The sequence below is a fragment of the Hypomesus transpacificus genome, chromosome 17 (assembly GCF_021917145.1).
Source record: "Hypomesus transpacificus isolate Combined female chromosome 17, fHypTra1, whole genome shotgun sequence".
NCBI lineage: Eukaryota > Metazoa > Chordata > Actinopteri > Osmeriformes > Osmeridae > Hypomesus > Hypomesus transpacificus.
Genome location: NC_061076.1, coordinates 16,352,804 through 16,632,094, shown reverse-complemented (window position 1 = coordinate 16,632,094; position 279,291 = coordinate 16,352,804). Strand labels below are relative to the sequence as shown.

The following is a 279,291-nucleotide window of genomic DNA, read 5'->3' as shown; positions in this document are numbered from 1 at the left end:
CTTTTTAGCGCAGTGGCAGGCTTGTATCCCCAGTCATGTGGTCCAGTGTTCCATCCGATATCTCCCCATGAGCTACAGTGTGTGGTTATTCCCATGTAGATGTTTACTGAACTGTAGTACTCTTGACTGCCCCAATTGCATGGTAACATTTCGCAGAGGTCTACCTTCAGTGTCGCTGTTTGGCCCAGGGTGTATTTCAGGCTGCTTAGGCACTCAGTGGTTGTTTTGAGACAACCCATGGTGCAGACGAGCAGTCCCCAAAAGCACAATCTAGACATATTGATGTGTTGCCGCGGAATGTGTGAAGTGAGGAAACCGGTTGGGCTAGAAGAAGTGTCGTATGATTATTAAGCATATGATGAGTACGTCCACTTTTTCGACAAAACGTTGGTAAGGTCCGTCAGTGCTTTCATATACTCAGAAGCCTCTATCTTCCATAAGTCTAGAATTGGGCCCCTGCCCCCATCCCTAGGCGGTCCTGGCATGGGTCTCCCAGTCAGCAATTCATGTGGGGACAAGTGTGTCTTTTCGGATTGGGAACTTCTCATTGACATTAGGGCTAGTGGTAGGGCATCCACCCATGACATCTTGGTGCCATAGCAGATCTTAGCAGTCTTCCGTTTCAATGTTCCGTTCACCCTTTCTACTATTCCTTGTGATGCCGGATGGTATACTGCCCCAAAGCTGTGTGTTATTCCCAACTGTTGCTCCACTTTTGCCAGGTGTTGGCTTGTGAAATGGCTGCCGTTGTCTGATCGGATTCTTGCTGGGACCCCATATCTGGGTATGAGTTCGTTTTTTAACCATTTGATCACGGAATTCGCGTCTTCTCGTCTTGTGGGTATTGCCTCCACCCACTTTGTGAATCTGTCCACCATCACCAGCATGTATCTGAAACCTCGTACTATGTTTTCTGCCCCCATGTCCGTGTAGTCTATGCATATTTCTTTAAACGGGGCCTCCGGAACCGGGAATCTCCCCATTGGGCAGGTGAAGGTTTTCTTGTCATTAAATGCCAGGCATGTGTCGCATTCGCGTACATAGTTCTCGACCAACTCCTTCATGTACGGATGCCACCAGTCTGTCTCTATGGTTTTTGTGGTTCGTCTTCTGCTTTCATGGGCTGGTCCATGCGCTTGCGCTGTCAGTATTGTCACTAATTTTGCCGGTGCTACTAATCGTCCGTCGTGTGCTCTCCACAGTCCATCTTTTTCTGTAGCTCCTTTGTGTATCCACTGGCTCTGTTCGTACACTCCTGCTTCCTTTTGTATCTCCACTAGGTCTTGTGTGGTCAGGGCTGGTCTGATTGGCTCGGCCAGACACATCAATTGCTTGGTGTATCCTCCTGCCATTTTGGCTGCTCTGTCGGCCGCATCATTTCCTTGGGCAACATGATTATTGCTTTTTTGGTGTCCTGGACATTTCATTATGGCTACCCTAGTGGGCAGCAGTACTGCCTCGAGCAGTCTCTTAAGAGTCGTGGAGTGTCTGACGGCGGTTCCATTGGTCGTAAGAAATCCTCTCCTTTTCCACTGTGGCCCGTCTACATGCACTGCTCCATGTGCATAGGCTGAGTCGGTGTAGATGTTTACGGCTTTCCCTTGGCTTAATTCCAAAGCCCTTGTGAGCCCGTGGATTTCTGCTAACTGTGCCGATGCTGGTTGTGGAATGATTTCTGCTTCCCAGGTAGTGTGATTGTTCCATTTGCCAGTTCCTTCCTGCTGAACAACTGCATAGGAGGCCACATTTCCAGTGTTTCCCTTGTAGCAACATCCGTCGCTAAACAGTGTGCTGTCCGGGTCTTTTAGTGGTGTGGTGGTAAGATCGGGTCTTATCTTCAGATCCTTCTGAGATACATATTCACAGTTGTGTGGTATGAGTTCAGCAGGATCCAACTCAGGGGCCATGTTGATGTTTCCAGTCTCATAGAAAATGTGTGGTTTTGTCAATGTCCCACATATTTTTGCTTTTCGTACTGCAGAGATGGTGAAAGCCCTTGAGGTAAGAAATGACACCACCCCATGTGTTGTGTTGACTTTTAGCGGGTGGCACATGACAATGTGTGCTGTCTTTTCGATGGCCTTGGCTAAAGCCGTCAGGTGTCTGCCGCACCCTGTTTGTCCCATTTCTACATTACTAAGTTTTGAACTGTGATACATAAGTACTCTTCTTTCTCCCTCCTTTCTCTGAAACAGAACTGCCGTAACAGTACCACCTGTTTCAGAAACATCCAGATGAAATGGTTTTGTGTAGTCCGGGGGACAGAGGTGTTCGGCCTGTCCCAGTGCTTGTTTGGTGCGGATAAATGCTTGCTCGGCCTCTGGTGTCCAGACGAGTACTTGTTGGTGTTCCCTGATTCCGGCGGTGTTGAGTATGTCCCTTAGTGGTTGGGTTAGCGACACGTAGTCAGGGATGTGGTTTCGGCTGTATCCGGTCAATCCCAGAAATGCCAGCATGTGTTTGACAATTGTTGGTTTCCCATGGTTCAAAATGGACTCCTTTTGTGAGCCTGTTAGTGTCATGCTGTTGGCTGAGATCAATCTGCCCAAATACGTGACTGTTCGTCTGGCAATCTGAGTTTTTTCTTTCTTCACCTTATATCCTTTTTCCGCCAGCACTGTCAGCAATGTTCGGGTTGCTTCGAGGCACTGCTCAGCCGAGGTCGCTGCTAGTAATAAATCATCCACATATTGGATAATTACTGTCCCTTGTGGCAGGGTAATGTCTGACAGGTCATCGCGCAGCACTAAGTTAAAGATTCCCGGGGAGTCCTTGTATCCTTGTGGCATGCGGTTGTAGGTGTATCGCCGTCCATTGTATGTGAATGCAAACCAGTCCTGTACTTCTTGACGCAGCGGGATGCAGAAGAAAGCGTTCGCCAGATCTATGACTGAGAAGTGGGTTTGTTCTGGCGACAAATTCATGAGCGAGACATAGGGATCTGGTACGACCAACAGTCGCGTGTTTGTTACATCGTTGATTGGGCGGAGATCATGCACCATTCTCCATCCTTTTCCTCCTGCTTTTGGTACTGGCAGTATTGGTGTGTTCCATTGAGAGTTTGACGGCCGTATCACTCCAGCTGCTAGCAACCCGGCAATGGTCTCGCCAATCCCTTCTATCTGTTCTTCTTTGAGTTTATATTGGGGACGCCAGATTGGTGTGTCAGATGGATTCTTCAGTGTCATCCCAATCTCGCTGGTCACCCTCCCTACATCATATGGTCCTGTTGTCCACAACTTGTCTGGGACATCTTTTAGATAGTGGTCCGTGTTTGGGTGATTTGTGTGTTCCCGTCCATGGTCCCTTTCCAGCTCCACTTCTTCCATATCTCCTTCGTTGTCTTGTGTGTCAGAAATTCTCCACATGTCTCCTGCGGCGTTCACATGCAATTTTGGTGCTGTTGTGGGCAGCCATGTCATCGTCAGTGCTTTTTTCACCATTGGACCGAGACACCTTGCTTCTCCTCCTGCTGCAACTGATAGGGTGATGTGGGGCACAGATTCAGTGGTCAGTGTGTACCATGCCATCTGGTCAGGTGTTAGTTCACAATATGCTGCGACTCCTTCTTTTCCCACATATATGTCTCTTGATCTGATTGTCTCTGTTTTTCCCTCTTTGTGTGTCTGCCACGCCTCCTGATATACTTCGTCTGGTGCCCGTAGATAGTTGTATGTGCAATGTGGGGGGTCCGGGGGCGGTCCGTATGGATGTAGTTCATTGATCCATGCCTTCCAGTCCATATAGGTTTTGAGCGCTCCTTTCGTTTCTCCTGGCGGAGACAGTCTTGTCCAGTATATTTGCGTCATTTCTGTCATTCCTACTGGTGTCTTTGTGTTAGTGCCCATGAACAGTATCCTCTGGCCATCACTGATTGTTTTTGATGTTTCTACTCCTGGCATATACAACGCCAATCCTTTTGTGGAGCAGGTGATGGTAACTCCTATTTTCAGCAGCAGGTCTCTCCCCATCAGGTTCATGGGGCATTTGGGGGCATGCAGAAATGAATGTGTCAGTGTTTGTGAGCCGACTGTGGTGATTAGTGGCTGGGTGTACCGCTGTTCTTCGCTTTGTCCCGAGTATCCAACTGTTCTGATGGTTTTAGAAGAGAGTGGGGTTGTCCCTTTTAGATTGTTCAGGCATGACACTGCCGCACCTGTGTCCACCATCAACTCCACTTTTTCTCCATCAATCATGCAGGTGACCATTGGTACTTTACTGGCTTGGATGTCACCTGCAGTCGGATCCTCTGGGCCTCCTCATTGGTCGCCATCCCACTGGTCCAGGGTCCATGTCGCGACCGGCATCTGTGTCGCATTCGGTGGCTGAAGCAGAGGCAGACCCGCTGGTTGCTGAGTTTGTTGCGGCTGTGGTACCTGTAGGTTCAGAGTTATTTGGCCTCTACCTCCTCCTCTCTTGTTGTAGCCACCTCTTCCTCGTTTGTTCTGGCCTTGAGGGCATTCCCTGGCGAAGTGTGTCGTCTCTCCACATGTGTAGCACGCTCCTCGCTGGCCTCCTCGTCCGCCGCCTGTAGGGTAGGCATATTGAGGGGCATTTTGTGGAAACGCCGATGGATACTGATATTGGGGTTGGGGGTATTGGGGTTGGGGTTGTTGGGGACGAGGGTATTGTGGTTGAGGGGGTATTTGGGGAAGGGGGTATTGTGGTTGAGGAAGAGGGTATTGAGGTTGTGGGGGTATTTGGGGAAGGGGGTATTGAGGTTGTGGGAGAGGGTATTGAGGTTGTGGGGGTATTTGGGGAAGGGGGTATTGAGGTTGTGGGGGAGGGTGTTGTGGTTGGGGAAGAGGGTATTGAGGTTGTGGGGGTTTTGGTCGCACTTCCACTGCCATTTGCTCAAACAGAGGTTCTTCCACTATCATTTGTGTCTTGGTAGCTTTCTTCTTCTCATTGGCCATGTCGTGTCTATCTGCGACCCGACCCCTCAGGAGCTGTCTGTTCATGTCACTGTCTTTCAGACATAGTTCTTTTTCAGCTTTATCATGCTTCTTTTGGTAATGTATAAGGTAGTTTGTCCATTCAGCCACAGGTTTGTAGGTCAGACCCACCACGTCCTCGAGTTCGTCTCGGACGGCTTTCGGGAGTGCTCTTACTACTGCAGACTTCCAAAACAATAATTGGCCTTTAGTGACATCGTGGCGTTCTCCAGTTCCTTCCAACCACACATCCTCAGCTCTTCTGAGAAATGCGTGCATCTTCTCTCCAGGCTCCATTTCCAAGCTTTCCAGGGCTGCCAAGCTCTGCTCTTGTGGGTAGATGTCTCTTATGGCATCCCAATATCTTCCTCTGGCATTGTTGAACGGTTCTCTGTCGTCATCCCCCTCGCATTTAGCCTTCTGGTCGATAGTTCGAACCTTCACTTTCCCATCCAGTCGTAAGATGATGGCTCGGATGTCTCCCATTGCCAGGCGGTCTTGTGCCGTCAGCTTCTCGAAAGCCCTTATCCATTGGGCTCCTCCGGCCGACAGTGGAGGAAGTACAGTGACTAACTCGTTCATGTCTCTATGGCTCCATGGTTCGTACCGGGCTGCCCCGCCTGCATCCAACAGCAGTGGGCATTGGAACTGGCTGTTGTCGCTCCACCCTCCTTTGTGGGCCTGGTGTGACCTGGTTCTGGCGGACATTCCTCTTTGATCTACTTCCATTTCTTTTCCTGTTATTATTACAGAATCTGTCTTTTCGTGGCGGCTTTTCCTCTGGTTCCGCTTGTATCTCTCCTCTTCTTCAATTCTTTCCAGTTTTTCTTCCAGCACCCTTCGTTGTTCGTCTGGGATTTCTTCACACTCCCCTTCAATCAGGCTGTCCTGGTCAAGTTCATGGCTTGCGTAGCCAGTTCTTCTGGGAATGCTGGACTGGCACAGGCTACTGTTTAGGTCAGGTTCATACCCCGTTCTTTGGGGAATGTCGGGCTGGCTGTAGTTGCGAGGTCTCGTTTGGCTGTTTAAAGAGGCTGGGGCTGGACGTTCTCTTGATTCGTTTTCTTCCCTCCTTTCTTGCTCCATCATCGTTGCCTGTGTTTTGATGATCCTTTCTCCCAGTATTGATGCCATTTCTGTCAGTTCTTCCACTGTAAGATCATCTGGGATGTCCGTGCGTCTCCCGTTGACTTCTAATTCAAGTTTTCCCGACTTGACCTCGAACACTGGGGCTTGGGTAAATGGATTGTTGGATGAATAAGGTGGGGGAGCTGTAGGGGCTTTTGGGGTCTCCTTGGCGTCTGGAGCTGTTGGAGTTATTGCCTCTGTGATGTCTGGGTACAATCTTTTTTCACTTATTTTTGGCGGCAGGTGGGTTGTTATTGGTTGATTTTCTGGGATGGTCAACATCATTATTAATTCTGTTGCCCTTGCATGTTTCAGCTTAGCTTGTTCATAGGCTCGCTTGCTTCCTCCTATCTTGTGGCTGCCTGCCTTTTCCCATTCATTTTTCTTGGAAATCATCTCTTGTCTCTCAAATTCGGTTATTTTCTTCCTGTCATCCAATGTTACTTCCATTACATTTCCCAGAATCAGTCCCCTCCTTCCCCAATCCAGGTATAGATGCTCAAATGTCTTGCGTTTCTCCTCTATCTCTTTCTTGGAATTGGTGGCTTCCAGCCTTCTCCACATCACATCCTTTACTGCCTTCAAGGTGGTTGGTCTGGACGCCATCCTTCTCTTCTCCTGGTGTTTCTAAGTCTGGTGTCAGTCAGATCAGGCTTGTGTCAGGGTAAATTCTGGATACAGTCAAGTCAGTGATGTTGCTGGATAGTCGAGTCGGTCTAGTTGGATACAGTCAAGTCAATTATGTCCTCTGGTTCAATGATGAACTCAGCTCTGACCCAATTGATTGTCTTCCTGTTGCCTTCAATTGGCCTCAGCCTCTCCAGCAATGCTGTCTGATCGTCAGTCCGCCTCCCTGGTAGTTCCTCCCAAGCTTCCTTTATCTCCTCGTGCTTTGCACGTTTCCGTGGACGTGACTTGTCTTCAGGTGATTCTTTTCTGCCTGGCCAGTGCTTCATATGCCAGACGGCCTTGTATGTCACACAGATTCTGGTTATCCACTTATCCGGGCGAGCCTCGACTTCACTCGTTGTTGTCCCTCGCAGATATTCTTCCAACGTTGGTGGTTCAAAGAAGGCGTCAAAAGTTTTCGAGTGTGCGCTCTTGTGGAGCTTCTCCACGATTGGCTGCAAGTGTGAAGGTTTGACTATAATTTGTGATGCCAGCTTCTCGAAATATTCTGCTTGTGTTGGATACTGTTCTTTTATTTCCTCCTTGTTTATGCACTGCAGCGATCCTGCAAACACAAGTTTGTATTCTTCCTCAGTTAATGCCACTCTTCTGTTGGTTGTGGGGTCTTTTTTACCGCTGCCTTCTTTAAACCCAGTATCTGGGTTGACCGTGTATTTGGTCTGCCACCAGTCTAATATTTTATAACCTGGCCTTAATTCAACGTGCGATGGACGCCACTTCATTTGTCCTCTCCTTAAAGACACATAAACATAACTTTTTCTTGTTTGAAACAGACATAAAACAAACATGACAGATACATATAGGCAACATAAGGCAAACATAACAGACACACACAGATAGCAAGGTCACGTCTGACCATAAATACTTGTTGTTCCACCACTGGTTGGAATCAAACAATAACAGCTGTAGTAATGCCATGTACCACTAGTCGGAGCCAGACAAAATAGAACTGCAATAATGCCATCCACCACCAGTCGGAGCCACAGACAAAACACAACTGCAATAATATAATCCACCACCAGTCTGAGCTCACCAACCACCCAACTGCCACCAGCCGGATCCAGGCTAGTAACAGCTGCAACCCACTGTCACCAGTCAATGCCAACCACCAAAATAATTGTAACCTGTTGCTGGTCGTAGCTGTGGGTAGAGTCTCAAAGATCCATACATACACATCAGTATTAGAGAGAGAGAGAGAGAGAGAGAGAGAGAGAGAGAGAGAGAGACAAGGAGTTTAGTTGGCACCGGTAGGTCTCAGCTCCTTGACCAGAGAGAGGTAAAGAGAGAGAGAGACATAGAGAGAGAGAGAGAGAGAGAGAGTGTGTGTAGTGCAAGAGAGGGGAGGGGAGGAGAGGGGTGGGGAGGTGTGTGAAGGGAGAGAGTGTGTGAGAGGGGAGTGGTGGGGAGGTGAGGTGTGTGAAGGGAGAGACGAGAGGGTGTGTGAGAGGGGAGGGGTTGGAGGGGAGGGGTTGGGAGTTGAGGGGAGGTGTGTGAAGGGAGAGAGTGTGTGAGGGGGGGAGGGGAGGGGAGAGAGGAGAGGAGGGGGGAGGAGAGGAGAGGGGAGGTGGGGAGAGCGAGAGAGAGAGGGCGAGAGTGAGAGAGTGTGTGAGAGGGTAGGGGTTGGAGGGGTAGGGAGTTGAGGGGAGATGTGTGAAGGGAGAGGAGGGGAGAAAGGAGAGGAGAGGAGTGGAGAGGGGAGGAGAGGAGAGGGGAGGAGAGGAGAGGAGAGGGGAAGGGAAGGGAGGGGAGGTGTGTGAAGGGAGAGTGTGTGAGAGGGGAGGGGTGAGAGGAGAGGAGAGGGGAGGGGAAAGGTGCGAGGGGAGAGATACACATTATTAACCCAACAATGCTAAGAGATAGCGAGAGAGAGAGAGAGAGAGAGCGAGAGAAAGGGAGAGAGAGAGAGCTTGTCTAAAATGCGCCATGCTCGAACCTCGGCATGGCCCCATCCCGACAATGCAATAGAGAGAAAGGGAGAGAGAGCAAGAAAGGGAGAGATACACATTATTAACCCAACAATGCTAAGAGATAGCGAGAGAGAGAGAGAGAGAGAGAGAGCGAGAGAAAGGGAGAGAGAGAGAGCTTGTCTAAAATGCGCCATGCTCGAACCTCGGCATGGCCCCATCCCGACAATGCAATAGAGAGAAAGGGAGAGAGAGCAAGAAAGGGAGAGACACACATTATTAACCCAACAATGCTAAGAGATAGCGAGAGAGAGAGAGCGAGAGAAAGGGAGAGAGAGAGAGCTTGTCTAAAATGCGCCATGCTCGAACCTCGGCATGGCCCCATCCCGACAATGCAATAGAGAGAAAGGGAGAGAGAGCAAGAAAGAGAGAGAGTCTGCTTGTGAAATGTGCCCTGCTCGAACCTCGGCATAGCCCATTCCAGCAATGCAGTAGATAGGGAGAAAGAGAGAGAAAGCAAGAAAAAGAGGTTTGCTACTCCTTAAATCTCCACAAACATATTATTTACGTCTATCTCAAACAGCCAGGTGCTCCCGTCACAGTGCCGCATTCTGCCGGACCCCACCTCGTTTTCCAATAGACACACTTAGAAACAGCCAGGTGTTCCCGTCACAGTGTGACCACTGCCAGGCAACGCCCCGTACCACGTAGAAACTGCCGAGCGCTCCTGTCACAGTGCCACATTCTGCCAGACCTCACCTCGTTTCACAATAGACACAATTAGAAACAGCCAGGTGTTCCCGTCAGTGTGACCACTGCCAGGCAACGCCCCGTACCACGTAGAAACTGCCGAGCGCTCCTGTCACAGTGCCACATTCTGCCAGACCTCACCTCGTTTCACAATTACAAATGTATCATTGAGTTTGCATCAACGTTAATCTCTCTATGGACAATTTGATTCAAAGTGTGCAGCCCAGAGTCACAGTACAGTGCAGTTTAAAGACACTCACTCCTAAAAGCTAAAGTCCTAAGCTATGCAGATTTCGTTTAAACAGGCTCTGCTTACCTTATTTTTGTGGATATCCAAGTGAGTGTCAGTGAACCACAGCTGTCCCGCTCCTGCCGGCTGGGGTCCCCTTCTCAGGGACCTCTCGTCCAGATCTCTCACCCAGGCACGTCGGAAGGTCACCAATTGTTACGGATAGTGTAAACTGGGTGTTGAGAGGAAGAATGATACACGGTTAAGCATCGGACCAAGTTGTTTGTAGTTTAATTAGTAATGATGCAATCACAAGATACATAATGAAAACAACACACCAAGATGTCCGTAGTCTAGTACAATGAATCAGTCGATGATGCAAAAGCAGTCGTCCCACCAAAACAGAGTATAAGATTAGAACGAACGAAGGCCTTCGTTGAGAAAGTGGTCGTGACAGAATATCAGAGAAAGTTCTGCCCCTCCCAAGTTCTGTCTCCCCGCCCTTGGGAGACAGATCTTGTACTCCCCAGAGAGGGAGGTCTGGTGAGTGGCCATTGGTCAGGAGACCTTGGGGTGGCTATTGTTAACCAATTAAATGTCCAGGGCGTTCATGCTGGCGCAAGGTGGGCAGTCCACGGACCTGGTGATGTTAGGAGAGGGAGGGGGCAGAGAAGACCCACAGGTCTGGTGTTGTTCAGGGAGGGGGGTGGACGAGACCCACAGGTCTGATGCAATCCAAGGGGGGGGGGGGGTTTGAGTTCTCCAGAGTTGAGAGCAGGTCATCTCGAGGTCCTGATGATATACGGGGTGGGGTCTTCAAGGGGAAGGGGAGAGGGTAAGACCACTCCTAGGTCAGATGATGTAAAGGGGCAGATGGTCTCCAGGGGAAGGGGGCATATTATCCATAGTAAGAACTGTCCGGTCTGACTCGTCCTGAAGCAGAGAAGAGTTATGTTCCCAGCATCACCTTATCTCCCAAGTTGACACTTTTACTCCCATGAGCTGACTAGCTCATTGTGCTCACACCAGTCCCTGAGCGTCACAAACTCGCCTCCCAAGTCAGTTTGCCTGACATCTGCATTCTTGTCCACACACCAAAGTTACATTTCAATGTTTCTTATCTGTTACTTTATTAAATCAATTGATCACATTCAATATTTGTATCTTAGTTATTAGCATTACAAAACATGTGTGTTTACATATTCATATTAGATATTGATTGGTATAGCAGCATTGATCAGCAGTATAATGCTATCATTTCCTCACAATACTCTGTGGATTTCCTCGGCGACTTGCCACTTTGAGGGATACATTCTCTGTGACATTTCGATGATAGATGTTTTAAACCAATTATCTCCAGTTTGAGTTTAGCGGTTATGTCCAGGCGGGACACCGTTTCCAGCCTGCTGAGGCAATGACAGGACCGAACTAGATCTAGAAAGAGAGAGTCAAAGAGACGGCCTCTTCTGGAACGTTCTCCGTGTCCTGAGGCTCACCTAGAAACTCGTTTTTTACCATTTTAGCTCCCTTTCAGTATAACAAAGACTAGCGCAAGTTATTTTAACAAATGTCAGTAACAATCGTATTATGGGAATCAGATGGCTGAGCGGTTAGGGAGTCGGACTATTAATCAGAACGTTGTTGGTTCGATTTCATGTTTACTTCTGATTTCTGAAGTAAACATGACCCAGCTTCATGTTCTTCCACAGGGTCTGACAGCAAAGTAACACGAGGGGCTATGGATAATTCAAGTTTTCAAAAACGATTAACTGCAGGTAGCAGGATTTTTTAAAATCGTCTTCAGGGTTTCTCATGCACATGTGAATCTCAAAATGCCTTTGGTCCCCGACCACAGCAAAACGGTTATCTCTGGGTTGCAACTTGCAGTCGACTGTCATCTGTGCTTTCACAGTGCCCTCTAGTGGTGTGACAGTCCCACTTGCAGCCTCTAAACCACTTACAACTCAGGGCTGACCTCTGGTGTGACTGCGTCAGGTCTGAACAGCATGATCAGAAAAGTAGAGGAGCATCCTACACAGATGAACTAGTCGGCATGGTGAGCGTTGCCAGGGGCAGCCTAAGATCAGTTGCAGCTGGGTGGGGGGGGCTGTGTATCAACAGATCAGGACGTCAGGTCTCCTGCCTGTCCCCTACAGTCCATGTCCTCAATAGAGCAGAAACACGATAACATGTACATTTAGAAAAAAATATGGCAGGTGCGACTTAACTCGTTCCCTGTCAGACCGGTAAGTCTTCAGAACGTCCAGTTAAAGAACCCCCTCCCGTGTTCCGCCTGGAGTGGTTCCTTATACTCAAAGACACGAGACGATTTCAATTGCAAATATTTATTGAATAAAAAGTGGAATTTGCAAAACAGGACTCTCCCCTCCACGCTCCGTGTGAGATATGAGAGCACAGCATCAATTCTCAAATGGCTTTTAGCAACACTGGCCTCCCAACATTGCTTCATAACACCAGCCTCGTGATAGCTGTGCAACCACATTAGATACGTTGGTCTTTTTCAGGTTAAAGAAGAAAAAAAAGTATTACAGCATTTAAAAATAAAATGTGCATAAAGTTAATAAAAATGGTTAGGGAAGATGCACAAGCTGGTGGAGAGGTGGAGGTGGACTAACACCATTGGCAGACTTCTACAACAACCGTCCTAGACCTGCAGAGGTCTTGACTCCGCCCAAACCCTCGACACCGCCCAAACCCTTGTCTCCCAGCCACAAACACAGCCCTCCCATCACAACAAGGTTCCACAAGTGGCAACTTATTTTATTGAAACGTGTTGTACAAAACAAAAAGAGTTACATGAAACTTGCACCCTTTGTGTGGCACAAGAACTAAAAAGTAAAAATTACCAAGAGGGGTGGGTGGGGGGGGGGTTAAATAAAATCACCACTCATCGCGCATCATTAGTGGAGCTGTGAGTCCAAGTTTGTACAGGACTGCCCCCTGGCAGAGGGGAGGTAAACTGCTAGTAAAGAGTCTCAGACTGGAGGTGGTCATGGTGGATGGCTGGAGGCACCGCTGTGGGGTTGCAGAGCAGGATGGAGCGCGGGCCTGCTTCACCGTCTGAGGGGTGAGGAGGACGGGGGGGGGGGGAGGGGGGCACTGGACGCCTAGAACCCGTGGACCTTGAGCTGCTCCTCTTTGGCCAGGCCGATCTGGAGGAGGAGGGAGGGAGGGGTCAGAGAAAGGGCTAATCTGCCCCAGTCAGCGGTCACTGCTGTGGTAGCCGCAGTGTTTACAAACACGGGGCGTTCGACAACAGCACAGCCAACCGCAATTTTTTTTTTTTTTTTAAATGAAAACCTACCTCAGTCAGGAACTGGCAAATATTTTTGCGCTGGTCTCCCTGCAGCTGAATCACTTCACCATACTCTGGGTGCTCAATCACTGTCCCATTGCAGGCGAATTTCTGACAGACAAAAAAAACACAATGACAAACATATCCTTCAATATAACGGATATCCACCAATAACATCCTTAAATTGATAACCAGCAACAGGAACACATCTGATCAGGTTGTGAAAAACTCCGAAATCGACCGTGTTGTCATAGGAACGTACCTTCTTGAAGGTCTTGACTAGCTTCTTCTTGTCATAGTCCGCGGCTATGCCCTGGACCGTGGTCAGAGTCTTCCTGCCGTTGCGCTGCTGGATTCTTATGTGGATGTAGTCCTCAGTCCCAGCAGGGAGCCTGTCATCACCCTTGGTTGCATCAGCAAAGGGGTCTGCGCGAAAGGGAAACGGTTAATTGACGTCAGATTTTATGAGCGAGAATGTAACCGCCAAAGTTTGTTAATTAGGATGTTGTGGACAATTTCGCTGGCAGGTCGGCGGCAACTCGCTAAAATCAAGGCTTAAGACGTTTCGTTTTCCGATAAATTTCTTATACTGCTCTCGTTAAACACTCCTGTTGTTATTTTTGTATTTAACGCATTTTAATACCATTTAATATTTAGAGATCTTGAATTGATGCCATACATGTATTATTTGAAGCACTTAGAATTGTCCTGCTATGCAAATATTCGGAAGCACCCAGCTTGATGACCAAATATGAGAAGCTAGCTATTCTGTCCTGGCTGGAGAGCGGGGCCTACACCTCGTGAACAACCGGTCTCGACTGGCCTTGATTCACGTCGATGATGATTGTGTTCCTATTGTTGATGGCTAGTTAGCTAGCCTAGCTAACGCTGAGAACGTCCGTACCTATAAATGACTACAATTGCAACTCTGGTACCTAGATGTGGCAAAAGGACTCGTATTACTGGAGGGATTACAGAACTCAATTTACCCTCCCACTTTCCTTTAACAATGCAGGGCTAAATTTATGAGTCATGGCCACTGACTTGACGGCCTTCTGAATCTGTGGCCATAAGCCATCGATCGACGTGGTTAGTCGACGTTAGCTTAAGCTAGCTTGTTGACTGCGTTTTTGGTAGTCTATCCATCTTGCCAATTCAGGAATATCGCTCAAAAGTAGCTATATAAGACGAGTGTCCAGGAGAGGCTGATGTCGAAATGACGATTAAGACGCGCTAGCCGTGCCAGGTTTCGCAACACTTGGCTAAAGTCCTAGGCAAGTTGGCTAACGACGTTGGCTAAGCTAACTCTACCCTTTTCTTCGAGAAATCCATACATTCAACTAACAGCCAATCGATTTAAAATGTGATGTACATTTTTTAAATACCGTAAGCGTCGTTACGGCTGGATGAACTGAAACATCTATACTTAGTTTTGTGGTTGCTCGGGCAGATTAATGAAACGGGAGATCGCCTAAAACGTAACTTTAGCCGGCTCCCTCCTGCCCATCCCCCACCTCTTGTGTGCGCTAGCAACTTAGCTAGCAAACACTCGTTAGCTGGAAGGCTAGGCTAGTTATTGTTTTTTTAAATGCTTACCGAAAGTTTGGAGGTTCTGGATAGCGGACATACGATAAGATTTGCTTTCCTTTCGGACAATAACGGGTTAGCGAGCAAATGGGTCTGCAATTTTGAAGTGTACGATAGTCTTTTTGGATCCTCCGGTTTACGGGGCTCTTGGTGAGGCTGGAAAGGGTTTCACAAAATGGAGATTGCGAAGCTCGCAGAGACGAAAACAACCTTTTATAGCTCCTCCCTGGTTCAGCGTCGATATTGACGCGCGCCGAACATACAAACTTTACCGGAAAGATTACGTCATTATGTAGCTGAGAAAAGTACCTATATTTTTTTTGCGGTTACCGTAACATCATAACCGATTTGTTGTCGTTACACTGGCGCTAAATCGAACTATGACGCGACTGGGGAAAACATCTAAAATAAATGTGTTTTTCTTTTTTTTTTATGTAGGAAGTTCAAGTTCAAGTTCAAGTTCAAGTCTTTTATTTGTCAGGTGCACAGAGCAACACAAGGTTAGACTGGGCACTGAAATTCTTAAGACAAGACAACGCAAGCACTTGGCATAACATAACATATAAGTACACAGAACAAATTTACATCTATGCTGAGCTTAGATAAGTGAACTTCCTAAATATACAGATAGCAATAAATAAACGACTATACTAACCCTAACACTAAAACTTCCTAAATTACAGATAACAATAAATAGTACGCTATACTAACCCTAATACACAAAATTTGCAAATTTACAGATCAGTGACTTTGTCAATGACCAAACAGGAGCCTGGTGGCGAGGTACAGTAGTGCAATGTTACTGAAGAGCAACCAGTAGCTGAAAGTGACAGTGTATAAGTGACTAGTGTGCAGTAAAAATGTCCATATCAGTGTCCATTGAGAAGCCTGATGACCCTTGGGTAGAAACTGTTGTCCAGTCTGCGTGTGCGCGACCGGATGCTGCGGTAACGCCTGCCAGAAGGCAACGGGGTAAAGAGACTGAAGGATGGGTGGGAACAGTCTCTTAGAATCCTGCTGGCTTTCCTAAGGCAACGTGTGTGGTAGGTGTCCTGTAGGGCTGGGAGCTTCCTGCCGATGATGAACTCAGCAGAACGGACCACACTTCGTAGGGCCTTGCGGTCCCGGTCTGTGCAGCTCCCATACCACACTGTTATACAACCAGTCAGAATGCTTTCTATAGTGCATCTGTAAAAGTTAGTAAGGATGACTGAGTCCATACCAAACTTCTTCAGTCTCCTCAGGAAGAAGAGGCGCTTACGGGCCGTTTTGACCACCTTGTCCGTGTGAACAGACCAGGTGAGGTCATTGCTGATGTTCACCCCGAGGAACTTGAAGCAGCTGACCTTCTCCACTTCCGATCCATTGATGAATAGGGGTGCATGCTCCTCCTCCTGCCGCCTCCTAAAGTCCACAATCATCTCGGACTGAATGGACATGTATTTTACTTTAACTACTTGTAAAGGTCTCTCTCCTAATTTGAACAGAAATACATGTGAAACCGTAGGGAGCTTGCCAGAGATTACTAGGGGCCATTTAGGAAACAATTAAGATTCTCCTTACACAAACACATTTACAAGTGCATAGGTCACTGATCATAACAACGAGATAGCCCCAAACATTGTGGGTAGCCAAAACATGAAGTAAACATGGTGAAAAACCAAATAAGTGCCAAAGAGAAGAACCATAAGAGCATGTAGTTAAACAAGTTATAATTAAACAACATGAACCTCAAAAAGTGCAAGAGTGTAAATGTAGAAAATCAAGCAACAGTTAAATATTTCACAGCAAGTACAATAATTTAAAATCAGTTACAACTAACCAGCAAGAGCAACAAATCCCAATAAGAGTCATTGTGATCCTGGAGCCTGGATCCTAACATCAAGTCCAGCAAATCATTCTTAAGTACCGTTGTACTCCCGGAACAAGTACGTCTTAAGCCTTTTTCTTGAAGGTGGGGAGACAGTCAGTGTCTCTGATGGAGGTGCGGAGTTGATTCCACCATTGGGGGGCCAGACAGTAGAAGAGCTTGTGTTGGGACCTGGCGCTCTTGAGCGGTGGGACCAACAGACTGTTGTCAGAAGACGACCGTAGGTGGTGGGTGGGGGTGTAAAGCTGGAGGAGAGACTTGATGTAGTCGGGTACAGTCCCGTTCACCGCTCGGAAGGTCAGTACCAGGGTCTTTAATCTGATACGGGCCGTGATGGGTAGCCAGTGGAGGGAGATGAGCGGGGTAACATGGGAGCGTCTGGGTAGATTGTAGACCAGGCGGACTGCTGCATTCTGAATCCTCTGGAGAGGGTGGGTTGCGCATGCTGGGAGACCGGCAAGCAGCGAGTTGCAGTAGTCCAACTTTGAGAGGAGTGATTGGACAAGCAGCTGGGTGGAGTGCTCAGACAGGTATCTCCTGATCTTCCGGATGTTGTAGAGGGTGAATCTACACGACCGGGAAACTGCAGCAATGTGGGCAGTGAGGGAGAGCTCGTCATCCCCGAGGTTCCTGGCAGAGGATGAAGGGGTCACCGTCGCAGATCCAGGGTTCAGCTTAGGTTCAGCTGGAGGTGGTGCTCGGTCATCCAGACGGAGATGTCTGTGAGGCAGGCCTCGATCCTAGCTGAGATCCCCGGATCAGTCGGGGGGAACGACAGGTACAGCTGCGTGTCGTTAGCGTAGCAGTGGTAGGAGAAGCCCAGGGAGGTGATGATTAGTCCAAGCACACATGAAACACATACACATTCACATATGAAACATTCACACACATCCATACTACTGAAAACTCACATCCACAAATGTGAAATGCTTGCATAGACATATGAAAAGCATTCACATTCACATGTGAAATGTTCACGTGTACACGCATACTGAAAACGTACATATACATATGATATGCTCGCACAGACGCATGTGAAACACATACCTCAGACAGCCTATGAAATGCTCAATATTATAAGGATGAGTAAGAATCTTTAAGAATGTAAGAGTGTGAGAACATTTTCACTATTTCCGGAAGGCATTTCAGTATATCCAGTAGTCAGTAGTTTAGCAATTTTACAGAAACAGGAGCAAAATAGCTTTAAGAAACAACAGCACAAAATGTTTTAAATACTTGAGAGATGGAAAGTAACAAATTACAACTTTGTTATTGTATTTAAGTAGATTCTTATAGTGTCGGTTGGCTACTTTACTTCACTACACATTTTTCTGACAACTTGTTACTTTCACTCCTTAAATTCTTTACACAAATATTTGTATTTTATACTTCTTAAATGTTGAAGCCAGGCATTTTTTATATGTGAAGTTTTCAGGGTTTCAGTTTTCAAGGTTGAAAACATATATTTTTTTAACATTTTGAAAAATGAGGTCCTCATTTTGCTTAATGAGGACTCTAATGTCCTCTGCTCTGCTTTCTCTGTTTTAAGTTTCTCTGTTCTAATTTCCCCACTCCTCCTCTATCCTCTCCTTTCACTGCGTATGTGGAGAAAAAAAGTTTCAAAACCCCCTTTTTTTTCTTTTTTCTAGATATTGAAGAATTCCTCTAGTTTGGAAGGTTCCTGAGTGAATGATTGATGATTCATAATGACATAGGGCCTACCAATTTAGTTTAACACAAGTCTCAACATCCTCAACTTTGAAACGTTTACAAATGAAAGATTCCCTTGGCTTGGATGGTTCAATTTACAAGTCTTTAAAACACATTTTCTATGAGGTAAATGAAAGCTGTTGTATGAAGATTCAATTACTTAAACTTAATTTGAAATGGTAAAACATGCAAATTGGAAAATACCTTTGGAGTTCCCCCTCTGCACAGTAGTAGCCCCTACTCTAAACGTTTTCCCAAATAAAAACGTAAACGTCCCTAACCCTTAATGTGGAATAGATACAACCACACTTGAACATTGCGTAACCTAAGACCCGCAGAAACAGACACGTTAACATGGTTCATCTTTTCTTTACCGCTCAGAGACAAGTTCTGAAGATTATCTGGGTCGGAACACATCCAAAAGGGGATTATTAACAACAGTTGAAAGTTAAATACTTGTTCGGGCCTGTATAGGTCAGGCAAGTCTGAAACTGTTCCTGTGTGATATTTAAATGTCACTCCACTAGAGTGAATTGTATGCATGTGTTTGATATGACCTTTTGCAGCCTTATTCCGCCTCTAGGCACATCGACACAGTATAGCTACACAATAACCCCTCCACTCTTAAGACGTTTTCCCAAATAATACAGTTCATGTCTGTGGGTTGAGTTTCAACTTGTCTGCACCTGCTTTATAACGTTTTAGAAAGGCAAAACTCAAACCACTCTTCACAAATGTCTCTACTGGGATGCTATTAGCTGGCAGCTAGCTAGCACCGGTCGGCAGGTGAGATGGCACAATGGCAGGTGTTGCATGTCGGAGGTTCCCTAACAGCTGAAGATAGAAGAAGGGGTCAGTCCTCCAAAAGAGGGAGATATCCTCATGCTTATGGCACCCAGGTCTCAATGGAATACCCACCAAATCGTATTTCGGGGGACCACGCTTTCTCAGTCATGCCAGTAGATGGGAAGGTGACCTTGCAGGACCTGAATGAACGGCTGGCATCCTATATAGATAAGGTGAGCAAACTCAAACATCTCAGTGTTTTTTAAACGTATTGTATTTTTTTATACAGTAGCTCTAATATCACACACAAATTTTACAAATATAAAATGTTACTTTTTTATTTTAGAATAATTTTTTAATAGGTTTATATTTAAAAGTAGGCCTACGTTTGAAAAAGTTGTGGTATCATGGTTTTTATTCTTTACTGTAAATTTCATGTGGGGAAGAGATTAGATTTCTTTTTATTAGAATATATCGTGGTGTTTTATGTTGGTGGGAAAAATAAATGTCTTATACTGTCTGCTGTGTAGTGCAGAATTTACTTGATATGGTGGAACATCATATCTGCTGACACATCAAATACGTATATTGCAGCATCCCTGTAGATTGTTTATCCCTATTGTGAAAGCTGCATGGGCCCCTGTAGACCCAGGTGCTTACCTGTGTTTTCATCTGAATAAGCTGGTTTCAAAGGTCGACTTCACTCTTTGATACTCTTATTAAGCACATTCAACCTACTTTCACACGGCCTGGAACACAGATAGTTGAAAGGTTGAAGTTGGTGCCGTGTGAAAGTGTTTATCACAGAACTCTCCTCCAACAACACTAATGGGCAAAAAAAAAAATCTAATTCAAACAGGTCAACAGCCTGGAAGCAGCCAATCATCAGCTGACCCTGCAGATCAGAGATCATCTGGAGAACAGCTACCCTGCTGACTTCAGAGAGCTGGACACACCCCTGAAGACAGTGGAAGACCTGAAGAAACAGGCAAGTTAATGTCGTTTATCCTGGCTTCATGCCTTACAGACACACACACAGAGGGACATATCACTGTTGAAAGTTAAAGAGTGATAACGTTTAGGTAAATGTAGGTCGAGCAAGTCCGTACCTGCACCTGTGTGACCTTTAAATGTCACTCGACTCACAAGTCAGTGCCTACATTCACCGCATCACTGACAAGGTTATAAACATGTCTGACAATAGTTCAGAACGTATGAGTAATGTGATCTTTCGGTCTCCCTAATCTCCACTCCCAGATCAGTGAGCAGCACATCTTTCACACCCAGCTCAAACTGCAGACAGTCAATACGGAACAAGAAGCCCATAACTACAACACCAAGTTAGTTCTGTTTGGTCATTGGACACTTTACATTACAGGTGAACACGTTGCCACTCAAATGTGCTATCCTTTTAGACATACAAACACACACACACGCACACTCTTCACGCATACACGCACACTCTCTACACACTCACACACACACACTAGCGTCATGCTATCCTGTGTGGTGTAGATATGAGGAGGAACACAGGCGACGGGTGGTTGTGTCTTCGGAGTTGGACTTCATGCAGAGGCTCCAGGGGGAGCTCCTGTTCATGAACAGACACCTGCATCTCCAGCTCAACCAACATGCCGAAGATATGGATCTCCTCAAGACCAACCACGAAGAGGTGAGGTCACTCTGAAACACACTCTTTAAAAAAATATCATTTAAAAAGTCCAAACTCATTTAAGATTTAAGTTGTTCCGGTAACAAATCATCACACAATCCAAAGGATTCATCAAATGTCTTACAAGTACTGCCTGTATTATACAGTAGACAGGGTTCTCCTGCCTGAGTAAGGGTGTGCTTACTGCATGTCCATGTTCCTCCAGGTGGTGCAGGAGGTTCTGTCGCGGTTGTCTGAACCCGTTGCCGTGGAGATGGACTGTGCTCCTTCAGCAGACCTCACACAGGTCCTGGATCATCTCCACACCACGTGTCTGGCGCTGGTCCAGAAGAACCAGGCGGAGGCTGACACCTGGTTTCACAGACAGGTGAGAACGGCTGAGATGTTCTTATCTTCGCCACGATCAATTCCAAAATAGATATGTGTGTGTGTATTGAAACCTGTCTTACTGTGTCCGTAACCTCGGGCCGTGGTCTGTTCCGTCCGGGTTCCACAGGCAGAACTGTTGAGACACCAAGTGAGTGTCTGTCCGGCGGGCTCCGAGGAGGGCCTGGTGGAGCGGAGGGAGCTGGAGAGAACCAGGCAGGCCCTGGAGGTCACCCTCCACAAGCAGCAGGCCCAGGTACACAACCCACACTGTACTTCACCTGTCTACCACAGGAGGGAGGGATGGAGGGGAGGGGGGGAGGGAGGGAGGGAGGGAGGGAGGGAGGGGAGGGAGGGGAGGGAGGGAGGGAGGGAGGGAGGGAGGGAAGGAAGGAAGGAAGGAAGGAAGGAGGGAGGGAGGGAGGGAGGGAGGGAGGGGAGGGGAGGGAGGGAGGGAGGGAGGGAGGGAGGGAGGGAGGGAGGGAGGGAGGGAGGGAGGGAGGGAGGGAGGGAGGGAGGGAGGGAGGGAGGGAGGGAGGGAGGGAGGGAGGGAAGGAAGGAGGGAGGGGGGGAGGGGGGGAGGGGGGGAGGGACATTATTATCATTGCATAGCTCTGATGCACCCAACGAAATTAGGACCACTTATGTGTATTTACAGAGAAACAGCATAAAAACCAAAACAAATGTAATCTCTAACAACAAAGGATGTCAAACACACAAGATCACGTTAAACACACAATATCATGTTAAACGCACAGACTCATATCAGTCTAACAGTATGGAACACCAAGACAGCGTCGGTCGGACACTGGGCTGTATCTGTAACGGCTGTTTGGTCCTTCGCCTTCCCCTGCTGGACAGAACCAGTCTTTGGAGGCGAATATGGCCGAAGTGGACGAGCGGTTTGGCCTGTTGCTGCGGCGGTTGCAGCAGTTCTTAGGCTCCTTAGAGGCGGAGCTGCAGCACCTGCGTCTGTCTCAAGTACACCAGGCTGCAGACTACCAGATGCTGCTGGACATCAAGACCAGGCTGGAGATGGAGATCGCAGAGTACAGGAGACTCCTGAACGGGGAGGAAGACAGGTGGGGCGTTAAGTGGATCAGTTATATTTCCTTTCTCCTTCTTTCCTTCGTTCCCTTTCATGCAAAAATATTGACGATGTTGATTAATGTCAAATTGTAAAGACAAAACTATTACACCACTGTCCTCAACAGAACTTTGACCTTCAACTGCAAGGCTGATGCCCCTATTCTCTGTCTAGAGAGTAGCCAAGGTGCTCTCATGAACAACGTCCTGGCTGACCCGAGCGGCCTTGATTACGCAGAGGCCAGGGGCAGGGCGACCTCCAGCAGGGTCGGAGGTCAAAGACCAGTGGAGGCCAGCAGGGGGCGTGTCAGCAGTCATGTGATGGAGACACAGAGGGTGGAGCCGTCTCGTTCCAGGCCAGGCGAGGTCCCCCACGTCCCTCTGAAGGACGCCCGCAGCACAAGCATGGGCAGCAGACACGTGGCCGTGGATGAAAACCAGGGCACTCGAGAGCTGCACAAACATCCCAACGTTGTGACTCTTGAACCTGTGAGCCAGGACACAGACCGGACGAAGGTGCTTCACTCCACAACCACTGATGGCAGTCCTGAAGCTCCATCGATCAGTTTCAAGAGAGATCATCAGAGCAGCTGCATGAACGAGAAGCATATCAATTTGGCTGGAGGGTCAGTGCAGGCTAGCAGTGTCGAGACCAGAGAAGCATGCAGCACTGAGAGTGATGTCAATATGAACACACTATCAACTGAGACCGCAGCTGGTGTTGTGACTCATATCAGCAACACAGTGCACAGACCACAGGACGATCCCCCTCACCTGCAAAGTGATGCTCACCTGCAAGTTGGGGAAGCAGTAATTGAGGTCATCTGTTCCTGGAGTGTGAGTCCAGGGAGAGGAGGTGTGAAGGTGGAGAGGAAGGGGTGGAGTGTGGAGCCTACAGTACTAGATGCCCGTGCTGAGACTGGGGTTCTAGGCAGCGCTGAGACAGGGGTTCTAGGCAGTGCTGAGACTGGGGTTCTAGGCAGCACTGAGACAGGGGTTCTAGGCAGTGCTGAGACTGGGGTTCTAGGCAGTGCTGAGACTGGGGTTCTAGGCAGTGCTGACTTGACCAGTGATGTACAGAACAAGCAGGTTGTGTCAGGGGAAGGAAACGGGGATGTCAAGGAGGAAGGAATGTTCACGTGTGGAGATGATGGAGGGAGTCACATCAATGTGGATGTCCAGGACTTAAGTCCTGAACAAGGAGGTCTGTGTGTTGCAGATAGGGTTGTTCAGTTGACCAGTGTAGAATATGGTAGTGAAGTGACCACTGTAGAACAAAGTGACCAAGTGACCAGTGTAGAACATGTTGACCAGGTGACCAGTGTACAACTTGGTTACCAGGTGACCATTGTAAAAAATGAGGACCATGTATCCAGTGTAGAACATGTTGACCAGGTGACCAGTGTAAAACATGATGATCAGGTGACTAGTGTAGAACATGGTGACCAGGTGACCAGTCTAGAACAAGTTGACCAGGTGACAAGTGTAGAACATGTTGGTGAAGTGACCAATCTAGAACAAGTTGACCAGGTGACCAGTGTAGAACATGGTCACCAGGTGACCATTGTAGACCAGGTGACCAGTGTTGAGAATCGTGATGAAGTGACCAGTGTAGAACATGTTGACCAGATGAGCAGTGTACAACTTGGTGACCAGGTGACCAGTGTACAACTTGGTTACCAGGTGAACAGTGTAGAACATGTTGACCAGGTGACCAGTGTAGAACATAGTGACCAGGTGACCAGTGTAGAACATGGTGACCAGGTGACCAGTGTAGAACATGTTGACCAGGTGACCAGTGTACAACTTGGTGACAAGGTCACCAGTGTACAACTTGGTTACCAGGTGACCAGTGTAGAACATGTTGACCAGGTGACCAGTGTAGAACATGGTGACCAGGTGACCAGTGTAGAACATGTTGACCAGGTGACCAGTGTACAACTTGGTGACCAGGTGACCAGTGTAGAACTTGGTTACCAGGTGACCAGTGTAGAACATGGTAGTGAAGTGACCAATGTAGAACATGGTGACCAGGTGACCAGTGTACAACATAGTGACCAGGTGGCCAGTGTAGAACATAGTGACCAGGTGACTAGTGTACAACATAGTGACCAGGTGGCCAGTGTAGAACATGGTGACCAGGTGACTAGTGTACAACATAGTGACCAGGTGGCCAGTGTAGAACATGGTGAAAAAACATCTGGAAATCAAAAGAAGAAAAAGAAACACCATTTGAAGAACAGAGGCAAAGCAAGCACAGCAGCAAAGAGAGCTCAGGTTGAAAGTGAAGTAGAGCTAATCTGTCAGGGTGCTGATGCGGTCACTGTAACTGACAGGAGCAGCGCTGTGACACCTGTACAGGAGAACGGAGACCTAGTCAGCATGACAAGAAGGAAGCTCACACGGAGTGGGGCTGTGATAGTGACAGAATCTGAGCGTCAAAGCCATATTAGTATCAAGGAACCTGTGTTACAAGTAGAGAGTGTTGGTGGTAGAGTTTCCATCACAAGTTCAGCCGACGGCAGCAACACCATGAGTCCCAGCGATCTGGGTGTGGAGGCAGAGAGCACCAGCGGTCTGGGTGTGGAGGCAGAGGGGACAGGAGGCCAGAGAACTGTCACCTTCACTACTGATCACGTTAAGCGTGGGGGCAGTGCAAAAACAGGAGGAGTTGTGCATAGCACAGCCGGTGGGAAATCTAGAATGAGTAGTGCTAACAGTGGAGGCATGCTAAGTAGTTCCGCTAATGGAGGTATGCTTAGTCGTTCCGCTAGTGGAGGCATGCTAAGTAGTTCTGCTAATGGAGGCATGCTAAGTAGTTCCAATAATGGAGGCATGCTAAGTCATTCCGCTAGTGGAGGCATGCTAAGTCGTTCCGCTAGTGGAGGCATGCTAAGTAGTTCCGCTAGTGGAGGCATGCTAAGTCGTTCCGCTAGTGGAGGCATACTAAGTAGTTCCGCTAGTGGAGGCATGCTAAGTCGTTCCGCTAGTGGAGGCATGCTAAGTCGTTCCGCTAGTGGAGGCATGCTAAGTAGCTCTACTGGAGCTGAGGCAGACAGTGAAGATTGTCAGGGCGCCAGGGGAGCCGGTCGCATCAACAGGGAGGGGAGCGGAGAATGGATGGTGTATGGCATGAGCACAGGAAGCAGTGCAGGAAGTGGAGGGAGACTGAGTTCTACAGGAAGTGGAGGGAGACTGAGTACTGCAGGAAGTGGAAGCAGGTTGAGTACTGCAGGAAGTGGAGGCAGGTTGAGTACTGGAGGAAGTGGAGGCAGGTTGAGTACTGCAGGAATTGGAGGCAGGCTGAGTACTGCAGGAAGTGGAGGCAGGCTGAGTACTGGAGGAAGTGGAGGCAGGCTGAGTACTGCAGGAAGTGGAGGGAGACTGAGTTCCACAGGGAGTGGGGGCAGGCTGAACTCTACAGGCAGTGGAGGGAGACTGAGCATGAGCAGCTCTGGACGGAGTGTTGGAGGGGGTGGGATGGTGAGCGGAGGAGCCGGGGCAGGTAAGACAGGAAGTGGGAGTGGCTGTCGGGTCATCACCAGCAGCTCCAGTGGGGTGATGATCCGCAGCACCGGCAGTGGAAGTGGAACAAGCAGGGAGCGCATCAGTGTGTGCAAGATGGCCGTCATGAAGATGTCTGCGGCAGGGAAGGGGAGGAGTCAGGAGAGTCCTAAGGAAGTGTCGGGTGAGTGCGTCAGAATGAGGACCAGTTTCCACTCAGCAGACACGTTCTGTTCCGTTCTGTTGTCACTGTTATTTGTTTATCTTTCGTCCACAGGTTCAAATCCTCGTATCCAGAAGTGGATGAACACGAGCGATGAAGTGGTTGGCGATCCAGTGGAAGACAATGACTTCCTCCATGTTACCTAATCTGCAATGATCAATATTGAAATCGTTTTATGTTCTTATAGTCCTGGGATTTATAGGGTAATGATATACTGTGTGTGTAATCTAAAAATAGTACTCAGTACTAGTACTGATTTTACAGTTTTTCTCAATTGCAAAAACACTAAAACCCATTGGCTGAACAAAGTTCTCAGTTGCCTGAACTCATGTAGCTAATTGGCCTGTCTGTAGTCAATACCTGAAACTATTTCACATGGTAAAAAACCATTTGCAGATCTCACTTCTAATTTTCAGCACAACTCTTAACACATTCTCATTTTCAAAACACATTCTGCACTCTAATGCACATGTCATCCATACTGGTAAACACAAATGGCAACAATCAAATACAAGTAGAGAAAACATGTCATTGACTAAACACAACCACTCAAAATTGATTTAACTTGTTTCAAATGATGTGACACAACTAATATAAGCCAGTTCAGAGATCAAACAGGTTGTTGAAGGCGGGAAAATATTGCTTGTGATGTCGACAAAGTGCTCTTACCTAACCCAGCCCAAAGACAAGAAGAAGCACATTGATCACATGTTTACTCCTTTGATTTTTGTCCCTTTTACTGTAGTAATTGTATACTGCAGTACAGTGCAATGTAGGCTGTTTACTGTACAATGAACAAATTGTATGGCCCTGAAACATTGTACTTTCCATTTGTAACAGTAACAGTACTGACTGCTCAATAGATTTTGGTTGGTTGCAGGTTCATATCAACAAAGAACAAGAGTGAGTAGTGAGATGCAGGGTACAGTACTGTATAGGGGTACAAGGAGGAGAAAGAGCAAAGAAATTGCAGAGAGCAAAGCAGAGTAGTAATTTCTGATCAATTTTGAGCTACTATGATATAACATGTTTTTGTTCATCAAAAGACAATGACGGATAAATATGACATTTGCTTTGAGATTACGTAAAAATGCACTTCTCCCTGAGAACTATATGTTTTGAACAATGTGTTTTCTATTTTTTGGTGTATTGTTTACTGACTGCTTGATTGTGTATATAATTTAGATCACTTTGTTTATGATTTGAGAGCAGTGTTTGATTTTGAGCACAGGTAAATCTGTTTTGAAGCGAAAGTTTCATTTTGCAAGAGGATTTAGAGGTTTTGTAAATAGTGCTTGAAGATGAGGTTTTGTGTTTACAGTTTTGAGAAAGTGGGTGACTGTTTCAAGAAATATGTTTTAGCAATTGTGAAAAACTGAATTGCCTACTGTGCAAGAGTAATCAGATATGTCTTACGGATCATAACATTTTTTAAGAGGCTGGTAAATGGTCAATCTTGTTGCATGCAGGGGTTTATCACTAGTGTGAGTAAAGGGAGATTTCAGTACGCTGTTTCTAACTTTTCTGCTGAGCAATGTGCATCTTACAACTTTCAATGAAGGTGTGACTCTACATGTAAACAGAAGGTGGCAGAATGCACAAAGCTGTTGTAGTGTTTGTTGGCTGTCGAAAGGGTTCACTACACTATATTTACTACGAATCTAAAATAATAAAAGTAAAATTGATTTATTGATCTTCAACCAGCCAAGAGTCTATTTTCATTATTTACATCGACAGTTAATCTTTCATGAACTGCTAATGTCTTACTGTTGTAGAGGAAAGTTTAGCTAGCAACAGGACACAGTCTCTCACACGCACACAGACACACACGCGCATACTCACTCACTCACACAAGCTTGGGGTATGATAATGGAGCTCAGCAGCTGTCATCCGACACCACAGCAAACCTTCAGTACTCGACACTGTCCAAACCAGCTCAAACCTTCAGTAGGCCTACTTTACACTGTCCAAGCCAGCTCAAACAGTACCAGCAACTCTGAAAATCAAGTTCGTTCAACATCTAGCCTACTAGTGGCGCTTGGCTATACTGATATTGAATAACGGACATGGTTTAAGAACTTGTATTCTAGTGAAGATGAATACAAATCTATCTAAAACTGTTATTCTACTCTACAAACTTGTTTCCAAAAATGTCCCATTAATTTAACTGTTGTAGAAAAGCAATTAACAGGTGTGGGATATGGCTCAATAACACATGGGTTGCGCTGGTTGACCGACCGGAGCACGATATAGGCGATACCATGCCCTCTCCTGGTTTACTGTTTCAGTAACGCAGTTAGTTTTTATGGCGTCCATACATACTTGCTCTGACATAAATGTCCGTACCTAGTTACTGCTCTACATAACTCACTATGCACCGCTCTGTTCCAGAAACGTCCATCCTTCCAGCTAGCGACACGTCTGCAGCATGATAACTTACACCAGTGACACACTTGGGAACAGGAGTGCTGCATGAATGTTAACGCATGTACGCAGAAAGATTCTCTTCAAATGTTTTTATTCGAAAATGTTAATGTATGTATATAGGCCTATGTGTACTAGTATCCACACAAATTAAAACATAATTAGATCAACATTTATCTAACAGTATTATTCAGAAAAGAAAAAAAAGAAAGATTTAAGAACAGCATTGACTAGTATTTCTGCAAGTCTGCATGTCACTTAGGATACAACAAGGAGACTTTACAGTACAACTGGCACTTAGTTTGGACGTCCAATTTCCATACCAATACAGGTCAGGCTTCCAAGGAATTGTAAGTCTGAAGTGAGATGTGAGTCACTGCTCTAGGAGGTCAGGGGCTTGGCTGGTGAGTGAAGGTCGAACAGGGTGGACCAGGGAGGAAGGCCAAGACGAGATAGACAGGATGGATCAGGGAAAAGGCCAAGGGCAGATAGACAGGGTGGATCAGGGAAACAGCCAGGGGAAGATAGACTGATTGTTTTACAGCTTGCCAATAAAACACAAGTAGCCTACTGTTACATGACTCGTTGCTGTGCTGTAGTCAAGAGAACCCACAAAGCGAACACACGTTTTGGACAAACAACATGCATCATACCTGTGAAAGACAGCAAGTAAAATGATGTGTGTGCTTGCGTAGTTGTGTTCAAACATTGTAACTTTCCCATAATGTTTTACTGAGCCTCACTCTCTCACTTCTTTTGACTGAATATCAAGATCCAAGCTGGACACTGGCTACATAACGTTAGGTTCATGTGTAGATTGTGAAAACTATCTTGTGCTGGCTAACACAGGTGTGGTAATGAGTGGATGACGCGCCCTAGCCGATTGCCCTGCCTGAACTAGCTGCGCTTATTCCAATGCTGCTCATCCAGCCGGCGTGAAGCTCTGCAGTGATAAACAAAACTTAAACGAAAGAAATGCCGGTCAGCTAAAGAAGGTGTCCTGAAATGCCTGGACGCGAGAGGGACACGAACAACAGTTTGAAGAGACCTAAGGCACATGTATTCTCTACAGAAAGGGTGTGGGGGTAAAAACTTGTCATGGTGGATTCTTTGTTCTGGAATATTCCAATGTTCTGCATCAATAAAAGACAAGTAAGAGTAAAACCACTTGTTTTAATGGTCTGTGTCGTGCAGAAGTGCAGGTACACTGAATATGTAGGCCTACCCTTAAAATTCAGTTCAAGTTCCGTTTCTTTCAAATTCTAAAGCAAAACCAACTGTGGGGAGGCAGGTTGGATTTGCAGGCGTGGTGGCTGAAGCCTGACATTTTTAGGCTATAGGACGCATGATTAGCACACATGAATGGACTTGTAAAACTGGGCTATCAGGATTTGCCCACCGGGACCTGTTCCAACAGCCATGTCCCCCTCCATCTTCAGGCCAAATCTGGTGTCATGCACAGCTGAATTTCAGAGATATTACATATAAAAAATATATACAGAGACATATTTAGAGATATCAAATGATTGGATTCTGCCTGAAAAGGCGAGGCTTTGTCTGGAGTAGGTTATCTGATCATAGCTCCTAGTCATGCAGGTAGAGTATTCTGTTATTGGAAGGGACTGCAATTGGGATAGTTGAAATGGGAAATTTGAGATGCAAAACACGAACTAGTAATAGAAACCAGTAACGTTAGCTCAATGTCACTGTCAAACGTTATTAAAAACGTTCTTTTCTCGTTTTAGTCCTTAAGAGTAACCCTTTTTATCTCCTCTAACTCTATTCATTTGCATAATCTACCTGAAACTGCAAGGTGTACTGCTTTGTTGGGGCTTGAAAGGTGTACAATGTGGAGTATTGAAGTGAAGCCAGGTTCATTTATAACAACCACATCTGATAAGACAGGTGTCAGACTGACTGAGTAGAAAACCTTTCATGGAAATCATTTTTACGCTTTGCCACAGCGAACACCTACCAAGGGCTACATGTTGTAACCTATGTCATGTTCTGCTCTGCAACCATTTGTTTTTTCATTCATTGTTTTTTTTACATCCAATGACGTATGGTAGCACTCACCAACCCTGAGGGAAACAACCAGGATCACTGCCAAGGTTTCACCCATTTATTTGAGCTTTTATAAAAAGCATGCTGACATTGCTCTTACGACTAGGCCGAAAACGCCAGCAGTTTGTTTGACTGCTGAAATAAATGAGTAATACTAAGGCATTGTCCCTGTTGTTTTCTCAAAATCTGTGAATGATTGACATCTTTGGGTTAGAAAGTTTTCTTGTTTGGGAGTTCAGCCCCACAGTAAGAGCTTGATGCTTTGCTCTGAGAAGGTGCCTCCAACTCCACTGCAACATTTAATTTTTATTTGACAAACGTTCTTAATTTTTTAAAATTATTTTGACACTTCTTGCATTGGCACAACAGGAACTACACCTTAGCTCCGTAGCCACACACACACCGAGCACACACATGCAGCGACGTATCATGTTAGTCTCGACTTTTATGTCAAGGTTCATGTCTTATACCTGTGCAGGTCTGGTCTGATCCTTACTGAGCTAATCTGAGAAGTAGCAGCAGTTTGTTACTTCAGCTTCAGGTATCTGCCTACCTGCCTCGCTGCTGCCAGGTTCACTTATATAGCACTATGGCTACGTGCACAAAGAACAGGGCTGTGAAGCATGAGACAAATACTACCCTGTCAATCATATCAATCAGTTGATAATTAATTTTTTGACAGTGACATTGAGCTAAACTATTTTCCCTTGAACATAGAGGCACTCAGCCAAGCATGGGAACGCTTTTAATGTGCAAATAGACGATACCTCCAAGCACTTCTAGTAGAGAAACCGGCTTAACATTCTTTTGTCTTGGACCACAGCCAAAACGCTTGGCCGGCACAGGGGCAGGATTGCTAGTAACTGGGAGTCGTCAGAAGGGGTGTATCTCCTTTACTTCTTAATCTCTCCAACCCTTGCTACATTGTACAAAGGTGCGACTGCTCTGTGACAGTATGTGTGCACAGGGTCACTGTGGTGGGGAGAGGAACAGCAAGACAATCTTTTATCTCGTGCCAATCCCTGCTTGATGGCCCCGCGCCCACCTGTCTGAGCACACTTCCCACCCCGCTAACATTCCACTTGATCTGTGAGGTTGATTGGTGGCCTGTAGGAACACGTCCATGAACAGATCCAATGAATTTAGGTTGTAGTACATCGTACAGAGGTGTAAATAGTCCCTTTCACACACACCCATAAAGAAAAATGATTAAACAAAACACTTGTAAAGAAAGGAGAAATGCAAAAGTCTTGTTGTTTTAAGTCTCCATGGCAAAGATAGAGACAAGGCCTTGTCAGAAACTTGCAGAACTCTTTCTAGTACGATAGGCAAGTTGGAACTGGAAAGTACTTCCTGAATTAAAATTGACCTTTTTCATTCATGTACTTCAGATTAGACCTCGCATTCTTCTAATGGAAAACGTGCATTTTCATTGCCTGCCTAAAGCAAGGAGTTTCATTGTTCGGTTAGGGCATGAAAATGAGGGTATGGGTTCAGAGAAGCCATCGCTTGACACAGATAATATTCTAGAAGGATTCATCCATCAACCAATCAATATTCCCTAGTTTTGGCTCAGCGATTTTAAAAGCCCATTTTACTTTGAGGTTTGACTGAAGTGTCACAGGCAGGAACCTAACCTCTGATGTAATAACCCCGGTAGCTCACCGGATAAGTACGAATACCCTGTAGGTTGACGCAATACTGAATTGGTAGTCAGATGGCTGAGCGGTTAGGGAATAGGGCTATTAATCAGAAAGTTGACGGTTCGATTCCTGGCCGTGACGGGGAAGTTGTGTGACGTTGTGTCCTCGGGCAAGGCACTTCACCCTACTTGCCTCGGGGGAATGTCCCTGTACTTACTGTAAGTCACTCTGGATAAGAGCGTCTGCTAAATGTGAAGCGGCTTGGGTATCTACCTTGGCCCTGGCCTTTTTAAAGCATGTCTTCCCCTCTCTCTCTCTCTCTCTCTCTCTCTCTCTCTCTCTGTCGCTCCCTGGCTTTCCTGTCACACTTAAACACTGTCCAACAAAGTACGACTCCTGCCCCAAAATATTTCAAAAAATATATATATTTTACATTTACTAGTCTCCGCCTTTGATGCAGATCCAGAAAGATAAACAGTGTTTGCTTGGTGGGTATATATTCACTTTAGAGCCCTAAAAACAGCACACATGCAGTTTTGTTGTTCATAAGTAAACACCGTTCTAAAGAGGATGCCAAAAAAAAGTGAAAGTGCTTGAGATTGTTGCTGCAGTAATGACAGACAACAATGAGGAAACGAATGAAGAGTGATGTGGGTGAATGATGTGGGTAGAGAAGGTTGGACGAAGCATTAATCTTAAAATGAAAAGAATGACTTAGACGTTAGAAGAGGTGAGAGAGTTCAATGTGAGAGAGAGAAAGAGGGGGAAGAGAGAGAGAGAGAGAGAGAGAGAGAAGGGGGGAGAGAAAGAAAGACGGGGAAGAGAGAGAGAGAGAGAAAGGGGGGGGGGGGAAAAGAGAGATAGAGAGGGAGAGGGGGAGGAGGGAGAGAGAGAGAGAGGGGGGGGGGGGAGGGAGAGAGAGAGGGGAGGGAGAGAGAGAGAGAGAGAGAGAGAGAGAGAGAGAGACTATCAATTTCCCTGAAACACATTAAACCAAGACAATACAAAAAGGTCTATAATTAACAATTGCCATTGTTCGCTCAGTACAAGAGCTAGGGTTCATTATTGTCAGAGCACACGATGCTGTACTCAACATTCAGTCACAGTGTCTCACGGGTGGGAATAAGAGAAACCCCATAAATCAGTTTAGCTGACAGATTAACGGGGGTCTGGCTGGAACTGGTTCTCTGGGTGTGCCTGGCTACCCTGGAGCTGCAGGGGCCCTCGCTAGCACAATCCCTGCCACTCCCTGTCACTCATCATGCTGTCAGAGGGGTTCTCAACACACGTGAAATATGGCCTGCAGAAACTAAACAATGAGTGGCTTCTGGTTTATCTGGTCCCAGAGTCAAAACTGGTCGTTGGCATAAAGTTAAGTGACGATTTATATGATCAACAGGTAACAATTACGCAAGAACACAGGAGTTGCCCAAATCTGATTGCATAGAAGCAGACAGTTTCGTAAGAGAACAGGTTGAGTAACAATACAAATATTTTATTGATACAGCACATTTCATACAAGAATTGCAGCTCAAAGTGCTTTACATAAAATCAATAAAAACAATATTATAAGTTATCAAGGAGTGGAGATGTGAGTGTTCAGCGTGGTCTCTGTGTTGAACAGTGTTTACCCTCAGGTCATGCAGCAGCAGCTTCAATCAGACTTGATTTAGTCCTCCTGAGTGACGCTTGTCAGCCATATGCCCTTCAGCAGAGATTCGGTTTTAGAGAAGAACTCGCCTCCAGATAAAATTCCACACAGGTCTCATCTAGTCTAACTGTACAGTAGCACCTGTCACACAACTGTACAAATGTGTTCTGGCTTCAGCCATCTGAAATGATTATAAGGGACTCTTCCCTCACAAGGGGCGCTCTTGTGAATTTGATTCCCCTAAGCCAGGGGTGTCGAACTCCGGTCCTCGAGGGCCGCTGTCCTGCATGTTTTAGATGTTTCCCTGATCCAGCTCACCTGATTCGAATGAATGGTCGTTATAACAACCCTTTTAATTGAATCAGGTGTGTTGGAGCAGGGAAACATCTAAAACATGCAGGACAGCGGCCCTCGAGGACCGGAGTTCGACACCCCTGCCCTAAGCTATTACGTCAAGAAATATTACACAACGAGAAAACTCATTAGAATGTCTAATATGATTTGATAACAGATATATTTATCACAGAGCTGTTATTCAAGTTACCAAGCTGACCTTCTAATGAGTTTTTCTTAGTAAAACTTCTGTCACTTCAGTTTCAACGCAGAGCAAAATCTGTGGACTGTGCATTCAGCATCGACTTTACGCAGTAACCATGTGTCTTAAGCTTTCTTTGCAGTAATGCAGAGCTTTCCGGTGGGACAAGGAAATATGCAAACGAAAAACTCTCTCAGATCTCAAATCCTTTTCTCAACCACACCTTCAGCTTATCATCCCCATTACTGGTGTCACAAAGCTTTGAAAAGGTCACCAGTCTCCACCCACACTTGGCATCTCTCCACCCTGACAAGAGATATAAAAGCCAGAGGAGCCCTCTGTTCCTCACTCTCTCCTCTCCAGTCAGAACAGACCGACCGACAGACACCAGCTTCCATCAACATGACTTCTTTCTCCAGCAGCAGCTTCAGATCTTCCTCCGGATCCGCCATGGGCTCCTCTCGTCTCTCCATGTCTGGTGGGGGCGGAGGCCGCATCAGCGCCATGAGGGCCGGCAGCGTGTACGGAGGTGCCGGTGGCTCCGGGGTGCGCATCTCCAGCTCCAGCTCTTCCTTCTCTGCCGGGGGTGGAGGTGGTTACGGCATGGGCGGAGGAGCTGGCTTCGGGGCTGGCGGTGGTGGCGGCTTCGCCCTGTCTGATGCTTTCACCGTGTCGACAAACGAGAAGGCCACCATGCAGAACCTGAACGACCGTCTGGCCACCTACCTGGTCAAGGTCCGCACCCTGGAGAAGGCCAACGCAGAGCTGGAGCTGAAGATTCGTCAGTTCTTGGACAGCAAGCTGCAGCCCTCCGCTCACGACTTCAGCGGGTTCCATGTCACAATCAGTGAACTTCAGCTCAAGGTATGTGACCGGGTCAGCCGGTACAAAAGTGTTCTGATTACACCAAACAGATAGAAAATAATCATGCAAGGCTCAGGGATATTGTGTTTTATGACTGGTTTTACAACACTGGAAAGACCTTCCCAGAGGGTAGAGTCAATATCATAAATCACTGAATCTCTATTGCACAAGTCAGTGTTCAAAAGAGCACCTAAGCCTAAATACACAGTGATTTATTCAACTGGCATGTGAGAGAGCGAGTGAAAACAATCAAGTCTTTTTTTATTCTTTCATCTTTCAGATCCAGGAGGCCACACGCACCAACGGTGGCATCTACCTCAACATCGACAACGCTAAGCTGGCAGCAGATGACTTCAGAGTCAAGTGAGTGACAAGCGGCACGTCCTATCACAGCAGCCTCGCCACATTCCTCTGGGCGCTTTGGCGAGCACGCCAGGAGCACTTCGACCCCCCCCGTGATCATCCAGTGTGTTGTGATGTGCTCCAGGTACGAGGCGGAGATGTCCATGAGGCAGTCTGTGGAGGCCGACATCGCCGGGCTGAGGAGGGTGCTGGACGAGCTGACCCTGGCCAGGTCCGACCTGGAGATGCAGATCGAGGGACTGAGGGAGGAGCTGGTCTTCCTCAAGAAGAACCACGAGGAGGTACGTCGCTCAGACCATCAACGTCGGTCGGGGGGGGGGGGGGGGGGGGGGGGGGGCGACTTTGCCATCCGTCGGGGGTCGAATCGACCGCCCCTGGATGTGTGATTTGCCTTTTGCTTTGCTTTGTACTGATTGACACCGTTTCCCTGTGTTTTTGCAGGAGCTTCTGGCCATCCGCCTCCAAATGACGGGCCAGGTCCACGTGGAAGTGGACGCCGCGCCTCAGGAGGACCTGATGAAGGTCATGGCTGACATCAGAGAACACTATGAGGCCGTCTCTGCCAAGAACCAGAGAGACCTGGAAGGATGGTTCCAGTCCAAGGTAAGACTGCAGGCGCCTCCGTCAGAGGGAGTTTGGAACGTGCTGTCAGATTGGACGGCCAATGTTGAACGTTCCTCTGGGTTTTCCTTCCTCCTCAGACCGAGTCGCTAAACAAGGAAGTCTCCATCAGCACAGAAGTGCTCGTCACGTCCAGGTCGGAAATCACGGAAGTCAAACGCACTCTGCAGAGTCTTCAGATCGAACTGCAGTCCCAATCCAGCATGGTAAGATCCGGCTTCAGGATCCTAAGTCAAGCAATGAGTTCTGCGTTTGACTATCATGTCCAGGTTGCAGTCTGTCTCCTCTCCTGCCTTCTCTGACTCCCCGGATCCTCTCCTCCTCCACAGAAAGCGTCTCTGGAGAGCACCCTGGCTGAGACCCAGAACCGCTACTCCATGCAGCTGTCCGGGTTCCAGATGCAGGTGAGCAGCCTGGAGGAGCAGCTGATGAGTCTCCGAGCCGACCTGGAGCGACAGGGCCAGGAGTACAGGATGCTGCTGGACATCAAGACCAGGCTGGAGATGGAGATCGCAGAGTACAGGAGACTCCTGGACGGGGAAGCCACTACGTAAGATTTTAACGACTTGTTTAACAAGACACTTGACACTCTAGACTGTACTGTGTGAATATACACACGGCCTGTTGCATTATCATCAAGTTCAGATTAAAGTTGTTTGTTTTTGACTCGGTTGTGGGCTGAACCAGGTCTCTCTGGTTCTCAGCGAGCTGAGGAATAACTGTGTTGTTTCTTTGACCCGCCAGTGTTCAGCATTCGTCCACCACAACCCGCAAGGTGGTGACCATCGTGGAGGAGATGGTGGATGGCAAGGTGGTCAGCACGTCGAGCGCGGCTGTGAGCGAGACCCTGTGAAGAACGTCTGGAAAGGAGATCCTCACAGAACAGAACACGGAAAACCTACAACTTTCTTCAACCCTTTTAGAGACGTGCAAATAAACAGAGTTCTGAGGTGTTTACATGACATTTTCTGTCTTGGTTTTTATTACGTCAAAATCATTCATTCCTTCCAAGCCTGGAAAAAAGCTAGAGGCCAGGGTTATCTTGCCTACCACATCAATGATACTGTGTGAATAAATAACATACAATTATAAGATGTGAGATTACTTTGATCTTTAAACCAAAATACATTTGAGGTCAAACAGGTAACACTGAACACTGAAAAGCACAACCACGGCACAGGCTCTGTAGAGGTGCAAGCCACACCCTTAAGACCCAACCGTGAAGTGCAAATGTTTGGTCTACAGACACCTTAACCTGTGGGACACAACACGAAGGAACTGGTCGGCCCTGCTCCAGGCCCCACCTGACAAGTATGTCCTCCCAGGTCCGTTGGAGGACAGGTCTGTTTCAGCCCCTCACCCCCACACAGACCTGTGTGTGGACCTGTTCTCTTCTCCATCGACACCACAGTAGATCCCTGCAGGGCATCGTCCTCGCACAGGTCACACAGTTTCTCCTACCCCTGCTAGGGGGACAACCACACCCCTCTCCCTCCCGCCCTCCGCCCTCTCCCTTCCGCCCTCCAGGTCAACGATCGCCCGTCCATCTGGCTGACCCCTCCACATCATGTCCACCTTCTTATCTTCTCTCATCCTAACCACACAGAGCTGGGCTAGTAAGATTTTAGACAAGTCTTAACTCGACCTAGCAGTTCTTTACTCCAGTTTTGAAGACTGTTCCCATTCTAGATGTGGTGAATTCCAGCCTCCACACCCCCGTTTGTGGCCCCTATGTTGACAACAAAACGATGCAGGAATACTTTTGTTCCAGAAGCCACTGCACTTTTTGACAAAACTAGTACGAGATGATGCACTTTGCTATGCACTTTTTCAGGAAGTGTGTGTGTGTCTGAGGCTGTGTCTACTACCGCGCACTTGTGCACTTCGAGCACTGACTTTCAGTGCTTAGGGCGCTTCACTCACAAAACCAGAAGAATTCAGTGCACTGAAAGTACCCGGATGGCGCACTGCAAACGGTCCAAAAAAAACGTGTACAACGATGGACACTACTCGCCCTAAACGGGCGCCATCTTGGCTACGTAGCGGACAAGGAGGAGCCCTTTCGGCAGGTTTTTCCACTTGAGTGGAGAAGCACCTTCGTTTTGGCAGGTTTTGCGGGTGTGGCGAGCAGATTTGCGTCCGTCACTTCCACGAAGTGTTTAATGTAAGTGTTCCATTTGAGACAGCACTTATCAGCGACGGAGTGCACTGAATATGTAAGTGCACTGTTTTGCAGTGCACTGTATTGCAGTGTACTTTGTAAAGTGCGCGGTAGTAGACACAGCCTGAGTGTGAGTGTGTATCATTTATCCCTCATCTCAACCACTACATTTAATTTCATTCATTTATTTGTCATTCTGAATTGTGCCATGTTGTGATTGTGTGAAAACAGGCCTTTCCTTGGCAATGAACACTGCAACACTGTTAAAACCTGCAACTTCTAGTCCCTGATTATCTGCTGCACTCACCATGTGACATAGTTGTCTATTGCTTTTGATAAAAGTATCTGCTGAATGAATACATTTTAACATTGTAAATGAATTTAAAACAATTCAGATAAGACATGGGGGCAAATATTCTTACTAAACTAAAGGGCTGAAGAGCATTCTGCTGTGTGACGGATGAAGATGGCAGCCTGACAGGTAGAGACAGGTTACTAAGGAATTTACAGAGGGGCTACACATTCCTTTGGGGGTGGTTGAGTCACTAGGAAACAAAGACCACCAACCGTAAAGAGAGATTTTCATGTGAAAACCAAAATATTATTTGTGACTCTGGGACACCAAGTTAAGTGCCGACAAAATCCAAACGCCAGTGTTTTTGCTCTGACAGTTCCGTTTTTCTACTCTGATAGTTTAGTGTTTGCAACAGCGTGTACTTAAGATTCCACACATATTATCCTGGACCTCGGCACAGTCTTCACCTTCTGAAGGCGTGTTTCTTTGTTTTCTCTTTGCTCGAGGCATCAGGGAGGGAAAACCAACACCCTCATCCCCCTCCTCCCTTATGTTGTGACATATAAGCAGCTCTGACCACACTCCTCTCAGTCCTCTCATTCCTCTCACTCCTCTCAGCAGCAACACAGACCATCATGAACTCCTTCTCCGGACGTAGCTACTTGACCCCAGGCCGTACGGGCAGCATGAGAGCCGGGAGCGTGTACGGCGGTGCCGGGGGATCTGGGGTGCGTATCTCCCGCTCCAACGCCCCCAGCAACTTCTCTGCTGCCAGCAGCGGCGGCTTCAACCTCTCTGACGCCATGGACGTGTCGACCAACGAGAAAGGGACCATGCAGAACCTGAACAGCCGTCTTGGCTCCTACCTTGAGAAGGTGCGTTCTCTGGAGAAGGCCAATGCTGACCTGGAGCTGAAGATCAGACAGTTCCTGGAGAACAAGACCAAGCCCGAAACTCATGACTGCACCATCTTCAAGGCCGTCATTGAAGATCTCCAAAGCCAGGTAATGCCACACCTCACTGACACAACAACGACATTTGGTGCAATGATTTAGCTGTGACTGTAGGAAGAGACAGGGGAAGCTGCTTGGGGATTTCAGGGGGTCAAATCAAATGACGTTTTATTCATTTGGCCCCCTTTTTTCTTTACAAGCAATGTCACAGAGGGCTTCACATACGCCTATTGAACCACACCTGAACTGACCTAAGCCCTCAAGCAAAAGTTTGGTGTGTACGTCTTCAGGAATGGGAAATGTTGAAGTTGTGGCTGGTATGTCCCAATGTCTGGGCCACACCATGACAGCATTTATCATCACGGAAGTTCAGCTATGTGTGCAGTTAGGAAAGAGACTTTCGCTGTCCTCCTTATACCTTTTGTAGCTCAACTGAGCCCCACCCATACTGGGTTTCACCTGGGGACAGTGTGAACAAGAGGAATGTGGACAGGGGTGTTGCCAAAGCTTTGCTGTCCAGATCCATTTTGTTTCTTCCCAGCTTTCACTCGTCAACCTTCCCCATATCCACCATGCACTGCAAAGCTATTGTTTATCAGTTGGACTTTTCACAGGAAAAAGTGATTTATTTGTACTTTTCCTCTCCCAGATCGTTGATGCAACATGTCTGAATGGAGGAATTTACCTGGCCGTCGACAATGCTAAACTAGCCGCAGATGACTTCAAAATCAAGTGAGAAAACCTCGATCAGTACAGTACATCATCATGATGATAGTATAGTATTAAGTATAGTATTATCATTTGATATTATAGAGTGTATAATACCACCATGAAGATAACTAAACACATCCTCTAAAGAGACTTTTCATCACTTTGTGTTGTTCACAAGCGACAAAGCAAAACTTAACACATTCTCTGTAGCACAAAGGACCCGTGTGACAACGCTGCTCTTCAGAACTTGACACGTCTGTGATTTGTTGTCCAGGTTTAAGAACGAGCAGTCCATGAGGCAGTCGGTGGAGGCCGACATCGCAGGGCTGCGGAAGGTTCTGGACGAGCTGACGATGGGCAGGTCGGACCTGGAGATGCAGATCGAGGGCCTGAGAGAGGAGCTTATCCATCTGAGGAGGCACCACGAGGAGGTCTGCTGGACCTCTCTAGAGGAAGCACAAAGCCTAGTCATTTAATATAATAACAATACTACTACTACTACTACTACAACTATTACTACTACTAATAATAATAAGGCACTCAAGGACATCTTAGGCCTACAGCATAAAAACTTTTCAATAAAATACAACACAAAACACAAATCAAACATACAGACCAAGGAATAGGATTGTTTTGTCTCATCTGTTTAGAAGAGAATACATACACAGGCAGAGGATGATTGCTTCACATGAATCTCAACGCGTTCTTTTCAGGAGCTCCTGGCCGCTCGGTCCCAGGTGAGCGGACAGGTGCACGTGGAGGTGGACGCCGCGCCACAGGAAGACCTCAACGCTGTCATGGCTGGTATCCGCGAGCACTATGAAACCGTCGCTAACAAGAACCGCCGAGATTTGGAGACCTGGTTTCAGGCCAAGGTGAGACCACATCTAAACATGCATACGCAGCATCATTTACTTTACTGATTGTATCTGAAGTATCTCACTTGGGCCGCACAAAGTCTAAACCGGTAGACGCTCATTGTCATCCACAGACGGAGGAAATCAATAAGGAAGTGGCCGTCAGTTCAGAAACTCTCCAGACATCCCGGTCTGAAGTGTCTGAAGTCAAGCGCACCCTGCAGAGTCTACAGATCGAACTCCAATCAGAGCTGAGCATGGTGAGATCCCCTACAACACAACTCACCATCTGCATTATTATAAATCTAACAATCTAAACTTTTGCACTATTATCCAATTTTTTATCTAAACATTTCGATTTGTTGGCATGGTGGTTGCCGTTGTTATGTGTTTATTCAATCTTGTAGAACTTTGAGTAGAAGAAATATACATAGTATCAATAAAAGGTATTATAATAATAACAATCATTCCTAACAGAAAGCATCTCTGGAGGGCACCCTGGCTGAGACCCAGGACAGATACAACACGATGCTGTCTGGCTACCAGAGGCAGGTGAGCAGCCTGGAGGATCAACTGTCTCAGCTCCGGGCCAACCTGGAGCGGCAGGGCCAGGAGTACAGGATGCTGCTGGACATCAAGACCAGGCTGGAGATGGAGATCGCAGAGTACAGGAGACTCCTGGACGGGGAGGTTTCCAGGTTAGCGAAGCTCTCGACAAATCAAATCAACATGTCTTTGTATAGCCCTTTTTTACACGCAAGCATGTCACTTAGGGCTTCACATACGCCCATAGAACTGCCCCCCAACCAACCTAAACCCCCAAGGAAACAAGAAATTAAACTCTCTGGAAATGTTATGGGTCAAAACCAGACACTTAACCTTGTTCTCTCTTTGACTCCACAGTCCCTCCAGCACCACGACACGCAAGGTTGTGACCATCGTTCAGGAGATCGTGGACGGAGAGGTTGTTAGCACAGAAACCAGCTAGTGAAATATGTTTACCACGCCAAAGATTATGTCTCACCATTAGTCTCGAGAGCTAGTGTCTTTTCTCTGAGAATTGATGTTATAAAGGCCTTCTGAGGAAATGTCTGAAGTTGCTGAGTTTGTGTCTTCTTTATATCAGTACAACTGTTTGCTGTGGCCTTCCTTAGGACATATTTTTAAGTGAGAATGTGTATGACTTTGCAGGAAGATTGCAGTAGTTACTTAAACAACTTAAATAGTTCAATACATATTTCCATGTCATGTTTGATAGAAACAGAATTGCTAATAAATAAGTCAAAGAAAAATAGTCTGTCAATAAATCAGCCACATTGTGGCCTACCAAATGAACACAATCCTTTGACTGCCTCATAAGCAGTCTTGTCTGTGTACCTGGTGCCCATCGGTTTTTCTATTTTGAAACCCATGTTGACAAACGCAAAATAGGGCCGTAATCGTTTTGTGACTTTAGTAACTCAAACACACTCTTGATTATTCCATATATCCTTTATGCTGGTATCTGCAAGAAAAAAATGAAAATAGGCTCGTAATATAGTTTTGTCCATTTCGGATGTCAGATCCAGACTATGGGGAAATGCTTGGTTTCCGTTGTTTTGTTTTATTTTTTTGAATTACGGAATAACCATATTAACACAAACGAGACATTTACTTGTTTGTTTGATCGTCCATATTATGCAGCACAGGTGAGAACGAGAGAGAGAGGGGGAGAGACGTGTTATTACTTCCGAACACCAGAGAGCAGCAACGACTAGCTTTTTTACCTGTAATTTATAGGCCTACTTGTATTATCTTGACAACAGGTTCTTTAGTAGAAGACACACACACCAAGCTGGATGTACATGTTGACTGAGTTCGCTAGTTACTTGGTTAATAAATAATGGTCTTTGATGAATATGTTTTTTTAACAGCCTATAACGGATGAAAAAACAACCAACCAAGAACCTCTAATTGCCAAAACAAGTCCATAACCCTGACAGAATCCTGTCACATGGCGGAGGGATGAAAACCACATGAAGAAATAAACTAGCATATTGTTTAAGGGCATATTATAGTTTTTATGAATTATGGTTCACATGAAACAAATGTTGTGTTAACAATGTTGATGTTAGTCTTTACCAGATCATCGTAAATGTTCGTTTGAACATTTACGAACTTTCTTTTTCGGGCTGGTAATCAAAAGGTTCTCGGCCGTGCATGACGTTGTGTCCTTGAGCAAGGCACTTCACCCTACTTGCCTCGGGGGAATGTCCCTGCTTATACTGTAAGTTACTATGGATAAGAACGTCTGCTAAATAACTAAATGTATGTTAAGGTTTGTTTTTAACAATTTGTTTTCCCCGGGAGGGGAAGTGCACCGTTCCTGGAGGTACTGCAATACCAGGTCGATGCGTGGAGTGGACGGAGCAAGCCCCTATTCCATCTCCCTGTTCCAAAAATCAATTTAATATATGGTCCCCGGGTAGGGGACGTATCAGATATTAAACTGATAAGAACAGATTTTTTTTTTTTTTTATTTTCTTCAAAAAAAAAGAAAAAGAAGCATTGTTCAAGTCTAAAACATTTCTTAAAAGACATTTCTTAAAAAGACACATCCAACAAGACAGGTTACGACATACAAAATCCCCACAAGGGGGTACAGGACGAAAGAACATTTCAATTACCCCCTAGGGGGTTACAAGCGGGAGTCCAAGCGCGGCGGGGGTGCACGGCTTTCGCCGTCCCCGTCGCGCTCTCCTCCTAGTCGCCCTCGCCGGTGGAGTCAAGCGACTTGCGTCGCGACGGCCCCTGGGAAGGCACCATCCCTTCGCCACTACTCCCAGGATGCCCGGCTCCTGGGAAGGCACCATCCCTTCGCCACTGCTCCCAGGATGCCCTTTGGCGAGGGTTTCCGATCCTCGAGAGGATTCCAATTCCTCGGGTCTTCCGGCACTCTGTCCGTCCGACCGTCTAGCCCTCCGACGGCCTGGCCCGTCTCTGGGTTGCCAGCAACGTTGGGAGCCGAAGCTCCCAACGCTCTGAAAATGGGGACAAGTCCCCGCCTGGCGTTGGAGCCGAAGCCCCCAGGCAGGCGATCGCTCCGACCCGCCCCCGTCACCGGATCCCTATCAGGCGATCCGGTATCGACAGGGGTGGGTCAATACCTGTCCAATCAAGGACAGGTACTCACTTGATCTTAGCCAAAAGGCCGAGAAGCGATACCGCACGCCCTCTCGAGGGACCGGAGTCATTTCCAGGAATGTCATATTAACATACGGCGTCACGATTGTACTAATTAGCTACATTGGGCCTAATCCGTAAAAAAACTAAACTGAGTAAGAAAAACACATAATTAGCAAAGGAAAATCGCTTTGATCAACGTGTAGTTTTGAAAATTAACGTGAAAACGTGGTGTAGCTGTCACGTGATATACAGCCCTCCAATTGGAAATAAAAGATAGAAGTATCGAAAACAATCGCAGTAAGGCTTCTCTTCCGAGAAATAACCAGCCAAAGACGTGTAGCGTACATTATGTATTGGTGAAATATTTCGTATTTTTCTGGTAGCCTATTTGAAGAGCCTATTTTATGATAGCTCACTGAAGAACAGCGGGCTCTGGCTATGACAAAACCCTGACATCTGCTGGGCATCACATAGAATTGCAGCAGCCACATCATCGGGCTTCCCAACAGAAGACCGGTCCGTCACGCTGTTAAGCATAACCGACATGAGTGGATGCATTTTGGCCCTTGGGACAGAAGATCAATCTTGTCTGAATCATTTATGCAAAAGTGGAAAAAGATCTGCAGTGTAAAATTACATTAGCCCCACTTTAGTTACCTACAAGTTAACAAGTTGCTGCTGAATTTGACACACACGGTCAGGAGGATAACTAGTGAACTATTATCATGCAGAGGCGTGTTTTGAAGTTGCGCATCATCATCAGCCATTTAAAATGCTAGCAAGGTCGATGGTAATAAGCAAACGCGTGGTATTGATTGAGGCCCAATAGTGGGCGAACATTTGAGAGAGTTGGCTTTAAAGACGACAGTTCATTTCTATTCGACCGTAACTTGCGAAAAAATGTATGCTAGCTTGCAGTTCGACGTCAGCTGGGTCGGCAACTTGCATCTCAAGACGTGGTGCTAAGGCCTATTTGAATGGCTTCGTGACCAAACAGCCAGGTATAGGCTAGCAAGAAAATAAATCAACGTAGGCCTTCCCAACTCTACATGCCAACTAACTAGCCTACTACCTCTCAATGTGTCTTCTTTAAACTTCAGCAAAACTCAAATAAAAACAAATGTCCTGACTATAGCTGACATGACTGTAAAAATTAACATACGTTAACCATACGTTGTCACGCATTTTGGTAGCCTAGTAAAAAACAAAAACAAGCGCTCTTTCCGAAAGACTTGGATCAATGTGCGGTGAGAGCCCTTCCACATCGAAGCACTTCCACTACAACTCCTAACAATAATTCCGACATGTGATATTTGCAGATTCCACAGAAGGCAGTGTATTCTAGCGAAGCAGAAAGATACAATGAAAGTAGCCTATGTATTTTCTTTTACAAGCCACAGACAATTCACAGTAGCTACATAAGTCTGACCTCAAACTTGATTTTTGACGTGGCCCAAGGCAAGCTAAATAACCAAAAGTTAGAGGCTAATCAATTTGGCAGACTTGGGAAAAATGTATAGACTAGGTCATTAGGCTACGACTTGCAACATGAGTCGGCTTACCATTAAACATAGGCCTACTCACAGTTGCATGCGGAAAAAACGACAATGTAGTTTCTCACCGGGGCAATGATCCCACAGCTCAAACAAAGCTGTAAAGGCGTTGTGAACAATCCATTTACACTGCTTTTCCACATATCCATATAGTTATATATTCAGACAAGACCGACGAAATAACCTCCCAAAGATAGTGTCACTTGCAAAAGACAGTGGAACTTGCAAACGGCCTATTCCAATACAATGTGTTGACCTGCGCATACCTGAGAAATGTTAATGAGGTGCAAAACTTCAGCGTCCTGGGGGGTTGGGAAGTGAGAAGGTTTGTGGATCTCTTGTATTGCTGTGCTGTGTACGTCTCATGTTAGAGTGTATTTCATTCCTTGTATTTTCCTTGCCACGTCATTATATTAAACTTTAGACACATGCTGTCGCATTTGTGTGTAATATAGTTATACAATTATTCCCCAATACAGCGAAACTGCCAAAAAACAAGTCGTTTGACTACATTTAAATGTAGATTTGAGTTCCAAAAAAGCAATCCTAGCTTGCAAAAAGGTCTGACATACCCCAAAGATCTGACATACCCCAACTATGCGGGGATGTGGACAATGGATGGTGACACTACTGGGTAATAGCTTGTAAATTGGTATTGAATACAATACCTTTTCACTACTAGACACATTTATGATGAAGCATTGGTATTTCTTTGTATTTAGAGGTAATAGTATAATAATATAATTATTATAGGTGACAGTGCCAGTTTTTGCCATTCCTAATATTTGATCATTCATTATCATTCCACAAATTCATCTTAATGTTTATCCAAAATCTCAGGTTGGCTGTGACAGCTGCTTCAGATGGTTCCATCAGTGCTCAAATCCAACTGACAGAGGAATATGTAACGCACCCCCTGCTAACTCTGACTAAGAAAGTGACAAATGCCTGAAACTTGCTGTGGTTACTCATAGTAGTCCCTTCAGTGTACAGTAAGAATCATTTGATGCTGGAATATACAAAACAGACATTAGAGGGGGGTGCATTTCATGGCAGTCTTGTTGTATTCCTTCTTGTCATGAAATGCACCCCCTGCTAACTCTGACGATGAAAGTGTTACAAGCCTGAAACTTACTGTGGTTACACGTACTAGCCCGATCTTGTGAGTGTGCGATGCACACACTCACCAAACTCACTGATGTAGATAATCCCCAAATAGAAAGGAAGACGTAATTATCGTCACTTATGTGTGTGGATTCCAGTAGTGGGACTTGACCTGACCTATTGTGCTGGGCTCTGAGGGTAAACTGGTTCCCTAACATAACTTGTCAATCAACAGTATAAAGCATTGCAATGTTGCTGTGATTCATATTTGACAAAGGATGCCACTGGAAAGATTGTTGCTAACCATCCGAGAACATTTATTCCAGCTGGACCTCCTCTGTCCAACAAACCATTTTGTTCATTCCAGTGGTGGAATCAACTCCCCACCTCCATCAGGGACACTGACTGTCTCCCCACCTTCAAGAAAAGGCTCAAGACGCACTTGTTCCGGGAGTACAACGGCACTTAGGAATGATTGACTGGACCTGATGTTAGTTTCCTCCAGGATCACAATGACTCTTATTGAGAGAAGCTCTTGTTGGTTAGTTGTAAACTGACTCAAAACTACTACTAATAATACTAATACTAGTAACTTGTTCAACTACATGCTCTTATGGGTCTTCCCTGTGGGACTTCTTTAGTTTTCACAGTGTATGCTTCATGTTTTGGCTACCCACAACATTTGGAGCTATCTCTGTTATGATCAGGGACCTATGCACTTTTGTAAAGCTCTCTTTTGGACGTCGCTTTGGATAAAAGCATTCGCTAAATGCACAAATGTAAATGTGTACTTAAGCCATGAGCCTTGGAGTGGGGACAGCAGAATACACTTTACAAAAAGTAGGCCGGTGATCCTGTAGCATAACAGGACTTGATTATACATTCACATTACATGTAGTATTTTAGCAGACGCTCTTATCCAGACTTACAGTAAGTACAGGGACATTCCCCCAGAGGCAAGTAGGGTGAAGTGCCTTGCCCAAGGACACACCGTCATTTTGGTCACGGCTGGGAATCGAACCAACAACCTTCTGATTAATAACCCGACTCCCTAACCGATCAGCCATCTGACCCCTCTATAACCAGGCAGGACACGTTCCACAGAGAGTAGGCTACAGCCAGATCCAATCTTGACCTCCAACTTAAGCCACAGCCATTGCTGTGAATCCAGTACCATCATGGTCTCGTATCACACATTCATGTCTCCCAGGGCTAGACAAACCCCTCAGCATTATACGGCAGCGTCTACAGGGGCTCTGGGCTACATCTACAGCAACACCTCCACAACTCTGGCCCAGATTCACCCACATGGATTCAACTATAGTCCTAAAGTAAGAGAACAATTCAATGAAGATCTCCACTGTGAACGTTTATAGTCTAAGACTACGGTTGATCCATGTGTGGGAAACTGGGCCTCTGAGGTGAAGTGTCTTCCTGTTGCTGTGATGATTTATAGTTCTACAGTCTTAGTAAAGTCAGAGTTGTTAGGATTGTATCCTTTTTTTTACAACTTCGAAAACATGGATGATCCGATGTGACAGGGAGTTTCTGAAGAGAGAGAAGAGAGAGCTTTTCTTCTTCTTTCCCTGACTGCTCATGTGCGCTGGGATCTCCACCAGAGGGTAATGAATGCACATTTATGTTTCTGTCACCAAAGTGGTTGGAGCTGTTTCCCTATGCTGTGTTGGTCTAATTACGTAAAAGGACATTTCAAAAAGTCTATCAGACACCTAACAAAGTATTTTTATGTATTAGAGAAAGAGAGAGAGAGAGAGAGAGAGAGAGAGAGAGAGAGAGAGAGGGAGACAGTGAGAGAGCATGTGGGAGAGAAAGAAAGTATGTGTGAGAGAGGGAGAGACAGAGAGAGAGAGAGAGAGAGAGAGAGAGAGAGAGAGGGAGACAGTGAGAGAGCATTTGGGAGAGAAAGAGAGAGAGACAGAGACTGGACTCTGCTGTGTGTGTTTACACTTTTTCTGCTTCCTGTACACATTAGACATTTCTACTTCATTTTGTTTGGAAAAGTGTTTGGTTGTTTTGTTGACTGGAAGCAAGGCCACCTCATGGTTTAGATCTACTTGACATTTATGCTTCCAATTCCCAAATAACCGTTTGAGTGCTCCTGGCTAGACACACCTCTTACAATATGCAAATTCAGATCCAATGTAAAAAAAAAAGAAAAAAAAGAAAGAAAAAACTTTTTATCTTGTCAAAAAGTGCATCATGGAAGATGCTGTCCATGTTCTTATTTATGGAGAAATATAAGGTGAAATCAAATGTTCAATCGCTTTGTTGAACATAGTTTTTTACACAAGGCTGTTTGTGGCACAGTGAGAGAGCTTAGTGGTTACCCATCATCCATCACCACATGTTCCTGCCATCTTCTGTTGGGATTTGGACATTTATCTTCTCTATTTCTTGGAATGAGTGATTTATTTTGAGCAAAGTAATTCAATGTATTTGCATGACACTGCAGACCAAGTTATTTGAGAATTTACAGAGACAGCACGTATAATAATAATTACAACATATCGAAAAAAATATCTACACAGAAATAAGTACAGGAACATTTGTTAAAACAAGCGGCTGCCAATAAAGTAGACATTTTTACTTTCAAAAATTAACGTGTAATTTATTTCAATTAAGTCACCAAATAATCGATTTACTTAAGTATTTATTTAAACAAGTAAAAAATAGTTTTAAAATCCAAAAACAAAATGATCACTCTTAGTTTAGCGAGTTAGACAGTTTAAGCGTATGAGCTGTATAAGCGGTGTAAAGGTTGTGAGTTCGGATGAACTCATCCCATCAGGTGAATCTTTCCCACATTATTGCTGACATTAACCTATGAATTAGACTGAAAGTGCCTAGGGGCCTATGACTTATCTTAAAATGTCAACATAGTTATGTTGCACATTCAGCCTTAAACTTAACCTTTTTGTTTCAATAGCTGAAACGTGACCTTTAAGGACATGTTGCGGCTCGATTTTTTTTTCATGATCATCTCACAGTTTAAAAGAGAGAGAGGAGCCCTCTACTCCTCACTCTCTCCTCTCCAGTCAGAGCAAACAGACCGACAGACACCAGCCTCCATCAACATGACCTCCTTCTCCAGCAGCAGCTTCCGATCTTCCTCCGGATCCGCCATGGGCTCCTCTCGTCTCTCCATGTCTGGTGGGGGCGAAGGCCGCATCAGCATTGGGGGCATGAGGGCCGGCAGCGTGTACGGAGGTGCCGGTGGCTCCGGGGTGCGCATCTCCAGCTCCAGCTCTTCCTTCTCTGCGGGGGGTGGAGGTGGTTATGGCATGGGTGGAGGAGCTAGCTTCGGGGCTGGTGGCGGCGGCGGTGGCTTCGCCATGATGGCCTTACAGAGTGGGGTTATCGGCAACGAGAAGTTCAACATGCAGAACCTGAACGACCGTCTGGCCACCTACCTGATCAAGGTCCGCACCCTGGAGAAGGCCAACGCTGAGCTGGAGCTGAAGATTCGTCAGTTCTTGGACAGCAAGCTGCAGCTCTCCACTCACGACTTCAGCGGGTTCCATGTCACAATCAAAGACATCCAACTCAAGGTAGTGTTCACTATTACTTTCACCTCAGTGTTTTTTTGTGAGAACGTTACTTTACAATTTTCCAAGGAAATGGTTCCTGTAGATAATAATCATGAACCTTTTTTGAACATCTTTTTTCTTCTTCTTTTTAGTTCGCAGACACCGTCCGCATCAATGGTCTTGTCCACCTGGGCATGGACAATGCTCGTCTTGCACTGGAAGACTTCAAGTTGAAGTGAGTTACAAGTTGATACATTTAAGCATTTAACATACTTGCAAATGGTATGAATGGGGCCACTAAGCCACGATTTGGTCAGTTACAAGGTCCATGTGTGTGGTACAGGTATGAGAACGAGATGGCCATGAGAATGTCTGTGGAGGCCGACATCACTGGGCTGAGACGACTTCTGGAAGATCTGACCATGTCTACAAAGGACCTCAGCTTGCAGGTCGGAGGGCTGCAGGAGGAGCTAGTTTACCTGAAGAAGAACCACGATGAGGTAGGCCTCTGTCCTAGACACAAGACTGGTAAAGGCCTCTGTCCTAGACACAAGACTGGTAAAGGCCTCTGTCCTAGACACAAGACTGGTAAAGGCCTCTGTCCTAGACACAAGACTGGTAAAGGCCTCTATCCTAGACACAAGACTGGTAAAGGCCTCTATCCTAGACACAAGACTGGTAAAGGCCTCTGTCCTAGACACAAGACTGGTAAAGGCCTCTGTCCTAGACACAAGACTGGTAAAGGCCTCTGTCCTAGACACAAGACTGGTAAAGGCCTCTGTCCTAGACACAAGACTGGTAAAGGCCTCTGTCCTAGACACAAGACTGGTAAAGGCCTCTATCCTAGACACAAGACTGGTAAAGGCCTCTATCCTAGACACAAGACTGGTAAAGGCCTCTGTCCTAGACACAAGATATCCTAGACTCCCTTCTTGCTTTTACCCCACTTCAAACTCATGTTTTTAATATCTCTACATAGCTATTAAATAGCTCTACATGCAACACATATGTTGACAGGAACATCACGTGATCATGTGATCACCACGCACATTTCAAAGATCCACCGACTGTGTTGTTGTCCTACTGTTCGGTGTGACAGCCTCCTAACCTGACTTGTCGCCGCGGTGACGTCTCTGTTTCTCCAGGAGCTTCTGATCCTCAGGTCCAACATGGGAGGTCAGCTGACTGTGGAGGTGGACGCGGCGCCACAGGAGGACCTGATGAAGGTCATGGCTGAGGTCAGGCAACACTACGAGGCCGTCGCTGTCAAGAACCAGAAGGACCTGGAGTGCTGGTTCCATGCCAAGCTAGGTGGACGACGACAAGGAGGCTTTTAAATGACCAATAGTAAAAAAAAAAAAAAAAGGTTTTGTTGAATTCGTTTTTATGATCAAATGTAAGAAATAAATAGGACTTCATAAGGATTGACTTCTTCCGACTCCTTTTCTGAAATACTTATAATTATGTTGTTTATTGAGAGCTTGATGTGTTTGCTGATATTCTTATAATACAAACATTGGCAGGAAAAGTTGTTGAATAATCCCCAGTAGGATCTAATGAGGTTTCTGTTTCCTGCAGACAGAAGGTCTGAACAAAGAAGTGATTTCTCAAACCACCATCCTGCAAACTTCCAGGTCAGAGGTCTCTGAGGTCAAAAGCACTCTGCAGGCTCTTCAGATCGAGCTGCAAGCCATGATCAGTATGGTAAGAAAGAGAACATCACATGCTGCAGCGTTGCTGTAATAAGAGAAAGTACTTCAGTACTTCAGCACCACAACACTTTTGGCACCAGACCCAAATTACATCATCATACTCTGCATGTATATTTGAAATGTATTATTATTGCTATTAATAATATTTGTTTTATTATTATTATTAAATATATTTTCATGACTATGTCATGTGATTATAATAATCAATGCATCACATACACAACGACACATCAGCACTGTCAGGTTCCAAATGTCTGAACCTCATGGCTAATTAATTGTATAAATAATTAATTATTTTCACATTTCTCCTCCTCCACAGAAAGCGTCTCTGGAGGGCACCCTGGCTGAGACCCAGAGCCGCTACTCCATGCAGCTGTCCGGGTTCCAGATGCAGGTGAGCAGCCTGGAGGCACAGCTGGGTGGGCTCCGAGCCGACCTGGAGCGACAGGGCCAGGAGTACAGGATGCTGCTGGACATCAAGACCAGGCTGGAGCTGGAGATCGCAGAGTACAGGAGACTCCTGGACGGGGAGGCTAGCAGGTCAGAACACAGTGTTGAAGAAGACTTGTCCTTTTGCAATGTTGAGATGTTTGGAAAATGTAAAATGACACCCTTGTGTAATTATGACCTTGTATTTCTATCCAGTGAACACTGACCCTACACATATGCTACCATACACTACCCCTACACATATGCTACCATACACTACCCCTACACATATGCTACCATACACTACCCCTACACATATGCTACCATGCACTAACCCTACACATATGCTACCATGCACTAACCCTGGGGTTCTAAACCCTGCTCCTGGAGAGCTATCTGCCTGTAGGTCATCGCTCCTGCACTAATCTAGCACACCTGATTCTACTGATAAGATGGTTGATCAGGTAACTACAGTTGAATCAGGTCAAATAAGTGTGATTGGAGAAAAAACCTACAGGCAGGTAGCTCTCCAGGAGCAGGGTTGGAGACCCCTGCACTGAAACCATCACGTGCAGTTCTAGGTTCTGGATGGGAACCTTGTTCAATCATGTATTAAAGACTCCTGCCTGAGAACAGTTTTCTGATTCTATCCCACCCAGTTCCTGCTCAACAAGCCGAACCAAGACGATCACCGTGGTGGAGGAAGTGGTGGATGGTAGGGTGGTGTCCTCCTCCTCCTCATCCGCTTTGTCTTCCTCGCACATTCACCTCTGAGCCCGTGTGTACCAACAAGCGGCTCCAACCCTGCCCCCATGGATCTCTTCATGTTCACCCCTCTCTGGAGATAATAAATGGAGTCTAAATTACATCGACTTGTTTGTGTTTGATTTCGTACAGTACTCAGTGAGCTTGTTGATGCAAGCAGAAGGAATCCTTCTGTAGAGGATCACGAGCGACACAATCAAATGTTGTCAAAAAGGAACTATAGCCATTTGTTGAAACATAAGTTCTGTGCGTCTTCAGTCAATTCTCAAGATGTAAAAACAGCACTGGAACTCAGCAGGGTTGATGCAAAGTGTTTTATTGGTTCTCAGGTAACAAAGATTCCCAATAGAACGTGAGCGTGATCCTGGGATCAGACTGAAGTTTTCTCCGGACAATTTAACTTATATAGTCTTCTCCCCATTTTATGTTAATATGGTACGATATTAGTTGGTTTCGTAGACATTAGGTAATCTTACCAAGCGGGTCCCTTGTCTCAGGGGATTCAAAACAGGTACTTTTCCTACATAGACACTGCTTGAAATTAGGCTTTTTCTGACCTTGAACAGCCAGCTGCATTAGGTTTCTGGGCGTAAGGCCACAAATATGTCTCATAAGTTACAGCTATGCATCCTGGTCCTTTATGAAAGCATACACATGCTCCTCTCCCCCATTCATCCTTTAATTATTGAAACCTTATATTTTGGGTGATATCTTATATATATAAGATAATGGTGATATATATCTTATATCACCATTGTTTAGGGATAACAATAATCAGCCAACAGCTTTGCATCTGGTTTCCAATAATATAGCATGTACTACAAAGGTGATCACAAGTTTCATTGAATCCATAATCATTACATCTTCATAATTACAACAGTATGGTGTTTTTTCCACAACACATTCTCGACAAGTTAAGGTTAAGCTGATGATTCGTTTTTGATCAACGGACATTTACTAACGTAAAACTGTGACCTACAACGTACATTACTTTTTTTTTTTTTATTTCCATACTTCTTGTTCATTAATATCTTAACTCAAAGTAATAAATGGGAAAAAAGTATAGTTTGTTTTACGTAACATGTAGAGATGTTTTCTGTCACAGAGAAAACCTTGGTACCCCTCAAAGAATTTGTAAGGTAAAACCACACAGGCTGTCTTCACTTCAGACCAGAATCAGAATTTTGTTTGCTGGACCGCAGCCCTCTGCTGGAGGGGAGTGGCTGAAACAGAGTGTGAGGAGTGGGCCACAACCTTCCCCGCTCGCCTCAGGGTCCTGGATATAGCTGTAAAGACATGACAGAAACTCCTCAAACTACATTTGCATCTAATGACATTCCTCCCAGGTCACAAATGTCTATCTTACTTCTCAGACTTCAAACACACACAGGCCTAGACTGGTAGTCTGGCATACCGGGCAAATGCCCGGAGGCCCGATGAACTTGGGGTCGATATGATATTTAATATATATATATAAATCTTTATTTAAATATACTCTACTTTTTTTTTTTAATAAACTTAATATTGGCCCATAAAGCAGGGACAGATTGGTTCATTTTCCATACTGACATTGGGCTGGCCCAATCACATCGCTTAACAGGCTCCAGCTCTCCCCCTCTGTTTCTTGTGTCAGATGCAGTGGCTCAGAGCCAAAAATCTGTGGATTAGAATGCAGAAACAAAAGCGCAAGAGCAAGGGGGGTGTGGAGAAGTCTAGAGGTTGACGCCTCAACATGTGCAAAAATAACCGACATGTGCTGTAGCTTCAGTTTCTAAGCCTACAGTATCTGACATTTTGACAGGTGAACATAAAACATGGAGGACAGGTGACTGGCCATGGCACTTAACTACTCAGCTTTGTAGGGGTTTTGGGGAATGGAGCAGTGGGTATGCATATTTACAGGAACTGCAAGTTAATGGTGTACTGGTGGGTGGTATCTGGCTGATTGTGGTGGGCCGGTCGGAGCAAAAATGCCAGGGCCATGTTTTTGTCCCAGCCCTGCACACACAGTACTCACACTCTCAGACACACGCACACACACTGAAAATACACAAAAAGTGAATCAGTCAAAAGGATGGTTTGGCACTTCGCAAAGGATTACATCTGTCTGCACCTCCTGAACAAAGTGTTTGTTGATCTCTCTCTTCCTCCCCCACTTTCTCACACACTTAAATGACAAGCCAAGCAAGTTCATTAGTTATGCTGCGTCAGCTCTACGTCACATGAACCAGAAAACAAACGGCTTCAGGTGAGGCCCCAGTTCCAAATCTGACTCATTTTTCAACCAACTCATATTTTGTGTTGTCTTAACGCCTGGGGATTTCTGACAGTTCTTGCTCTATTGACTCAGAAGTCTGGATATCTGAGATTTTTATCTCTACTCCTGCTGCATAATCGTCTGCAGCAACGACGATAGGAGTCTATCAAATATACATGTTTGTGGATGTAGTATACATTTACTTTGAGACGGTTAACTCTTCCGAGTCGCCGATCACACCAGCTGAAAGATTGTTATTGGCTTGAAGGTGGCATTGAAAGCACTGAAGTCATGTGGTGTAGGCTGGAGCTGGAGCTAACCCTAACTGAAGTCATGTTGTGTCCAGGAACAAACCACACCTCAGTCAGATAGGTAACCAGGCGCCAAGTCAGCTTCTACATGGTGAATACTGAACATATCCAAAATACTATGATCCTGTCTTAGATTCTGTCAGCCAGCCGGGCAAAGGTTTGTTTTCAAAAGTGAGTGGGGCAGTTTTTTTTTCTGAGGATGCGGCCATTCAATATGATTTTCTTGATAAAAAGTGAAGGACAGATTTCCTGTTTCCAAAAAGTGGGTCCATGTCTCATGAAACCTACAAATCTGCCGTCAATCATTCATGCGAGAGGCATTAGCTCTCCTGTGGACTGACAACACAAGACTGGCTCCTGACGACTTCAGTATGACGTACAGTTCAGGACATCAGAGATCATCAAATGTAGCAGCATCTCATCAGACGGACAAGCTCTCCCTCTGCTGGTTAGAGTATGAACCAAGCCTGCACACTCACCTGGTCACAAACTCAAGCCTGCACAAACTCACCTGGTCACAAACACAAGCCTGCACAAACTCACCTGGTCACAAACACAAGACTGAACAAGATGCTTTGAGGTTACATGCCATTTTGCAACAACTCAAATGTGATGTAAGATACAGACTGTACTTATAGATTCATATAGTCTGTAAAGTACCCATGTCACTTCCAGTGGCTACTCTGCCTATAAAATCCTCCTCACTTAACATATTCAATCCCTCAGCTCTGTACAGACAGCCAGAGTCGTGACAGTCTGGGTGAGGAGATTTGTGAATAAGGAACGCAAGACAATCAGAAGCAGGCTGCTGGTGTTCCATTAGTTTCTTTAATAATTCTTTCCAGTACATGGTTTAGGAATTACATGTTATCAATAAGTGTGTACACAGTGAGTGATTGACTGGAGGAAAGACACTGGAATGGCACTCACTAAAACACAGATCAGAGACGAGATACAAAAGTTTTCTACAAGACCCTAGGTCACTTCACTGATCCCAACACACATCCGGACACTTGCATAAGACCAAATCAGCCCCAAGTGGATCCCCCAAGTACATAATGCAAAAGAGCACAAAAAGGTATGAAAAGAAAAAAGTGTAAGGAAATAACATATATATTTATATATAGTATTTATAAAAAACAAAAGAGGAATAATACTTTTGAGAGGTTAAAAGGTTTTTTTTTCTATTTTTTTTTTTTAGCTACTATCGTTACTGCGCGTGCTGCTGCTACTGCTGCTGCTGCAGCAGTCCCCTCTCTCTCGTTTATGGATCAACTCGTGTGCTTTTAAGTGACCTGACTGGCTGAAGTTCTTCCCACAGTGGGGGCAGGCAAAAGGCCTCTCCCCAGAGTGGATCTGCTGGTGTGCTTTAAGGTGTCCCAAGCGGCCGAAGCTCTTCCCGCACTGCGTGCAGCCAAACGGCCGCTCGCCCGTGTGGATCTTCTCGTGCGTTTTGAGGACCCCCGAGTTGCTGAAAGTTTTGCCGCACTGCGAGCAGCTGTAGGGCTTCTCTCCGGTGTGGATCTGCAGGTGATTGCGGTAGCTCATTTCCTTGGTGAAGCTTTTGCCGCAGTGCTGGCAGCAGAACGGCCTCTCGCCCGTGTGGCTGAGGTGGTGGGCCTTCAGCTCCTTGGACTGGCCGAAGCTTTTGCCGCACTGGAGGCAACTGAAGGGCTTCTCCCCGGTGTGGAGCCGCTGGTGTGAGCGCAGGTCGTCTGCTTTGGTGAAGCCCTTGGGGCAGTGGGCGCAGGTGTAGGGCTTCTGGCCCGTGTGAATGAGCTGGTGCCTCTTCAGGTTGCCCGCCTGACCGAAACTCTTGCCGCACTGCGAGCACGTGTACGGCCGCTCGCCCGTGTGGATGCGCTGGTGCGTCTTCAGGTTCCCCAGGGTGCTGAAGTTCTTGCCGCACTGGGTGCAGGAGAAGGGCTTCTCGCCCGCCAGGTTGCGGGGCTTGCGCTGGCCGGGGCCGTGGCCCTTGGCGCCCGAGTGGGTGGAGGCGCCGCCGGGCTGTTTCCCCTCCAGGGCAGACTGCAGCTCGTACAGGCCTCCGGGCGAGGAGAAGTCGACCTCCTGTTTCACCATGCCGTCCAGGAGGCTGTCGGGGCGCAGCTTGTTCAGCTCGGAGCGCAGCTCCGCCATGTGGATGGACTCCAGGCCATTGCCCGTCATCTCCGAGCGCAGGTGGCTGGACATCAGGTTGGGCTCGTACTCAGTCTTGATGGCCCCGAGCTCGGTGGTATAGTAGCACTGCAGGTCGGCGTGCTGCTCCGACTTGATGTACTCCAGGCTGTCGGAGACGTGGGTAATGTAGTCGAACACCAGACTGGGCTCGTAGTGGGACTTGTAGTCCAGGTCGGTGCCGTGGAAGGAGTGCAGTTCCCCGTGGTGCTCGGACTTGATGTAGTCCAGCCCACTGATCTCCATCTTGATCTGCTCGTGGCCCAGCTCTGCTGTGCTGAGGGGCTGGATCTCCGACAGGTCCACGGTGCGGATGGAGTCCAGCTCGGACTCGGGTTCGCTCTTCACGCAGGGCAGCATGACCAGGGGCTCCGCGATCTCGGCCGCCAGAGTGCCGAGGGTGGGGGTGGTGCAGTCGGAGGCCAGCAGGGCAAGGCTGGGGGTGGAGCAGTCCCGGTGGAGGGGATCCAGGGGCGGGGAGCCGCAGTCGGACGACAGGGAGCCGAGGCCCAGCGCGAGGCAGTCCGTCTCTAACTCTGCCATGGCTGAACAGCCCCAGAACCTGTCATCCACCTGGTTACGTTCGGAGGGTATTCCAGCGGCGCCGAGCCCTGGAACGGACGATCTCCCCCTCGACTGTGCCTCGTGACAGTGGCTGGACGTTGTCTCCTGGGTTAGGAGGAACAGCGCTCTGCAAAATGCCTGGTGGGAGAGAGGGCAAGGTGAGAACTCAGTTAAGCCCAAGTTTGACGACAAAACATTCAGACAAGGACTGCTGATGAATTTAAAATGTACTGGAAAATAGGTTATTTGCAGATGAAATCGTTTTAAGGATCGAAATGGAGATTGGCTTTGCATCAAAAGCTGTGTCATCACTTTCAGACGACTGCCCAAATACATCTGGGTGCATGATCTTTTAATTCAACAGATGTTAACTAAGCCAGTATGCAAGAAAGGCAATGCCTTATAGCTACTGTGGGTCTGTTTATACGCTGAACGATTTGACCATTACCTTGGTTACGTCCCTACACATTGGAAAAGTTTGCATAATGGACACACACAAAAAACTTGTCTGTCAGTCGTCAACTTAAGTTCTTAACACTCCTTGTGGTGTTTCCATCACAAATATCATTGTCAATCAGGTTTTATGTTTCGAAAAATAAACTAAAGGTGGCTGTAAATTCACTGATGACCTACAGCCATACTGGCTAACGAGGTGGCCTTCCAAATTTGCCACGCACATCTTGCACTTCTAGTTGGCTGCAAGAAACTGGCGGTGATTTTTTTCTCTCCTAACACCGTCTTGGAATGAGGATGTCTATGCATGAAAAATATCTAGGTAGCTAGTGCGCTTGAATCCAGACCTAAGTTTCTTAAAGGGCAAAGATGCCCCTAAACTCTGAAGTTACGAAAACGACGAATAAGACAACATTTGAGTTCTCGATTTTCTTATGTACAAAGACTGGGCAATATGCCATGTCTAGCTAGCTAGATGGCTAGCCAGTGGCCATCTTGTTTATCGCTCATTCTACTCGCATGCTACAACTAGCCACCTAGCTAACTAGTTAGCACGCTAGCTCCCTGTCATTTACGGTAGACTGTTTGCTAACGTTAGCTCAGGCAAAGAAAGAAAGTGGTACAGGCCAGCTGTGCATCTACTTTTCTAACCTTACTTTAAGTTTGCAACGTAGGCACCTCACGTGCTCGTTTTCTTTTTTTTTTTACACAACAAAGACAATGTGTCAAATTACGATATATTGTGGGCCATGCACATGCATTAACGCTGGCTTAACGGAATGTGAGAGATGTGGAAAGGAGGAAACCAATAGGAAAAAAAATATAGCGAGCACTAACGTACGCTACCTGCCGTTTCCCCGATTCATGATGGTTTTTTAGCCATCAGCTTGCAGCAACCACTGTTGCTTTGCTTGGCTTCAAACTCAACCGGAGCCGCCACGTCCTCCTCAATCGAACAACCTCTTGAGCCTCGGTTCCCTTCTTTCTTTCCCTACTCCCCCTTTCCTCTCCTCCCTCAATCATTGACTAATTCCGCTTCGTTTTCACTCCCTTTTCGCTTTCCTCGATGTTTCTGCACTTCCGTCGTCGGATCGTAGTCAGGTGCGCGCGCAGCACGCATTCATCTCGCATCACAGATTTATATCACATCTATGGCACTCGCAGTACAACATCGCATCATTCATTGTGTTTACATGCTGCTCTTCAGGAAACAATCCCAGCTCTGTCTTTGAAAAGCTAAACCCACAGGGCACAGCAAGACCACACAATTATTCTTTGATTTGGCAATTATAGATGGCAAACTGTAAAAAGAAAACAAAAGTTACTTAGTTCAGTAATGTAAGTCAAGTCGTAAACTAGGCTACTAACAAATTGCTAGTCTGCCAACATTCACAAAATACTGGTATTTTATCAATTACAGTATGCATGATCAACCTAGGTCGAAATTGTACTGTATCTACCCATCTTTCAGATATCCTCAAATACAGTAACAAGCCATCACCATTTTTGTTAGGACACCAGTAAAAAGTTACAAACTCCAGGGAGTCAGATGGCTGAGCGCTGAGGGAGTCGGGCTAGTAATCAGAAGGTTGCTGGATCGATTCCCCGCCGTGCCAAATGACATTTCACCCTACTTGCCTCGGGGGAATGTCCCTGTACTTACTGTAAGTCGCTCTGGATAAGAGCGTCTGCTAAATGACTAAATGTAAATGTAACTCCAGTCTGTTAAGGTTGAGTGTTGAAGCAGGTACAGCCTCTTATGGCTCTGGAATGTTGTATGATCCCTTAAGAATATCTCCTGTCACCGACCCTTAGAAAGAAAAGCACTTGGAGAGTGCTGGTGAGTCCTGTTTTGAGGCAGATTGTAAGTGGAAAACTGAAAGGTGCTTGGATGTGAGGTGTCCTTTGAAGAGGCAGATTCATTCAGTCTTCGTTTCTGTGTAACGGATATACCGGTGAACATCTTCCTCTTCAAATGACTCCAGATAAAAGGTTTTATTTAAGATGCACACTGTAGGTATTGCGTGGACTGAAACACACAACACACACACACAATGAAGAAAGCATTGCTTAGTTGTTAACATTTATTGTATTTTTTCCACTGACACAAAGTACCCATTTTCATTGTCTAACATGTAGAAAACATTGTCACATTGCCTATATAATCATAGTATCATGGCAAAGTTACCTTGGCATGAATGACATTCAGAGTGATATCAGATTAAAAATGGACAGGTGCTTGCTTAATGCCAGAAACCAAAAGGGAAAACAATTTGGCATTACAAAGGGTAGATCTTTAAAAAATCCAACACAATGGAATTGGGATAACAAAATCTACAACAATTACATATATTTCTGCGCTTGAATAAAACGAATAAAATCTTGATCAAACAACAATTCTACATTTGAATGACAAGGTTTTTTGGATAACAATGCTTGCTCTACGTCTAAAATTTTTAAAAAGACAAAAAACAACAACTTAAAAGATCAATTAAATATCCCTTTTAATCCCTCATCAAATTTAGCATTTCAATTTCAAGTCTTTGGGATTCTAAATTTACACCTCTAAATTGATGGGTGAAGTTAACGGAATTGTTCAAAATGAATCTCAACCACTTTTCAGGAAATAGCCAAAATTTACGCAGATCAACATTTTCTTGCTCAAGTTTACGAAGCCACTGTGTGAAGCATTAGAGACAGCAACAATCTAAAGGCTGCATTCTCTTACGATGTTCTACTGCTCCTCTACTCCCCCAAATATCTGCTATTTTAATTAAGGAGAAAATGACAGGGTCAAATGGACAACCACAACACAAGAGAACAGTGGCCACTTGCTTTGGCTCAGAGATACATGGAATTTGATTCTTGCTAGTATTTCTACAGTCTTTCTTCAACACAAACAAGGAAGTCCCTTTGACTGTGGTCCCATTAAACACAGTAGATTGTGTCTGTGGTCCCATTAAACACAGCAGATTGTGTCTATGGTCCCATTAAACACAGCAGATTGTGTCTATGGTCCCATTAAACACAGCAGGTTGTGTCTATGGTCCCATTAAACACAGCAGGTTGTGTCTGTTCTCCGGTATATTCCCTACACCAGGTGCTGTCCTTGTAACTGAAGAAGAATGATCATCGAGTACATAGGTGCTAAGATTTTTGTTGGCGGAGGTACTTTGGAGTTGTGCATTTAGCTTTGACCTGTGAAAAAGCTCTACAAACATAGATGAATGTCAACACTTTCAATTGAGGTCTGGATGTGTCCACTAATAAACTGCTCCCCCCCAAAAAAAACTAAAAATTGAGGTATGGAATTCTGTAGTAACTTAAAATAGAAAGTGCAAATAAATTGCATGAGGAACACGTCAGTATGTATTCAGACTTGGCATTTGCAGAAAAGCGGTTGGTAATTCATTAGTCAAAGCAAGAGGAGAAAACACCTGAGAAACACACATTAGTCATCATCGCTATGTCTAGCTTTCCAAAAGGTGGTTAAAGCAAAGTAGTAGTGCTCAACTGTGCATGCTAAAGCGTTAGGAGGGAAGGTCTCTGAATAGGAGCAAGGAGGACAATACTATTTATTATCCAAAAAGACTCATTTTCCCCAATCTAGATTCAAAAAGCCATACAAAGAAAAAGAATGATATTTACAGTATACAATGAATTGCAATGAAGTTCAGACATTTGGAACGTGACAATACTGATGTATTGTTTCTCATCAGAGTACATTGGAACGTAGATGCTTGATGTAAACACCGATATGGCAGGTGTCCCTCTATAGGTATTCAGCACAGTTTAGGCTTCTCTTACCACCAGGCAACAAGTTGCTAATTTTGAGCGGTGGCAATGTTTTCTGAAGACACGACTTTTAGTAGGAATGAAGTGCACTTTAAGTCCATTCGATCAATAGGACAGTTTGTAAGCTAAACATCCGGAGCAAATGCACAGCACGGGCCACAGATACAATCACAAAAAAAAAAAATCAGATTTCACCACTAAAAGTCTATGACTTCTCTATGCAGAACCCTGAAATTAGAGGGAGCAATATCGTTTTTTAATATATATATATATATATATATATATATATATATATATATATATATACTTTCATATGTTTATTATATGAAAATTGTAATACATTGCATGCAATGTTTTTTTTTTGTTGTGGTTACAGTCTAGAGGCAAAGATGTCCCAAACCATGGTTTGATACATGCCGACGTTATGTAAACCGTTGCTGATTTGACCTGAATTCAAATGATCACAGTTGCAGACATCCCAAGTCTCCTCATTGTTCAGGAGACAAAACCCTCGCACAAACAGAAAGTGGCGCAGAGAAAGTCCTACACTACGTTGACGAGTTCGGACACAAACAACAGTCAACTGAAATGTGATGCGCTCGGCTACAACGAGGCAGAAGTATGAAATGACACAGGGGTGGAAATTCTATCCTAACTGGTGATGGTCTAAGTCAGACCAACGTCCTCATATACCAGAAATGGATGGGTGCCTATCCTGTCTGACATGCTAGCAGAGAAACACGCTAGCAGAGAAACACGCTAGCAGAGAAACACGAGAGAGACGGCAGGTTGAAGACCATCAGGTATTCTTGCCGTTTAGACACTGAAGATACGCATATGCGATCTATACACCTGCTTTAAAATTATTTGCACATTGTTAGGCAGTGCATCTACCGTGCCTCATATTAACCACTGCATTTGGAGTCAGTTCAAGTCAGTTCACGTTTCCTACAAAAGAATGTGATATAGGATTTCACTTTTCATTAATTTTGAAGCACTGGATGAATTTGAGTTTGACTTGACCCCAACTGCGTACTGAACAGGCGACGGCCAGTGGCGATAGGACACTTTAAAACGATGGATTGGGACAGCAATGTAATTTCCTCTCTGGTAGACCAGGGGTGGTAGGTGTAGAAGTCATATTGAAACTCAGCCACAGAAACAGCCTTCCCTGAGGAAGACACTAGAATTCCAGTAGACTCGTGGGGGGGGGGGGGGGGGGGGGGGGGGGGACTGAGTCGCGGTGCTCCTCTACCGAACGTCGTGTGAAGTACCAACATCTCCAAACAGACTGGTAACTCAACGACATTGCCACTTGTACGCAGCAACGCAGTGGTCTCAAGATACACACACACACACACACACACACACACAGTATTGCTTGCTGGTCATGCTTTGTGTTGCCACAAGCTGCAGAATAATCTACAAAAAGACTAGCACAATCAAAATAGGAAGACACAATGATACTCAAGATATCTGGCACAGGACTTGGAGCCGAATGCCTTTTGAACCTGTATCCAAAGAAAGGCAGAAAGCATCACGTTAAAAATCCTGGAAATCTGTACACCCAGCCCCCCCAACACACACACACACACACACACACAAACCCCAACCCCTCCCAATACACACACACACCCTCGAACACACACACACACACACACTCCTTTACCGGAATCCCCTCTCCCTTCAACCCTCCAACAGAGTATATTGTTTCAGGCAAATGCTCACATAAGAAGAGCAGACTAATATTTATACTTTTCATTCATTAAGATGTTCCCTAAATGTACTGTAGACAAGCTGGCAAGGGACAAAGAACAAAACAAAGAGAATAAACAATGGTGGTATTGCACCACTTACTAGGATACCGAGTATGATTCGGACTTTCTACCAGTCAGCACATGAGTGAGGCCATTTCCCTTCATCATCCTCCTTCTCCTCAGCCCCCGAAGGTCCCTTTGAGGAGACGGGTTATTTGGTTGTTGAGGCTGTGACCAGTGTGCTCAGCTCACAGCTTGGCCTCTAGTCCATCGTGAAGGAGGAAGTCCCATGATTCTGGAGAGCATTGCACTGTAATATTGTGGATTTGTGTTACATTTACAAAAGGGCTACCCATGTAACAATCCCTTTGTTGAACCGAACATGAGTGAATCTGTGTAAAATGAGGTATTTGTGTTGAAAGGGGTAAATACTGTCAGTAAAGACTAAGATTGTGAGTTGCATGAAGGTAGAGAAATCCACCAGTTTCACATTCAGAGGAAAACACTAAAGACCAGCCCCTGTCCAGGCTATGGCAGTCTGTATCTCTTCCCAGGCACAAAAGCCCTTTTTAAGTGTCCAAGTCACTGCTGCAGCGCCAGGGAAAAAAAAGAGTTGTGATTCACATTCAACACCTATGCCAATGAAAGGTCAGATTCTCGCTGGTCAGCGCCACTTTTGTATTTGTACGCTACGGGCCAAAAGAGGTATCCTGGCTTTTGGAGTACAAAACGATGTGAAATATTACAGCAGAAAATGATCTGCTTGATATTCCAAAATGTGTACAAACAAAAACAATAAAGAAACCAAAACAACAAAAGTCTAGTTTGAGAAAACTGAAAGAGCACTTCATAAAAGGTCACTTCATGTCTTGTAGCAAGTGACAGGAGTCCCGTGACAACAGAACAAACACTTCCTACAAGTGATAAACCTTGACGACTCCAACCACATTCATCCGAATAACTGATGAAGCATCCAAATGGAGTCAACAATAAGGAGATATAATACACATACTAACAGGCTGTTAAACTATCCTTGTGTGTCTGGAAAGGTTTCCTTTTGAATTTCTTGTATCAAAGTACCTTCGGAATCGACAACAGGTCACGTGATGCCTTGTATTCCCAAATCCAAAAGTACTTTAATGTGAGCTTGTGCGTGGTGACAACATCCACTGATATGCTGCTGTGACGACAGCTGGGAGCCCCATCTGAGCGTCTCTCCCTCTGGGTTCACTCAGGTCTTCTTCCCCGTGTGGCTTTTCAGGTGCGCCTGGAGCCGCGAAGCCTGGGAAAACTTCTTCCCGCACTCGGAGCAGCGTAGCGTCGCCGAGGTGATGGCGTGCGTCTGCTGGTGGGCCTTGAGGAGTTGCGGTCGTCCGAACTTCCTGCCGCACTCCTTACACCCCAGAGACTTCCTGCCCTTTGAATTCCTCACCTTTGTCCCTTTGTCGTCGTCGTCTTCCTCCTCCTCTTCCCCCTCCTCCTCCTCTTCCTCCTCCTCCTCTTCTCTTCTGGTGGGGGGGGACAGGCAGCTCTGGCTGGGTGACTCGACACGGACTCGCAGCGCTGCGCAGGGCGAGGTCTCGGCCGGCGCCGGCAGGATCTCCAAGGCGTCCGTGTCCTTGTCGTCCTCCAGGAGCTGGGCGGGGAGGGTGAGCAGGCGGTGGAGCATGGACGGGGACCTGAGAGGGGAGTCGTCCGCTGCAGGAGAGAAGGCACAGTGAGAGGAGGGAGGGACACAGAGGGGAGGGAGGGAGACAGAGGGGAGGGAGGGAGACAGGGGGGAGGGGAGGGAAGGAGACAGAGGGGAGGGAAGGAGACAGAGGGGAGGGAAGGAGACAGAGGGGAGGGGGGGAGGGAAGGAGACAGAGGGGAGGGAAGGAGACAGAGGGGAGGGAGGGAGACAGAGGGGAGGGAGGGAGACAGAAGGGAGGAGGGAGACAGAAGGGAGGGAAGGAGACAGAGGGGAGGGGGGGAGACAGAGGGGAGGGAGGGACACAGAGGGGAGGGAGGGAGACAGAGGGGAGGGAGGGAGACAGGGGGGAGGGGGGGAGGGGAGGGAAGGAGACAGAGGGGAGGGAAGGAGACAGAGGGGAGGGAAGGAGACAGAGGGGAGGGAAGGAGACAGAGGGGAGGGAGGGAGACAGAGGGGAGGGAAGGAGACAGAGGGGAGGGGGGGAGGGAAGGAGACAGAGGGGAGGGAAGGAGACAGAGGGGAGGGAGGGAGACAGAGGGGAGGGAGGGAGACAGAAGGGAGGGAGGGAGACAGAGGGGAGGGGGGGAGACAGAAGGGAGGGAAGGAGACAGAGGGGAGGGAGACAGAGGGGAGGGGGGGAGACAGAAGGGAGGGAAGGAGACAGAAGGGAGGGAAGGAGACAGAGGGGAGGGAGACAGAGGGGAGGGAGGGAGACAGAGGGGAGGGAAGGAGACAGAGGGGAGGGAAGGAGACAGAGGGGAGGGAAGGAGACAGAGGGGAGGGGGGGAGACAGAGGGGAGGGGGGGAGACAGAAGGGAGGGAAGGAGACAGAGGGGAGGGAGACAGAGGGGGGGGAGGGAGACAGAGGGGGGGGAGGGAGACAGAGGGGGGGGGAGACAGAGGGGGGGGAGGGAGACAGAGGGGGGGGAGGGAGACAGAGGGGAGGGAGGGAGACCGAGGGGAGGGAAGGAGACAGAGGGGAGGGAAGGAGACAGGCTTTGCATCCAAGAGCCAATTCATCACGGGTGAGAATAGTGTAATATGATATGTCCATACGCTGAAAGTACCCTTTCATACACGTTTAGGGTGGACTGGCGCATCACAGAGAATGTCTGTCTCACACCTCCTGCGATGTGCCCGAGGCTGCAGGCAGTCATGCAGAAAATGTGATTGATTTGCTGAACGGACCTTTCTGAAACTCTGCTGCATGAAATGTAAACTAACTATCTTGGTTCATAGCTGGCTAGCCTAGAAGCGAAGGGAGGTTTGGAGGGTCCGGAAACAAAACAAGAACTTGACTGTGCTCCAGCTCATTGTGTGGCTTTCAGACCCTGGGCAGGGACAGGGATGGGTTTTAAGACCCGGGACGGGAGAAGAGACTAGAGGGGCCGGAGGACTGGGAAGGGGAGTGTACAAGGGGACAAGAGCGTACTAGGGGACAGTGGAAGTGGACAGGATCTTACCTGAGGGGGTGCGTGGAGGGGCGCAGACAGGCGGGGGGTCAGGGGTGGTGGAGAGAACTTCCATGTCCTCCAGAGGCATCCACTGGGGCTCCTGCTGGGGGGACGTGGGCGACGGCTGCAGTTCCTCGACCCGGAGGAGCGCGCTGGAGCCGGAGCCCCTCCCGGGAGACGCCAGCTCCTTGATCTGCCACAAGTCGCTGCACCACTTCTGCCCAAACACCTTGTCCAGGATGGGCACCCAGTCCTGTGCCACCGAGAGCACGGCAGGCTTCTCCGGGTCTGCAGGGGGAGGGAACACGGGTCACTGACGGGCTCGCCGACGTGTCGCAGCCCACTGTACATTTAGTCATTTAGCAGACGCTCTTATCCAGAGCGACTTACAGTAAGTACAGGGACATTTCCCCTGAGCCAAGACGGGTGAAGTGCCTTGCCTAAGGACACAACGTCATTTGGCCCTAACTGCACAGCCACCTTACTCCAGGTACAGCTGGCTCTGTCCTTGTAATTCTAATGGACTGGGCTGGGCTGTGGTGCAGGGACACCCATTCAGACATTGTTTCCGAGAGTCCATTTCTTATTTTTCATGCTCTTCTGGATTGTTTTCAAGTGAAGTGTGACAGGAAAGGTAGGGGGAGAGACAGTGAGAGTGACAGACATACAGCAAAGAGCCAGGCCGAGGCTGGGGGGTTTGAATCTTTGAAGCTTATCTGGAGAAGGTGCACCCCCCCACACACACACACTGATCTGTAGTACATTTCTATTAGGCTTCAGTATATTGTGAAAGAATTTGCGGAGGAAGTGTGGTCGTTGTTGGAAGGGCAGATTTAGTCCAATTACAGTCCAGCAAATACTGTGATTACGGTAAGAGACAGCTGCCCTACTCAAAAGCTTCACGAGAAATGTGGGCGTGTGAAATCATTGTTTATCATCCATATGACTGTTTCAACAAGACAAAATGTGTGTCAGTATGGCTTACACTGCTACAGCCAAAGACAATATACATGGACGTCGAGTCATGTTTGCTTGTAGCTAACCTATAGTGGAGTAACCTAATAAGATTCCCCAACCAGTTTTACAACTATGGCAAACCTTGGGGTAGAGAATGAAAACACAAAACAAGCACAGAGTCTGGATGTTCATCCACCCACAGAAATGGAATCCACAGAATGCGGTCCCAACAACTGTCCCTCAAATATTCTTGAAACTGTAAATCAGTTTTTCACCCAGTTTTGAAATACTTTTTTTTTATCTACACACGCAAACAGTTACGTCATCTACAGTAACAAAGCGTAGAGACATAAGATACAACTATCTGCCAGAGTTATTTGTTAACTAGGACTGACAGGTTAAGCCTCTGTAGTAGTTCCGATGTCAGGCACTTTCATTACCGATGCCTGTCAACCAGAATACAAAAAGTATTACTGTCAAATGACTTCAATATAAGCATTATAATCTGCTGATGGATAGACACCTACATTACATGTAATTCATTCAGGTGACCATTGTATCCAACGCAACATAGAAACAGTGCATGTAGACAATACAGCAGGAGATCTAGTATCAGAAGTGTGTAGTTCTACAGTGTTTTGGTGGTCAGAGGAACGGTGTGCACTGGTTACGTCACAAAGTCACCACATCTCAGCTACCAGGCACGGCCAACAGAAAGAATATCACAGCGCTACAATAACGTCTCAATTACTGAAAAACAGTGCAACAATTTCTTGCCACCTGTACATGTATGTATTTCCACCAAACGTCTGGAAGGCAAGTTTACTTTTAAAAACCAAACCAACTTAGGCTTTGACTTAACATTCACTCTTCTCAAAACAGAAATGTTCGACTCCAAGATCAACTCAGAGAGCCAGTGTCCCTTTAAGCTCCTTAGTCCTCCTCGTCACCTTCCTCGTCATCTTCCTCGTCACCTTCCTCGTCACCTTCCTCGTCACCTTCCTCGTCACCTTCCTCGTCACACTCATAACTCTTTTCTTCAACCCCTCCCCACAGCACTCCTTCTCTCGTCAGCAGAGCGCAAAATTAGCAGTATCCACCAGCCAAATGCAGGTCAAAAATGCAAGAGGCTAGTAGAGTTTCTTTACTCACCAGCCCAAAGAATTATGGTAAATCTATTGAGTGGCTGGTGAAATTTGAACATGCACTAGACATTTGTCGCGTGGACAAAAAAGTAAATTCCGCACCCTGCTTGTCAGACTCAAAGAATTCCAAAAACACAGACCATTTGTCGCGTCGTCCTCCTTCCGGGCGACCTTGGGCCCCGTGACGCCCCCCTGGCTCCCGGGCGAGGCTGGGCCGGGCGAGGCTGGGTCGGGCGAGGCTGGGTCGGGCGAGGCTGGGTCGGGCTCGGAGCAGCGCCGTCTGGCCCGGCTCTTTCCGTTCTCTGGGCGGCTGCATCGCAGACGCTCCTCCAGCTCCTGCTGCTCGCGCTCCTTCACCGTGATCTCCAGGAGCAGGTCCTCGAAACTGGCCTCCACGATCTTACCCAGCTCGCACGCGGCAAAGTCCAGGACCTGCTCCATCACGGATTTCAGCTGGCCTGCGGACGGGAGGGAGGGAATGACGATGGTGTTGTTTTGTAAAAGAGGGTAAGTCGTCTAGATGAGATAGTAAACAAAGGGGAGGGTCTGGTAAAGAGATGGGGTTGGAACCCGCCTTGCCGTGGCCACAGAGGAAACGACTAGATCAACACTTAAGGAGAAACAAAAGAATCATTATTACCGTTTTGGTTGTTTTTCTGGCAGCATAAATCACATCAACGCACACACTAGACAGAGAAGTTAATACATGACGTAACATTCGGAGAATTGTGGATTTGGTTTATTTCGAGTTCGGAAGACGGATGTTCTGAACTGTGTGCAAGCCTGACCTGGTAGGTGCATCGGAAAACAGACACACACACACACACACAACTGTGCCCCTTTTGGAGGACCCAGCTGTGATGCCACACATCTCAAACAGTAATCCCCTCATTCTAATTTAGCAGCCATTCGCGATGACCCCATTTTAGAGAGTCTGTGAGACCCATTTCTTTTCACACTGTGAGTGCCTTGCCTCTATGCTAATTGTTCCAACCTCAGCCATTACATCCATAAATCCTTCCCAGTGTATTTCCCAATATGTCTGTGAGATTTAAGACATGGCAATCATGTGTTCTCAAGAGCAAGCACATGTGCCAAACACAGTTCATTTGGGATAAGAACATCATCAGCTGTTTCTGGTTGAAATCCAGTAGCTCCTTAGCACTAACCCCTGGAATACTGTCACAACTAGACACTTCCTGACCAAGTACACTAGTACTTGCTTACTAAAAGCATTCTCGTACGTTACTTTGGATATGTGTCCTAGAAACATCCTAAACAAATAACATGTTCATGTAATGTAAATATGTGACTGGTTTAATGAGCTTGACTCCATACGGCACTGTTTCGCTCAGACTGACTGAACCACTATAATCACACCAGTATTTTATTACCCTGTAAAGTTTTGAAGGTAATCACTCTTCTAATGCCATGGAACGGTGGAACTGCCTCCTAGATTTCAGCTCTTCCCCTTTCTGCGTGGATATAATTACAGTTGGTAGATGCAACCCTCAGGTCATTTGATACGATGCCATTGCACACTTGACTTACAATTTATATTTTGTCGTTGAGAGCCATAGCACATGTCTGAATACGGTGTTAGCCTAAATGGTTATAAATATGGGCGTCTTTTTGACAGGCCTAAATAAATGAGCGTCTGAATGGTACGTGTCACAATCTACCAATCCAATGATTTGCCGCTTGGCAAGGCAAAACAGGTGCCACCTCTGAAAAGAGAACTGACTAGATTCCCAAACTAGAGTTAGTCCCTGCAACATAGAAATGTAAACAGAATGTGATGAGTAAGCCTGAGCGAAAATGCTTTGACCTAACCGAGACTTTTCTGAAAGCCTCAAGGTGCAAACGACCTTGTGTTGGAGTGAGAGAGGCGGGCAGAGGGCAGGAGCATGTGTGGAGACCTGGTCCTCTGTGCTTCTTCACTGCGCTCCACGTTCATTCATGACCAAAATGGCATCAGCAATGCCACCCAAAGACATTTACGTTTAGTCATTTAGCAGACGCTCTTATCCAGAGCGACTTACACTAAGTACGGGGACATTCCCCCCGAGGCAAGTAGGGTGAAGTGCCTTGCCCAAGGACACAACGTCATTTTGGCCCGGCCAGGAATTGAACTGGCAACCTTCAGATTACTAGCCCGATTCCCTGACCGCTCAGCCACCTCACTCCTGACGCCCAGCCATACATGAGAAGCCTGCTGTTCACCGTTAAGCCCTCAAAAATGTGTTTTGTCCAAAATGTGCAAATGAAGCCCTCGTCAGAGATCTCAGGCTGGAAGTGTTTAGTGTATAACTCGACTGAGGGAGGGAGAGGGGGTAATCCTTCATATGACTCCATTGACATGGTCTCTATTGGCTACGCCAACTGGCGCATTCTGGGGGAAATGGCATGATTTGGGATCATTTCGTCAGCGTGGTTCTGGGGGAGGGCCAAGGAGAGGGCTAAACAACAATAGCGTCAGCACCTTGCCAACCACTGACAGTGTACATCCCTGTATAGAATATGTTCTAGCCTGCAACATACAAGTGTAGGCTACATGGGTGCGGAAGAATTATCTCAAAATATGTCTTTATGCATGCCCAAAAAAGGATGGATTTAATACAACCAAATATGTGTAGTTTAAACAAATACAAGGATTGATGTTTAGTGTTTTGACTGAAGTTGTAGGTTTTCATGTAACATGAAACAACGTGTGAGCACGCGACCATGAATCGCATCTAGTCTTACATCTTACGTCTACATATAGAATAAATACTTTTGTGTGTTGACAAATCGCTCAAAACCTCCAGAAGAATAACAAACGGGTTGTTAGCCCCATCGTTTAATATATCACATAGAGAATGACGATTTCTGTTGTGATCTGTTATTATAGCTGCCCAATGTGCCAAAATATGGCTTTCCTAAGATTGCGTTGTTGCATTGTCTTGTTTACAGATTTATACGCACACAAGATTGAACCATTGCTAGCCTTTTTAGCAAACACACAGGCACGCACACCCACTAAACTGGTCAAAATGACTAAGGGACTGCGGAATTACGTAATGTTTTTCCCCCCAAAGGTGTTTTGTGGATTGAACTGGTAACCTTACCCACGACACGTCCTTTTTGCTCAAGTCTTCGTGTGTCTGCGGACACGCTGCGCTCCAATCTTAGGCTGGGGGTGTGTGAGTCGGGCTTTGTTCTGTCCACGGCCGCGTTGTCTGCTTTGCCACCGTTGGACAGAGACCCATTTTCGATGCCTTTACGTTCAAACTCCCGTTTTTGCAGCTTTAACCTGAGTCGTTGGTTTTCTTGTTCTTTGACAGCCGTTTCCATTAACATTGAATTCAAGCTCGCCCCTACAGTCTTGCTTATTTCCTGGACCGCGAGTTGAACTACTTGCTCCAGAACAGATTCGAGCTGGCCTTGGAAAAACGAAATATACACCGCACCGTTCATGATTTCGTCCGTGTTTTTGGAAGAACTCTTTCATTCTTCCCCCACACCCCCTTAAAATTGTACAACAGACATAAGTCAGAAGCCTACCCAACTGATTGAAACACACAACTACCTTCTCTATCAACGCATCATGTGTACACCCCTTGGATGCTACCGTACTGCCATCTGTGTACACGCAAACGTATTTCACCCATCTCATGGCAAATTAGACGTTTTGCAGTGCCCCTGCCCATGAACGCCATTTTGCTGAATGATATTTAAGGCAAACAAATCCATGTGAACCATCAGGCTCACGAAAAGATTAAGTGGAGGAGACGTTGTTGATTTGTATGTTTACAAAGGGTGCCCAATCAGTAGGCTAGGCCTAATTAAGTAAATGTATCACACTTAAATATAAATAATTGAAGATAGCATAATTTTGAAAATTTTAACTGGACTTTGTCAACTGAAAAACCATCGAAGAGTGACACTCCAGTCCAATCGATATGGTCTTTATTTTCCATCTTAAATTCCCAGGTCTCAAACATGCATCCACTTGTAGTATTACAATACAACTTACACCATTTGCTCAAGCAAATGCACTGTGGTCCCTGTAATTCACCAACATCTACATTCAAATATGATATCCACCCAACATTTCCATAATAATTAGGCCTAGTGTAACAAATGGCACCATAGAATAAAGGCCCACATGAAAACATTCGGTTTGGGTTGAGACTTGGACACCTCTCATAACAGGGGGGTGGGGACGAACAAACTTAGGGTAGAACAGAAGTTACTGAAAATGATTGGAGCTCCTGTTGTGCAACCTTAGAAACGCAGTCTAAAACAATGAAATAAACAATGTTCCACTGTTTAAAACAGTCGCAGTCTAAAACAGTGAATCCCCTCAATACATAATACATATACTTTACTGGCAATGTCAGCTTGCTTACACAGTCTCTTGTTAGGGTATCAATGTTAACAGAGGCATGCTAAAGCTTGTTCGTGGAGTTAATAGAGCCGCAGTCTGCAGGACTGGGGAGAGGGCCGTGTTTTCTTAGGAAATCTCTTAAGCGAGGCTTGTTATGTGAGATCAGGCCAATTGAACGCTGGCTCCATCAAATAAACTGTAGGTCTCGACCTGAAGGCTCAAAACCAGATGTTAGACAATCCTAAAGAGGCTTAAACTGTTATTATTTCTCCTAATAAAAATGCAACGGTAATTTAGCGATTGAAAGACCATTGTTTGAGCAACATTGATTGTTTATCCTGAGAGATGGATACACGGAGTAAACGTATGTTTTCATGTTTATTTAAGAACAGCAAGACTGCAACAAAATGTCTAATCTTCACTGATTATCTGATAAAAGTATTGAAATCCAATTTTTTGATTGTGGTTCATAGATGTACAACGAAATTATGATAATGGTAAATACCTATTTTCATAATCCAACGATGTATAGCCTTTATATATTATTTTCTTCTTCTTAATAAACATCAGGCCTTTTCTGATCTAACATGATGGAAATTGGTTGCTGCTTTATTGCAAATTCAAGCACATAAAACAAGAGTTTTACTGTAGTAGCAGACCTGTTTGTGGGATCTATAAACAGGCTTTGAACACGCTATGACACGCCCCCTTCTCGGCCCCAAATATCATTGCGCCGTATTCAATAATGTACGGTAAAGAAAAACAACCCTTCTCAACACAATCTAACCGGAAGGCGGGGTTAGGATCATGGTAGATCATTGCACTCCCCTGTCTTTGTTATGGGACTTTGCGAGCTTGAGCCGGCCACGTTTGATTGCCACCGACTGCAGAGCCTTAGGAAGCTACAGGCCCGAAAATACGCCGCATGCTGAGCTGGCTTAATGAGGTGAACTGTGGCGTAGGCTATAATACCGCTCTCACTTTCAAGATAGCCTCATTGCGCTCAAGGAGTCAGGTTGTAGATATTGATTGCACATAAAAAGCAAGTGCTCTTAATTTTTTTACATTTAAATTACATATCCGACAGAGGGGTGGGGTTTTCCGACTAGGTTACAACTAGAAAGTAGTGATGGGAAGTTCGGTTCTTTTTACTGATTCGGTTCTTTGAATCTCGTTCAGTAAAATGAACGAATCTTTTTTCGAGTCATTTGTTCATTTCAGGGGGGGGGGGGGGGGGGGGGGGGGGGGGGGGGGGGGGGGGGGGGGGTTGGGGGCTATACGTCCACTGCAAAGGACGTATAGCCCCTATAATAATGTATCATGAGTTTGTATGATTTGGTCATGTATTATCACACTAGCATTTAATTATCACGTCAAACAATTACACTGCACTAAACTGTAAGTGTAAATGTAAAGTGAAAATAACAAAACCAGTCAGTATGATGACTTGAGCGAATATCATTCATTCACGTCTTCACGTCTTACTAAAACAGCGGCCACGCGAAAGGGAATAAGGAAACTGTTTCCTCTACTAAAAAATACAATGCAGGTCACGTGAAAAAAGGATCCAAAGACTCGTAGAAAGACCGAGTCGGGGAAGGAACTAATCATTCGTTTCCTCTAGCTACAGAGCCTATGCAGGTCACGTGAAAAATGATCCAAAGACTCGTAGAAAGACCGAGTCGGGAAAGGAACGAATCGTTCGTTTCCTCTTGCTACAGCCTATACAGGTCACGTGAAAAATGATCCAAAGACTCGTAGAAAGACCGAGTCGGGAAAGGAACGAATCGTTCGTTTCCTCTAGCTACAGAGCCTATGCAGGTCACGTGAAAAATGATCCAAAGACTCGTAGAAAGACCGAGTCGGGAAATGAACGAATCACTCGTTGAGAGGACTCGTTACTCCCGAGTCCTTATAAGGATTCGTTCAAAATGAACGAATCGTTCACGAACGACACATCACTACTAGAAAGGCCCACGGCTATCCCCTTTTCACACAAATGAATGAGTAGGCTAATTTACGAAACTTAAGTTTATATTCACATGTGTACCTACTTATCAGATTAGTCCTCCTAATTCGCCGAAGCAATTTATATTTGAATGATCCTACATCGAAGCTAACCTATATAAACTTGAGCAGTGTCCTGTTTTTGTCGGGAGATTGACTAACTCAAAAGCTTGGATGGACGGATACGTTCTAAAATAGACTTTCGATAAGCCGGATATGTTTGATAGTGTATGAGGAAGTTGACCCATACCCTACAGATTCTATAAGGTGCAGTTTGGCTTGAAATAACGTGCTGTCTTTCTGCGGTATAGCTAGTGCTGTAGCCGTCCAAAGCTTCATGTTTTGATAGAAGTATTATTTTGTATGTTCTGCATACAGCCCAGTCACAAACTATAATATTCAATCCATCAAACTAAACTCATCTTTCAGTGCACAAAATACTATAAGTTTGTAGGACCTGTAACAGTTGGTCAGGTTGTGTACTCTTGTAATATCTTATAAACGTACTGCATCCTCACTTAAATAAATTGATATGTAAGTGTGCTAGTGAGAATTGAGCGTTAGTGCATAAGAACAGATGTGAACAGTGTGGAGCCTAATGTGTAATATCGAGACTTGAGTGACAGCTAATTTAAGAACAGTGTGACTCAAAACTGGGAACATGGAAGAACAAAGACACAGATTCTCTTCATATACCTTGAGCCTCTACTGTATTGTTCATCTCCTCGAGGATCACACTTACAACAACGTCTCGTTTTGTTCCCTGCGTCTCCTCCGCTTTCTCTGTAACTTTTCGTTTGGCACAGGGGAAGGTCTGACCCACTTATGTAAGGCTGTTGGTATCCCTGTGGGCTGCTGTAATGAGGTATTGCTGTTGAAAACCCACACAGTTATCAGAGAGTGGCTTAGATCAGGCTACTGTTCCTATCATCATGACTCATTTGGCAGTTGCCACTCGAAGCAAAGATGCACAGATGGAGAGCCAGAGCGGGAGAAGACTGTTTTTAATTTGGGGTGGGGGGAAGTGGAAGAAAACACAATGTCTTTAAATATGAATGTGGAATATCTGGTCATGTTATAAAAAGGTTAGTGTGGTTTTTTTTCTTTTCTTCCTCAAAAATGTTTACAAACCGCACCTTTATGTAACTGTACTGCCATACAAAATAAACACTAAACAAAGAGGAACGAATGGCACGTGTTCTCGTTGATCAGTTATGTAAGTTGTCTTTCAGCCGTCACCCTCCCCTGTTAGCTGAGCAACCCCAGAGAGGCGTGCAGATCACTCTTGCTTTACCAACAAGATCTTCCCTTGGAAGTCCTAGAAAGACCCCCTCCGACATCCCCCCGCTGATTGAGGTGCGGCGAGCCACCTGTAGGTGTGTTCACCTGGGGCATGTCTATGCCTGACGTGTGGTGGCTGTCATAGGCCTCTGAAGGCTTCCAGGTGAACATACGAAGGGGGGGGGGGAGGGGTGGGGGCGGCAGGGGGGTCCAGTGCCCTTGAGACAACAAGCTTGGGCCCCCTAAATGTAGAGTCTGAATCGTCAACGTTAATGCCTGTAAAGCAGTGAGGAAAATGATACGACAACAATAATGTTTAATGTAACCGGCCCCTCTAACAGTACAGCTGAACCCAGCTTGCCCCCCCCCCCCCCACACACACACCAGCTTGCCCAACTCTTCCTCAAGGCATCATACTGTGGTACCTGTAATCTGTGGAACTCTGTTTGGGATCGGTGCTAGCCCTCCCCTTTCTCCCAAACACACCAGCGTCCATCTGTCCAACCAAACAGGGGGCCTGGATCCCAGCCAGACCTGGAGTCGACTGCTCATCCATCCCTGGATCTCTTCAGTTCTCCTGCTCAAACTCTGTCACCTTTACCATGCAGCCCTTATCTGTGGCTGTGTGTAATCTAAAACGACAGTCTCAACGACAGAACTCGACCTATTTATGTGAATGTTTACCAACACCCATCCAACATATGTGATCTAAATGTTTTAAAACAGTACCTATGTGAGCAGGCACGCAGTACATCTGTATGTCTCCATAAAATAACACTTTAAATAAGTTTGGCCTTATTAAAGTGTCAGTGAAACTGTATCAAATAACGTAACAGAATTGTATATTTCTGCATGGGTTACGTTACTAGTAGGTGTAACCTAGCGGTCTTCTCAATCGAATTAGCTAAAGACACCTTAATCCTCAACCCTCATGGGTTTACACTTATTACGTTGGTGACAATAAACATGTTTAATCTCTCTGGTGATGTCAAACATTTAGGCTCAGAGTCGCCAAAAGGGCAGTGAAAACAAATCTTAGGCCATATGTCCAGGATTGACCCATCTTAATCGGGAATCAGATACCAGTCCATATGTTGAGCAGCACGTTCTTAACCTCTGAACCCGTGAAAACCGTTCATTAGGGTATGTTTACGTTTCAACTCAAAGCAGCTAAACACACAGAGCACCGAGCTGGGTTTGGATACGTTCAAACCTAAAATGGTTGAAAAGGTTTAGTCCAAAGAGGTGTGGTTGAAGACACAAGTTGTATTTTTCCGTCATAGGTAACATGGTAAAATGTTAACAGTTTGAGGAGAACGGCATGTTAGGTGAGCAGTTGACATGCAGAAATAACTCTCCTTTTACCCATGGAACACGTTCTCATTTCTCTGTGTTGAGAATATGCAGGAAAGCAGAAAGCGCACAATACTACACAGCAATAGTCCCTATAATCTCACATTAACACGTTTGTGATATGATAAATGTAAAATAGTTTATACTGTAAGACTATATGCATAAAATAAGTGTGTAGCTTTATCTGTGGTATGTATAGAACATTTGTTACCACGACTGAAACAAACCCCGGCTACTAAGCAGAGACGAGACGGGAAGTTGCACAGTATTGTTGCTTTAGTCGAGGCCCACTTCGTGTCGGGGTATTTCCCCCTGGTTGTTATGCCGGTTTTGACCATCAGGGGGAACACTTTGGAGGCCGTGTCATTCAGCTTGCATTCAAGGCTCATTGGGATTGGTCACCACGCATCCGGTGACATCGCTTTGGAGATTGAAGTTTCTGGGCGTTTTGAGTCGTTTTTTTCTGGGAAATGTCGTCCTGCCATACGCAGGTATCTCCCGTGGAACTTTATCCGGTGAAAAGATCTAGACAGATGTTGATATTAATTATTATTTCTTTATTCCAGACATTCAAAAAACGGTCCATAGCACAATACAAAACATATCAAAAGACAAATACAAGATAAAACACATACAATAAGAAATGGCTACAACTGTCAGAGTTCTACCATACACAAAAAGAATGTTCAGATAGAAAGGGAGAAGGATGGGAACTGTAGTGAAAGGCGAATTAGAACTGACCATGTTATGACCTTTAAACAAAACGCATATTTTGAGACACAAATCTAAGACTTGCAAACTGTATTGATGCAATGTCCCTGGGCAAACCCAGATCATCCAGATCATCACTGTCCACAGACCAGAGCAGCCATATGGCCGTAGTGGCTTCTATACTCTGAGGGAAGTCTCAAAGTAAAGATAGGCCTCTTGCTCCTTCCCCAGTCTGCTCCGACGCCTTTGTTGGCCAGACTGAGTCTGGGAGGGGCCTGGTGACCCCACTCACTGTAACACACAGTCTGCACAGCCTTCCACAGGTCGGGGTGACACCGACACTGGGAAGGTGTTGGGTAACTACTGATCTGAGCTCAGCTGATTGTGTCTTGATCATGGGTAGACATTTGTTTATATATACTGTAGCAGAGCCAACAGTGCAAACCACGCTACAATACATCACTGTAAACATAAACTAAGTCATTTCCTTATTAATAATATGTAGTTAAGACACTTGTGCTGATTAGAGGCACATTATACGTTTTTTCAGTTTATGTTATTTAGGCTGTGTTACAGCACAACTTTTAGTGTGTGTGTGTCCCAGGAACGGCTCTTGAGGAAATGAATTGTGCCCCCCAATGTTGATATGAGATTTTCACCTTTGGTCTCAATCAGCCAATACAAGTATGACCTTTGAATATGGATGATTGAGTAAGTTGATCAATAAGTCTCTGGGCTGAGATGAGGAGGACAAAGCTGGTCCAGAGAATCTTCTGACTCAGCTAGGAGAGAGACAGTAATGACATTTCCCCCTGATCTGGAGCAGCCTTATGTGCACCTCTGCCCTCACTAGAACTTCTCAGATCATCATCCGCAAAAATTGTAATCAATAAAAATGATCTAGTGTAAATGTACGCGTTAATTGTGTATTGAATATTATTTATAAATGAGATAACATGAAAATGCTTTTTAAATGCACATTATAATGGCATTCATATTGTGAACCAGATTGTGAGGCGTTATTTTGTGATTTTACTTATTCTTTACAAGGGCTCCGGTGAGGTCGAGCTAATTCTCTGAAGGATGAATCAAGCAGCACCTGGGAAAAACACATTTTCAAACCCGTCTCCAAACACAGTTTTAGCAGTTTTCTCCATTTTTATGAAGGCTAGCAGGTCCAGTAGAGAGGGAGAACAGAGAGACTAGTCGATGTTATTGACCAAACAATAGAGCTCATTATCTCGTTCATAGCAGACGCTCCAGCGACACCAGCATTAACATACCGCAGTCCTGAAGGAATTGATTTAACTGTTTATGTCATATACTGCTCTATAATTAGCTTCTTATGCTGGCATCACAATAATAGATCTCCGAGGTTGCTTCACATTGAAATCTAACCATGTCTGTTTACAGTCCAAACCCAGTTTCCTCTGTAGGTCCCTGTCGCTGGACGCTGTGGGCCTGAATAAAGATGACAGAGTGTGTTGAGCACATCCATACTTAAGGAGATCTCTTCCATTCCACCACATTGGAGTAATGAGGCCCTCTCTTCTCCCCTAGCTGAGGGGATGCAGTCACAGTGATACTGTTTGGCTCTCCAGCCCCGGTTCTCGTTGGGATGTGTTTGCCAAGTCTCTCCCTCAACTGGTCATAGACGAGTGGACACGCCAGCCAATATCTGCGAGGATGGGGGGTGGGGGGGGGGGTGGGGTGGGGGGGGGGGGTGGGGTGGGGGGGTGGGGTGGGGGGGTCCACACACGTATTCATGATGTCTGGACTCTCCTGCTAAATGCAGCCCTCATATCGCCATGGCATCAGTTAATCTCAAAACCTTGCCAGAGCCGAAACGCAGTTATCAGTGCCATCAAAGGCTTTCCTCATGCCTCCCGGAATGTAATGACAGATTCACCTTTTATTACCAAACATCTGAAGATAGAGGACTCTCCCTAATCAAACATGAGAGGGACTCGCCCAATCTCCATTTACCCCCCCACCCCTTATCGTCCTAACCTTCAACCCTGCAACCCAAGGTGAAAAACGCAATTTTCAAGAGGACAGAGGGCGTCCTGCACTTCCTTGCCCTCTAGGGGGCGCAGGGCCAGCAGATGAGCCACTGAAGGGGATTGGCCAATGGAAAAAGGGTGAGAGTAATGAATGTGTGACCAAGAAGGCGTGTCGGCAAGCCATAAAGGGACAATGCAACACATCATGGCACCCACACATACACACCATCTCACCCACACATGCAAGCAGACCATTGGTCACTTCTGGTAATGGTTGCAGTGCATTGTGGGTCCAGCTGGGCCATTAGAGGGCTGCACCAAGGTGATAAGGGCATCGGTCTGATTGTAAGTTTATGATCACTAATTGTTATTCAGACGTAGGTTGGCGAAAGCCACGAATGAGCCTGTCGTCGCTTCGTCACAAATTTGGCCGATCCATCTCTGAATCTCAGAAGGGTATCTGTGAGAAGACAAAAAATAAACATTTACCTGTTACTTAGGTAGATTCGTACAGTCGCCGTGCGCATCAGACATCAGACATCCCGGTTGTGTGTTCACTAGCTGGCTGTGTGGTGTTGCTTTAGTAGCGGCGTAGTAGAGTTTAGTGATGGGAAGTTCGGTTCTTTTTGCTGATTCGGTTCTTTGAATCTCGTTCAGTAAAATGAACGAATCTTTTTTCGAGTCATTTGTTCATTTCAGGGGGGGGGGGGGGGGGTTGGGGGCTATACGTCCACTGCAAAGGACGTATAGCCCCTATACGTCCACTGTAGGTTAGTGCATGACATGTGCACCAGCAAATACTATTTCAAAATAAATTCCTGCATTAAAATAATGTATCATGAGGTTGTATGATTTGGTCATGTATTATCACACTAGCATTTTAATTATCACGTCAAACAATTACACTGCACTAAACTGTAAGTGTAAATGTAAAGTGAAAATAACAAAACCAGTCAGTATGATGACTTGAGCGAATATCATTCATTCACGTCTTACTAAAACAGCGGCCACGCGAAAGGGAATAAGGAAACTGTTTCCTCTACTAAAAAATACAATGCGGGTCACGTGAAAAAAGGATCCAAAGACTCGTAGAAAGACCGAGTCGGGGAAGGAACTAATCATTCGTTTCCTCTAGCTACAGAGCCTATGCAGGTCACGTGAAAAATGATCCAAAGACTCGTAGAAAGACCGAGTCGGGAAAGGAACGAATCGTTCGTTTCCTCTAGCTACAGAGCCTATGCAGGTCACGTGAAAAATGATCCAAAGACTCGTAGAAAGACCGAGTCGGGAAAGGAACGAATCGTTCGTTTCCTCTAGCTACAGAGCCTATGCAGGTCACGTGAAAAATGATCCAAAGACTCGTAGAAAGACCGAGTCGGGAAATGAACGAATCACTCGTTGAGAGGACTCGTTACTCCCGAGTCCTTATAAGGATTCGTTCAAAATGAACGAATCGTTCACGAACGACACATCACTAGTAGAGTTGTGTAGTCAGCCTTGTTGTGTGGCTGTCAGCAAAGTGCTCCAGTGTGCTGAGGAGTCAGTAGACATTGGGCACCAGGCCGAGGCTCTGGCTCTCTGGAAAAGAGGTGGGCGGCTTTGGCCGCTACCTGAACAAAACGATAAATCTCTCTGTCTGAGGGGGTTGTTGCTAAGCCTCTGTTCCCAGGTCAGACGGACTCAAAGGCCCAGGAGGTGTGGTTACTGTTCGCAGCGCTGTTGTGTCTAGTTTACGATCTAAGAATACTTTTCGCACATTTCTTGTTTTACGTTTAGAAGCCAGCTCAGCAGAGATACGGGGAGTGGGGAAGCAGGGAGTTTGTTGTCCGGTTGTTTATCTTAACAACTTAGAGAATGGAGGGAGGTTTCTGCTTACTGTGAATCTAGAGGAATGACACATTCACACGAGAGGCTTCTCTTTGCCCTTGGAAGGATAAGTAACTAAAAAAAGGCGACTAAATAAGATGCCGCCTCAACAAGTTGAGGTGTGACGGTTTTTCAAGTTTTCTGCAGCGTCGTATTTTCTTAGTATCTTCCCCTTTGACAAAAAGCACAGCCGAGAAAGTACACAAACACACACACAGAAAAACACACCTACAAGCACACACAAACATGCACAAACACATACACACACGCAAGCACACCCACACAAGCGCACACACACTAAAAATGTTTTATTTTGAAACCAAATATACTACAAACTCTTAAACCAGAAATATTACTAATAGGCCTACCCAAAGAGTATTCAGCATGTAGAGAATGTATTCATCAGTATGACTGGTTTGACAAGGCCAAGGCATCTTCAGTCCCTTTCATTTTGAAGCTCTCCAAAAACCTGAAATACTGTCCATATCTCCATACTCCCAGAAACAATCAGCCGTACAGCTACATTCAATAATATCTGCACTTTATTACTAATACATAGCCTACCTTTAGGATACAATGAAAATCTTGCAATACCACAAATCGCTGAGTTCATTCGTGCATTTGTGTGTTTATTCTCAATAATGAGAACACGTTTCATCCATCATAAGGGAAAAGGGACTCTGGGGAGTGTGTGTGTGTGTGTGTGTGTGTGAGTGTGCGTGTGAGTGTGTGTGTGTGTGTGTGAGTGTGTGTGTGTGGTGATATACACTTGGAGTCACCAGCCAGACCCAGTTGATCACCCATACCAACTGCTGCGTTTATCCACTGCAGTACAGCAGCCAAGGCAGGGCAGGAGGACAGGAGGGTGGACATGGCAGCTACTGATGTGGACAATCGACACGGCTCAATTGAAATGTGCATCGTTAATGAATCATTTGACATTGTCAGGTTTTAGAGTCTTGAGCATGAAAGTTTCATCGTGTAAATGGCCGAGGGTCTGTGCATTTAGAGCCCAGCCTGTCACAACTACAACTCTGAGGTGAACGAGACGTGTGCTTTAAGGACGGTTTCACTGCACGGTCAGGATGTCTCTTTCGTCCAGCATTCCCGTTCCAGTGTGTGGAAGGGTGAGGAACAGCGTGTTAGAGCATGACAGAGCAGAGAACATCAGGATGGGGAGTGTGGACAGAGAAAGTGCATACATGTGTCATTTGAGGGTTTGACCTGAACTGTGGTTTTGACCAGTTTGGCCACCGCCCACTGACAAATGTAGTACATAAAGATACATGAAGACTGGTTTTACTTCACTGATATGATTCCCCTTTGACCCACATCAACACACCATTGACCATAATAGGTGAGTTTCATTGATACAATATAACTCAATACAATTACATTCTGTAATTTTAATCTGTAAATTGGTGCAACTGGTTTTACATGAATTTCATGTGGATGCTACGTATATCTTAACTTTTCTGTCAGTGTGATGTAATTATTATAGTATATATCTATATAATTTTATAACAATATACATTATTATTATTGTTATAGTTCACTTATGAAGCTTCAGACTTTATTGCACATGCACTAGAGTCAACTGACTCAACCTATTTTAGGGTTAGAATGAATTTGTAAATATAATGACTAAACATGATTATAGATTTCCTATATCGGTGTCATCAAGTTGTTGCTTCAAGTCTGAAGCAAAGTTATTTGAATGCATGACTTTTAGTAATGTATACAGTATTGCACACAGCACACTATGGTTGGTTTGCAGCAAGTCTGTGTTACTACGGCTTGTACCTGGCAGCATGATTGTTTCAGTGCATTTATGAATACTTTCCCCGTGCAAATCTTTGGTAACATATTACATTTGTATTTCTTATTATTATTAGTCATATTATAACACACAAAACAAGGACGAAAACTAAAATCCCTCTCCTCCTATACAAGAAACAACTTCAAACCAATAAAATCCGTTTCTCCTCCTGATGCTCGGTTTCCCCTTCCTCTCCAGCCCGGCCATGTCTTCCCTTCCTCTGCTCCTCCTCCTCCTCCTCCTCCTCCTCTTCAGCCCTCCAACTGGGGGCTGCCACACGGGCACCTTCACAGAGTGCCAGGCTGCTCAGTTCGTCCCCGGCCACAACCTGGTGGGCGAGGGCTTCGACATCGTCAAGATGCAGACGTCTGGAGCCTACGTGGTCGACGTCAGGAACTTCATGCAGGGCAGCGGACACGAGGCCAACTGCACGCTGTGCCACAACAGACTACTCAACCAGACACAGAAGCTGCCCCTGTCGGTGGTGGACTGGCGCATCAAGGTGCTGTGCCGTCGCAGCCTGAGCAGCAAGGTGTTCGAGTCGAGCGTGTCCGTGGTGAAGGAGAGCAGCACGTCCACCAGTGTGAGCTGGAAGGTCGGTCTGGGACTTCCAGGCGTGGGAGGACTGGCAGTTGGAGGAACACACTCCAAGTCGTCCTCGTTCGCCAAGAGTCACTCCCGCAAGGACAAGTACTCTTTCACATCCCACGAGTTCAAATGCAAATATTACACGTGAGTGATTTTTGTACAGTATTTATATGTATGTATAGTAGATATCATCAAGAATATGTATAGATATTTACATGGTTACAATTTACAATTAGTCATTTAGCAGACTCTTATCCAGAGCGACTTACAGTAAGTACAGGGACATTCCCTCCGAGGCAAGTAGGGTGAAGTGCCTTGCCCAAGGACACAACGTCAATTGGCTTGGCGGGGAATCGATCCGCAACCTTCTGATTACTAGTCCGACTCCCTCACCGCTCAGCCATTTGACTCCCGGACACGGTTACGTTTTTCGACCTGCGAATTTCGTGTCGGATTCCAGAATAATGTTTTTTGGTTAAATCAGTCTCAAATTGTTTAAACAGTTACGTTCTTGCCAATGCTTTTTTATTTTCTATCTATGACTTTATTTCTGTAGGAAGTCCCTTGGAACCAAAAACAATACACCCTCACATTCAAGCCGTCGCTGTTTGCTTTCCCGTCCTCGTAGCTTCCGTGTCCACAGCACCCCTCCTCTGAGCAAAGAGTTTCAAGAGGCTCTGAAGAACCTCCCCACCACCATCGAACCCAAGAGCCACAAAGCTTACGACCACTTCCTGTCCATCTTCGGCACCCATTACATCCGCAGGTTGCACCTGGGGGGGCGCGTCCACTCCACCACGGCCGTGCGCACCTGCCAGGTCGCCATGAACGGCCTCTCCTCCCACTCCGTCAGCAACTGCCTGGGCGTCGAGGCCAGCGCCGTCATCAAGGGTATCGAAATCAAAGCAAAGACCGAATACTGCAAAGCCCAGAGCAAGAAGCTCAAGACAGGCCTCAGCTTCTCGGGGACCTTCTCCGACCGCGTCACCGAGGTCCAAGGCGGCGACGGAGAGGTTGCGGATCTCCTGTTCCAACCAGAGAAACAGTCCAACTACAAGAAGTGGCTCGCATCTCTGAAAACGCTTCCCGGAATGGTTTCCTACCAGCTGAGCTCTCTGCACACGCTGGTGAGGAACAACCCCACCCTGGAGTCGAACCTGCGCACCGCCATTAAAGACTACATCGTAAGGAACGGCATTTCCACCGCCTGTCCGTCCGGGTGCAGCATGGGCCGGCGGAACCAAAACTGTGCGTGTTCGTGCAGCGGGCACAGTCGCGTGGACTCCAGCTGCTGCCCCACCAAGCCAGGCATAGGGAGGATGAACGTGACGGTTGTCCGGGCGACGGGGCTCTGGGGGGACTACTTTTCCAAAACGGATGGTTACGTGAAGGTGTTCTACGGCAAGCAAGGAGATACCACTCGTGTGATATGGAACAATGACTTCCCTACGTGGAACTTCAAGATACAATTTGGGACGGTGGAGCTGGGGAGCAAAACGTGAGTTTTGAGTTCAGATTCTTGGTAAAACAGTGTTGTTTTCCTGTGATTTGTTTCTAGTGGCATTTTAACCTTGGCTAGACTGTAAACAACGTTAACCTGGACATGAGGACACCAGCATTGTTTGTCGGTATTTGCTTGTCAGTGTTCCGATCAAATAATAAAATGATTTCTGGTTGAAACATGTAAACATATACATGTTCAAGTGCATTTAAGCACAGCAAGTAGGCTCGAAAACCTGAAAAGTAATTGAATGAAGCTGTCCTGACGGCAGATTGCTTTAGGAGAGCGCGCCTCACCCTCACCTACTGACTGACACCTTCTCTCCCCTCCTCTTCAGACCTGTGAAGTTTGAGGTATGGGATCGGGACAACCGTTGGAACGACAACCGCCTGGGCAGCGCATCCATCATCCCCACTCAGGGCGTGAACGTCAGCAAGAGGTTCAAGCTGAATCACGGCAGTCTGTACGTGACGCTGTCTGTGGTCTGCGGGCCCAGCCTGAAGGGCTCTCTGTGCACTGACCATTCCCCCTCCCCTAGTTCCCTGGATGGGCTGCCTGACGACGGTGCCCCTGACGACGGTGCTCCTGGTGGGGGCGTGGGGCCCTTCTTCCAGCAGGGGCCTGCTGCCCGTAACTCCACCTTCCTGTGAAGGGGAGCTCTGTTGGCATGCAGGGGCGGGGGTGAGGATTACAGGGTGAACGGCCCTCTAGTTATTTGAAGCGTTGTTAGCTCGGTAGTATGAAACCTCCACTTGGGCTAGAGAAGGGGATGTTGTTTTTGGTTCACACCAGCTTGATGAAGAACCGTCACGTGTGTTTTGCTGATGTTCTGCAGATGGTGAGGACTGTGGTCATGCCCTTGGAAACGCACAGAACGTGACCACAACTCTCAACGGACAAGACAGGGCCCACTGCCCAGAGAGACAGGGGGAAAGCAGCAAAAAATAAGTTTTGTGCAACTATTTCTAATTAGTGAAGTTTAGATTGAGAATTATATTGTGTTAATTGAACATATTTTCTTCATGTACTTGGTACATAACTGATTTAGATTGAACTTTTAAAGGATGTACGTAGCGTTTCGTAGCATATGAAGCACATGTAGCACTATCCTAGCTCATGCCTGCACTTGATTCTCACCACTGGGTCCCAGCTGACAAAAGGTTTATGTTTAAACTTTTCTTTATCGTTTCTTGTGGTTGTGGTTTAGTTTTTTATTCACCTTCTATATGTATGCTTAATGTCATGATTTCACATGTTATTCAGAGAAAATACATTTCCTCACCTGATATGTAACTTTCTATGTTATAATAAACCACATGACAGCAACAGTAATTTTATGATTAATACAATAATGTGAGGTAGGTGTAGTGACCTTCACATAAATCATGTGATGAATAGTAACATTAGCATTGAAATTCTAGTTAACCATGAACATTAAAAAGTGATTTTTAGGATGGAATGTGGCAGATTTTGAATTGTGAGGGGATTTAAGCTAGCAGGATCCTAGGTGAAAACTGAAGATGACTTTGCACATTTATGACCTACTTCATCAGCAATATAGAGTAATCAAGGTTTCAAAGTAGTAACACTTCTGGATAGTCAATGTCATTGTTTTTTGTAACACACCCACAACTCTCCCGACATTTGGATCAATATTAGGAGTGTTTTTTGGCATATTTATTTCAAGTGTACACGTGTATATTTTTTGACTCAGATCTCAGTGAAAGGTTTTTTCGACTCTTTTTCAGTAGGTAGCGTTCACGTGTCCCACTCTGTGCAAATTAGTTTTCGGTGCTGCCTGTGACTTTTCCTCGTTTATCTCAGGGCAGTTTTAGCCTTGAGCTGAAATTATATTTAGAAAATGCAATATTAGTTTCTGAATTATGTTTTTTTTCTTCTCTCATTTGGATTGACGAGGCAGTGAAGGTGAATTCTACAAAGGTTCGAAACACATACATTTGTGACATGGGCCTTAACTACAAGTTATATGACTTCTTGACTGTGTTTGTTGATAGACCGGCCTTGCCACACATACATATACAGCATCTTGTTCTCGTTAACATTATCGCAAATTAAATGACCGTAGGCCTAGTTTATCATGATCCGCGAATAACATATCTGGCAGTGGCACATTTATTAATTACGATCACCAAATCGACACCAGATTGTATTTAGCTACAGTGGCGTTTGCCATTTTGTAGACAGGACACTACATGCATATGTATGGGGGCAAGCGTGTGGCTAGCGTTGAAAACGTGATTTGTGGGAGAATCACCCGTCCAGCATTTATTTAATCTCCTTCCCGGTAGCCTAGACCACCCGCCCATCAAGGAAACCGCTCTTTGGAGAAGAGCACTTGTTTTAGTTGGCATCTCTATTCTGTCATCAGCAACAAATTCCACCAAATGATTTTCATTCACCTGAAACAAACTACAGTTCCCTGGTTGGCATGGAGCGTCAGGCGATTACGCGCTGCAGAGAGACACCGACGGGGAAAAGGGCGGAGGGGGAGGGGAAGCAGGTAAAATGATGGAGATGGAGCGAGAGAGAGACCGCGCGTGCGCACGGGGCTCCATCCCTCCGCATCGCTTCTTTTTTTCATCCGTTTTTTTCTGCAGCATCAGTACCGCGCTCGTATTGCATTCGTTTGCTGCTGCTGGAGCCGGAGCGCGCTGCGGGGCGACACTGCACCGCCGAGGAGGACGCACGAGCAACGTACAGGGGGACTAGGAAAAAGGGAAAAAAAAGAGAGAGAAGGTAGCTCACAGGGGACACCTAAACCCCGGGTTTGAATACTAGAAGAAAATATAAAACGGTCGGAACCTTGGACATAAGAAGACAACGAGGGCGAAAATCCTAGGCGATTATAATTTAGCCAACACGGCGGGGCAACAATGAAGGACCGTACGCAAGAACTACGAAGCGTAAGCTTATATTCTTCCATTCCTGCCTTCCTCCTTTACTGGTCCCTCTCTCCTCCTCCCTCCCCAATCCTCACCGCAATCGGGCGTCAGCGCCTGACATCTAGCTTCTCGTTTAGGCATAGCCTAGCCTAGCCCACATCATTGAATTTGTTCAATGAGGATAATAACCTATTTTTATTGTATTGATTTCGGATGTCTTTTTCCTATTTCGGATGTATGTTTCCTTCACTGTTAATAGTGGTGCCCAAGCGTGCTCTGTCTGACAGGCTACATGGAACATGACCACGGTGGAAAAAGAGTTCGCTCAAAAATCTTTGTCACAATGCAGTTATCGTCTTTAGGAACTGCATTCACAAGGAAACAAATAAATATTCTTAGCTCAATCATCCTAATCAATATAATCTTATGAATGCTTAGTGCTGGCTAATATGGATGGACAGTTGGCCTTAACATGCAAAGCCTGTGAAGAGAGTCACACAGAAAGCAATACCATCTACCCATGTCCAAAAGCAATATCCTCATCAGGAATGCCTCGCCAAATGTATATTTTCTCATATCAAGGATTGATAGATTAAGTGCATTATCGGGAGTTTATAGGAGTGGATTACGGTGATGTTAGAGGGTCGTATTTAAAGAGTTGACGTTTCTGCGACTAGTTTTACTTAAGATCATTAATTGATTTATAAACGAATATTTCACACCAAGGACGGCTGAATCGTAACCCTTTCATGACACTATGGGGTTCAATCGGGTTCGTTTTGGAGAACCCATGCTATGCCAGAATCTGCAACACGGTCTCGGTGATTCCCTGTGATGGAGAACCACACACTTATTTAAAACGCACACGGTTACTAGATAGCTTATTACACAGCAATGACCACCACATTAATTCGAGCTAACCAAGGTTTTGGAGTTTATTAAAATAGGTAGCTTATGTGTTCAATTCTCGAGCAAATTCAATCAATGTGAGGCCCGATAGGTTTTTGGCGTTGCCCAGCCTAAAACGACTAGAGATCAATAAAGCAGCCTATCCGAAAGGAAACGCCTGGACTCACTGCCGCTCTGCACCTTGCCGTGTGTGTGTGCGCGTGTGTGTGTCTGTGTGATTTAGTGTAATTGTTTCCAAAAGCACCGTATAGGCTGCAGCACAGATAAGCTATACCTACTGCACTGCTGTGAACGTTAGCAAATTATTCCGACTGCTACGGTCACCGCGATGGTTTTTGGTCAGCAGGTGCACCTATATGGGCTTTTGCTCCGTTTCACTGAAACGCCGAACACAGATACCCCTGATCTGACGGTGCTCTTGTCTCGCTCCCCACTGCAGATTATGTTGGTAGACCACGAACATCTATTGGTTATGACGTTCATGTCTTGGCCGCAGCATAGCCTACATCTAATCGCATAATGGACGCGTGAATGATATGTTAAGGATTTGTATTTTTTGGCTGTTTCCTTACAAATTAGCGAACGTTTGGGTTTGACCCGGCCCTCCCCCTCCCCTTTCCTACTGGCTCATTTAATATCAAAAGTGAAATGGATGAACCGTCCTGTTAAATATGTAGACTAGACGTTAGGGTGTATAATAACCTATTATAATATTGAAAGGTTCCAGCAAATCACGTTGCTAATTCCGGTAACAGATGCCGTATCATTTGGTAATAATTGCATTTTATGTAATCATCAACATCACTGTGACGTGTACGTCGCGCTACATCGTCCTTAACCGAACAAGACCCGTGTTTGCACGGGTTTTACCGAATGTGTAGGCCTACGTGTATCAGAGGGCAGAAGAGTGGCTGGCTATATTTACCGGGTCTATATCGTCTATTTCGCTGTAGGATAGAAGGCTGGCGCTAGACCGTCGAGGTAGGGGGGGTTAATATCCGTTCCAAGCTCACTGATTATGAATGGGTGAGTGGTCCGGTTGAGGAGAGACATAATTCATGTGAAATTTCACCTCACACCATCAACCAGAGATTAAACTGTTCTCAACCGACAGCGTTATGTATTTCTCCGGGAAAGGGAGGTTCGGATACAGACTGTGATGGTTCCACCACAGAATTCCTTACTCATAAAAGTAGTATCGATCCTTGTCATTCACACATAGGTAGGCTACACGCTTGCACGCGCGCGCAGGCGCACGCACACATTTGTTCTTCCTTCCTGCCCCCCATATATTTAACGGGATGTTGCCCTTGAAGAAAATAGATCAATATTAATTTAAAAAGTGATTGAATACATTTATATTGTGAGTGTGAATTAACGTCATTAAACACTAAGAGGGTTTCCAGAGCACAACTAAAATACAATAGCTGTGTGTCATCGTAAAACATCACTCTGAGCAGGGTTATGGTGAGAGAGAGCTTGTGTCTGTCTAACTGTAATTCAGGGGTGTGCACGACAGTGTACACTACCATGCCAAACAGTTATTCAGGTTTACTGTAAGATATCTGTTGTCACGGTATCAAGTAGGCTGGGATGGTGCAAGATGGGCGGGGTTCACTTTAACTGTTGCCAGTCAGAATCATTTAAATGATTTTAACGAGTGGCCCAGCTATGGAGATTCATGGACACTTGCACGTCCACCATACCTATATTAATACACGTTTAACTTGGGTAGTATTTGTGTTATTTCGAGGCGATGTTTCTTGATCAAGCCCATTGCTTTCATAACATGTTTGAGATGGCAAAATGTTTTTGATTGAGACAGATTTTTTGAATTAATTTACTGGAATGTTCTTTTGTCGTAAGTACCCTGTTGCACTCCCCCTATCCTGAAATTCTCCCGTTAAAACCTAAACTATAATCTTGTGTTGATGTTCATTTCTTTCATATCTAATAGCTACATAAGTAAAGAAGTCTGGAAAAACACAGTAGATATCTGATGTAATCTACAGTACAATACTGTCGAAAACTGCAGTAATCTGCCGTACAAATTAAATTCAAATAAAAACAGCATTTAAGAAGGGTCCTATCTATTGTAATGGACACAATGTGGCCAGAGTGAATTTGAACCCCTCCCCCCACCCGACCTCATGCCCTCAGCCTACAGACACCAGAGCCCTGTTTTTCCTACAGGCACCAGGGCCTCTCCCTGCCCTCCCTGCCCTCCCTCCCTGCCCTCCCTGCCCTCCACGACCAGCACAAGACACCTCTGGGTTGTGGGACTACACCCCATCGTTTCCAGTCAGCGCCACGATTTTGTCATTCGTCCGGACTCGGACCTGTCACTGAGAGATACCTTGTAAGAAATCGGTGCTTCTCTGGGAGTAAATGACCTTTTATTCAAAAGCTCGGACTAAAACTGAGATAAGGGTGTGTCCGAGGGCCACGCAGCATTCATCTTTGACATGTGGTCATGTGTAGGCCGACTGTGTCCTTCCCGTAACAGACTTGATCTGAAATATCATTCAGATGTTCTCCAATCCGTCCTTCCCTACGTGAGGTTCTGTGTTCATGTCATTAGAACGCCCTCCAGACAGAACATTCTACAGCTCAGATGCTTCAGAGTTTGGCTTTCTGTTCTCACCCATCCCCACCAGAGGAATGAGAAAGCAGATTACAGGACTGCCCCCCCCCCCCCCCCCCCCCGCTTCATCAGTCTGTGCACATCTTCACCTGGGGAGAAGGGATTTCTGTCACGTGATTGATGGCAGGACCTGCATGTGATGGCCCTGTTATGGTCTCAGGAGCCGGAGCGAATCCGTCAGCTGCTCATGTAACATGCATGAGCCCCGCCCCCAACCAGCCTCGCCCCCGACCAGACGCAGTCTGGGAGACGAGCTCGCAGGCCCGGCGTCGTTCGGCGCCTCGGCCCTATCACCGCGGCGCATCGGAGAGGGGCAGATTAAGGATAGGTCCAGGGGTTTGCATGTGTGGGTCTGGATCAAACGGCGTCTCAGGGTAACCTATCAAAGCACGTTTGAAAAGGACCCCGAGGAAACTGTGTAGGTTCCTGATTCAGCAAGTAGGCTGCTTCATCTACGGCTTTCAGTCAACTACACTGCACATGAGATGGAGATTTAGAAATGGAGTGACACTACCTGACTTCACCCTAATAGAGGCTGGCTCTAGCCTTGTCTCTACGGCTCATTCCTCTGGTTTGAGCCTGAGAGTAGAGGATGCTGGGACATTGTGTTCGGTGAGGTCATTCGCTGCCAAGGGCAGCCACTGCAATAGGATAGAAAACCCAGAGCTGTTCATGGTGACCACACACACACGCACGCACACACACACGTAAAACACACACGTACATACAGAAAACAGCACACACACTCTTACTGTAAACCGGAATACTGGTGAAATTCCATCCTAGTAAACCTATGCAGCTTTTAGCCCGCGAGTGAGGGTTTTATCTGAAGATCTCAAAGTGATTAAGCTTGACGATGAGGTGGCAGTGTTGCCGTGGTTCCACACAGAGGGAAGGCTGGAGATGGGAGGGAGGGTGAGAGTCCTGCAGCAGAGAAGCCACGTTCTTTTGGCCCACAAATATTCCTCCAGTAAAGAGTTTGTGTTCGTGTTCATTTAAGCTCGCTGGACTTGAATGGGATGGTAGACCCTTTAATGGCGACTGGAATTGTTGGCATCAGTGTGGTGTTATTAATGACCTTCTCAACGAACAGTCACATTTCTTTACTCAGGTAGCACTGGCATTCATTTAAGGCTTTTGTCGAATTCAACTATTATAATGTTGAAGACATTTGATTGTGAGACATCTTTTATAAAGGTTAACCATGAATCAGCCAACATCAGAAGGACCTCGAAGTACTTTAAATATTTGTTACCCACCACTCTGACTGACTGTGAGATGCTATTTTTCGTTCTGATTTTCAGCTACTCGTCTGGTATCTCATGTGAATGATCTTTGTGGATTTGGAGTGAATCTGCTGAATCATATTCAGGTGGTCCGGAACTCATTGGTAGTCTTTTATTTCTTTACTGTAAATGTCTCAGACTGAGTTGTGACCTGACAGGAAATTAAGTCAGGGCTTCCCGCTGACAGCTCGGTGGAGCACACCGATGTTTATGGGTTTGGATTTTGCTCAGTTGAAACAACAGTCCTTGGATGTTTTCCCAGCTTTTGAGACAACTAAATCCTTTAAAATGAGTAATTGGATAATTCATACTTAGTCATTTGCCTTTGGTGTAGAGAGAATAGCTTGCAGTTTTACTGTAAGTGTCATTGCGAAAAATTCTTGACTTGCTGATCAGGCATTTCAGTAGGAGCACTTCTCTGCCAACAACTTCAGCCTCTAAATGAACCTGATGAGTGATTAGTCTGCATGGACTGAGTTCTGATCTCAGAGCTTTATATAGTTTGACAGAATGATATAGGCTAAAATGTGACCAAACATGCATACATCAAGGCTTGGGCCTGGGCACATGAGAAGAATCAAAAGGGTCAGGTTGCAACTGCTAAAGTTGTCCCTGGCCAGTAATCCTCCTTCTGATCAAGTAACGTTTGAACGTGATCAGAGATACAGTTACTTAAAGTTTACAGTCGGGTGACTCCGCCCAGAAACCTTGTTGTTTGGCAGTCAGAGATGATGAGAGAGAGACATAGAGAGAGAGACAGAGAGAGACAGAGAGAGACAGAGAGAGACAGAGAGAGACATAGAGAGCGAGAGACAGAGAGAGACAGAGAGAGACAGAGAGAGACAGAGAGAGACAGAGAGAGACAGAGAGAGACAGAGGGACAGATAGAAAATAAAGAGAGAGAGAAATAGAGAGATAGAAAGAGAGAGACAGAGACAGAGAGAGACAGAGATATAGAGGGGGAGGGATAGAAAGAAATAGAGAGAGAAATAGAGAGAGACAGAGAGAGAGAGAGAGAAAGAGAGAGAAAGAAAGAAAGAGATTAAAGATTAGGACACTACACCTTATGGAGCAGTGCTCTGGAATCAGGAAGTACAACACATTCCATAAACACACCTGAGGTGTGTCCTGAACCGTGTAGATATCTCCGATCCAGGGATGGACTGTCTGACAACTGGAAGAAATACAAAAGTTTTCCGGCTTGCTTTGCGTTCTGCAAGGAGAATACCTTAAAGTATTGAAGTTTCAAAACATTTTTGCACATGATTAAAGAAAGATCTGGCTGAGAATTGTTTTCATCTGAAATCAGTTCATAATAATTGCATTCTTTTATGATGATACATCAGTAAAACATTTGACTTTCAATTAAATAGTGAGTTGATTATCTCTTGCGGTGTCAATGAGCATGACCTCCATTCCAGATCTTCTCAAATTGCTAGTTGCTTTGCGACAGTTCAGGAAGGTCAGATGGATGTTCTCATGTTCGAGGGGAAAGAGGTCATTGCTTTAGCTTTCAGGTTAATGAAAGATTAAATTGCTATTGGATTGGAAGGTAACGGATCTGTGTAAGAAATATTAACAAGCCTGCATCTTGACGACAATACACACAATTCATATAATAAATTAAAACCCTAGTACATTAACACTATAGTACATTAACACTATAGTACATTAACAACAATCAACATAGGTCACCCTAGAATGTTGAAGGAATTCTCAGAATCAAATCCATCGTCGTTTCACACACAGATCACTGACATGTCGTGTCACTGTTTCCTAAAAAATACTCCCTGATCTCTCACAATCTGAGTTGGACATTTTTCTTTATGCTCAGCTTTCGCGTGTGAACAAACAGAAGCCTCCTCTCAATGCTGCTGACTCCCATTGCGAGGGAGGACATGTCAGAAGGCTGTGTGTGGAGGTGTGGACGAGGGGACGAGGGGACGCGGGGCGTGTCCTAGTGTTCAGAGACCAAGCCTCCGTTTGGTGGCCTGATTGATGCATTGACGTTTCTAAGACTGTCTCGTGTTGAATATGTAATTGATCACAGATTTCCTCCCACATTCATGAGCTGTGGGAGAAATAAGACAGGAGGTTGCATCGTCTGGGGAATTTGGTGAGGCAGCAAGTGAGGCAGCAAGTGAGGCAGCAACGGTCGATCAATCAATAGCCCAATAGAGCTTCATCTTCCTAATTGGCAATTTGCTCTAAGCCGGGAAAAAAAAACATACATTAAAAGCACATATTCTCTAGCGACTTGAATAAGATACAGCAGACAGAATACGGCCCAGTTGGATCTTTGTAAAAAGAAGTAGCTGGGTGCTTCAGAACCGTGTGTGTGTGTGTGTATCGAGCCACACTTCACACTTGCTGTTATGTATTGATTAAATGACTCATGGATTTCTGGGAATTGGTTATGTTGAAATGGCTTGAAAAGGCCTTGGCAGCTACTGCAACCTGTCTGTTTCTCATCTGTGATTCCCCGGGGAGGCAGAGCTGGGGGGGGGGGGGGGGGGGGGGGGGGGGGGGCAGGGTCTGGAGAACCTGAGTCAGAGCTATGGTGTACAGTCTAATGCCCACATTGTTCACATTTCCTGGCTCACATACAGTCCTGGGCAAAAGTCTTGGGCACAACAAAAAAGTTAAAAAAAAAAAACGCTACACAAAATAATTCAACGAAAAAGCAGAATAGAGAAGCAAGAATACAGAAGCCACATTTTTTTTATTCGAGACAATATTAATGTACAAATTCTTAGGTTACATAATCAGTTTTAACCTTATTTTACACTATTTTGACAAAATAGTGAATTGTTTATGTTCAATAATTGTGGTCTGGACTCCATACTAGGGTTTGGAGTTGATGTTGAGATTATTGAGCACCACACTTCTGTGTGTCCCTCCACAAGTGTGCTGATGACAACCTGTGACAAGAGCCATCAGACCAGATCTATTTTGGTTCAATAAATTCATTTGAATATATAGATATAACTGCCATTTTGTTAGTTGTTCCCTAATATTACTTCCGCTAATTGGATTCATGTGCTATTCAATCGATGAATACATTGATTTGAGAAGCTTTTCAAATTTAATGAATTCACAATTAGCTCCTACTCTATGCTTGATGTTTTCCCGTGCAAATAATCACTACTGTGTCAATGCTCCTCTCTGGTTTGTTAGACTTGTTGTGAACAAGTTCATGGAGTTGTAGTCCAGTCTTTAGCAGTCCCACATCTGGGAGTTGTAGTCCAGTCTTTAGCAGTCCCACATCTGGGAGTTGTAGTCCAGTCTTTAGCAGTCCCACATCTGGGAATTGTAGTCCAGTCTTTCCCATGGCCTGACTCACATGGCTCTCACATCCTGACCTTGTTTGTTACTTCACTTAAGATGCTCCCCTGGGTTTACGCTGAGTCAGTCTAGAAGCCTTGCGTTCATTTCGGAGGATCCCTGCTCCGTTCTTCCTCCATTTTATCCCAAGAAACTCATGCAGCGGAGGAATGTCAGAATGTCGGTTGATAAAAAAAACAAAAAACCATCAACATGGAGAGTGAATAACAAAGCTAACACGATCCAACTGACAAACGTACAAACAAACAAAACTCGTTTTTCTTCCGGTCGGGAGATGGGGTGGATGGAGACTTGGCATCTCTGGATGTTGGCCAGCCGTGTCCTCCTTCCCTCCATCTCTCCATTCATCCCTCTTTTCCTCCATCTCTCCTCCATCTCTCCATCTCGCCATCCATCCATCCCCCCTTCCCTCCATCTCTCCTCCATCCCCCCTTCCCTCCATCTCTCCATCCATCCTTCCATCTCTCCATCCATCCCTCCATCCCTCCTCCATCCCTCATTTTATCCATCCCTCCATCTCTCTTCCATCCCTCCATCTCTCCATCCATCCCTCCATCCATCCATCTCTCCTCCATCCCTCCTTCCTTCATCTCTCCTCCATCCCTCCTTCCCTCCATCTTTCCTCCATCCATCCATCTCTCCTCCTTCCATCCCTCCTTCCCTCCATCCCTCCATCCCTCTTTCACTCCATCTCTCCATCCATCCCTCCATCTCTCTTCCATCCCTCCATCTCTCCATCCATCCCTCCATCCATCCATCTCTCCTCCATCCCTCCTTCCTTCATCTCTCCTCCATCCCTCCTTCCCTCCATCTTTCCTCCATCCATCCATCTCTCCTCCATCCATCCCTCCTTCCGTCCATCCCTCCATCCCTCCTTCACTCCATCTCTCCATCCATCCCTCCATTCCTCCATCTCTCTTCCATCCCTCCATCTCTCCTCCATCCCTCCATTTATTCATCCCTCCATTCTTCCATCCCTCTCTCCATCCCTCCATCCCTAGAAGTTACCAGGATGAGTTGATGGTTGGATGATGCCTGTCCAATCGCACAGATGGACCTATGGGGAGTGCAAGATGCATGTGGCATTAGTATTCACCCCCGCACCTGAGGCCACCCAGCCTTATATAACTCTGGCTGACAGGGAGCTGAAAGGTGGGGTTGTGATGGAGGGGTAAAGGGTGGGTACAGTGATGACCCAGGAGATGGATCGTCATTCCTGTCCTCACATGAAAATTAGAACACATTTTTTTTTTTTTTTTTCATCGCTTTTTTTTTGAGAGATGGTAACAGATGCTGTTTAACCCACATCCTGTGTGGTAGCTACAACCACTCTCCCTTCCCCCACATGCTCTCTCCATCTCCCTCTCTCTCTCTCACTCTCACTCCCATCCCCTCCCCCACCCTCTCTCTTCCTCCTCCTCTTCTGTCCCCTCCCCCACAGCCTCTCCTCTCTCTTGACCCCTCCCTCCTCCTCTCCCCTCCTTCCCTCTCCTCGCTGCAGGGCTGAAACAGTCAGAGTGCAGTCAGTCAAATTAATCAGATTAATACGCACACAAACACACGGATATACACATATGTGTACTCATTCTGACTAACAGGCATGCGTCCCTCGTACAGAGAGAGAGTGTTAAGTGAGCCAGTGGATGAAGCTCCCCTGTAACGTCATCCGCTCAGGACGACACCCAGACACACCGGGCTCCTGCCAGCTTGGCCGGGCGCGTGGACCATCCCGTCGCGTCACAAGTCCTGGAGGAGGAGCTGCCGTTGACGGGGGCATCAGAAGCTTGTTGCCCCAGAGTAGAACGGGGTAGAATCATGTCACACATCACAATACAAGGCGAAGAGAGATTGCCTGCCTTCGACGCAGTCCTCGACCGCTTGTGGGAAGCCGGGAGCGTGTCGGTCGGTTTACTGGGGACATGCTCCTGGTCTTCCTGCTCATAAGGAAGGTTAGACCTTTGAGCTGAGGGGTTTGCGCTGGCGTGGTCGACTGTCATCTTGGCGTTGGCGTGTAGGAGGCGATCAATAATGGATGGGATGGGCTGCCATGCAAGGTGTGGGTTTATGAATGATGTTGGTTAACTGCGTACAGTATTTGTACTCGCAGTATGCATTTTTATGTCTTCTTTTAATATACACCCCCCCCACTCCATCCTTCTCTCTCTCTCTCTCTCTCTCTCTCTCTCTCTCTCTCTCTCTCTCTCTCTCTCTCTCTCTCTCTCTCTCTCTCTCTCTCTCTGTCTCTCTCTCTCTCTCTCTCTGTCTCTCTCTCTTTCTCTATCTCTCTCTCTCTCTCTCTCTGTCTCTCTCTCTTTCTCTATCTCTCTCTCTCTCTCTCTCTCAACATACACACACCGCCACATACATTCACACAAAGTGCCGAGAGGGATAATTCGTGTTGTATTTTACGTGGACATATTTACTGCAGAGCCAATGTCATGTCCTTTGGTTGGGTCCAGCCCTCTGCGACTGCACCCTCGCTCCCCTCTGCTCCTCCAGACAGACAATATGAGATGGAGTCGGCTCTCAATTCATCCAAAGCAGCTGGTTACGTTGTCAACACGGTAGATGAATAAGCCACCGATTCAATATTTGCTCATTTCACAGCTAGAGAGAAGCTAGACTCGTTTTTTTTTTTACAGAAGCTCGGAAACGGTTCTTTTTTTAAACCCGTACTCGAATAACTAAAACTTAGGTTGAGACAATTACGGTCTAGGCTTAAATCGTTCTGTTCTAAACGGTTCTGGTGTTCATCTTGGGTGTCAGTATTCTGACATGCTTGTGGTGTTACTATATGATGGCCATAAATTCCAACACACCTCAAACCACAGTAACAGTAAAGAGAAATACACACACACAAACACACACTCTACAGTCGTTGTAGTGTTTACCTGCACCTGACTGTATGTATAGTATCTCAGTAACTAAATTTTGACAGCAAGATTGTACATTAGACCGCAGGCTGGATTCTTGGCGAGAATCTTCATAAATATACCATGACTGAAACGTTTTCCACTCTGAGAGAAAAACTCTGTTCAGCTCCGAAGGCTGGAGCTTCCACTGTGCTACTCTGGCATGCATGAGGCCAGGCTTCTGACTGCACAGGGGTGAGTGGAATACACCCCACTCTTCATCTGGGTCACCCAGTCAACACCCAGTACCACAGTATCCCTGCTTCACCCAGTCAACACCCAGTACCACAGTATCCCTGCTTCACCCAGTCAACACCCAGTACCACAGTATCCCTGCTTCACCCAGTCAACACCCAGTACCACAGTATCCCTGCTTCACCCAGTCAACACCCAGTACCACAGTATCCCTGCTTCACCCAGTCAACACCCAGTACCACAGTATCCCTGCTTCACCCAGTCAGCACCCAGTACCACAGTATCCCTGCTTCACCCAGTCAACACCCAGTACCACAGCATCACTGCTTCACCCAGTCAACACCCAGTACCACATCATCCCTGCTTCACCCAGTTGTTTGTGCCGACTTTGTTTACTACAGTTTTCAGCTACGAGGGGCTGACTTTGAGCTTGCTGAGCAGGATTGTGTTACGGTCCAGGATGCTGTGTGCTGTCCTGTGGCAGGCCAGGTGGAGGAAAGGCCTCGAAGCACCATCAGGGTTCCCCTGGGAACACGTTCTGATGGTTCCCCCCAGAGCCCGTCCAGTCCCTGACTCCATGCCTGGCTGTTCTGCCGTCAGCCCAGCGCTGTCGTACGATGACTGACTGGGCCTTCAGATTCAAACACACACTCGTGGATTTCACACTCATTCAGGGTGATCCGAAAATCACTCGTCAATGCATTGTATGGTGTTTGGTCTCTGCTCCGTGTTTGAACGAATTTCAGTTAGTTCCATCCTGACGTTCATGTATTTCCAAATCTTTTTGACCATTTGTGTGAGCAGTATAAATTGCTCCAGCGAGAGTGTAGTTGCAGATGTGACTCCAGCGAAGCCCTCTTTTAGACCTCATCTACACCTTATCTAGGACGTCCAGACACCTCATGCCCAGCTCAGCCACGTCCCATAATAGGCACCGCTATACTCCTATTGCACCGCTTTCCCAGTTACCTTTGGTTACTGTAAGGCCAAGGTTCCGTCTTTGTGGGAAGCTGTTGCGGCGTCCTGGCCCAGTCATCCCGCTCACCGCCCAGGAGGCTGGAGCGGTGAGCGGGCACAGAACAGAGCATGTTGGCAAGCTGAGGGTGGAGATGCTGCCATGGGGCCTGTGGGGGTGTGTGTGTGTGTGTGCATGTGACTGTTTGTGTGTGTGTGTCTGTGTGAGTGTGTGACTGTTTGTGTGTGTGTGACTGTGTTTGTGTGTGTGTGGTGGGGATGGGGAGGGGTGGAGGATGTCGACGGGGTACTGCTGAGTCTGGGTGGGGTTAGGAAACAGACAAATATAGCCTCTCTGCTGCTGTAGGGAACCCGACTGTGGCCCGGGAAATGCTGACAGGCGCTGAATGACCCGTGTTTTCTGTCATTCAGCAGACAGATTCATCCCTGTTCAACAGCAGATTGAGTTCACTGACATTACTCATCATGTGCTTTATTAACAGGTGATACCTCTTTGAACAGGTGAGACCTTCATATACAGTGTGGATACACTTTGGTTGCACTGTAAAAACAAAAACTAAAATAGCACTGTAAAGTGTTAATCATATGGGGATAATATGGTGATGAAATCACATGAGTTATTAATTGAAGTAAACCGCTTTAGAAATAGGAAACTGGAGCAGTTGATATTCACAGAATCACTAAAGCTGAATGTTGACATGGATCCCTGTATGTGTGTCTCTCTGTTGTTATGTGAGCTAAACACACACAAACACATATGCACACGTACAAACCCACTTGCATGCACACACACAATCTGGGACTGGTGTGAGGTGATTGCTCGCAAACAAATGTGTCTGCTTAAGCTATTTATGGAAATATTGATTCTCTAGCATGTAGCCAAGATAGTCGCATGATACGAGGTGGTGGAAGGACTCGGAACAATAATAGATATCACGAATAGTGAAACATCAGCTATTGGTCTGATAATGTAAATATTTTCAGAATCATAGTCTGGACGATTGCCTGATATGAATCTCAATGGTTTTTCCCTTGGAGTCCCTTTTGAAAATGTATTCCATCTGTAGTATTTTTAGTCCACATGTAGGCTCCTTTTCACCCGTGCTTGTTTGAGTGGGTGTGTATCTTTGTTGCTGGTTAACAAGAAATGGCAGAGTTAATCCAGAATTAGCCTATCGGTTAAATTCGAGGATTTGAACTGTAATAAATCGGCTATAATGATTCCTGGTCGAACCTGGGGCTCCTTCAGTTCTGTGTGGCAGCAACTGGGGTGTTGATGTGCAGAACCCGGCTAGATCTGCTTTAGCTGTTGAATAATGCAGAGGAAATGGACAGAATATTTTACCTCAGGGGAGGAAGAGATCTGATTATCATCAGCACCGTCGGGAATACACGGATGGAACCGAGAACTGTTAAAGAGGAGAAGCTTCTGTGACGATGTGAAAGTTTCAACTTTTAGCCGTTTCCCCCGCTACTTTGAGATCACAGAATCAGAGTCATGTTTTTTTTGTCGTGTTTTGACATTAATTAGAAGTCATCCATAAAACGTTAAGTAGGCACCGACCTAAACAACATATACGGAGACACAAACCGTAGTGATCTTAGTCTATGTGCAGCCTTTCTCGACCCTGGTCCTCAGGGACCCCCTGTCCTGCATGTTTCTAGATGTTTCCCTGCTCCAACACACCTGGTTCAGATGAACGGGTCGTTACCAGGCTTCTGCAGAGCTGGATAACGACCCGTTCATTTGAATCAGGTGTGCTGGAGCAGGGAAACATCTAGAACATGTAGGACAGGGGGTCCCTGAGGACCAGGGTTGGGCACCACTGGTGTAACACGCCCCGGTACAGCAAAGGCCTGAGACTGGGAGCCGCATTCTCAGTCCCACACATGCAGATGATAGGCTGTTTCAGAACCGTGGCCCCTGATGGGAACCCAGCGCGGCGTGGCCCCACACAGACTCTCCTGACAGAGGGCCACGCTTCCTGTGTCAGCGCCGCGGCTTGTTGACTCTGATTGAACATCGTACGGTTCTCTCGCTTAGATGTTCGCGCGGCTCTGCGAGACTGCTCCCCTTCTTAAGGCGGTCCTGCCTTCGTCACACCGCACAGATGGAACAGAGTTTTTTACGTTTACATTTAGTCAGTTAGCAGACGCTCTTATCCAGAGCGACTTACAGTAAGTACAGGACAATCTCCCCGAGGCAAGTAGGGTGAAGTGCCTTGCCCAACGACACAACGTCATTTGGCATGGCCGGGAATCGAACCAACAACCCTTTGATTACTAACCCGACTCCCTAACCACTCAGCCACCTGACCTTTTGGTTGCCCACAGAGTCCATGTGCAGGGGTTGTTGCACATAGAGCGTCCGTTTTATTCTCGCTGTGAGGGGGTGTTCAAAGATTCTCATTTGTGCTCAAGAGGGATTTCTCTTAAGTAGCTAAAGCTCATCTTTCCAGGATAAGACTCCTTTGAGATTATTCCATTACACAACCTCATGCGCGAACTCGTTGCCTTTTGGCCAAAACCCTGTCTTTTGTCGTGTGAGCGGTGCGGCGGACGTCATCGTAAATGCGCGTGTGAACGCGTACGCTTCAACTGAGGTCTGACTGAGGCCGCTTCTCTCACGGCAGGCTGGCTGACTTGAGTGTGTCTCGGGGGCAGAGGGTGACGGTGGAGACCAGGGCCTCAGTCTGCTGCCTGGAGGCCGGGGGGCTGGAGCTGAAGTCTTGCTCTAGGGGCTGGTTGGAACAGGGGCAGGGGCGGTGGAGACCAGGGACACAGTCTGCAGCCCGGAGGCTGGGTAAAGAGAGGCTCACCAGCATCTGAAGGCACCTAAGGGTTGACTGTCCATTACCATCAGGACTGCAGCAGTCCAGTCCCACGCCCAGCGGTGCCTGAGTCTGCAGGCTGAGTTCCACCCCTCCCCTCCCCGCTCCCCCTCCTCCCTCCCCCCCTTCCCCCCTCCCCACTCCCCCTCCTCCCCGCTCCCCCTCCCCGCTCCCCCTCCCCCCTCCGCCCTCCCCCCCTCCCCCGCTCCCCCCCCTCCGTCCGCTCTGCCCTGGCTGTCGGCTGACAGGATGCTGGAAGGAATCGGCTCTCGTCCCGTCTGGCCAGCAGACACAGCAGCAAGGACCGAACATACAAGCTTCATTCCCCCAGTGCAGCTGCCATTTTATAAATTCCTCTGTTTGCCAACAGATGACAGCTCAATTTCTGCTCTTCCACGTTCTAGTCTGCGTGGAGAGATAATGAAATGGCTGTTTCGGACCTTTGTACGACCTCGCAGTTGGAAGCTTTGCCGATTGTTTATGATACTTGTGTTAAATTCTTGTGTTGTGTCATGGTCGGCTCCGTGGAAGTGGGAAGACAACATGGCTACAAGCCCCTGGTCTATCTCAGACCAGTGCCCTGGAGCTGGTGATTGTACATCAGCACGGGAACAAGACCTCTATGGGTGTTCGTCACCGCAGACCAAACACAGGCATAACCCTGCCTTTCCACCGCCATTTATCTCCCTCTTTTACTCTCTCTCTCTTTATTACTTGCTGTCTCTCTGTCTTTTTCTTTCTCTATCCCCCTTTTTTACTCCCTCCCTCTCTCTCTCTCTCTCTCTCTCTCTCTCTCTCTCTCTCTCTTTCTCTCTCTCATTCTCTCTCTCTCTCTCCCCCTGTCTGTGTCTGTCCCTCTCTCTCTCTCTCTCTCTCTCTCTCTCATTCTCCCTCTCTCTCTCCCCCTGTCTGTCTCTGTCTGTCTCTCTCTCTCTTTCCTCTCTCCTGACCTTCCTCTGGTCAGTGATGGAGCGAGCGTCACCCCATGTCGTCGAGGGGCCCGGTGCGTGTGTGACGTTGGGTTCGACCAGACGTTTTCTCCTGGGTCACTCCCAATCCATCACCCAGTGTGACCGCCGACAGCCCCAGCATCGCAACCACCCCGTGTTCCGGTCCAAACTCAATCTCCAACCCCCCCCCCCCCCTCCCCATTCTCCACACGAGTATAATATACATCAACCCTTCTGTCCTCCTCCCCCTCTAACTTGAACACCCTGTCACCGTGTATAGACGCTGCTGTGTTATCTGGAGTGTACACAGGACGCCATGTTGAGAGAGCGTGTACACAGAGTTCAACCCCAACCAGGGTGACGCGTGGGCAGAGTTTAACGCTGTCCCCCTCTTTCCCTCCCCCGTGCTCCAGGCCAAGGACAGCGATGACGATGAGGAGGTTGTCCAGGTGGACCGAGATCACTTCATGGATGAGTTCTTTGAGCAGGTGAGTGAGACCACGTCTAGGAACGACAGTGACTTTCATAACAGTGAACTTAACAGCTGCTGATGACGTATAGCTGGAGGATATGAACTGCGTTTAATGAGCTTGAAGCATTTGAACGTGCAGCCTTCGTTCCCTGGTTACAACAGTTATTACAGGATGCTGCACAGGCTTAAGAACAAGTTACCACACAGGAAACACGCTTTCTATTAAATCAACCGGTTTATTGGCAAATTATTACAAATGCAGTGTTACATTTCAGATGACCTTCAGGAGCCAGACACTAACCTTCCAGTGGGCGAAAGCTTCAGTCCAGCTAGCATCTGACTGAGTTCCACTGCGTGTCAGTGTATTAGCATCACAGACAAGTATTTTTGGAGCTGTTTGGGAGGATTGAACCAGAGGATGTCACTGTAACTGCCCTAGTACTCGTGCCCATGTACCAAGGACATGTGCTTTGAGGCAAAGGGGAGGAGCTGGGCATGCAAATAGAGCAGAACCCTGTTTGGTGTGTTCTAACAGGGGAAATGGGAGTGATTTGCATGCTAATTGGTGAACCAGTAGCGGGCATGTTAATGAGAGAATGTGTGTGTGTGTATGTGTGATACAAAAGAGATAAAGAGAGAGAGAGAGGAAAAGAGAGTGAGTGAGAGGGAGTAAAATAGAGAGTGAGAGATAGTGAGAGAGAGAGAGTGTGTGTGTGTTGGGGGGGGGGGGGGTCGTAACAGCGTCCGAGTCCTTCCCCTAGGTTTCTCGTGTTTTTGTCCAGAGCACCAGAGACGTTGACCTTTCTCTCCCTAATGCCGTGAGACTGCAGTGCCTCCATGCCGTCAGCAGTGGCGACTGTAGACTGTGGAGATGCATACTGTTCATGTTGACCTCCAGCTGCCTCGGACCACCTTGCAACACTCACCATGTCTCGTACCGACTGCTCCTACAAACCGCTGTTCTTCCCAAAGAACCTGTTTCGACTAGACTTCTTTAATCTTTGCTGTTGAAGGACAGTTACTATAGACAACTTATGTAATAGCTTTTTATTAACCTGATTAGACTCTATCGGTAGTCAGTGCAGCAATGAACAGACTTAACTGTCCCCAATATTGGTGTTGAATTGCCTTTCAATCAACCGTTGCAGATGAGAAACCAAGCGAGCCCCCTCTCTGGCCAATCAATGTTTTTTGTTTTGGTTTCACAGCACGATCACGAGGCAGGAGAGTGAATCAGCGGGTTTTAAGACCCAGGAGGGTTGTAATTCTAAACACCTGCCCTGCAAGGCTGCTGGGTAGTGTAGTCATTAAACCAGGCTTAGATGTACTCTTCTCCACCTTCAGAGCTGGCATCAACTCAACTTGCTCAACTTGTGTCAAGAGCACAGGAGGAAATCTGTTTTGTTATTTTTCAAACCAAGCCTAGCAGGAATCCGGAAGGTGGATAAGATGATCTTGGGCAAAGCCTGTTTTTGGTTATAAGTGTAATAGTCAGTGGAAGCTGCCCTGGCTTATGCAGAAGTATTCACACAGTCACACTGTGGAGCGGTCTGCCATGTCTGTATCAGGATGGGGCTTCTGGACCCTGGATAGCAGAGGGGATGAAGTGCTGTGGGAGGCCTCCTCCTGCCACAGACAGGGTTCTGGGATCCAGAGCGCAGCAGATATTAGAATATCTGCTGCTGTCTGCAAATAAAGCAAAAACATAGTTGCCAGCTAAAATACTCCAACACAGTCTTTTCCCTGAAATGTCCCCACATCCACAATACAGCACACATGGAGCCAGAGATAAGCAAACATGAGATTAGAAAACACTCTTTATTCATCTCCAGGTGGGGAAATTCTGGAGGTAAGATAAAGAGATTCACAGATGCACAGATACACCCTGCAAAACCCTTTCCTCCATCACAGAACCGTACAGAATGAAGCTCAGAATGATGCTCAGAATGATGCTCAGAATGATGCCAAAATGAAGGATTCCACGTCTGCTCAACACGACCAGGACCATCCCAGGTTCTCGTGTACAACCAGGAGAACGCAGCTCTGGAGGTTATGATCATGAGCAGCACGTCGCTGGCCTGAGGGCTGAGATCCCAGGGTGCTCCCTGTCAGTCAGCCAGCCCATACAGCCAATCCACTGGCTCCTCCTGCCAGCCAATCCACTGGCTCCTCCTGCCAGCCAATCCACTGGCTTCTCCTGCCAGCCAATCCACTGGCTCCTCCTGCCAGCCAATCCACTGGTTCCTCCTGCCAGCCAATCCACTGTCTCCTCCTGCCAGCCAATCCACTGGCTCCTCCTGCCAGCCAATCCACTGGTTCCTCCTGCCAGTCGATGACTCAGCATCTGACTCCCTGGCTGTGGCAGGGTCTGTAGGCCTTGTGTCTCCCACACAACACAGACCTATACTGTGCCGGTGAGGAGAGCTCAGGTCGAGATGAGAAAAAAGCTTCTAATGTCCAATTATGAGGATGAAACAGGAAACAGGAAATGCTTGTTTTCGGCTCTGGCTTCCACAGTTGATGTCAATCAGTTGAAACTTGGATCCAATCAAATCAAATGTATTTGTGTAGCCTGCTTCGCAAGCAATGTCAGAGGGCTTCACATACACCTATAGAACTGCCCCTCAGCCAACCTAAACCCTCAAGAATATGGAACATACAGTACCCACACACACACACGCACACACACACACACAAACACACACACACACACACAGGGTATCCTGCAGGTGAGCTGATACGCTGATGTTTCCTGTGCAGGTGGAAGAGATCCGGGGCTGTATAGAGAAGCTGTCAGAGGATGTGGAACAGGTTAAGAAGCAGCACAGCGCCATCTTGGCAGCGCCCAATCCTGACGAAAGTAAGTCCCGGCCAATCGCACGCTTTCCCTCGGTCCACGCACACAACTAAACACATACCGTAAATCATCATCCATAGAACTGACCCAGTTATTATTATTAGCTCACAATGTGGAGTTTCATTTGCAGTTTTGCTTTCCAATTGTGTGATAGCACCAACTGCAGTAGCAAAACAACAACAAGAACGTATCGCTACTCAGATATATACCATGTAGGTACAAAAATACAAACAGGGTCTTAAACTCTCAGATGTGAAAAAGTCATTTGGAACCGTAGGACAGAAACCTAGAACTGGATTGAAACTGTGCGTTGGTGTGTATAGTCATACATGGACAATGTATTTACATAAATAAAATAGATGAAGAATGCATTTATGACGTTTCTGATCCTGTATTGGCTGCTAAAATAAGTCAACATGCACTATTGCACTCATGAGCAGCATCGATGCTCCATAAACGTTTAACAAGCTTTAATGATCAAACTACAATATTCTCTTGAATATTAAATGATGGTCCTCTGCGGGGGTTTTTTCTCACCAAATGGGTTAGATACATCTCATCATATTGCTCTGTAACTACAGCTTCTAAAATCAGACTATACTCTTCACATTAAAACCAAAACTGCCTCTGTCGTCTAGTGGAAAACCATGAAAGAGAAAGCCAGATATTTTATCCAGAAAATGGCTTCTTTATAATGATCTGCTTTGTGAGATGAGATGTCCCGAACAGTTTTCTGTGACCTAGACTGCATGTGACTCAACTGGATTGAGCTAACCTCTCAGGGCTAACACCAGGGCCTCATCAGACGTCTTTCATGGCTAGCTCTAGCTTCAGTCAGACAGGCGCTGGGCGATTCACCCTGTACGGCACTCTCCCCCATCACGGAATCGTCCAGAATTATGCTCCGTTTCAGGTGCACCAGATTATGCATGCAGCGCCAGCCTCGCATTGTGTTTGCATGCTCTTTCTGCCTTATGATTTCAACATTTTATATGTGGTGTTCTGCACGTTCATGTCCTATGTTATGTGGTCCATTTATGAGAATGCAGTTTTTTTCTTCTTCTTTTGTCTGTTTTTCCTTCTTGTCTTTTCACCCTTCGTCTTTCCATGCATGCGTCATGAAGAAGTCGCCTCAGCGGACTAGTTATTGGCGATGAGTGTTCGTGAGTTAAGTGGTTACTGATTGTCCTGTGCTGTGTATTGTTGATGTCTGGTTTTAATGTATTTTATATATTACTTCTTCATATAATGAAATTAGAATTAATATCTGTTCATAACATTCAATTAATTATTGAACTAGCATAGCACACAATGTGAATTGTTCCTTTATATATTTAAAACATCTGGATGCTCTATAGAACAATTTAAAATGCATCCTAATGTACATTATTGAATAATGCATGCTGGGACATGTAGGCTACTATGCGGATGCACGCCTTCGAGCATCTGTCAGAACCAAATTTAGCAGACAAATTCAGCTTCTACTAAGCTATTTTCTAATGAATTGTGAATGGGGCGGTCTATAATCAGAGTAGATTTAGCAAAGGGACAACAAGGAAACGTTCTTCTCTCTCTTTACCTTTTCTCTCTCTTTCTCTCTTTTTCTGTTGCTCTCTTTCTCTATTATCTCTCTCTTTCTCTGTCTTTCTCTCTCTTTTAATTCTTTTCCCAACGTTGTCCTTACGGCATTAAAAAAAGTACATGGAAATCCTGACAATGCCCTATAAATGTGAAGGTTATACAGAAATCAATCCTCACATTAGTCCGGAAGGAACAACCCCAACTTCAACAGCTGAACTCGATCAATACACCCCTGGCTCAGAAGACTTCTTACGGGGCCGCAGCCCAGATCTACTGTTGAAGTTCTTTGTAGGTTTATCTGACGTATGATTGTTTACCTAGCTACCCGAGTGAGGAGGTATTAGTCTCAAAAAGCCCAAATCTATAAACCAAGCCTGGAGAACTCCAGTAGAGAGAAGTGAGGCGTGTTAAAGGGGCGCTGGCTACCCAGGGCCCCAGTGAGCAGGCGTGTTAAAGGGGCGCTGGCTACCCAGGGCCCCAGTGAGCAGGCGTGTTAAAGGGGCGCTGGCTACCCAGGGCCCCAGTGAGCAGGCGTGTTAAAGGGGCGCTGGCTACCCAGGGCCCCAGTGAGCAGGCGTGTTAAAGGGGCGCTGGCTACCCAGGGCCCCAGTGAGCAGGCGTGTTAAAGGGGCGCTGGCTACCCAGGGCCCCAGTGAGCAGGCGTGTTAAAGGGGCGCTGGCTACCTAGGGCCCCAGTGAGCAGGCGTGTTAAAGGGGCGCTGGCTACCCAGGGCCCCAGTGAGCAGGCGTGTTAAAGGGGCGCTGGCTACCCAGGGCCCCAGTGGGGGGACGGGCCCTCCAAAAGCTTTGAATTAAAATATGTGAATTAAAAAACAGACATAACCAAAAAGGGGAGGGGCCCAAACAGCTCTGCGACGCCCCTGAGTGTGTGTGTAGTCACGGCAGGAGTGTGGAGAGATCTAGCTGCAGGTGCCGCTCCTAGACAGCAGTATTGACCCGTGTGGAGGTGTTGCTGTGTGCAAATATGAGTTGTCAGTTCAGTGACATAGGACACGTCTTGTTTTGGGAGAATCGATGGACAGACACAATGCAAAAGCCCGATGTTGGCACAGGATGCTTTTAACATCCTCACGGTGAGACTTCCTGTTCAAACAGGACACCTTTAACATCCTCGCAGTGACACTTCCTGTTAAAACAGGACACACATAACGCTGTTAACCTGTTAAATACCAGACACAACTCAATACTGTCTGGTCTGTTTGTTAATAACAGCTAGCTAGGAATTATACTGAATTAGCCTCGTAATTACATGTTGATTAGCACTAATTGGCTCTAGATATACACCCATCACATGTACCCAAATGAAAAAGGCTTCACTGCTGATTCAGTACTCAACTGTGATGTCTGTAATTTAATATCCTAATGTGTGGATAAAATTAGAAGATGATGATATGTTTGTTTCTGTGTGCGTGTCATTTCTCAAGTGTCTGTCGTAGGTGTGTTTTGATTCGTTCAAGTTGAGCCATTTGTAACAAGTACAGACGTACAGGCCATTGGACTTGTTGGGTCCTGTTCCTCTTGAATATCTCTGTCCACCTATCCTAGACCTAACCTACGTATACATATCTCTGTCCACCTATCCTAATCATAACCTACATGAGCTGCTATACTTATCAACAATAACAACACTAAATGACGAGGTAAGAATTTGAAAAATTGAATCGACCATCCTTTTTATATCATCTTATATACAATTCACCAAGACTATTAATTGGGACTGTTGGTAAACCTTTGCCAGGAAACGTTACGTAAACGTGGACTGTTTCTGGCAGTTGGTCCCTTGAGTCCTGGATGTCGGTTGCTCCCAGCCAAGCAGCTGCTGATCCTCTCTTTAGAGGCACCAACACCCTCAATCTGTAGATCAGACCAAACTTCTGCTCATCTATGAAAACACATTTTCTTTACCAAACGGTCATCCTGCCAAGTTACAACATGGAGAAAAATCAAGTGATAAACTCATTAGACAGATATGACAACAGGTGGACGCATTTAATTGGTCGTTAACCGATTATGCTTATGGTTTTGTGTTACTAGCTAGCTACATGTTGTCTGGTAAATGTTGTCAGTGGTCTGCAACACAGACACTAGATGAACTAGATAGAACCATGGGGGGCTCGAAGAGGAGGGAGGGAGAGGAGGCAGGGAGGGAGGAGTGATAGAGGGAATAAGGGGGCGAAGGATGGAGAGGAGGATGAAGAAAAAGATTGAGTGAGTGTGTGGGAGGGGGAGAGAGAGAGAGAGAGAGAGAGAGAGAGAGAGAGAGAGAGAGAGAGAGAGAGAGAGAGAGAGAGAGAAAGAAAGAAAGGGCTGAGCTGTCTCACTGACTGAATGGCACTGCAGCGGTCATAAATCAGTACAAGCACTGCAGCTGAACCACGCACGCACGCACAGACATACACATCCACCACACACACACACACAAACACAGATATGTACACACTTCCATGCATGGATGCACGGTGAAGCGATGACACACCTCTCTCCACACATGCATTACACAAGCCTTCTCAGTGCTTCCTTCTGACTCACTCCCAGTCCCACACATCTCCCCAGATGGGGTTTCCATTCGGCGTCTCATCCTGTTCTCCCCTCTCTTTCCGTTCCGCAGAAACCAAGCAGGAACTGGAGGACCTCACAGCTGACATCAAGAAGACAGCCAATAAAGTCCGCTCAAAATTAAAAGGTAAATATGAAGGTGGAGCGACTCTGCAGGGTGTAGGACACGCCCCGTGGGAACCAGGGAGGTCCTGCGCGACTCAGGTTTCTTGATGGCTGACTTGACAGAAACCAAACAAAGCAAAACGGCGGACGGCGTCAACCGCGTACTAAATCAGAGGCCGTCTTCATCCCTCCGTCACCCAGGACTCCTCGTGATTTCCATCGCCGAGATCACGGACGACGATTTAAAAATCCACTCCGTGTTTAAAGAACCCCTGACCAGTTCCAGATCTAAGGCAGTAGTGGAGTCAAGCGAGGTCAGCGCCTCGCTATCTCAGGGTTTTAGTTTTAATGAGAGGAGAATGAGGGCTGCGAGCCAGAGGGGAACAGCTGAACTGTAGCACCATCGAGCCAGTCATTCAAGCTGTGTGCGTTCAAGGACATAGCTGCTTTAATGTAGAGCCCAGGGTTTATCTATACAGGGGTTCCACGCAGAATTCTACTGCACATGCTCACTGCACACACACAGAGACACACACAGACACACACACAGAGACACACACAGACACACACACAGAGACTCACCGACACACACAGACACAAACGCACAGACACACACTTACACACAGCGGTTCTGGTAGCGCTGTCTGAGAATAGCTGCGATGGTAGCGATATGGCTATAATTGGAATCCCCACCAGGTCCATGTGTGATTGTCCTCTACAAACACCCAGCTGCTTGTCATGGCCTCTCCTCGTCGCAGAACTCGGGCTCTGCAGAAATTCCTCGTCCCTAACAGTCCTTCCTCTGGCACTGGACCGGAATCCTCCTGATCTGAGGAACTTCCTCTCTCATTGGAGATTCATGGCACACAACGGAGGGGTTTGCGTGGGTCGGAGGAGAACAGATGAAACGGACTCTCAGACGCGCAGTAGTGACCCCTTGAGTCCGTCGATCCTCGCCCACGTCTGCCTGTCTCTCTAAGAGGGAAGCTCCCGTCTCTGGGGTGTCTGTCCGCTTTAAATGTGACCGCAGGAGGGACGTCCGGGTTTTCTGCTGTTGGACGAGGTGGTCAGTTGCGACTCGCCCCAGGGTTAGGGTCGTGCTGTGAAAAACAAGCCCGAGTGGCGCCACGTCACTGATATCGCCCAGCTGTGACACTAGCCCTCAGCCCCCCCCTCCCCCGCTCCACCCCAGCCCCCCCCCTCTCTCTCAGCATGTCAGGTCACATATCAGTTTACACCTCTAAATCCAACAATATGGTGCTGCTATCCCTCACGTCTCATAGTAAAACTCAGCCAACACAGCCCAAACTGAGCACAGACAAAATGGCGTCTGGACGGAGTCGGCTGGCGTTTAAAAAAAAACGTCGACCGCGCATGTCTTCCTCGCAGGCTACGTATCGTGGCTTATAAGCGCAACATTTCCTTTTCCTTCCTATAATGGTTATGTGAATCGTAAAGGAGAACACAACCCTGTCCTCGTCAACGCATCAGTCATTTGGTTTCTTCCTTCCCCCTCCACCGCACGCCCAGACAGGGTCTTCCAGCAGTCAATTACATTCGTACATTTAGTCATTTAGCAGACGCTCTTATCCAGAGCGACTTACAGTAAGTACAGGGACATTCTCCCCGAGGCAAGTAGGGTGAAGTGCCCAAGGACACAACGTCATTTGGCACGGCCGGGAATCGAACTGGCAACCTTCAGATTACCAAACCGATTCCCTAACCGCTCAGTCACCTGACTGCCACCACTCAGACCTGATCACTGCCCTCCTACAGGGCTGGATGAGTATCGACGTCCGCTGAGAGAGAGGTGAAGTCGTGTTTCAGAGACCACGCCAGGGAGCCCCCCCTCCCTGGTGCTGTGATCAGCTGAATCATCAGGAGGAGAGAGAGAGTCTGGGCCCAGAGCCAGAGGAGGGAGCGGGCCCTCGGGGACGGTCTGGAGATAGATGGGAGACACGCGTAGACACACTGTGCTGTGTGTACCCTACTGTACAACTCATATACATGTGAGAGAAGGGACACAGACATACTGGATTGTGTGTACAGTACACAGTCCTGTACAGTATAACTCGTCTACAGTACTGTGCAAATGTATCAGGCGCAAATAATCATTTGAAAAAAGTCGAGCAAAAATCCTTTGAGACATAAATTAAAGGAAAATACTAAACAAAGCAAAAACAATTCAGCCCGACTCCCTAACCGCTCAGCCACCTGACTCCCTGACACTGAGACACTAGGCGGCAGCTCTCTTTGTTGTGATACGTGAAGGGGTCTGTGGTTGTGTTGACGGCTCCCTCCAAGCCAGGAAACTAAGGAGGAGCACCAGGTTGGGTGAGACTGTGCAGAGGAAGGTCTCTGTGCTGCAGGTTCGGTCACTGTGCAGAGGACAGCCTGGTCTCTGTGCTGCAGGTTCGGTCACTGTGCAGAGGACAACCTGGTCTCTGTGCTGCAGGTTCGGTCACTGTGCAGAGGACAGCCTGGTCTCTGTGCTGCAGGTTCGGTCACTGTGCAGAGGACAGCCTGGTCTCTGTGCTGCAGGTTCGGTCACTGTGCAGAGGACAACCTGGTCTCTGTGCTGCAGGTTCGGTCACTGTGCAGAGGACAGCCTGGTCTCTGTGCTGCAGGTTCGGTCACTGTGCAGAGGACAGCCTGGTCTCTGTGCTGCAGGTTCGGTCACTGTGCAGAGGACAACCTGGTCTCTGTGCTGCAGGTTCGGTCACTGTGCAGAGGACAGCCTGGTGTCTGTGCTGCAGCAGGTTCGGTCACTGTGCAGAGGACAGCCTGGTCTCTGTGCTGCAGCAGGCTCGGTCACTGTGCAAAGGACAGCCTGGTCTCTGTGCTGCAGGTTCGGTCACTGTGCAGAGGACAGCCTGGTCTCTGTGCTGCAGCAGGCTCGGTCACTGTGCAAAGGACAGCCTGGTCTCTGTGCTGCAGCAGGCTCGGTCACCTCTGTTGTCCTGACTGCGTCTGCTGTGTTTCCCCCCATGCAGCAATCGAGCAGAGCATCGAGCAGGAGGAGGGGCTGAATAGATCATCTGCAGACCTGCGGATCCGCAAGACACAGGTGAGCCCCGCCCACAACACACGAGCCCTGCCCACCACATCTGAGCCCCGCCCACCACACTTGAGCTCCGCCCACCGCACACAAGCCCCGCCCACCACACACGAGCCCCGCCCACCACCCCAGCACACCTTCCAGAACCTGCAGCATTGACATACATTTAGGTTCCATACCACAGAACAACGGACATCAGATAAGATGAGTCAGGTAGCAGGAGAGCACCCCCCTCCCCCTGAACACCCCCGCCCCCCCCTGCCCCCCCCCCCCTGCCCCCCCCCCCCACCCAGATGTCTCAGACAGTCTAGATGGCCTCAGAGGAACTTGGTGCGGGGAGTTTTCACAAAGCTTTCTCGAGATTGAATAAAAAACGTGAATGAAAACCTCATTGGAGTTCATTTCCATTAGACATTTTATGCTGCACCTATTGAAAGCGATATGAAATATTTCATTTCGCAACGCACACGGCCTGTGCCATCAATCATTCAAGAGCACGAACACGTACATTTCAAATCTTTCTCTCAGTCCCAGCAGGAGTTAATTTGTCATTGGGAGGCGTTTCTCTAGCGCGGAGGGACAGATGTGATGCAGAGGTGACCAGAGGACATCCTGTCTGACTGCAGGATGTCTCTCCGTGTTTACGTCCCACCACCTGATCCTCTGAATCACAGCTCGTCACTCCCCCCCTCCTCCGCCCAGCCCTCTTCCCTCCAGTCTGTTCCTCTGTCTGGCTGTCACTGAAAAGCCAGCCCACTGCTTCCTAAAGACAGTCAGCTCATTTGCTGTTCCTGTTCGGTTATTTTCCCTTTTTCCCAACGTTCGTGTTGCTGAGAGTGAACGTGGTTTCTTTAGTGAATAAACAAGTTCATCTTAGAGTTGTGTAGACGGAGTAGTGTCTGGTGTCTGGTCCTGTCAGTCAGTCCTCACCTCTCCTTCCCTCCCCCCCCCCCCCTCCTGCTCCCCCTCCCTCCGCTCACACGCGAGCCACGCCCACCTCAGTCCCCAGATCTGCCGTCGTTCCTGGACCTCCGGTCGGCAGGGCGGCTGCCTCTCCACAGCCCCTGGTGGGGGGTGAGCTGGCAGGCAGGATACCAGACCTGGCTGTGATCTGGTCCTCCAGAGCAGTGATAGAGCCATCCTTGCTTTGACCCCTGGGTTCTTTCCGTCAGTAATCCGTGGCGCTCACTCCCTCCCTCTGGTGGCTGCAGAGCGCTCTGCGACGGGCAACGTCTTTGCAGAATCAGCACAATCCCCGACGCAGCAGCCATGGTGGGGATGAAAGTCGAGTTTGCGGAGCGGAGGAGTGACCGTGTGCTGCTGTCTGTCTCGTCCAAACCGTCATTGATCTCATCTGCCACCGATCTGTTCTACGGAACGACGCTTTTAGACCGTGTCAGCAAACCTGCCTCTCCAGGCATGTTGTGTGGATCTGTGTGTGTATTTACCTCCCTTCTCTCTCTCTCTGTGTGTGTGTGTGTGTGCCGTAGCACTCTACGCTGTCACGTAAGTTTGTGGAGGTGATGACTGAGTACAACACCACGCAGTCCAAGTACAGAGACCGCTGCAAGGACCGTATCCAGAGGCAGCTGGAGATCAGTAAGTGACACGCCCAGTAACACTCCCTGTCCTTACACACACGCACACACCCTACCAACACACGCACACAAACCCAGCAACACATGCACACACCCTACCAACACACGCACACACCCTACCAACACACGCACACAAACCCAGCAACACACGCACACAAACCCAGCAACACATGCACACACCCTACCAACACACGCACACAAACCCAGCAACACATGCACACACCCTACCAACACACGCACACAAACCCAGCAACACATGCACACACCCTACCAACACACGCACACAAACCCAGCAACACATGCACACACCCTACCAATGCACACACACACCCTACCAACTTAAGCACACCCATTAACACACACACCCTACCAACACACACACACACTTTACCACCACACAAACACACACCGTCCAAACACAGAGTAACAAAAGGACTAGATTAGCATGATAAAACTAGTGTACACTGATACTGTACACTGGAAACAGTGTTGTTCGGTTTCTGCAGACGTGCAGTTATTTTCAGGCTCAGTAACACTGACCTTGATAGGAGACAGTGATTATTTTAGTCTTTCATTTCTGAAATACTGCCCCCTCACACGCACAACACACACCGTTTTCAACATGGACACTGTTGTTCTGGATAAGAGCGTCAAAATAACGAAATGTTTCGAAACAAACGGTTTATTTAAACGTGCCCTCGTTCTTCTGAGTGGTGCTAAAATGAGGGTGTTGATTTAAATAATTAAACCTTTAAAAGCACATCAGGCAGAACAATGAGGAAAGTTGTGGACATTTCATTGTTTCAGTGTTTCTTCGTGTGTGTGTGTGTGTGTGTGCACTCCTGCAGCTGGCAGAACGACCACCAATGAGGAGCTGGAGGACATGCTGGAAAGTGGCAAGCTCGCCATCTTCACTGATGATGTAAGAGCCGCCTCACCTGAACCCTGCTCTGATTGGCTGAGGCCCTGCCGTAGGGCATGCACACAGAAGAACACAACCGCCAGGCTAGCTAGCTGCATAGACAAGAGTTCTGTTGTTGCATCTGTGCCCTTGAACGGTGCTAGACTGGCACGGCTGGCGTGTTATTTGAAAAGGTTGAATGTCGTTTTTTTAAGGAATATGTGTAAAGCCAAAGTGGATTATTTGTCACCTACTTCAAACAGCAGGACAGTGACATCACTGTTGCCTGGCAAGCAACATCTACACAGCAGCGTCAAATCAAATCCAAATAAATAATATATACAAAGTACAAGCAAAATAACTGAGGCATGGAAGCAAAGAAAAACTAGTAGGAGTGTAGGAATGGGGAATATACAATATGAATAGGAATATTAAATAATATAAATATATAGTAGCAGTGCCTATGAATGGGACATTTCGAGAGCCCTTTTTCTCAAAGACATGCAGCTTTCGTCTTTTTGAGTCCGTGTGGTGATTTTCATCGAGGTTAATACATGTCGATTGCTATTTTTACAGACGTTATAATCGACTGCCACTGAGGAAATAGATTCAGCTCAGTGCACTCTCAGCCACCCCCTCACTTCTGATTGCACTCGTTTTCCTCTCTCTCTCTCTCTCTCTCTCTCTCTCTCTCTCTCTCTCTCTCTCTCTCTCTCTCTCTCCTCTCTCTCTCTCTCTCTCTCTCTCTCTCTCTCTCCCTCTCTCCCCTCTCTCTCTCTCTCTCTCTCTCTCTCTCTCTCTCTCCCTCTCCCTCTCCCTCTCCCTCTCCCTCTCCCTCCCTCCCTCCCTCCCTCCCCCCCTCTCTCTCTCCCTTTCTCCTGGCCCTTCAGATCAAGATGGATTCCCAGATGACCAAGCAGGCCCTGAACGAGATCGAGACACGACACACTGAGATCATCAAGCTGGAGAACAGCATCCGGGAGCTGCACGACATGTTTGTAGACATGGCCATGCTGGTGGAGAGCCAGGTGAGAGGCGGTCAGCCCCGCCCACTGCCCTCCCTCCCTCCCTCCCTCTCCATCCCTCTGGAAACCCCCTGCCCAGGGGCCAGCTACATGCTCACTCTGCCAGAACACAGGAAGTGCAGGCTGGTGATCCATGTGTAAGATCACAGTGAGGAGCTGGAATTAACAAGTCAGAAGGAGGCTGCAGTGACCAGGGGCTTGGTTCTAAGGTTAGATTGGGACAGAAAACCAAACAGCTACATCATTTCCCTAACTCTACCCTAACCTTAACCCTACCCTACCCAACCCTAACCCTAAACTTTCTGAATATAATAGTATTTTTAGTCACACAAAATAACTTCCAAGAAAAAATATATATTGCTTGTTGGGCCGCCCCAGTATCTCCCCGGACAAGTGAACCATGTAGGCTGAGGCCTGGGCCTGGGTTTGAATGTCTGTCTCTCTGTCTCTCTCTCTCCCTGCATATCCTGTCAAACTTCACTTAAAACTGTCCAATAAAGCATGAACAAATGACACAAAACAGCCATGTTTGTCTCCCAAACACCAACATGGCTGTTTTGTGTCCATTTCCTTACTATGTCCGCACATCCATCCTGATGAATGGCAAGAGAAATGAAGTGTAGTCAGCTAGACAGTCAGGTCAATACCATAAGTAATAACACATGATTGAATCCCTCGGATTGGGAGTGAGGGAGGTAAAAAGCTGTGGTCAGCAGTGGTGTGTCGGGCTGCCTGTCCCATGTCGAGGGATGATGCTGACTCTGTGTGTTGCTCACAGGGAGAGATGATTGACAGAATCGAGTACAATGTGGAGCACTCAGTGGACTATGTGGAGCGGGCTGTGTCTGACACCAAGAAGGCTGTCAAATACCAGAGCCAGGCTCGCAAGGTAACGCACGCACATACACACGCACACGCTTACGGGCACACACACGCACCTACACACATGCATGCACCTACACACACGCATACGCACACACGCACGCACGCACGGGCACGCACAGGCCCAAATACACACACATGCAGTACGTACAGACACACACTCAAACGCTCACGAATACATACACGCACACACACACACACACATATACACTCACACACACTCTCTCTTTCTCTCACACACACGCATATAGACACACCCTCCCCCACACACACGATCTCACACACACACTCAACCACCCCAATCCCCCCCAAACACACACACACACACACAGTCTAACACCTTTCCTCCCCCCCTCCCCCCCCTGCAGAAGAAGATCATGATCATCATCTGCTGTGTGATCTTGGGGGTGGTCCTGGCCTCCACCATCGGAGGGACGCTCGGCTTCTAGAACACGCCATCGCCACGACAACGACCGACAGCCAGCAGAGAGAAAAACAACACAGAGAGAAAACGATGTAACACGAGATTAATGATAACGTCATAGGGGCGGGTGGGGTTGAAAACACAAAGACAAAAAAAAAAAGAACAAAACCAACATTACATTATAGCTGACTAAAATACATAACGTATACAAAAAGAGGGTACAAAATAAACCTAATATTTACAATGTACATGTAAATGTATTGAACATAGGAAGCAGCACATGGGTTAGCTACCTGTAAAGAATTATGATGTGAAAATACTTTTCTTTTTTCTTATTTTTTTGACGTTTCTTTCTTTTTGAGGGGTCTCCTGGACAGTGCGGATGACTGCTAAATTGTGTGTGTTCCAGCAAAGCTAGTTTTAGAGCAAAATGCACAAAAACTGTAGAAGGGAGTAGGGTACATGGGTGAAGCTTATTTCTTAGGTACAACAATCACCTTTCATCGGGAGACTGACTTGGGTTTTTGGTTTAACAGTATCTCAAGGCAGCTCTTGTAGTTGCAACACTCGAATCAACCTGTCAAATGAGTCGACTTGAGGATAGGCATTAATTTGCATGTGTCTTGATTTCAAACAATATGAACAAAAGAAAACAACCCACACCCATGGAACTGTTTGAAGGGAGGGTCCTGTGATTGGATAGGGGACCCACTTGTCCATCGGCTTATTCTGATTGGTCCACTGATTGGTCCAAACCTAATTCAGACGCACAGGCTAGGGGTGGGGGTTTGGGGTTAGGCTGAAGGGACTGGGGGGAGATCCATGGTCGAACTATGCAGTTTGGACAAGGGAAGTCGACCAGCTGGACTTCTCCCCAGGGTGGCCAACATGGACGGTGTGATAGTGTGATTAACTGGATCGGCAAGATGGAGTTCAGAGAGGGAGAGGGAGAGGGAAAGAGAGAGAGAGAGAGAGAGAGAGAGAGAGAGAGGGAGAGGGAGAGAGAAAGAGAGAGAGAGAGAGGTTAGCTGTCCCGCCTGTACTTCAGATGTTTCTAAAATGAAGAACATTAAAAAGTGAAGAAGAAATGAAAACAAACAAAAAAAAAAGAATAACGATGTGATCTCAAAATTGGACCTGCTGGCTAGCCCTGGTTGTAGAGTCTCATGTCTTTATTTGGAAGTGGTTCGTTCTCCTGTGGTTGTGTTCGTGTGTGAACTGTCCGTGACTGCTAGTCTGGCCTCATATTTACTTTATGGATGCAGTTTGCATTTTGCTGTTGCTTTCCTGTCATGTAAAAATAAGATTCAACAATCCTGGTGGGATCTGTGAGTAGAACAGCGATGCCAATCTGGGGTGGTGTGGTTTTCCAACAGTGCAGGTATAATCCATTTCCACACAGATATACAGATCATTCGTACAACATTAATTGTCATCATTGTGTATTATCAGTATTTAGGTCATCCTGATTTCCTGAAAGTGGGTGGTAATCTCCAGATGTGTAGCCTGCTGAGGATTGCTCGGTTTGAGTGTAAGAGCTGTGCTCTGTGATTGCACATTTAATGACATCATGCCAAGAACGCACGTGACGCGTGTGTCGTCCTGCTGTAGACTCGAACATGTAGTAGAACACGGCAACATGATACCGAGGCCTCCATGCTTCTGTTGATGCCAGCGCTGTAAAAGCAACAGATGTAATCGTGAGCGAGGGGAATAGAGAGTTCAGAAAGCACCCCCCCCTCCTCCTCCTCCTCCTCATCCTCCTCGTCCTCCTCCACCCTTCCTAGCTGTGGGTGGTCTCAGGCACGGTGAGCTGAGGTTTTCTGACTCTTCTGGGCCACCGTACAGGAGAGCTTTGGTGAGTCTTGTACAGAGAAGCAGTTCTGTCTGTCTGAAGCCCACACACTAATCCATATCTACCTTGCACTCAGTAGACTTTGAAGCAATAACTGTATTGCTGGCATATTTATTTGGTTTGATTAGACAATCTAACCTAAAGAAAGTTACCTAATTATTGTTTCCTGTTAGCTTCTATTTAAAGGAACTTTATGGGATTTCAGTGTATGGGATTATTTGTTCATTTCTAAAACTCAGACAGACTATGCTAGCCACAGCAAGATCATGTGTGTTTTCTTGTAGATTATCCTTTGCCTGTATGCAAAATAATTGTAAGGACAACAGTATGTAGTATGTAGATGTATATTGTAGAATCAAAGTGAAGTACCAGCTATCAGTTTTACAATTAGTCACTGTATCACAAGTTTATGAGATTTGCTTTTGCCAAAAGTTGACGTCGTTCAGTTAAAAACCAAAGGCAGATTCATGTAGTTAGTGAAACGCATTAAGTTAATGAAGACAAATCCTCAGCATTATAACAGAATCACTCCTCGCCAAGAAAAATAACAACAAGCTAGGAACAAGTCTGTACCGAGAAAAACGTCATCCATTCTGAGTAACATGATCTGATTTGGACAAAGAGGTCCAAACCTTTTCACTTTGGCTCTAAAACGAAGGTAACTGATGAAAATATTGGCAATAAATCGGGCCGGGGGTGGGGGGGAGCTGGCTAATTGTGAAACTGAGACGTCAAACCCTGCTTGTTCTGACCAGACGGACGTTATTGTTGCTTTCTATCGAGCCCGTTAAGCAACCGCAACAGACGAGGGGCTTCTCTTTTGTCTAAGACTCGTCAGGACTAACCCATGTCACTGTTTTCTACCAGAAACACAAGACCCAATATATATATCCATCCGTCAATCCCATTCTACGCTCCCGATTACCCTCTTTAGCCGAGGCCCCTGTGGTTGTACCGGTGCAGGGGGAGATGGTCAGGGAGTAGGGCTGCAGGCGGAGGAGAAACAGTGCTAGCTTCACAGATATCACCCACACAGTACCCACAGAGGGCAGGAGGCTGTGGTCTCTCAAGTCATTCCAGCACTGGCCAGCATGTTTATTGAAAAGCTTTGGTGTATTTAGTGTGTCCAACCACTTACATGTACAGTTATAATGGGGTTATATTGATGTCGTTGTCGTTTTTTTGTTCGTTCTTTTAAAAGGAACATGGCAAGGGAGCCCTTATTCTGAAAGGCATGCAACTTTCGGCTTTGTGAGTTTGCATGGTGATTTCAGCTCTCGATCATGTGTGCACTTTACACTCTGAAGAAAACACTGTCTTATCACCGTCACCGTTTTATTTATCGATGGGTTATTTCTCTTTCCTGTGTAGGGGTCAAGGGGTTATATAGGTAGTTGCCGTTCATGATGTCTCTTCACAGATACCGTAGTTAGCGTGGTTCATCCAGAGGGTCCATTTCTTGTGAGAGTGTCCGGTAACCCCCTGGTGAGCTCTGGGTGCTGTTTAGGTTTGGTGCAGCTCGTCCCTCCTCCCTCCTACCCCTCTACCCACGCTCCAGACCCCCGCTAGTCATTTTCGGACATTCCAAAGCCCCCCCCCCCCCCCCCACCCCTCTTCTCCCGAATCATCCACCACTCTGCTTGTTGTGCTTCTATGGTTGACGTGCGCCTGTCCTTGTGAGGAAACGTTCTTATCGTCTTTAAGCCGCGACTGCAACTTGTGAGCTCCGAGGCCCCTCTGTGCGCATGCCCCTCCCGCCCTGGTAAAGATTGGTGCGTACGTACCGTGTGTTTGTGAGCATGAGCGTTTGTCTGTGTACAGTAGGTGTGTGTGCGTGGGTGTGCACGCCTGCAGCTGACGCGGGGGTGTGTGTGTGTGTGCGTGTGGTTTCACACTCCAAACACACGGCGAAGCTGAGGGCTGTTTCGTGACGGCAGGTCCATGGGTCATAGCCATTGGGTTTCAGTTCGATGTCGATTTACCAGAACAAAAGAAGAATACTTATTTATACTTGTTGAATTAAATTCAAACCAAAGCATTTTGCCCTGTGTGTTCACATAGTCAGCCCAGAGCACAAAGGGAGGCAAGTTTACAGAAAATGCTCCTGATGAAATGGTATCACAGTACTTTAATTGTATCAAAGTTATTATGTTATCAAAGTCTCTGCCCCCCACCCATCCTAATGCATGTCGGTCTGTCAACCAATAGTACTTATTGAATAGACTTTACATGTTGTCCTTTTTAAAGTCATCTCTATCTAGGAAGTAGTTTTAGTTTGTGGTAGGAATAGTGAAAAGAGAATTGCGTCCTATGAAGCCATTATAATTTATTTTATTTATTTGTTATACATTTTCATGTGTATATTTTTATTGCCATGTCAACTGGTTTAACGATGCGATTAAAACGTAGAAGTGGATGCACCCTGTAGTTCCCGCTTACTGGCGACCGATTCGACACTCAGTTGCTCTGCTTGAGGTAAAAGGACTGGGGTAGAAGGGCTGGGGGTAGTAGGGCTGGGGGTAGAAGGGCTGGACAGCCTGGTCAGATGGATTAACGTCTTCTGGAGAGAGTTTGAACATGACTGGGAACTGATGTCACCCCAGTAGCTGTCTATGACTGCACTCCGCAACTTTTCTGATGATAGTGTTGATATCGACCAGGCAGGTGTCCCAACGCCTGCTTTGGTATGAATAGAAGATTTCAGACCGTTTTCTGATGGCTGTGTCTTGGATAGCAGTAGATCTGTCTTCAGTGTGACCTTCTCACGTCAATCTTCAAACTGTTCTCACAGAAGAGGTTTACCTTCGATGAAAAAATTATTACAATAACAACCACAACATGCCAGACCCTCTTTGAAGAGGCTTGTTTGTGTGGCTCATAATAGTGCCGCTGTCAATAGCCACAATCAAACATTATATTTTTATTTTGCTTCATGTTAGCATTTGGATGCATCCTTCCCTAGTTTCACCACAGTATTGCTTTTATCAGTGTTCTAATGGGGCGGGGGGCTGGGTGGGGGAGGACAGGTGCGGTGAAGAGAGAATTCAGAGGTGACCTTCATCTAGTCGGTTACAATATTAAGATGAATTAAAAGTGAATAGATAACAAATATATTATTATAATGACAAGTAACCTTGCAACCTGAGGGGAGACAGAATCAAACATTCAGAACGGGAGTCATTATAATAGCGATGATTTAATGAAATAATGAAGTTATGTTAACATAATAATAGTAGTAATATTGAATATCGAATGCTCGCAATTTTGTCAAACTGAACTGGATCTTTGTGTCATGTAATTATTGTAAATACTTCAAAGAGAGAAAAAATGACTTGCATGTCCATGTATAAATCTACTGAGATACTTGTTCCTGTCAAAGTTGTGAAGTGGTTCGATCTCTGTCCTTTTCCCCCATGTCCCCCTTTCAGACTGATGTTCTGTCCATCCATATCCTTTCAGTTCATACATGTTATATGGAGTGTTTGGACAGTAGACAGACTAGGATTGCGTGACCAACTGTGTGCCAGTCTAAACCTTCTACACCAGTTTTATTCGGTTCAGAGTTTCCTCTGATGAAAAGTGCTTCCCTCCATCTCTAGACAGACACAGTACCCGTTAACCGCTAACCACTAACCGCTCCTTCTCGTTCGCCTCCGTCAGTGTGCCGCGCAAAGGCCCGACCCTGAACACTAGCTCTCTCTCTGTGTCTCCACATATTGGACAGCCCCAGACCAGACCTGGAACAACCCTCCTCTCTGTTTCCACACGGTAGACCATCTTTAGTCACAAACCAGCCCCGTCCTTAAGGGTGGGACTCTTACCATCCCAGTGTGGGGCGTAGACTCCATCGATTGGACGTTTCGTCAGTTTAGACTCAGCCTCTTTGCCCTTGGTCTCCAAGCTTCCAGCCTCTCCAGTAGATGCGAATAGACGGATCATGAACAAGCAACACGGCAGTTACTCCACCTATAGATTAACAGAAGGCATAGGGGAGGAATGCCTATGATTGCCTGTTTATCTATTCGGATCTAATCAAGGTGATTAAAGGGAATTAGGGGCTGATATAGGATTGTTCACCTCTCCTAAGTATGCTTGTCTTTACTTAGTTCTCATGACAGTTCAAGTGTACCTCGATTAGTAAGTATTAACATCTTACCAGGTGTCGTAGTCTCCATGTGGGAGCAGGGGAGTTGGATAATGTCTGTGGTCAAAAGACAACATTTATTTTGTTAACTACCTTCTCTTTAACCGGGAAAGGATCGTCCCAAACATTAGATGACAGACCTTCTGTATTGTGTTACCATCCTCCAAGGCTAGGCTGTGGCTGATTAGAGGAAACCCACCTATATGTGCAATACAAAGAAAAAGGGCTTTCTTTAAAATGCAGAAGTGAGACGATATCATATCAGACCTCAACCACCACTCGCTAACGGTGGCAGATTCTAGCCACAGTCAAAGTGATGAATATAGAAGTTAGTGACTGTGACAGGGATAGCGACACAGCCAGGGGAAAACGGCCTCCATCTTGTTACGTTTATCAGCTAGAGGGGGTTGTCTGAGTGAAAAAAGGACAGAGAGAGAGAGATTAAAAATAAAAAAGGGGACAGTAGGATCGTTCGTTTAACTACAACTTTGACTGGAAATGCAACTTGTGTCCCGTTTTTTTTGTGTGTGTGTATGTGTGCGTACCGTAATGTAAAAAACTATCTGTCCCTCTCTCTCCCTCTCTCGTACTGCTGTTTGCTGTTCTGTTTAGTTAGTGTGATGTGCCAGTATTTCCCCTCCCCATCTCCTCTCCCCTCCTCTCGCTCTCTCCCCTTTTCTCCATGGATCTTTAAGATGACAACTCTATGCAGATGCTGTCTTTTATAAGTGTGTCAAATTTTAATTTAAAATAAAAACAACAAAAAAAACCCCGACAGACATATTGAAATGATAACAAAAAATGAATAAAGAAAAGGATTGTTCAGTGTAATTTCTTTGTGGTTTGTCTTTATTGCTGTTGCCTCCTCTCTCGCTCCTCTCCTCCTCTCTCTCCCTTTTCCTGCTTTTCTCCTCCTTTTCTCTCCTCTCCTCTCTCTCTCCTTCTCTCTCCTGTCCTTCTCTCTCTTCTCCTTCTCTCCTCTCTCCTTTCTCTCCTGTCCTTCTCTCTCTCTTCTCTCTCTCTCCTGCTCTCCCCTCTCCTCTCTCTGTCCTCTCCTTCTCTCCTCTCTCCTCCATCTCTCTGCTCTCCCCTCTCTCTCCTCTCTTTCTCTTCTCTCTCTCTCCTTCTCTCTTCTCTCTCTCCTGCTCTCTCTCTCTCTGGATGAAGGTGATTCCACTGTACTATTAACACATTACATGTTTAACACTGTGACATCACCATGTTACTGAGGTCATCCACACCAACAGGTTGCTACAGTAATCTCCTGCAATCAACCTGGTCTTCCACCTTCATCAGAGTTCAGAAGGACTCAGGTAGCTCTAACATGCTGGTGTGTTAAGGTCGTCTGGAAGGAACGCACCAGCTATAAATACAAAGCATCGTGTGTAGAAACATGTTTATTTGCAAACAAAGACAAAAGTGAAGTTACAGGAAGTGGATCAAAACGTTACACAGATCCCGACTGATAACTGGGGGAAAACAGAACATACACATGGAGTTTACTCAAGAGATCCGTGGAGCACATTAAAACAAGCAAGACGCACTGAGTTGGGAGGAGTATGGATGCATTAGCAAGTTACTCAAAAGACCATTAAGTAAGGGATATATGGGGGCATCTGCTTCTCCACCTAAAACAACCACCTACATCCGTCTATCTCCACCCACCCAGACAGAAAAGGTTAACAATAAACATGTTTAACTGCGGAGGATTGTAATTCACACACAACGCACCAACAATATTCCCCTAATTCGTTTCTTCAACAGCTACTAAATCGGTAATCACTAATACTAAAGCGCTTCCATTATGAGCATAGTTCTAAGAGTCTATTATGATCAAGATTCATATAAAGGAGGAAACCGCGTGAGCCTCATCATGTCACATCCTACCAGGAGAACAAGCACTGTACTTTAAATACATTTCAAAACGTCCGTCTGTCGTAAGCAGAGGAATCTCACTGTCTTTTCTAAAACTTCCTTTTTTTATATGCTTCTTGAAACAGTCTGTACAGTCTCCAGAATGAACCTCCAACCTATCACCCAGCTCCTTATCTGGTTAATATGGGAACTCCAGTCCCCACAACACAACACAGCAACAGCTAGTCTGGTGATCGGGACGCCCTGTCAGCCACAGCGCCCATGAACAGTCGATGCCGACACCAAGCTCGCGAATGAGAACCCAGTCACGGTGGCGGACTGGTTCTTTACAGTCAACCGCACAGCATGCTGGGACATGCGGTCCTCCAGATCCTCAGGTGTCCCGTGGCAGTTGGGCTGTGGTCCTTGGGAGCCGAACGTGGGGAAAGCAGTGTAGGCCGCAGTGGAAGGCCAAGCACAACACTGGATGTTCCTCCGCCAACTCAACCCAGTTAGAGGAGTCCTCATCTCTAGGTTTGTCCATATTCTCCCACCTTCTGGATCCCTTGGAGTCCGTCAGTAGGCACGAGGGGGCCCACAGCCTCCAGAGACACACAGTCACCGTTTGCTCTGAAGCTATGTTTGTGCCGATCCCATTCTCTCTCTCCCCGATCCGCATCCCGTCAACACTGTTCAAGAGAGGTGCGGGGTCTCACTCCAAAACCGTGAGGGGATCCCATGTTACAGTCCCCTATGTTACAGTCGCTGTGTTACAGTCTCTGTGTTGCAGTCGCTGTGTTGCAGTCGCTGTGTCACAATCGCTGTGTTACAGTCGCTGTGTCACAATCGCTGTGTTACAGTCGCTGTGTTACAGTCCCCTATGTTACAGTCGCTGTGTTACAGTCGCTGTGTCACAATCGCTGTGTTACAGCCGCTGTGTCACAATCGCTGTGTTACAGCCGCTGTGTCACAATCGCTGTGTTACAGTCGCTGTGTTACAGTCGCTGTGTTACAGCCGCTGTGTTACAGTCGCTGTGTTACAGTCGCTGTGTTACAGCCGCTGCAAACAGTGTTTTCACCGAGTCCTTCATCCGTGACTCCGTGTCAGTGACACATCACCAACTGACCTTTCGTATGAATCCCATAGGCACTTGGTTGGATAGTTCCAAGCCATGGTAGCGTGTTACATCGGTTAGCCTCCTATATCTGATGTCTCTGTCCCATCAAATGAACAGGCAAGCCTAAAATGTAGACTCTAAGGTAGGGGTTTCCAATCCTGTCTCTGGAGAGCTACCTTCCTGTGAGGTTTTACTCCAAACCCAGTTGTAACTAACCCGATTTAACGGGTTAAGAAGCTGATTATTTGAACCAGGTGTACTAGATTAGGGTTGGAGTGAAAACCTGTGGGAGGTTATCTCTGTAGGAACAGCGCTGGAGAACCCTGCTCCTAGAACCCTGCTCTGAGGCTTCTGCAGGACATCTAGCCAAACGTTTCAGGAAAGGGACACTTGAAAGACAGCACCCAAAATCCAGGCATCACAGAAACATATGCTTTCTATTTCCTATTAGAAGTGTTATGAATACATTATATATATATTCGCTATTTAGATAATTATAGTAAATGAAACAATCTGCAGTACCAGCTTAATATTTACAGGATGTTGACCTTTCAATATCACTTTGTAAATTTGTAAATGGTCAAGCTAGTTAGAAAAATTTCAAAAATAAGTGTCCTCAAAGAACTAAATATGGAAGTGTTTAAATGTGCTGTCAATAAGAGTTTATCCGGTAACCGGACAGTTTACTAACCAAAAATTTCTCAGAGACCCACGTTGCTGGTATGCTGTTCGCTTTGGAGGGACCATGAGGGCACATCTGTGCTTCTAAGAATACAAAACCACTTGTCTACTAATCCATCACAATAACAACAATCTTAAACAAGCCAATTACAGTTGGTTAGTAGCCCAAATAGACATGTACATAATACATATTAATACAAAGCCAGGAAACCCCAGAGGCTCAATGGGTCGAGCTTGTACGATGAGCCGAAGGCCTATCGCAGGGGCCAGGGTTTGATTCTGGCTTGGGCCATTCCTGCATGTCCTCCCCTCTATCCCATCCCCACATTTCCTGTCCACCTCTTCCTATCTCTGGCTGAAAAGGGCCAGATGTATGTTTAGAGACCTGCTTTTCCATATATATATATATATATAAGATAGACTACCGAATATTTGAACATTTACAGAACTATCCGTTTAAGAGCAAGGCTGCTCGTCACCTGTAGAATAAGGTGTGTATCTCATATTTATGCTGCATTTAACAATCTTACACAGCAGTCCGAAGACCAGAGCCTCTCACATCTTGGAAGAATTCTATATCACAATAACGTCATTACCCAACCCCTCCACTGTTCACCATAAATATCCAAGCAGAGTTACAATTGGACAATGGAGGGTGGTCCCCTGCTATCAGCGTTCCCACCCACCTACCCTCCATCCACCTTGGGGACCACCCACCTACCCTCCATCCACCTTGGGGACCACCCACCTACCCTCCATCCACCTACCTACCCTCCATCCACCTTGGGGACCACCCACCTACCCTCCATCCACCTTGGGGACCACCCACCTACCCTCCATCCACCTTGGGGACCACCCAAAACCCGTGAGACAACTCCAACGTCACAATGCGGTCGTTCGTTTTTTGTACCGAGAGAAGTGGAGGGGGGGAGGGGGAGGGAGTGGGAGGGGGACGGGAGAGACGGCTGCAGGTGGTTCTGCCATCCTGCGGCCCCTCCTGCAGTCTCACGCCCTGGGGGCACCCGGCCCGGCCTCAGAGGAAGGGCCGAGAGGGGACAGGCAGGAAGGTGGACGAGGGCCTGGCTGTGGACGCGCTGCTCCAGTGCACCTTCTGGTGGTGGCGGAGGTTAGACCGGCTGGAGAAACTTCTCCCACACTGCTGGCAGGAGAAGGGCTTCTCCTTGGTGTGGATGCGGCGATGGCAGACCAGCTGGGTGGACACGCGGAAGGCCTTGCCACAGTCTGGGCACTGATAACGTTTGGGTTCGGTGTGGATCCGTCTGTGGTTCTTGAGGGCCATCAGGTTGTGGAACTCCTTCTGGCAGGAGTTACAGAAGTAGGCACCGGTCTTGTGACTGTTCTTGTGGTTGAGGAGGGAGCTGGCGTGACGGTAGGCGCGGCCGCACTGGTTGCACACGTAAGACTTGTTTACCGTCCCAACTGGTGACACATCTGAAAAACGGAAAAGACGAAGGTCTTAAAGCCATCACAGACAGATCGACACATATCTCAGATATAGAAAAGTGTCATCCTGGACTCAGAATACACTTCAGTGACATATCCACCCTACTTCCTATCATGTTTATCTAATCTCTGGTGTACTCTGTTGGCAGTCCGGTCAAATCAGATCAGTGATTTCACTAAGGAAGGTTTACAGTTAAAAATCCAAACAGTGCCAGAGTTTATACATGAAGAAGCTACACTGAATTTTTCTTACAAAGGGCACAAGCAAGTTATTGATTTCAAAATCATGGATCAACAGAAGCCATTTGAGGCTGATAATAGTAGGATCAAAATGTTGAAGTAGTCTGTCATGAAGACTGATAACATGTTTATTTCTGGAGTCATGAAGCGTCAAATTGTAATGCCGGCTACAGTCACAACCGTGTAATATTTTCCAAACACCTTTCATCTGAGGGAACACCATCCTGCCTTCCAATTGGCTAGATGTAAGATACTCTTTTCTCGTCCAATCAAAGCAGAGCGACGTGCTGTGTAAGAGGTAAATCACCAGGATACAGGCTAAACGTTCCTGCTGTCACCAACTACACAAGAAACACCAAGATTGTTTTTGTCACCAAGACAAAAGGTTGATAATGTGGCCTGTCACAGGAAGATTGAACTAAATGGACACATTTCATAACATCAACACTCCTGGATCTTTGTCAAGCACAAACTTTATTGCTTACATGCAAATATGAAAGGTGAAATGCACATGACTACAACACAATATGACATGAAGAACACAGGCCATTGTACAAAAGAGGGTGTGTTAGAATTTAGACTCAAGTTTGACCAAGAATGTGTTTATCTGCTTTAAACCAACGCTTACCGGCCAGACCTAAAATGCGAGTAAACGTCCCAATTTATTTTTATGATTCCAAGTATGGCACAACCTAATCTCCTTTCGGATGTCTGTTTAGATTGAGAAGTGAATGTTTCTGAGCTATTCCATGACAACCTCCAAACCCAGACGAGTGAAAAGGCCACAACACCCCAAAACTGTGCACTGTCACTAGATCAAAGAATTACAGTGTGATCTCCAGCGAATGGATTGAACAAAATACTCAAAACTGTTGACTATTCCAAGTGTCTCTAAATTCGGAAGAAAACCCATTCTTCCACAGCCGGACGACAACCCATTTGGTCATTCTCCCAAATGATATTGAATCTCAACGCAATCTCATTGGTCCTCTTAAGCCTTTCAAAGCCCTTGAACTGGTCAATACTTCCCCCAACATGTTTTTGCCTCATCCTTCAGCCTTTACCGGTACAGCACGACCCAGACTGACTGAACACTGCCTCATCCTTCAGCCTTAACCGGTACAGCACGACCCAGACTGACTGAACACTGCCTCATCCTTCAGCCTTTACCGGTACAGCACGACCCAGACTGACTGAACACTGCCTCATCCTTCATCCTTTACCGGTACAGCACGACCCAGACTGACTGAACACTGCCTCATCCTTCAGCCTTTACCGGTACAGCACGACCCAGACTGACTGAACACTGCCTCATCCTTCATCCTTTCCCAGTACAGCACGACCCAGACTGACTGAACACTCGCATGAAACAAACAAACGGATATAAAGGTGAGCTATGTGTGTGTGTGTGGCGCTTAAAGGACGATCGATTCACAACGTAATTCACTCTTTTTCCAGCTATTTATTTTCAGTACTCAGCATTAGGGGTTATAATGGACAGGTTTTGTTAAGAAATTAATTATCAAAACATAGTTTATAAAAGTGTATAGTAAGCATTACATATATATATATATGCATGGAAACAAAGAGTTAGAACTTAAGATGAAGGGTTATACTTGTTCAAACCAAACCTTTCTAGACTAACCGAAATGCAGTTTGGAGGTGACATTAATAACCAATTGAGGTGAAAATGCAAGGGTTGAAATAGAAGATACATTTGTCTTGTGGTCTAGTTAAATCACATGACTCCTAAATCACTTCACTGTCACTGTAGATTTCACTCACTAGCACCTGTGCCCCAAAGAAAGTGTTCACACACAGAGCTTCCAATAGTCAAACGCAATTAAATAAAGAAAATACTAATAAATACAAGGGTTACAATAAAAGGGTGTAACAAAAAAAAGAAAAACTTAAAATTATGATGACTGAATGCACTGACATTTCACAAAAGTATCCCTTTGAACGTGAGTTTTTTGTGAAACAGGAGAGTCCAGTCTTGACGATGAGGAGACGGTCACAATATCACTTGTAAAAGGCAAAAAACATCTCAGTAATAGTTCCTTAAATCTTCATACTGCAATCAAAACACACATTAGAACAGTTCCTTGTTTTATTGGACAAGAGACAGAAACATCTTTTTAAAAGCATAACAAATTGAGACTTAAAATGAGGACTACAGTCACTGTAACAAGTGTTCTTTGGAGTCCATCTTGCTTGGCTCCATGTCAATGATACATACATGAGGGTGAGTCGGGACAGAGTATCAGGAAGGGGGCAGTTACAACACAGCTCCTAAACTCACACATCCTAAGACTAGCGTTTCTTTTCCAATACAAGTGTTAATATAAATAAATGCATACTACAATGATCTGGGTTTTTTTGTTGTTTTTTTTATATAAAAGTTGTACTGTAAATAATACAGTCAGAAGTACGATTACGATACAGAGAAAAAAACAAATTCCGCCACAGGCCTAACAATATACATTTTCTTTGCTAATCTTTTTTGTTTTTTTGTTTTAAATGTTCGTGAATTAATTATTTTTCGTCACCACTGCCTACCCTCTATACACGTTAGCTATTTGCGCGACGTTGAAAATACACGGTGCCCAGAAAACAGTTTGAAATATGGGAGGAATACACAAATGTGATGTCACAAAGAAACAGCCATGTAAGAGCAAGGCTGTCATCTGTAGGATAATAAGGTTTGAAGCTCATCTTCGTGCTGCAAGAAACACACAAGTTAAAAAACAATTAGAACCTCACAAGAGAGCGGAACCCCCTCAGGAACGTTCTAAATTATAGAAATGTGGTTCTCCAACCACCACATTCACTTTTTAAAACCTCAATATGTACAACGTCAAATAACATCTCAAATATCTTATCCGACGTATTGCCCACTTCTACAGAGACTTGAAATTAACTTGGTACTAGTCAACATCTTTAGTACAACAAGATAAAGGCCGCAAGCAAAGGCTTCATCCAAGAATCATCATCATCATCATCACACATGGGATGGGATGTGATGGGGATTGGGTGTTGGTCAAGCAGATATCAGAGTGGAGATTTAAAAAAACAACTAAATATTGGTCAAATAAGCCCCTTGGATAGACTTTGTAAGATTCTCAATACTGCAATGACATCAGAATGGTCTTATCTTTTGCTGTGAACTCTACGAAACCGGTATTTAAAGTGGACAAAAACAGGAGTTTACAGTCATCTAGTGTGTATACAACATGGGGAAAAAGGGAAAACAGAAGTAGATGTATGAAAGAGGTATCAACAGGATCTAAATGTGGGAGTCTAACAATAAGAGCGAGTGAGCCGTAGTCCTGGTGTGGGGTGTCCCCTGGACGCGGCTGTGACGTGTTTGAGAGCTCGGGCGGCCATATTGTGGTGTGGATGGATTTACAGGGGGCTTGAAATGAAAACATGGTCCTAACCAGAGCTGCGATCTGTAGTCCACTTCATGTCCTCTCTCTCCTTGAGTCAGGGGGTTGCATGCAGGACCTGTGTGTGTCTAAACCACTAACCTGCTCTAGAGAATTAGAGTAGGAGACCTGACACTGTTAGACCAGTGGGAAGATGGAAGAGAATGAAGAGAAGAAGTGGGAAGAGTGTTTTGGCACCTCCAGAAACCTTGGCATTTGATTGGTCCTCCCACTAGCCCCTCCCCGTGCCCCTCCCCCACCCAAACTTATAGAAAGGGGCCTGTGGGCATACCCAGGAAGCTGGCAGCGCCCATGGTCATGGTAGGGGGCGCTGATGAGCTGCTCCAGTGCACCTTCTGGTGGTGGCGGAGGTTAGACTTGCTGGAGAAACGCTTGTCACACTGCTGGCAGGAGAAGGGCTTCTCCTTGGTGTGGATGCGGCGATGGCAGATGAGTTGGGTGGACACACGGAAGGACTTGCCACAGTCTGGGCACTGATAACGTTTGGGTTCGGTGTGGATCCGTCTGTGGTTCTTGAGGGCCATCAGGTTATGGAACTCCTTCTGGCAGGAGTTACAGAAGTAGGCACCGGTCTTGTGACTGTTCTTGTGGTTGAGGAGGGAGCTGGCGTGACGGTAGGCGCGGCCGCACTGGTCGCAAACGTGAGACTTGTTCACCGTCACCCCACGGCTGCGGCCCTGGGAGGACGGGGAGTTCAGCTTCGGCAGGCCGTTGGGGTCCAGTCCCTGGGCCTGCATCAGGGTAAGGTCCAGACCAGACCCCCAGCCGAGATCTGAGGAGCCCCCGGCCCTGGCCTGGGTGTGGTGGGAGGTCCTGGGGACTGGGGCCTGGCCGTGACTGATCTCCAGATGGAGTCTAAAGCTGGCCTGAGTGGGGAAGCTACGCTGACAGGGTCCACAGGTGAGTTCTCGCTGCTTCAGGTGAACCCGGCGGTGGTTCTGGAGCTGGGAGGAGACACGGAAGGCCTTGCCGCAGTCGGGGCAGCGATGACGTCGCGTCTCGGAGTGGATGCGCCGGTGGTTTTTGAGGGCCAGGAGATTGGAGTAGGTTTTGAGGCACACGGCGCAGTGATAAATGCCGACGGTGTGGGTGTTCTTGTGGTTGAGGAGGGAGCTGGCGTGACGGTATGAGCGGCCGCATTGATCACATCTGTGAAGAGACAGAAGAAAAGACAAAAAAACGGCTATTAGCAACGATTCTTTGGTCTTTAAGTCTTCCACTAAACTAACCAAGTTCATCTAATTAGCTGGTTACCACTTTTTTTTTCCCATTAGTGAAAAAATACTTTTAAATGGTTTTACATTTTGTATTTTCATACAATAACCAAAGCATATGTACAGGTATATGATCTTGAATCCGGCTTTAAGCTTTTGAGATGACTATAAGTGGTTTACCATTAACTATAAGAAGTACTACTACTGAGGCAAATCATGTAGGGGAAACATGGGTGGGTAATAGGGGAGAAGCAATGGACTGTTGTGGACAGTGTGGGCATCATATTGAGGCTTAGGAGGCATTTGTGGCTCTCTGCACTGCACAAACAGAAACATACCCCAATACACACTGTCACAAGCTACTGAAACCGGGTTACTTGTCGACCTGTGGTTCCTTAAGTTAATAAAACTATGCAAAAAAAACAAAGAAAGACATTTTATAGATAAAATCATAACACAAGAACGTGCAGTGCAGCTAACCACAAATACCTACTAAGAATAATCTACTTCTACCCAAGTCATTTGAGAGTACCAGCATTAAGACAAAAGCCTTTGGCTCACGGGAGCAATATACCAATACATCTCATATCTGTTGTTATCAGCCATTTGTAACTATCTTCTGTAACTTCACTTGACAAAAACCCATGGGCCTTCTGATCAAATATACAATTACAATTCAAAATAGCCAGTTAAAAGATTGTACCTACGTAATACACCATGAATAACAAACAAAGGAGCACTACAATCAAAACAAGTACAAAGGAACACACAAATCATAACTTTAACTTGGTATACTACATCAGCTTTATATCAAGTTAATAGCAATCTTTGGAGAGGAAAAAAAAGAGAACAAAAAAAAAGATCTAATTCAATTTCTGATTCTAGGAAACCTAGGAAACGAATGCATATTAGCTAACTGAAAGCAAACGGGGTTGACTTATCTGGTCTCTCCACTAATCAATTTGTCCAAACTTCAGAAAAATCCGAATTCCGGCACGCGTATGGTCCCGAGGAAGCCGGATTGGAGATCATATACCTGTAATAGACACGTAGAAACCTATGATCTTCACTATTTTCAACTTCAAGAATCACGAACAACAGACGAGAACTCACGTGTACCGGCTCTCTTCTCCCGTGATTGCAGCGGCCTTCCTCCTGCCCTCCTTGCCTACCTGGTTGTCCCCGCAGCGGTGCCTGGCCAGACCAGACCTCCCCTGGAAGCTCTTCCCGCAGCTGGGGCAGCCGAAGCGGGTGTGACCCTCCTCGTGGACTTTCTGGTGGTTGCGGAGGAATCTGGCCAGCCGGAAAGCTTTCCCGCAGGTGTGGCAGATGTGTCTCTTCTTCTGCGTGTGGATGCGCATGTGATTCCGCAGCGCCATGTAGTTGGAGTACGGCTTGTCGCAGAAGTTGCAGCGGAAGTCTCCCGTCTTGTGGGTGTGCTTGTGGTTGAGCAGACTGCTGGCGTGTTTGTAAGAGCAGCCGCAGAGGTCACAGCTGTAGGGCCGCTCGTCGGGGCCCAGGTCCACTCCTTCCAGGCTGAGGCTGGAGCTGTTGAGGGAGGCGGAGGAGGAGGGAAGCTGGTGGGCGGGACAGTCGTGGGCCGCCAACTCTTCTGCAGTAGTAAAGCCTTCACAGCAGCCATCGCATTCGTAGTCCATCTGAGTGCTGGTTCCTTCGCCGCCCTTGCAGAGCTGCGCGGTGGTGTGGGTGCTCAGCTGCTTCTGGGTGCGGAATCCTTTGCCGCACTCCTGGCAGGTGTGCTTCTTGAGGGCGAAGTGAAGACGCAGGTGGTTCTTCATGGCCAGGCGGTTGGGATAGGTCGAGTTGCAGACGTTGCAGTGATACTCTCCGATCTTGTGGAGGTTCTTGTGATTGGCCAGACTGCCAGCATGCCGATAGGTCCGTCCGCACTCGTCACAGGCAAACGGGCGTCTTCCGCCCTCTGACGGGTCGATGTTCTGAGGCCTGGAGGTTCCAGCCGAGGAGTACGGTTTCTTGAATCCCTGCTGGCCGTACTTGACTCCTCCTCCCATGGTGGGGTTCTGGCTTTTGGAAGACTCTCCTCTCATGGACTGGAGCTGAGAGGGCCCGGCCTGCTGGAAGCGGGATCCATTGGGGGCTACGCCCTGGACCCTCTGATCGCGGACCTGCGCCTTGGCTCGGTGTTCCTCGTGGAGGCGAAGGTGGTTGATGAGCTGCTTCTGGATCTTGAACGCCTTCCCGCACTCCTCACACTTGTGCCTGTGGAGCAGAAGATGCATCATTGGAAAATACGAAACAGTTCCATGGTTTTCTTCATGTTCATTAATCGCCTTTAACATGAAACAAAAGACACATTTAAAGAAAGCTTGATTTGATTCTAATAACATTACCTTCTCATGACTAAAGCCTGACAAGTGGAAAGAGCCTTCTGTTATACTTTGCATTTTGTGCGATCATTCCCAAAAATTATTTATTGCAACACATTTGTTCATAATCTCAAAGGAAAACTTTACCTTTTCAAGTCAAAGTGAGTTCTCTGGTGGTTCTTCAGGGCTAGCAGGTTGTAGTAGCGTTTCTGGCAAACAAGGCACCTAAAGACTCCAGTCTTGTGGGATTTCTTGTGGTTGAGCAGGGAACAGGGGTGCCTGTAGCCTCTTCCACACTGGTCACACCGGTGAGGTCGCTCTCCAGAAACAGGCATGGCCTGGCGGTCTCCCGTATCACGGCTTCCCCCCGCGCCAACTCCCCCGCTGACACCAGCTCCACCGGTCATCCCTTTCGCCCCGTGCAAACCTTCCTTGCTCAGCGCTCCTCCCCTGTTCTTGCCAGGGCACAGGTGGGTGATCAGGTGGTGGCGATCGGCAAAGAACATGCCGCAGTCCACACAGATGTGGTTGCGACCATCCATTTTGCCATTGGTGTTGGTTGAGTTTCCCCCCATGCCTTGTGCTTGCCCATCAGGTCTTTGTGGTCCATGCACCAGCTGATGGTTCAGCAGATCCTGCTTCCTGGCAAAGCTCTGGCCGCAGGTGCTGCAGATCATCCTCCAATCCTGCTCGTTGGGAGAGAGGTTGGATGGCCCTGCTCCTGTAGGATTGTTTGCATGGCTGCGTAAATGGCTCCTCAGTGCTCTGAGACTGGCGTAGTGGTTTCCGCACACCGAGCACTGGTAAACCTCCCCGTCGTCATCCTCGTCTTTATCGTTCATCCTCTTACCGCCTCCCTGGGAGTTGCTGTGGGTTTGAGACCCTCCGTATTGCATCTGGTCCTGGGCACGGCGCTGCCCACTGCCTTCTTTCAGGTTCCCAGCTCCCCCAGAAGGGAGGGAAGTGCCACCAGGGCTGTGGTAGTTCATGTTCCCCATAAAGCCGTTGGACATTCCCCCCTGTTGCTGGCGGCGTTGGGGGCACATGTGGGACTTGATGCCGGAGATGTCTCCATACATTTCTCCACAGTCGGCGCACATGTGTCTGTCTGCCTGACGATGCCCAGAGTTGCTTTGAGCCAGGGAACCATCAAATCGGTCATGAAACTCCAACGAATCAAGACCACTGCTGTGGCCTCCATCCGGGACAAAGTGCGCCGCGTCTCCAAGGTTACCGGGGAGGGATATTGGAGTGGTGGCACCACTTCCCTCCTGCGCATAACTCTGCTGGGAATCAAGCGTCAAGGGTTCTGAAGAGAGCCAGTCGCTACTGTCGTTGCTGATGGGCTGGTTGGATGGTCTGCCCTTATGACTGCGAAGGTGGCTATGCAAAGCTGCCAGGTGTGGGTACTGCTTGCAACAGATGGTACACTGATAATGACCCGTCTGGTGGGACCGCTTGTGGTTGACTAAACTTCCGGCATGGCGGTAACTCTTCCCACATTCGTGACACTTGAACCGTCGTTCGCCATCGTCTGGCGAATTCTGCTGCACTCTTCCACTGCCAGAGGGTGACGATACTGAGGGCTGAGAACCTGCGCCCAGCCCATCTGTGTTGAGAATGGACGAGCCCTCCTGGCCATGCGAACCTGGGTGGGGGTCATGGGTAAGGTAGTGGACTTTCAGACTATCCAGATCTGGATGACCGGCACCACAGTAAGCACAGGTATAGATAGGGTTGTTGACGGGCGGTCCGAGCATGGGATCGTAAGGGCCACGTTTGTCAGGCAGAGGAGGAAGTGGCAGAGGGTCGCCAAGTGCTGGCGTGTATGCCGGGGAGCGGACAGAGCTAAGGTTGTGTGGCATTATCCCAGGGAAACTACGGGAAAGACCCAATGAAGAGGAAGCTGCATTGTGCAGAAGGATATGCTCCTGGAAGTCACTCTTGTTGGGCAAAGTGACCTGGCACAAATGGCAAAAGCAGGAAGACGCGTCGTCGTTCTGAGGAGCCGGTGGACGTTGATCAGAATCATGCAACGTGTTGACCATCGAAGCTCCTGGAGGCTTGAATTTGGAGTGGGTGCGCTCGTGGCCATTTAAAGCCGCCAGGTTGTTGAACTGCTTGAAACAGACGGAGCACTTGAACGTCCCTTGCTGGTGACACTTCTTGTGGTTCACCAGGCTGCCGTGGTGACGATATGTTCGGTCGCACTGGTCACATTTGAAGGGACGATCCCAGGCGTCGTCCGATCCGGGAGACTTCTGTTTATTGTGATCGTCGGGATCGTGGCTTTGCATGACACCATGGCCCATGCCACTGTTATTCAAATGGCTGCGGCCGAACCCATCGGACAAGTCCTGGGCGAGACCATAGTCCCTCTCATCGTGCCCCCCATCTTCAACCACCTCCTCGTTCTCCTCCTCAGCCTGAGCGCTAGGGGACAACGTGTGGATACGCAGGTGATTTTTGAGGGCAACAGCGTTGGGCAGAGTCCTGGTACACACTGGACACTGGAATGAGCCCACTTCGTGAGATTTCTTATGATTGGCCAAGCTACCGGCGTGTTTGTAGATTCTGCCACATTGCTCACACTCAAACCTTCCGTTCTCTTCTTGCTGGTAATGTGCCTTCATGTGCTCTAGAAGACTGGGGGTACTGGGGCAAACCATGTCACACTCTTTGCAGGGGAAACCCTTGGCACGGCTCATGTCATGCATTGCCATAGTAAGGTGATTCAAATATATGAAGAGAAATCAGGTCCTTAAGATAATGAACACAGCAAAGGTGAGCAGAGTAAAGATGAGGCTTAGCTCTCAGCTGTCTGTGATGGCAGCCATTCCCTTCCCAGACCTGTAGATATTGTCTTCTCCTTAACCCTTTCAAGGCCACTTATTCAGGGATGGGCAGATGACGATTTGGACACAGTCAAGCCACCAGAGAAAAACTGTGGAAATGGTGGTATTAGATTAAACAACAATTCTATTAAGGAAGGATATTCTTAAATTAGTGCTGGCACTTCCAAGGCAAAATGTCATAACAGTGGTAGGATACCTGTGTAGGAATGCTATTAATGCCAGTTCTGCAAGATCAGTCTTCACCAACAGCGGTTCAAGACCACCCAGGCAGGGCGGGCAGGAGTGGTCGTGGACCAGCCTCTGGATGTTTACTGTGAAGACACAATAACATTGGGAATCTTATTTATTATTATTATCAAAAAAACACTTTATTGAACAATTAAGGATTGTGCGTTAATTGTTTTATTTCTACATATTACACAAGATAAAAATAAAAAGTTGGCCTAATCAGTAGTAGTGATAATGGGGGGGGGGTGGGCATACATGATACAAAAAATCTTTAAAAAATACTTTTGAAATAAAATTATTTTAGAATTGTATTAAATCCTTGAAATACATTTTAAAAGTATGCATAGGATATAACACATACATCATAAGATTAGGCATTTGTCATTTGGACTACTCTAGAATACCAAACATTGAACCAGTTATTCTAGAAACATAAAATTACAGCAGGTCACTCCAACAAGGCGTATTGACACACCAGTATTTGTTCCTCCAGTCACGTGTTGACACCTCAACAGAACAGACACTCAGCAGCCCTGCGTGGGTTTGTCTAGCAGCTAGCATGTGGAAGCCAGAGCCCCATGCCCTAAGGGGAAGCACCCCAACCTCGGGTCTCAGCGCTGGGCCATCTGGATGCTCCAGTCTCATCAAGTCAATCAAGATCTGGGTAGCAAACAGCCAGATGGGTCTAACTTCACAAAAAAACACGTCCGCTATAGTCATGTGTCAGCTGTTGTTTACACTGGAGCAGATGATAAGGAAAACCCAGGTTTGAGGGAGAGAGAGAGAGAGAGAGAGAGAGAGAGAGAGAGAGAGAAAATTGTAAGGACAAAAAAGGTGTGGGAGATATTTTTTGATTGATGGATACAACCAGGAGCGTGGAGGGGGAGGGGCCTTGCTAACAAGGGGCAATGGTATTAGGTAAGGGTTGAAGGTGGCATAACGAAATAAGATACATATTCTTACTTGAGGGACATGTTTTACTAAGAACCCCCCCCTTACATTCAGGTGTTAAATTGTTTGTGTGAAATTGATTTTCTGCTGTAGAGACCAAGGTCTCTAGGTCTTTAGTTTACCTGTTAAACTAGAAACAAATGAAAACCTGTGAGATTCTGATGCTTCTTGAAATTATTGTATCGTAAATGGTAATTAGCTGTGATATTCCATCTTCAAAGGTGTAATATGGTTTATTCTAATATGGATTTCCTCATTCTAGAAAATAGACATTTTATGATTTTTTTGTTTGCATTTTATTGTTGACTTAAGTTAATTCCACAGTATAAAACAAATATGATAACATGATACATACGCAAATAAGTTACTTCCATACGGACAGACTGAGACCACACATTTTCAACAACATGATACACTAACTAATCTGAATACGAGCCGACAATCAAAAACTCTCACTTTTGCATTCCTTTACCAGGAGCTGGAAGCCCGTCGAGTCCGATTATGTAAACAAACAGTTACTGTGTATAAAGGAGGAAAACTTAAATACATATTTCCTATTGGTGCATTTGCTAATATTACATGACATTAACTGGCCAAATTATAACTGTGAAAAAAATGTCCATTCCATTTATTTAACCGTAAACTCTCCGTTGCTTGATGTTTACACATGCGTTGTTTTGAATAAGAACCGAGATTAGTTGTTTCACTACAATTGAACGATTTCCCAAACGTGCAAGAAAGATTCGCAAGGTGGAAACGTATATTTTCTAAACAAATGGCAGACCCAAGAATGCGGCAAATCAAACAGGCTAGCTGACCTTGGCTTGTCTTTTTCCATCGAGTTCACTAAGCATTTTGTAGGACAAAAGCAGGGCATCTTTACCGCCGATCCCCGCGACATTCCGTCTTCTTTTCCATCGGCCGCCTCCCCAAATTAGGCAACGTCAAGGCCGGAGGAGCGGCTGGATTATTCGCAGGAATTTTGTTTACAAAATTCATCGTTGGCAAACAAATCAAACACTAACTTCCTATCATATACATGAACATATCTTACGGTCCACTTCATAGTGAAAAAGGGATCCCATTTTCACAAGAAAATGGCTTTCTAGCAAGCAATTTTTTCAAAGTGGATAGCATGTGCTAGCGAGCTAGCTTCATTTTGGCCAACTAGCTAGCTGTGCAAACATTGGACCGTTAGCTAGCAAGCTATCTTAGGTCAAGTGTGAAAATACTTTTATTCTGTAATAAAAATATGACGTTTCTATCCTTTTCGGGTATATTTAAGAATGCATACTATAATGCATTAATGCTAAACTGTACAGCCACCTATCAAACGAGGATACTCACGGCTAGCGAACCTAGACCAGCTAGATTTGCGACGGAAAAAAACTGGCCTGGTAGCAAGATATGCGGCCGAGTTCGCCTTTAGCAAGCTAGCTAGCTACCCCCCACGATGCTAAAGAAGAGGAAAACGGAAGCTGCAAAAGCAATAAAGCCCACTATGTAGTAGCAAAAACACAAACGTACGAGATACTACATTTGCACAAAGTTCTGAATCCAATAAGACAGCGATTTGGTGGAAATGATTGACTAAGGTGACATTTCGCCTCTGCATGCAAAAAAACCGTGGCACGCAAGGCAGGGTTAGCTGAGCTAGCCTGAACCAACACAAAGATCTCGACAAATACGCTCCGGCCCATTGATGGAAAACATTGGTTTTAGGTCGTTTTAGACTCATAACTTACCCCTTGCTTGACGTTCGTGGCAACCGTATGAATGATGCTTAATCTCGAAATGCAGAATTTGCAAATTCATAGACTAGGCATGTTTTTTTTATTCGAATCAACAACCGACTTCGGCTCATCGGTCTTTTTTTCAACCGATTCAACATACTTCCTGCTAGCTAGCAGTGTGAAGCGGAGACAGACGTACTTTAGCGCGTCATCATGCGCAGAATAAAAATTTAAGTAGCCGTCAAACACCTTCTCCTGGCTTTATGTTAGTCCTGTGCATGCGTTTCACATTTCAACGGGTAATTTTTCCTTCAGCGAAATCACTGTTCTTGACTTGTTATGTCAAATAAGAAAAACATCCACAATTGATACAGGCGCTGCTGCGAATCCTCTCTCATAAAATCGGCCCCAGCTTCGTTGATCACGGGGGAAATGACAGTCTGAGGTCATCTTTTGGTCTTGGATTTTACAATAATCATATCCTTCTAACATGGGAAGTCCTATAATAAGGACTCCAAAACGTGTATTTTTTTTAATCAAGGATGCTATGCACTGGTGGTCAGCATGTTTATACATGCCGCATTCTACATACTGTCTGCATTTTCAATATAGCTTATTCACACAATCAAAAATATTTAATTAAAGCCAGAGATTAAGTGTCACACCATATTTAGGCTAAGTGTGTTCTGATAAGTTAAGAATCCACTCATTTCAGTGTATGATGTTTTAAATATAGTCACATTTTCTAAATCTGTCTGCAAAACAAATTACACACAAGCGACTTTAATATCTTGAATTAAATGAAAATGAATTAAATTAAAATCCTTTATTGGAATCTTTAAGTTTGTTCAAAGAGACAACAAGGGAACAATTTAGCTATGTGTATTTCTTTTGAAAGAAAAATGAACAAGCTTCAGCCTGTTCAGAGAAGGCACCAGATAGTGCAGTCTGATGCTCACCGTCTAGAGATATGAACAGATTTGATAACAGATCAAAAGACTTGAGGACAGATTTCCAGTTGCATTACAAACAGAGGGCTTTTTTTTATTTGGTGGCAGATTCACTTAGTTCTTTTGAGTAGAATGCATACATCTTTTTTTTTAAACACAAAAAAACAGGGGAGGATTGCTGGGAGGGTCAAGGAGATACACAGTCTCTTAGCAAAGTAATCAAACAACCAGTTCAGGCCATAGTCTCAGGGGATCTGTATCAGAGATGAAAGCGAGATCACACATCTCAGAGCCCAGTTTGAATCACGGGGACCCATGGCTCCGATGCATGCCTTCATTGCCCTTCAGGGTTTAGGTGCAGTTCTATGGGCATATGTGAAGCCATCTGTGACTGCTTGTAAAAAGGACTATACAAATAACATTCGATTTGAATTGTACAACTGTGGAGGGTGAATCACACTGACTACTGATGCAAAGCGATACATCACAAAGGTGTATACCGTATTTACCGTATTTGTATACAATGTATATTTTCATCAGTGGCAATGATCTGGAAACAACAAACCTCGGTAACTATGTAAAATATATGATTAAGTCAATGCATCCGTAATAATGTATTACTAACATGTATTCTTGTCAACATGTCTCGCCTACTCTACAAATAACAAACCCTTCACCAAGGTGCAAAACAACCTATTCCTCCTGTACTTCACACATTCCTGGAAAATCATGAAAGTATCAAGCTGAGAGACGAACAGAATAAAACCTGCTGTACATCTAGCGTGTTGATGGTTTAGCGCAGCCTACAGCAGATGGCTGTGAAGTACCCATTTTAGTCTGGCCGTGGAGGCTGTAAAGTCAACCCACGAAGAAGAACCCGTCGACCAATGAGGAGTCAGCGTGTGTACACCACGCCTGCGCGACTGAAATATGATAATTATGTTGATATGCTAGCTAGCAACTGGAGTTTATTTTTTGCATTTTAGGTTTCATTAAATCTTCTGTCTTTTCTCTCTCGGTGTTGTGTCTAGCGAAAATAGAAAACGCTCTGCATGAAGGGCTGATGGAAAACGCAAGAGATTTGGTGAGCTCTGCGCTTGGGTTGTGTGCTTCTGGAACGCTTGTGTAATTCTATTTCACTCCTTTTGTTGTGGTTGTAATGACAGTGCTTCCTAGCTAGCAAGTGTTGCTTCAGTTATATTTAGCAAGCTAGTTAGCCGGCTACCTAGCTGGTTAGCTAGTAAGTGAGCCGCATGTTAGATTTCGATAAACATAGGCTAGCTAAACACACTGGACTGGCCGTCTATTATTACATTCATTGCATTGCTTCTGTAGTATCACTGAGTGTGCAAGCTGCAGCTACCCAGCTAATACCAAGACAGGCCTGTCACATTGAATAGACCGCACTGCAGTGATTCCCGAGGCTCTCTTACTGTCTTGCCGAAATCCATGTAGTCTTGAGCTGCTAGCCTCAGTGCAGCTTATTGTCATGCAGAAGTGCGGGGCAAAAGGGGGCGTGTACCACTGTCATGGCTGTCAATAAACGATTTGTTTTGTAGAGTATGACATGAAGCCACAGTTCAGTTGGCTGTTGCACTTGTTGAACTGGAAATCTCCTCAACTTTGTATATTTTAATTGTACACATTTCTGCTATATCACAACGCAGGGTATTTTCATGTTAGCTCTAATACAGTATCCATGTCAGATGGTCAGGGTTTGCATGGTCCAGTGACTCTTGCATCCACCAGCTAGGAGGAGAGCGACTTTCTGTAGCAAAGGAACATAGCATCCACTACAAGTCATCAAACTGGACAAGCAATTTGGGCTATGCAGTGCCGGCTAACATTTCCAAGAACGTTCTAAGGACGCTCTAGAACGCTCTTAGAATGTTCTTAAGAAGATCTTAGCGTTAAGAGCTTCTTAACGAATCTGGGAAACCCGGCCAATGTGTTTTTCCAAACCGCTCAGCCTGAGGCACACCCTGTAGACAAGCTATAAGTGAAAGTCTCGCAGGACAGTGGTTGAGATCTGCTTTATAGCACACGGCCTGTCTATTGTCGATGGCTGTCACAGTGGACATCTCCCCCCTCCCCCCCCCCCCCCCCCCCCCCCCCCCACCTCAGGCTGAGCGACCGTCTCGTTCGGAGCGGAAGAGGCGGGACTCGTTTGGGATGTTCGATGGCTACGACAGCTGCAGCGACGAGTCCAGCAGCAGCAGCAGCTCGGAGGAGAGCGATGAGGAGGTGGGCCCTTCGCTCCCCGCCGGCCTGCCCATCATCAAGACCAACGGCCAGGTCTACACCTACCCAGACGGCAAGGCTGGCATGGGTCAGTCCTGCCAGGTCCCCTCTGCTCTCAGACATCAACGGACCCGGATCTTTCCTCTGTTGTCTAGAGTGGTGCAATAGACCTAGTATAGTGTGCTGTGAATCAATATGGATAATAATAGTCATGGCTACTTGTGAGTGGCGATGTTAGTTATTGTTTGGACAACAGAAACATAGCCCAAAGCTATACAAATTGATTAAAACCAAATTAAATGGCTTGTATTCTAACATGTCCGAATGATAAACTAGTCGCTCGTCATTGAGCCGCCTGGTTAGAAGGATGTTGTTTGTTCCCCGCAGCCACGTGTGAGATGTGTGGGATGGTTGGTGTCAGGGACGCCTTCTACTCCAAAACCAAGCGCTTCTGCAGCGTTTCGTGTTCCAGGAGCTACTCGTCCAACTCTAAGAAAGCCAGCATACTGGCTCGTCTCCAGGTAACAGCTCCCTCACCCAGGCAGGAGAAGTCTCCTGGCTACAGCACTGGTCCTGAATGGGTGCAAGGTGAAATGAAGGTGACGTCAAACAACAGTGCTTCGCATGAACTCAGCCAAAGACCCTCCAGACACAACATTCAAAATTCGAACCAATTCAGAACATTCTTCCGGGTTACAGGAGGTGATATGTGTCGCTTTGTTCTCTTTTGTTTGTTTGTTTTTAGGGGAAACCGCCCACAAAAAAGGCCAAGGTGCTCCAGAAACAGCCTCTCATGGCTAAACTAGCAGCCTACGCCCAGTACCAAGCTAACCAGCAGAACCAGGTGAAGACTAAGACAGGTGGGTTCCACACACCCCACACAAGCTGGGCCAAACAGCACATAAAGCACGGCTCTGTCACATTAAACCAGAACAAGCCCAACTGCCAGATCAGGAACCCTCTTCCCTGGATGACCTTGACCTAATTTGAAAGTAATTCCCAGTGCAGAAACCTAAGCTAGACCCAGTGATTTACCCTTGTTCTGCGGTGGGGTTTGAAGTGTGCTGTGTGTCGATGCTGGGCAGATGGCCCTGAGTTAAACTGTGTTCCCCTCACGCTGGCTGCTGGGTGCTGGGTGCAGTGGTTCCTGTGGAGGCCTTCGACTGGGGGCGCTACATCGGCAGCGGGGAGATGGCCGGGGCTCCTGTCAGCTGTTTCAAACACGTAAGCAGACATTTACGTTGAGTCATTTAGCAGACGCTTTCATCCAAAGCGACATCCAAGAGAGCGCTTTACAAACGGCGCATAGGTCAATGATCATAAACAACGAGATAGCCCCAAAACATTAGTAGCCAAAACATGAAGCATACATTGTGAAAAGCAAATAAGTGCCAATGGGAAGAACCAGAAGAGCATGTAATTAAACACATTTCAATTTAACAACATGATCCTCGAAAGTGCTGTAGTGTACCTGGAGGAAAACAAGCAACAATAATATAATTCACAGCGAGTACAAGAAGTTAAATCAGTTACAACTAACCAACAAGTGCAACGAGTCCCTCAACAAGTGTCATCCTGTGTTCCTGGAGGAAATAAACTAACATCTGATCCAACAAATCTTTCTTAAGTACCCGTACTTAAGACACGTCCAGCCCACCTCTGCTAGCTTTCCTTTCACTGTTATTACTTTTAACGGGAAAGACTGAGCACAACTCCTTAGCACAGGACAGCTGCTGTATCGGTTCCACATGTTGTTCCACATGTTGTTCCACATGTTGTTCCACATGTTGTTCCACATGTTGTTCCACATGTTGCTAGGAAACACGTGTGTTCACTTGGAGAACATGCAGACTCCACACAGAGCCCGCCCGGGACACAGCCCACCCGAGCCCCCCCACAGTGCCCGTGCCGCTGTCCGGCATCACGGGCATGAGACGGCCCTCGCAGATGTGAAAACACCTGACTTCCTGTGACACAGGAAGTTGCTGTAGAGAAGGTGACCCTGCTGTGTGTGATTGTGCCTGTGCTGCCTGTCTGCCCCAGGTGCCCATGGGGACGTCATGGGGCGATATCTGTGAAGGCGTGAGGGTGGAGGTGCCAAACACAGACAGCGGCCTGCCCATGAAGGTCTACTGGATCGCAGGCATCATAAAACTGGCAGGTGAGCAGAGACTGAAAACATCCATTTCAAAAGTTAACTGGAAATACCATTGCTTAGCGTGTCTTAATAACGAAATAAATTATTTACTATTAAATAGAAATCAATACAATTCAGTGTGGGTGTGTGCTTGTGTGTGTGTGTGTTTTTGCGTGTGTGTGTTCACACGCAGGCTTCAAGGCTCTGCTGCGGTACGAGGGTTTCGACAGCGACTCCACCCGGGACTTCTGGTGTAACCTGTGCGTCCCAGACATCCACCCTGTGGGCTGGTGTGCTGAGGGAGGAAAGCCCCTCGTTCCCCCCATATGTAAGAGGGGCGTCCTCTCTACCACATCCTCTCTCCTGGTGCTGCCTTCTGGTCAGGCTGTCTTCACAGTCCAGTCATCTTCTCTGTCTCTCTCTCTCTGCCTCTGCCTCTCACTCTCTCTCTCACTCTGTCTCTCTCTCTCTCTCTCTCTCTCTCTCTCTCTCTCTCTCTCTCTCTCTCTCTGTCTCTCCGTGTCTCTCTCTGTGTCTCTCTTTCTATCTCTCTGTTTCTATTTCTCTGTTTCTATCTCTCTCTGTCTCTCTCTATCTCTCTCTGCAGCCGTGCAGCACAAGTGCACCAACTGGAAATCCTTTCTGGTAAAACGTCTCACGGGCTCAAAGACCCTGCCTCCTGATTTCTCCACTAAGGTGAGCCACAGATGTATGACCCACCACTTACAGAATGTCACAGACAGGCGTCATTGTTGACGGAAGAATCCCTTCTTGTGAGGGACTTTTCTTTTGAGGAATTCAGATTCTTGTCATTCGGATTGTGACACCTACTGTCACAGCATGGTACCATAATGTAGGTGTGCCTGTCCAAATCAGTGATGCATTGGTACACCCACGGCAATACTCGAACATCCTGTCTCTGATGGGATAACTTCCTGTCTCTGATGGGCTAACTTCCTGTCTCTGATGGGCTAACTTCCTGTCCCTGATGGGCTAACTTCCTGTCCCTGATGGGCTAACGTCCTGTCCCTGATAGGCTAACTTCCTGTCTCTGATGGGCTAACTTCCTGTCTCTGATGGGCTAACTTCCTGTCTCTGATGGGTTAACTTCCTGTCTCTGCCCTCTAACGTCCTGTGCCTGCGCAGGTTCAGGAGAGCATGCAGTTCCCCTTCAAGAAGCTGATGCGCGTGGAGGTGGTGGACAAAGCCCACCTGTGCCGGACGCGCGTGGCCCTGGTGGAGCAGGTGATCGGGGGACGCCTCAAGCTGGTCTACGAGGAGTGCTCCGACGGCACCGACGACTTCTGGTGCCACATGTACAGCCCGCTCATCCACAGCATCGGCTGGTCGCGCAGCATCGGCCACCGCTTCAAACGATCCGGTCAGCAGGCCTCCATAGTTGGCTCGTCAGTCGATGGACGCATGGGTCCCTCGTGGGGGGGAAACACGAGGGGTAATAAGCGTAGCTTTGTGATCTGTCGTTTTTTCTCTCTTCAGATGTGTCGAAGAAGCTTGAAGGTCAAGTGGATGCTCCCGGAAAGCTCTTTGCTAAGGTACGTATGGGTGCCACTGTGGCTCACCGGACTAACGCACCACGCGGCAGCGTGGGTTCGAATCCGGTCCGGGCCCATTCCCGCATGGCATCCCCTCATTCTCCCCCCACATTTCCTATCCTCTCCAAAACACACTATTGCTATCATAAAATAATAACTGCAGAAACGCCTCCAAAAGTATACCTTTTGAGAGAAAGACGCGTTCGCTCGCTCGGCCTCACAGGAGTCGGATCAGGACGTTGGCGGCTGAAGTGTCGGTCCTGATCCAGAACCTGACAACGCATGTGCTTGTCTTCAGGTGAAGGACGTGGACCAGAGTGGGGACTGGTTTAAAGACGGGATGAAGCTAGAAGCCATCGACCCGCTCAACCTGTCGGACATCTGTGTGGCTACCGTCAGGAAGGTGAGTATTCCGGGGGGAGCCCCGGTCGCTGAGGTCGTACTGCAGCGACCCTCGGTTCAAAATCCAGCCTGGGTAAATGGCTGTGTCCTTCTCCCTCTGTCTCTATTTCTGCCTTTCCTGTCACACTTCACTTAAAACGTGAAATAAAGCATGAAATATATAATTTGAATGAATATATTTGAAGGTGAGTTGAAGAGTGTTCCCCTCGAGATGAATCTGTGAGAGGATTCCAGAGCCTTCCGGTCGTGTGAGCCTCTTTAAGGATGCTGTTCATTAGACTTCCGGTCGTGTGAGCCTCTTTAAGGATGCTGTTCATTAGACTTCCGGTCGTGTGAGCCTCTTTAAGGATGCTGTTCATTTGACTTCCAAGCCCTTCCTGAACTGCCTTGTTACTGGCCCTGAATCTAGGTCCTGGCGGATGGATACCTCATGATCGGCATCAATGGTTCAGAGGCTGCGGATGGATCTGACTGGTTCTGCTATCACTCTACCTCGCCCTCGATCTTCCCTGCCGGATTCTGCGAAATCAACATAATCGAGCTCACCCCACCTCGAGGTACGACCCGGACCAGCCTCCATCTGTATGTGTCGTTCCAGAAATATCACTTCTCGTCCTTATCTCACCCTCCAGATGAGTTGGCTGTTTTCTCCTGCTTGCTTAGCCTCTCCAACCCTACAGCCGACACCCACCCTGTATAACCCCGCCACTTTTACACCGCACACTGTGATATCTCCTGGTGTCTTCCATCACGCTACTTTGAAAGTGTGTTTTGAATCTGTGGGAGGTGGTTTAACAACAACTTTTAAAATGACCGTCTGAATAGCTGTTTGCGTTCAGGGGAGGGGAGGGGGGGGAGGAGGGTCAGTGCAGTGCTTGTAGTCTAAGTGAGAGCTTCTCTCCTCTGCAGGATACACAAACCTCCCATTCAAATGGTTTGACTACCTCAGGGACACAGGCTCTGCGGCGGCACCAGTTCACCTCTTTAACAAGGTAACCTTGTTCAGCTCCTGCTCGACTAGCCAGGCCTGCAGGGCTCATCTCTGCTCCTGCTCGACTAGCCAGGTCTGCAGGGCTCATCCCTGCTCCTGCTCGACTAGCCAGGCCTGCAGGGCTCCTCCCTGCTCCTGCTCGACTAGCCAGGCCTGCAGGGCTCATCTCTGCTCCTGCTCGACTAGCCAGGCCTGCAGGGCTCATCCCTGCTCCTACTCGACTAGCCAGGCCTGCAGGGCTCATCCCTGCTCCTGCTCGACTAGCCAGGCCTGCAGGGCCCCATCCCTGCTCCCATTCGACTAGCCAGGTCTGCAGGGCTCATCCCTGCTCCTGCTCGACTAACCAGGTCTGCAGGGCTCATCTCTGCTCCTGCTCGACTAGCCAGGCCTGCAGGGCTCATCCCTGCTCCTGCTCGACTAGCCAGGCCTGCTGGGCCCCATCCCTGCTCCCATTCGACTAGCCAGGTCTGCAGGGCTCATCCCTGCTCCTGCTCGACTAGCCAGGTCTGCAGGGCTCATCCCTGCTCCTGCTCGACTAGCCAGGTCTGCAGGGCTCATCTCTGCTCCTGCTCGACTAGCCAGGCCTGCAGGGCCCCATCTCTGCTCCTGCTCGACTAGCCAGGTCTGCAGGGCCCCATCCCTGCTCCTGCTCGACTAGCCAGGTCTGCAGGGCTCCTCCCTGCTCCTGCGCGACTAGCCAGGCCTACAGGGCCCCATCCCTGTTCCTGCTCGACTAGCCAGGTCTGCAGGGCCCCATCCCTGTTCCTGCTCGACTAGCCAGGCTTGCAGGGCCCCATCCCTGTTCCTGCTCGACTAGGCAGGTCTGCAGGGCTCATCCCTGCTCTGGCTCGAATAGCCAGGTCTGCAGGGCTCATCTCTGCTCCTGCTCGACTAGCCAGGTCTGCAGGGCCCCATCCCTGTTCCTGCTCGACTAGCCAGGTCTGCAGGGCTCATCCCTGCTCCTGCTCGACTGGCCAGGTCTGCAGGGCTCATCTCTGCTCCTGCTCGACTAGCCAGGCCTGCAGGGCCCCATCTCTGCTCCTGCTCGACTAGTCAGGCCTGCAGGGCCCCATCCCTGTTCCTGCTTGAGTAGCCAGGTCTGCAGGGCCCCATCTCTGCTCCTGCTCGACTAGCCAGGTCTGCAGGGCCCCATCCCTGTTCCTGCTCGACTGGCCAGGTCTGCAGGGCTCATCTCTGCTCCTGCTCGACTAGCCAGGCCTGCAGGGCCCCATCTCTGCTCCTGCTCGACTAGTCAGGCCTGCAGGGCCCCATCCCTGTTCCTGCTTGAGTAGCCAGGTCTGCAGGGCCCCATCTCTGCTCCTGCTCGACTAGCCAGGTCTGCAGGGCCCCATCCCTGTTCCTGCTCGACTAGCCAGGTCTGCAGGGCCCCATCCCTGTTCCTGCTCGACTAGCCAGGTCTGCAGGGCTCCTCCCTGTTCCTGCTCGACTAGCCAGGTCTGCAGGGCTCATCTCTGCTTCTGCTCGACTAGCCAGGTCTGCAGGGCCCCATCCCTGTTCCTGCTCGACTAGCCAGGTCTGCAGGGCTCATCCCTGCTCCTGCTCGACTAGCCAGGTCTGCAGGGCCCCATCCCTGTTCCTGCTCGACTAGCCAGGTCTGCAGGGCTCATCTCTGCTCCTGCTCGACTAGCCAGGTCTGCAGGGCCCCATCCCTGTTCCTGCTCGACTAGCCAGGTCTGCAGGGCCCCATCCCTGTTCCTGCTCGACTAGCCAGGTCTGCAGGGCCCCATCCCTGTTCCTGCTCGACTAGCCAGGTCTGCAGGGCTCCTCCCTGTTCCTGCTCGACTAGCCAGGTCTGCAGGGCCCCATCCCTGTTCCTGCTCGACTAGCCAGGTCTGCAGGGCCCCATCCCTGTTCCTGCTCGACTAGCCAGGTCTGCAGGGCTCATCCCTGCTCCTGCTCGACTAGCCAGGCCTGCAGGGCTCATCCCTGCTCCTGCTCGACTAGCCAGGTCTGCAGGGCCCCATCCCTGTTCCTGCTCGACTAGCCAGGTCTGCAGGGCCTGTAGTTTTGGGGTACATGGCGGGGTGGAGGGACCATGTGACCCAATGCCAACGTAAATCTCTATAACATGTAGTTGAATGACAAAAAAAAATGACAAAAGTTTAAACATCTCACATTTTTTGCTGAGTTGGCCGCTGCCATAGATCGTATCCTCCTCTGTGAGTCATGACGATAAACTAATAATAATAATAATACCAAAACAAACAAAAAGATCCTTCTCTACCACACAACACAACCCAGAAGTTGTAGGTATGCATGAGGGGGGCGTGAGGGGGGCGTGCGGGGGGCGTGAGGGAGGCCCCAGAGACTGAGTACCCCCTGCTGTGACCCCCCAAGGAGGTTCCCAACCACGGCTTCCGCGTGGGCATGAAGCTGGAGGCTGTGGACCTGATGGAGCCGCGCCTGGTGTGCGTCGCCACGGTGACCCGCATCGTCCACCGCCTGCTGCGGATCCACTTTGACGGCTGGGAGGACGAGTACGACCAGTGGGTGGACTGCAGGTCACCTGACCTCTACCCTGTGGGCTGGTGTCAGCTGACCGGCTACCAGCTGCAGCCCCCCGCTGTGCAGGGTTAGTACACATACACACACACACACACATATATTTATATACACACACCAACACATGTACACACGCGCTCACACACATGAATATATTTATATACACACATACACACACCAACACACACACACATATATTTTTATATATATACATACACACATAAACATGCACACACGCATACGTGTATACTGTACACACACGCAAACACACACACATAAATCAGGTACAGCTCGCCAAAGGGCTTGTCAGAATGCCACAGAGCCTCTGAATGCAGCCATGAACAGTGAGATTGTTAGGACTCTTTTAGAAAGAGTTCAGTCTGTGGCTGTTTGTGTCTTCATGTCTGGAAGGCTCCACCCAGTGCAGTGAGGGATTGCATTGTTCTTGTTTTCAGAAAGCTCATTCTCCTTTGATTTGTAGACAGTTCATATAATGGGATTTTGGTGAATGAGTTGATTATGTGGCATGGTAGATAAATGATTGGACTGTTTATATGTGTGTGTGTGCGTGTGTGTGGGTGCATGTGTGTGTGCGTGTGTGTGTGTGCATGTGTGTGTGTGGTTCTTAGCCTCCAGGGAGCTGCCTGCCAGTGTGGCCAAGCAGAGGAAGAAATCTCAGCAGTACAAAGGCCAGAAGAGAAGTGGGTCATCCCTCTCTCATCCCACCCCTGCCTCAGCCCCCCCCCCCCCCCTCTGTCTGTCTTTCTCTGTCTCTGTCTGTCTCTCTCTCTCTGTCTCTCTCTCTCCCCTTCTAACACCCTCATCCCTTTTTCCATTATGCATTGCCATGTCCTCTATGTCTCCCCCTCTGTCCCCTGTCATCACTCCTCTCTCCCCCCACACACTACCTCTCCCTCACACACTACCTCAGCCTGCCACTAAGCCTGCCACTTCTTTACTGCCCTCTGCCACCCCTCTCTCCCCTCTGCTCCTCCACGCCTCTGTCTCTCCTCTGCTCCTCCACCCCTCTCTCCCCTCTGCACCTCCACTCCTCTCTCCCCTCTGCCCCTCCACCTGTCTCTCCCCTCTGCCCCTCCACCCCTTTCTCTCCCCTCTGCTCCTCCACCCCTTTCTCTCCCCTCAGCTTCTCCACCCCTCTCTCTCCCCTCTCTCCCCTCTGCCCCTCAACCCTTCTCCCTGGGAACAGAGCGGTCCTCTTCACAGCTCACTAGCCATGCAAGCTTCCCTTTTAACACCAAAGCACAGCTCCGAAAGCAAGCGTGGACCTCCTGCTAATTCTAGATCAAATATGCAGTTTGTTTGGGACTGTAGATCAAAACGGAATCCTCACAGACACACAGTCATTGAATGTACAAAAATGAAAACATGAACAGTTATTAACAATGCCATAATTATGATAGATGTCATATTTAAGACATAAATTCAGTTTAACAACGTTAAAAGAACGATAAGAAATGAACGGGTCGTGACCCTAACAAAAAAATCTCTAATAATAATAATACCAATGTTTTCTTGTTCAGTACATTTATAATGTGTTTATGTGCTGTGGGTTTCTCCTAGAGCGGAAACTTCCCCTCTGCAAGAGACCAGTCAGTCTCTCTGGTGTGGTGTTGACAGGGGTCCCCCCCAGGAACCTGTCAGGGGATGAGAACATGACCCCGCCCAATTACCCGTCCCCCCCCACGCCTGCGTCGGCCGCGGGGACGGGGACAGGCCCGCCCGCCTCGGCAGGTCCGGGCCGCAGCCCTGATGCAGCTCATGGTAAACATCCACCCGCTGGAACGAAAAGGACACGCAAGAGCACCAACCCTGTCCCAAGCACAGCAACACCCAGTCAACTGCTTCTCTCGCTCTTTATATCTCTCTCTCTCTATCTCTCTATATATCTCTCTCTATATCTCTCTCTATCTCTCTATATCTCTCTCTCTCTCTCTCTATATCTCTCTCTATCTCTCTATATCTCTCTGTATATCTCTCTCTCTATCTCTCTATATATCTCTCTCTCTATATCTCTCTATATATATCTCTCTATATATCTCTCTATATATCTTTCTCTATCTCTCTATATATCTCTCTCTATCTCTCTATCTCTCTATATATCTCTCTATCTCTCTATATATCTCTCTATATATCTCTCTATATATCTCTCTCTATCTCTCTATATATCTTTCTCTATCGCTCTATATCTCTCTCTATCTCTCTATCTATCTCTCTATATATCTCTCTATATATCTCTCTATATATCTCTCTCTATCTCTCTATATATCTCTCTATATATCTCTCTATATATCTCTCTATCTCTCTATATATCTCTCTATCTCTCTATATATCTCTCTATATCTCTCTATATATCTCTCTCTATCTCTCTATATATCTTTCTCTATCTCTCTATATCTCTCTCTATCTCTCTATATATCTCTCTATATATCTCTCTCTATCTCTCTCTCTATCTCTCTATATATCTCTCTATATATCTCTCTATATATCTCTATATATCTCTCTATATATCTCTCTCTATCTCTCTATATATCTCTCTATCTCTCTATATATCTCTCTATATATCTCTCTATATATCTCTCTCTATCTCTCTATATATCTCTCTCTCTCTCTCTATCTCTCTCTCCCAGGGGCGGAGTTGCAGATGAAGGAGGAGCCAGTCGAGGGGGGTGACTTCGCCTGCCCGCAGGGGGGCGTGTCCGACCCGGAGACCAACGGCTCTGGAAGTTTCTACCTGAAGCAGGAACCTTGAGGGAGCGGACATCCCCACGCTCGCACCTGGTGGGGTGGGGGTGGGGGGGGGTTGGGGGGTAAGGCAGGCAATCTATCTCAAACATCCTCCAGCCCTCTCCAACTGGGTTAGCTTAGCTGGGTGGCTGCAGCAGCCAGGGACAGGGTGGCAGCGGGTTTTTTCTAGATGCTCTTCTCGGTGCAACGGAACCAGTCAAATCAGGTGCACCTGGAGTGTCAGGAAGAGTTTGAGATGTTGTATGGCCCCAGGTCTTCCACAAACACACGGGGGGGCAGGGTCGTCCACGGCTGGCAACGACCCCAGACGGGGTCAGGTCTAGCAGGAGTCTGCAGACCAGCAGAGAAACAGCGAGACGCTCTCTTGGCCTTTATGACAATAGTGTTCTCTCAGTTTGGCTTCATTTTGTATGGCAAGCGAAAAAAGAAAACGATGGGTTTTTCTTTCTTTTTTTTTTTTAGGAATTTTTCAAAGCTGAGATCTTTTGTGCATCTCTTGTACTTTGTTACTTTGACGACTAGGATCATCTCTATGGGTATACTGTGAGTATTCAGTAATCAGCTGTTCCTAAAACAGGGTGTGTATTGTGTATTAACGTTTGATGAACTTGGGACTGAACATTACTGGTAGACATTCATCCCCAATCACAGACCAGGAGCAAGACCCACCTCTGCCAGCCTTCCTAGAAGGTCTACACTGGACTACGTCAAAGCAGCTTGAGGTCACTCGTGTCCGATCCTTGTGTTTAGGGTCAGTGCTAACTGACAGGTCGACATCAGGGTCACCTGTGGGTGTACCCGGGGGCCTTGGAAGTGGACTCATCTCGCTAGCTTCCAACCCTGTTCCTGGAGAGCTACCTGCCTGTTGGGGCTTGCCCCCCAACCACACTCATTTGAACCTGATTCAACGCGAGTTACCTGATCAACCAGCTCGTGACCAGACTGGGGTGTTCTGGATTAGTGTTGGCGTGTGAGCCTGCAGCCAGGAGCTCTCCAGGAGCAGGGAGGGACACCACTGCTTTAGAGATTCAGCCGACAGTTTAACTGGAGTGAAGAGTCGCTGTTATTGAGGTTTATCACGGCTCAGTGGGTCTAACATTCTTATGCAAATGTAGATCCCATCAGTATGAAAGGTCTTCTTTGATCGTGTTGAATGTTATATTAAGCCTATAGCATAACTACAGAGAAGATGTCACGATAGAGCCATATGAATATTGACAGAAGTATTCAGCCGAGCCGACTGTCCGTATGATCCATCTCTCATCACTGCCGACATCATCGACACAACATCCTTACGTTGACACCTATAGACTTATAGCTGTCGCTAATGTTTGATCTTCCTCTGTAAGAAGTGGTCTAAAGTGTGCTGTAGGGCAAGTTTATAGAGCGATGGCATTAAGGCTGTAGGTAACTGCCACATCTGAAATGGTGAATAACATTATCAGGCTATCACTAACCAGCTATCACACAGGCCCACACAAGTAGTGGGAGCCAAGTTATAAGATGTTACGAGATGTTAAGTTGTCCGAATATATTGTAGAGAAAAATATATATGATATATAAACAGAACAATATAGTATATAGCAACAGAGGCAATTTACAACAAATCGATTTTTTTAATTTTTAAGATTTCCACATCAAACATTTAAGAAAGGAATTTATCCATATTATATACATAATTTACTCCTATCACAATTGAATGCACTCCCCCGTTTCACTTTCTATACCGGTAAGATTGATAATTTACTCTCAGGAAATCCTCTTGTAAATATATAAGCTTTAGTGTCGTAATGGTGGTCGAGAAAGTTGTTTGTTGTCGGCATGCTGAAATCAGACGCAGGTGGAAGAGTTCAATGTGTTAGTCCAGCACCCCCACACTGTACGTCACTAGCTACAGCCACCTCAGACACACAGAGACCTATGGAAAACGCTTGTGATACAATGGCTCTCCTTAATGTGTTGGTTTCTCTGGAATGGTAAGATGTTTTGTAAGGATTACCCACGCGTACGTCACTGTTGGATGTATAGATGTTTGGTTTCAACTTTCTTAAGCAAGTGTTATGTTTAATGTTTCGCTATGTCCGGTGTCTGTTCTTGCAGTTGACTGTATGTTTTGTATGACAAAGCCTTGGACTAGAACCTAAACCGGCGTAACATTTTTATTTTATTATTACAGGTATTTGGTTACCTGTAGTAATCATACAGCAATAGTCTAGCTAGTGTGTCTGTGTGTGTGTGTGTGTGTGTGTGTGTGTGTGTGTTCTAAAATATACTATCCCATCAAAACTCAAGTCACACAAACAATCAAAAAATATAACTTCATTTTCATTAGCATTCCCCTTTCTCTCCTTTTTAAATTTGTATTCCTTTTTAGTTTTCAATATCCACAGAATGTGTTTCGGAAAGAGACCAAATCCTGGACATGTTTTGTACATCGATGTTACTGCTTTGATATATGGCATGACTGTTTGAGGGGAAAACATTTGGCACCATCCTCTTATCAACAACTGTTCTCCGTGTTTAGAATATGGACGATAGCAAGTATCACGGTGTCAAGGCTGCGGTGTGGGAGAACAAGCCCCAATTAGGGTCAAAACAAAACGCACAAGTGGACACTAGGGCTCTTCAGACATTAATGTGTGTGTGTGTGTGTGTGAGTGTGTGAGTGTGTGTGTGGGTGTGTGTGAGTGTGTGTGTGTGTGAGTGTGAGTGTGAGTGTGAGTGTGTGTGTGAGTGTGTGTGTGTGTGTGTGAGTGTGTGTGTGTGTGTGTGTGTGTGAGTGTGTGTGTGTGTGTGTGAGTGTGTGTGTGTGTGTGTGTGAGTGCACACGTGTAGTCAGCTGCATGTAGCCATGTCTTCAGTCTTCTCGTGTTCCCTTGTGCCAGTGGCTGGGCTTGTAGTTCATGTCTAACTTGGGTTTGTGATGATGTAGTGTGTGTGTGTGTGTGTGTGTATGCGTGCCCTTGTTACTAATGTGACATCCCTTCATCTATTGTATTTGTATCATGGTGCTACATATATATTTGATAAAGTGATGATCTTATATTAAGAATGGAATGATTTCATAAACTGTGACAATTGGTGGAAAAATCTGGGTCTTGTTATTGTATTTTGGATAAAATTACAGATTAGATAAAAGAAAATGTATTATGTCAAGATGTGTTCTTTGCATGGCACTTGTGGAGTCTATTAGTACGTCTGTCTGTTTGGGGTTAGTTTTTTTACATTAGTTTTTTACTGTGAGTATATCGTTTCCATGGTCAATGTGCCGTAAGCATAAAGTTTACTAAACTGTATCAAATGTACAAATGTTTAAAGATATAAGAAATGTAGATGTTTACTCTCAATTAACATTTTTAATATTGCAATTTTGCAGCATGGTTGTGGACAGAAAACTAAGTGTAAAATAAATTATTCACTTCACTTTTTTTACACTGAATAAAAGTGCAGTACTGAAGGGTGTGTGTGTTCTCCTTGTGACTGTACATGTACACTAAGTTGAGTAACTATAGTAACAGTTATGTTATACCTACACAACATAGCATTTATTCTTAGTCTACTTGGGAGTAGTTTTTCCATTACTTGACTAGACTGTTTTTGTGGTTCAGTTGCTATGTTGCCAGATGAGCAGTTAACACCTCCTGCCTTCACCTCTGCCTTCACTGTTTGGGTAGTAACCTGTTTTTTTTACCCAACATTTGTTTGCTCCTTTACCTCACATTATATGCTGGACTTTTTTTCAACCTGGCCCCTCTTATCAAACCCTTCACACCCAACACTGCTACACATGATCTGTGCCTCCCCCCCTCACCAGACCCCAGACCCAGCTGCTGTCACTGGGGCACTGGCCCATCCATCATCCACAGCCCTGACAATCACCCTCAAGGACAAACTGAATGCCCACCTGTTCAGACTCACATGCAGCCTGGCAGTGACACTGGGATGCCATCCTCACGATCTGCTATCCCTCAAACCCGCCTGGCAGTGACACTGGGATGCCATCCTCACTATCTGCCATCCCTCTCAAACCCCCCTGGCAGTAACACACGCAGTCTGCTCTCGTATCTCATAACCCACTCGGCCTATGCGTGGCTTGGCACTGCAGCCACAAGTATCAGCTACCCTGCTTGTTATTTTTGATGCTGGTCTTGTTGTACCGGTATCCTAGCTTCTGAATGTCAGTTGAGCGTTGAGTACATCTTTTCCATACCATGTGAAGTGTCAGTCATTCCCCTCCTGCACATGTATTCACTACATTATACAGTAACATGTTGCTGAAACATCTAAACATTTCAGCTCACAAGGTTAGCAAACCAGGCACCCTGGTTGCTCACCGGAGAAGTGATCGTACGATGTAGGCCGAGGACTGTCAGTGACCTGGGTTCGAATCTGGCCTAGGCCCTTGCTGCATAGCCCCCTCTACCTCTTGTCACTTACTTATTCGTAAAATATAAAGCATACATCAACAAATAAATCTTAAAATGAGAACAGAAGAAATAGGATCAGGTAAACCATGATTATTTTATTGACAAGTGCGTCGGTATAAAGTTCTAGAGCTTTCGGGGTGTTGTTTGGGAGTTCTAGCGTCAGAGTTGCAAATGGGTGTGGGCGGGTCAGGCGGGCTGGCTCAGTCTTCTGGATTTACTCGTAGAGGAAGGGCTTGCCACAGCTCTCCCAGGCGATCATCTCCTCAGCCTTGAACCACAAGGCAATCTCTTTCTTGGCGGTCTCCAGGGCATCGCTGCCGTGAATGAGGTTCCTGCAGAAGTGAGACACGCCAGTCAGATGACTTTACACAAGGTCGGGGTGGCAGGCTGGGCCGAACCCAGGTCACGGCACCGGGGCCTCAGTCTGGATGGTGAAGTGCCCTACAAGAGGAGCTCTGGGCTAAACCCCTGGTTCTGATCAAGCAGTAGTCAGTGGGACAGAAACTCCAGCGTGTGGAGAATCTGGATTTTTTAAATCTAGTGTTTGACTTGTTCCTAGTATAATGGCTTCTCTAGTGACTTCATTTATAGTCACTTTGGACCAAGTGATATGCTCTCGTCTGACAGCCTAGTGTACTTGTTTTAAACCTGATTGAGTGGTCAAGCGGCGATCTGCGGTGTTGGACCGGCTCTCGTACCTGCCGATCTGGACGCAGTAGTCTCCGCGGATGGTGCCTGGTTTGGAGTCGGCGGGGTTGGTCTCTCCCAGCATCATCCTGCCGATCTTCACAGCGCTCAGACCCTCCCAAACCTGAGCACAGACCAGCGTTAAGTCAGAGAAGCACTGCAGCCTTCAACCCACGACCAATCAAGCTCTCAAAATGGCCTCAGCTGGGAGAACCATGACCTCAAATAAAACTCCCCCAAAAAAAGGCCACAACTCTGATGATGCCTGGTCAGAGAGACTCATGAAAACAGGTATTACCATGGCGACGACGGGTCCTGAGGCCAGGTACTTGCACAGGCTGGGGTAGAAGGGCAGGTCCTTCAGATCCAGGTAATGCTGCTTGGCATGCTCCTCAGATGGCTACAATATAACACGGACGGAAGCCCAGCAGGGTCAAAAGTCTGTCACCTGATAACTCAAACATGAACATGGAGTAGGATGGTTTTGGAGTCACATCATCAACACACCTGGACCATCTTCATGGCAATGAGCTTGTATCCCCTGTGCTCAAAGCGCTTGATGATTTCTCCCACGAGCCCCCTCTGCACGCCATCGGGCTTGATGGCGATGAAAGTCTGTTCCTTGTTCTCGGCCATGGTGCTGAAACCAGACAGACACGTGAGCCCACCTTGCAAACTAGAACAGGTCACACTAGAACAGGTCACTAGCTTGCGGAGATGCAGTTGGCTAAACACGGAAACGTGAGTCGAGAGGTTAGGATGGAGACCTGTGGCACTGCAGATTCCAGTCTGAACTTGGGTCAACTGATATGGTTATAGTAAGTGGCCCCTCGAAATGCACCAGTCATCGCGCTTCGACCTCTAGTCACAGCTCAGTAATTGAACCGCTTGGGAGATACAGGAACGTCATTACTGCTCACCTATAGACTGCCATGTGGCAGCTGTCACTGGAAATGGTTAGCCAAATATAATGTGCTATTCTTGTCCTTCAGCCATCCAGTTGGCACTTTGAAAACATTTCCACATGCTCATTCCACCACGACAGCAAGGACTCATTTCACTGCCTATTCAGCACAAACACAGCTTGGGGCAAACATTCAATCTCCTTTTACCCTGATACAGCTGATGTTGGGCCAAGTTGCCTAACGTTACCGAGCTACTGTACCAACGGATATGTAGTTGGCTATAGAGCTAGAACACTGATAACTTTGGTGTGGTCCCATTATGGTCTTTCAAATGTGTACGTGCTAAAATACCATTGTTGGCTGTCAAGTGACCCAAGGCAAGGAATGTTGCACTACACACTGGGGGTTGGAAATGTAGCCGGGCAAAAGCGCATTTGGCAACCACGCTTGCAAAATAACTGCAACGCAGAGTTTAAACGGCACTGCCCGTCATTGAAAACAGTTCAGCGTCTTCATAGCTCTCTCACTGTTGCGAGCCAATTGTTAACTCTCAATTATGATAAGACAATTTTACATTTTTCATGTCATTTAGCCAGAGCCATTTACAGTAAGTACAGGGACATTCCCCCCCGAGGCAAGTAGGGTGAAGTGCCTTGCCCAAGAACACAACGTCATTTTGCACGGCGGGGAATCGATCCGGCAACCCTCTGATTACTAGCTCGACTCCCTCACCGCTCAGCCATTTGACTCCTTATAATCGTTTCAAAGTGACTTGGATAAGGCCCATAATTTCTTGAACGAAAATCTTGGGATTAGCAAGAATTTCCCAACTACCCAGTTCACTTGCAGACTAGGTTGACACGCTGCATCAGTTTAATTAACTAAATGATGCCCAGGTCGATTTGCAAACCACCTGCAGATTATTGCGAGTAATTACAAGTACCCCTCGAGCCAATCCACTCGAGGAACGATGTATGGGGATAAACTAATGAATTCAAGTTAGTTATAACTAACAAGTTCACTAATTAGGCAGCTTTTTAAAAAGAACATAACATGAATAGGCTACGTTTTAAAATAATTTGACATACATGCACAATTCGTGAAGTGGTGCAGCAAACGATTACCAGTGCTAGAGCTTCATTGCATTACCTGTAGTTTGGAGTTCAACGACAGGAGGACAGGAAACGGCGACAGTAAGAGACTGAGAAACAATCACCAGTGGGATGCAAGCGATGAGGGAGCTGGAATATAAAGCCTGTTGAATGCGGGGGTGGAGCTTAAAATGAGGTCAAGAAATTACTGACATTGGCTTTTCAATCGTCTATGATCTGTGCATGCACAGCAACTACTCAACCATATTAGGGCAGGAGGTAAGGCATTATTACTCTCTGCTGCCAAAGTGTCATTTAAGTAAACGCTGCTGGAGGCTAGAATAGACACCAAGGTTGGCTCTGGCAAATCAAAATTGAATCGCCAGCCGTGGAGTGTCATTGAGAGGGGGTTTATTGTGTAACGGTGAAGTGGCTGTGCACGTACACACGAAGGTATCCAGTCAAAATAAACCTGATTATTCTAGCTAAATGGGAAAATCACAACAATATCAGGCAATATGGAACACCAGCGGCGTCGGTTTATTTTCCAATGTGGATGGTACAACTTCAATATATATATAAGGTGAACTCGGGTACTCTAGCATTTTTTGCATGCATTTTCTCATCGGAGCTCTCTGATGGACTAGTACCCTGACCCTCTCATTTACATTTAGCAGACGCGCTTACCCGGAGCGACTTACAGTAAGTACAGGGACATTTTTCCCGAGGCAAGTAGAGTGAAGTGCCTTGCCCAAGGACACAGTGTCATTTTGCACGGCCGGGAATCGAACCGGCAACCCTCTGATTACTAGCCCGACTCCCTAACCGCTCAGCCATCTAACTCTCCTCCACCACACCCAATCACGTTTTGTGGTTTCATTCACATAACATCCATGCTACACCTATAGTCAAACTTCTATGGAGATATTGTCAAAGCAGAGAAGAAAACACTGTAGTTTAGGTGTCCCACATTACCCAATGTCCCAGATTACCCGAATTCCCCCCATACAACAGTGGATACCGCTGTTATATATTTTTCTTGATACAAAATGTGTACTTTCACTTTTCAAAACGTGTTTAAAAAAAGTTTATGTACAAATAAATGTTCTCCCCTGTTTAACACTGATAACAGACCACGGCCTGGACTCTAAACAGACCGGGTGCAAAGAGCGCCATCTGCTGTTTGATGACGTTTGCTGTATTATGACGTAATTCATCAATTAAACTATAAAAGGCCGTTCTGATCACTGCTCTCATTTATTATTGAACATTTTCTTGGACAAGGATTTGGATCTCTATGACGCTTTCACCTTGCCGAATTCGTATTGGAACACAGAAATATTATAATGTAAGTAAATATTCAGTTTGTTTTGCACCTTACAACTTTAAATTGTAAGGAAGATACGGACACTTTTTCAAGTTGTAAGGAAAGGAAGACTTTTTCAAGTTGTAAGGTTTACATTTTCAAGACGATGTTCTCGGGTAGATGTGAAGGTAGATAAAACATTAATCTGAAAAGATTATTGTAGCCTATTCTCTGTGTTTTTTGGAAAAGTAAATAGAGCCATCTTCAAATTTCGCCGTCTGCTGTTTGATGACGTTTGCTTTATTATGAGGTATTTGTTCAAATAAACTATAAAAGGGCCGTTCTGATCACTGTGCTCAAGTTTTAAGTAAAAAAGTTATTGGACAAAGTATAATGATCTCTGCGACGCTTTCACCTTGACAAGGAGTGGAACACAGAAATATTATATATGTAAGTAAATGGTCAGATTGATTTGCACCTTAAAGGTAGATAACGGAGACTTTTTCAAGTTGTAAGGTTTACATTTTCAAGACGATGTTTTCAGGTAGATAATACATTATTAATCTGAAAAAGATATTGTAGCCTATTCTGTGTTCTTTGGAAAAGTCAATAGAGCCATCTTCAAATTTCGCCATATGCTGTTTGATGACGTTTGCTGTATTATGACGTAATTCATCAACTAAAGGCCGTTCTAATCACTGTGCTCAGTTTTACGTAAACATTTTATTGGACAAGGATTTAGATCACTGCAACGCCTTAACCTTGACAAATTTGTATTGGAACACAGAAATATTATAATGTAATGTGGTCCCATTCTTTTGCACCTTAAGTTGTAAGGTTTACATTTCCAAGACAATGTTCTCATGTAGATATGTAGGTAGATATTAGATTATTCTGAAAAAGTAATTAATTTCTCTGTGTTCTTTGGAAAAGTCTGTCTTTTCAGGGGTCAGGTGAAAGCCTCTCTCTCAACCCAGACTGCACAGCAAGTGTGCCCTAAGGCAGTCTTTGAGGAAGAGACATGGAGAAAAATAATACAGACTCATCTCAGCCCGAGGTGAACGAGGGAAGAGAGGGGAGTCTGTCTGGAAACAAGGGCACCTTCATCAGGGTGTTGACCGTGAGGCCTCTAAGTTTGGAGGACATGGACCTGGTCGAGCCCTCGGATCTGCCCCCTCCTACAGTACCCACCACTGGGTCTAAAGACCAGCTGGAAGTCCTGGAGGTTGCGTCCACTTCCCAGGGCGTCAGTGGAGTGGAGAGAATGCCCCCTGGCACAACCAGGACACCCAGTGGAACTCCCTCTCCGGATCTGCAGGTGGAGGCCAAGGCCAGTCTGGGCTCTGTGGCAGCTGAGGTGATCGAGGCGGTCATCAGCAACGTCCTGGCAGCCAGGGCCGCCCTCCAAGAAGAAGCTCAAGGGCCTGTTACCTGTTCCTCTGTGAGCTACTTCCTCTCTGCTGTCTGTGCCGACGTGCAGACTCTACCGCTGCTGAGGAGGTCAGGGAGCAGCAGTCGATCATCTGGAAGGTCCCTCGGAGAGCTCCTGACCACCATGTCAAGGACCAACGTTGTCCAGGCTGTGGAGCTGAAGCTGGAGGAGCAGTTTGGGCCATGTAGGAAGGAGGGCTCGTCCACATCTTCATCCAGCCAATCACTGACTGAGGATTGGGTCATGATCCCTTATCTGGGGAACGGTCGCTCTGGACATTCCATGGCCAGTGACCTGGTCGAGGAGATCATCGAATCCATTAAAAGTGCTGTTGAGTTGCTGGAAAGCCAGTCTTCAACATCCAGAGCAGGGAACAGCTCCTCCCTCACAGGATGGGACGCATTGGATGTTTCCTCTGCAGCCAAGAAGATGGTTTGCAAGGCAGCGGCCAAACTAAGCCCCCTGGTGAGCTCCTCCAGGATGGGAGATGTGACGGCGGACGAGAGCGTCTCTTTGATGAACGAGACGTCTCTGGAAAGTTTGCCCCCGTCTCTCATCAGGCTTCTGTTGATCCGGTCTGTCGACACGGTGTCAGCAGCCTGCAGAGCCATAAGCAGTGAGTTCTGCTTTCGGGAGAGCGTGAAGAATGAAGGCTTGACCAAACTCCAGGAGCTGGCCAACGAACAGATGTTGGCCTGTCTAAACAAGGGCGTAGAGGAAGTGGAGATCGATGAGCTCATCGAAGGCATCTCAGCCATCTCGGATCATTCGCTGATCCTAAGGCGCCCGGAGTTGTCCTTCTCCCACATCTACCGCTCCTTGTTCGTTGACACCCTTCTGCCAGGGTGTGGACACAGAACCACCGAGGTCCTGGAGACCTTGATTTTTGTATGTCCTCAGGTCCCACCCACAGCTGGAGAGAGCCAGGCTCATAATAACATGCGAGTGGGAGAGATCATTAAAGAGTATGTGATCAAAGGAAGAGATGTGTTCCAGCAGGTCTTGAGGAGAGCAACTCAGAAGCTCTCTCGCCAGCCGGCGACCACCCATGCGGCCAATCCAGAGAGCTCAGAGCGTCCATCTCTGATGGTCTCCTCTGACAACTGTGAGAACCTGCTTGGTGTGATACTGGACGATCTCCATGAGGTAGTTGAGCAGCACAAGGCATCAGCTAAGACGAGATCTGGTGGCAGGAAGTTCTGGGAGCAGGTCCACTCCTCCAGCCAGCTGCTTTATGACAGCACGCTGAGGACCCTGCAGAAAGCTGCAGACAAGCTGTCGGCTTTCGAAGAGCGGACATTTAAGATCATCCCCCCGATGCCCTCCAGACAGGAACCCATCCACAGCTGTGCAGAGAGCTCGGTTCAGGGTCAGCTGCAGAAGAGCCTGGAAGTGAACCTTCCCTCGACCTCCAGCCAGGCCTGCCAGGAGACCCAGGACCGCACGGTCAGGATCCTGACGGAGAGAGTGATGGATGACACTCTGTGTGAGTCTGCTGTTGCAGCTCTGTGTCCTGGGGCAGATCTCGGTGAGCTCAGCCCTGCAGCGGTCATCATCGATGCTGGGACAGCGTCGACCTCTGCACGAGAGACCAGAAAGCCTAAAAAGGGCTTGAAGTGGTTGAGCAAGAAAGCCAAGCTCTTCAAGAACAAGGTGGGCTATTTATGTAACAGATCTTATAGAGTAGAGCTTATAGTATATCGTATGAGTACAGAATGAATGATTATGGGTTGGTTATTCATGTAATGGAGCAAGTATAGAATGAAGAGGCAGTGTTGGGACTGAGGGGCTGTTGTTGTTCTAAATCCTGATGCTTTGGTGGACTGAGAGGTGTTGTCATATAGTTTCCATTGATTCCAGCATGTTCTGTGTTTTCTGCAGGTTCTGAAGAGAAAGACGGAGCCCAAGAAGCCCTCAGCCCAGGAGGAGCTTCCCCCCAGCTCTCACGTCACACCTGGTGAGCGACCACCACTGCTTGTCATCCTTAATGAATCACAAACTGATCCTGTAAATTGGGCTGATGACTCTGACAAAGCCTAACTTCAAATTCACCAATTAAAAATGTTATCTTGTCACAGGGGCTAAGTGTGGTTCGCCTCTCAATCTGGAGCAGTCGAAGGACCTCGAGACCAACCAGGAGCCCCTTAGACATCCTTTACACGTACGGATGTTCCGTGCGCTTCAGTCCATCGTCAAGACGTTCAAGGTGTCTTGAAGCCAGTAGGACGGCCTACTGATACGTTTAAGTATCCAGCAACGTAAAGGGCTGGCTGGCTCTGTCTCTCTATCACATACACACACACCTCTCTCTCTCTCTCTCTCTCTCTCTCTGTCTCTCTCTGTCTCTCTCTGTCTCTCTCTCTCTCTCTCATCCCGGCACCCACAGCACTCTACATTATGCCTCTCATTCACCCACTCATACACACCCACAGTGGGGAGCTGCCATGCAAGGCTAGCCTGTTCATGGGGAGCAGCTTGGGGTCCAGTGTCTGGCTCCAGGACACTTGGACACAGGGCCTGGAGGATCTCCAGGGGGCTGATGTGGGATGTTTGTTCTGGTTTCCTGCCTCTCGGTTCTTCTACCCTTCAGGTCTCCTGGTCCCCCCGGACAACAGAAGGACCGTTGCCAAGGAGCCAGAAATGTACTTTGAGCAGTACGGACGAGGACTAGGTCTTTCTCTCCTGGCTGGAACTCGCTGGGCTGAGTGGATATCAGGAGAAGATCATCGCAGAGACTCCCTACCATCTGGAACACTCTACTGTATTTGACCATTGTCAATAAACTAGTTATATTACAGTTGGAGTGTAACGGTCCTGTTTGTTTTCCTAACAAAGCTATAGCACAGGGAGGTGTGCGTTGACAAAGGTTCTAAGATTCTGATATACTTATGTGTGTTGTGTTGTGGTTGGACACAATGCTATAGCCAACAGGTACATCAAAAGACAGATTTGCACATTCACCATATGGAGAGAGAGACACCAGGATCATCAGCAGCATCTTTATTCCTTCATCATAATGAAGCTTGTCATACAGTACACACGTACTCTGAGAGCACCTTTACCTGACTGAAGGTACTCTGAGTGTCAGTCCAAGAAATGACTCACAGAAACAAGAAATCCCCTTTCGATTCCAAACAACATATTCAGTGAGCCTGTCTTTTTCTACGTCTACATTTCCTCACTTGTCCTCACGTGCAGGGAGATCCTTTCATCAAGAAGAGGCCTGTCATAGCATGGGTAAATGACTGCGTCATGAAAAAACACCAGAACCACACACCAAATCTACAAAACCATGCTAATTCACGGCCTTTGACTCAGTTTTCAGTTACATAAAACACTTTTTGCAAAACACAACACACAATTCTCTATGTAACACACAAAAAACTAACAGGAAGTATATTGATTTCCTTTTTCAAACACGACCAATCAAAATGGCACACTAATTCATCAATGCCTCACACTACCTCCTCACATCACTCATTGCTTTACTCAACACCAACCAATCATGGTTTTAGTATAGGCCTATAAATAGGTAAAAGGTCAAGTAAAAGTCTTGAACAATTGGAAGCAAACAATGCAGACAGAGTAAGGGGAGGTGGAGGGAGAGCCAGAGGAGGAGGCAGAGTTGGAAGGGTAACAATAGGAGTAAGAGGAGGAACAATGGGAGGAGGAGGAAGAGGAGGAGTTGGAAGGGGAACAAGGGGAGAAGGAGGAAGAGGAGGAGTTGGAGCAAGAGGAGGAAGAGAGGGAGAGGGAACGTCTTCTTCCCTTTGGTCATCTCCTCCAGGGGGTAAAAGGGCATCTCCAGCAGGTTCTGGGTGTCCTTGGACGTGAGCAGACCTCTCTTCAGAGAGTCGTGGATCTTCTGCCATGACTCCAGTTCAGAGCTCCAGAGCCGTGCTCGTGCCCGGATGAGCTGGGAAACCTCACTCTTGCTGCCCTTGGCCAGGCCGACGCTGTCCTTGCAGATGAGGAACACGTCCAGGCCAATGAACAGGGCGTTGAGAGCGATGAACCCCCCCCGGGCTGCCTTGGAGAGGGCGAGGGGCGTCCCTTTTGCGGCCTGTCCCAGGTCAGCAATCGCATTCTCACTCCTCAGAAGTTTCACACCCGAGGCACAATCAATCAGGGAGTCGATTCCTTTCCCGATGGCACCACCTTTCCCCAAGATCTTCCCTGCTCCCACGGTCACATCCTCCTTACTCACCACGGGAAGCATCTTTGTGGCCACATCTTCCAGGCACCCCTGGATGGTCTGCATCTCCTTCATAAAACTCTGGAAAAACTTGTTGGCTTTTATCTTTTGAGTGCGGTTGACGCCCATCTCTGTGACTGTGGTGCCCACGCTGTAGACCCCACTGGTGACCCCCATGCCCACACCAGCCATGGTGAGAGCCAGGGAGACCCCTGCTGTGACGGGGGCCAGAGCCAAACCCACGATGGACAGGACCCCTCCAACCGCCCCCACGGAGCTACCTGCCACTGTGGAGATCTGGGCCCCACGCTTCATGTTGTCTAGCTGGACGGCACTCCCCTCCAGCTCAGTCAGAAACTGCAACATTCTGGGCTTGCTCTGGATGAAGAGTTTGATGAAGTTTTCAGCTTCCTCCTGGAACAGGAAAACCAGTCTGAAGTCCCGGTTGGTCCTGAAAGAGGTAGAAAGCTACTGTGAGTCCAGATGTTGAGGTGAGCGATGTCAAATAGAAATGGGAGTTCTGCTTACCTGACATCACTGAGGTATTTGAGATGGACGAGCATATTCTGCACGGACGTGTCATCCAAAGGTCGACATTTTTCTTCTTCTTTCTCAGTTGACTGATGAAGAAAACAAAACATGAACCCGTTGAAGTCTAAATAAAACATAGTATACTCACTGTTTCTTAATCAGCAGCAACAACAACATCAACAACAACAACAACAATAAAACACTAAAACAGGCTACAAATGCACGTCAACAACAGGTCTTACCTAGATTCACTCTCCGTCTGTGATACTGTCATCAATCTGCAGCGGGAAAAGGAAGTTAAGATAATGTAATAATATAAGAATATTAAGACTCAATGTAACCCTGCATCCTGATCCAGCAAGCTGGGGCTACAGTAACAGGCTACACTGGGGGCTCTTACGTGCTCTCCAGCTTGTCACAGAGTTGCTGGGTGCTGCGTATGTATGAGTCCAGCTGGATAGCCAACACCTGCACGTTGAAGAGGCTGGGCAGGAAGAAGGCTGGTGCATTTCTCTTGAAACGAACAACAAGATGGCAGATTTTCTGTGATGCGGTGATGACATCACGGACATCGGCAGGGCTTACTTCCTGGTCACCAAACGGACACTCGTCATCGAACACAGACACAGAAGTGACCGCCAGCCTCTCCACAGCATCCAGGAAGTGGTCCAGTTTCTTCAGCCCGGCCAGGGTGTCCTTCAACACCTTCCCCAGCTCCTTCTCCAGATTCTTCCGTCGCTTGTCTGCTGTCACCTGGGTCAGGCCACTCTTCAGGTACTCTCCCAGCGCCTTCCACTTGTTCGGAGACTCTCTGACGTGCTTGAAGGTCAGATTGATTCTGTCAGTCCTTTCCTTGATGTCTGTCATCATCTGCACCTCTGTCTCCCTGTGAAGGCTCCATTTTGAGTGTCTGTCGCAGAAGTCCCCCAGAGTGGCTATGTGGCTCAAGGTGTCTGACCTGTACTGGCACAGGACCTCAGTAAGCTCCTCTCTGAAATGCAAGACTTTAGTTAGAATACAGGGCTCGAAATTGCAACCGTTTTGGTCATACATGCCACAGAAATTATATCTGTGCAACCTGCATTTGTGTGAGTGCAAATAATTGTTATGGTGCGACATCCGTGGATCATGACCGAAAGAACTAGGTTGCGAGTACAAGCGGACAAAATGGTTTTCCTCAGGAGGGTGGCTGGCTTCTCCCTTGGAGATAGGGTGAGGAGCTCAGTCATCCGTGAGGAGCGCTCAGAGTAGAGCCGCTGCTCCTTTGCGTTGAAAGGAGCCAGTTGAGGTGGTTTGGGCACCAGGTAAGGATGCCCCCTGGGTGCCTCCCCAGGGTGGTGTTCCAGGCACGTCCAGCTGGGAAGAGCCCTCGGGAAAGACCCAGGACTAGGTGGAGAGATTATATCTCCACACTGGCCTGGGAACAACTCAGGGTCTCCCAGTCAGAGCTGGTCAATGTGGCTCGGGAAGTTTGGGGCCCCCTGCTGGAGCTGCTACCCTCGTGACCCGACTCCAGATAAGCGGTTGATGATGGATGTATAGGCAAGTTTTGCGAACCAAGTAATTTTAGCTTGAGTTTGAAAGGATTCAAACTAAAATATCCCACCCCCTTCCTCAAAAGCCACTTCTCCAAAATGCATAAAAGTGATGCCTGACTACTGCTGGGAGGCAGACAGATAAGTATCCCCTTCAATCATTGCATTTGGTCCAAATGCCGATCAAATGATTTTTGCCCGTCAGACCTTAATGATTGGTTGGACTTATTACAGTCCTGCACTTCCACAAATGTCGAAAATATTGAATTATACTGTTAAACCTTGAACCTAGATTTGACAGGGGGCACAATCTGCAACGCAGTTTAACCAAAAACACAAACAGATGCATACCAGGGGGGTGCAGGGTTGGGCTACTATGGAATGCCGTTTTAGTCAGAATTAAATAAATAAGTAGGTAAATAAATAGGTAAATACATAAATAAATATGGCTACGAAATAAACCCTGAAATTAAGAAATTGTCATAAATATATAAATATAGCATAATATAAATATATAGCTGAATCCATTTACTTAAATAAATACATACATTTACTTGTTTCAAAATGAAGTTTTTGTTGGGACACCTGGATTCGAGAGATGATGGAAGACATTAGTCGTGTCAGAGATCGCATGCTGGCCTTAGTAGATCAAATTAATCACCATGGATTGTCAGGGGATATTATTTTGGCACACATTGAAGATTTTGTAGGGGTACTTGGGCAGATAAGTGCTCTACAGAACATAGACATTGATCGTGAAGTCTTAAATAGTTTGAGACTTATAACAGCTATGCCAACCTTAAATTCCTGAGATAGCTACGCGTGATAGCTGGAAACTGTCTTGGTTGCTAAGTAGGCAGTTTTGTATTTAGGACTATTCAAACCAATTTAGCCAATTCTACGATTTTAAGTTTTCACGTATAGGCTGTATAGGCTGTCCCACTGTCCTATCGTTAAGTGCGCAAAGGCCATTTAACAGACATTTTGAGCCCTTTATGCACCTACTGTCTTTTCGTAAGTCCGTATTTTTGTGGGAATTGCCCACAATTCACAGTGTTGGGAGGTGAAACACAAGGGTTACCAGGGGAAGGCCAGAAGCGAAAGAAAAATCCCAGCAAACCTCATAAGACAAGAAGAAGAACGGTAAACAAACAAGCATGGAAGGAGCAATCAACCCATGGTGTGTAAAGATCGTTAGAAATAAAAGTTCTAACATTAAAAAAAAAATAAGCTGTAAAGCTTTCAAACTGTTATGCTTATGAAAAGCATATGAAATCTCATGAAAACTGTAAAACATTTATACCAAAATGTGAATCCAGTTTACTTTCTAGATTTTTGTCTCGACCCAGTGGACAAAACAGGGGGTGTTATTGGGCTGGGGGTGTAAACAGGGTGTGTTATTGGGCTGGGGGTGTATGAAATAGACCCTGATGGACATGTCAGCATTTGCTAGGATGTGTATCTGTGTGACGGGTAGGTAACGGACGTGGTATTGCGAGCTCCGTCAGAGGGAGTCGAACCTGCCACTTCTCGACTTCCAAGCGCCACCACTACCAACAACGCCAAAGAAAAGCTAGCTATTCATTGACGCAGGTGGCCCATTAGATACCTGAGGAGTGAGTTTCACCGATTCGCACCAGTTACATCTGCATATCTGGAACGCTAATGGAAGTGTCATCATCCTCATCAATATGCATCATCATTAATGGACTGACAGTCCCCACCTGACCCTAAAATAACATGAATAAAAGTTCTGTGGTAAAGAGTCACAGGAATGTGATGAATGTTTCAGATGACCAAAACATGTGAGGTGTTTTGTCTTTAATGTAAGAGTGTGGCAATAATAATTATGTAAGTATGTAATTATGCATAATTGTCAAACAAATAAGAAACGTAATGAACACTAAGTAGTCACCACGTAGTCTCACCTGATCATGATGAACTTCGGCGTTCGTTGGAGGCTGGTCCGTTTGTGGCTAAAGCGTGTAATCTGGTACGAGCTCCCAATAAAGAACTGTATTGTAAATTTAAACAATTAGCCTATAGGTTTTGAGCATGTTTGTCAGTTTACATTTGTTACCAGGGTGTGTCTAATTCAATCGCTTTCTGAGTACGTTTCTGAGAGTGAGCTTTCAGCCACCCTCATAAAAGCCAGTAAGAAAAAAGTTTCGTTTTCCTGACTTCACCTGACCACACCTCTGGAGGCGTTCGGTGTCGTTTCTGCTGATAATGAACAATGTTATCAACAGGCGTTCCATCCAGTGGCGTTAATGTTTGTATGAATATCATAATCACACCAATGGAAAAGTTGCACCTTCATGTTTGGGTCGATGGTCCTGTGCAGAGGATTCAAGACAAGCAGCGTTCAAGAGAACTACTATCGCCTCCTAATGAGTAAAGGTGAAGCGACGCGTCTGTGCATTAGGATGATATCCAGTCGAAATAAACCTGATTCGTCTAAATGGGCAAATCATAATTAAATACATTTACATTTACATGTATTCATTTAGCAGACGCTTTTATCCAAAGCGACTTCCAAGAGAGAACTTTACAAAGTGCATAGGTCACTGATAATAACAACAAGATAGCCCCACAGCATTGCGGGTAGTCAAAAACAAGAAGTACATATTGTGAACAACCAAAAAATAGTGCTAAAGGGAAGAAACCATAAGAGCATGTAGTTAAACAAGTTAAAATTACACAACATTAATCTCTAAGTGCAGGTGTACCTGTAGGAAAGCAATAAAAATAGGATTAACTAAAATAGAATACAACAGTTTAAATCAGCTACCACTAACCAACAAGAGCAACAGTCTAAGCAAGAGTCATTGTGATCCTTGAGGAAACTAGCGTTGGGTTCAGCAAACCATTCCTAAGTACCATTGTACTCCCGGAACAAGTGCGTCTTGAGCCTTCTCTTGAAGTTGGAGAGACAGTCCGTGTCTCTGATGGAGGTGGGGAGTTGATTCCACCACTGGGGTGCCAGGCAGGAGAAGAGCTTCTGCTGGGACCGGGCGGTCTTGAGAGGTGGGACCACCAGGCGGTTGTCTGAAGAAGACCGTAGGTGGCGGGTGGGGGTGTAAGGCTGCAGGAGAGACTTGATGTAGTCGGGCGCAGTCCCGTTCACTACAAGGGATTGTAGTGAATCCTAAATAAGGGATTATGGAACATCAATGTCGTCGGTTTATTTTCCAATGTGGATGGGACAGCTTTTTACACATTTTCATTTTTCAAAACGTGTTTTCAAACAGTTCATGTACAATTGAATGTACTCCCCTGTTTAACACTGATAACTGACCACGGCCTGGACTCTAAACAGACCGGGTGTAAAGAGCGCTATCTGCTGTTTGATGACGTTTGCTACATTATGACGTAATTCATCAATTAAACTATAAAAGGCCGTTCTGATCACTGCTCTCATTTATTATTGAACATTTTCTTGGACAAGGATTTGGATCTCTACGACGCTTTCACCTTGACAAATTCGTATTGGAACACAGAAATATTATAATGTAAGTAAATATTCAGATTGTTTTGCACCTTAAAGTTGTAAGGAAGATACAGAGACTTTTTCAAGTTGTAAGATTGACATTTTCAAGATGATGATCTTTGGTAAATGTGAAGGTAGATAATACATTAATCAGAGAAGGTTATTGTAGCCTAGTCTCTGTTTTTTGGAAAAGTAAATAGAGCCATCTTCAAATCTCGCCGTCTGCTGTTTGATGACGTTTGCTGTATTATGACGTAATTCATCAAATAAAGGCCGTTCTGATCACTGTGCTCAGTTTTACGTAAACATTTTATTGGACAAGGATTTGGATCTCTGCAGCACTTTCACCTTGACAAATTCGTATTGGAACAGAGAAATATTATAATGTAATATGGTCCCATTGTTTTGCACCTTAAGTTAAAGGTTTAAATTTCCAAGACAATGTTCTCATGTAGATACGTAGGTAGATATTAGATTATTCTGAAAAAAGTAATTATATATTCTGTGTTCTTTGGAAAAGTCTGTCTTTTCAGGGGTCAGGTGTGAAAGCCTCTCTCTCAAACCAGACTGCACAGCAAGTGTGCCCTAAGGCAGTCTTTGAGGAAGAGACATGGAGAAAAATAATACAGACTCATCTCAGCCCGAGGTGAACGAGGGAAGAAAGGGGAGTCTGTCTGGAAACAAGGGCACCTTCATCAGGGTGTTGACCGTGAGGCCTCTAAGTTTGGAGGACATGGACCTGGTCGAGCCCTCGGATCTGCCCCCTCCTACAGTACCCACCACTGGGTCTAAAGCCCAGCTGGAAGCCCTGGAGGTTGCGTCCACTTCCCAGGGCATCAGTGGAGTGGAGAGAATGCCCCCTGGCACAACCAGGACACCCAGTGGAACTCCCTCTCCGGATCTGCAGGTGGAGGCCAAGGCCAGTCTGGGCTCTGTGGCAGCTGAGGTGATCGAGGCGGTCATCAGCAACGTCCTGGCAGCCAGGGCCGCCCTCCAAGAAGAAGCTCAAGGGCCTGTTACCTGTTCCTCTGTGAGCTACTTCCTCTCTGCTGTCTGTGCCGACGTGCAGACTCTACCGCTGCTGAGGAGGTCAGGGAGCAGCAGTCGATCATCTGGAAGGTCCCTCGGAGAGCTCCTGACCACCATGTCGAGGACCAACGTTGTCCAGGCTGTGGAGCTGAAGCTGGAGGAGCAGTTTGGGCCGTGTAGGAAGGAGGGCTCGTCCACATCTTCATCCAGCCAATCACTGACTGAGGATTTGGTCATGCTCCCTTATCTGGGGAACGGTCGCTATGGACATTCCTTGGCCAGTGACCTGGTCGAGGAGATCATCGAATCCATTAAAAGTGCTGTTGAGTTGCTGGAAAGCCAGTCTTCAACATCCAGAGCAGGGAACAGCTCCTCCCTCACAGGATGGGACGCATTGGATGTTTCCTCTGCAGCCAAGAAGATGGTTTGCAAGGCAGCGGCCAAACTAAGCCCCCTGGTGAGCTCCTCCAGGATGGGAGATGTGACGGCGGACGAGAGCGTCTCTTTGATGAACGAGACGTCTCTGGAAAGTTTGCCCCCGTCTCTCATCAGGCTTCTGTTGATCCGGTCTGTCGACACGGTGTCAGCAGCCTGCAGAGCCATAAGTAGTGAGTTCTGCTATCGGGAGAGCGTGAAGAATGAAGGCTTGACCAAACTCCAGGAGCTGGCCAACGAACAGATGTTGGCCTGTCTAAACAAGGGCGTAGAGGAAGTGGAGATCGATGAGCTCATCGAAGGCATCTCAGCCATCTCGGATCATTCGCTGATCCTAAGGCGCCCGGAGTTGTCCTTCTCCCACATCTACCGCTCCTTGTTCGTTGACACCCTTCTGCCAGGGTGTGGACACAGAACCACCGAGGTCCTGGAGACCTTGATTTTTGTATGTCCTCAGGTCCCACCCACAGCTGGAGAGAGCCAGGCTCATAATAACATGCGAGTGGGAGAGATCATTAAAGAGTATGTGATCAAAGGAAGAGATGTGTTCCAGCAGGTCTTGAGGAGAGCAACTCAGAAGCTCTCTCGCCAGCCGGCGACCACCCATGCGGCCAATCCAGAGAGCTCAGAGCGTCCATCTCTGATGGTCTCCTCTGACAACTGTGAGAACCTGCTTGGTGTGATACTGGACGATCTCCATGAGGTAGTTGAGCAGCACAAGGCATCAGCTAAGACGAGATCTGGTGGCAGGAAGTTCTGGGAGCAGGTCCACTCCTCCAGCCAGCTGCTTTATGACAGCACGCTGAGGACCCTGCAGAAAGCTGCAGACAAGCTGTCGGCTTTCGAAGAGCGGACATTTAAGATCATCCCCCCGATGCCCTCCAGACAGGAACCCATCCACAGCTGTGCAGAGAGCTCGGTTCAGGGTCAGCTGCAGAAGAGCCTGGAAGTGAACCTTCCCTCGACCTCCAGCCAGGCCTGCCAGGAGACCCAGGACCGCACGGTCAGGATCCTGACGGAGAGAGTGATGGATGACACTCTGTGTGAGTCTGCTGTTGCAGCTCTGTGTCCTGGGGCAGATCTCGGTGAGCTCAGCCCTGCAGCGGTCATCATCGATGCTGGGACAGCGTCGACCTCTGCACGAGAGACCAGAAAGCCTAAAAAGGGCTTGAAGTGGTTGAGCAAGAAAGCCAAGCTCTTCAAGAACAAGGTGGGCTATTTATGTAACAGATCTTATAGAGTAGAGCTTATAGTATATCGTATGAGTACAGAATGAATGATTATGGGTTGGTTATTCATGTAATGGAGCAAGTATAGAATGAAGAGGCAGTGTTGGGACTGAGGGGCTGTTGTTGTTCTAAATCCTGATGCTTTGGTGGACTGAGAGGTGTTGTCATATAGTTTCCATTGATTCCAGCATGTTCTGTGTTTTCTGCAGGTTCTGAAGAGAAAGACGGAGCCCAAGAAGCCCTCAGCCCAGGAGGAGCTTCCCCCCAGCTCTCACGTCACACCTGGTGAGCGACCACCACTGCTTGTCATCCTTAATGAATCACTTAGTGATCCTGTAGATTGGGCTGATGACTCTGACAAAGCCTAACTTCAAATTCACCAATTAAAAATGTTATCTTGTCACAGGGGCTAAGTGTGGTTCGCCTCTCAATCTGGAGCAGTCGAAGGACCTCGAGACCAACCAGGAGCCCCTTAGACATCCTTTACACGTACGGATGTTCCGTGCGCTTCAGTCCATCATCAAGACGTTCAAGGTGTCTTGAAGCCAGTAGGACGGCCTACTGATACGTTTAAGTATCCAGCAACGTAAAGGGCTGGCTGGCTCTGTCTCTCTATCACATACACACACACCTCTCTCTCTCTCTCTCTCTCTCTCTGTCTCTCTCTGTCTCTCTCTGTCTCTCTCTGTCTCTCTCTGTCTCTCTCTCTCACTCTCTCTCTCATCCCGGCACCCACAGCACTCTACATTATGCCTCTCATTCACCCACTCATACACACCCACAGTGGGGAGCTGCCAATGCAAGGCTAGCCTGTTCATGGGGAGCAGCTTGGGGTCCAGTGTCTGGCTCCAGGACACTTGGACACAGGGCCTGGAGGATCTCCAGGGGGCTGATGTGGGATGTTTGTTCTGGTTTCCTGCCTCTCGGTTCTTCTACCCTTCAGGTCTCCTGGTCCCCCCGGACAACAGAAGGACCGTTGCCAAGGAGCCAGAAATGTACTTTGAGCAGTACGGACGAGGACTAGGTCTTTCTCTCCTGGCTGGAACTCGCTGGGCTGAGTGGATATCAGGAGAAGATCATCGCAGAGACTCCCTACCATCTGGAACACTCTACTGTATTTGACCATTGTCAATAAACTAGTTATATTACAGTTGGAGTGTAACGGTCCTGTTTGTTTTCCTAACAAAAAGCTATAGCACAGGTAGGTGCGCGTTGACTTAGAAAACGAAAAGTTTAAGATTCTGATGTACTTATGTGTGTGTTGTGTTGAGGTTGGACACAAAGAGATAGCATTAACAGGTACATCAAAAGACAGATATGCACATTCACCATAAGGAGAGAGAGAGAGACACCGGGGTCATCAGAAGAGGCTTTATTTAGGCGTGTAGTGTCTGAAGCTGGCGTGTGGGGCCTACCAGGGGAACAGAGTTCTCCCAGACCAACCAGATCCTAAATCCTTATCATCACCAAGGTTGACACTTGTTGTATCCCCTCTTATGGAGTTTAAGTCCCGAGGAACACGGCAGAGGCCAGTGTAATGTGAGGCTGTAGTCTATACAATACATGTCAACCTGTCATGGCCACATCGGGACATACATTTGTACACACTGTTCAGAGAAATAAGAGACATGGAATGAAGAGGCTACCAGGCCTGTCCAGAAATCCCTGATCTTTAGTCCTGGGACAGTGTTTCTGGGGGGTAGGGGAGGGTGTGTCTAAGGGGGAGATGAGGGTGTGTCTAAGGGCGAGGGGAGAGGAGGGTGTGTCTAAGGGGGATGGGAGGGTGTGTCTAAGGGGGAGGGGAGGGTGTGTCTAAGGGGGAGGGGAGAGGAGGGTGTGTCTAAGGGGGAGATGAGTGTGTGTCTAAGTGGGAGGGGAGAGAGGGGTGTGTCTAAGGGGGAGGGAAGGGTGTGTCTAAGGGGGAGATGAGGGTGTGTCTAAGGGGGAGATGAGGGTGTGTCTAAGGGGGAGGGGAGAGGACGGTGTGTCTAAGGGGGAGGGGAGAGGAGGGTGTGTCTAAGGGGGAGAGGATGGTGTGTCTAAGGGGGAGAGGAGGGTGTGTCTAAGGGGGAGGGGAGGGTGTGTCTAAAGGGGAGGGGAGGGTGTGTCTAAGGGGAGGGGAGGGTGTGTCTAAGGGGGAGGGGAGAGGAGGGTGTGTCTAAGGGTGAGGGGAGGGTGTGTCTAAGGGGGAGAGGAGGGTGTGTCTAAGGGGGAGGGGAGGGTGTGTCTAAGGGGGAGGGGAGGGTGTGTCTAAGGGGGAGGGGAGGGTGTGTCTAAGGGGAGGGGAGGGTGTGTCTAAGGGGGAGGGGGGAGGAGGGTGTGACTAAGGGGGAGGGGAGGGTGTGTCTAAGGGGGAGGGGAGGGTGTGTCTAAGGGGGAGGGGAGGGTGTGTCTAAGGGGGAGGGGAGGGTGTGTCTAAGGGGAGGGGAGGGTGTGTCTAAGGGGGAGGGGGGAGGAGGGTGTGTCTAAGGGGGAGGGGAGGGTGTGTCTAAGGGGGAGGGGAGGGTGTGTCTAAGGGGGAGGGTCAGGGCTCGTTTCAGGACAGATCCAAGGGTCTCCAACTCCTGCCAGGTCCAGACTCCATGCACCACGTCTAATAACATCAAATCTGAGTTTCAGTAGAGATGATGACTGTAAACACTGACTTCTGTACAAAAACAAAACGCAATAAGACTCAAGAATCACCCACTTACCCCTCCTCCCCCCTAACCCTCAATTAAGAAATCAAAACAACCAAAACAACTAAATAGTCAAGCTGTACAATTCATGAAGTCATCAACCATCAATAGTAGACCTTTGTCTTTCAGCTCGTTAGGTAACTGTACACACCTTTTCACATTTACAAAACAAATCAGATAATCTCAGTGAGTAATCCATTTCGTAGCTCATTCATAAAATAGAGTCTCCATATTATTTAGTTATTTACACTGCGTAGAAGTATTTACATTATAGCTTTATCATACAGGAGTCGCAGGCAGCCCTCTAGGGGTCACGACCCAGGAAGTGGTCCTGAGAGAGTCACAGGCAAACGAGTGATGATGTCACCTTCCATGGGTCCACTTACTCAACTTTTCAGCACCACCTTGGACAAACAGGTCTGAGAGGGAAATAATCAGACAGAATGACCAGCCAGTCCAATGACAAGGAGTTAGCTATATTAGCTATCCTTTAAACCCCCTCAGACCTTTATGATTGGCCAAGGTGCTGACATAATATCCGGCCTAAAACTCCTCATACAAGATCTTCTATAATCAATATTTTAGAGAACAATGTCATGATACATGCGGTGATAGGGATGAGGTTGCCATCACTATAGCGGCTGAAGACTCAGAGTCAGATTCACCAAGGGTTTGTTCCAGGTGTAAAGTTTTCCATCTGTTTATACCATTTTCAATAAGCGACATCAAATCTGAAAGTCGTTGTTGTTTAGCTCAGCATCTCTCCTCTATGATGAATCCCCTTCAGGAAAAAGAAATCACTTAGGCGATAAACACTTAGCACTAAGTCTGCAACCACAGTCGTTGCGGTAACATAGCATGATACTTAACGGTCGTACTGTACAAACAAAACTGAACTGTACTGAACTGAGCCATATTAAAACTGAATAATAATAATAATAATAATATCACCATTATATCCCTCTGGTTTCATCCTCATTAAATGGAGCCTTGAGGTAAGGCCAAAGTGCTTTGTTGATACAAATAAGTTGGCCAACCATTGTCTGTACATGTTGGCCAATTATTGATCTGTACATGTAGAGAAGTTACACCTTCAGTGATCAACCACTGAATCAACCAGTAGAGAAAGCTTTATATGTGGGTAGCCTGACAGGAAATTATGCGGTTCAAACTCTCTGCATCATAATGAAGCTTGTGATAAAGATACTCTGAGAAGCACCTTTACCTGACCTAAGGTACTCTGAGTGTCCGTCCACGAAACTACTCACAAAAACAAGAAATCCCCTTTCTATTCCAAACAACAAAGAAATTCAGTAAGCCTACACCCAAATATATACTTAAACATTAAAGCTCCTTGTCTAGGTTGATCCTCTCAGATAGTTTATGGCTGAAGGTGCGAACCTCAGGTTTTTCCCAACCCGTTACAGCAGTAACAGCAGGAGCTGTTTGAAGAAACAGGAGAGTCTGACGTCCAGGCCCTGGTCTGCTGAGAGCAGACGGCGTCCGGGGGGGGACGAGCCCAGCTTATAAAAGGTGTAGCACAGGCGTGGTCAGGTGTAGCACAGGCGTGGTCAGGTGTAGCACAGACGTGGTCAGGTGTGAGGAGGAGTCGGGGTTAAGATTGTCTGACGCCTGAGTGTAGGTCAGGAAGGAGGACAGAAAAACAGGGGGCGCAGTCCGCGTTGGTGGTTAAAAAGGTTCAGACCTCTTGACAGTCAGGTTGGCGTGAAGACAGCCGGGAAGTGCTGTTAGTGAGGATACGCTCCGAGTTACCCACTCGAAAGACTGATACGTTGTCAAAATGACAGGTCGACATCATTGACAGACTCCTGCACCTCCACCTGTTCTACACCACACGTTTCTATCTGGACATTCTAGAAGGTTCCACCTTCAGTCTGTATTCCAGCTGTGTTCCGAACAACCTGGAATGTTCCAGAAGCCAGTTCTGACAGAGAGAGAGAAAGAGACAGAGAAAGGGGGGGCTTTGGTGGCAGTGAGAACTGGGCAGAATTTGCGACACAGCTGACGGCATGAGGGGTTGTCGAGAGACAGGTTGAGTCAAGTAAACAGCAGGCCCAGTTGTTCATCCACATCCTCAAATTACCGTCCAATAAGTTCTTCACACACATTCTTGAACCCCGCCTTCTTTACGGATGACCAATAGCAGAGTCCTACAACCACAGAATTCCACCACGTCAGTTAGTCCCAGAGGGTCTTAATCACTGGCTGGTGACACTGACAGACAGACGACTCGTTCGATAAGAAGTGAGAGGTGCAAAAAGGGCCAGTTATTGTTGAGTTTGAATCCTCCTGTCTCGGGGTCCATCTCTCCATCCCTCACCCTCCGTCTCTCACATGTCTTTGGGCTCCAGTTTGCAGGACATGTCAAAGAGCAGGTTCTGATTGTCGATCACCTGCAGCTGGCGGATGTAAGCCTTGGTCTGGAGGTGGGAGGGAGACGGCTCTGCATCCGTGACTGGAGAGGGAGGGAGACAGGGAGGTGGAGGGAGGGAGACAGGGAGGGAGAAGGGAAGGGGAGGGAGACACGGAGGGAGAAGGGAAGAGGAGGGAGGGAGAAGGGAGGGAGACAGGGAGGTGGAGGGATGGAGACAGGGAGGGAGAAGGGAGGTGGAGGGAGACAGGGAGGGAGAAGGGAAGAGGAGGGAGGGAGAAGGGAGGGAGACAGGGAGGTGGAGGGAGGGAGGGAGTCGGAGGAAGAAGGGAGGGGGAGGGAGGGAGACAGGGAGGGAGAGGTATTGGGGGAAACAGGGAAGAAGGAGTAAGTTACAGTCAAGTTTGATCCATCCAACATTACGACATGCAAAACCCCAATACAAAATACAGACTGAGGCTAACTACATTCACCCATAGCAGCTATCTATCAGCCGTCATGGAGCTGCAGATGTCCTGCAGTTCCACCGCCTGACCACCAGGGGGAGGTAGACACTGTAGTGTGTCTTGCTATGGGGTTTCTGTCTTACATCCCAACACACTGAATCTGGCTGCAGCAGGCTGGCAGGAATGAACAGAACTGGTTTAGTTCAGTTCAACAACAATACACTCACTGCTCACCAAGGCTATCAATAGACACACACACTTACACACATGTACACACACACACAGTCGTTTTCTATTCTGGCTGCAGGAAGACATGCCATGCGTCATCCTCTGATGTTTAGTTCCACCCACGGACACACACACACACACACAGAGACACACACACACACACAGAGACACACACACACACAGACACACACACACACACAGAGACACACACACACACAGCGAATACACAGAGACACACGTACACACACAGAGACACACACACACACAGAGACACACACACACACACAGAGAGACACACACACACACACACACACACACACACACAGAGACACACACACACACACAGAGAGACACACACACACACACACACACACAGAGACACACACACACACAGAGACACACACACACAGAGAGACACCCATGAGCATGAACCTATTCATTAAGATTACATGGTAATGTAGTCCTGTCCAATTATGGCTAGAGATAGTTCTGTTTTTCTTAGCTGACACGCAGTTACTGTCTAGTGTGTGTGTCTGTGTGTGTGTGTGCATGTTTCTGACAAAAAGAGCAAAAGAGAGAAATGGGAGCTAGGACAGCAGGTAATTTAGTGTTGATCATTAAGCCAGCAACAACACAATCTAGTACGTTTACTAGCAGGTTCTTCACTGTACACAGTGCTGAACCCAGTGCAGCACACGGATCACACACCTCTGTACACCAGGATTATTTATACTGTAAGTGTAGCGAGACACGCATGAAACACTCATAATAGGCTTTCAGTGTACCTACTAATGATATGCTGTCTGAACACCTCACATGCAGGTGGAGTTTTATTCTTATTTTAATATATATCTTTTTTTAATTTATTTTATATTTAAATTGTTTTATTCTTAGATTGTTTAGTTCTTAGGAATAGTTCAACTTTTGGACCTTTACTTAATTTAAGATTTGTGTATGTTAAGTGTTTGCACCTCCCTGCCACAGTAAATTCCGTGTTTGTGTAAACATAAATGGCGAATAAACCAAATTCTGATTCTGATTGTGTTGGGGGAAAACTAGTCTGAATAGCTATCCTGTAGAGCTAGCTTGTATCGCAAGCCTAAGTGGCTAGCCTGTGTCGCTAGCCTGTGTGGCTAGCCTGTGTGGCTAGCCTGTGTGGCTAGCCTGTATCACTAGCCTGTGTCGCTAGCCTGTGTAGGTAGCCTGTAATGCTAGCCTGTAATGCTAGGCTGTGTGGCTAGCCTGTATCGCTAGCCTGTATAGCTAGCCTGAAAATGCTAGGCTGTGTAGTTAGCCTGTATTGCTAGCCTGTATCACTAGCCTGTAATGCTATGCTGTGTGGCTGCTTTTGAAGGTGGTGGCCATTCAGTGGCGACTTTGTCTGGTCTTGTCGGTGCTTTTCAAACACATTAAGCCTACGCCTTGAAGAGCCAGATGAGTGGGCGGTTGGCTCCGCAGACCGTTGTGCAACCAGACGCACTGTTAGCTGTTAGCAAGGTAAAACAGCAACAGGAACGCCCAGTGGTGAGCAAGTTATGTAAGTTCACTGAACAGGTATGTGTCACAGGCAGAATCTTGCTAATGGCTCGTCGCAGACACAGTTCTGTGTGTGTGTGTGTATGTGTGTTGGGGGCTGAGTTATGTAAGCTCACTGTCCAGGTAAGTGTTATAGACTGCTGCAAATGGCTTGTAACAGAGTTATATATGTCATCTATGTGTGTGTGTGTGTGTTTGGCAGGCACCAGCAGTGGTGCCTGCCAAATGTGACTCTGCCCAGCCATGTACCCAATCAAGTTCTCTTCCTACATCAGCTTAGTGTTAGAAAAACAATATGCTACGTGCTGCATGCCTGTGTTGGCGTGTGCTTTGTGAGGTGGAACGGAGCCCTGTGATTGGCTGGCCCCCAGGGTTGTGCTGTTCCAACAGTGGGGCGCGGCAGGGTGGAGTGCTCACTTCACCCTGATCTACACAGACAGGTCTGCATCTGGTCCCATGTGTGAAGGGGAGGAGAGAGCGGGAGGAGAGAGAGGCAGGGAGAGGGGCAGGGAGGGAGGCAGGGAAGCAGGGAGGGAGGCAGGGAGGAATGAGAGGGAGGGAGGAATAAGAGGGAGGGAGGGAGGGAGGGAGGGAGGGAGGGAGGGAGGGAGGGAGGGAGGGAGGGAGGGAGGGAGGGAGGGAGGGAGAAGGAGATAGAAAGCGAGTGTGTGTTGTACATGTTTTGAACATGTGTTTGCAATCCAACACCTGGAAGCAAGTGTGTGTGGTGTGTGTGTGTGGTGTGTGTGTGTGTGTATGGGTGTGCTCTTACCTAGCTGAGAACTCCTGTACCGTCGGATAGTTCTCACCATCTCTGCAACTTTATGCTGGAACAAAAAGAGTTGAGGAGGAGAGGAGGGGAGAAGGGGAGAAGAGGTGAGTGCTCATGCCAGTCCCCAGTACACAAATAACAGACGTCAGCCTTCCACAGCCGACAGCTGAGCTCACACTGGGCATAGGGAAGCCTCCACATCCCAGCCTCACATCCCAGCCTCCACTCTCTCTCTGCCTCACATCCCAGCCTCCACTCTCTCTCTCTGCCTCACATCCCAGCCTCCACTCTCTCTCTGCCTCACATCCCAGCTTCCACTCTCTCTCTGCCTCAAATCCAAGCCTCCACGCTCAGTCTGCCTGTCTCTGCAGGTACTTACCATCTTCTCAAAGTTGACCAGTTCCCCATGGAAGGTCTTACAGCTCTCATGGAGAAATGTCAGGTCTGAAAGAGAGAGAGAGAGGAAGAGATGGGGGAGAGACAGGGGAAGAGAGAGAGAGACAGGGAGAGAGAGAGGAAGAGATGGGGGAGAGACAGGGGAAGAGAGAGAGAGACAGGGAGAGAGAGAAAGGGGGGGGGGGGTAGGAAGAGAAAAAGAGGGAAGCAAGGTTATGTAATTACATGTCCAAACTCGCCGCAGCGCTTAGCCAACCTCTGTCTACCAAAGCTGGAAAGAAGGGATGGCAGACAGGTGGAAAGAGAGAAGAAGAGAGAGGGAGGGGGAAACGAGCCATCAAGTTATTGACTGTCAGTTCTCCTGCTGCTGAGAAGGGTTCAGGGGGGCATGTTTTGACGCCAGGCTAGGTTCAGTCAGAAGGAATGTTCTGAATGCTGCTGACATCACGACCCACTGACAGAAGGAGAGGGAGGGAGGGGGAGCGAAGGGGGGGAGGCGGGGTGGAGAGAGGAGAGAGGGGAAGGAAGATAAACAGGGAGGAAAGATGGAGAGCTGCTGCTGTGAAACCAGCACTCACACACACACTCACACACACACACACAGAAAGATTAAATATGCACACACACCCACACACACAGACTTAGACATATATTTTCTGCCTGGATTGTTCACTGAGAGGTAAATTCTTTACCACTCTAAAATGGTAAATCATCCATCTAAAGATCCATCCAGTCAGCCCCTCACAAGCCCCTGTACTCACAGCCTCTGCTCAAGCCAACCTCCACCAGCATCACAGGCATGTAACACAGACCCAACACTCAACATTAAAGGAACATTCTGGCAATTCCCCTCACCAAGGTCAAAGACGAAGAAAGGGGTGTATGTGCGTGTGTACAGTATGTGTGTGTGTACAGTATGTGTGTGTGTGTGTGGGTACAGTATGTGTGTGTGTGAGTAAAAGAGGGTCTGGAGTGTGTGTGTGTGTGTGAGTGAGTGAGTTAGGGATAAAGCGAGGGGGAGGGGTGTCCGTATGGATGATCTAATACGCTGGTCTGTGGTGTTGAAGACAAAGCACAGATAAGAGGCTCCCAGATGGTCTGATGCCTGAACGACCCTGACAGACACAACAAACCACACCCCCTAGAGGGTGGAGCCACAAGGCCCGGAGAAGAAAACCATGTAGGAGAAGACATAGAAGGTAGGAGACCTTGTGTGTGTGTGTGTGTGTGTGTTTAGGGATATGTGTGTGTGTGTGGGCACGTGTTTAGCCCAGCGGGAAGACGACAGCATGCGGAGCTGTCCTGAGGTGTGTGTGAGAGGTGTGTGTGTGTGAGGTGTGCATGTGTGTGGTTGAGGTGTGTGTGTGTGTGTGAGCAGAGCCAGCATGCAGGCATCGTTACCCAGGAGAGTTAATGAGAGAGGAGGAGGTCCAGACTACTGTCTACCCCCAAACACAACACTGACACACTGGCTAGGTATATGTGTGTATGTGTGTGTGTGTGTGTGGGGGGGTTGGATAAGCTCACATCTGGTCAACAGCTGGTGGGTGGAGAAGGTGCTGTGTTAGTATGAGAGTGTGTGTGTGTGTGTGGCAGGTTAATGGGGGATTACACAGGCTTGCCTCTGTTTGATCAACGTTGTCTGTGTGTGCGCGAGGGTGTGTGTGTGTGAGAGTGCGAGTGTGTCATGGTCACCCAGAGACCTCGAACAGCAGACACCAACAACACTTATTATTTCGTCTGTAGAAGATATGATGTGTGCTTGGATTTAAGCGTGGGCAACTTCAACTATACTGATGTTTAATAAAACCCCAAATGTGGTGGTGATTGGTGATTGGTGGTTGTGGCCTCCTCACCTTTGAGCAGCAGGGGGGTGAAGGGAATGAGGGGCGGGCGCAGGCTGGCCATCAGGTCCCTGTAGGACTTGTGGTTCCGGGAGGGATCCTGGGAACAGACACGTCCAGATTCACTCAGAGCGGTTCTCCAAAGTACACGCTATGGAACGGCACACAACAGGGGGGGGGGGGGGGGCGTGAACGGGGGGGGGGGGGGGGGGGGGGCGTGAACTTACCGCGATGCTCTCAAATTGCTGGAACTGCTTCCGGAACTTCCCAGGCAGACCCTGAATCATGCATACACACGCGCGCAGAGAGAGAGATGGACCTGGGGTTAATAGTCAATCCAACAAGACAACAAGTGTGTTCAACAGAACTGTTAGTGAGGGTTGATAGAAGTGTGTTTGTTGGCGTGTTGGTTTGGGTGTGTGTGAGTGTGTGTTTACCTCCCAGGTGAGTCGCAGACGGCTGACGGCAGGGTTATCCAGCCCCAGAACCACCGCCAGGAAAGACAGCAGATCTTGCTGCTGTTTACAGCTGGAACACACACACACCATTTACAAATGGGCACTCAGACGAACGCACCTAGTGCTGCAAACTGCTTCAGCCCTGTGTGTGTGTGTGTGGGGGGGGGGGGGTCAGAGGTCAGAGGTCAGGACTCACAGAGCTGAGACCTTGATGAACTTGCGGAGCAGCTGCACCCTCTTGGGCAGTGACTGGCACTGCAGGATCTCCGTGGCGACCCAGTGCTGCACCTCGCTGCAGCGCTGCAGTACCAGCTCCAGGTTGAGGGGGCGCCAGCGAGCCTGCTCGCCGTGGAACACGTAGCACACAAACTCCACCTGCACCCCGCAACCACAGAGGAAGAATAAAATCTGTTTACCTATCTTTTTTCCAAGAATAAAAAAGATTACGCGATGCAAAACAATGAGATATGCTTCCCTAACGCATGCAAGATGTACTGCAAAGTCAATTCACTATTTAAGCCAAAAGAAAATTATTTTATCTGCTTTCAGCAAACACATTTTGTTGACACATTCTTTAAATATACCTCATTTAGTTTGAATTATTATTATTATTTTTATTGATAATATTATTATGATAGTTATTTATGTTATTATTATTAAAGGTAACAATATTATTGTTCCCAAACTGAGCATGCTCAGACTGCAGAGTGACTTCTGTAGGGTCGGACTGACCTCATGGACACAGCTGAAGAGCTCCCAGTCGAACGTGACCAGCTGATTGGCTACCTCCTCAGCGCTCATGTCGTGTAATTTGCTGTCGCCAGGCGACCAGTGGATCTCCTCAGGTAGGGGCAGCTACACAGGAAGGAAGGGGCTGGCGGTGAGGACTTCCTTTTCAACAACTGGCTCGCTTGATTAGCTACGTATCTCCAGTCGCTCTGGATAAGAGCGTCTGCTAAATGACTAAATGTAATGTATCTTTACAGGCACTCACACACACACTATACACATTCATACACGACACACACTCCAGGTGTGTTGTCTCAGGGGGACTCACCAGGGAGTCCAGCTCAGAGGGCTCGCAGGCAAACAGGTGTGTGTTGACGCCCAGGGTGGTGAACACTGCCTCATCACTGGGGCGGAACACTGCCTTCTCTGATAACACACACACACACGCACACACACGGAACAAGGTTAGAGATCAATACACACGGATCAACTTCATGGATATGCTGACAGATCAATACTAGAGTTGTTGTAATCTGTGTTAGTAGAGTTGTGGAGCACGCGTATGTATATAGTATGCGTGTGTGTGTGTGTGTAGAGTGTGTGTGTGTGTGTATATGTTTGTGTATAGTGTGTGTGTCCTACCTCCGGCCGAGGTGACAGCCACCAGGATGAGGTTGCCCGGTTGGGTGGGCTGGTCCTCGCTGTACTGCAGTTTCTCCTTCACCAGAGCCAGGATCTCCCCCACCCGACAAGACAGACGGCTGCGGATGGTCACATACGAGTGGTCTGGGGTGTACACCCTGCAGAAGACTGCACACACACACCATGCTACAGCATCAGTCTGTGCCAGAAACACCCGGAAACACACCTTTACATCCTGCAGAGACTGTGGATACAGACGCAGCAACAGACGATCCATTTGGTTCCGTTTGAACTCAACGGTTCTGTGGGTCTCGGTTTAGCCTTTTGAAACCGTGTTGGGTGTGAGAGCGTGGGTTTAGGACCCCGTGTTGGGTGTGAGAGCGTGGGGTTAGGACCCCGTGTTGGGTGTGAGAGCGTGGGGTTAGGACCCCGTGTTGGGTGTGAGAGCGTGGGGTTAGGACCCCGTGTTGGGTGTGCGGGTGTTGGGTGAGCGTGAGCGGAGGGGGACTCACTCTCGTCGGAGCCCCTGAAGGCCTGGCGAGGCTGCAGACAGGCGTCGATGCGTCTGAAGTGGCGGAACAGAGGACGAACCTGCTTCCTGCTGCTCTCGCGCTCCTCCTCGGACCTGCGGCACAGCGACACCAGCCTGCCCTCACCATCTCTCTCTCTAACGCTAACCCTGCGGCACAGCAACACCAGTCTGGATGTGCGTGTGTGGTGGTCAGTGTGTGTGTGTGTTTGTGAGGGTGAGTATGTGGTGGTCAATGTGTGTGTGTGGTGGTTAGTGTGTGTGGGTGTGTGTCTTACGGGCAGTGCAGGATCTCGGTCCAGCGTTGCAATTTGAGAACGTCCTCCACCAGCTCAGGAAGACGACTCAACTCCTGGACAGCTAGCATGTACAGGTCCTGGTACACACACACACAAACACCACATTAACAACCTGCCAAGACCCAGACCAAGTCTAAGGCGTGTTTTCCTGTGTAAGACAGTATGAGAGTTATGTGTGTGTGAGGAAGGTTGACGTGTACGTGTGTGTGAGAAAGAGGAAAGTGTGTGTGAGAGAGAGAGAGAGAGAGAGAGAGAGAGAGAGAGAGAGAGAGAGAGAGAGAGGTGTGTGTGTGAGGGTGTGTGTGTGTGTGTGTGTGTGTGTGTGTGTGTGTGTGTGTGTGTGTGTGTGTGTGTGTGAGAGTGAGAGAGGAAGGTGTGTGTGTGTGTGTGTGTGTGTGTGAGAGAGAGGAAGGTGTGTGTTGTTCCTGTAATCAGCTCCACTTTCCCAGGAACAGTTGAGCTGAGTCAGGTCCACCACCTCACCAGACAGCCAACATCAACAGCCCTGCCCAGACCCTGGCAGGAGCGTGTGTGACTGTGTGTGTGTGTGACTGTGTGTGACTGTGTGTGACTGTGTGTGACTGTGTGTGTGTGACTGTGTGTGTGTGACTGTGTGTGTGTGTGACTGTGTGCGTGTGACTGTGTGTGTGTGACTGTGTGTGACTGTGTGTGACTGTGTGTGTGTGACTGTGTGTTTGTGACTGTGTGTGTGTGACTGTGTGTGACTGTGTGTGTGTGACTGTGTGTGTGTGTGACTGTGTGTGTGTGTGACTGTGTGTGTGTGACTGTGTGTGTGTGACTGTGTGTGACTGTGTGTGACTGTGTGTGTGTGACTGTGTGTGTGTGACTGTGTGTGTGTGACTGTGTGTGTGTGTGACTGTGTGTGACTGCGTGTGACTGTGTGTGACTGTGTGTGTGTGACTGTGTGTGACTGTGTGTGACTGTGTGTGTGTGACTGTGTGTGTGTGACTGTGTGTGACTGTGTGTGACTGTGTGTGTGTGACTGTGTGTGACTGTGTGTGTGTGACTGTGTGACTGTGTGTGTGTGACTGTGTGTGACTGTGTGTGACTGTGTGTGTGTGACTGTGTGTGTGTGACTGTGTGTGTGTTACCTTGGGGAAGGTGTTGGAGTGTTCGCTCTCCTCCTGCAGCAGGTCTCTGTAGGTCTCCAGGTAGCGGAAGGCCACGCTCAGCACCGCCTGCTTCCTCTCCATCCCGTCCAGACCGGACCAGCCCTCCCCCTCCCCCTCCCCATCCCCCTCCCGGGCCTCTGTCTCCAGAGCAAATCTGACAGCGCGAGTTAAGGAGAAACCGCCAGCGTCCAAAGAAACAGCTCATGGATCGCGCCACAAACACAACGTTAGCAGTGATCTTCAGCAAGCATCTCATTTACAAACATGGACACAGCATTCCGACACACACACACACGCACGTCTAAACACACACACACATAAACACACACACACACACTCCAGTAAAACCACACAGCTGCAGGTCCATGACCACCTGACCAGCAGATGGAAAAGCAGCCTGTGTTCTAGGAGTCAGACGAGGCAGTAATAACAGGCTGGCTGCTGGGGAGACGCCCTCAGACACACCCCTCACACCCACATCTCTGTCTCTCTGCTGCTCTCTCTCCCCCACATCTCCCCCCCTCTCTCGCTCTCCACATCTCCCCCCCCCCCTCTCCCTACATCTTTCTCTCTCTCTCTCTCTCTCTCTCCCTCTGTCTCCCCTCTCCCTACATCTTTTTCTCTCTCTCTCTCTCTCTCTCTCTCTCTCTCTCTCTCTCTCTCTCTCTCTCTCTCTCTCTCTCCCTCTGTCTCCCCTCTCCCTACATCTTCTCTCTCTCTCTCTCTCTCTCTCTCTCTCTCTCTCTCTCTCTCTCCTCTCTCTCCTCTCTCTCTCTCTCTCTCTCTCTCTCTCTCTCTCTCTCTCTCTCTCTCCACACCCTCTCTTTCTCCCCTTCTCCACATCCCTCTCTTTTTCTCTCTCCACATTTCTCCCTCTCTCTCTCTCTGCCCCCCACATCCCTCTCTCTCTGTTTTTTCTCCGTCCCTCTCAACATCTCTCTCCCTCTCTCCTCTTCAGCCCCAGCTGTGGGGAACATCCCTCCTCTGGAAATAGACCATCAGGGAGAAGAGGAGAGGATTCAGAAACAAACAACATGGCACTGAAACCTTAAAGAAGGCTTCAGGCCTACAGCCTGTAGTGTTTCCACTTGAAATCAACTTCACTCTGTTCTCCTTGTTTGAAGCTGGATGCACAGGTTGGAGGTTCTGCTTGGAGGTTCTGCTTGGAGGTTCTGGCCGCAGTTGGTTTTAGAATTCCTCCACAGAAGCACAAGAAAGATTTTGCACTCTGAGGGCTTCAGCTGCTGCCGTGTGTGTGTGTGTGTGTTTCAGTGTGCTTGTGTCCATGGTGTGTGTGTGTGTGTGTGTGTGGCAGAGAGACAGGACAGGACAGGGAGATAGAGAGAAGAGAGAGATGTCGGTTGCTCAGGGAGATGGAGCACGATCCAGGAATGCTGTGTGTTCCTCTAGGGGGCTGGGGGCTGGGAGCTGGGGGGGGGGGGGGGGGGCTGGGAGCTGGGGGGGGGGGGGGCGGGGGGGGGGGGGGGGGGTGGGGGGGGGGGGGGGGGGGGGGGGGGGGGGCTGGGGGGGGGGGGGGGCTGGGGGTGAGGTCTTTGTTAGAAACCCCAGCAGGAAGCCAGACATGCTTTTAAAACAAAGATCTGATGGACCACAGCCAAGGCCAGCACCAGGACCATTTTCCAAACAGGATATTTTAACATCTATTAAGTTAACCCCCCCCCCCCCCCCACACACACACACACACACACACACAACCCCAACCCCACCAGCAGTTCCTCAGACACGCTGTATTAAGCCTGCTGGCCCGGCTCCTCCTCTTTCCCCAGGCACACCTTTGTGTTGCTGTCCTCCCTCCAGACAGACTACTGTAGTCTAGAGGCGCTCTGACACACACACACACACACAGGGTCTTTACAGGGGGAATGTAGGTCACACACACCAAACGGGGGTCTGGAGAAATGGGATGAAGTTGTTGTACCTCTGTCTGAACAATCGCCTGAGCTGCAAACTTGTCGAACACCATGCACAGCTGGGACTAAATGTGAAGAAACTAGAGCCTTTTATCGCAAACACAGTTTATCCAACATAAAAGTTATTAGTGCAGTTATCAACCTGGACACGGTGACCCCAATCCCAGTGCTTCAGCCTCCATAGAAACTAGATACAAGGTCCTCAGACTGAGTGAGCTCATTGCTGCTGTTGTGCCCATTTGTTTTGATCTAACTTTTATGGAACATTTATGGTTACGAGCTGAAGGCAGCTCAGAAAACTGGGCTAGCTAGAGCTGCATACCAGGACGTAGCGAGACGGCTTTCCGATCAATATTCATAAAGAGCATTAATTCTTATCAGCAGACTTAAAAAGTCCTCAGTGTTAGAAAAATGTGACTCTATTAAAGATTCATCAAAGCAGTTCTTTTAACATTGCTAACAAGCCGGTCTACTTAGCATGAAGGACTCGCCAAGTGTGCCTATCTGCCGACGCGGGACTACTTTGCACGCTAGCAGGCGGAGTGATCTCTGCGGAAGACGCCTGCAGAGGAGTCACTCCAGGGGCTGTCAGGGAGCGTGTGGACAGGTGGGGTGTGTGTGGGGGGGGTGTGTGTGTGTAGCGGTATGAATTGAAGGATACTGCTGAAGAAGAACCTGCTGAAACCTGTCTGATGGCAGGAAGATGGGGTGTGTCAACATGAAGTCATCCAACAGGGTCTCTGAGGGGGGGGGAGAGAGAGAGAGGGGGGGAGAGAGAGAGGGGGGGGGGGGGGAGAGGGAGGGTGGGGGAGAGAGAGGGAGGGAGAGGGGGAGGGGGGGGGGAGAGAGGGGGAGACAGGAGGGAGAGTTGTTGTTTAGGTTCACATACTCATCAATTTACAGAAAGTACAATTGTAATTGTTGTCATTCACCTTCATTGTCAAAGTTAGCCCACAACAAAGAGAGAGAGAGATAAAGAGAGAGAGAGATACACAGAGAGAGAGAGATACACAGAAAAAGAGAGATACAGAGAGAGAGATACAGAGAGAGAGACAGAGAGAGAGAGAGACAGAGAGACAGAGAGAGACAGAAGACTCTGCATCTGAAATATTCATGAACAGTTTTACTCTTTTAAGTTTGTGGAGAACCAGCCAGACGGATGTGAGGATGGTTGTGCCATCAAGCGACCTGCTAAAGGTGACAATGGCTGAGCTAGATTCAGATTAACTGTCCGTCTGGAACCTTCTAACTCCCCGTTTGTCTCCGGCCCTAATCCCAGGTCTTGGCACACAGGGCTGCAGGGTCAAATAAATCCTGTCTCAGTCAAATAGCCACCTGGTTCTTTAGGCCCAATTCAGTCCACAGCCAGCCACAATGTGTGTGTGTGTGGCAGCCAGTTACAATGTGTGTGTGTATGTGTGTGTATTAGGGAGGTCTAATGTGTTCAGAATTAGACTGGTGGTGGAATGTGACTCACATACTGAGTTATAACTACAGTGGACAAGCTCTATAGCCAGATGGAACGGGCCTGTTCAATTCGTCTGACTATAGACAGTCACCTCTCACACACACACACACACACACACACACACACACACACACACACACACACACACACACACACACACAAGGGCAGTCGAGGTGCCTGTTCAGGAAATGCCCCCCCCAAAAATACAAAGCTTTTATGAATATGACTCTTAGAATTCCATTACCCAGAGTGCATCATTAGGAGGACAGAAACCTTGCTCGGTTGCAAATCAACCAGACCCAGGGTCAGTCCCCGACTACACCAGTCATCCTCGGAGTTCAAGACTGCTCTGTGCGTGTGTGTGTGTGTGTGCGTGCATCTGATGCATGACAAAGGCTGTGTGTGTGCGTGCATCTGATGCATGACAAAGGCTGTGTGTGTGCGTGCATCTGATGCATGACAAAGGCTGTGTGTGTGCGTGCATCTGATGCATGACAAAGGCTGTGTGTGCGTGTGCATCTGATGCATGACAAAGGCTGTGTGTGTGCGTGCATCTGATGCATGACAAAGGCAGTTTAGTAATCCCAGTTCCTGTTGTGAGGACAGGCTTGGTGAGGAGGTCTGTTTTGGCAGTTGTGGTGTGATCACTATCTTATTCAAATCAAGGATCTTCCTCTCTACAGCCTCTCCCTTTCTCTTTAAACCTGTTGGGGGAGGAGCCAAGCACATGAACCCGTTTGGGGGAGGGGCCAAGCACGTGAACCAGTTATTGGGGAGGAGCCAAGCACATCCATAAACCAGTTTGGAGAAGGTAAACCTGTGTGTTAACTCAGACTGCCCTGGTCTGAGAACATGGCCTGGTACAGTAGAAGTTATGACGAGAGTGTTTGCTATGAGAGGAGTGTTTGCAGGTGCGGGTGGTGTTTGTAACACCTCTGCCATGTGCTGGAGTGTGTTTGGATATGATAAGATGATGTTGTGTGTGTGGTCATTGTGTGGATGATTATTGTATGTGTGTGATGGTGTTGTGTGTATGCGATTGTTGTGTGTGTGTGTGTGTGTGTGTGTGTGCGGAGTGTGTGTGTGTGTGTGGGGTGGTCTGTGCTGCAGTGTGTGTGGGGTGGTCTGTGCTGCAGTGTGTGTGTGTGTGTGGTCTGTGCTGCAGTGGGTGTGTGTGGGGTGGTCTGTGCTGCAGTGTGTGTGGGGTGGTCTGTGCTGCAGTGTGTGTGTGTGGGGTGGTCTGTGCTGCAGTGGGTGTGTGTGGGGTGGTCTGTGCTGCAGTGGGGTGTGTGTGGGGTGGTCTGTGCTGCAGTGGGTGTGTGTGGGGTGGTCTGTGCTGCAGTGGGGTGGTCTGTGCTGCAGTGTGTGTGTGTGGGGTGGTCTGTGCTGCAGTGGGGTGGTCTGTGCTGCAGTGTGTGTGTGTGGGGTGGTCTGTGCTGCAGTGGGGTGGTCTGTGCTGCAGTGGGTGTGTGTGGGGTGGTCTGTGCTGCAGTGTGTGTGTGTGTGGGGTGGTCTGTGCTGCAGTGGGGTGGTCTGTGCTGCAGTGTGTGTGTGTGTGTGGGGTGGTCTGTGCTGCAGTGGGGTGGTCTGTGCTGCAGTGTGTGTGTGTGGGGTGGTCTGTGCTGCAGTGGGGTGGTCTGTGCTGCAGTGTGTGTGTGTGGGGTGATCTGTGCTGCAGTGTGTGTGTGTGGGGTGGTCTGTGCTGCAGTGGGGTGGTCTGTGCTGCAGTGTGTGTGTGTGGGGTGGTCTGTGCTGCAGTGGGGTGATCTGTGCTGCAGTGTGTGTGTGTGGGGTGGTCTGTGCTGCAGTGTGTGTGTGTGGGGTGGTCTGTGCTGCAGTGTGTGTGTGTGGGGTGGTCTGTGCTGCAGTGGGGTGGTCTGTGCTGCAGTGGGGTGGTCTGTGCTGCAGTGTGTGTGTGTGGGGTGGTCTGTGCTGCAGTGGGGTGGTCTGTGCTGCAGTGTGTGTGTGTGGGGTGGTCTGTGCTGCAGTGGGGTGGTCTGTGCTGCAGTGTGTGTGTGTGGGGTGGTCTGTGCTGCAGCGTCTCTCAGCATCGTCCTCCTTCCTGCGGCCGCAGCTTTCCCACGGTTGCCTAGGAGACACCATGTTGAGTGGCTGCAGAGTCGAGAAAACGAGGGAGGCAAGAGAGGGAGAGGGAGAGAGGGAGGGAGAAAGAGAGAGAGAGAGAGAGTGTGAGAGAGAGAGAGAGAGAGAGAGAGAGAGAGAGAGAGAGAGAGAGAGAGAGAGAGAGAGAGAGAGAGAGAGAGAGAGAGAGGCGGGTGAACAGGGATAAAGATACGGACGGGATGCCAGGAGAGAGGTAAAGATAGAAAACGTGGGTGAAGAGAGAGAGAGAAGGAGAGATGTGTGGGAACACAGAGGATCAGCCAGCAGCACGGCAGAAGAGGAGATAAGAGGAGAGAGGAGGCAGGAGTAAGTGAGAGAAGAGACATAAAGAGACAGTGAGTGAGAGAGTGAGAGAGAGAGAGAGAGAGAGAGAGGAGAGAGAGAGAGACATAGAGAGACATAGAGAGACATAGAGAGACATAGAGAGACAGTGAGAGAGAGAGGATGTGGACTCAGGGCTGAAGGCTCCTTCCCTTAGAACCAGCATCGTGACATTTCAAGCACATTGTTCCAGCCAATCAGATCCTCTATAAGCCCCCCTGCACCAATAATTTACAGCTATGCATATGTGTAGTACACACTTCCACCTACAGATCCAATTTATGTACGTGCGCACATACAGACGCAGTTTTTCACATTTGGATTTCATTCATTTAGCAGGTGCTTTTATCCAAAGTGATGTAGAAATCTTGCATATCAAAAGTACAGGAGAATACTGAGGACAGGTCTAACAGTATTGTGGTGTTTAGAGTCAAGGAACGCTCTGTATTCTCCGGCCATGGCGCAAAACAACACCCGGTCGGCTAGCGAGCACGGGATGAACATGTGATTAAGAAAGTAACAGTAGCACGTGCACGTTAGCGCCTTCAAGTGCAAGAACGACATGAGGAAACCAAGGAGTGCTCACACGTACACACTCGTAAACAGAGCGCACACACACTCGTAAACGGAGCGCACACACGTCCGCACAGAGGACTGGGCCTGCGTGCGCTGATGGCTCAGCACTCTGTGAAGGAGCACCTCATCGACGAGTCACATGTGGATGTCGGAGAGAAGAGGAAGAGAGGGAGAGAGGAGGAGGGAGAAAAGAGGAAGAGAGGGAGAGAGGAGGAGAGAGAGAAGGAAAGTGAGGGCAGGAAGGGGAGGAAAGGAGAGGAAATCAAGCGCTGGCCAGGCAGCTTGGATGTGTAGAGCAGAATGGCACATACAGCCTTGAACCAGGCTGGTCCTCCTCCCTCCTTCCTTTCACACTCCCTCCCTCTCTCCCTCCTTCCTTTCACACTCCCTCCCTCTCCCTCTGCTGGTTTCTGTACAGGAAGTGGAGGGTGAAGGTGATGGAAGGCCAGACTGTCGAAAGACAGAAAGATAGAATAGTCTGGCCCTCCCGAAACACAGTTATATAAACTGCGATAGCGATCCCGTTTCCATGGTCACCTTATCTTTAGAGTCCCACCTCAACAAACACACACTGTAGTCACTTGGCCTTGACCCTGTGACCTACACGCACGTGCACACACACACAAACATGCACGCACACACACACTGCCACGGCAGAGCCATACACATGCAAATGAACACCAGGCCCAAAACAAACACGTTCACCATTTCACATAAAACGGAGCAGATGTCCGGAGAACAGAGCTACAGATCCCACACACTCCACCAATCAGAGCTACAGATCCCACACACTCCACCAATCAGAGCTACAGATCCCACACACTCCACCAATCAGAGCTACAGATCCCACACACTCCACCAATCAGAGCTACAGATCCCACACACGCCAACATCAACACACACACACTCGGTCCAGGTTGTAATCCCTGCTGGACCAGCCGCAGTGCCCTGCACTCCCAGCATGCCCTGCACTCCCAGCATGCCCTGGGCCCATCTGCATGTGTGTGTGTGTGTGTGTGTGTGTGTGTGGGTGTGTGCATGAGTGAGTGTGTGTGTGTACCTAATGTGGCATGCAGAAGCTACCCTTCCTGTCGCATCACATCGCATCATGTGAACCATGAAGGGAGGTCGGTCATCTCTCACTGGAAACAAACTTTGTCGGTTTTGTAATGAGTGAATTACTGTGCGTTCCCATGCTACATTGGTGACTACTGTTTTTACACCACCGCCACACCACATTCAGTGAATCCACAGTCTAGAACAACATAGAAAATCACAGTTTAAAATCTATTGAGATCAGATGCATCTCAGAGGCCATGTGGGGTCTCTCCTGGTGAACGTGTTCCCCCCAGAAAGCTCTCCTCTGCCCCTCACCCCACTCTCTCTCTCTCTCTAACACTTAGCTTCTTCCTTCCCTCCTCGCTACTTTCTCCCTCCCTCTCTCCCTCCCTCTCTTCCTCCCACTCTCACTCCTAACCTCGCAGAGTGCTGGTTGCCATGTGAACAGGTGCTGAAGCGCTCTCCGTTCTCCACGCAAGCACTGACACATTCTCCAACTCTCAAACACACACACACACGCACACACACACACACTGCTGCTTACCTACACTGAGAGGTCCCGGTGCGTGGGCTACAGGACAGGAGAGGAGCGGAGAGAGCAGAAGAGGAGAGAGGAAAGTGGAGGAGAGAGGGTGGGAGAAGAGAGGAGAGAGGGTAGGAGAAGAGAGGAGAGCACTTTCCTTATATAAAGCCAAAAAGGAGGCTAGTGTGTGGGCAGTCATCTCTCTTTCAATCCATCAATTCATTTTTTTTCCCAGAGAAAAAACAGAATCCCTCCCACACACAACCTAATGCAGTCACATCTGCACTCCCTCCCGTCTCTCCACCGCCATCCGTTTGTTCACTCGTTTCTCATTTCCATCACTTTGCTGCCTGGATTCAGCGGCTGACAGAGACTTAGGATGTAGTTCAGAGAGAGGAGGCTCTTCACCTGCCGACTAGTGCCTGTCTGGTGGCTGAGCAGTGAGGGGGGAGTCAGATGGCTGAGCGGTGAGGGAGTCAGGCTAGTAATCAGAAGGTTACCGGATCGATTCCCCGCCGTGCCAAATTACGTTGTGTCCTTGGGCAAGGCACTTCACCCTACTTGCCTCGGGGGGGGAATGTCCCTGTACTTACTGTAAGTCGCTCTGGATAAGAGCGTCTGCTAAATGACTAAATGTAAATGTAAGCATGATAAGGGTTAATAGCTGGCACTTTTGTTATGATCTCTTTCCAAACCCTTTCTACACGTCGCATGGGCCTGCGAGGTAGTTTCCCACCTTGCCTCACGCGTCCCAACCAATCATACCACAGTCTCTCGACACAGAACAAGAGTCTTTGTTTTCAAATCTGCTTTGTAGCCCGCCCACGCATTAGGACTGTCTCGGCATGCCAGTGTGTGTGTGTGTGTGTGTGTGTGTGTGTGTGTGTGTGTGGGCATGCGAGAGAGATCCGAAAACTCAACCGCAAACAAAACATGGTTATGCAAGACCTCCAAACGCTGACCTTGAAAGGACTGTCTGCTTTTATGGGACTGTCAAGAATACTTATCATCTGTGCTCACCTGGGAGGCAGGTGTGCGCACACACACACACGCACACACACACACACACACACACACACAAGGAAGTGGGGCCTTGTGAGTCACACAGTACCGATACAGGTTGATGCCGAGACAGATGCCAGCCACTCCTCCCAGCCCGCAGCCTTCCTGTGAAGCGACAGTCCGTTGCTGTGACACAGTCACATGATCTGTGTGAGCTCAACGCGGAGGAGCGCTGTAGTAAGGAATGCCAAGGTGTGACTCTGTGCAGCCAAGTCTCACCCTAGGGTAGCGCCTTGTTTAGACTGGGGCCAGACACCGCGGTGGGGACACTGAGCGAAGGCGGTGTAGTCTGGAGGTGTGATGGTGGCCAGGGTTCAATTCCTGACCTTTCTGATACGTTAAACAATACACACGCACGACCACTCGGACACACACACAAACAAACAATCCTCACTGAGACTGAATAAATTTAAAAAACTGGATTGAGACTAACCTAAATCTATAATCCCTAAATTCATTTCTGCTTCACAACTCCTGTAGCTGGGTTACTCTGTCTGCAATGCTATCATCACATCCTAATCCCAGATTACTGACGCTTTACCACAGATTCCCTGATTGACTGCGGGCTCTAGAACTTTCCGGTGAGCGCAGGTTAGCCGACTGACTCGGGAGAAACAGGTTGAGCCGGACCGTAAACGTGTCAGCTATCTGACGGGCGCCAGGGGCAACGCTCCCGGACCCCTGAAGGAGATTCCCACAGAACGATCAGATAACGAAGAACCTCTGAACACACCCAAACTCCTTCCTCCGTCGCCACAGCAACGCTCGCTGAGTGTGGAAAACAAATCCAACCTGAGACGCTTCTAAATCAAGACGTTGGCCCTCCATTTTGTCCCAGATATAACTACTTTAAACAATGTCGTTTGTTGTTATCGCCATGACCTACTGGCAGATCCACCGAGCCAAAGAAATCTCTTTGTAACGGATAACGTGACAGGACTAACTGAAAATCTGTCCTGAATGTTCTGATTCTGACAGGCTGGATCCTCGGGCTGCACGGAGGCTGGAATGTGAGCGTGCTCAGTCTGTCTGGTAGGCATGCCTGACCCCAGGCAGGGAGCAGAGGTCAGGGCAAGGTCACGAGGACCTGCACTGCCTCAGACTGCAACGCATCATGGGAAAACTCACTGCGAGAGGAACTGTTTTCGAGAAGTGCTGCAGGAGCAGCGGACACTGAATTCAACCGGTACGTTCATCAGATCCAGACACGCTGAGCCCAAGAAACCCACATCAGCTCCCACTGATCCTTTAGGATCCTTCAACAGGGAACCAGGAGAACTACTGTGCACCAAGCAGTTGTTTTCATCCCCCCCCAGTCCTAACACCTCGGATTATGAAAGCCAGTCTGCCTCGTCTTCAGACTGGCCCATAGCAACTAGAACCAAGATGTGTTGGAACAGGCTAGAAACCAAGGAACACACCTCATTACCGGCACACACCTACGCAGCCTCTCTGAGTCTGGAGGGAGCTTCAGTCCAGGAACACAGGTAGCGAAAACAAACAACCCAGGCAGGTCTCAGGGTACACATGTAACGCGCCCACAAACACAGGTCATCCTTCCACCAACCCACCTACTGCGTTCACCACTGATGAGGTGATGGTGGTGGGCTGTGTTGAGACCAACCCAGCGGGGGAACTGTTGCTTCAGCTGAGCCGTAGGAGTCTGTTGATCTCTGGGGACGAGAGTCTGTCAAGCAGTGTCACGCAGCATAATCCACATCGTAAGTCGATGGGAGGGATCAATGCGATCTGAATTAGAGGACGAGACTGGGGTGGCACAGCTCCACAGCTAGAGACTACAGCCGTTTGAGTCTGTCGAGGCTAGCTCTCTGATCCTGATGCTGGCTGGATGACTGGATGACTGGATGACTGGATGACTAGCTGGCTAGCTGGCTGGCTGGCTGGCTGGCTGGTTGGCTGGCTGGTTGGCTGGCTAGCTGGCTGGCTGGCTGGCAGGTTGGCTGGCTGGCTGGCTGGTTGGCTGGCTAGCTGGCTGGCTGGCTGGCTGGCTGGCTGGCTGGCTGGCTGGCTGGTTGGCTGGCTGGCTGGTTGGCTGGCTGGCTAGCTGAAAGGCTGACCAGGAGACCTTCAGTTACAGTACTTTACTTTAGTTGCTGATAACTTACCGGATACATGCATGTACCATGTAGGCTGAGGCCTTACCGCAGCGACCTGGGTTCGAATCCGGCCTGGGCTCTTCACTGCATGTCATCCCCTGTCTTTCTACCTGCCTTTGCTGTCACGCTTCACTTCAACTGTCCAATAGAGCATGCCAAATGACACACAGAAAATATTGATAGGAAACCGCTGTGATGGTCCCTAAGGAGTCCTACCAAGATTAAGAGCGAGTTCTTCAGTTGTTCCCAGTCCCGTTTCAGACCGGGGAAGGTTGAATGTTGGTACACTTGCCGGGCAGGCTGTAAGGCCATGGCAGAGGGGCTCTGTGAGGAAGTCTTTATGAGCCTCACATCTTCAGCATTACAGAGAAACTGCTCTCCTAACATCTCCTGCTGCTGTGGACGTTCCTCTGAGCTGTCTGGCAGCAGGCCAACCATGTGTCCTGAGCCGTGTTTAGGACAAACTCTGACGGCTAGATTACAGACCGTGCTAGGATCTGGCTCAGCTACCAAGGGTTCTCACTATACTGGAATAGCCAACTTGAACTCTGAAAGACTGTAATGGAGCAGCCATTGTATTCGAATTTGCAGTTCAGTAATTTTGATGGGAGTATAGAGTACATTTGTGATTCAGTATTGAGTCACGCAATCGCTATCGTTTCTGCAAACCAGCCTCTGACATCACTTTACAGTCCAGCCTCAAATGACTGTGTCAGCCATTTCCCTGCCAAAAGAGAATTTGTATTTTACGATGACAATCATGACCTCGTTTTTTGTTTTATTAATAAATAACGGCAGGAGGGCCCAGTGAGTGTCTATGTGTGTGTGCGCGCGCCTGCGTGTGGTTGGAGGGGGGGGGCGGGGGGCTCGTACTTCTCATGGCTGCATCATCAAAAGCCATTTTAACATCAAAGCCACGGGATTTAATACACCGACTATATGCACCGTGTCCAAATGTTAGTAAAAACGTACACGCAGAGGCAATGGTAGGAGAACAATCTGTCACTTGAACCCAGGCGTGAACTTCACGTGTTTTTATTTGACGTGAGATGTGGTGTGTTCTCATAATAACAACCTTTCATTTCGACCGCTGTGCACGAGATCACGCACCTTCCTCGTCGAAATTTGAACCATTATAGGCTATAGAATGCATACTGGCGATCTTTTGCGTGACAATACTATTTGTATACCTTATACAATTCCGTATAGCATGACTACCGCCTATATTGTCTATGGGCCTATCCCTCAAATTGGGCATGTTCAAAATGTGCAGACGCTGCGATGTGGTTTGTATACGGCAATGCGTGCAACCAAAATGACACCGTTTAAAGATGCTTTTTCAAACGAGCGCCATTAACTTGCTGCTTGTCTAAACCAAATCAACCACGTTGTTAGATGCTGACAAATATATTCTTGCTGAGAAGGTCTGTTTACCTGTACAGTTGCCGTATCGTTTCCCCGCAACGCTGTCCAGCAGCGCTAGAGCAACGTTGTCCGGTGTGTCCGCGGGCAGCGGGGTCCAGCTAGTTTCCAGACTCGCTTCGGAACTCTGCTCATCACTGGACAGTGACGGGCTCCGGATGTCGGCGGTGGCCGACGGCCAGCACGGCGGTTCCTCCGAATCCGGACTGAACACCTCTCTGGCCGGGCCGCTCTCTGGTGAGGTCTCCCTGAAAAACGGAACGACACGGGAAAGACTGGCTCGGCGCCGAGATGCACTCGTACCGGTCGCCTTGTCCCCGAAGCCACCGGCTCTGGTGAGAGCAGTGGTCTGTTTCTTCAAAAACTTTTCAAGAGGCTTCATTCCGGCCGGCATTTTGATGTGTCCCGCTTCAAGGCCTTGTATCGATGATGATTGATTGTAAACTAAAGATGTATGTAGAAACTTCAGGCACGTTTGACACTACATTATAGCCTACAACCTACCACGCGTACACAATGATTGCTCCTTGCAGTAGTAGCCTACGTTCTTGTATGGGGGGGAAAATTAACCCATTTGCCAAATCACGATTAAAAGAAGCCAGGGTAAAAAAAAAACACGAGCGCCGTGTTCGTTGAAACGTTTTAATGAAGCTTTCACACAGGAGAGCTTTGGCTGGGCACGGGTTTCTGGCCAAAACCCAACGCTTAACCTGCTCCACAACAAACCTCTCCCCGACACGTCTTCTCCTTCGCTTCTGCAGTCCCTCCACGGTCGCGCGTGAAAACCGTGTTTCGTTTTGAAAATCCAGTCGTGCTGGGTCTGAAGCGCCAGGTGCAGTCAGACCAGTGGGTGCCTCGCGTGCTGTGGATCGTAAACAAGGCGCCGAAATCAAGTCTCCACCCGGACCGTAATTAGATAAATGGAAATACAAGATAAGGGAGAACAGCAGGGTTTGTTTAGCGGGCTCTTCAGCCGCCTCTTTCCCACTAAATTACGATCCGCCTATTCCGAGATGACCGTCGTTTCCATTGATGAATGGTGGGGTCTCTATGCTGGCGTCGGTAGCCTACAATCTGCTGCAGTGTGGCGGTAGACGACGGGCTTGGGTGTCTCTCCGTAAGTGCGAATCTCGTCCGCCTCCAGTTCTCCGTTCGAAGGCAATGCGATTATTCAGAGGGTTCGAGAATTGACTATGAAACCCGCTACCCCTCCCTCTCGTTCTATGTCACACTCACACCCTTCAGGGGTGTGTGGATGTGCTGTGCCCGGGACTGCTTTGCACTCACACGTCTCCTCCGCCCCTCTCTCTCCCCCCCCCCCCCCCCCCCCCCTCGCTCTCTCTCCCTCTTTCGCTGCAGTTGCGCGGTCGCTTCTGTTTGTAGTCCACTTTACCCAACTGCAGCTGCTACCCTCCGCTGCCAACGTAAACAGATTAAAGCTCAAAACTAGTCAAAGGCTACCCTTCTAAATAAACTCAAGTATTTTTAAGGACCGTAATCCTAATGGGCCGGTGTTATTTCTCAGACTGGGCTATTGGACAGGGACAGGCGGTAAGACTGACAGTGGTTGGAAGCTGTTTTCGACAGCTTTAGGGCCCATCTGGGTGAATGGTTTTAACAGTAGGTATGGTTGAAACCATTAGCAACATGCCAAAATCAAGAGGTTCACAAATGAATAATTGATACAAGTGGCTGGAAGTCAACTCCATATTTGAAAGCAGTTGGTTAAATGCACGGTTTTATAGATTCATTATTTATCATAGAGCAATATTCTGATCACTGTTGACTTTTATTAGTTCTCCTAATTTAATGTAGTACATATTTAATAGCAACACCATTTGTTAAGTATTAGTGGAAGTAAGGCTATTCTGAGTAGAGTTTGGACATTTGAGTATTCCCAAACATTCAGACCAGGAGTAGGTTTGTTTACAAATGTGGGTGGGCCATCTATTAAATGTAATTTACTTAATTAAAAGTGTGTGTGTGTTGTGGTGGTGGTTATACACAAAAGTGTATAATGAAAACTACTGCTCTAATTCTGCTCCATATTCACTGTGGTGTTCGGTGTGCTCCGCAGCTTCTGTGTTCCTGACTGGGAGCTGGGAGCAGCTTCTGTGTTCCTGACTCCGCAGCTTCTGTGTTCCTGACTGGGAACAGAAAATCACTCAGGGTATTTTTGGAAAAGTAATTATTGGGTATACATTGAAGGGTATTGAGCTGAGAGGGGCTGAGCCGTGGATAACAATAGGCCTACAGTGAGTCATTGACATCAGTCAAGCTGCTATGCTCAAGGGGGGAAACATGGCTTCCAAACAGAGACACAAATGGGTGCATGAGTGTGTAGAGGTGTGTGTGTTGCCTCTGTGTGAGTGTAGAGGTGCATGTGTTTTCCCCTTTTGTGTGTATGTGTGTGTGTGTGCTGTGACATCATTCTAGTGTGGGTTCCCGTTTGCCTTGCGCTGCTGTTGATCAGCTGGACAGCAGGTTGGAATGAGACACTCTGAGTTGCACAAGAGCTGTTTCAGAGTCTAACCACGGTCTCCTGTTCCTGCCACGCTCTGATCACCCAGCTCCTGCATGCAGGGCTGGCATCCCTCTGGGACACAACCCAGGCTGCATGGAAGACCTCTGGTCGGCCAGTCCTGGTTAACACACAGACTGGAGGTCACTGTGTTCCCCCTGCTCACTGGCAGAGGCTGCTAGAGAACCTCTAGAGACGGGTGTTCAATCCAGCTACACGGATTACACTGTCCTGCATGTTCTAGATGTTTCCCCCGCTCCGACACACCTGGTTCAAATGAATGGGTCGTTATCAAGCTCTGTGGAAGCCTGGTAACGAGCATGCATTTGGACCAGCTGTGCTGGAGCAGGGAAACATCTAGAACATGCAGGACAGTACAGGCTGGACCGTGGACCCGGAGGACCAGGGTTCAACACCTCTGGACGTTGGGCTGTCGAGGCTGGTGGTGTCTCAGCAAAACACAGTCAGGAACGACTGGCAACAAACTCAGTTTCATATGAAATAAACGTGAGGATGATACTTTCATGGAGTGCAGAGGCAAAGATGTAGCTGTTGGAGGAAGATTAGAGGCAGGTCTATAGCAGTTGGAGGAAGAGTAGAGGCAGGTCTGTAGCTGTTGAAGGAAGAGTAGAAGCAGGTCTATAGCAGTTGAAGGAAGATTAGAGACAGGTCTGTAGCAGTTGGAGGCAGAGTAGAGGCAGGTCTGTAGCAGTTGGAGGCAGAGTAGAGGCAGGTCTGTAGCAGTTGGAGGCAGAGTAGAGGCAGGTCTGTAGCAGTAGGAGGGTGACGTCTCGGACAATCCCTCTTATTGTTCTGTTGTCTTTCCCAGCGATGACATCATCGCCTCTTCTTTAGCTCATCCATGAGGCCTGTGGAGACGGGGCTTTCACTCTGCCCTGACTGACAGGAAGGAACACACACACACACAAGCCTTCTAGAACCACAGATGGGATACCATGCCAAGTCTATTTCTCTACATTTCTTTCACACACACACACACACACACACACACACACACACACACACACACAAACACACATAGTCCCAAGCCTCCACAGGGAGTTGTGTCCATCTGGCAGACTCATACGGTAAAGAGGCATGTCAAGCCCACCTCTCCCTGAACCAAGACCCCACCCTGTACCAGCACACTGACTACAGACACACACATCAATACCCCATCATGCGAAACACGAGCGAATCAATAACAAAACAGAAGTCACATCCTAAGTCTGGCTTAAGGGATTCACCACAATGTCTCTATTAAGTCAGAGAGTACAGAGAAAAGAAACGTAGAGGAAGAGACAGGGGAAGATGACTAGTCACCTGATATCCGTGTTAGCTATGACAGGGGTAACCTGATGTTGCTACACGAGCCCTCAGCACCATCTCATCTCCGCCTCAGCCCAGCTGGTCGGCAGGGCTGAGAGGGCCACCTGACACCACGGAGCGTGACCACCACAGGTCCAGGATGCTGGTCATGGGCGGGCCTGCGTGGGTCACCCGAGTTACCAGACGTGGGTAACTTTCGGCTTTCTGGGGAAGACATCAACAAACAAACAGAAACGTTGTGGTTACTACGGAAAGTTGTCAAGGGTGGAATGGTGACGCTGAGTTTTGGTTGTGTTTCTCCATATCTCACTGGCCTCCACTTCTGCTTTTTGAAAATCGTTATAGTCTTTTTCTTTTAGTCTTATTTTAGTTCACTTTGCCAGTTTCCTGGTGGAATCTCCCTCAGTCTCTGTGACCTTAACATGAGCACTTTTACTTTCAATTTGACTGTATTTCTAACACTGACAACACACTTTCAGTTGAAAGACTGTTGACTTTTTTTGGTTTTTGACCGCTTCCACATCTGAGTTCATCAGCCGCCTGTTCTTACCCAGTCGATACCATGTTTATATGTTACAGGGACGTGTTGAGTTGAGTCCCAGTCACAACACAAGGCTTACATATATGCGTGTGTCTTAATGATTTCATCCTCACTCTCTCTCTAAGCCGGGAGTCCTGCCGTAACTATGGCTTGACCACATCGTGTGTGTGTGTGTGTGTGTGTGTGAAATGATCAGCAGGATGACACATGACTGCACATGCTCTGTCACTCACTCCAGTGATGGACACATCTGCAATGACTCATCTGAACACCCCCCTCCCACACGCACACACACACCTCCCCCGCCGCTGTCACAATGCTGTCCTTTTCCATACTGCCCTCCTGAACCCCCGCTGACACACACACTCAGAAACACACACACACACACTCACACAAACCCACACAAACAGACAGTGAGTTAAGACAACACAGTCCTCCACAGGGGACAGTATCTGGGACTGTTCCGGCATCAACCAGATGATCCTCAGATGCTCACAGGGGCTCCACTGCTAGCCTGCAACACACACACACACACACAGGTACACAAACACACAACCACACGAGCAACACACATCCTCCCAGAGCGTAGTTTTTCCTGACGATGAGTCGTCCCCCCCACCCCACCCCCCCTCTGCTTGCTGTTCTGTGCTACAACAATAACAATAACAACAATATTCAGATCTGAAATTGACGTGGTGTCTTTCAAAAGACACATCCATCAGCTCTTAGGACTCCTTCCAGGTTTCCAGTGAAGTTTGTCAGGAGTAAAACTGAAACTTGAACAAGGGTTAGAGTTACACACAGCAAGCACGTCACCTGCCACTCTGAACCCTCCCAGCAGCCTCCTACTCAGCTAGTTACTGCTCTGTTCTGCTGGCTTCATAGTCACCAGTGTTGACTTTGAGAGATTTCTGCTTATGACTGTCTACATGACACACAGACACACACAGACCTTGCACTCCTCCCCACCACCGATCACACAGCACATGCAACCTCAACCACTCAGCTTTGTATTAGACTGGGCGGAAGAAAACTGGAAAGGAGGAGTGGAGAGGAGAGATCATGTCATCGCTGTCCTCACTAAACTTGTTTACTCGGACCTGTGGACAGTAAGTGTCAAAGTGAAGTGGCCAGTCACCATCCCCACGGTTACACCAGAGTGTGACCTCCGCCGGAACAGAACAACCCTGAGCTCCTGGGGGGGTACCTCAGGTCAAGGCTGGACAGACAGGCAGGCAGGCTGAGAGACAGACAGGCAGGCAGGCAGGCTGAGAGACAGACAGACAGACAGACAGACAGACAGACAGACAGACAGACAGACAGACAGACAGACAGACAGACAGACAGACAGACAGACAGACAGACAGACAGAAGGAGAACACAGCCAGCCGTGACCCGTGTGTTTTCCCAGCCTGGTCTCTGTGGGTCTGTGATCATCCCTCCTGTGTCGTCTGTCTCTCATTAGTCTGTTCTGTTTGTCTGTGGATGCTCCAGGGCAGTGACAGGAACTGTTAATCATGCCTGGGGTTAATGCCCTGTCACATGCACTCTCTCTCACACACACACACTCCCAAGCAACACACACTCCAACGCAGAGGCACTGAGACACACAGACCCCCTCCCACACACACCCACAGACACACGCGCAGACCCCCCCCCACACCCAGACCCACTCCCACACACACACACACACACACACCCCACAGACCCACACACGCAGTGCGGGGGAGGGAGGGGGTCTGCGCTGGTGACATCACCCAGGGTGTCAGGGTGCTTTCTTTGTCAGCCGTTGGCCCATGACGGTGACAATGACAAGCCCCGCCCCCATCGCGCCCAGCCCCGCCCCCACCGCCCAGGGAGACCGTCCGCACCCCGCTAGTGTGTGCCTGTGTGTGTGTGTGTGTGTGATAGAGAAAGAGAGAGAGAGAGAGAGAGCGTGAGTGACAGGTCATTAAGCTCAGGCATGATTAACCAGAGCACACTACACTGACACAGACAGGGAGAGGCTGCAGAGGGGGGGGGGGGGGGGGGGGGGGGGGGGGGGGGGGGGGGCTGGAGGCACACTGTCCTCAGAGGCAGCAGAGGGGGGGGCTGGAGGCACACTGTCCTCAGAGGCAAGGGGGCAAGGGGGGGGGGGGCACACTGGAGGAAAACGAAAACGAAGGAACTCATAAAGGTGTTTTCAGTAAAAGATGATTGATGTCCCATGTCACAGCTCACACTGCGAAAAGCGTCAATCTAACCAAGGGTCATAAACCACTTTCCAGATTTGAAATCTAGTTAGGCTTGGCTGTGGTAGAAATGGGTTATCTGGAGATTCCATTGAAGTAAACAACCATTATTTTAAGAAATTGTTTCAAGTGAGATGTTCTTCCCGCACAGACGGCAAACAGCCTCGTTTGGGGGAAGATCAGAACTCATCATTTAGCTCCTCGATTTTTGGGGACGTTTTTGGATCGTGTCTTTACCGACCAGCTGCGTGCAGACACATCCTCTCCTCTGCAGGAAGCGGACGGATGAGCTGTGGAACGATCCTCCCCCTTTACACACACACACACACTCCAGTATTTCATGCAGAACGCCCGTGTACACATCCTTCTGCTCCAGTCTGCTCCATCGTGTTTCTGCACGCTGGCGGCCCGGCCAGCCCCACCCCAGGCACATGGGGTCGCTCGTGAGGAGGGGCAAACAGTTACCAAAACACCACCGTCACCTTAACCACCATCCAAAACAGATGTACTCAGACAAGAAGGTAGGCATAGAAAACGAAAGTTGAGAAGAGTTGTTTTGATCTGGAGCTTCCAGATACCCCAGGTTACGCAGGGGGGGTGGGGGCAATAAGAGAGAGTGGGGTGAGGGTGGTAGATATGCTGGGAACAGAAGGGGGGTGGAGAGCGATGGAGATGGCATAATCTGGCAGCAAGGAGGAGAGGAGGGAGTGAAAGAGGTTGGGGGAAGGGATGGGGGAGTGGTTAAGGAGAAAGGGGGCACTCAGAGAAGGAACAAGCAAGCAAGGCTGAGAGAGGGAGAGAGGGATTAAAGCATGATACCATAGTAACAGCTACCGGAAGACAGTCTACATGGAGGAGAGAGAGAGGGAGGGGGGGAGAGAGAGATAGTGAGGGGGAGAGAAAGAGAGAGAGAGAAAGAGAGTGAGGAGGAGGGAGGGAGAGAGAAAGAGGGGGAGAGAGAGAGATTTGGTGAGGGGGAGAGAAAGAGAGAGAGACAGAGATAGAGGGGGAGAGAGAGAGATTTGGTGAGGGGGAGAGAAAGAGAGACAGAGAAAGAGGGGGAGAGAGAGAGAATTGGTGAGGGGGAGAGAAAGAGAGAGAGACAGAGAGAGAGAGTAAGAGAGTGAGGAGGAGGGAGGGAGAGAGAGAGAGGGGGAGAGACAGAGAGGGAACATGTGAGAGAAAATGTGAGATCTTTAGAGAGGGAGGGAGGTTTGTGTGAAAATGATAGCTGATTCTGTTTTGAGTGGGAAGTGTTTTATCACCAGTAACAGACCGGTTAGAACTCAGACACCATCAATGGCTCGAATGGTTGGATTTCTTCACATCACCCAGTTACATAACCAACATGGCTGCCATCCACAGCCGCCCCCGACCACAGTCCACTCCACTGTCGATCCCAGCTTCTCACACAGCAGCAGCTTGAGGAGGGGGTTCAGGCCAACGCGCCGCAGCAGAACGGGAGCACACTTTAGCAGGATCCAAAAGGACATGAACAGCAGTGCACTTTTTCAGTTATTATTCCGTAGTTCCACAGTTCTACATCTCATGTTGGTCTGATCCAGTCTTTCTCAACCCTGGTCCCAGTGCCCCACTGTCCTGCATGTTCTAATCTAGACGTTTCCCTGCTCCAACACACCTGATTCAAATAAATGGGTCATTATCTAGCTCCGTAGAAGCCTGGTAACGAACATGCATTTGAATCAGATGTGTTGGAGCCAAGGAACATCTCAAACATGCAGGACAGGGGTTCCCTGAGGACAGGGTTAAGAACTACTGTTCTAGAAGTTTCCCTGCTCCACCATGCCTGACTGTAATGAACGGGTCATTACCAGGCTTCTGCTGAGCTAAATAATGACCCTTTCATTTGAATCAGGTGTGTTGGAGCAGGGAAACATCTAAACGAGGACCAAGGTTGAGAAAGGCTGGTTTAATCAAACATCTAAAAAACAAAACACCATTGAGGTCAACCCCACGTGATAAGATCAGCAGCTTAGCTGGAACAAACATACAACATAAATAGCTGTAACACACACTACACCAGCAGGCATCACACACAAGGACACGATACAGACACAGCACCACATACACACACAACACTACATACACACTCTCAGGCACGCACAGACACGTCCTGAAACCTTTATTTCAAACCCTATGAATATTTATATGGATGCACTCGCTTGGCAATAAAGCATTGGTAAAGACAGTACTGTATTGGGAGCCATGTCGCGAAGAACTAATAGTTATTTTCCTTATAAATATTCAGTTCACCACACAACTATTAATCATACTACATGTTTGGTTTGTTTTGTGTCAAATTGTCTTTCATTGCTCCACAATACTCCTTAACCTTTCAAATAAAAGAGGGAGTTGAATTTAAACAGGGGCTTGACTGGCCTCGCTCCGAGCAGAAATACACACACATTAAACCCTGGCCTGAGATCAAAGACAGCTTCCGCCGCAGTCTGTGAAGTAAGAATTAGTTCAGGTTTTAGCCTTCTGGCTCTGAAATATTCAGAGTTTGACCCCGTTCATGTACAGTTGCTGGCAGTGTCGAGCTTTCGGAATTCCTGCACACTCTCTCCGTCCTTTCAAACGTGACTCGTTTGGTCACGTGACCCTGTGAGGTCTGTCTTCTGTCTTCCATCTTCCTCGTTTGAAATCGGGAGTCTCTTTCAGGCTGCCGTCGCCCTGGTTTCGCTGTGTCTCTGTCTCAGGACCGAGCAGGGTTTGTGTGAAGACCAAAGTCTGGCGGACGAGAAGGGCTCTGAGGGCTGTGCAGCCAACAGGCCCCAGGAGCTGTCACTGGTGTGGCATGGTGGCTTTCACTTGGAGAGGATGAAAGAGAGAGAGAGAAGATGAGAGACAAAGGATGAGAGAGGGGATGAGAGACAGGATGAGAGACAAAGGATGAGAGAGAGGATGAGAGACAAAGGATGAGAGAGGGGATGAGAGACAAAGGATGAGAGAGAGGATGAGAGACAAAGGATGAGAGAGAGGATGAGAGACAAAGGATGAGAGGGTATGGGTGAGAGAGACAGAGAGAGAGAATGAGAGAGGTAGAGAGAAACAGAGAGAGAGAAACAGAGAGAGGATGGGAAAGGGAGAGAGAGGATGAGAGACGGAGAAGGGAGTGACATTCCAGCCTTTTGGGATGTGAGTTCTGGCACAGGGACAGGCAGTGTTTCTGAGCAGAGTCTCCTGCAGGATCCCCAGGCCCCCTGCATGGCCTCCAGGCCCCCCTGCATGGCCTCCAGGCCCCCCTGCAGGGTCCCCAAGCCCCCCTGCATGGCCTCAAGGCCCCCCTGCAGGGTCCCCAGGCCCCCATGCATGGCCTCCAGGCCCCCCTGCAGGGTCCCCAGGCCCCCGTGCATGGCCTCCAGGCCCCCCTGCAGAGTCCCCAAGCCCCCCTGCATGGCCTCAAGGCCCCCCTGCAGGGTCCCCAAGCCCCCCTGCATGGCCTCCAGGCCCCCCTGCAGGGTCCCCAGGCCCCCCTGCAGGGTCCCCATGCCCGTAGAAGGTACGCCAGCTTTGGCAGAGGGAATTGCCCACACCTCACAGCGTTGTGACGTGAAACACCGGGGTTACCAGGAGTTACCAGGGGAAGCCCGGAAGCAAGGGGAAAAGTCCAGGCAAACCTGCCTCATAAAACCAGAACAGAAAAACAAACAAGCCTGGGCAACCAACCAAATCTTTAACATATTTATTGTGCATACCTCTAATAAAGGGAGGGAAAATAAACTATGTTTTATTGGATTGGTTTATTGTTCCTCTGACTCAACAAAATTTGCTCCACAAACAAAACACTTGAATATATCCGGATCAAATCAAACACGCCTTCACAGTGCTGACAGGTCAAATTCAACAGATATGAAAACCAGACCCTTAAGGCAGATAACGTTCTTCCACATCTCAAATTATATATACAGCCTTTTCTAAACAGCGTAGCTTTAAAATGCAGCTCAATTTACTTATACTGACCCTGGTTAACGAATAAAAAAATACATAGCAAATTAAAATACCGTGCCCTTATTGGGTAGACTAACAGGTTGCAGCCAGTGTCATCAAATAAACTGCTTTAACAATCAATACCTATATACGAAACGTGCATGTGGGATCAGATCTGAGTTTTATATATGGAGGGGGGGAGATTCAGTGACATCATCACTTGGGTCAACATCTTCAAAGGGCGCTCCAGTTCTGGTTGGTTAGGCTGATATTTCACAAAATGATTCCGAAAGCAAAATCCTGAAGGAAAAAGGCAAACTTTGAAACAAAAAATGCTAACAACGGTTTTAGAATTTCAAAAGCCAGAGAACGCCTGGTTTCCTTTTAAGTTTCGTTTAATCGTTGCGACCTTGTGATCGTTCACTCACTCACAAAACGTTTACAGAAATTATGTCGGACATCCCTGCCCAGTCAAAGTGGAGAGGGGAGTCATTTGATAAAGGGGTTGGTAATAGTAGTAGTAATATTACTGCTTTATCAACCCCCAGACTTTTATATACACATTTGTCTATGTACACTTACATTAGAAATCTATCACCAAGCAGTAGCAGTCAAGCACTCCAGATTCAGGCAGGGGAAAGGTTTCTGGAAAGAATACAGTATTACATCGTAGGAAACACGGACACAGCGCAACGTTCTTGTGGAAGGTTCCGGAACAACTAAACTGTCTCTGTTGCAACGTTGCTAGATAATGATATCCAACTGTGGTATTAGCTAAGTGGGCACCATCTGGATAGATAAAATAATCAATGAACAAAAACGTATGCATTAGTAAATGAAACTATGACAAACAGATCTAGAAGGAGGTGTGGAGCAAGAAGAGAATATACAGATATATAACATAACAGTAAATGGCTGGTAACTAAAACAATAGCTTCAATAACAGTATTTAAAAAGTTTTTTTTTGTGTTAAACTGAAGCTCCTCTTGAATGAGCTTGCCTGACATAAGGATACTCAAATACGGCTAACGTCGGCTGTTTGATAACTGATGAGACCCCACCCAGACCCTGATGGTGGAGTGAGAGCAGCAGGGTGGTGAGGGGTTGGACACAAAGCGCACCCCCCTCCCTCCCTCCCTCCCTCTCTTCCTGTAACACCTCAGCCCTTCAAGGAGGGGCCTGCATCGCTTCCAGCCCAGAACTGCCATGTCACCCCCACTGGAGGCTGATGATGAGGACACTAGTCATAAATGCTTTCCCAAAAGGTTAATAAGGGTTTGAAGACAGAACTCTGCCACTGCTAAACCATCAAAGAGAGTTAAACACAGTTATAGGGAGTGGGGAGAAAAAAAACACTGATCTTTTGTAAACCTGAAATCTATGTCCAAATTCCTCCCACAAACATCTAAATGAAAATTCTTAAAGAAAAGGAAATAACATGAAGTTGGGGGAATTAAAATAAAATGGGAGGTGGGGACAAAAAACAAGAAACTTAAAGTCTATTCATCCATTCATTCGCATCATGTGGTCCTTGATTGCAGACCCCTCCGCCAACTTCAGTTTTCCCCATCCTTCCCTGCGGTGTCCTGCTAGGATGAAGACCAGGCTGGGGGGGGACCTGGTCAGCCTTCCCAGTCCCCCCTGTCCTGGGGAGGGAGGGAGTGAAGGGAGAGGGGAGGGAGGGAGGAAAGGAAGGGAGAGGGGAGGGAGGGAAGGGAGAGGGGAGGGAGGGAAGGGAGAGAGGGAAGGGAGAGGAGAGGGAGGAAAGCGTTAGAAGACAAGGCAGTAAGACCGTCTAATGTGTGAGTGGATTTTCAGGGCTGTAACTGCAGGAAACATGATCAATATCTCATGATTGACTTGGTGTGTTTGACCCATAACTCAGGGAACACAGCTAAATAGCATGGGTCACCCAAGACAAGAGGAGGAACCTGTTCCTGGGTCCTCAAGCCGGTGTGGATACCCAGTAGAGGGGCACTGGAGGAAGGGAGAGGTGCTCACCAGCCCCTGGGTTCTGGCTGGCTGACGGAGTCACTCGGGGGCGAAGGCCATCTCCGGGGGCGGGGGCTTGATGGTGACCGGCTGGGAGGAGCGGCGGGGGGGCGAGGGCTTGGGCTGGGCCTGCTGCTGTACAGTGTCGTAGTAGGTCACCCCACCGTACACCTGGGACTGGAGGAGGGGGGGAGGGAGGGAGAGAGACAGGGTTAGATGACCCTGGATGTGTGGTTAAAGGAGACCTGAAGGAGGTGCACACACATGCAAGCTACACATACACCGCTCTTCATCCTGATTAACGTTAGTTGTTTTGGAATTAGAATGTGTTGGAATGAGTTAGAATTGGAATGTTTTGGAATGAGTTTGAATTGGAATGTTTTGGAATTAGTTAGAATTGGAATGTTTTGGAATTAGTTCGAATTGGGATGTTTTGGAGTGGAGCAGGAATGCCCAGCTATCCAGGGCCTGTCCAGACGTGCCGTTTGCAGGCTCCCCTACCTGAGGGTTGAACATGGGCGGCAGACTAGCCCCAGCGGGGTAGGGGTAGTTGGTGTTGCTGAAGGTCATGACCCCGGGAGGAGGGTAGAAGGGCGGAGCCAGCAGCTGCTGAGGGGGGGGCTGTCCTGGAGACATGGAGACGGGCGGGGCGGCGTAGAGGCCGGGGCTGGGCATGGGGGCCCCCGGCTGGTGGGGGTGCAGACCTGGGGGGGAGGTAGGGGGGGAGACAGATTAGACATGATTAGGTGGATCTGCTCTGAACTGCAGAGCTGTTGGTTGACAGCGGCTGTTTTCAAACACAGCAGCCAGTGTGGGGGGGCGCTCACCTGGGTGCCCGGGGTGCCCCGGGAGGGGGAGGTGCATCTCTGGTTGGACCAGCATGCCCTGGGGTGGCAGAGGGGCGGGGCTATCCCCGTGCCCATAGATTGGTCCTTGGTACGACACTATGGGACAGAAAGACGACCCAATCAGCATTTTCTTTACTACGTGTGACAGACGACCTAAAATCGCTCTACAGGAGACCACAAGCAAGAAAAACCACAGAAGAAAAAACATTTCTCTCTAAACCAGTGGTTCTTAACCCTGTCCTCAGGTCACCCTGTCCTGCATGTTTTAGATGTTTTCCTGCTCCAACACACCTGATTCAAATGCATGTTCGTTACCAGGCTTCTACAGAGCTAGATAACGACCCATTCATTGGAATCAGGTGTGTTGGAGCAGGGAAACATCTAAAACATGCAGGACAGGGTGACCTAAGGACAGGGTTAAGAACCACTGCTCTTAAACTCCCAGTTCTCCACAAGGCCGAGACACAACATTTACCAACAGCTCCCCAACACGCTCTCCACCAGGGGCGGTGCTACGGTTTCTGAGCCTCCTGCTCATTCATACCCCAGGGCCCCAAACCCCACAGGACAGTCTCCCCACCCCCGGGTACAGGCCCCTGCTCTCTGCCTCGTCCAGTCCCTGTGAGACCTGTGGCTCTCCAGCCACCCTACAGCCCCCCCTGGTGGCCCCCCCTGGTGGCTCTGGCTGGGTACTCACTGGGCTCGTAGTAGTGGCCCTCCATGACGCCGATGTGCAGCGGGGCCGGTTCGGGGCCGGCTCTCTGGCGCTGGGAGGAGTAGCGCTTGGCCCGGTTGGCCCCCACTCCCAGCTCCTCCATGTTGGGGTACTGGGGGGGCGCCCCGGCCACGTGCATGGGGCTGGGGATACCTGGGGGGGGGGGGGACAGGGGGGGGGACATGGAATAAGAGTTAGTGAAATGGGGAGTATAGTCATATTTAAAGAGAGAAAGAGAGAGAGGTATGTATATGTTTAACTACCGTGTGTGTCTATCTGCATAGGAGTGTATGAAATCTAAGTATATACAGTGCCCTCCAAAAGTATTGGAACAGTGAGGCGAATTCCTTTATTTTTGCTGTAGACTGAAAACATTTGGGCTTGACATCAAATAATGAACGTGAGACCAGAGATCAACGTTTCAGCTTTTATTTCCAGGTATTTACATCAGGATCTGATGCACAACTAAGAAAATATCACATTTTGTTTGAATCCACCCATTTGTCATGTGAGCAAAAGTATTGGAACAGATATACTTAAAACATATTTAAGTGAATAAGACTTAATATTTAGTTGCAAATCCTTTGCTTTCAATAACTGCAGCAAGTCTGTGACCCATTGACGTCACCAAACTTTTGCATTCTTCCTTTTTGATGCTTTCCCAGGCTTTCACTGCAGCCTCTTTCAGTTGTTGTTTGTTTTGTGGGGTTCCTCCCTTCAGTCTCCTCTTAAGCAGGTAAAATGCATGCTCTATAGGGTTTAAGTCTGGAGATTGACTTGGCCAGTCTAATACCTTCCATTTCTTGCCCCTGATGAACTCCTTTGTTGTTTTGGCAGTGTGTTTTGGGTCGTTATCTTGCTGCATGATGAAGGCTCTGCCAATCAGTTTGGTTGCATCTTTCCTTAAATTGGCAGACAAAATGTTTCTGTAGACTTCCGAGTTCATTTTGCTGCTGCCATCATGTGTTACATCCTCAATGAAGATTAATGAGCCCGTCCTAGAAGAAGCCATGCAAGCCCAAGCCATGACATTACCTCCACCGTGTTTCACAGATGAGCTTGTGTGTTTGGGATCATGAGCAGTTCCTTTCTTTCTCCAAACTTTAGCCTTTCCATCACTTTGGTAAAAGTTAATCTTTGTCTCATCAGTCCATAAAACTTTGTCCCAGAATTTTTGAGGTTCATCTCTGTACTTTTTGGCAAATTCCAGCCTGGCCTTCCTATTCTTCTTGCTAATGAGTGGTTTGCATCTTCTGGTGTAGCCCTTGTACTTTTGTTCATGAAGTCTTCTGCGAACAGTAGATAGTGATACCTTCACTCCTGCCATCTGGAGGTTGTTGCTGATCTCACTAACAGTTGTTTTAGGGTCTTTCTTTACAGCTCTCACAATGTTTCTGTCATCAACTGCTGATGTTTTCCTTGGTCTACCTGTTCGACGTCTGTTACTTAGTACACCAGTAGTTTTCTTCTTCTTCAGGACATTCCAAATGGTTGTACTGGCTATGGCCAATGTTTCTGCAATGGCTCTGATTGATTTTCCATCTTCTCTAAGACTCACAATTGCTTGTTTTTCACCCAAAGACAGCGCTCCGGTTTTCATGTTGTTTTCACCTCTGAATACAGTCTGCATAGACAAAACCTATCTTACCCAATCTGAACCTGAGTGTAGACATTCAGTGGTATTTATTGATTGAATAATGTATGTAATAGGACACACCTGGGCAACAAAACACACCTGTCAGTCACATGTTCCAATACTTTTGCTCACGTGACAAATGGGTGGGTTCGAACAAAAAGGTGATATTTTCTAATTTGTGCATCAGATCCTGATGTAAATACCTGGAAATAAAAGCTGAAACGTTGATCTCTGGTTTCACATTCATCGTTTGATGTCAAGCCCAAATGTTTTCAGTCTACAGCAAAAATAAAGGAATTGGCCTCACTGTTCCAATACTTTTGGAGGGCACTGTATAAAGGCTGTGATTTATATTGATGAATATTTCCGTAATTCCGCCGTTGCTTTGGCAATATGAAAATTTTTCATGCCAATAAAGCCCATTGAACTGAACTGAGAGGGAGAGGCCGTTCAAAAGAGAAGGAGTGCGAGAAGGAGAGATCGAGAAACAGAGATTGAGAGAGAGAGAGGGAAGGCAGTTTGAGGAGAGAGAGGATCCTCACCCCTCATCTCTGCGCGCAGGTAGGAGTGAGGGTTGGGCCCCCAGTTCTGCCCCGCCAGGCTCAGTCTGGCTAGGTCCTGATCCAGGCCAGTCAGCCCCCCAGTCTGACCCGGCCCATCCCCCTGGCCCTGGCCCTGCCAGCCCTCGCCCTTGCCCCCCCCGGGGGCTGCGGGGGCCGGGGCCAGGGGGGGCTCCTCCAGGGAGGCCTGCTTCCCCAGCTCTGCGGGCCGGGAGCGAGTCCTGCGAGCCAGGGAGTATGACTTCCTCTCCACCGGCCTCTCGGGTGGCGGCGAGGCGTCGCGCGCCGCCGGACACGCCGGCTCCGCAGCGCCGGAAGCCCTTCCTCCGCCCCGCTGCTCTGGTCTCCGTGGCAACGAGGCCGGCCCCGAGTCCCGATCGGCCTTGTTGCCGTGGTGGTGAAACCCGGACGACGACGACGTGGTGGTGGTGGTTGCTGTGGTTACGCCGGCGGAGGACGCTTGCTCTTCGTCCTCCTCGCTGTGGACGTCCTCCACCACCACAGAGGGGCTGCGCTCCACCTGCTGCCCCCAGCCGTGGCCCCGTGGCCCCCCAGCCCGGTCCCCGTCGGCCCCCGGGAGGTTCCGGTGGTGGGTGATCTCGGCGGGACTCCTGTAGCTGCCCCGGGGATCGCTCCGGTGCTGCGCGTGGGACTGGCTGGGCCGGTTGCCCTGGAAACCTCTGGAGGGTGGCGGGTGCGGGGACGATTTGGGGTGGTTGTTGGTGTTGTGGCGCTGGGAGCCGGGGGGCGCAGAGGGCTGGGGGCCGGGGGGGTGCGGAGGCACGGCCGGGGGGGCGCTGCGGGTGGACCCCTGCCAGGAGGTACGTACGGGCCTCTCTCCCCCGTCCCGCCAGCGCTTGTCCCTGACGGGGGACGTGCTGTGTCTGGGGATGAGAGAGCAGCCAGTTAGCGACCGGGGACTAACTGTCCCTTCAAACACACACCCCTGTCCTAGGGACTAGACCACACACCCCCCTGTCCTAGGGACTAGACCACACACCCCCCTGTCCTAGGGACTAGACCACACACCCCTGTCCTAGGGACTAGACCACACACCCCTGTCCTAGGGACTAGAACACACACACCCCTGTCCTAGGGACTAGACCACACACCCCTGTCCTAGGGACTAGAACACACACACCCCTGTCCTAGGGACTAGACCACACACCCCTGTCCTAGGGACTAGAACACACACACCCCTGTCCTAGGGACTAGACCACACACCCCTGTCCTAGGGACTAGACCACACACCCCTGTCCTAGGGACTAGAACACACACCCCTGTCCTAGGGACTAGACCACACACCCCTGTCCTAGGGACTAGACCACACACCCCTGTCCTAGGGACTAGACCACACACACCCCTGTCCTAGGGACTAGACCACACACCCCTGTCCTAGGGACTAGACCACACCCCTGTCCTAGGGACTAGACCACACACCCCTGTCCTAGGGACTAGACCACACCCCTGTCCTAGGGACTAGACCACACACCCCTGTCCTAGGGACTAGACCACACACCCCTGTCCTAGGGACTAGACCACACCCCCCCTTATCATAGAGTGCTATGGACAGCGCTCCCACCTGGGCTTGCGCTGCCGGTACGACCGGTCACCTGACCCTCCTCCGTTGCGGATGTCGTAACCGTAGATGGCGACCAGTTCGTCACGTGACTTGGGCGCCTGCTCCTCCTCGCGGAACCTGTCGTGCTCCCAGCGCCCCTCGTCTTTCCACAGCTTCCTGTGGCGACCCTTCGGCCTGGCGACCGGCAAACACGTTGGTTAGGGGCCATGGGAATTGAACCGTGGGCATTAGAATGGACGGGAAGAAAAAAAAAACGTGTGCGGGCGAGGCAACTATGGCAACCGCTACCTTTCCTCCTCGGGGGCGTGTCCTCGGACGTCGTGCTCGAAGAACAGGCCCTTGCGAGGGATGTAGGCGGGGTTCTTCCTGTCCTCGTCGTCGTCCAGCTTCTGGCCTGGTTTCCCCCTTAGTTGGCTCTCTGGGTCGTCTGTGCTCTCCTGGAAGCAGGAGGAGGAGCAGAAGACATGTCAAAAGGTAGCAGGGAGGATGAAAACAAAACCAGGAGCATGGATGACCTCTAGTCACCCCTCCACTCTGCTCGTCTGGCCTCACCTGTCCATCCCCACTCTGTCTCTCTCCGGACAGGTTGCCCTTCTCCTCCAACTTCAACTCTTTAGTCTTCCCCTGCTCCTGCTGTTCCTCCTCCCCCTCTCCCTCCTCCTCCCCCTCTCCCTCCTCCTCCCCCTCTCCCTCCTCCTCCACAGCAGCAGGGGCTTCCTCTGTGGCAGCCTTGGGCTCTGTGGTAGCTTTGGCCTCCTCTTCATCGCTGAAGTGGTCACCTCCCTCCTCGTCCTCTCCCCCCTGGGAAAGAGCGAAAGCGTCAGTAAACGTGCACTTCTGGTTTGAGATTCAAATACATTTGTTTGTTTTATCCTGGAGATAATTCTGATTATCGATTGGAAACACAAGCTTGACCAACAGGCAGCTACATAAGGCGTTTGGACCGTCTACCAAGCACAGTTATGCAGAACAACTATATTTGAGCACAGGACTCTTGATATGAAGGCTTTGTATTTGCATAATAGGACACTGCTGCAGGGCCATTACATAAAAGTCCCATTTCATAATCCATCGTTTCATGCAGCTCCTTAACTCCCCACCAGGTGGGGTGGTAGATACACTGTTGACATTTCTAGAATTCAGTGATCCTCAGAACATCCTCAGAAGAATCACCACTCTCAAACCATGTTTTGAAGATTGATTTGGAGGAGATCCCTGATTAGAACACAGATTGTATGGCTACATTCCTCACTCTGCATGACCCGACTCTTGGAGAACATTCAGAGAAGCCCAAGACACCTTTACCACCCGGACAAACTGTGCGACAAAACCTGAGTTTTCACTAAATCCCTGTGAAGCCATAATGTCCTTCTCACCTCTGAATGGGAGCCATTCTCCTCAGGATCAGCACTCTCATAGTCAGAAAGAACAGCTGGAGAAAAACAGAATAAGAAAACACATGTTGATCCGGTCAATCTTCTAGTCTATTCAGGCATTAACAGAGGCAGCCAATAGAACAGCTCGTTGAGCTTGGTTATTCATCATGTTCCTTCAAGAACTTGCCTACACTTGATGACTGTAGACCAGCCTCTCTCAACCCTGGTCCTCAGGGACCCCCTGCCCTGCATGTTCAAGATGTTTCCCTTCTCCAACACACCTAATTCAAATGACTGGGCCGTTATTGAGCTTAGCAGAAGCCAGATAACGACCCATTCATTTGAATTAGGTGTGTTGGAGAAGGGAAACATCTAGAATATGCAGGGCAGGGGGTCCCTGAAGACCAGGGTTGAGAAAGGCTGCTGTAGACAGTATATAGTAGTGAGCTATTTGCCTGAGCAAGAACAAGATAAAACCAGTTTTGCATGTTTAAGAAGGTTGATGACTTGAGAGGTCACTCACCTTCACCTACGCCATCTTCACTCTCCTATAAAGTATGAAATAATAGAACAAAGATCAGGGAACAGAAATATACAAAGCAATCCACATTTTGACAGTTTCACATTCCGTTAAAGCTGGAAGCTTCAGGTCAGTTCTTCAATGTTTTGTTCCCAATATTGTATCCTCAAAGCAACGAGTCAGGTGCGATGGATTTTGACACCAGTAGTCCACATTATCTTTGTTACTACTTGAAAATAAAGACGATGCAGTCAACACTTCTGAAACTGCATAGGCGGTTTGTCCAACTAGACGAGTTTCATGGCTGGAAGATTACAACTAATACAACTCACGGAGATCTTCCACAGAACCGCAGCTTATTCACCAGCTCGCCGACAAGCCGCCAAGAGTGATTAACAGGCGCATGTGACGTACATTTACAGACTCCACAGGAACGTTTTAACAACCTCGCAACCTGTAGAGTTACAAACAAACTACTACAAGGCTCCGATGACTCTGGCTTTAAGCGTCGTACTCCACGACCGAGGACAGTGCTGCAGCTGCCCGGTGATTTATTGGAAACGTGAGCTGGACGTGGCAAACTCACAATGGGGATGCGGGTTGGCCTAGCCACAAGCAAGAAGCGATGCTACCCGCTGTCCCAAAAACGGGTTGGCTTGATTCATGAGAATATATATTTATAAGTTAGCTAACTTGTCAAACCGTGGTCACGGAACCAAATGATTCTGTCTTGGTTAGCTATGTGGCTAACACTGGCTCGCGGAAGCAAGACACTCACACACTCGGATTCGGCGTCGTTTTTCGGTACCACGCGAACGGCTGGCGCCTCAACCGGTTCGGGCTCCCTCACTCGGCTCTTTAACGATGGTGAACCGGACCTTGCGCTTTCGGAACCCGAACCAGATTCGTCATCTTCCTCGCTGTCCTGGGACGCGCGCCTCCTTCTCCTTCGCCGGTCCGCCATCTTAGGAATCAAATCAGAGAAACCGGAAAATGATAGGAATTGTGGGTGAATTTCACTTACGCAGTTCCGGTGTTGTGCCCCCAGATGCCCCCCCCACCCCTTGAAAAGCACAAACCACTCGACTCAATTTATGGAGTTCAAGGATCTTTTGTAGAGAAGAACATCAGTTATTTACACAAATAACCGACGTTATTCTCTTCTTTAGGCTATCTAAATAAAAAGTTACAATGTGAGACAGCTGTCTCTCTGTTTGACTGCGATATCAATACGAAATCTTTCACTTTTGATTCGAATGGTTTGTGCGCCCGCTCCCCCGAGAGGGTGCTTTTCAAGGGGGGTGCATCTGGGGGCACAACACCGGTGTTCCCTAGAATTCAGTTCCCCAGTTACCCCTTCCTTGCTCGTGCGCGTTTTCCCTTGTTGCTTGGTTGAGCTGAATGTGATTTATAATTGCGTGTGTTAGCTTTGTATACTTTACCTACTTTCCATGAGCATAAGGTACATTTCTTGATGTTGCTTAGTTAATTTGCACTCAAATACAGGCTTTAAAGTATGTACGTTGTATTGCTCAATTGTTAGTGAGTCCCTGTTTTCAGAGTCTAACAGCTATCTAGAGCTTATCCGTCTAGTGTAGCCTAGTCTACAGTAGTAGCGCTATAATTTACAGTACTAGGTATCCAAATTTGAACCGAAAATGCCTAGTTCTTCGTGAGCATTGTCTTGTTCGGACGGTTGTTTAGATTTTATAGTTTGTCATTAGGCCTATTCGTTTTATTATTGTGTATGTTGTTTTTAACTCACAATCTTACGTTTTGTTCCAGGTACCAATTAACTATTGTACTGCACAATAGTCTGTATTATTGGCAATTTTCTTTCATCCATTAGTTTACATTGACATTGTACAAGTTTAATCTATACATCAGTCTATTCATCAGTCAGGGGGAACAGATTTCCCTGGAGGCCCAATTTTTTCATGAAAATGAAAACTCACTAAAGTCTTAAAGCACTGTGCCATATAAACTTTAACGTTCACGTAGAGTATGCTACACTATATTACACATGCGAGTATACAAACAACATTCAGCTCAACCAATTTAAACACCCATGACCCGCCAAAACTATAAGTGAAAATAGGGAGAATGAAAAGAGATGTTCGGGATGGAAATAAAGCAAAACAATAAAGATAATGAAACAACTGGAAGATAATTTATGTGTAACTCCTTAAAAAGATTTGTATTTTGGTTTAGTTAGTAGTTAATAACCGTAACCATTAGTAACCGGAATGATCTCGAAAAACGAGAACCGTTAAAACCGAATCTAGACGTAGATTCCTCAGAATGTTGTGGCATTCAGGTTATGCTTTTATTTTGAAGGCGAAATTCCGAAAAGGGAAATATGAGGCAAATTTCACGTTCTCTATCATAGACTTGCCATTACCCGTAGTTATTTGAACTAGGCTCTAGGCTATGTTATAACGAAAACAAATATTCTCTATTATTATTCTCTATAATTGAAAATGTATCATGTTGTAACGTCGTCGTTATCAGCACCTTATAACTCATGTAAAACATTTCACTCACATTGACCAAAAAGCAATGATGTGCGCCAACGACACGTTAAACTTTCAAGAGCATAAAGCGTTTCTCTTTTATTACAAGAACATTGGTTGAAACACAAACCAATAACTGTTGCGGAACTGCTTCAAACACATTTATTTTCAGCCCACTTAGTGTCCTGCAACCTTCTCCAACTGAAGGTTCCCTCTTGCAACAGCAAACAATGACAGAAGGGATGGACAGCTACATTCTGTGCTGTGGTTCAACAATGCAGGTCAATGTGAAAATGACAATTGAATAGTTTGAATAACTTTTTGTGTGTGTTGTTACTGAGGTGATTTTGGCAGATGAAGTTCCGGAGAAAGCAGCAACCCAATCCTTAGTAACGAACCCAGAGAAAACACACACACACATCTCCATAGATTTGTCCATCAACACCAGTAATCGAATCCTTCAAACTGGCCCGAACATGAACTAAGGGGTGACATCCGCCGTGCGGTTTAGGGACCACGTCCAGACCTTTGACACAGGTCCTTGAAAGGGGGTGAGGGGGGAGGTTAGCGAGGGTCCCCATAGACCTGGGTCTCCTCACACACAGGGACTGGTGGCTGCAGAAACACCAGGTTCTGGATGTTCTGGTGCCGAGTGCTGTTCTCCTCTCTGGGTCGACAGGACGGGGGTTTGAGGACTATTTCCGGCAGGTCCGATGAGGGGTTTGTTTCTTGGGCACCTCCACTCGGCAGCGACTCCGCTCGTCCAACCACGGCAGGTCAAAGTTTCTGAGAGAGGAGCAAGGGCGGGGAAAACGTGTAAGTTGTATTTGGCGTGAGTTCTGTTGTATCCAGTGTTCCTCGTTGCTAGGATTCAACTCACCGTCGCGTTAGCTTGGGCAAAGGTCGGCCGAAGGCCACCACAGGCAGGTGAGGGGTGATGATAAGGGCCTCCACTGAGGGAAGAAAACTTTATGAATTTTTTGTGATGACCATTTTAATTAATAATTAATAATTTGGGGCCCCATGAAGAGATTATAATTTCCTCCCCCCGTCCTCCCTATTTCTGGTTAAGTCCGTTTTTTTTTTCCATTGAACCAATGTTCACTTCTAGCTTTTTCAAGGGCCCTGGGTAGACAGTCCCACCGAAGGCCCTGCTTCGACGCTCCTGTGCAACACTGTTTCACCCTTGGCATAAAACAAGCCAGCAGCACTCCTCCTGCCTAGTGTGAGTGTTGGAGGGTGTGGCTGGACGTACCGTCCTCTGCATCAGGGTAGAAGGACAGCACCTCAGGCTCGCTCTCCTGGATGCCCTTCCTCCTGTTCATCCTCTGCTGGAGACGCTGGAACATCCGCTGCTCCCGGATCCTCTGGATGTCCCATCTGAGCTCAGGCCCGTGACAACCAACACAGACAGAGAAAGAGACAGAGAGAGAGACAGAGAGAGAGACAGAGAGAGAGACAGAGAGAGAGACAGAGAGAGAGACAGAGAGAGACAGAGAGAGAGACAGAGAGATACAGAGAGAGAGACAGAGAGATACAGAGAGAGAGACAGAGAGACAGAGAGAGACAGAGAGAGACAGAGAGAGAGACAGAGAGAGAGAGAGAGAGAGAGAGAGAGACAGAGAGACAGAGAGAGACAGAGAGAGAGAGAGACAGAGAGAGAGACAGAGAGAGAGACAGACAGACACACACACACACACACACAGGTAAACACGTAGATGTTCCACAAAAACCAGACTCCAAACAGAACACCTGTGATCGCTCAACCTACCGCTTCCTCCTCTTTTCATCCAGCTCGTGTTTCGAGTGACGCTTCAGGAAGACGGTGTCCTCTAGATTCTATCAGACAACAACAACAACAACAACAACAACAACAACAACAACAAGCTTGTTAGAAGACCAACCGAAGGAGAGCCATCATTATGAATCAGCTCAAGTCATCCACTCAGCGCCGCCTGCCCCCCTGCCCTCCTTCCTGCCCACCCCCTGCCCCCCTGCAGTCCTTCCTGCCCACCCCCTGCCCCCCTGCAGTCCTTCCTGCCCACCCCCTGCCCCCCTGCAGTCCTTCCTGCCCACCCCCTGCCCTCCTGCCCACCCCCTGCCCTCCTGCCCTCCTGCCCTCCCCCTGCCCTCCTGCCCTCCTGCCCTCCTTCCTGCCCACCCCCTGCCCCCCTGCCCTCCTGCCCTCCTGCCCGCCCCCTGCCCTCCTGCCCTCCCCCTGCCCTCCTGCCCTCCTGCCCTCCTGCCCCCCTGCCCTCCTTCCTGCCCACCCCCTGCCCTCCTGCCCTCCTGCCCTCCTGCCCTCCTGCCCGCCCCCTGCCCTCCTGCCCCCCTGCCCTCCTTCCTGCCCACCCCCTGCCCTCCTGCCCTCCTGCCCTCCCCCTGCCCTCCTGCCCTCCTGCCCGCCCCCTGCCCTCCTGCCCCCCTGCCCTCCTTCCTGCCCACCCCCTGCCCTCCTGCCCTCCTGCCCCCCTGCCCGCCCCCCACCTCAGGGATGTCAGTAGCCTCGTCCTCGCTGAGGGGGTCCATGATGTTCTCTCTCCACGACGGGACTGGGCACCGTGGGGAAAGAGACAGAGGTCATACTATCAGTATACAGGGGTATACAGTACCTGTTCTAAGTTTGGAAACATCTAGTCTTTTATCGTTTTGGAGAGACACATGCATGTTCCTATTGTTTTTAAGCAACAAAGAAGATTTGCAGATATTACAAAATGTACAGATATTGGTCAAAATGTTTTCATCAAACTGTCACTTTAGACAATTTTTGGAGAACATGCTAACTCGTTGCATACATGTAGGTTAAATGCCCTACAGACCACGTTTGAATGATTAAATTCATGCATTAAAACAATGAAAAGTTGCAGTGCATGCGTTACTCAAACACAATCAAAGGCTCTGTGTTTCCAAACAGTTGACAGGCCCTGTATGATGTCACTGTCAGCCATCTGCCCGTGTACATAGTCCACCTGACGCGGGGTCAGAGGTCAGGGTCAGGTCACTCACTAGCGACGGCCTCCTCCTTCTTGGGCGAGGGCTCTCTCCATGGCGACGGGGGCGGCTGGTGCCAACAGCAAAGGTACATGTCTGTGGTGGACAGGTAGGACAGCTCCTCAAACTGGGGCGAGTCGGGGCTGGTCCTTGGGGACTCCTCCTCTTCCTCCTCCTCCTCCTCCTCCTCTACCCGCTCCGCCGGCTCCTCCTTGGGCACCAGCGCCTCCTTCTGGAGGGCCGACTTGGCCTGGGCGCGGCGCTTGGCCGAGCGGGGGTCCTGGAAGAGGAAGCGTCTGACGGAGTGGAGAGACGACATCGTGGGGTTAGGAAACTCGCCGTCGCAAACCCGGGTTTGGAATGGCGGCGTCGGGGTTACCCGAGGCGCGAATCAGCCCCTTACCTTTTGTGGCCCTTGCCTCCTCTACCGAAATGCAGGGTGCGGGGCGTGCTTCCGGGGCCGCGCCCCTCGCCCGCCGCCCCGTGGCCCTCTGGCGTCTCGGGCGGCGACCCCGGGTCCTCCCGGAGGGGGGTGTGGGCCGGGGGGGGGCGCGGGGCGCGCTGGGCCGCCAGGTGCTCCGCTCCGCCCTCCCTCCTCCCCACCTGTAGGCGGCGCTCCATGCGCTCTATCCTGGCCAGGAGCTGGAGGGGAAGAAAAAAATGGGAAAGAAAGTGAAGTGGACCAGTCGACATCTGAGATTCGTCTTCCTATTTTACGTCTTTCAAATTTGTTATGTTACAATCCCGTGTTTTAGCGTTAATGTACTGACTTGAAGTTTCTGTGGGTGGACACTAAGACAGCTTCAACAAGCAACGTTTTTTGGCAGTTATCACAAGAGCATGACAAAACGATAGCGAACGACGGAGACGCCACTGGAGGCAGTCTCACTTGACTTGGTTACAGAGGATGATGTCATAGGGCCGTTCACATGAGTGCACCACTGGTGGCAGAGTGGAGCTGATAAGGGCTGCATGTGCGTTTTCAAAATCAATTCTCAAACTATTGCACCATATCATTCGGTTGGTGTCATCAGTCTTGAGAAGTAGCCACATCGCTTACGCCTGCTTTTAGAGGGGTACAAATGAACGTCAAATCATGTCTTCTGACACACCTAAAGGCTACGAGGACGCAACTCGTCCTAACTCGACAGGAGCCGGGGAGGCAGTTCTCCGAGGGGCGTACCGTCTCCTTCTCTGCCTTGAGGTCGTCGATCTCCTGGCTCTTGTTGTGCAGCTGCAGCTGCTGCTGCTCTATGAGCTCCAGCTGCAGGAGGAGGATCTGACGGATGCAGCTGCTCTGGGCCGGGGAGTGGCTGCCACCCTTACGGACCCCCGCCCTCTTCCCCTCCTGGCTGAGCCCCGGAGCCTGTGGCCCCCCCACCCCGATGGCCCCCCTCGCCTCCCCGTCCCCCCCCGCACTGTCCCGGGGGTGCTTGTTAGCGGTCGGCCCTGCGGGGTCCATCTTGGCCATGTTGTTGTTGTTGTGTCCTAGTAGTGCTTTGCCCTTGACAGGAGAGCCCGAGTCGCCCCCCATGGATCTGAGGGTGGTCGACTGGATCCCGATCCTCCCCCAGTTCTCCTCCTGACCTTCTCCCACGCCGGGGTGTTGTCCGGGCCTGCAGGCCGCCACCTGCCCCAGGCCGGGAGCCTTGGCTTTCCCCTGGTGGCTGTGAGGGCCACTGTTGTGGATGTTCCCCAGCACGGTGGGGGGAGGCAGGCTGTGGACGTGATCACACGAGTCCCTCCGCAAGCTGGGGAACGGCTCGGTCGGCGTTCCTGTCTGGGGTTTGGCCAGGTCTGCTTTCCCGCTGTCTAGTTTGTATCCTCCGTTGGTGAACACAGAGGAGGTCATGATCCTCGCAGGTCGCCCCCTCTAAGGCTGGCGTCCCTGCCTACCAACGCCCACCAAGGTCTGGTCAGGGCGTTGGTGGCACCGAGGGCCGGATCCTGCACTGTGGACGGTGTGCGTTTTCAACAATTCGTAGTCCGGATGCCAATGTTAGCCTGAAACACGAGTGATAATAATCATTAAGGGAAAATCGCAATGCAGTCAGACAATTTTCTGCAATGCAAATCTGTCAGCGTTGCTTAACGAACAGATCAATGTCCTAGCTGAACCGCAGGAAAATCAGCTAGAGAGGGCAAAACCATGGTCATAAATGCTAGCTGGGAAAGTGTCAGTGGAGATTATCCGAACACGGAACTGCGGAACACTTTCCCCGTGCATGCAACTCTCCTGGGTGAACACAGCTATAAACCGGCATCATGCATTTGAAAACGTTTTCTATGAGAAAGGATGGAGCCAGCCAGCTTTAGCTGAACAAGTCTTGCTAGATAAAGAGATGTCACTTTATAGATGTGTGGGAAGAAATTAGGAGTCCATATTAACAATCAGATTCGCTAGCTAGCTACTTTATCGTGCAGGGTGTCTAGAAGCCGGCTTTACATAGGAGACTGCAGAACCTGTTGTCTAGCAATATGTCCTCCATTTTAGGTCTGCAGGAACGAGCAAAACAATGACAGTCCCTTCGACTTCAAGTAACCCTGGTCCATTGACGCCATTTTAACTATAATCGTTTAAAAAGACCTGGTCCTTTCTATGGACGATTACCACAAACAAGCTGTTTGTATTTCATGCTTAATGTACAACCTGTCAACCAATTTATATGTCCTTATTCGAACTCACCTAGTAATCGCCTTCATGCCCTCCCCAAGTGATCTTTTAAAAATCACGTCTACGCGCATGCGTCGTCGGTGAACGATGTAACAATTTCTTCAGTCTTTGGACCAAAAAGTTGCTACATTTGATTTCCTACTTTATCAGACGAATTATACTACGTTGCTAGTTATTTTAAACGTCCAGTGTTTCCGTTGTCAAGTGTTGAAAAACAATTAACTAGTTAGAAAAGCAAAGTGTAACCTATTTATAAAACGTATATTTGTAATTTGACACAACCACAATTTTAGTTCGATTAAGTATGAATTGCAGTTTTTCCAATTGGTTCCTGTGATTTTATAGGCAACTTTGAATGATGAGCAAATTCTTTATCGGAATTAAAATGATTTGTGTGTCAGTATCACCTTGAGATCCCAGACTATAGTGGGTGACTGTTCTATCCGTCAGATTATAGTTTTACTGCCACGTCACCACTAGAGGACGTGCTTTAACCACAAGCAGTTTGAAAGTGTTATGGTGCTACGTAGTCTACTGTGTGGTACAGTTAGATTATGAGGGGCCGTTTAGGAAATAATTCAGACTGTCCTTACACAAACACTTATGAAACACCTTTCTCTATCAGTCATTTTAAAGGAGACACTCTTTACATTCACATATGAAACGTTTACACGTTCTGGATAAGAGTGTCTGCTAAATGACTAAATGTGTACACACATCACACATCCATACCACTGAAAACTCACATCAACAGATGTTTTTTTTCTACAAAGCTTGACTTACCTCGACTTATTTGTCATTTTAAAGGAGACTTTCTTTACCTAAGTACATGTTCTGTGTAAAAGTAACTGCTGCACAGGAGCCTCATCAATCACTGACTGAAAACACTGAACAACATCCGTGATTTGACTCATCTACAGAAACCCACAAGATGGAGATTCAAAAAGAAGGACTATTTCTCATGAATCCTCTCCACAGTCCAGGTTGTGCAGGTGTTTATACTGATGAATCCTCCTCACAGTGTAGATGGTGCAGGTGTTTATACTGATGAATCCTCCCTACAGTGTAGATGGTGCAGGTGTTTATACTCATGAATCCTCCCTACAGTGTAGATGGTGCAGGTGTTTATATAAGGTAAGTGTGAAGGGTTCATTTCCTACTACCACTTTATATTACCCTTCACAATCTTGTTACAACTGTTACTATCTTTACATCATACATCCCTACAATATACAAATTCTCTTTATTCATTTTTAAATTATGGGAGTCATATGGCTGAGCGGTGAGGGAGTCAGACTAGTAATCAGAAGGTTGCCTGATCGATTCCCTGCCAAGCCTTGTCCTTGGGCAAGGCACTTCACCCTACTTGCCTCGAGGGGAATGTCCCTGTACTTACTGTAAGTCGCTCTGGATAAGAGGGTCTGCTAAAATGTAAAATGTTATGTGAATGTACTTTACAGCCATGTCACAAATATTTACGTGAAAAACCTTTGGAAAGAGACAGTTTAGGGACACAGGAAGTGTTTGGGAGAGAAAGAAAGGGGAAGACATGCAGAAATGTCCTGAGGTGGAATCAAACAACTTGGACTGCTAAGGTATGTGAGAACATGCTGTTAAGAAATGTACTGGACATGAATCTGTCTGTGGTCAGGGCTTGTGATGGACACCAAGTCAAATGGAAGTTCACTGTTTTCAGTCTAGATTCTGAATGATGGACTGAAACAGCATTGACACAATCCAGGTCTGACAGCTGTGACCCAAACAAAGAACATCTTTTAACAACATATTTACATTTATTGGAGCTTTTTATTCAAATATATAGTTTTTTTAAAGAGCTCATCCCTATATATGGTTGTATGCTAATTCTATCAAATCATTTATTTCACCTTTAAATACCAACTATATTGCATTAATCTGTCTGGTATTGCCATGTTGTGCTGACTGTAAAACATAATAGTTAATTATTTCCGTTGATCTTAATTTAATAAAATTGGCAAAAATCGAACTTAACATTCATAAGATTATATAAATAACTCAATTTTGCTTTGAATGAGAACGTCTATTGTATATACCCAGCGAAAAACTATATATATATATATTTATTTTTATGGATTTCATTGATTCCAACAATATAGTTCCAATGTAGATAAAAAATACCATGTGTAAATATATGGCAAATTCATGTTTCATTTATCTGTGTATGAATTGTAATTAATATATCTGTACATACAGTGTATTCCCTACTAGGCTGAAACACTGGTGTGATACACTCATCTTAGGTCTGACACTGTTCTCTGTACGTTTTATTGGAAGCCAAGAGTTTTGTATAAGGCAGGGTCATATTTAGACAACATAGTTTTCATCAGAAAACATGAGGGAGATCCTTTCCTCAGGACCATGTTGATGGTGGCCCGTGCTCTGTCCTTCCTCACTGCCTCCACCTTCACTGCCTCCATCTCAGCATCGATGATCACCCTCTCCTGCAGAAGTCCATCCAGCAGATCATCCAGGACAGGCATCGTCACTCGCTCCACAAACACCCGTTTTGCAGAGCGCAGCTGTTCCACTGCAGAGCCCTTCTGATCATGCTCAGTCCTCCCTGAGCTGAGGTGAGAAAGTCTGGACCTCTGGGAGCCGTAGCCAGAGCTCCACAGAGACAGGAGATCAGATCTACCATCTCTCCACTCTGTAGAGAAACACAGCAGGTCAGATACTGGGCTGGTTAGATTCCTACTCAGGGACCACATATGGAACATTCAACTGACTGATGAACAGACATACCAGCAAACAAGTAAGCTGCAAGCAGGTAAAATATCTAGACTAAGTCGGGAGGCAGACAGACAGACATATATCTTACCCTCAAGGATCTGCAGTGATCCAGCTTCAGATCTCCAATCAGAATCATCGTCTCTCTCAGCTCTGCTGTCTCCACTCACTGCACAACAACAACATACAAATAACTAAACAAGGTCAAGTATTATGTATCTTTTTACATCCATTGACAAACACAGATAACAATACAGACTGGTAAATGCACAGACAGCTATAGCTCAGTGGTTGAGTATTTGACTGTAGGATCACAAGTATTGAATTGGTTCTTGTTGAGGACACATGTACTAGTGCACAGTGCCCATGATGCAGTCAGTGATGACAGTGAAACACATACAGAGAGATTCCTGGAATTTTAGATTGGGCACAGTGCCCATGATGATGTCAGTGAGACACACAGATTTCTGGAATTGTAGATAGATAGTGCAGTGCCTGTGATGCAGCTGGTGATTACAGTTCTCAGTGCCTTTGATACTGATATTTCTCAGATCACAATTGAAATTCTCCGTCATCTCTGAAGTAGCCTACTTGTTCAACCTGCTCATCTATTCTAGTCAAATTGCCAATGCTGTGGTAGCCTACATTCATGCAAATGATTATGTAGCATTCATTTGTCTGCTGTTTCCTACCTTATACATTGCTTATGTTACATTGATCAAAATGGTACTATCTTGGTTCTCTGTTGAATTGTCTTACCACCACAAACATCAAAACATTAAGTTAATAACAGAAGTTATTATATGCACAATGGTTGAGCATGCTGTCATAATTGTAGACCTAATTCACCATACAGCGCTTGTACATTTGCAATGTGCTGGCAGTTTTGAAATCCGTAAACACATTAATTTAAGTAATAAAATTCTGTCGTTCTGTTCGCAAGCCATCCCCTTTGAAAGCAGCTGATTATCGGTTGTAAAAGTGAATTGGCTTCTAAATAACAAAACAGAAATTTCCTATTTTCCTTTCTACGCTTAGTTTCATTTAATTGCGAATTCCTTTGTTAATCACATTAGTTCAATCACAGTACTGCACTCCGTTGGATTATAAAAAGGCAAAATATGATTGTGATTATGTGCCCGGTTCTCCAGATAATCGCAGACACACACAGATACCTGGCATTATTAGACAGATATTTCTGTCTGTATAGTTGTGTGTTGAGTATTGTCTTTTTCTCTGTTTCTACCATCTCTCCTTCAACATTAAGGTAAATTTACAATTATTATGAATTTACAATTATTTATATGCCAGAGCTGCTGTCAGTACAGTAAATACTCAATACTCACTGAATGGAGGCAGGTCTATGCTCCTGGCTGCAGTAGCAGGCAGTTGTGAAGTCTGATACTCTTCAGAACTCCAGTTCATTTCTGTACCTCCGTCCATCTCAGAGTAAAACACATCTCCACTGTTTGCTGCCACCATCTCCTCCACCTTGTCCAACAGCTCAGTGACCTGAGTGTCATCACCCCTGTTCTTATTGTTGAGGACATGATACCTGTTCCCACATTTCTCAACAAGCCACTGGAGGGCCTTCCCTTCTGTCTCAATGTGCTGCTCAATGGTTGTGTCTCCCAGACAGTCCCCACGAGTGAACAGCACTATAGTGTGACTCCAGACTCTCTCACTGAGAAGCTGCAGGTGTCCCTCTACAGAATTAGCTTCTTCTTCTCTGAATGAGACATCCAGCCGTATGACCAGGAGGAGAGTGTGGGGTCCTGGAGGACACAGAGACACACTGCGTACTATCTCCTGTTTAACCAGCGCAGTAGTTCTCTCTACAGGGAGAGCCCTCCTCCATCCTGGAGTGTCGACCACAGTGACCTGCCTCCCTGCTACTTCTCCCTGTCTCTTCACACACTGAGCAGCTGTCTTCAGGTCAAAGTCCTCTCTGCCCAGGATGGTGTTTCCTGATGAACTCTTCCCTGCATGCCTCCCCCCTAGTAGCACAATCCTCAGCTCTGAGAGATGGAGGGAGTCACCTGTAGGAGAGAGAGAAGGATGAGTATAGAGAGAAACATTTCTAAACTACAGTTTATTCCCTGAAAGTATTCCTAACTGCGTATAAATCTTGTGTAGCTTTATATGAGATCTTACTGCTATAAAACCAAATTCCATACGTCACAGTGTTAATACATAAACACTTAATGTTAAACAATGCATAGATTGACAGTACACCAGTGTCGAGTCACAAGCTACTTGTCATTTGGGGACTACAAGGGCTCCTATGTGCTTCATGTTAGTGGTCTTGTACCCTGGTGTTCAGGGCCCACTGGCCTGCATAGATGTTTGCTTTATACAACACATCTGATTTCAAATGATTCCGCTGAGACTGATAATGAACTATTCATTTAAATCAGGTGTGTTGGTTGGGGGAAACATCTAAAACATACAGGACTGTGGGACCTGAGGACCAGGGCTAAGGACCACTGGTTTCTGTACTACATTGTAGGATAAACTGTTCCAAAAATAGTGAAAAACCCTCCATCAATTCAAGTCTGGACGACACTGCACACTGTCTCATGACTTACTGAGGAACATGTTCCATCAGTAGCAGAAATAACTTACTGATGAATGTTTTGTGGATCTCTCTCTGCTTCATCACCTTGGCCTCCCTCTGTTTCGCCCTAGTTTCTTTTGTTCTTCTCCATACTTCTATCTTCTCCAGGATCTTTCTGTCCATCTCATAGTGGCCTCCTCTGTTTCCTGCCACCATCTCTTCCATCTTGTCCCACAGCTCAGTAACCTGAGTGTCATCACCACTGTTCTTATTGTTGAGGACATGATACCTGTTACCACATTTCTCAATAATCCACTGGAGGGCCTTCCCTTCTCTCTCAATGTGCTGCTCAATGGTTGTGTCTCCCAGACATTCCCCACAAGTGAACAGCACTATAGTGTGACTCCAGACTCTCTCACTGAGAAGCTGCAGGTGTCCCTCTACTGATCTTCTGTGTTTCTCTGTGAATGAGAAATCCAAGTCTATGACCAGGAGAAGAGTGTGGGGTCCTGGAGGACACAGAGACACACTGCGTACTATCTCCTGTTTAACCAGCTCAGTAGTACTCTCTACAGTAAGATCCCTCCTCCATCCTGGAGTGTCGACCACAGTGACTTGCCTCCCTGTTACTTCTCCCTGTGTCTTCACACACTGAGCAGCTCCCCTCAGGTCAAACTCCTCTCTGCACAGGATGGTGTTTCCTGATGAACTCTTCCCGGCACGTTTCCCCCCCAGCAGCACAATCCTCAGCTCTGAGAGATGGAGGGAGTCACCTGTCAGAGAGAGAGAGAAACAGAGAGAGAGAGAGAGAGAGAGAGAGAGAGAGAGAGAGAGAGAGGGGAAAATATAGATGCATGAGACAGATTGAGAGATAAAGTCAGAAAGAGAAAGACAAAAGGCATACAGAGATTGCATTTTCTTTGTGAAATTTACAATTATCTGATTTTACAGGTTGTTTGAGTGAAGCATCTGCAGCACATAGTAATAATGTGAGTTGCAGAAATGTTCACTGCTCATATGAACATATCCTACAAAAACATTTACTGATATCTACATAATCCACAATATTGTTCATCAATAATTTAAATGATGTTTTCTCAGATTACAACCTGTCTCTAATTATCCAGTGTACTGCATGTCACATTGATTAGGCTATTCACACCAAGACTCTGGGTTGACACTGAAAGAAACTCACCCATTAGTGATCTGAGAGTCTCTCTCTGTTCCTGCACCTTCATCTGCCTCTGTTGTGCTCTCTCTTCCTCTGCGCTCCTTCTCTCCTCTATCTTCTCCAGGATCTCTCTGTCCATCTCATAGTGGCCTCCTCTGTTACCTGCCACCATCTGCTCGATCTTGTCCAACAGCTCAGTGACCTGAGTGTCATAACCCCTGTTCTTATTGTTGAGGACATGATACCTGTTCCCACATTTCTCAATAAGCCACTGGAGGGCCTTCACTTCTCTCTCAATGTGCTGCTCAATGGTTGTGTCTCCCAGATGGTCCCCATGAGTGAACAGCACTATAGTGTGATTCCATACTCTCTCACTGAGAAGCTGCAGGTGTCCTTCTACTGATATTCTCTGTTTCTCTGTGAATGAGACATCCAGCTGTATGACCAGGAGGAACGTGTGGGGTCCTGGAGGACACAGAGACACACTGTGTACTATCTCCTGTTTAACCAGCTCAGTAGTTCTCTCTACAGCGACATTACTCCACCATCCTGGAGTGTCGACCACAGTGACCTGCCTCCCTGCTACTTCTCCCTGTCTCTTCACACACTGAGCAGCTGTCCTCAGGTCAAACTCCTCTCTGCCCAAGATGGTGTTTCCTGTTGAACTTGACCCTGCAAGTTTCCCCCCCAGCAGCACAATCCTCAGCTCTGAGAGATGGAGGGAGTCATCTGTCAGAGAAAGAGAAGGATGAGTATACAGAAAACCATTTATTATTATTTTAAGGCTGAAACACAAACAAAGACTGTTTACCTGAAGCCATAGTTGATAATTGTTCTCCTCTCTTTACTCCTGGAGAGAATGGAGAGCAGGCAGGGTCTAAAATATATATCAAACATGGCAATGCAAGGTTATTGTGGTGTTACGTCAACCTACCTGTAGCTAACCTACTTAGAATATATGTCAACCCTTAAACAATCTGTTAAGATCAAACATCTTCTACCCTGTGTCTATTGTAGCCCATTGTTATAGTTTATTAATAAATTGGTAAATCTGGTTAACGATGAATTACATTTTCAATCGACATTTAACGTACATATACTCACACCACACAGTCGAAGCCTATTAGTCGACGAAGGAAAGGGGTTGTCTTGAAAGTGAAACTGACTGTTGAGAGCATGCCCAGACGCAGACATTTACTGAGAGAATGTGACCTGACTGGCGGGTTTTGGCAGTGGAGACATGCCGTGTGACGCAGCTCACAGTCCTTATCAAGTCCTCATCAAAGATGCAAACTTTTTTTTTCGAAACCTTTTATGAAAATATTGTTTCCACTTTTCAAAACATTTTTTTCAAAAGATTTGTTCAAAAAATGTATTGTAGACTTTAAAGCAGGGGGTGTGTAGGGAAATGTCTATACTTTTACCATGCATTTGTTTGCCACACAGAAACAAAGACAGCACATTAGTTGTGCATGGACTACGGTGTACAAACTGTTTTGTAATAGACTGGGTGTCTCTCTTGGGGACAAGCCTGTCTGGTTATGTATAAGACTACAGCCCCCCTCACCCCCATCCCCCTATGTGTCCGCTTCCCAGGCACTATCCTCTCCCAGGACCTCAAGTGGGAACTGAACATCAGCTCCCTCACCAGTAAAGCACAACAGAGGATGTACTTTGTACGGCAGCTGAAGAAATTCAACCTGCCATAGACAATGATGGTGCACTTCTACACAGCCATCATTGAGTCCATCCTCACTTCTTCTATCACCATCTGGTACGCTGCTGCCACTGCCAAGGACAAGAGCAGACTGCAGCGTATCATCCACACTGCTGAGAAGGTGATCGGCTGCAATCAGCCCACCCTCGAGGTCCCTGAGGCGAGCGAGGAAGATTGTGGCCGACACCTCCCACCCTGGACACTCCCTGTTCCGGCTACTCCCCTCCAGCAGAAGGCTGCGGTCCATCAGGACCAAAACCTCACGCCACAAGAACAGTTTCTTTCCATCTGCTACTGGCCTCTTCAACACTGACATTTATCTATTATCTATTATTATCCATCCGACACCTGTTGCAATACGCACAAGCCACCTTATTTTGCACTATTGCCCATTCATATTAATATTCTTATTTGTATATATATTTTATTTAAATGTATCATTTACATTTTAAAATTGTTTTATTTTTTAGATTTTTAGTTTTTAGGATTAGTTAAACTAGTGTACTTTTCTACTTTATTATTGAAGATCCGTACATGTTTGTTGTTTGCACCTTCCAGCCACAGTAAATTCTGTGTTTGTGTAAACGTACATGGCAAATAAAACCAAATTGTGATTCTGATTCTATGTGCAGTATTTGGTCAGGGCATGTGATGGATCCCATGTCAAATGGAAGTTAACTGTTTTCAGTTTAAATTCTGAATGATGGACTGAAACAGCATTGACACAATCCAGGTCTGACAGCTGTGGCCCGAATAATGAACATCCTGTAACAACATTTATATGTATTGGAGGTTTTTATAAAAAGAAATAGATTGTTTCAATGAGTTTATCCACATATGATTGTACCCAATTAGACATTTTTGTCTAACCATATACTTTACCTTTATATAAATTCTATATTTACACATTACTCTGTCTGGTGTTGCCATGTTGTGCTGATGGTAAAACCTTATTTCAGTTGATCTTAGATACATTCAATTGGCAAATATCAAAGTTAACATTCATAAGATTATATTAACAAATCAATTCAGATTTGAATGAGAGGCTCTAATTGTATGTACCCATTGTATGTTAATCAATATAAAACTTTTTTAAGAGTATTTCAATGATTCCGTTAGAAAAGTTAAAGATGTAACTGTTATTCTGTATAAGAATGATTCTGTGTTCAGTGTTCCTTTTGTGCAAAGAGGCCTACCCCCAAATCTGAACTCTGGGCATACATAAACAAGGGAACCTGGGCTTGACCACTATGTTTCTGGAGAGGCCATAAAAGAGTTAATCATATGGTCAAGCTTACAGAGGTCAGAGAGCGCACACACGCACACACTCAAACACGCACACACTCAAACACGCACACACTCAAACACGCACACGCGCGTGCCAGGTCTATGCAAGGGAGCCAATGAAAGAAGAGCCATGGGACATTCGCATGCTTTGGTTTTAACCAATAACAGTCAAGAGCGGTTCCGTTTAAATAGCTAGCTAGCACAACATGCTAGCAAACAAACTTTGTAGCACATTGGCGTGTGATGTTTTTGTCTCCTTGTGGGCCGTCCGCAAGCAATAAAGCTTCCTTAAACTTGTTTACCGACTGACTGTGCAATGCTTGATAGATTAATATTTCTGACAGATTCCAACAATATATCATCATCATCATGATAAACTTTATTTCGGACACTTACTAGGTCCATAGATTACAAAACAAAATAGACAAACATATAATAAAATCATGAGGTACAACCTTTTCGGTAACACTTTAGAATAATGGTCCGTTGTTAATGAGTAGCTATGCAGGAAGTAATAGGTAGTTCTACATTAACACCGAATTTAATACCATTAACTAATATGGAACCAAGATCAACTAAGCAGTAAGTAATAACTAAATTACAACAAAGGTAGTTCCTTGGTACGTTTCCCCTTAGTATTAGCTAGACTTTGCTCCTTTGTATAGTTAGTCCACATATTTTAGTTTCAATATTCCTATATGTTTAATGTATGCACCTCCCTGCCAAAGTAAATTCATTGTTTGTGCAAACACTCATGGCGAATAAAATCCCTTCTGATTCTGATTCTGTATGTATTTGGTTATTACTAAATAAATGTATCCTCTTGAGAACTACTTGTGAACTATGACCAATTAAGAAATAATAGCCAATTAATTAATAATCACAAAAGTAACATATCTAAAAAGTGAAACATTTGGTTGTTTTACTCTTAACATGGTCATCATTTTTCAGAAGCTTGTGCCTCAAATGGGTTCTTTGTGGAAACCAGTTTATGAATATTATATCCCTCCAAATACGTTAACTACAGGTTGCGATAGTGACTACTCTTACCAAAGGATGGACGTATGTTCTCTGTTTATTTCAAACTTAAACATGGTATTAATACAAATAATGATCATTTGTTTAACATTTTTTATAATTAGGAAGTGATGCTGACACTCATGATTGAATTAGTTTACTATTATGAGCTCTTGAGTGTCAGTTCAATGTCTCAGACTCTAAAGACCTACCTTTATGTTACAGTAGCCGCTTGAGGAGGACTTCTCTTTAGGATATGAATATAAACATTGATGTTTTCTTGTCAAAAACCATTTGCCTCCTGCATTTATGTTGCAATAAGCACGGCCTGTACCGTATGTGTCAAATATAAAATTAGACTTATTATAGGCCTATTACTTGTGAAAACCAGTGTAACTCCTCACTAATTACTCAAGCGTTACCTTGTCATCCTGCAGGAACTACTTGTGATGTGGACCATTATTTTAAAGTGACAAACATGTTAACTCCTCACTAATTACTCAAGAGTTACCTTGTCATCCCGCCGTAACTGTAATCTGGACCATTATTTCAAAGTGAAAAACACGTTAACACCTCACTAACATGTCATTTCACAAGATCTACAACATAAAACAACTGCAGTGATTGGACAACATTTTTTTAAATTATATGCAGTGGAAGATTTTCATGAAATGAAATCCTACATAATGCAAAAATCCACATGGGCATGCAAGAATAAAGTGTAACGAGTGTCTAACTTTAACACCGCTACAGAGAATAATAAGATGATCAATGGGAGATGTATCGGAATATGTGGTTCTTTGGAAAGACGGTACTGTATGCACTACAGAATGAAACACACAAAACACGTTGGCCATATTTCAGAGGTAATAGAATGGTTGTTTATTTTTTCCTTCACATGAAAAAAATACATTAACAAAACAAACAACAATTTCAATTAACTTAATTACAATAACACTTAAAATAGTAATTCCCCAAATCAATGTGAAAGTTTCAATTAATTGTTCTCCCCAATTCCCTTAAGTTGTATCTATTTATTCTTATTAGCTTGTGGTTTATTTCTGCTTTTAAAAGATCTATGGGATTATCACTATATTATGTTGATTTGATGGTGGGACTCTTATTTTGGAAAACGCTTGACTTTTTGGATATTATTTTACTCTAATTAAATGAAGGGATTATTAATTTGATTGAAAGTACAAGTATAAAAAACAACAAATATATCAATACACAAGTCAAGTAGTAGAACAACCAATTCTAAAAAATACCTCACTCCAACCGTGCTGCAGACACAGTGCTGCAGCGTGAACTCACGCGCACCCCGTCGGCCCACCAGGGATTCCCCCGGTAAACCCGATGGCCCTGCTGTTCTCTGCATGTTTTATTGAAAGCCAAGAGTTTTGTATAAGGCAGGGTCACATTTAGACAACATAGTTTTCATCACAAAACATGAGGGACCTCCTTTCCTCATGACCATGTCGATGGTGACCCGTGCTCTGTCCTTCCTCACTGCCTCCACCTTCACTACCTCCATCTCAGCATCGTTGATCACCCTCTCCTGCAGAAGTCCATCCAGCAGATCGTCCAGGACAGGCATCTTCACTCGCTCCACAAACGCCAGTCTTGCAGAGTGCAGCTGCTCCTCTGCAGAGCCCTTCTGAGCATGCTCAGTCCACCCTGAGCTGAGGTGAGAAAGTCTGGAGTTCTGGGAGCCGTAGCCAGAGCTCCACAGAGACAGGAGATCAGATCTACCATCTCTCCACTCTGTAGAGAAACACAGCAGGTCAGATACTGGGCTGGTTAGATTCCTACTCAGGGACCACATATCGAACATTCTACAGACAGACATACAGGCAAACTGACATACAAGTAGGCTGCAGGCAGGTAAAGTATCTAGACAGACAGGCAGGAAGCCATACAGACAGGCATCTTACTCTCAAGGCTCCACAGTGATCCAGTCTCAGATCTCCAACCAGAATCATCGTCTCTCTCAGCTCTGCTGTCTCCACTCACTGCACAACAACAACAACATACAAATAACTAAACAAGGTCAAGTATTATGTATATTTTTACATCCACTGACAAACACAGATAACAATACAGACTGATAAATGCACAGACAGCTACATACTATACACAATTTATGCACAGTTTACACATTTACATTTATTCATTTAGCAGACGATTTTATCCAAAGCGACTTCCAAGAGAGAGCTTTACAAAGTGCATAGGTCACTGATAATAACAACAAGATAGCCCCACAGCATTGCGGGTAGTCAAAAACAAGAAGTACATATTGTGAACAACCAAAAAATAGTGCTAAAGGGAAGAAACCATAAGAGCATGTAGTTAAACAAGTTAAAATTACACAACATTAATCTCTAAGTGCAGGTGTAGCTGTAGGAAAGCAATACAAATAGGATTAACTAAAATAGAATACAACAGTTTAAATCAGCTACCACTAACCAACAAGAGCAACAGTCTAAGCAAGAGTCATTGTGATCCTTGAGGAAACTAGCGTTGGGTTCAGCAAACCATTCCTAAGTACCATTGTACTCCCGGAACAAGTGCGTCTTGAGCCTTCTCTTGAAGGTGGAGAGACAGTCCGTGTCTCTGATGGAGGTGGGGAGTTGATTCCACCACTGGGGTGCCAGGCAGGAGAAGAGCTTGTGCTGGGACCGGGCGGTCTTGAGAGGTGGGACCACCAGGCGGTTGTCTGAAGAAGACCGTAGGTGGCGGGTGGGGGTGTGAGGCTGCAGGAGAGACTTGATGTAGTTGGGCGCAGTCCCGTTCACTGCTCGGAAGGTCAGTACCAGGGTCTTGAATCTGATGCGGGCCGTTATGGGTAGCCAGTGGAGGGAGATGAGGAGCGGGGTAACGTGGGAGCGTCTGGGTAGATTGTAGACCAGGCGGGCCGCTGCGTTCTGAATCCTCTGAAGAGGGTGGGTTGCGCATGATGGGAGACCGGCGAGCAGCGAGTTGCAGTAGTCCAACTTGGAGAGGACAAGTGCTTGGACAAGCAGCTGAGTGGAGTGCTCAGACAGGTATCTCCTGATCTTCCGGATGTTGTAGAGGGTGAATCTACACGACCGGGAGACCGCAGCAATGTGGGCCGTGAGGGAGAGCTCGTCATCCATGGTAACCCCAAGGTTCCTGGCAGAGGATGAGGGGGTCACCGTCGCAGATCCCAGGGTGATTGAGAAGTCATGGGAGATGGAGGGTTTGGCCGGGATGATGAGAAGTTCCGTTTTGGCAAGGTTCAGCTGGAGGTGGTGCTCAGTCATCCAGGCGAAGATGTCTGCGAGGCAGACCTCAATCCTAGCTGAGATCCCCGGATCGGTCGGAGGGAACGACAGGTACAGCTGCGTGTCGTCAGCGTAGCAGTGGTAGGAGAAGCCATGGGAGGTGATGATTGGTCCAATTGAGGTGGTGTACAGAGAGAAGAGGAGGGGACCAAGGAAATGGGTAACACTTTAGATGAGCTCACCAAATTAATAATTTACTAACCAATTTGTTACCTATTAGTTAACGGTTTGTTCACCATTAGTTATTTATTGTTTATACGAAATGTATCATTAGTAAAGCATTTGTTCACACAGTTAGGGTTAGGGTTCGGGTTTAGGGCTAGGGTTTATGTTTAGGGTTTAAGTTTTGGTTGGGGTTTAGCTTTGCTAATGCTTTACTAATGATACATTTTGTATGAACAACAAATAACTAATGGTGAAAAAAACGTTAACTAATAAGTAACAAATTGGTTAATAAATAATAAATTATGAATTTGGTGAGCTCATCTAAAGTGTTACCAACAAATGTAATACATGGAATATTAAAATGATGGATATTGAATTGGTCCTTGTTATGGACACATATTTCTATAGTTATATTTCTGTCTGTGTATTGTCATCCCATCTGTTTCTCTAATCTCACATAAATATTTATGTGCCAGAGCTGCTGTTAGTAAAGTAAATAGTCAATACTCACTGTTTGGAGGGAGGAAAAGGTAACTCCTGGCTCTTGTCATAGACAGTTGTAACGTCTGGTAAAAAACATTTCCTCTTTCCAGTTTTTTTTCCCGGTTTCCTGCCATCATCTCCTCCATCTTGTCAAACAGCTCAGTGACTTGAGTGTCATCACCCCTGTTTTGATTGTTGAGGACATGATACCTGTTCCCACATTTCTCAACAAGCCACTGGAGGGCCTTCCCTTCTCTCTCAATGTGATGCTCAATGGTTGTGTCTCCCAGACAGTCCCCACGAGTGATCAGCACTATAGTGTGACTCCAGACTCTCTCACTGAGAAGCTGCAGGTGTCCCTCTACTGATCTTCTCTCTTCCTCTAGTAATGAGACATCCAGCCGTATAACCAGGAGGAGAGTGTGGGGTCCTGGAGGACACAGAGACACACTGCGTACTATCTCCTGTTTAACCTGCTCAGTAGTCCTCTTTACAGGGAGATCCCTCCACCATCCTGGAGTGTCGACCACAGTGACCTGCCTCCCTGCTACTTCTCCCTGTCTTTTCACACACTGAGCAGCTGTCCTCAGGTCAAACTCCTCTCTGCCCAGGATGGTGTTTCCTGATGAACTCTTCCCTTCACGTTTCCCGCCCAGTAGCACAATCCTCAGCTCTGAGAGATGGAGGGAGTCACCAAAGAGAGAGGGGTGGGAAGAGAGACAAAGAGAGAAAAGGAGAGAGAAAGGGGCAGAAAAAGAGGCGAAACGGAGAAAAAGTGAGAAAGTCAAGGGAGACATTTTTGTTATTATTGTTCATGTAATAAATGTACTGAACGATGGAAGGAGTGGTAAATTATACTGTGAAGCTAAATCATATCCTATTCATTTATACAGGTGACACTGTGCAATAAAACCTTCAAATGTAACCACAACTAACACGATGAACTTACTGGTTGTGGTGAATTATTTTATGACTGAAACATTGAAACGAAGACTGTTTACCTGAAGTCATAGTTGATAATGCTTCTCTTCATTCCTGTAGAGATTGGAGAGCAGGCAGGGTCTCAAATAAAACACGGCAATGCAAGGTTATTGTGGTGTCACATCAACCTACCTGTAACCTACTTAGAATACATGTCAAACCTTAAAAAATCTGCTGATATAGTTTATAAATGAATTGGTAAATCTGGTTAGCAATGAATTACATTTTCAATCAACGTTTAACGAACAAATACTCACACCATCCAGTCGAAGCCTAGCAGACGAGGAAAGAAAGGCGTTGTCTTAAAAAGTGATTGATGAGGGCATGTCCTGGCGCAGACGTTTAATGAGAGCATGTAACCTGACTGGCTGGTTTTGGCAGTGGAGACATGCCGTGCGATGGAGCTCACAGTATTGTAGAGTTCTCATCAAATACTAATCAATGATGCAAACCTTTTTTTTTCAAAAATATTGTTTAAACCTTTCAAAACATTTTTTTCCAAACATTTGTTCAAAATAATTTTTGTAGACTATTTAGTGGAGGGGGGTGTGTAGGGAAATGTCTATACTTTTACAATGCATTTGTTTACTTACAGAAACAAAGACAAGAAATCAGTTGTGCTTGGACTACAGTGTACAAGAATGGTGTATGGGCCTGCCTGGTTATGTGAGTCTCTTGAGGACAGGCCTGCCTGGTTATGTGTGTCTCTAGGGGACAGGCCTGCCTGGTTATGTGTGTCTCTAGAGGACAGGCCTGCCTGGTTATGTGTGTCTCTTGAGGGCAGGCCTGCCTGGTTTTGTGTGTCTCTTGAGGACAGGCCTGCCTGGTTATGTGTGTCTCTTGAGGACAGGCCTGCCTGGTTATGTGTGTCTCTTGAGGACAGGCCTGCCTGGTTATGTGTGTTTCTTGGGGACAGGCCTGTCTGGTTATGTGTGTCTCTAGGGGACAGGCCTGCCTGGTTATGTGAGTCTCTTGGGAACAGGCCTGTCTGTTTGTGTGTGTGTTTCAGCAGTGGCGGTCCTAGCACATTTTGCGCCCGGTCGAGTTTTTCAGTTACACACTGCACGGCACAGTCTCAGCAAGCAGGGCTGCCTGAAGGGGGCGCCAATATGCCAATTCCCCACAAAATGAAACGATAGATCAGAGAAAACCGCGCAGATGTCTTTTTTTAAATGCTTGTGCGCCCCCCACGTGACGTGGGTCTGCCCGTGCCTAAAACCGCCCCTGTGTTTCAGAGTTCAATGCTCATAAGACAGTGGAGATGGTTGTGGACTTCAGAAAGAATATGTTTAACGTTTAACATACATTTAAGCAATAAGCCCCAAGAGGCCGTGGTTTACGCTGATTTTAGAACAGGTAAGGGGAGTTGTTAGGCGCGAAGCGGAGTGCCGAAAACCCCCTTACCTGTTGTAAAATCAGCGTAAACCACGGACTCGCGGGGCTTATTGCTTTTCTAAAACTGTTGCTACAAATATTTGATATGGTTTCATCAATAAAAACAATTAGAAACAAAATAGTTTAATAATAAACAGTCATTCTTCCACTACTATAAAGTATAGATCCTACATAAATCGTTGCCACGCAACAGCCAGATGGACACCTTTGCCGTCTTTTTCAATTTGAAATATTCGATGTGCAGTAATCTGGAATGTTAAAGAATGTTATGAGGACAACCTGTGAGGTTATGCTGGATTTTACAACGGCATGGAATGTGATATAGCCAATCACAATCAAGGATGGGAACAACCAGTTTTAGAAATACTCACACCACACAGAAACCTAGCAGACGACGAGGGAAAGGCGTGGTCTTGAACGTGAAAGTGACTGTTGAGGGCATGCCCAGACGCAGACGTAGTGAGAGAATGTGACCTGACCCTGGTCTTGGCAGTGGAGACATGCTGTGCAACGGAGCTCACAGTATTATACAGTCCTCATCAAATACTCATCAATGATGCAATTCTTTCTTTCTAAACCGTTTTCGAAAATGTTGTTTCAACCTTTCAAAAAAAACAATATTTGTTCCAAATATTTTTTGTAAACTAGGGAGGGGGGGGGTTGTAAGGAAATGCCTATACTTTAAAATGCATTTGTTTACCACACAGAAACAAAGACAACAAATCAGTTGTGCATGGACTACAATGTACATAGTGTTTTGTAATAGACCTTGAGGCAAGCCTGCAGGAATGGTGTATGGGCCTGCCTGGTTATGTGTGTCTCTTGAGGACAGGCCTGCCTGGTTATGTGTGTTTCTTGGGGACAGGCCTGTCTAGTTATGTGTGTCTCTTGAGGACAGGCCTGCTTGGTCATGTGTGTTTCTAGGGGACAGGCCTGCCTGGTTATGTGTGTCTCTAGGGGACAGGCCTACCTGGTTATGTGTGTCTCTTGGGGACAGGCCTGTCTGGTTATGTGTGTCTCTTGAGGACAGGCCTGCCTGGTTATGTGTGTCTCTTGGGGACAGGCCTGTCTGGTTATGTGTGTCTTTAGGGGACAGGCCTGCCTGGTTATGTGTGTCTCTTGGGGACAGGCCTGCCTGGTTATGTGTGTCTCTCGGGGACAGGCCTGTCTGGTTATGTGTGTCTCTTGAGGACAGGCCTGTCTGGTTATGTGTGTCTCTAGGGGACAGGCCTGCCTGGTTATGTGTGTCTCTTGAGGACAGGCCTGCCTGGTTATGTTTGTCTCTTGAGGACAGGCCTGCCTGGTTATGTGTGTCTCTTGAGGACAGGCCTGCCTGGTTATGTGTGTTTCTAGGGGACAGGCCTGCCTGGTTATTTGTGTCTCTAGGGGACAGGCCTACCTGGTTATGTGTGTCTCTTGGGGACAGGCCTGTCTGGTTATGTGTGTCTCTTGAGGACAGGCCTGCCTGGTTATGTGTGTCTCTTGGGGACAGGCCTGTCTGGTTATGTGTGTCTCTAGGGGACAGGCCTGCCTGGTTATGTGTGTCTCTTGGGGACAGGCCTGCCTGGTTATGTGTGTCTCTCGGGGACAGGCCTGTCTGGTTATGTGTGTCTCTTGAGGACAGGCCTGTCTGGTTATGTGTGTCTTTAGGGGACAGGCCTGTCTGGTTATGTGTGTCTCTTGAGGACAGGCCTGTCTGGTTATGTGTGTCTTTTGGGGACAGGCCTGTCTGGTTATGTGTGTCTCTAGGGGACAGGCCTGCCTGGTTATGTGAGTCTCTTGGGGACACACATAACCGAGGAAGATTGTGGCCGACTCCTCCCACCCTGGACACTCCCTGTTCCAGCTACTCCCCTCCGGCAGAAGGCTGCGGTCCATCAGGACCAAAACCTCACGCCACATGAACAGTTTCCTTCTGCCACTGGCCTCTTCAACAAGGCCAAGGGCTCACACAGACTTTAAACCATTGCCAATTTTGCACCCTTGTCATATTTTCACTAAGTTACCCTATTTGTATATCTGTATTTTTATATTGTACTCATAGCTACTTATTTTTTTATATTTTTTTTGTATCCTAAATTCTTACAGCCCTTAGTATTAGTTACATTTACATGTATTCATTTAGCAGACACTTTTATCCAAAGCGACTTCCAAGAGAGAGCTTACAAAAGAGCATAGGTCACTGATCATAACAACCAGATAGTCCCAAACATTGCAAGTAGCCAAAACATGAAGCATACATTGTGAAAAGCTAAACAAGTGCCAAAGGGAAGACCCATAAGAGCATGCAGTTATACAAGTTACAAATTAAACAACATGAACCACAAAAGTGCAGGCCTGTACCTGTAGAAGAACAATCAACAGTAAAATATTTCACAGCGAGTACAAGACTTAACTTCGTTATATCTAACCTAAAAGAGCAACAAGTCACTCAATAAGAGTAATTGTGATCCTGGAGGAAACTAACTAACAAGTCCAGCCAAGCATTCTTAAGTGCCGTTGTACTCCCGGAACAAGTGCGTCTTGAGCCTTTTCTTGAAGGTGGGGAGACAGTCAGTGTCCCTGATGGAGGTGGGGAGCTGGTTCCACCATTGGGGGGCCAGGCAGGAGAAGAGCTTGTGTTGGGACCGGGCAGTCTTGAGCGGTGGGACCACCAGGCGGTTGTCTGAAGAAGACCGTAGGTGACGGGTGGGTTAGTTACAAGTTAGACCTTGTACCGTTAGTATAGTTAGACTTGTACACTTGTGATCCCTGTATGTTTAATGTATGCACCTTCCTGCCAAAGTAAATTCCTTGTCTGTGCAAACTTTGATGGCGATTAAACTCCTTTCTGATTCTGATTCTCTTGGGGGCAGGCCTGCCGATTATTGCTACCTGTGCTCACGTGTTTATGCCGCTCAAAGGGGCAGTGTTTACTTGAAGGCTTCCTGGCGGGAGTTTTCTCCATGAAAATAGAGCAAAGGATCGTCACCGACTGAAGTGCTCCACATTGAGAGCCGCAGCAGTCGTAACAGCGCCCCCTCACGTGGACCGGCCTTGTGACCGCTTCCATTCGTACATCTGATGCGATGTTTGCAGTGACGACACTGCCTCGCTCACGCTCCCGGACTGGAAGAGCGCGCCGCTCCGTTCTAGAACTCACATGGAACACGGGGACCCTGCGACAAAATAAGAAGTAGCCCACAGAACGAGAGAGCGAGAGACAGAGAGAGAGAGAGAGAAAAAGAGAGAGAAAAAGAGAGAGAAAAAGAGAGTGTGCTTTGGTGTGCAGTTTTCCCTGTACGTGCGTGCAGATCCAGGCTATACATGTTTTTGTAGACTACAAGGTAAAAAAAAATTGCCCAGATAATATATTAAAAATATAAAATATTCGGTAAAAATTAAAATTAAACTACAGTCAACTAAAGATTGAAATCAACTTCCAGATTATGTCTACAGCCTATTGATACACATAGTCTTCGTGATTTAGACTACGCATAGGCAGTAAGAAGGAAATCATTTTCATATAAAGATAGAATGTGACAAACAATTTTTCTTAAAAAGTGCAGCCTACAAGGTTCCGTCCGCCCCTGCATGTTCTGTCAGCGATGACGAGTCACGCGGATAGTAGGTTATGGAGGCAGCAAAGCGTCGTTGACCCACTTTCCCCACATTCTTGTCTTTGTAACTTTCTAAGTTGAGACTGTCATGTAACTGTTCACATGCTGGATCTAGTTAATGGCGTGAGGTTCTGGGGATGAGGCTTCCACAAGGGGGCTCGGGGAGCAAGGCGGTAGGATGGCCAGGTGTTATACCATGGCACGAGACGAATAAAGAGAAGGCTCTCGAGGTGTATTAAACGTGTCACGGAGCATCATTACACAAGAATCAGCTTGTACAGAGACCACCTTTCAACAAGTGGCGCTCAAAAGTGTTTTGGGTATTATGTCAGTGAAAATATTTATTAAATATCCAGATCCCCCCAAATATGTTGTGAACCACATGCGGTGATATAGAATAACTGTTTCACGTCTACCTGTTTTATGAAACTTATTTCTTAAATTTCTGATTTATGAAAAAATCTCTTTCTCTCTCCTTCTGTCTCTATCTCTCTGGCATCAAACCTCAAGACATCTAATAAACAGCATTTCCTCAAACGTATCATTGTCATTTATGCGTATGCGTGTCATTTATACGTAGACCGTTCAATTATAACAAATGATAAACACGAAACGTGCAGCTTGATGAGCTGGTATTATAGCCCAAGAATGTCCTCACGAGGACAGGCACGGGCATCGTCGTTTACGAGAACCATATAATCAAGAAGAGGCTGCACGCGGGAAGGTGATTAAGATGCCTAATGGCACGCGAAGTGACCTGCTGTCTAGTTATGAAGGTGCACGCTCTGCCCTAGATTCAAAATAGACTGTGGCAACTTTACCAAATGTCTTCACGTGAAGAGCCATAGTGACCTAATAGGCAACTGTGTTCTGTGCTAATTACACTAACACCCACAGTGAATCACCTGCTACATATACAGTGCCCTCCAAAAGTATTGGAACAGTGAGGCGAATTCCTTTATTTTTGCTGTAGACTGAAAACATTTGGGCTTGACATCAAATAATGAACGTGAGACCAGAGATCAACGTTTCAGCTTTTATTTCCAGGTATTTACATCAGGATCTGATGCACAACTAAGAAAATATCACATTTTGTTTGAATCCACCCATTTGTCATGTGATCAAAAGTATTGGAACAGATATACTTAAAACATATTTAAGTGAATAAGACTTAATATTTAGTTGCAAATCCTTTGCTTTCAATAACTGCAGCAAGTCTGTGACCCATTGACGTCACCAAACTTTTGCATTCTTCCTTTTGGATGCTTTCCCAGGCTTTCACTGCAGCCTCTTTCAGTTGTTGTTTGTTTTGTGGGGTTCCTCCCTTCAGTCTCCTCTTAAGCAGGTAAAATGCATGCTCTATAGGGTTTAAGTCTGGAGATTGACTTGGCCAGTCTAATACCTTCCATTTCTTGCCCCTGATGAACTCCTTTGTTGTTTTGGCAGTGTGTTTTGGGTCGTTATCTTGCTGCATGATGAAGGCTCTGCCAATCAGTTTGGTTGCATCTTTCCTTAAATTGGCAGACAAAATGTTTCTGTAGACTTCCGAGTTCATTTTGCTGCTGCCATCATGTGTTACATCCTCAATAAAGATTAATGAGCCCGTCCCAGAAGAAGCCATGCAAGCCCAAGCCATGACATTACCTCCACCGTGTTTCACAGATGAGCTTGTGTGTTTGGGATCATGAGCAGTTCCTTTCTTTCTCCAAACTTTAGCCTTTCCATCACTTTGGTAAAAGTTAATCTTTGTCTCATCAGTCCATAAAACTTTGTCCCAGAATTTTTGAGGTTCATCTCTGTACTTTTTGGCAAATTCCAGCCTGGCCTTCCTATTCTTCTTGCTAATGAGTGGTTTGCATCTTCTGGTGTAGCCCTTGTACTTTTGTTCATGAAGTCTTCTGCGAACAGTAGATAGTGATACCTTCACTCCTGCCATCTGGAGGTTGTTGCTGATCTCACTAACAGTTGTTTTAGGGTCTTTCTTTACAGCTCTCACAATGTTTCTGTCATCAACTGCTGATGTTTTCCTTGGTCTACCTGTTCGACGTCTGTTACTTAGTACACCAGTAGTTTTCCTCTTCTTCAGGACATTCCAAATGGTTGTACTGGCTATGGCCAATGTTTCTGCAATGGCTCTGATTGATTTTCCATCTTCTCTAAGACTCACAATTGCTTGTTTTTCACCCAAAGACAGCGCTCTGGTTTTCATGTTGTTTTCACCTCTGAATACAGTCTGCATAGACAAAACCTATCTTACCCAATCTGAACCTGAGTGTAGACATTCAGTGGTATTTATTGATTGAATAATGTATGTAATAGGACACACCTGGGCAACAAAACACACCTGTCAGTCACATGTTCCAATACTTTTGCTCACGTGACAAATGGGTGGGTTCGAACAAAAAGGTGATATTTTCTAATTTGTGCATCAGATCCTGATGTAAATACCTGGAAATAAAAGCTGAAACGTTGATCTCTGGTTTCACATTCATCGTTTGATGTCAAGCCCAAATGTTTTCAGTCTACAGCAAAAATAAAGGAATTGGCCTCACTGTTCCAATACTTTTGGAGGGCACTGTATTCTATCATCTTAATAACAGCATGATATTGGGAAACAGTATTTAATAATGTATTTACAACGTATATATAGGCCTTTAATGGAAAAGCAAATACAATAGGCAAACCTACTCGATTCCATCCTCATAACCATGTCTTATTTGCCAGCTTTCCGCCAATTCCATTGTTGCCTATACGAGTTCAGCCAAAACTAAAGTTGTCTTAATTCTCTTAGTTAGACATGAGCTGATTTAGCTATACTAAAGGGTTATGACGTCAGATGAGATGCGACGTGTTTGCTGCACAGTGATAGTGTTGCAGTATTTGAGATATAATTGTTGGACTCGTCCGGAATGTTCTTGCTTTACGCAGTCCGTCACTTCACTCTAACCCCCGAAATACACTTATGATCTATGATTTCCTGCAATAGACTATATAGTCATATGATTTGTTTGCATGTCGCTTTGGATAAATTCGTCTGCTAAAGACAATGGAAATTTAAATGACAACGTAGGCTATAATACCGTACAATTCCTATACAACGAGGTCTTATTATATGAGTACTACTACCAAGTAAAATAATCAACGACATAACTTGTTATTTAAATACAGCCAACCTGGTAGAAGCCAAGCTTGAACCAAATCGACGTTACTGATCCACATACCATCAGAAACTGTTTTTCATACGTTCAATGTAAAATCACGTTTACTTTAAGGCACGTGTCCGTAAAGTCACCTAATAACGTTTCCTACATGTCGGGGCTATTAACATCTTAACAGTGAGTGCACATTTCATAGCCCTTAAAGGGTTTTGTTGACTTGAAAATATTCTATAATAATTATTATAAACGTCATGTTTGCCTATTTTGTTGTGTGTGAGGATTAGGCTAATTAATAATGATGTTGAATCTTTCAAGGGAGTGCATAGCGTAAACGATAGCAATAGAATGATAGCTGATACACGTGAGTAGCCTAGATCACGGTTAGAATATCCCCCAGACTTGCCTGTAAAACATGATAACGTTTACTCGAAGTATCATCTCAACTTGCTCAAAGAACTACAAGCCCCGTTGTCACAGACAGAGCAGGCAAGTCCACGTGCTCGGAGATGTACAAGAAGTATCGAGGATGTGTTTAGAGAAATGTGTGTCACTAGGGCACGAGGCACTCCCCCGGGGTCACATGGTCCCGTTTTCAGCCGCGTGCGGGCAAGACTGCGCGTCCTCGTTCTGTTTGCAGGGATGAGAGACTGTGAGCAGCGGGTGAAAAGCGGGCCGATTTGGGTACTGCGGCTCAGAGCGACAAAGACAGAGAGTGACAACAGACCACGCTCTTTTCTATTCACACATTCATTCCTCTGTGAGATGATCATCATTACGCACGGACTCGCGCGCTACTGAGGCTTTACCCTTAGGTTCATTGTCATCAACCTTATTTACCTGTTACTGGATGGAACGAAGTTCGATTGCAGCTACTACAACTGATAAACAAAGAATGGTCTCGTTATTGCAATAATTTGAGTTGTGTTTATAAACTGCCTAGTCCGACACCCTTCCGACAGGAGACGAAGTTTGGAAAGAAGGACTTTTCTGAAGAGCAACTGTAGTCTTAAATTGACTCACTATGACGACAGCCATGGACACAAATAACAATACAGGTAAATATAAGTGATTTGCATACATTCGTAACGGTTTGTCCATGAAAACGGTTGCTATTTAGTGGATATGTAGGCTATCAGTGACTTAAAAATGTGTTTCGAAGAACCTGAATGAGTTGAACTAAGTTGCTGATCTGTCTATTGCAGTGATGTTGTATTGTGGAGACGGTGTTTAATGCAACTTAATATAGGCCTAAAGCTGATGTTGTGTTTAGGGTTAGACCAATTCTCATCCAGCAGTGAATATTTTGGCTGCTCTCATTCATGAAGAGTTTAGGATGACTGGCACAAACGTGTCTTAGACATTGGCGAGAGCACTGAGATTGTAATGTAATCTAGTTTCTGTAAATTTGTCATCTTGTAAATTCCGAAACCGTCCATTGAAATACAGTACGAGGAAAAGAGGACATTACGGGTTCAGACAGACTGTTCTCAAAGTGTCTGGGAAAGTAGGTCACGAAACAAAAGTCAGGTGTTTAGAATCCCGGTGATGCAGGCAGAAACGCGTGTTCGGTACCGATTCACATGGACCGCCTAGCCAGCCATGTGCTTTTTGTTTTCATTCACTCTCCTCCGCGACTCGCTATTGGTTACTGGTCGAGCTCATTACATAATTCCTCGTCAGAGTTGGACGCCTCCTCCCTCGAGTCCGTGGGTGACGCAGCCTTGCGAGCCATGTGCGCGCTGCAATTGGGTAGCTCACCGAGAAATCGTCGCGATCCGAGCGAGGTATCATCCACTCGTGTGTCCGCATTAAAAGTGGGACACGGAAGGCATCCCAAGACGTAACTTCTTTTCCTGACACTATCACGAGGACACACATGACACGAAATCAATACGTTAGGGTTTGTCGAACACCTAAACCTAAAAACATATGCGCCTAAAGAGAAACATAGCATTAATTTAATAAAAACAAATTAGCCAATAGCGTAGGCATTAGGTCAACATCCAAATAGCCTATGACTTGCTCTATATGTGTGTTGTGTCCTTTATTGTAGATCATATTCTTAGTTTTCCGGAACTATTCAACTATGCCTATGCATGCACCAAATACGTATTGTGGGTTAAAATTAACAAGTTGGCTGGCAGTGTGCAGTGTAGTACCATGGATAGCGCTAGCGTATGAAATGAATGGGTGTGTAGGAACGTGAGACCGCGCTGGAACAAGTGGGTGTGTTTTCTGGGCGGGATTTCGTGGTCCAGTCCCGTTGTTGCGCCTGATGTCTGTACTGCTGCACGTGGAGAAGGGGCGTGACCAAGAGCGCTGTCCTAACCAATCCACACAGCGCTCCCCAAGCGCGCACGAGGCCGCAGTCAAACTCGTTGTTCCGTGTCGGTCTCATGTCATGCAGCGTTCTTATGGAAAAGGTGTTCCATTTCCTTTAAAGGCTCATGTTTGTAAACCGATTTTTTTTCCAAGATATTTTTTTATTATTGTTGTGAAAGGGTTTAGACTCAAACTCTGCCTATAAATGTAAATAACTCATGTTTAAAAAAATTACTTCAAATTGACATAACATCTCATTGCTTTCAGTGACCTAGTTGGTAGCTACATACAATATTGGTCTGAGACAAAAGTCCTTGGTAAAATTCTCGTTTTAATTTAGTTTCAGAATGGTTCACAATGAAATAATTCATGTAAGAGAGAAGGAGATTCACGTGTTGCTGTTGTAGTGACACCTGACACTATGACCTTCTGTTCTAATCGTAGGTTATGTAATGACCAAGGAGTTGTTTGGCTGGCTGTCTGGCTGCCAGCTTGGAATGTCCCTTAAAGAACAGAACAGACTCTTAGTCTGAGACACACTCCATTTCAGTTCGGTTCACTAGTCCCAAACGAAATGCAAGTGTTTTGGCGACTGTGTACACGGTTGCAGAATAAGTAAAAACAAAGATCAACCTCAAAAGCGACAGTTACAAATGTATACATATCAAAACAAGTCAAGCAGGGGACTCTCTGTTGGAATGTATTGCAGAATAACTGTCTTTTTGAAGATCAGTAAGATTAAAACGCTGACAGTATCTGCATTACTGTATCAGCTGCTCCCTGTTCTCTCTGCATGAGGAAGTTGAACCGTTGCCAGGTTTGGTCATGCTAAACTAACATAATTTGTGTTACTGTTTAGCAGCAACCAGTTAAGAAATCCTTTAATGAATCATTAACTTGAGAAAACACCCCAGTTAAACACGGGTCTGCTTGCCTGTAACTCCGGGGAGGTAAACAGAGGCCTCTCAAGGGCATCTTTATTTAGCACCCATATCTAATCCTCCGGTATTGACTATTTCCAAAGTTCATACTGTAAAACTAGCACTTACACGGTACATGTCAACAGTCATGCGTTTTAGCCACGGAGTTGGGTCCTCCTTCTCCGTCTTGGTGTCTGAACATGTGCAGCCTTGGCACATGGGCACAGATCTTCATCTGCTATGCAGGTCTACAGACCCCCCCCCCCCCCCCCCCCCCCCCCCCCCCCCCCCCCCCCCACTGAGACCATTATGGCACAAGTGCAGAACGTGTTTTCTTCTGAGGGGGATGTGAGATGAGATGCAGATGAGTCCGGGGGAGGAGAAGACCGCTCCAGGCTGGTCCAAGCAGCTCATTCCGTACGCAGCGTTAGGTTTCTCTGGATCATCATCGCTTCTCGGCAGGTGACTCCTTGTTACACGACCATGTCGTATTTCAGGCCTTTACCGAGAGCTCCTCCTGAGTGTGGAAAGGGCAGAGTCTCTCTTGCAGGGCAAGGATGTGCTGGTTGCCCTTAGATCCCCCCAAAATGAAAGCTACTTTTGAGACAACTCGACCCCTCTCCTGCCCACATGCCCACACTTCCTGGAAAACCTTGCATTCCTGGGGACCTCACCAAGGCGGCCTTTCTGTTTCCATGGTTCCCTCGCACGATTGCGTAAATCCCTTGGAAGACGAGCGACACAGATGCCTCCGCCCCCTCGCTGCTGGCGAGAGGAGCTCATCTGAACGCAGCCCAAGTCCTCGCCCCCGCTCCCTCCTCCCCCGCTCCCTCCTCCCCCGCCGCACGTGCAACACACCAGCCGCACTTCCAAGCTAACCCACCTTGGGCAAGGCACTTCACCCTACTTGCCTTGGGGGGGAATGTCCCTGTACTAACTGTAAGTCGCTCTGGATAAGACCGTCAGCTAAATGACTAAATGTAACCCTGCCGTCTCCTCTTGGTCCTGCAGGGGGCGTGATCTCCTACGTCGGCTCCTGCGGAGGCTCCCCCAACCGGACCAGTCCGCTCTCCATGTACAGCGAGAACTCCAACTCCAGCCTGCAGTCGCTCTCCCAGCCCTGCTTCGGCACCTCCTGCTTCCCCCCGTCACCCAGCGGCTCCCAGGGCTCCTCCGGCCACGCCTACCCCAGCAGCGGCAGCTTCGGCTCGGGTTCAGCGGCCGAGGACGCCGCCTCCTCTTCCTCCAGCTCCGGGGGGTCCCCGCGACGACGGGAGGACTCCAACTCCTTTCGCTCTTCCCCGAGCAAGTCGGTGGCCAGCCTTACTAGTAAGTACCGACACAGACACACAGCTTCTATCTGAAAGATATAGGAATGGGGCATTCTTTTATGCCTTTTGAAATTTTTTGACAGTTTTATGTGAAGTGTGACAGGAAAGGTAGAGAGAGAGAGAGAGAGAGAGAGAGAGAGAGAGAGAGATAGAGAGAGAGAGAGAGAGAGAGGCCTCAGCCTACATGGTACGCACACTTATCCACTGAGCTACCGGGAAGCCAAAGAGATTTATGGGTTGTAGTTTTCGACACACTTCCTACCTGAGAAAGAATGTGTTGTAGGTTAGACAGCTGCGTGTGAGTTATGAGCCAGTGGCAGCGCTGAGAGACGAGCGTGGACCTCCTCGCCTCATGTTTGATTTTCCCGCCTCCAGAACTGAACGGAATGGTGCTGCTGTGTAAAGTGTGCGGAGACGTGGCCTCGGGCTTTCACTACGGCGTGCACGCCTGTGAAGGCTGTAAGGTGAGCTGCTAACCAACACACACACACACACTCACATATACACACACACAGCCTCTTGTCCATTTAAAGCCACACGTCCCCAGAGTGGTAGGCTAAACCCCCCCTCTCCTTCCTCCTCTCAGGGTTTCTTCCGTCGCAGCATCCAGCAGAACATCCAGTACAAGAAGTGCCTGAAGAACGAGACGTGCACCATCATGAGGATCAACCGCAACCGCTGCCAGCAGTGCCGCTTCAAGAAGTGCCTGTCTGTGGGAATGTCCCGAGATGGTGAGTGGACGGAGACACGGCTGAATTGACCGTGACGCTGCGGGGCCAACGCCGCCAACACAGTGTGTCTAGTGATGAATGAGCTTCTGACGGTAGAGAACACGTCTGACCCAGTCTCCTTCTCCCTCCGTCCAGCCGTCCGCTTCGGCCGCATCCCCAAACGGGAAAAGCAGCGCATGCTGGCCGAGATGCAAAGCGCTATGAACAACATGGTCAACAACCAGCTGCAGAGCGACTTCCAGCTGGCCAGCCTCAACAACCAGCTGCAGAGCGACTTCCAGCTGGCCAGCCTCACCTCCGGCTCCCCGGCCTCCACCCATCCCGCCTCCTCCTCCTCCCCCTGCCCAGGCCTCACCCTGGCCCCCCAGCCTCAGCCCACCGCCCTGCCACAGGACCCTTCCCCCTCTCCCCCGGCCCCCGCCTACTCTCCCCTCGCTCCCCCGGCTCAGAGCCCCCCCCTGTGCCCGCCCAGCCCCGGCGTTGACGGCACCATCACCGCCATCGCCCGGGCGCACCGCGAGACCTTCGTCTACGCCCACGACAAACTGGCCGCGCCCACCGGGCGGCAACACAACGGCGAGCCGGACAACTGGGGGCCCAACCACTGCCCCGCCGGTTACCACGTCAACGGCCTCAACACCATCTATCACCACAACAACAACGTGACCCAGCACCATCGCCAAGGCTACGAGGCCACGCCAGACAACGGGCGCCACCACGTGTCCGTCTCCCCGGCGTCGAGCTGCCCGCCGGGTCAGAACAACGGGAGGCGGAGTCTCAACAGTAACCTGATGAGCGGGCACCAGGGTCCTGAGCCAGCCACTGCTCACCAGGGACAAAACTGCCCGTGGAAGAACCGCAAGGACATCCTTCTGGTGAGTCCAGTCTCATGACTCAGCACCCGCCAAGTTCAGTTCACGACAGGGGGCTTGGGTTTCATAACACATTTCGTTAGGTTTCATGACACACCCAAATTCTTTTAAAGGGCAAGTCCGTCCCCCCACACTCACATTTGAAATCAAACCCTACGCCCCTGGTTCAAGCCCTCTAGTTGCTCCATGACGTAGTACTTCCATGTAGAGAACGGTGGTCTAACTCCCCCCTCCCCCTCTCTCTGTTCCCTCCCCCAGGCATGTCCCATGAACATGTGCCCCCAGGTCGACCCCAACAAGACCCCGCAGGAGATCTGGGAGGACTTCTCACTCAGCTTCACGCCGGCGGTGAGGGAGGTGGTGGAGTTCGCCAAGTTCATCCCCGGGTTCAGCGCGCTCTCCCAGCACGACCAGGTCACCCTGCTGAAGGCTGGCACCTTCGAGGTACGAACGCCCACAGAGGTCCACTCACAGACTCTCAGACGAACACCGCTGAGGGGCTGTCTTCAATATACAGGCGTCCAAACGATTCTTCATGTTTGTTCATCCTAGGAATCATTCATTTCTACATCCTCTCTCTCTCTCTCTCTCAGGTGCTGATGGTGCGCTTCGCCTCTCTGTTCAACGTCAAGGACCACACGGTAACGTTCATCTCTGGCGCCACCTACAGTCTGGAGGCCCTGCAGGCCATGGGCATGGGCACCCTGCTGGGCACCATGTTTGACTTCAGCGAGAAGCTGAGTTCTCTGGAGCTCACGGCCGAGGAGCTGGGTCTGTTCACGGCCGTGGTGCTGGTGTCTGCAGGTGAGAGGCGTGCGGTCGGGGGGGGGGATTTACACGGGTCGTAACACTTTGAAAAGAGGGGTCTCTTGAGGGCCGATGTTTGGCGATGACAGCACTGAGGCCTTTAGCTGTAGCTGTGTCAGTCTGGACACAGCAGGGGGTGTAGGTTTGTTTTCACGTGGGGGTGGGACAGACTGAGGATGCAACAGTTACATTTGCAACAATTCCTTAATCAAAAGTGGGGTGGTCAGATTCACAGTTTTGAACGCAACTCATGAAGCCTCTTCCTTACTTTAAGGAGGGCTATCTATCCATAGGAAGTAGCTAGCATGTTTGCAAACGTAGCTCTTGTATTCACGGTCGTCCTCCTCCTCTCTCTCCCTCCCCCGGCCAGATCGCTCGGGCATCGAGAACGTGGACTCGTTGGAGACGCTCCAGGAGAGTCTGATCCGGGCGCTGCGTGCCCTGGTGTGCCAGAGCGTCCCCGGGGACACGTCGCGCTTCACCAAGCTGCTGCTGAAGCTGCCCGACCTGCGCACGCTCAACAACATGCACTCGGAGAAGCTGCTCTCCTTCCGCATCGACGCGTGAGGACGGCGCCCCCCGCGGCGACAGCTCTGTTTGGGGGGGGGGGGGGGGGGGGGGGGAGAAAGACTGCGAAAACGAAAGGAGAACCAGGAAATGACATTCCGTCGCTCTTCCTCGTCGTCAGCCAATGAGGTGACAAGTGACAGTGGGTGAGGACTGCTTAGAGGGTCTGAGAGCGATGATGACTCACAAGAGGTGGGGGGGGGGGGGGGGGGGGAGGCAAACCGCCGTAAGCCGTACAGACTACCGCAATCCAAGCCTCCCCGACCCCCCTTTGCCTCCCGCGGTCCAACCAGAAGGAGACGACCACCAAAACTGGGGCAAGGAGGATCACCTCCTCTCCAGCCCTGCCTCATCAGCACCTGGCAGGTCTGGGGGTGCAGATCAAACAAACCCCAGTGATGAGAACCAAAGCCAGCAGAGTGCGGGGTCACCCCCCCCCCCCCCCCCATCATACAAACACACCCAGGCCAGATTGGGCCTTCCACCTGACCGCTATATGCACAGCCAGCCAATCAGGACTGTCTTCTATACTCACCTGACTGCTATATGCACAGCCAGCCAATCAGGACTGTCTTCTATACTCACCTGACTGCTATATGCACAGCCAGCCAATCAGGTGTGGCTTCTAAACCCACCACTGTACATATGCTGTATGACAGATGCAGAATCACACACCTCTTCTATATACTGCATTCTGACCTTGTACATATTTACCATGTAAATATTAATGAATACTTGAAATGTTTGGAAGCTGTGTATGATATATACACATATATATTTTGTTAAGATGAAAAAAAGCTCATGGTGCAAAAGTTATTATAAATGTGCGGGTACAAATATATATAACATTTTAATTTGAGTGTATGCATATGAAAAACAAAATATTCAGATGATACGTCTTTCAGAAGTGTTTCACGTTGTAAATGCGTTATAAAAGAAAAACATCTTTGAATTCTGTGTGTCCTTTGGCTTTTATTCAGTAGTTCTAGTTACCTCACGGCTGAGCTACAGTAATGGGTCAAAGTCTTAGACCTAAATACAAAGGTAAAAAAGTCAAGCTTTCCGAACTAAGGAATAGAAACGACAAAAAAAAAAAACCTTAATTGGATTTTTATACTGCCACACAAATACAGAAAAACAATATTCAGACAATATAAGACAATATTCAGGTAAATAAATATTTGGGGCTTAAGACTTTTGCGCCGTACAGTAGATCTGTGTTGAGCGCTGGTCTTTTTGAGGGCAGATAAGTAATGCCCTTGACCAGACTACCCACACATCATAACCACAGAAGGTGGTGCTAAGTATCGACACTGTAGTTTTACACAAGCATTATAAACTGGACCAGATCATGGACACCGTTCATGTGCCTGAGTGTAGTCTCAGTAAACACACTTGCTGGTCCAGGAGACGTGAACTCTGACATCATGACCTTCCTCTACGAAGCAGTACCAGAAGCAGTACCAGAAGCAGTACCAGTACAGAGATTTAAAGATATACATCTTAGGGCATCCCTGCTATAATCGGTTAGACAGAGAAGAATGACAGGACTTGTAGGGAGAGTCTCTCTGGTCTGAGCCGGATTCAAACCCAGGCCCATGTGGTGAGGCCTTAGCCTACACGGTACACACGCAATCCACCTGAGGTATGGTCTCAGTGTCATATCCAATCACTCCTCTCCACTCCTGACCTAGTTTTCCAACACTGACCCTCACTTTCAACCATCTCTCTGTAAAAGAACGACAACAAGGAAGCCGAAGTCAGACCCTTCGTTTTTAGGAGATGGTTTTGAGTCTACAGGATTTGGTTGTGAGGAGCACTTCATTTGCCTGCAGCTATGCGTGCGAAACCTAAAGCATCCAGTGTAACATCGTTAAACTTGGACTAGAAAAGCCCTACAAAAACACCTCCAAATGAACCAACTTTTCATGGAACAGGACCAGGAATATTTGTTAAACCGCCCTTTGAAAACCACAGATGATAACAGAAATCAATCAAAAAATAACATTGACTTTTGTTCACTGTTCTTAAACAGACAGAGAAAAGCAAATGAATCACAGACGATCGTTCTCATCAACAGAAATTCTGTTGATTAATAGAAAAGTAACACATTCATTATTAACAAACCAAGTTATGGGGGCGCTGAGGACGAACACTCTCAGTCCACCCTCCCAAAACTGAGGAGAAAGTGAGTTCAGCTGAAGGAGACTGAGAGCTAAAGGAAGTTACAACAGAGAACCACTTGGATAAGAACTGGGTCAGAATGTCCGCATAGCCAAGTCACCGCGCTCCATTGGCAGAGGTCCACTGTGCTCTCAAAACAGGGGCCAATAGAGAGGCAGGAGGCAGGGAGGGACATGAGGCAGGGAGGGACACGAGGCAGGGAGGACAAATGTGACAGTTTGAAAACCATGCGAGACCAGCGTTTCTGCTGACCGTAGCACAGTCACACCGTGACGCTGAAGCACTTCGTCCCTTTTCCGAGTGAGTGTTGTGTAACGTATAGTATTTGTAATCCACTTTTCCTGCAGTGCACCAGACGACAGGTGTTGTGGAAGTGTGAAGCTGTATGTTAGGGAGGTTGGAGACCTGGATCCCGGCTCAGCTGGCCTGCTGCAGGCAGCCTGGCTCACCCAGGGGTGGGCTGTGGACACAGGAACCGTCCCAACTGCCGTCTCTTTTCTGAAGGACACACAACCTCTCATGGACGTATAAAACATGCAGGTTGGGGGGGGGAGGGCAAATAGCTAGGCTTGAATCCGGCCGTAGCCCTTTGCTGCTTGTCTCCCCCTTGCCAAAATGTGTCCAATAAAGCATGAAAAATGCCAACAAACATATATTGAAAAAACAACAGATAGGATTGGAATTTGTTGTTGATGTTGTGCTCTTAAACAGACCTGCAAGTGCACAACCAAACGATTTAGATAAAAGGTTGGGAAGTGGGGACACAGAACATGGACTTGTGTGCAGGTTAACTCATCTTTTGTTCTGTCAGCGTGCAGCGTGGAGAGTAGTGCATGCTGGGAGAGTGGTGGAATGCAGAGGCCCTTGAGGGGCCCACCCCAGCCCCGGCACTAACACGCTGCCCCCCTGTGGCCAGACAAGGTCACTGCAGGACTTGTTTCGAGCTCTCTCTCACCTTTCCCAACCCTGGTCCTCGGGACCCGCTGTCCTGCATGTTCTAGATCTAGATCGGTGGTTCTCAATCCTGGTCCTCAGGGACCTCTTGTCCTGCATGTTTTAGATGTTTCCCTGCTCCAACACACCTGATTCAAATAAAAGGGTCGTTATCTAGCTCTGTAAAGCCTGGTAACGAACATACATTTGAATCAGGTGTGTTGGAGCAGGGAAACATCTCAAACAAGCAGGACAGGGGGTCCCTGAGGACAGGTTTGAGAACCACTGATCTAGATGTTTCCCTGCCCCAACACACCTGATTCAGATGAATCGTTCTGATCTGGCGTTTTAACAACCTATTCCTTGCCACCAGGTGTGTTGGAGCAGGGAAACATCTAGAACATGCTGAACAGGGGGCACTTGAGGACCAGCAGTGTTTCCCACACATAGACTAATTTGTGGCGGTGCGCCACAGAATCAACACCGGCCGCCACATATTGCGCTTCGTAAAACATTTTTTTTAACGCCATTTAGGTTAAAATGCGCAGCGTATTCGTTCAGCTGCATTTCCTTTTCCCTGCTCTCCCTCCGTCTCTCTGTCACTCATGCGTCTTTCTCACATATGCACACAGTCACAACACGTTAGCAACAATGCATACATACGCCGTTCTAGTAAGACCGACAGCTATATCAGCGAGCTTTCAGCATTAGTGCCGTAGCTAAAAGTCGAGGAAAGTTGAGGCTACTTTTTGCTAGGTACCTCGAAGGTTCCTCTTCGTTCTTTTGGTGAGAAGTCTCAGGAGCTAGCTACTTACCCGGCGTCATGGAGCCGACCAGTTAAATAGCTGTTTAGCACTAGCGTTGCTATACATGCATAATGCAGAAATGATATGTTAGTTGTTGTTAATTTTGTGAAGGTGTGAATCTTTTTGGATTAATATTTAATGTAACAAATTATTAACAAATTAACTGTGTAGCGAATTATTAACGAAGGAATTATTACGACCCCCCCCCCCCCCCCCTCCGGTCGGACAACCCTACCCCCCCCCCCCCCCCCCCCCCCCCCCACGCCCGCCACAACTAGATTTCTAATCTGTGGGAAACAATGACCAGTGTTGGGAAAGGCTGGTCAAGAGTGCTGTAGACTACCTTGAAGTGATTATTAGGAATTATTGAAACTTTCTAGAAGAACTATTGTAAGTTTCACACTCAAACTCAAAGATGCAGTCAGACCCAAATCACAGCAACGCAGCTCCAGGCGGAAAACATTTATTTGACATGAGACTTGTTTACACATATGGGATATGGAAAAATAACACAAACACACACCAGAGGAACATTAAATGTTGAACGACATCAGTTGTTTTAAAGAAAGGGCGCCACCTTGTGTCACGTTACTGAAACAGAACCTTTTCCCAGACACTGCCACATAAGAGGTCATGCAAGCTTATCAAATAAATTTGTTTTGGCCCCTAATCAAGGGTCCTTCTGGAATCTTCTGCCATTGAGGGAGCAACAGTCGAACACGCTCACAGAAGGATGATTGTAGACCTGAAGAGAACCTGTTCTGTAGTGACGCGTCTGTGGAGACTGAGCAGGGGGAGGGGTCATGGTCAGACAGCTGGTCAGATGTCGTCGTTACAGGAGAGGAAGACCAACCACTCGGTCAGCGATGGGGAGTCCTTGGGGTGCTGGGGAGAACACACAAGCATGACTGATTAACCCTCAGGAAGGAGATGGTGTATTAGATCAACTACAGACAAGAACTTCACAGCATGAACGGTTGCCCACGTGACCAGGAAGAGAGGAGAGATGAGGATGCACGGGATTATGAAGGTGGAGGCCCTGAACAAGGCCTGGTGGGGTACAGGAGCGAGGGTTTGTTTGTTCACGTGTGTGCGACAGCTTTTTTTATTCATGACAGGATGTGGCCGTTGATGGTCCGTTTTTAATTTATTTATGATTTCATTAATAAAAAGTATGTGTGTGTGTGGGGAGAGATTTGTCATTTTCAAAATATACTGAAACGGCAGCTCCTGGTGTGGTGTTACCTGCAGGAGGTGTGGTGTTACCTGCAGGAGGTGTTACCTGCAGGAGGTGTGGTGTTACCTGCAGGATGTGTGGTGTTACCTGCAGGAGGTGTGGTGTTACCTGCAGGAGGTGTGGTGTGACCTGCAGGAGGTGTTACCTGCAGGAGGTGTGGTGTGACCTGCAGGAGGTGTGGTGTGACCTGCAGGAGGTGTTACCTGCAGGAGGTGTTACCTGCAGGAGGTGTGGTGTGACCTGCAGGAGGTGTGGTGTTACCTGCAGGAGGTGTGGTGTTACCTGCAGGAGGTGTGGTGTGACCTGCAGGAGGTGTGGTGTGACCTGCAGGAGGTGTGACCTGCAGGAGGTGTGGTGTTACCTGCAGGAGGTGTGGTGTTACCTGCAGGAGGTGTGGTGTTACCTACAGGAGGTGTGGTGTTACCTGCAGGAGGTGTGGTGTTACCTGCAGGTGGTGTGGTGTTACCTGCAGGAGGTGTGGTGTTACCTGCAGGTGGTGTGGTGTTACCTGTAGGAGGTGTGGTGTTACCTGCAGGTGGTGTGGTGTTACCTGCAGGAGGTGTGGTGTTACCTGCAGGTGGTGTGGTGTTACCTGCAGGTGGTGTGGTGTTACCTGCAGGAGGTGTTACCTGCAGGAGGTGTTACCTGCAGGAGGTGTGGTGTTACCTGCAGGTGGTGTGGTGTTACCTGCAGGTGGTGTGGTGTTACCTGCAGGTGGTGTGGTGTTACCTGCAGGAGGTGTGGTGTTACCTGCAGGAGGTGTGGTGTTACCTGCAGGTGGTGTGGTGTTACCTGTAGGAGGTGTGGTGTTACCTGCAGGTGGTGTGGTGTTACCTGCAGGAGGTGTGGTGTTACCTGCAGGAGGTGTGGTGTTACCTGCAGGAGGTGTGGTGTTACCTGCAGGAGGTGTTACCTGCAGGTGGTGTGACCTGCAGGAGGTGTGGTGTTACCTGTAGGAGGTGTTACCTGCAGGAGGTGTGGTGTTACCTGCAGGAGGCAGCTCTCCACAAGGCCCGTGTCTCTGCGTACGGACAGCAGCGAGGCCCGGCCCCTGGATGGGTAGCCCTCCTCCACCTCCAGGGTGCACACCACAGAAGAAGACTTCAGGAAGACCAGCTGCCTCTTTGCTGGGCGCCAGTCAATGGCGAACCTCCACACACAAGAGACAGGTGATTAGCGCTGCACGTCGGAGGCAAGCACTTTAGCAGTCTGAAGGATTTATTCATCTGATGAATGATGGTTCATTTATCGGTCGGTTGTGGTTTCATTTTTTACTAGGGCTAAAAAAAACAGGGAGTCTTGGAGCAACGGGACTGCAGTATCGTGGATGGAATTTGGCCTGTCTCTCTCCACGGCGGAGGGTCTTTCTGTGCGGGGTGTGCAGCTGTACCTGGAGTGCAGGGACTGGATCTCAGCCAGCATCTCTCCCTGGCTGCTGTAGCGCTGCAGCACCTCCAGCAGGGCGGCGCTCAGCTCAGACACACGGCCCCTCACACACTCCTCCGGCATCCCAGCAGTCCCCTGGCACATCTTAGAAGAAGAAACACGTGTTCAATGTCAGGAAACACACACACACACACACGGAGTGTCTGCCGACAGGTGAACACAGTGATGAGCCACAACGGTTGCCATGTGTCATACCTGTAAACAGAAACGGTCGTCGTGGCTCCAGCTCACGGTCAGTTTGAGCGGCTCCAACTGTCCGTGGGAGGAGGAGCTTCCGTAGAGGCGGGGCCTCAACTCCAGGCACAGCTCTGATTGGCTGACGGATAACAAGCTGTACTGCATCACTCCCTCGGTGGCAGACACACAGGCCTGCAGCCTGAAACACAGGAGACCCGTCCTCCTGTTATCGTACACGTCATGAAGACTCTCTGAAGATGAAGACAACTGCATGTTACAGGGCTTGGCGACAGTTTGGAAACAGAGCCTTTGAGCGTTTTTGAGAGACATGCACCGCCAGTTTTTCATTGTTTTAACACATGAATGCAGCCACTCAAACGTGGTCTGTCGGGCATTCAACCTACATGTATGCAACGAGTTCGCATGTTGTCCACAAAGTGCTTAAGGTGACAGTTTGATGAAAAGGACGCCTTTTGTACCAACATCTGTACATTTTGGTCAACGTCAACCTTCCTCCCGTGAAATGACCTAGTCAGTTGCATTTAAACAACAGGAACATCTCTCAAATGATAAAAGATGAGGTGTTGCCTGTCTTTTGCCGGGCGCTGCGTGTTTGTGAGCGTGCGAGGAGTCTCTCACTCGTCTTTGTGAAGCTGCCAGTCTCCCAGGTGATTGACGACTGTCTCCGTTTCCTGCCTGGCCTGGGCCAGCTGGCCTTCACACAGGTGCAAGGCCTCTCGAGCAGCCTGCAGGGAGCACTCCAGCTGCACGCTGGTCTTCCTCTGTCGGGCGGGGGAGAACACAGGGAGAAGAGACAAGGAAATGGCTGAGAGAGTGCTACAGAGAGAGATACAGAGAGAGAGGACAGGTAGAGAATGCTTGGAGCAGGCGTGTGAAGCCGTGCGCTGGGTGTTCGTGCGCTCACCTGCTCCTCCAGGGTGCTGACCAGCTGTGTGAGTTTGTCTCGTTTGAGGTGCAGCTGGTCGATCTTGGACTGGAGGGTGCCTATGAGGGTCTCCACCTGTTTCACTTCTTTTCTGTACTGTGCCTTTAAGGTATTCCATCGGCTGTGAGCCTCGCTACCTTTGAATACACAAGACTCACAGAATTGTTACATTACCCCCGCTGGACAGTCCAATAGCGTATCGTTTTGCTCCCGATAATATATATGATAATATACAATATTCGTGTGCTATATGTGTGTGTTGCGCGCTAAAGTATGAGTTAATTTGAGTAACGTCGTGTATTATATTTGACCTGGGTTTGGCGGGCAGGGTTCATTAAGCAGTTCATCTGGCGAGCACCGTCTTTCTAACAGACCCATCATGTCATTCAGAACGCACAGCTGACTGGACAGGATCTTCTGAATCTTACGACTCTCCTGCACACAACCATCACAAGAGCGGATGTGTCCAGTTCACTCAAGTGGCAACCGTACATCCCAGCAAACTAATGTTTTAAAAAAATGCGTTATTGGTCTCATCTATTGTGTTAGAATACTCACGACCGGGTTGGGCAGAAAAGCGTCCGCCTTGCAGACTTCGCGTTGGTCTTCTCCACCGCCGTACAAATCCAAATGTACGGGGTCGCATCTTTCCAGTAACCTGCATATAAGGGCTTGAGATCGTCAAACTAAACATCTCGCGATCTCGTCTTGACACAATTTATAATGAGCTATCGGGCTAAAGTAAATCAGCCCTGTACGTACTACTCTAGTAGTTAGTAGTATTAATACTACTCAATACCTAGCTAGCTAGCTAATGGGTTACATACTCTGCTGGCGAAGTCTGTCCAACATTCCCTACTAAGCGTAAATACGTTGTTTCCATGTAAAACCTGAATGTATGTATATTCAAGGCAACCCTGACTGGGTGTACATTCAAGAGAAGGGCCATTTTAAATAGTATTTAAACAGCTTGTTGAATTTAGCATCATAACTTACGCTTGTATTTCTTCGGTCGACATTTCTGTTCTCAAATAGTGGCGGCATCGTCTGGTTTGTGATTGGCTGGAGAGCACCGGAAAAGGAGCGGCTTCCTCAAATCATTGACCTGGCACTCAAAGTCCCCCCCGTGCGTTTCCTCGCCTAGTGGTAAATATGTTAAATTGAATATAGTCTAGATAAGGGGTTCCCAATCCTGGTCCTCAGGTCACCCTGTCCTGCATGTTTTAGATGTTTCCCTGCTCCAACACACCTGATTCAAATGAATGGTCATAAGCAGGCTTCTACAGAGCTAGATAACGACCCATTCATTTGAATCAGGTGTGTTGGAGCAGGGAAACATCTAAAACAGGCAGGACAGGGGATCCCTGACAACCAGGGTTGAAGACCTCTGGTCTACACTCCCAAGTTTTTCCAATCATGTATTAGGATTTACTGTCAAGTTGTGCTTGTTTTTAGAAAACAACAAATGCGCATTGTAGCTCTGTATAAGATTGTTGCCTGTGGCGCTTTGGAGATGTGACGCCTACATGGTGACGCATCTTCACTTAGTGCAAACGTTTATTGAGTTAGCTAAATTGATTTACCATGTGTAGCCTATAATGTGCATATTATGAGTCGACATATTTCCACTTGTGCAGCGCCATATGTCTGCAAAAACAACAGGGAAGGTATGTGTTGGCAGGGTGTTGGAACAGATACAGTCAGAAGACAGGGATGGAATCTGTTTTTCTCATCTTTTAATAACACATTCATATCTATGTTCTGTTTTGTTTACAAGGAGTTTAAAACAAGTGTTGATGAGAACTAAAGAAATCAGGCAGGCAGAAGTTGAAAGTCCATATTGTCAGGGCCAGGAGGGCAGGGGGTGGAAGGAGACATACAGACGGGCCACCTTGCCCTTCTCCCCTCCACCCCCTGCGTCCGGCAAGCTAAACAGGTCCTTTCTTTTCAAATAAATCATTAGAAATGAAATAGAAATCAAATGGTTTAGACATCATGCTGCTCTGCAGGGTTGCACAGAGTGTTATTAATGTTGCAGTTCACAAAGAGAGGATCCTAAATGCACCCAAACACAAGAAATACAATCCTATGTCATTTGAAAAAAAAAGCAATCAGAAAATAAAATCAAACAAAATAAAAAGATGAAGATTTTGAAGTTAAAATCGTAATTCTAATGAAGAACAAATATGCAAACTGGATAATTAAATCTTGTTCACCTCATTTGTGGAAGAAAACTGATGTTCATCTCTCCCTCTGTCATTTTATCCATTTCATAATCCTTTCAAAACAATTTCTAACAATGGAGAGAAAAAAAATCATCTTTGGAAGAATTAAAAGTTTTTTTTTCATTTCCTTTAATAGACTATCAACTACAGTATATGGAGATGCCACTACCCGGTTATTCATTCATTTACTTATTTTTCGTTTTAGTATTTTCAAATTTTAATATTTTTTTTGTGTCCTTTTTTCATTTTACCATTTCCTATTTTTTCCTAAGAGGTAGATCAACAAAAAATTACATGGTTACAGGTATCGTGCCCCTTGATTCAGGAAGTGTAGTCACAAGGTAAGGGAAGTGGGTGAGGGTAGAGCTGGAGCACAGGACTATGGGTAGTGAAGTCTGGGCAGGAGCACAGGACTATGGGTAGTGAAGTCTGGGCTTTGGGGAGCCTGGCACAGGCACAGAGTGTGGTGTACTGAGGTATTGAAGCTACTCAGTGTTCCACCCCTTAGAATGCAACGCCCTGATTCCACTAAAAGAGTATTGGGGTGAATCTGCTGTTACATACAGATCTAGGATCAGTTAATTCCTCTAAAAGCTTTCTCATAAACATTAGATGAGGATATAAAATAAAAACGGATCAAAATTAGCATCTAAGATTTTTTTTAAGGAGCGTGACGGATGAAGCTAACAAACCGCCACACAGCTCTAGCCCTCCTGCTCCTCCACTCCCCGAACCGTGCTCTCGTTTTTACAGGCCCAACTCTAAGCCGGAGAGGTAAATTCAAAACCCAAAAAGTAAAATGATAAAAGAAAAGAAAGAAAATAAATTAAAGTGAAAGAGACAAACTAGACTGTAACATGCACTGTGGCTCTTGTCTGGTTTTGATCATAATAACAATCTTATGGCTGAGTGTTGAGGTAGCGTTCCTAGTTATGTGTGAGGTTGTTTCGTCTTCGTAGCACCCATCTCTCTGGAGTCATCCAACGATGAGCCAAAGCTAACAAGGTTGGGTGGGGTGTGCATCTTTGTTTCAAAAGTCACCGCTTCTCTCGGGTCTATCGTCAACATGCCAACCTAAGCTTAGATGGGGAGCCTGAATGAATATTGCAACTTATTACTGGGGTTCAATTGTGAAGATCTGAATCCAAAGTCCACAAGCCATTTGCGAAATGTTGTCGCGTGACTACAACTCGGCAAGCTATCGTGCACAGTTTGCATACGAGAGGACATCCGTTTGGATTTCTGACTGGAGGGGGGGTTTGAATGTGGGCAGTATATAGTGAGCCATTTGCGTTTGCCACAGACCAGGAGCGTGAACTGGGTTTGTGTTTGTAACGTTTCTCTGTGTACACGATGACAAGAAAGGTGAGCCACCGCCGCCTCTCCCTCCCTGCCGTCTGCGGGTACACACCAAACCACCGGATCCTACTCTCTCTCTTTAGAGAACAGAAACAAATGTCCTGTTGGGCACAGGTATTACTTACGTCATGTAATGAGTTACATGTTAGTATTTCATCTTATTTAGTAGCAGTTTTTTTTATTTTATTTATTAAGAAGTCTGTGCATTAAAATGTGATCAAAAGATCAAATGATCTATATTCCAAACTAAAGCAAGAGAAAGAAATGTAAAAGTTATAGTAAATAAAAGGAGAACCATCTGAAGAGATGAGGAAGCAAACACTGAGGTGCCCAGCGGAGGAGAGAAACCCTCCAACTCCAAAATTGAAACGATAAAAAAAAAACCCACCCTCCTCATTCTGTGGAATACAAAACACTCAAATAAAAACGGGTTCAAGGCAGAGAGGACGTGTTAAGAGTCAAATTAGAGAGGAGCACTGTGAAAATCAAAAGGATTGAAGGGCGAGAC

At 47.4% G+C, this 279,291-nt stretch overlaps 22 protein-coding genes and 1 non-coding gene across 32 annotated transcripts; 9 read left to right on the top strand and 14 right to left on the bottom strand.

The window, feature by feature from the left end:
* Positions 1-342: 342 nt before the first annotated feature.
* Positions 343-4,687, bottom strand: LOC124479589. The gene has a single exon (XM_047038388.1). It carries the CDS (start codon positions 4,206-4,208, stop codon positions 348-350), a length of 3,861 nt encoding a protein of 1,286 aa, XP_046894344.1. The 5' UTR covers positions 4,209-4,687; the 3' UTR covers positions 343-347.
* Positions 4,260-7,454, bottom strand: LOC124479524 (programmed cell death 6-interacting protein-like). Its single transcript, XM_047038290.1, has 2 exons — positions 7,438-7,454; positions 4,260-7,296 (listed from the first exon to the last, which is right to left on the bottom strand). Exon 2 carries the CDS (start codon positions 6,666-6,668, stop codon positions 4,260-4,262), a length of 2,409 nt encoding a protein of 802 aa, XP_046894246.1. The 5' UTR covers positions 6,669-7,296; positions 7,438-7,454.
* A 4,510-nt stretch (positions 7,455-11,964) lies between these two features.
* eif1 (eukaryotic translation initiation factor 1) lies at positions 11,965-14,743 on the bottom strand. Its single transcript, XM_047038558.1, has 4 exons — positions 14,548-14,743; positions 13,214-13,377; positions 12,961-13,062; positions 11,965-12,808 (listed from the first exon to the last, which is right to left on the bottom strand). The coding sequence occupies exons 1-4, from the start codon at positions 14,576-14,578 to the stop codon at positions 12,764-12,766; spliced, it is 342 nt and encodes a 113-aa protein (XP_046894514.1). The 5' UTR covers positions 14,579-14,743; the 3' UTR covers positions 11,965-12,763.
* Positions 14,744-18,730: 3,987 nt separating this feature from the next.
* Positions 18,731-27,458, top strand: LOC124479586. Of its 2 annotated transcripts, XM_047038384.1 has the most exons (10): positions 18,731-19,137; positions 19,764-19,892; positions 20,162-20,244; positions 20,420-20,576; positions 20,782-20,943; positions 21,073-21,198; positions 21,804-22,024; positions 22,157-24,969; positions 25,024-25,716; positions 25,810-27,458. In XM_047038384.1, the coding sequence occupies exons 1-10, from the start codon at positions 18,910-18,912 to the stop codon at positions 25,899-25,901; spliced, it is 4,704 nt and encodes a 1,567-aa protein (XP_046894340.1). In that variant the 5' UTR covers positions 18,731-18,909; the 3' UTR covers positions 25,902-27,458. The 2 variants fall into 2 exon arrangements, with proteins under 2 accessions (XP_046894340.1, XP_046894339.1); XM_047038383.1 differs by having other exon boundaries at positions 22,157-25,716.
* A 6,942-nt stretch (positions 27,459-34,400) lies between these two features.
* On the top strand, positions 34,401-36,882 carry LOC124479623 (keratin, type I cytoskeletal 13-like). The gene is made up of 7 exons (XM_047038450.1): positions 34,401-34,936; positions 35,217-35,299; positions 35,424-35,580; positions 35,741-35,902; positions 36,001-36,126; positions 36,250-36,470; positions 36,665-36,882. The coding sequence occupies exons 1-7, from the start codon at positions 34,475-34,477 to the stop codon at positions 36,771-36,773; spliced, it is 1,320 nt and encodes a 439-aa protein (XP_046894406.1). The 5' UTR covers positions 34,401-34,474; the 3' UTR covers positions 36,774-36,882.
* Positions 36,883-38,887: 2,005 nt separating this feature from the next.
* On the top strand, positions 38,888-42,189 carry LOC124479641 (keratin, type I cytoskeletal 13-like). Its single transcript, XM_047038482.1, has 7 exons — positions 38,888-39,380; positions 39,979-40,061; positions 40,315-40,471; positions 40,754-40,915; positions 41,032-41,157; positions 41,375-41,595; positions 41,801-42,189. Exons 1-7 carry the CDS (start codon positions 39,012-39,014, stop codon positions 41,883-41,885), a joined length of 1,203 nt encoding a protein of 400 aa, XP_046894438.1. The 5' UTR covers positions 38,888-39,011; the 3' UTR covers positions 41,886-42,189.
* A 1,057-nt stretch (positions 42,190-43,246) lies between these two features.
* On the bottom strand, positions 43,247-43,437 carry LOC124480112. The gene has a single exon (XR_006957512.1). It is a non-coding gene; the product is annotated as a U2 spliceosomal RNA (small nuclear RNA).
* Positions 43,438-49,765: 6,328 nt separating this feature from the next.
* LOC124479633 (keratin, type I cytoskeletal 13-like) lies at positions 49,766-53,251 on the top strand. The gene is made up of 7 exons (XM_047038466.1): positions 49,766-50,288; positions 50,420-50,502; positions 50,611-50,767; positions 51,413-51,574; positions 51,846-51,971; positions 52,299-52,519; positions 53,068-53,251. Exons 1-7 carry the CDS (start codon positions 49,815-49,817, stop codon positions 53,180-53,182), a joined length of 1,338 nt encoding a protein of 445 aa, XP_046894422.1. The 5' UTR covers positions 49,766-49,814; the 3' UTR covers positions 53,183-53,251.
* Positions 53,252-56,550: 3,299 nt separating this feature from the next.
* Positions 56,551-60,045, bottom strand: si:dkeyp-113d7.1 (uncharacterized protein LOC407709 homolog). Its single transcript, XM_047038455.1, has 2 exons — positions 59,783-60,045; positions 56,551-58,621 (listed from the first exon to the last, which is right to left on the bottom strand). Exon 2 carries the CDS (start codon positions 58,460-58,462, stop codon positions 56,939-56,941), a length of 1,524 nt encoding a protein of 507 aa, XP_046894411.1. The 5' UTR covers positions 58,463-58,621; positions 59,783-60,045; the 3' UTR covers positions 56,551-56,938.
* A 4,279-nt stretch (positions 60,046-64,324) lies between these two features.
* si:dkeyp-113d7.10 (hypermethylated in cancer 1 protein) lies at positions 64,325-73,330 on the bottom strand. The gene is made up of 4 exons (XM_047038459.1): positions 72,845-73,330; positions 69,878-70,195; positions 67,645-67,923; positions 64,325-66,186 (listed from the first exon to the last, which is right to left on the bottom strand). Exons 1-4 carry the CDS (start codon positions 73,191-73,193, stop codon positions 65,720-65,722), a joined length of 1,413 nt encoding a protein of 470 aa, XP_046894415.1. The 5' UTR covers positions 73,194-73,330; the 3' UTR covers positions 64,325-65,719.
* Positions 73,331-84,664: 11,334 nt separating this feature from the next.
* On the top strand, positions 84,665-88,449 carry prf1.3 (perforin 1.3). Its single transcript, XM_047038442.1, has 4 exons — positions 84,665-84,684; positions 85,345-85,878; positions 86,363-87,232; positions 87,573-88,449. Exons 2-4 carry the CDS (start codon positions 85,352-85,354, stop codon positions 87,883-87,885), a joined length of 1,710 nt encoding a protein of 569 aa, XP_046894398.1. The 5' UTR covers positions 84,665-84,684; positions 85,345-85,351; the 3' UTR covers positions 87,886-88,449.
* Positions 88,450-89,820: 1,371 nt separating this feature from the next.
* On the top strand, positions 89,821-122,449 carry stx1b (syntaxin 1B). The gene is made up of 10 exons (XM_047038509.1): positions 89,821-90,159; positions 106,599-106,673; positions 109,418-109,517; positions 113,725-113,799; positions 116,771-116,844; positions 118,326-118,434; positions 119,282-119,355; positions 120,225-120,362; positions 121,138-121,248; positions 121,610-122,449. Exons 1-10 carry the CDS (start codon positions 90,130-90,132, stop codon positions 121,688-121,690), a joined length of 867 nt encoding a protein of 288 aa, XP_046894465.1. The 5' UTR covers positions 89,821-90,129; the 3' UTR covers positions 121,691-122,449.
* A 9,680-nt stretch (positions 122,450-132,129) lies between these two features.
* Positions 132,130-146,197, bottom strand: si:dkey-89b17.4 (zinc finger protein 646). Of its 3 annotated transcripts, none has more exons than XM_047038380.1 (6): positions 145,812-146,197; positions 143,084-143,198; positions 140,180-142,976; positions 138,798-139,925; positions 136,742-137,619; positions 132,130-132,769 (listed from the first exon to the last, which is right to left on the bottom strand). In XM_047038380.1, the coding sequence occupies exons 3-6, from the start codon at positions 142,753-142,755 to the stop codon at positions 132,351-132,353; spliced, it is 5,001 nt and encodes a 1,666-aa protein (XP_046894336.1). In that variant the 5' UTR covers positions 142,756-142,976; positions 143,084-143,198; positions 145,812-146,197; the 3' UTR covers positions 132,130-132,350. The 3 variants fall into 3 exon arrangements, with proteins under 3 accessions (XP_046894336.1, XP_046894337.1, XP_046894338.1); XM_047038381.1 differs by lacking the exon at positions 145,812-146,197 and adding an exon at positions 144,885-144,983; XM_047038382.1 differs by lacking the exon at positions 132,130-132,769 and adding an exon at positions 133,477-135,743 and having other exon boundaries at positions 145,812-146,193.
* A 1,472-nt stretch (positions 146,198-147,669) lies between these two features.
* On the top strand, positions 147,670-161,842 carry LOC124479602 (MBT domain-containing protein 1-like). Of its 2 annotated transcripts, none has more exons than XM_047038417.1 (17): positions 147,670-147,833; positions 148,874-149,078; positions 149,378-149,511; positions 149,736-149,850; positions 150,132-150,214; positions 151,034-151,151; positions 151,321-151,455; positions 151,735-151,823; positions 152,274-152,508; positions 152,625-152,680; positions 152,979-153,083; positions 153,492-153,639; positions 153,992-154,074; positions 156,432-156,666; positions 157,226-157,297; positions 158,178-158,378; positions 159,245-161,842. In XM_047038417.1, the coding sequence occupies exons 1-17, from the start codon at positions 147,813-147,815 to the stop codon at positions 159,364-159,366; spliced, it is 2,157 nt and encodes a 718-aa protein (XP_046894373.1). In that variant the 5' UTR covers positions 147,670-147,812; the 3' UTR covers positions 159,367-161,842. The 2 variants fall into 2 exon arrangements, with proteins under 2 accessions (XP_046894373.1, XP_046894372.1); XM_047038416.1 differs by having other exon boundaries at positions 149,378-149,589.
* A 2,022-nt stretch (positions 161,843-163,864) lies between these two features.
* LOC124479688 (nucleoside diphosphate kinase B-like) lies at positions 163,865-166,629 on the bottom strand. The gene is made up of 5 exons (XM_047038545.1): positions 166,531-166,629; positions 164,984-165,116; positions 164,775-164,876; positions 164,488-164,600; positions 163,865-164,121 (listed from the first exon to the last, which is right to left on the bottom strand). The coding sequence occupies exons 2-5, from the start codon at positions 165,110-165,112 to the stop codon at positions 164,004-164,006; spliced, it is 462 nt and encodes a 153-aa protein (XP_046894501.1). The 5' UTR covers positions 165,113-165,116; positions 166,531-166,629; the 3' UTR covers positions 163,865-164,003.
* A 46-nt stretch (positions 166,630-166,675) lies between these two features.
* Positions 166,676-182,817, top strand: LOC124479596. Of its 3 annotated transcripts, none has more exons than XM_047038403.1 (5): positions 166,676-166,751; positions 168,712-170,575; positions 181,111-181,635; positions 181,864-181,939; positions 182,061-182,817. In XM_047038403.1, exons 2-5 carry the CDS (start codon positions 168,800-168,802, stop codon positions 182,195-182,197), a joined length of 2,514 nt encoding a protein of 837 aa, XP_046894359.1. In that variant the 5' UTR covers positions 166,676-166,751; positions 168,712-168,799; the 3' UTR covers positions 182,198-182,817. The 3 variants fall into 3 exon arrangements, with proteins under 3 accessions (XP_046894359.1, XP_046894360.1, XP_046894361.1); XM_047038404.1 differs by lacking the exons at positions 181,111-181,635; positions 181,864-181,939; positions 182,061-182,817 and adding exons at positions 167,757-167,820; positions 171,092-171,167; positions 171,289-172,002 and having other exon boundaries at positions 166,722-167,174; positions 168,712-170,863; XM_047038405.1 differs by lacking the exons at positions 166,676-166,751; positions 168,712-170,575 and adding exons at positions 177,665-177,871; positions 178,920-178,983 and having other exon boundaries at positions 179,482-181,635; positions 182,061-182,815.
* LOC124479645 (apolipoprotein L4-like) lies at positions 172,191-174,214 on the bottom strand. The gene is made up of 3 exons (XM_047038486.1): positions 174,179-174,214; positions 173,934-174,025; positions 172,191-173,856 (listed from the first exon to the last, which is right to left on the bottom strand). Exons 2-3 carry the CDS (start codon positions 173,966-173,968, stop codon positions 172,722-172,724), a joined length of 1,170 nt encoding a protein of 389 aa, XP_046894442.1. The 5' UTR covers positions 173,969-174,025; positions 174,179-174,214; the 3' UTR covers positions 172,191-172,721.
* Positions 182,818-184,107: 1,290 nt separating the features above from the next.
* Positions 184,108-209,628, bottom strand: rapgefl1 (Rap guanine nucleotide exchange factor (GEF)-like 1). Of its 2 annotated transcripts, none has more exons than XM_047038421.1 (15): positions 208,352-209,628; positions 198,329-198,407; positions 195,716-195,890; positions 194,583-194,680; positions 194,288-194,454; positions 193,776-193,943; positions 193,462-193,559; positions 193,137-193,259; positions 192,601-192,779; positions 192,384-192,474; positions 192,174-192,224; positions 191,959-192,046; positions 190,086-190,150; positions 189,707-189,761; positions 184,108-186,808 (listed from the first exon to the last, which is right to left on the bottom strand). In XM_047038421.1, the coding sequence occupies exons 1-15, from the start codon at positions 208,731-208,733 to the stop codon at positions 186,684-186,686; spliced, it is 1,944 nt and encodes a 647-aa protein (XP_046894377.1). In that variant the 5' UTR covers positions 208,734-209,628; the 3' UTR covers positions 184,108-186,683. The 2 variants fall into 2 exon arrangements, with proteins under 2 accessions (XP_046894377.1, XP_046894378.1); XM_047038422.1 differs by having other exon boundaries at positions 194,288-194,400.
* Positions 209,629-218,706: 9,078 nt separating this feature from the next.
* casc3 (casc3 exon junction complex subunit) lies at positions 218,707-229,118 on the bottom strand. 3 transcript variants are annotated; one of them, XR_006957449.1, is made up of 13 exons: positions 228,920-229,118; positions 228,145-228,169; positions 227,622-227,677; positions 226,798-227,046; positions 226,534-226,682; positions 226,246-226,419; positions 224,646-225,547; positions 222,450-222,620; positions 221,732-221,848; positions 221,406-221,608; positions 220,914-221,081; positions 219,495-220,558; positions 218,707-219,212 (listed from the first exon to the last, which is right to left on the bottom strand). XR_006957449.1 is itself a non-coding variant. In XM_047038407.1 (12 exons), exons 1-11 carry the CDS (start codon positions 229,103-229,105, stop codon positions 220,944-220,946), a joined length of 2,370 nt encoding a protein of 789 aa, XP_046894363.1. In that variant the 5' UTR covers positions 229,106-229,118; the 3' UTR covers positions 218,707-220,558; positions 220,914-220,943. The 3 variants fall into 3 exon arrangements, 2 of the variants coding, with proteins under 2 accessions (XP_046894363.1, XP_046894364.1); XM_047038407.1 differs by having other exon boundaries at positions 218,707-220,558; XM_047038408.1 differs by having other exon boundaries at positions 218,707-220,553.
* Positions 229,119-230,721: 1,603 nt separating this feature from the next.
* Positions 230,722-236,413, bottom strand: msl1a (MSL complex subunit 1a). The gene is made up of 9 exons (XM_047038448.1): positions 236,332-236,413; positions 234,829-235,649; positions 234,049-234,287; positions 233,661-233,941; positions 233,142-233,206; positions 232,426-232,493; positions 231,910-232,034; positions 231,535-231,607; positions 230,722-231,440 (listed from the first exon to the last, which is right to left on the bottom strand). Exons 2-9 carry the CDS (start codon positions 235,495-235,497, stop codon positions 231,350-231,352), a joined length of 1,611 nt encoding a protein of 536 aa, XP_046894404.1. The 5' UTR covers positions 235,498-235,649; positions 236,332-236,413; the 3' UTR covers positions 230,722-231,349.
* Positions 236,414-238,105: 1,692 nt separating this feature from the next.
* Positions 238,106-252,095, bottom strand: LOC124479523. Its single transcript, XM_047038289.1, has 12 exons — positions 252,026-252,095; positions 251,789-251,822; positions 250,816-251,460; positions 248,769-248,846; positions 248,227-248,598; positions 243,908-244,006; positions 243,625-243,690; positions 242,838-243,542; positions 241,711-242,415; positions 240,432-241,124; positions 239,177-239,254; positions 238,106-239,005 (listed from the first exon to the last, which is right to left on the bottom strand). The coding sequence occupies exons 2-12, from the start codon at positions 251,796-251,798 to the stop codon at positions 238,623-238,625; spliced, it is 3,834 nt and encodes a 1,277-aa protein (XP_046894245.1). The 5' UTR covers positions 251,799-251,822; positions 252,026-252,095; the 3' UTR covers positions 238,106-238,622.
* Positions 252,096-260,479: 8,384 nt separating this feature from the next.
* Positions 260,480-267,520, top strand: nr1d1 (nuclear receptor subfamily 1, group d, member 1). The gene is made up of 8 exons (XM_047038423.1): positions 260,480-260,975; positions 264,174-264,491; positions 264,869-264,957; positions 265,080-265,224; positions 265,360-266,099; positions 266,355-266,540; positions 266,690-266,900; positions 267,274-267,520. The coding sequence occupies exons 1-8, from the start codon at positions 260,942-260,944 to the stop codon at positions 267,468-267,470; spliced, it is 1,920 nt and encodes a 639-aa protein (XP_046894379.1). The 5' UTR covers positions 260,480-260,941; the 3' UTR covers positions 267,471-267,520.
* Positions 267,521-271,846: 4,326 nt separating this feature from the next.
* Positions 271,847-276,255, bottom strand: si:dkey-225f5.4. The gene is made up of 9 exons (XM_047038496.1): positions 276,196-276,255; positions 275,758-275,857; positions 275,511-275,634; positions 275,179-275,336; positions 274,893-275,035; positions 274,272-274,452; positions 274,021-274,160; positions 273,618-273,780; positions 271,847-272,278 (listed from the first exon to the last, which is right to left on the bottom strand). The coding sequence occupies exons 1-9, from the start codon at positions 276,216-276,218 to the stop codon at positions 272,213-272,215; spliced, it is 1,098 nt and encodes a 365-aa protein (XP_046894452.1). The 5' UTR covers positions 276,219-276,255; the 3' UTR covers positions 271,847-272,212.
* Between the last annotated feature and the right edge of the window lie 3,036 nt (positions 276,256-279,291).

Excerpts from the sequence above, each read along its gene's own strand:
- LOC124479589 (XM_047038388.1), bottom strand. The coding sequence starts at position 4,208 with ATGGTCACCTGCATGATTGATGGAGAAAAAGTGGAGTTGATGGTGGAC.
- LOC124479524 (XM_047038290.1), bottom strand. The coding sequence starts at position 6,668 with ATGGCGTCCAGACCAACCACCTTGAAGGCAGTAAAGGATGTGATGTGG.
- eif1 (XM_047038558.1), bottom strand. The coding sequence starts at position 14,578 with ATGTCCGCTATCCAGAACCTCCAAACTTTCG. Across the intron at positions 13,378-14,547 it reads CCAGAACCTCCAAACTTTCG|ACCCCTTTGCTGATGCAACC; the intron begins GTAAGCATTTAA and ends CCTTTCGCGCAG. Across the intron at positions 12,809-12,960 it reads TTTGCCAGTTCCTGACTGAG|ATCGGCCTGGCCAAAGAGGA; the intron begins GTAGGTTTTCAT and ends CTCCTCCTCCAG.
- LOC124479586 (XM_047038383.1), top strand. The coding sequence starts at position 18,910 with ATGGCACAATGGCAGGTGTTGCATGTCGGAGGTTCCCTAACAGCTGAA. Across the intron at positions 22,025-22,156 it reads CTGAACGGGGAGGAAGACAG|AACTTTGACCTTCAACTGCA; the intron begins GTGGGGCGTTAA and ends TGTCCTCAACAG. Across the intron at positions 25,717-25,809 it reads GAGTCCTAAGGAAGTGTCGG|GTTCAAATCCTCGTATCCAG; the intron begins GTGAGTGCGTCA and ends TTTCGTCCACAG.
- LOC124479623 (XM_047038450.1), top strand. The coding sequence starts at position 34,475 with ATGACTTCTTTCTCCAGCAGCAGCTTCAGATCTTCCTCCGGATCCGCC. Across the intron at positions 35,300-35,423 it reads GCAGATGACTTCAGAGTCAA|GTACGAGGCGGAGATGTCCA; the intron begins GTGAGTGACAAG and ends GATGTGCTCCAG. Across the intron at positions 35,903-36,000 it reads AAGGATGGTTCCAGTCCAAG|ACCGAGTCGCTAAACAAGGA; the intron begins GTAAGACTGCAG and ends CTTCCTCCTCAG.
- LOC124479641 (XM_047038482.1), top strand. The coding sequence starts at position 39,012 with ATGAACTCCTTCTCCGGACGTAGCTACTTGACCCCAGGCCGTACGGGC. Across the intron at positions 39,381-39,978 it reads TTGAAGATCTCCAAAGCCAG|ATCGTTGATGCAACATGTCT; the intron begins GTAATGCCACAC and ends TTCCTCTCCCAG. Across the intron at positions 41,596-41,800 it reads CTGGACGGGGAGGTTTCCAG|TCCCTCCAGCACCACGACAC; the intron begins GTTAGCGAAGCT and ends TTGACTCCACAG.
- LOC124479633 (XM_047038466.1), top strand. The coding sequence starts at position 49,815 with ATGACCTCCTTCTCCAGCAGCAGCTTCCGATCTTCCTCCGGATCCGCC. Across the intron at positions 50,503-50,610 it reads CTGGAAGACTTCAAGTTGAA|GTATGAGAACGAGATGGCCA; the intron begins GTGAGTTACAAG and ends TGTGTGGTACAG. Across the intron at positions 50,768-51,412 it reads TGAAGAAGAACCACGATGAG|GAGCTTCTGATCCTCAGGTC; the intron begins GTAGGCCTCTGT and ends CTGTTTCTCCAG.
- si:dkeyp-113d7.1 (XM_047038455.1), bottom strand. The coding sequence starts at position 58,462 with ATGGCAGAGTTAGAGACGGACTGCCTCGCGCTGGGCCTCGGCTCCCTG.
- si:dkeyp-113d7.10 (XM_047038459.1), bottom strand. The coding sequence starts at position 73,193 with ATGAACGGTGCGGTGTATATTTCGTTTTTCCAAGGCCAGCTCGAATCT. Across the intron at positions 67,924-69,877 it reads GGAGGACGACGCGACAAATG|ACCCGGAGAAGCCTGCCGTG; the intron begins GTCTGTGTTTTT and ends CTCCCCCTGCAG. Across the intron at positions 66,187-67,644 it reads CCCTCCACGCACCCCCTCAG|CGGACGACTCCCCTCTCAGG; the intron begins GTAAGATCCTGT and ends TCTCTCCTGCAG.
- prf1.3 (XM_047038442.1), top strand. The coding sequence starts at position 85,352 with ATGTCTTCCCTTCCTCTGCTCCTCCTCCTCCTCCTCCTCCTCCTCTTC. Across the intron at positions 85,879-86,362 it reads TTCAAATGCAAATATTACAC|CTTCCGTGTCCACAGCACCC; the intron begins GTGAGTGATTTT and ends CCGTCCTCGTAG. Across the intron at positions 87,233-87,572 it reads GTGGAGCTGGGGAGCAAAAC|ACCTGTGAAGTTTGAGGTAT; the intron begins GTGAGTTTTGAG and ends CCTCCTCTTCAG.
- stx1b (XM_047038509.1), top strand. The coding sequence starts at position 90,130 with ATGAAGGACCGTACGCAAGAACTACGAAGC. Across the intron at positions 119,356-120,224 it reads TCGCCATCTTCACTGATGAT|ATCAAGATGGATTCCCAGAT; the intron begins GTAAGAGCCGCC and ends CTGGCCCTTCAG. Across the intron at positions 121,249-121,609 it reads ACCAGAGCCAGGCTCGCAAG|AAGAAGATCATGATCATCAT; the intron begins GTAACGCACGCA and ends CCCCCCCTGCAG.
- si:dkey-89b17.4 (XM_047038380.1), bottom strand. The coding sequence starts at position 142,755 with ATGGCAATGCATGACATGAGCCGTGCCAAGGGTTTCCCCTGCAAAGAG. Across the intron at positions 139,926-140,179 it reads ACTCACTTTGACTTGAAAAG|GCACAAGTGTGAGGAGTGCG; the intron begins GTAAAGTTTTCC and ends TCTGCTCCACAG. Across the intron at positions 132,770-136,741 it reads GGGCGCTGCCAGCTTCCTGG|ATGTGTCACCAGTTGGGACG; the intron begins GTATGCCCACAG and ends TCCGTTTTTCAG.
- LOC124479602 (XM_047038416.1), top strand. The coding sequence starts at position 147,813 with ATGGAAAACGCAAGAGATTTG. Across the intron at positions 151,152-151,320 it reads AGGCATCATAAAACTGGCAG|GCTTCAAGGCTCTGCTGCGG; the intron begins GTGAGCAGAGAC and ends GTTCACACGCAG. Across the intron at positions 157,298-158,177 it reads GTACAAAGGCCAGAAGAGAA|AGCGGAAACTTCCCCTCTGC; the intron begins GTGGGTCATCCC and ends GGTTTCTCCTAG.
- LOC124479688 (XM_047038545.1), bottom strand. The coding sequence starts at position 165,112 with ATGGCCGAGAACAAGGAACAGACTTTCATCGCCATCAAGCCCGATGGC. Across the intron at positions 164,877-164,983 it reads TTGCCATGAAGATGGTCCAG|CCATCTGAGGAGCATGCCAA; the intron begins GTGTGTTGATGA and ends GTTATATTGTAG. Across the intron at positions 164,122-164,487 it reads TACTGCGTCCAGATCGGCAG|GAACCTCATTCACGGCAGCG; the intron begins GTACGAGAGCCG and ends TCACTTCTGCAG.
- LOC124479596 (XM_047038403.1), top strand. The coding sequence starts at position 168,800 with ATGGAGAAAAATAATACAGACTCATCTCAGCCCGAGGTGAACGAGGGA. Across the intron at positions 181,636-181,863 it reads CCAAGCTCTTCAAGAACAAG|GTTCTGAAGAGAAAGACGGA; the intron begins GTGGGCTATTTA and ends TGTTTTCTGCAG. Across the intron at positions 181,940-182,060 it reads CAGCTCTCACGTCACACCTG|GGGCTAAGTGTGGTTCGCCT; the intron begins GTGAGCGACCAC and ends ATCTTGTCACAG.
- LOC124479645 (XM_047038486.1), bottom strand. The coding sequence starts at position 173,968 with ATGCTCGTCCATCTCAAATACCTCAGTGATGTCAG. Across the intron at positions 173,857-173,933 it reads AAATACCTCAGTGATGTCAG|GACCAACCGGGACTTCAGAC; the intron begins GTAAGCAGAACT and ends TACCTCTTTCAG.
- rapgefl1 (XM_047038421.1), bottom strand. The coding sequence starts at position 208,733 with ATGCCGGCCGGAATGAAGCCTCTTGAAAAGTTTTTGAAGAAACAGACC. Across the intron at positions 195,891-198,328 it reads CAGCAGGTTCTTCTTCAGCA|ATTTGCTCTGGAGACAGAGG; the intron begins GTATCCTTCAAT and ends TCGCGCTGTCAG. Across the intron at positions 192,047-192,173 it reads AGCAATTTGAGAGCATCGCG|GATCCCTCCCGGAACCACAA; the intron begins GTAAGTTCACGC and ends GTCTGTTCCCAG.
- casc3 (XM_047038407.1), bottom strand. The coding sequence starts at position 229,105 with ATGGCGGACCGGCGAAGGAGAAGGAGGCGCGCGTCCCAGGACAGCGAG. Across the intron at positions 226,420-226,533 it reads CACGCCCCCGAGGAGGAAAG|GCCGAAGGGTCGCCACAGGA; the intron begins GTAGCGGTTGCC and ends GCCGGTCGCCAG. Across the intron at positions 221,082-221,405 it reads CGCCCATGTTCAACCCTCAG|TCCCAGGTGTACGGTGGGGT; the intron begins GTAGGGGAGCCT and ends CCCCTCCTCCAG.
- msl1a (XM_047038448.1), bottom strand. The coding sequence starts at position 235,497 with ATGACCTCCTCTGTGTTCACCAACGGAGGATACAAACTAGACAGCGGG. Across the intron at positions 234,288-234,828 it reads TCAAGGCAGAGAAGGAGACG|CTCCTGGCCAGGATAGAGCG; the intron begins GTACGCCCCTCG and ends CTTCCCCTCCAG. Across the intron at positions 231,608-231,909 it reads CTACCCTGATGCAGAGGACG|TGGAGGCCCTTATCATCACC; the intron begins GTACGTCCAGCC and ends TTCTTCCCTCAG.
- LOC124479523 (XM_047038289.1), bottom strand. Across the intron at positions 244,007-248,226 it reads TGCCTTATACAAAACTCTTG|TGTCTGCGTCTGGGCATGCT; the intron begins GCTTTCAATAAA and ends TCTCTCAGTAAA. Across the intron at positions 239,255-240,431 it reads CATAGACCTGCCTCCATTCA|TGAGTGGAGACAGCAGAGCT; the intron begins GTGAGTATTGAG and ends GTTGTTGTGCAG.
- nr1d1 (XM_047038423.1), top strand. The coding sequence starts at position 260,942 with ATGACGACAGCCATGGACACAAATAACAATACAG. Across the intron at positions 264,958-265,079 it reads ACGCCTGTGAAGGCTGTAAG|GGTTTCTTCCGTCGCAGCAT; the intron begins GTGAGCTGCTAA and ends TCCTCCTCTCAG. Across the intron at positions 266,100-266,354 it reads ACCGCAAGGACATCCTTCTG|GCATGTCCCATGAACATGTG; the intron begins GTGAGTCCAGTC and ends TCCCTCCCCCAG.
- si:dkey-225f5.4 (XM_047038496.1), bottom strand. The coding sequence starts at position 276,218 with ATGTCGACCGAAGAAATACAAGC. Across the intron at positions 274,453-274,892 it reads TGGCAGCTTCACAAAGACGA|GCTGCAGGCCTGTGTGTCTG; the intron begins GTGAGAGACTCC and ends CCTGTGTTTCAG. Across the intron at positions 273,781-274,020 it reads ATCCAGTCCCTGCACTCCAG|GTTCGCCATTGACTGGCGCC; the intron begins GTACAGCTGCAC and ends TTGTGTGTGGAG.